The following is a 215,864-nucleotide window of genomic DNA, read 5'->3' on the forward strand; positions in this document are numbered from 1 at the left end:
GAGACTTGAGACATGGAGATGCGTCTCCATCCAGGCCCTGTTATTATCGCTTTCTATTCAACACCCCTTCCTGCCGCAAACACAGAGACCCCTCTTTGCTGTTCCGTATTCCTCGTCCTGTCCCTGCTGGGATGGGAGACCGGGGTGGGGAGTACAGGGAGCTTCTCTAATTCAGCAGCCCTGGCTCCTATATTTCTCTTGGATTGGAGAAGGCAAGTATAAAGGACAGTTGTCAAACCAGGAAAGGAAAAGGTGACAGACTAGAGGCCACATCTGTCTTCCCTCCTGGAAGGAGCAAAGGGGCCTGGCCAAGGCAGATGTGCGGGTGAGAGACGTTTCCACCTGCATCGGCTGCCGAGTGTCCCCATTAAGGCATCCACCCCATGGTCCTGAGGACAGAGGCACGGTGAGGAGCCCGCATTCCCATGTCGCTTACTCACAGGTCGCATCTGAGAGAAGGAATGGGTAACCAAGGTCCACGGAACTCGGGCACCAGCGGTTTCAAGCTTCAGGATTCAGGAACGCTACTGAATTCGATAAAACTGAGGGAATCTCCAGAAAACAAGGAGCCGCGCAGGGAGCATTGCGCACATATACAAACGCGCATGCTCGCGTTCACACACACAGACGCATGCACACGCTTCTTCTGAGAAAATAGTCTGGAAAATAGTGCGTACCCTGAATGGACTGGAACAACGCAACATTTTCTAGGCAAATGGTTGCTTGGTTCCCAGAGTCTCCACGTAGCTGAGACTGAGCTGCAGACAAACACCAGGCCTCATGGGACCAAGGGCCGAGGGGGCTGCCATAGTCCAAGCCATGGACTCTCCTTGGGTGGCATCAGCGGGCCCCCTCACTGGTCCCACTACTCCCACCCTAGCCCCCCTACAATCTGGTCTCCTCCCAACAACCAGGATATGCTTACTAAAATGCAAATCCCCTGCTATTGCCTCCCTGCTAAAAACCTTCAATGGCTCCCCATTTCTCTCTGGGTAAAGACCCCAGTCCTTTTCATCAAAGCCCTGTATTTCTTGGCCTTCACTTACTTCTCCAACTCCACTTTCAACCATGCATACATTCTAGCCACAACGTATAGTCCTTCAGTTCTTCATGCTCTCCCCAGCTTCTGGGCTTTGCACTGGCACGCCCTACTCCCATCACCCCTATTTCCCCATCACCCCTATCCACTTAGCTAATTTCTTCTCATTCCTCAAAACAGCTTACATGTCACTCAATCAGGGAGGCCTTTTCTCACTACCTTCCCCCAGTCTTTCTAGGACCTCCACTACATCTTCCCACAGTGCTCTTCATGTCCCTTTCCTGACCCTCATTACCTGTACAGCTGGTTGTTCAGCATCTGCCCCCCTCCCAATCGTCAGCCTCTATGATGGCAAAGCTGTGTCTTCGTAGTCACTACTCACAGTTTTTGTGGAGTTAATGAAACACCCGGGCACTACTGTGCCATCTTGGAGAAGAAGCTAAAAGCCTTTTCATAGTCATCCTTTAAAGCGATTTTCTTTGGAGCGAAAAGTAGTAGACATTGGGTAGTAGAATTGTTGTAATTTTTCTCTTAGAAATGCTTCCAGATGGAAACATCTAACTTACAAAGTTAGTGATTTCTGCTGGTACAAATTGGGGATTAAAAAATCGCAGTGCTGGGACACTTGGGTGGCTCAGTCATTAAGTGTCTGCCTTTGGCTTGGGTCATGACCTCAGGGCCCTGGGATTGAGCCCCACATCGGGCTCTCTGCTCACTGGAGAGTCTGTTTCTTCCTCTACCCCGGCCTGCTGCCCCCCACTCATGCTCTCTCTCTTTCTTTCTCTCTGTCAAATAAATAAATTAAATTAAAAACCCCAAACCAAAACAATACAAAGAAAATTGACGTGCTTTCTAGTGTATTGAAGTTTCTCAAAGAATATTTGAAGGATATAAAATGGGGTGGCACCAGGGATACAAGAACTAAAATTCAGCAAAACCTCACCTTGAACTTGACTTCCACCCTCCTACCCCAGATTTTTTCACATACTATTCCCTTAGCCTAAAGCACCCCTCCCCTCTTTGCCCCTCTTCCCTGCAAACATGATGTTCCTGTCTCCATAGGCTTGAGGCTTTCATAGGCTTGAGGCTTTCATAGCCTTCAAAACTCCATGCAAATCTTCCTTTCTCTAAGATGAATGCCACACACACACACACACACACACACACTCACACACCTTGTCCAAGTACCTGCCCACCAGCACATACTGTCCAGGGACCCAGGGTCCGGCTGTTCGGTGCAAGCCCATGTTCCTCCCTCATGAGTTCCCTGATGGCAGGAGAAAAAAAAAAAAAATCTGTGTTTGCCATTTGCAAAAACTTCTGCTGACACACTCTTCTCTGGGAAACTCTTCTACTTCCCCCACCAAGGAGGCTGGAAGCTTCAAAAAAATTTTTTTAATGTATTTTTTGAGATTCTTACTTGTTTGAGATACTTTAATAGTTTCATAGAGGTTAGAGCTGAATATATCCTTAAAAATGATAAATTGTAAGAAGAAATAATAGCTGCCACTCGTAGTCATGGCATACACTCTCTTACTAAATTCCAACCATGGCACTAAAAACGTGGGGTCTGTTGTCATCTCCATTTTATAAAAGAGGAAACTGAGGCCCAGAGAGGTTAAATAACCTGCCCATGGTCACACAGCTGGTGAGTAATGGAGCCCCGTGTGACTCTCCCAGAAGCCCAGTAGCCTGGGCTTAGGGCTTATGATAATTTTAAGGGCCACAGAAATGTTTTCTTTCAGAATAAGAAGGAATAATATGAAGTTTTAGGTTGAAGAAAAATATTTTAATATATAATATTAAGATATTTGTGCTTATACCAACAGAGTTTAAATGTAACTTTTAATATTTTTCTATGGAAGAAGGGGTGCACGAAGGCAAAATGCCTGGGGACCATGATATTCATCCTGTAGCTCTGGTGGAGTCAAAGCTCAAATCAGATCAGTCCGTCTTAAAAGGTCATATTTTCACTAGGCCAATCTGACCCCATTTTATAGGTGAGAAAATTGAGGTCCAAGGCCACACAGCAGATGAATGGGCACCCCCAATCGTAGAACCCAGGTCTCTAGCAGGCCAACTGCCAGGCTCTGTGGTCCGACAGCACCACCTGGTGGTCTTTCTGGGGACTTCCCTTTAGTCAAAGGATGAACCTACAGAGAGGGTACAGACTCAGATATTCCCAGGAAGCAGCCACAAGCCAGTCTGGCCTTGGGCTCCACCCTCAGCAGCGGGGGAGCCAGGCCAAGGAGCCAATGCATGCTCTTTCCTTAGGTTGTCAGCAGATTTCACACACTCCCCGACCCCCCACCCCCGCCTCAGAGTAACAGTTATCCCTGGAGTTAATATTCATAGAGTACTTAGATCAGCCTGTTCAGTAGGAATAGCATGTGAGCCGAATGTAATCTGAAATCGTCTATTAGCCACAATAAGAAAAGCAAAAATAAATAAATAAATAAACAAGTAAACGTAATTTGAATAATATATTTTATTTAACCCAGGGGTGAGCAAATGACAGCCTGTAGGTCGAGTCGAGCCCACTGCCTATTTTTTTAAATAAAGCTTTACGGGCACACAGCCGCACCCATTTGGTTATGTATTATTTATGGCTGCCTCTACCCTGTAACTGCAGAGTTGAGTAGCTCTGGAGTTGAGACTGGATGGCTCCCAAGTGGAAAATACAACTAGTCCTTTCCAGAGAAACTCTGCCAATCCCTGGTTTAATCCAGTATCCAAGTCTGAAACAACAGACTTGGTCTTTTCAGCATGTAACTCAATATAACAATCATTAGATATTTTACATTTTTTATCATATTAAATCTTCAAGTTTTCATGTATCTTTTATACTTACAACACATTTCAAGGGCTCAATGGACCCGTGTGGCTTATGCCTACCAATTGCCACAGTGCAGCCTTGGAAAAATGCCCGTACATGGCAAATGCCACACTGGAGTTTGTTAAATACATACACAAATAAATTCCTCAGAAGAAGTAAGCCCTAACATCCTGGGACATCCACTGTTTGTAATGAATCTCTTTCCCGAGCCTCTAGAACAATGTTAGCTACGGAGTCCCCTCCTTGAGAGAATTGAGAAAATCGTCACTTAAATCATTTTTGGTAAGGCTTGATCTCTGCAAAATCCCGACTAAGAAAGCCTGCCCTGGTGGTAGCCCACCCTCTTCTAAGCAGCTTGCAGACTTGCTGTGGACAGAGATCAGTGTTGTCATCAATATAATTCACATCAATAGGCAGGCACTTGCTAGGCATTTTCTGAGCATGATTTCCTTTAATGCCAGAAATAACAGTGACCTCCCCGAGACCCCATGCCGACTTCAGTGTCTCCTCTGTGCTCCCAAAGTGCCCACTTTCCCACATCACAAGCCCTTCTCAGTCTGCACTGTGAACTCCCAGAAGTTGTGGCCCCTGATCCCACAGGAGCCCAGACCAGGTCTGACCCATGGGAGCAGTCAGATCCACGGCTGTTGCAATCACATGGCCCCTGGAGGAATCCAGGGTGTTCTTTGCTATTTGCGTACATTCAGCAGGTCGTTGCCAAGCACCTCCGGTGTGCATGCAAGGCCATAGTGTGAATTCCATTTGAATCACACGCACACTTTGGCCCTCACTCACACACTCTGCCTCTTGCTCTTTCCCACTCCAGAACTTTCCCGAAGTCGATGAGGGAAAGCCAGGCAAATCAGCTCAAATCGCAGCTGTAGGGGGCCTAGCTCGTCTGTGAAGTTGTACTGAGAGGCTGACCAGGAGAGACACAACTCTCCCAGCCTTCACACACCTAGAAGTCATGGAATGAGTTCTCACCAACAGAACGTGATGGGAGGCGACATTGGTCAGTTTCGGGCCACGGCAGTTAAGAGTGGGTATGTTCTCTGCAGACTTTCTGTCTCTTCCCTTGTCCCCAGTTGGATGTAGAGGGACTCGGGGAAGGACCCTGAAGCCCTAGGAGATGGCAGAGCCACCAGATGGGAGTGGCTCTGCTCCCCAGGTTGGCATGTGGCAGGTGGCGCACGGGCCATCAGAGAGCACCGTGCTGCAAGAAGTATGCCTTTATTGGTTAAAGCGACTGGGAGGTAGTGGCTGTTTGCTACAAAAACAAGGCAAACCTGACCCATGCAGGTTCTTCGGGGTGGAGGTGAGGGACAGTGAGAGAAACAGTAAGTAAACATGGAAACCACTTCCTCCTTGAACTGGGGGATACACTGGGACCAAGCGATTCGGCTGTGGGTCCCTTCACTAAAATATAAGAGAGAGTCAAGACAGGGAGATACTCCTCTCCTCCACTTAGCGAGCCCCTCCCCTGCCCCCCTGCTCTGCTGCTGGGACACTGGGAGGGCAGTGAGCACCCCACACTTTGCTGGTCATGGTGGGGGCAGGGCTGTGCAAGGAGCTGAGGTCCCTGAGGGTATCCAAGAGGCTGCAGGTGGGCCACCCTGAGTCCCAAAGGCAGAGAAAAGCACTCATGTCCCCTCGTGCTCCGCAGAGGAGGCAGGGCCGGACGAACGGAGGGGTGGGTGGAGCGGCAGCGTCTCTGCGCAGCGGGGTCCAGACAGACTGCAGGAGAAGGCAGGAGCAGCCTCTGAGCCCCCCTGGAGCTCAGCTTAGCTGGTCTGTTCGCCGTGGAAAATGGAAGACGCTACTCTTGATGTAAAAGGTCTTTGAGATGGGCTGGCACCTGGCATACGTTGGAGCCCTGGTGTCCTTCATGATGTCCCCTGGAACACAGCAAAGGCCTGGTTGAGGTGGGGCCACCTTCATCGCTCCAGCCCTGGCTCAGCCGGGAGGGCAAAGGTTCAGCAGGGACACCGGCTACAATCGTTCTGGGTAAATTCATGAAGTACTTAATCGTGAACAGTTGGGGGCAGCAGTTGCCCCTGTGCCCCTTGATCCCTTCCTGACTCCCCTGTTTCTTCTTAGCATCCAGTAACTACACGGTATACCTGGCGTACATAGCATGGAGACCTCAAGGCCCTGCATTGGCTTTGGGCCCATGATCTGCTCCAACGGGTGGCAGGCACTCAAGTCATTCCAACAGTTGACTCTTTTGTTCCCATCCCTACCCCAAACCGACAAGGGGTAACCTCATCACATTTCTCCCTTTTGTCTAGTGAGAGCCCCTCCATCCCAGAGCTTCATAGTGAGAGGCTCCAGCGTCCTGGCCAAGGCTGAACCAGCTCCCAGATGCCCACAGGCAGTAAGTCCTGTCTGCTGAATTAATAATAATAATAATAATACCAGTTACCATCTGTTGAGCACTTACTATGTGCCAAGTACTAGACTGGTACTTTCTGTGTGTCAAAGGGCATTTGGGGACAATCCAGCTGGGGCCCAGACAATGCCTGTGACCCCACTTCCCCATGGCTGTTTGCAGTGCACCCCACTCTCCACCCCCCTGCCCCCCGGGATGATGCAGCTCCTGTCTGTAACCGGGTCAGGGGATGGGGAGAGATGGTCCACGGAAGTTCTCTCATCTGTTCCTCATTTAGTCCCTGAACTGGTCAGGTTAGGGGGCATGAGGCCAGAAGCTTACAGAATGTTCAGGAGAATTCAGGAGCAACTGGGAGCTTAAGCAGAACCACCATGGAGGGAAACAGTCTTCAGTCTTGGCCCTGAACCTAGGACTGCCCTAGGACACAGGAGGCATCCAGGAACAGCTCCCCCTGGCTCCAGTATTCGGATTGCTGGATGAAGTAGAGGATGCCCAGTTATGGCTGAATTTCAGATAAACGGCAATTTTTCGGTCTAAGTATGTTCCGTGCCATATCTGGGACATTCTTAGACTGAAAAATTATTCTTTATCCGAAGCTCAAATGTAACTGGGCATCCTGTAGTTTAGTTTGCTCGGTCTGGCGGCCCTTGCCCGGCAGTGGCTTCACGGGCAGGGGCATATACCCGTAGGCTGGAGGAGGAGAGGGGGAGCAGGGAGGGGGGTATAGTGCAGGAACTGAGACTCGCTCTGTGGGCCCAGGGAGTCAGGCCCTCCTCAGAAGAATTGGATGGAGTAGAAACACCTCAGGCTTCTGCTCAAGGGTCCCCTCCCAGGAGGCGTTCCCTGACCACCTGTCCACCCCAAGAGCCCCTGCGTCTTCCTCTCCTTTTCCTGACAGATCTCCTTCTACAGGCTTAACACTCACAATCTCTGCCATATCCCCAGGGACACAAAGGTCCTGACGTAAATCGGGTGCTCACTAAACTTTTGTTGAGTGAGTGAATGAATGAACAGACCAGAATCCAAACCCAGACTCCCTAATTTCAAACTGAGTTCCTCTTCCATGGTTGTTCATTCGCTAACTCATGTTAGGGCAGAGCTGGGATTTAGCGACTCCAGATCTCCCTCGCTGGGCTTTCCCGAATGAAAGCATCGCATGTCGAATGAATGAATGTCCTTTCCACCGCATGAGGCTTTTGTGAGGAAAATTTCTGTTCAGGGTGCTTTCCCATTTGATTTCCCCAAAACTCTGTGACACAGGAAGACAGGTACTAGTATAGTCCCATTTTTCAGATGTGGAAACTGAGGCCCAGTGATGTTAAGGTTCTTGCTTGAGCTCAACACAACTCCCAATGGGAAGAGCCAGGACTTGAACTTGCACTTCCTGATTCCAAACCAAGGCCTCATTCCCTAGTCTGCCTTCATTTGTTCATTCATTCCATGGTCACGGAGTACCATCCCCAAGCTGGGGGCTGGGAGGGCCTTAATAAAATTAACTAAGAATTTCTGGAACCCAAAGGGCTCATTAGGCCAGACGGATACTTGAGGAATGGTGACACAGGTGGTTCAGGGCTTCTGTAGACACAGAAACCTGGATAAGTACTAGGGTGGACTCAATTGACCTGGAGGACTTTCGGAGGGCTTCCCAGAAGAGGTGACATGTGAAAGTTAGCAAGCAGAGGAAGAGGCAGGAGGTACATTCCAGGTGGAGCAACGAAAATGTGTGAAGGCCCTGAAGGTGTGAAGGCATGGGGCCTGCTCTGAGAAGGATGAGTCCGAGGGATAGGCTGTTGCCTGCGGGGTGATTAAGGACAGGGCTGGGGTGGGGGAGGGGAGGGCCAGGCCTGCAGGCAGAGGCCTGGAGTGCCAAGATGGTGGCAGCCCTTACCCATGTGCCAGCCGTACTCCCAGGATGACAAGACCGGGTACAGAAACTTCTCCTCTGGCTTCTGCCGATGCCGCTCACGGAGATACGAGGCCCGGCCTTGGCCATCGTGGGAGATGCCTTGGAAGAGCAGCTGCAAGGTGCTGGCGGGGACCTGCCTCATTTCTAAGCCCCCTGGCCTGGTCTGGACTGCTGGCCCCCGAGGGGCTCTTTGGGCCTCCCAGGCCTTGTCTCCCTTGGGCAGGGGGCCCTGGACGCCCACTCCCCTGGACGGTTGATCCCGGACCCCCTTGGTCTCTGGCCATCCATCCCGTATTTCCTTGCTCTCAGGGGCGCTGGTGGCAGGCAAGGGCCCTGCTCCCAAGGCTAACCTGAGGGGGGCCCGCTGGAGCCGCTTCCTGGGCACAGGCCCCTCCTTCAGGTACTGGTGGCCGTAGTTGATCTTCCAGGTGACCTGGGCTGTGGTCTCCTTCCGGATGCGCTCTTGCCAGCAGGCTTGGCTCTGGGTGGTGCAGAGATCCCTCATGGCAGTGGGAGGGGACAGGGTGCGGAGGGAGGAACCATTCTGCCCCCAGCCCTGTGGCCTGTTTGCTCTGCGGGGACCCGTCTCCAAGGATACGTGCAGCCAATGAGGGCTGGGTTGCCAAGGCCCCCGCTGGAGAGGAGGGGCTGGGCTGCTCAGGGGGCCACTCGAAGGCAGCAGAACAGACCAGGCTGGAAAAGGGAGCAAGGGCTGGCTGCAACCCACCCAGGATGCCTGGCAGGAGGCTGTATTCTGTCCCAGAGGGACTCGGGGCCCAAGCCTTTACCCCTCACACCCAGAGGGTTCCAGGGAGGCTCACAGGGTGCCCGAGCCTCTAGTCCATTCAGTAAACCGTGACGCGCACCTACTGTGCACCAGGCACCCAGGGAGGTCCCAAGGGAGGCCCGGTGTCCACTCTCAGGGTGCTCTGGACACATGGCTGGGGGGTTGCCATGGAAACTCTGCACCCCAACTCGTCAGACACGGCTCTGACACGTGAGAGCTTACCTGGCATCCCTGAAACATCAGAATGTCAGTGGGAATTACTTCTGGTCTCGCGAGAATGACATTAGGCCTGGGTAGAAGAACTTGGAACAGTGCCTGTCATGGATGGAGTCCTTCCATAAATGTGAGCCGCTGTTTCACAAGGTCCTGCTTGGTGCCAGCTACTGTGCTGAGCTCCCTCTGCCTGAAACCGCCCTCCTCGGTTGCTGGGGCTCTCATTAACCTCCTTTCCGGGTGAGGAAAGGGAGGCTTGCAGGAACTATGTGCCAGCCCAGGGCACACCTGGGCTATTCTGTGCTAGGCCCTGGGCTGGAGGCTTTACCGAGTGATCCCACTCAGTGGAATCCTCACGGTGACTCACTAACAGGCTCTCTCCCATTCCTTTTCCAGATGGGGAGATGGGGGCTCAGCAATGTTCATTTGGTTCCACTGGGATGGACATCAACCACCCCCTCATGCCCCACCCCATGTTACAGATACAGAACTCTCCCATTGAATGTGACAGCATCATCTGAGAGACATGGGTGGTGGGGGCGGGGGTAGGCAAAGGAGGATCCACCAGTCACCCAGCAGCACCATAACATCAACTTCCAGGACCCTCACATCCTTTGCCTCTCCCATCAGGGCCCTGCAGGGGTGGGCCGCCTGAGTACCAGTGAGAAGGAGATTACGCATAACGCCCTGGAGCCATTCACCTTTCCACTATCTGCTTAATGTGCTCTCCTTTATTCATTCAACAAACATTCATTCGCTCTTGACCCTGTTGCCAAGCACTGAGTCAGATACTAAAGGTAGATGAGGAGGAACAGAGTCTGTCTACATGCTTCCTGCCTTCAGGGTTTCACAGTCCAGGAGGGGAGACAGACTCATAATCAGGTGGAGCAGGGAACTGGAGAGATGATCAGGGGAGGCTTCCTGGAGGAGATGCCCTTTGAGTGAGTCCTGAACTGCGACTGTGAGTTAGCCAGGCAAAGAGTAGTGGAAGAATGTTGTAGACTGGGATTCCCAAGGCAAGAAAGGGTAAGGTTGTCTAGACTGCCCTCTGTGCTTCAGTCTCCCAGCTATAAAATGAGGGTTATGAAGTTTGGGACATTTGGGAAGATTAAGAGCCAGCTTTGTAAGTAAAACAGCCCAGGCATGGTAGAAGCTCATCTGGAGCACTCACAACAGTCATCAATTAATTGTGCAATCACCTTTTTAATCCAGGCTCTCCTAGCAGGCTGTAAGCACCAAACACACTTTGGGTACTGTGGGCTTGTGTGTGCCAGGAGCGGCAAATGAACCGTGCTGACAAACCGTCCCTCCCTCACGGAGGTTGCGTTCTGGGTCCTGTCCTCCTCAACTCCACATCTCCAGTATGTCCGGCGGGATTGTCTGGCATACAGTTGGTGCTCAGAAAAAGTGCTCGAGGAAAGGATGAATCAGCGGACTTCATGTCTGTTCTGTTGCCTCAGGGACAGATGGAGGAAAGTCGGAGGAGCTTTGGGGGCTGGGGGTGGCAGGACCCTAGTGCCAGACGCTTGTGGGGTGGGGTCTGACCCCAGAACTCAAGAACGCCTCCCTGACCCAGACCCCCCCCAGGCCCAGGGAGCGCAGAGGTGGGCGTGCTCCTTCCTGGCTTGGAAGACCCAGTGCCTTCTGGACCGCAGGGTTTTCTTCCGTGCCACAGTTGGCGCGCCCAAGGCGACCCCTGGTGGTCATCACGGGAACGACAGTCGGAGCAGCAGTCCTGTTAATAGGCGGGGTGGAGGAGGCTGGTGTTACATTCAGGGCTGGACAGGCACTCCCAAGAGGGAAGTGGGGTGAAAGGGTGTAGAAAGGCGCCCCAAAACTACTGACTTCCAACGGGCTCAGGAACAGAGGTTGGCTCACAAGGAGAGTTGCCTTTGGATTCCAAGCACCCACCCCGGGAGGCCCTTGTGTGCAGGGCACAGCTTCATGGCCTCCTCCCTAAATCCAGGCTTTCTGGCTTTCTTTTTTTTTTTTTTATTTTTAAAAGATTTTTATTTATTTATTTGACAGAGATCACAAGTAGGCAGAGAGGCGGGGTGGGGGGATGGGGGGAGGCAGGGTCCCTGCTGAGCAGATAGCTTGATGCAGGGCTCGATCCCAGGACCCTTGGGATCATGACCTGAGCCAAAGGCAGACACTTAACAACTGAGCCACCCAGGTGCCCCAGGCTTTCTGGCTTTTAACACAGCCTTGACCATTACTGTGTGACATTGTACAAGTCACTTAACCTCTCTGAGCCCTGGGAAATGCCCCTGTAAAAAAATGAGGGTAATCATAAGACTCTAGCATTAGTGTTAGTTATTACACTTGGTTTACTCCAGATTTATTCACTTCAAACCCACCCTGCAACCCCTGGGAAGGTGTGGGGGCAGCCCCGGGCCTGCCTCTGGCCTAGGCTTCTGCTAAGGGAAGGGGTCACTGAAGGGGAAACCAGGGGAGGCTGGAAGGTGAGCTAGCTGGGTCTCTCCCCAGTGCTCCTGACTCACCTTTCCTCCCACCTATGGGCCACTCCCCCAGGCCTCCAAGGACCCACCCTGCTTCTGGTACTGCCACTGGCCACCCCATCCACTCCCACTGATGACTCCAACCCAGTTTCCAGTACTGGGCTCTGTCTCCAGGCCAAGTGCCTCTCTTGTTTGTGGTTATGTGTGTCCTTAAAGTAGCCCCCACCCCCACCCCTATAGAAGAATCCTCTTAATCACCTTTCACCAGTAGTAATTCTATGAAGGCTTATCACGTACTACACACTGTGATATGTTCTTTACATTCATTTTGTCAGTTTACCCTCAGAACACCGCATAAGGTAGGTTCTAGTACCCCATTTCATTGGAGAGAAAACAGAGGCTATGAGAGTCTGAGGGTAAATGATCTGCTGGAGTTCATGGCAGGGCAGGATTTGAACCCTCTGGCCCATGCTTTGAACCACCATGCTTAATAGACATCCCACAGGCTCCCTTCCCCTCATGGAGGTACCCTTTCTACTTTGCCTTGGGGAACTGAGTCTCCCCAACATGTAGGCAGTCCCTATTCTAGCAGCTCTGGGTGGGGAAGGATTTGGGCAGCCAATTGGAGGATGACTGTGTTGGGAGACCTTTCTAGAGGTTAATCTTAGAATGGAAGTTTTCCACTTTCCCATTTTATGGATGAGGGCACTGAGACACAGAGAAGGCTTCCTGGAGGAGGTGCCTTTTGGAACCTGAACTATGAACAGGAGTTAGCCAAAGAGTGGAGGAAGAATGTTCCAGACTGGGACTTCCAGTCTGTAAGACAAGAAAGTGTAAGGCTGTCTAGACTGGTATAAAATGAGTGCTATGAAGAAGTCTGGGACATTTGGGGAGATGAAGAGCCAGCCGGAGTCTGAGTCGGTAAGCCGCAGGGCTGGGACTGAATCTAGACTTGAACCTGCAGCTAGCTGCTTTCTGGGCATTTTTCACACACCCAGCGACACTGCTGGTACAGGTGCCAGCTGCTTGGAGCTGGGCCAGAGCCTGGCATTTCCGGGGCGTGGCGCCTCTGCTGAGATTTCCTCTTTCTCAGAGATCCCCTTTCCCCCACCAGGGTTCAGTATTAGCTTTGCCCTGGGAGAGGCATCCTGATACCTTGGGAAGGCGGTGGTTATGGCAGAGGGAATAATGTTGGCAATACAAGGCTCGAATATTCTTTCATCCTTGAGCTTTGTCCTGGGGAGATAAGCAAATCTGAAACACCCTTGGATGCAGGCCATAAGTCAGGATAAATTCCCCACCTCCTGCCTGCCTGCTTCGGAGAACTCTTGAGGGAGAGAGAAGGGGTGTGGGGTGGGCCACCCTAAATTCCTGCAGAAGAGTTGGTCCCCTGTGGGCTCAGGGACCCAGACAAAAGCCTTGTTACAAAGCAAAAAGGATCCCTTTGTTTCGCCAAGTGTTTGGTCAGCATCCTTAGGACAAAGCCGGAGGGGAAAAATTCGAATTCAGGCTTGCTTTGAGCCGTGTGACATTTTTACTTCCTCTTTGAGTTATGATTTGCCATTGTTAGGAGGAAAAAAAAATGAGCTAAACAAGACGTGTTTCTGGGAGAGAGTTTTCATTAGTGGAATACCCTGATTACAAAACCCTCTCCCCCTCCCAGTTAATGGAGATTTGAAAAGATTCCATTCCTTTCCTAGACCTGGCTTCCATCAGAGGGAGTGTTAAGCCCAAAGAGCACTTAAATTAATGAGCTTCTTCCCCATTTTAAAATACGAACTTGGGGGTGGTGGTGACAAGGACCAAACACTCATTTTGCCATTTACGTTTATTCTGCTAATTTTTAAGGCAGTCCCATTTTTAGGGGAAATTAAATCCCTAGTGTCTTACTCATTTTACATCAAACTCATCAAGACGTGGTTTTCGAGGCCCCTTTGAAGTCTGAAGACCAGCCGTGTGGTCAAGGGCCCACAGCCTCTAAGGGCACTGGAAACAGACACCTTAATCAGTGTTTCCTTCTGGGCAGCCCTGCTGAGGAGGGCTTCCTGGGGCTGGAGAGGGAAGGCAGATGAGGGAGAGGCATGCACCGTGGCTTGGAAGGAACTGGGCCTCTCTGGGTTGAAGATCTCTGCAAGTCAGCTGCCAGGGCTGTCTTGCTTTCACCTGTGTTGGCCCCCCAAAAGTAATGGCCCAGCCAGCCCCTGGTAGAAAGGGGGACAAGTCAACTGGTGGAAGTCAGAAAGGGCCTGGTACCGGTTCAGGGTTGAGTTTCAAAGTCATTGAGGTGTTTGCACAAAAAACAGCCCATTCCCATGGCAGCAAGTTCAGGTGCAGAGAGGAGCTACCCCGTGGTTCTAGCCACTGACCAACTGGGAGGTGCACAGATTCCCCTGGGTCGTGGCAGGGGCCCGCTAGGGCAGCCCCAGGTGTGGTCTTGTAAAAGGAACGGCACTTCTGGCGGGGCCTGATCACAGACAGCAGGAGCCAAGACTCACAGCTCCCAGTGAGATTTCGTAGGAGTCTCACAACCACCCCGAGGGAGGCCTGGTCTCAGAGGGGAAGCCACCTCCCCAAAGCCATAGTGCCACTAAGCAGCCAAGCTCACGTTCAAACAATACTTGATACCCAAGTCCAGCTGTGAACACAGACATGCCGCCTCCCCAGAAGAAACCAGCCAGACCTCCTGGGGTTGAAACCAGCAAGGTCAGCATCACCACGCAGAGCCTGGACAGCCCCCAAGCCACAAACCCCTTGGGGAGTCCTGGAACAGTCACAGCCGGCACTGGGCCCACAGCTATGGGGGCTTCCTCCACGGGGAGGAGAAAGGAGGGAAAACCTTCATTCCCACTTTCCTCCCACCACCCAGAGGTAAACAAGCCTCCATCCTGATCAATAAGGAGGTGCCAGGAAGAAACACACAGAAGGATCCAGTCTTCCTTCCCTGCCTTTCCCTCTAGCCCTCACTCCAGTGGAGGGCCAGGGGTCCAGCGGGGACTTCCTGGGGCTCCTCTGGGGAGTCCTGGTGCCCTTCCTGCTCCCACAGAGGGATAACCAGGGAGGAAGAGCCTCCACTCTGGGGACAAAAAGGCCAGGGTTTGGGGACTGCCCCAAGTGACATGTCCATTCAGCACCTGAGCTCATGTCAGTACGGCAAAGTGGGGTCACGGGGGTGCCATGAGGGTGAGCAGGAGGGGCGGGGGGAGGTATGCTAAGAATACATCAGGCACAAACTCTTCCTAGCAGAAGGAAGGGGCAGGGAGAGAAAGACGAATACCACACACACACGAACCCTGTGGTCCAAGGGCAGTTGGGACGACAGGTGACATTGCTTCTTGTTTAAGTGACCCCCCTAAAATGACCCTTTCTCCCATCATCGGGGAAAAAGGCTTTCTGTCCCAGACACTGTGTTGGTGTCCTGGCCAGTGCCCCTTCCCCAGGGCCCTCACGGCCACCTGTCTGGCTGCTGGGCCTCTCCTGACACTCCCCTCCCAGCGGTGCTCACGAAGGGCCATCATCCGCCCTGCAAAGAGAGGCCAGGCTCACGTCAGAACGAGCTGCTCCTCTGTGGCAGGGAGCGCTGGTCAGAGACTCGAACCATTTATTCAGAAACAACACTGTCCAAGAACACCAAGGGAGCTTGACGGAGCAAACATTTAATAAGTTATAAGATACAATTTACAGTCGGCATCGGATTCCAGTTTCACTTCCACGTCCCAGTTTACAAAACCTGTGGCCCTTTCACATGGGGCTTCGGGCTGCCCCGGTTTCTAAGAGGTGGGCTATTGCCAACACCTGCTCCCAGCTGCTGCGTCTCGGTGACGGTCCTCTGCCTCACTCCGCGTCCCACCCATGGAGGCACTCGTGACCAGGGCAGCCACTTCCTCAGGACGGGGCAGCAAATCTAAAAGGTCTGCCGGCCCAGGCCACACCACACCCCTGGGCCCTAAAGTCGGGCAGAGTCCCCGAAGGCTTTAACTTTATTCCAAAGCCAGCTCAGGTCTGCAGAAAGGGGTGCAAAACGCCTTACGCCCCATTTCTGGAATTATGCACCTGCACGCTGCTTTCCAAACAACCTCAGAGGACATGGTCAGGGCCAAATGAACACAGGGCCACCGTCAGCTACATAGCTTTCACTATTTCTGCCCAACAACAGAAGACCACCTAGGAGCTGCCGCTGTCCTTCTCACCCCCTCTGCCATGCCCTGATTTTGAGGCCACAGATCAGCAGGAATTCCATTCTTTCCTATCTATCATTCTTCTCCAGAAGTGATCCCACAGTTGACTGGAGGTGGGTGTGGAATGTTCTGTCCTATGACAGGCCTCTGCAGACGAGGGCGCTGACACAGTGACCCAACTGCGGTCCCTTCCAGCGTGTTGGCAAGGCTCATCAGACTGACAACGGCTGGAGTGTGTGTTAAGAACAAAGCCTCAAGTTGGTTTAAAAAAAGGGATCTTTGGTAGGAGGGAGCTGCTTGCCACAGCAGAATTTCCTCGGACCCAGAGACTCCAAGGGCCTTTAAAGACAAAAGCAAAACGTGGCTGCCCAGATGGGGCACATGTTACAACTCTGCAGGGGAAGACTCAGCAGAACGAGGGGAGAGGCACTAGGAGGCACTGAGGGCAGTCTGCCACCACGTACCACTGCCCTCTGAGACGTGTAAAAAGGCCACGGGGCAGGTGGGAGTGTGGAGATGAGTCATGTCGAAACAAGAGCCTTCTATGTGATAGGGCGCTGGAGAGATGAAGCTGGTTTTTTAAGTCATCTTGCTTTCTAAGTGACAGCCTAAAAGTAGGTGGCCTCTTTGCCCTGTCCCTCCCTGCCAGTCTCGTTGCATAAATGGGCTAGCCAATTTCATTCTTTAGGAATGTCAGTCTTGCGAGTGACCTTGGTCTGTCTGCAGGGGGCGATGGGTGGCAGCAAGAGGTCAGATCTGGATCTGAACCGAATGAGCATGGAAATCCTCTCAGCCCATTGCATGAGTCTGTATTTCTTAACAGTCCCCAATGCGTTCCTAAAGAGTCAAGTCTAGGACTTATTTCTCAAGGCACTTTAGAACTGCAATGTTTTGGGGGTGGGGTTTCAGACCCATAAACAAGCTGGAGGAAAACTTTGTATAAAACAAGTTACAAACAAGCAACAAAAGCAACCACCAGAACTCCTCCCAGCATTTGACGAGAACCGTTTTAAGGCACCGTGACGTGGAATGGACTGCCGGGGATGTGTTCCTCTCCCCACTTCACGGCTAGAACGTAATCTCCCTTCTCCTTGACAACATATGTGACGTTGTATTGTTGGTTGCCCACGTGCTTCATGGAGACCTCTTCGCAGGGGGTGGTTGGCCCATGGACACCGATCAGCAGCATGTTGGAACCTAGGATGCAAAGAAAGGTGGTTACTCTATCAGGATACATCATGGAAGGCAGAGGAAGGGGAGGGGAAATGGGAGCCAAAGGAAATATACCAACTATTGTCTGCTGAGATTCTGACACTGGGAACTTCGAGAGGTGGGACAACATGGCAATTACAAGCAGACTCAGAGCCCAATGGCATGGGTTCAAATCCCTGCCTGCCACCTCCTAGCTGGATGACCTTGGATGAGGAACTTTACCTCTCTCTGCCTTAGCTTGCCCATCTGTAAATAGGACATGATCCTAGCACCTCCCCTATGGGCTTGCTATGAGGTTTACAGAAGTTATATGTGAAGCCCTTAGCTTGTAGTGAGAGTTATGTAAGTGATCGTTACTCTGATCTCATTTATTCTCATCAGAAACTTAAGGAAGGTGACTTTATAAAGATTCCCATTTTAGACAACAAGAAACTGACTTTTAGAAAAAGATTTAGTACCTTTCCCAAGATCACATGGCTAAGTTTGGGGCAGGAAGGAAGGAGGCAAGGAAGGGAGGGAGGGAGGAGGGAAGGGGGTGGGGGAAGAAGTACTGGAGCCAGGTTTCCAGCCCAGATGTGCCAGATCCCCGAACCCAGGCAACTAACCACTGACACCAAAATAAATACTCAAGTTCAAACTGCAATTAAAGCAATTATTGGCAGAGAAAGGAGCCAGGTTACCAATTTAGTCTGCCCATCTGTAATGGGGATAATGTCACCTTTCCTGTCTACCTTGAGGGCATTTGAAAGAATCAAGAGTCAAAAGAGCAAAATCATTAGCAAATATTAAGTACAGGAGAAGGGGTCATGAACAAGGTTACTTGCAAATGTCTGGGTTGCATGGGCCGGTGGGCAGAGGGTGTCAGCCTGCCTCTACCCTGACCCTCAAGCAGGACCAGGCTACCTACCAGCTTTGCTGCAGTCCACCAAGAAGGAGCTCTTCTGGCCCACAAAGGCCTTTGAGAGCCCTGCCCCCTTGGAGGTCACCTTGCTGGCATCTGAGGATGCCTTGGGGATGGCACTATAGCAGGTCTCTGTTGATGACCTGGTCACAGACTCCACCAGAATGGACGAGGTCTCGTTGGCTGAGCCAGGGCTGACCAGACGCTGGCCTAGAAGATGGAAGGGAGGGGAGGTAGGAGTGAATGGCCAGAGGCAGTAGGCCCTCTCAGCTAGAAGAGGCCAGTGCCCCGGGGCAGAAGCTCCAGGAAAGTCCATGCACCTCAACGGCTGGATCCCAAAGCTACCACATCCCCACCTCGTATCCCCAACATCTGATTTAAACATTATCATCTCCCCATCTCACACCCATAACGTCTTCCAAACTCCTGGGTCCCATCCCACACAGTGGGCAGTGACAAATGACAAAGCCTGGAAATCCCTCCCACATAACCCTGTGGCACCCTGCAGAATCTACCTCTTTCCATAGAAATAAAATACCCTTATGTATAAACAATGTCAGATGTTGGGGAGAACATAAAACAAAATAACAAAAATGGTTCTCTCTGCATGTGAAAGGATGATTTTTCTATCTGACTCTTTAATAAATTTTCCTGCAATGAAGCTATATATACTACCCATACAACAGTGAACCGAGCAGAGACACATGGAAGGGATATACCACAATATTTATGATGATTACCTGGGGCCATGGCTGTGAGATGCTATTGACTGGCATTTTTCCTAGTGCTCTGAAGGAGGTGCATTTTTATAAATTTAATAAAACCTTTTGATTATTTTAAAAGTAAAAGGTTAGAAACAAGAGGATTTTTCAGGTCCTGATCTTAACAAATATGTCAATTTTTTTTCTGTTCTGTTAAAAAAACTTTTTCAATCTCAACACTCATTATTTTATAAGGCGATGACGTCAGCACATATTCACGGGCTTCTGAAGATGTTTACTCTCCTGGCAATGTCCTACCATTTCTTTATATTCAAGATACAAAGTAGATTCAACATATCTAAAGTTACCCACAGTTTCTATTATCAAGTAACTCTGTTGATAATCTGACAGGACACGCTCCACAGGAAAAACAGTAACTTCAAAGCCGTTTGGTTGTTACCTGTCACCTTGGCCTTGAATGGACTGCCCACAATGTGGTTGGGTCCGCCATATTTGACGCCAATCAGGTAGTTTCCAGGAGCCATGGGCGTGTACATGACTTTGTAGCCTTCTGGGGTTTCCTGGCAATCCATTTTAACTTTGGACGGGCCTTCAATGGTGACAGATAACGTCCCCGGCCCTGCTCGGGTGGTGTTGATGAAAAATTCAGACTGGATACCTGGGAGAAACGAAGAGGGAATGTCGTATTGGTTTGGAGGGATGGGGGGGTGTGGTTTGGGGAGCTTTCCCAGGGGCAGTGAAGCAGTGGCGGGGGGCGGGGGCACATAGGTTTCCCCACAGAGGCACAGCGTCGGTACTAGCTCTGAGCTCCTGAGGGCAGTAACTCCCTTTCCTAGCAGGAGGCAAGAGTGTGGCTGACCTTTTGCCCACCAGCCCCAACCGCCAGGACACCCTGTTCTTGCCTTTGGGCAGGCGTGGTGGCTGAGGACAAGCCGAAGTCTTTGCTGTCAGCCTGAAATGCTGTTTCAGCTGCTGGGGGCTCAGCCCTGCCTCCAGCGGGGTGGAGGATGCGTGGGCCCCTCTGACCTTTCCTTTTTCCCCTGAGTGGACTTGGAGACGCCGAGCAGGCCCAGCATCTTCTTCTCCTCCCACAGGCTCCCTGCCTCAGTCACCACACTAAAGTCTGGGGAGGCTGTTGGAATCTGCCAGCCCCCCACTTTGCCATGAGCACCAGCAACAAGAGTAAGGCCAAAACAGTGGCTCCCGACAACTGACCCAAGCTTCCACCGCTTGGGTTCCAGATCCCACAGTAAGCATCCTGTTACATACCCAGGGACTCCTGTTCAACAAACGACAGAGGCTCAGGGAGGCTCAGACACTTGCCGGGCAGTGATACAAACTAGGAAACTGGTAGAACTGGGGTATGAACAATTTCATGTGGCTCCCCAGCCTCTTGCCTGGCCCACGGGGGCCTTTTGCATGGACATCCTGCCTTGTGACAAAGAAAAGCTGGGCTGATCAATGCCTGTGCTGCATTCCTGCCTGAGCCCGGGGCCCTGCAGAAGCCTCCACTCCTTCAGGCCCATTTCCCATGCTGAGAGGCATGAGGTGGTCAGTGAGGGTGGACCGCGACAGTGCCCTCTACAGGCCATCCCCGGCACAGCAGCCTTGTGCAGGGCAGCGCTTTTCCCCAGAGCCCTGGAGGCCGCCCCAGCTGGGAACTATTTGGGTTTAATTATAGCTCCTAGGCCAGAGAAAGAATTATTGTTCTGGCTATCAATAAAACAAAGGCGCTGCTATCATGCAACCCCCAAACACAACCCAGCTGCTTCTGGAAGCTCCTGAGGCTCCTCCAGTTCCAGGGCCCCCCGATTATCTCAACCTTGTCTCTAAACCCTGCAGCCAAGAATGAGGCTGTGTTGGCAAGGGGGTGGGGGTGGGGTGGCACACGACACGGGACGGCATTTCCAGGAAGTAGCTGCAAGGCGACGATAAGGAAAGATATTTTTAAAGTGAAGATGAAAAGACCCGGCTGTAGTGGCGAGAAGCCCAACCCATTTTAACAAGTTGCTGCCTTCTCGGGAAAGATGAAGATCTGCGAATCCTGGCTGTGAGGGCCTGGAGAGACAGGAGACACGAGGCAGGCGGGAAAAGAGAAGTAAGGAATGACAGGGCAAGAGCTACGTGGAACAACCTGTCGGGTGGGCTCCCTTATTCTACCCATTTTACAGGAAGGAAGTGGAGGCCGGGTGAGGTCAAATCCTTGGCGCCAAGTCCCAGGGCTGGGGAATGGCAGGACTGGGATTTAAACATGAGACCCGGCCAGCATGGAGCTAAGGCACTTGTCTGAGAGAAGTGAGGAAAAAGAAAAACCATGCATAGGAGTCCCTCTGCCTACTGCCTCCAGCTGGAGCATGACACCCCAAATATCCCTGGGCACGGTGGTCTTCCCCCCTGCAGCCCCGTGTGTGCACAGCTGAGTTCCTGTGTGGTGAACGCGTGTCTACTACAGCCCTACTCTATTGTGAAGGGGGCGATGGGGCAGGGGAGGGACGGAGGCGCTTCTGTTCCACCTGGCGTGCACCGGGGATCTTGGAGCATTTTATCACGAAGACTGCTCTTCCAACCCAGGGCATCGAGAACCCCCTGGTCTCACACCCAACCTCTCAACTCCCTGGCAAGCAGACAGTCCCACCCCAAATTCTCCACATTCCCCTGCTCCAAAACCTGCAAAATGGCCCATTTAAAGCTCAAGCCAAAAGATACAGCAAGCGAACCCATAAAAACACAGGGAAGTTTGCTTTATTCTGAAGGTCAGGGTGCCAGGCCCTCCAGCAGCCAAGCACAGATACCTTTTCATTCCATGCACACTGCAGCTGTGTTATCTTGGGATGGATATTTGGGAAAAGGCTTTCGAGCGGGAGGGCTAGAAAAACAAGACGCCTTCCCCTTGACAAGAGCAATATTGACACAGCGTTTGAAACAGGCATGCTCTGTACCTCTCCCTCCTGGCTGGGAGTCTCCCTCTAAGACTGGCTCCTTCTCTCAGTGGCATCCAGCCCTTGCAAAGGACAGCCTGAACCCCAAGCTCCCGAGAAGGCATGCAAACAGCCAAGAGGAAGCACGAGAGGCCCTGAGCGCAGCAGGTGTGACCCAGCAGGAGGGAAGGTGGCTGCTGGCAGCTGCAGGAGACCTCAGTGGCTGCTGTGCAACCCAGACCAAGGTGTGTGTGGCTCCGATGCTGGGAGGACCCCACGTGGTCTTTAAAGGCGGGTGGCCTGCCAGGGACCAAATGCCTGCACTCCTGCATGGGGACCATTCCAGGCAGCTGGGACAAGAGGGGTCCTGGTTTAGGATACCCCCTGAAGTGGGTGAGGGATGAAGTCATTATTTGGGGTAAGCTAGCCACTTAGAGAGGCAGCAAAACTCCGGGGTTAAGGGTACAGGCTTCGAGGTCATGGACCCAGACTGATTTTTGGTTCTGTTACTCCCAGTTAAGTAAGCTTAGGGAGAGACTCAACTCTTCTAAGCCTCACTTTCTTCATCTGTGAAATGGAATGGCATATGGTAAAGTGTTACCCATGCCTCTTATTAAGGGCAGGCTGCTGGCCCACAGTTCAGTGTGGAGCCGGACTAGATGGTCTTGAGAGTCCAGAAGTATTTACACCACCCCTGCGGGTGTTTCTGTTGGGGCCATTGCTACGACCAGAGCCCAGGGCCTCATGCCAGTCTGTCAGTGACTCCTGCACCCGGACAGGGCCCCTTGGGCCACCTGGGCCACAGGCTCCCTAGGGCTGGATCCTCAGGAGCTGCAGCCATTCATTTCCTTGCCCAGGCAAGGCGGGTCTCCTTTGTCCAAGTCACCACATCAGCAGGAGACTGGAGCAGAACGTGTATACACAAGGGCCTTGAGTCAGGACTGGGCTGCCTTCCCAAGGCCCAAGGTAACCCCCAGTGCAAACCGTGCCCAGTGCGTCCATGTCTGCGGACAGGCCCTGCAGAGAAGCCTGAGTGGACAAGCTCCCCAAGCTGGCCCTCTCCGTACAGTGAACACGCCCCCTGCCCCCAACCCAAGGCCCGCCTGGAGGCTCACGGGATGAACATGAACCGCAGCCATAACAAGGGGCAGAGATCTGTGTCTTGACACAGAAAGTTCTCGAAGATGCCAAGTGAAAAACACTGTATAACAGCACGTGCACCAAGATTATTTCTGGAAAATAAAAGCCAAACTGTATGTCCACCTTTAAACAAACCAACTAGCTAAGTGACCATGTGTGAGGGTGACAGAAATAGGCAGACAGAAGGTCCTCCCCTGAACCACAGGTGGTGTTCCCTCCCAGGTCTAGACGGAAGGAGGGAGAAGCAAGGAGACGGAGCCAGCATCCTTTACATATATCCCCGCTGCCTCCTTTGCAACCACATGTGCCCCATCCACGGCAAAGACTAAAACCAGACTGTAACAAGCCCAGAAAACTCTAGAATTCTTTGCCACCGTCTTTTCTCCTCCTCCCCAAGGACCAAAAACTAAAACGGGGAGGCAGACCGCGACAGGTCCTACTGCCAATTCAAGGTTGTTTCTGTGAGCCCAGGACTGCAGAAGGAATGAGAATGCAGAAGGGCATGAGACCTCCCAGGAGGCCTGTGACACACACTGAATCCTTTGCAAGTGAAGAAACCCTCAGAAGCAAAGACAGGACCCTGTCTTCTCTCACCATCGGTGTCCTGGCCCCGAAGTCAAGGCACTTGGCCAAGGAAGACAGGCGAAGTGGAGCAAACAGTAATGAGGTGTGATAACACAGTCATCAAGCCCTTGCTTTTGGATTGACCGAGGGTCAAAACACATGTCCCAAAACAACTCCGGAGATCAAGAGCTCCAAAGTGTTGAGCGTTGCAGCTTCCCCAGCGTGGGGGGAGTGTGGAGGGTGGAAAGAGGTCAGGGAAGGCTTCCCGAAGCCTGAAGAGCTCCTGCTGGCTGAGCCCCTGGATCGGGCTCAGCTAACGATCAGAGGCGGAGGCTGTGGGTTACCTGTGGTGCCCCCCTCAAGCCCGGCGCCATAGGCGGACACCAAGGCGGGGTTCCCCGCTTGTCCAGGCTCCCCGACCCGCACTTTGAAGGGGCTTCCAACCACGTGGCTCCCGTTGAACTTGACGTCGATCGTGTGGATGCCGTTCTCATGGGGGATGAAGCGCACAGCGTACTTGTCTAGGAGAGTGAGCAGAGTACAGGGTCAGGCTGAGTATGTCCATACGACCAAGCCAGGCGAGGAAAAAGGACGGAGTCCAGCCCGAGATGGTGAATTTTAAATCATTAATAAGACCACACCTCTCCCGGAAGCCTGGTACCCGATATGTTGTATTTCAAAACCAGATGGGCCTGTTTATGTGTCTCTCGTCAACCCTTTGGGAAATGCATCCAAGTCTCAAATTCTAGGTTTCATCCTCTGAGAACATGGCATCTGCCTTGGGAGAACACTTTCTTTTTTTCAAAGAAGTTTTTATTTATTTCAGAGAGAGAGAAAGAGAAAATGAGTGGGGGGCAGGGCAGAAGGAGATGGAGAAGCAGGCTCCCCACAGAGCAGGGACCCCCATGCGGGGCTTGATCCCAGGACCCTGGGATCATGACCTGAGCCAAAGTCGAATGCTTAAATGCTTAACCGACTGAGGCACTCAGGCACCCCGGGAGAACACTTTGTTTATGAAAAGCTCACGGGGCGCCTGGGTGGCTCAGTGAGTTAAAGCCTCTGCCTTCGGCTCAGGTCATGATCCCAGGGTCCTGGGATTGAGCCCCGCATCAGGCTCTCTGCTTAGCAGGGAGCCTGCTTCCCTTCCTCTCTCTCTGCCTGCCTCTCTGCCTACTTGTGATCTCTGTCAAATAAATAAAAAATCTTAAAAAAAAAAAAAAGAAAAGAAAAGCTCACTTCTCACAAAGTTTCTCTTGAAGGGAAAAGAAATGGTTCCAATTAGCATTAATGCTCCTGAATTAAGCTCTAAGCTAGCAACTGCCTCCCCCGGGGAATGGCCAGGTTTTCCAGTGTTTAGGTCACAGCAGGCGGCAATCTGTCCAATGACCAGCCACCAAGACTATCCATCCATCACCTCTTTTTCCTTGAAACCCTCCCACCTGGGATGCAGACTAACTGTTCTCCTCCAACCTCTCCAGATGTCTACCCTTACTGTACACATCGTAGGACACATAGCAAAAGCCCGACAATTCCTCACGTATCGGGGCCCACATTCCATGTCACTTCCTCTGAGAAGCCCTCCAGGCTCACCAAGGCAGAAACTACTTTTCTCTCCTGCTCCCTCATCATTTCGTTCTCGGGTCCCCTGTGGTATTGTTGACCACCTGGGGTCCTCCGCAGGGACTGCAGGCTTCCAGCCAGGTCCCCATTCCACTCTGAGCTCCTGTTTGAGGGCAAGCATCATGTCTTCCTCCTACCATCCTGCCAAGTCTCTCACACTTAACAAATGTTCACTGGCAAAATGGCTCATTGAAGTTGATAGACGTCAGAGAATTCCATACGTCAAGGGAGCAGGCAGGAAAATCTTACACTCATAAGCATACTGGAGTCCCAGATTCTTTGAAATTTACGGATGAACATTAATTAACTTTTCCCTCAGAGTAAAGTGAGGTCAGAGAGTACTTACTTGTGTCATAGGTCAACAACATAATAAAAATCTGTTAAGATTTTGTTAAACTAGAAGGAAAAAACCACAGGGGCACCTGGGTGGCTCAGCGGATTAAAGCCTCTGGCTTCAGCTCAGGTCATGATCCCAGGGTCCTGGGATTGAGCCCCACATCGGGTTCTCTGCTCAGCGGGGAGCCTGCTTCCTCCTCTCTCTCTGCCTGCCTCTCTGCCTACTTGTGATCTCTTGTCTGTCAAATAAATAAATAAAATCTTAAAAAAAAAAAAAAGAAGAAGAAGAAAAACCCCACAATGAATAGAATGGGAACAGAATCTGAAAAACAATAGAAAATAAAACAGTTTGCTAAAAAAGAAAAGAGCTGTATCCAAAAGTGTCTTCCTGTCCCTGGCAAATGTTTATGCCCTCATTTGTAAACAGTGCCTGGCAACAGCAGCAGAAGGGACCTGCAGGCTGGCTGGTCTCGGTGCGGCCGGTGAGCCCTCCGTGGGGGTGCACGCCTGCAGAAACGTGCCTCAGAGAGGCACAGATGCTGGGGTCTGCCCGCCCGCCCCGCTCACCTGGCTCCAGCTCAGACACGTGGCACTCCTCCACGGCTCCTGAGGGGCTGTGCACCTTCGCATCGATCTTGCCTTTTGCCCCATTCAACCTTATAGCAAAGGAGGCTGGCTGGTTAACTTTTAATCCCGATTCCTGGGAATTTAATACATTAAAGAGGTTATGGCCCTCGGTGTTCCTGTTTGGTGGCACACACTGACCCGACCTGGGACTCCAGGGGACAGTTCTCATGCAAAAAGGCCCAGGATATTTAACCATACAACATCTGACAAGAGAAGAGCAGGTGCCTTCTTCCACACTTCTAGGTTTAAATATAAGACAGCAGAGACCCATGTCAGCGTCGTCTAGCACCTTGGTTTGGGCTGGGAGAGAGGGTTACCGGATTTGGAGACTCAGACATCCTCGCCAACAGAACTGTAATTTCCGTATCTCAAACAAGACCAGACAGCCAGAAAACCCAGTGCCTTCCAGGTCAGAAAGGACCCTCTTTTAAGAGGAGCCTGGCAACTGACAGAACCCTATACTCATCAACATGAAGAGTTTTATATCATTGCTATTTTTTATTTCAAGGGTAGGAATGGAAACAACTTTTAATAAACTCATAGAGGACTATACACCAGCAGGACCTGGGGTGAATACCATTTCCTAGTTATGTAAGTAAGTTGTTCCACCTTTGAGTCTCAGTCTCCTCATCTGTAGAATGGGCACAATAACCGAATCTATGCCAAAGAGCTGCCGTATGAGGATGAAAGGAAGTGATGCATTCCAAGCACTCAACGCAGGGGCTGGTCCATACACAGAAAGGCTCCCAAAGGTCAGTTTATCGTTAAGTATGTATATGAACTCAGAAACTGTCTGCACTTAACTCCCAGTCTCCCCCCGCCCCCACCACCCCCCACCCCAGCAGAAAGAAATCTAGCTTTTACTCTTCACTGGTTTAGTCTTACCCTCCACACTCTACCCTGGAAACTATAGCCTCTCCGAGGAGAAGGGGATTAGAGGTTTAGATGCTTAAGATAGTTTAAAATTGGCCAGTCCTGCCTGAACCACAAGATTTAATTCGTTAGCAGTTTTGTGGTAAAGTCGATCAGACAGCCATTCCTTAGATGATACCGCAATGTGTGCCATCGAAGCACATGGGGGTCTTGTTAAAATGCAGATTCTGATCCAGCAGGTCAGAGCCTGGGGGCTGGGGGTGGTGGAGGGCGGGGAGCCTGGAATTCTAGGATTCTAGTAAACTCCCAGGCAATGCTGAGGCTGCTTGTCCCAGGACCACGTCTCAGCAATAAGGCAGTAAAGCTGCACACTGCCTACCTGGTAGCCACGAGCCACAGAAGAATGTATTTTTTAAAATTTAAATCAATTGAAGTAAATTAAATTGAAGATCTGATTCCTCAGTTACACTAGCAACATTTCAAGGGCTCAACAGCCACGTGTGGCCAGTGGCTACCACACTGCACAGAGGAGATGTGAGATGTTTCCGTTGTTGTAGAACATTCTATTGCACTGTGCTGCACTGGAGGTCACAGGCTGGGGAGAGAGGACTGCACACGAAATTCAGGAATCTTTGATCGCCAGATCGCCCCCGTCCCACCATCCCCTCCTCTACGAAATGCCAGCCGACTTCAATTTTCTAAAAAATCTTAAAAGCAAGACAAAACAATACATGCCTCTCTTTTCCTAATCAGCACCAGATGTTGGCATGCAGGCTGCCGGCAAATCTCCGATAAATAATTTACATATCACTCAGCACCAAGTGACCCAGGGTGGGGGGGGGAGGGGTGCGGAATGGGACAAAGAGACACACACAGCCCACGGCACACTTGTTCAAATATTTACGACCTAACGGTGATGAGAGGAGTCTACAGAAAAGTCTCCTGGAGAGGCTTTCTCCAAACCAGGTTTTTTGGGGACAGAACCATTTACATTACCTGAATCCGCTTGCCGCTAAATCCTCAAGAGGGAGATAAACGCCTCAGAAGATCTGAGAGAAATCTTCGAGATGCATGAAGGCAGCTCTCTGCCCTCAACAAACGCTGGGTTTATCTCCCTCCACAGGTTTTAGTTAAGTCGGCCACAGAAGAAACTTCTGTTAAGAAGCCTTTAAATGAAACACAAGAAAAACATCTATGCCACAGCGACCCGTTCGCACCCTGAGGACTCTTGGGCGAGGCCTCTTCAATCCGCCGAGGTGAGTCTGCTTTGGGTTCAGTCTGGGTTCCCTGATGTTTCGGAACAACCAGCAGCACTAGTTCTCCTCAGGGTAAGGTTAGAATCTCACATGTAAACCAAGTGTGTGGAATTACGGTCGATGAGATGACCACCCTCAGATACAGGATTTTCAAAAATGGGGGTGGGGGTGCGGCAGCTGAAGGCTACTGAGAAATCCCACTGATCAGAAATCAGACTTGGGGACTCTGGTGTGATTCTGCAACCGAACTGCTACTCCTGATTTCTGACACCTAATTGCTTTTCAGTGTCCTGAGCAACGACCCAAAGGCATCCCTACTGGTTCTTAGTCTGGCTGCAGGCTCTAAAGCAACCTTGAATTTGAAAGCCTGTTGGAGACAGGGCGAAAGTTGCACTTTCTGGCACCCCCCACAGGTTGGAATACGTAACCACTTGACACGTGCCAGGGCAGGGATTCACGGGGCCACAGTTAAGACCACGGGTTCTGGAGCCGTAGAGACCATCCCTCTGCCTCATGCTAGCTGGTTTCTGGTAGCCGTAACCTCTCTATACCTCAGTTTCTCCATCTTTAAAACGGGGTCAGGAGAAACCTACTCCCCAGGCTCTTGCAAGGATTTAATACCGATAAAGTCCTTAGGTGGTGCCTTGCACCCTTATAAATAAAGCATAATAAAATCAACTGCAATTGACTTTTTGGAGGGAGAGGAAGCCTGCAGTAGCTGGCAGAACATCCCCAGACTGTTGGCCTGGTGTTCGTTCTGTTGGAAAGCCCTCCTTATCCCTTAACCGATTATTGATAGGCCTCCTTTGTTTCTCTTGAATAAATATTTAAGAGATGAACTTGCTCCCAAATGTTGAGGTGTTTTGTTGACTGTGGCTCTGTTTCCGCTTGCCCCAAGTGTCTCCTGTCCTAACCGTGGTGGTGGTGGGGGTTTCACTCTGCCATGGGAAGGAGGGTCCTCTACAGTTGGCAGCATCTCTGGTCCCACTGGAATGGGGCCCTTGGCACTGAAGGGAGGATTGAAGCGGCCTCAAGAGTCCAGGGTTTCACTGGTCAGCCTGTGGCCAATGAGACGGATGTTTCCTTGCGTCTCACCTGAAGGCTCATAACAGTGAGGCGGCGGGCGTCGTCCGAGGGTGCGATGACTGGCACCAGGTAAGGACTTTCAGGGATGTGCTCATCGTTGAACTTGATAGACACTTCGTAGTTACCTGTGGGGACAGGAAAGTCCCATCATTTCAGAGAATCTGGGAAGGCGGTTCCAGAGTGGCCTCTGGCTTCCTTCCTAGGGCTGAAATGCCTTCCAAGAGCCTCTGCCTCCCTGACGGTCAGGGCTGGTTGGTTGGTTGGTTGAGGGCAGGTCACCTAGCTGAGGTTGAGCCAATAGGATTCCTTTAGTTGGGAAAGGGCCGATATTCTTCTTCTTCTTCCTCTTCTTCTTTTTTTTTTTTTTAAGATTTTATTTATTTATTTGAGAGAGAGTGTGTGTGTGTAAGCACGTGCATGAGTGATGAGTAGGGGGAGGGGTAGAGCGAGAAGGAAACTCTTCGCAGAGCAGGGAGCCTGATCCCAGGACCCCAGAATCATGACTTGAGCCAAAGGCAGGCACTGAACTGACTGAGACATCCAGGTACCCCAAGGGCCGAGATTCTTTTTTTTTTTTAATTTAAAAAATTTTTTTTATTTTAAAGTTTTTATCTATTTGTCGGAGAGATAGAGAGAGCACAGGCAGGCAGAGAGGGGTGTGGGGAAGCAGGCTCCCTGAGGAGCAAGGATCCCGATATGGGACTCGATCCCAGGACGCTGGGACCATGACCAGAGCCGAAGGCAGCCGCTTAACCGACTGAGCCACCCAGGCATCCCAAGGGCCGAGATTCTTAACTTGGGTCCCAAGGGCCTCCCTAAGGTCCTGCGTATAGAACTCGGGAGACCCAGGAAACTTGAAAGGGAAAAAAAAATTACATCTTTACTTTCACTAACTTCAGGCTGAAATCTAGCATTTCCTTTCTTTCTGTTAGAAAGGTCAACAAGAGGTGGGCCTGGGTGGCTCTGCCTGGGTTAAGTCTCCGCCTTCGGCTCAGGTCATGATCTCAGAGTCCTGGGATGGAGCCCTGCATTGGGCTCTCTGCTCAGCAGGGAGCCTGCTTCCCCCTCTCTCTCTCTGCCTGCCTCTCTGCCTACTTGTGATCTCTCTGTCAAATAAATAAATAAAATCTTAAAAAAAAGAAAAGAAACATCAACAAGAAACACTCAAAGCACACATCAGAAGTGTGACTCTGTCACCAACAAAGATCAAAGATATTTTCATGTCACTTTACAGTTTTATATATACCTTAGTATATGTGCTGCCGAAGCGAGCACAAGTTTTATATATACCTTAACATATTATTTACTCTCATCTCTACTTTGAAATTAAGGTCCTTAGCAGACCATCGCCAAATCCTATGACTTAATGTATTCAGGAAGAATGTGCATATGTTACTATGTTACACATTCCCCTGAAGATTTTGATAACTCCATTTTAATGTAACTGATTTCTTTTATAACCCAATGCATTTTATTTTATATGTTTAAAACATTATCCTAAGAACAGTCCCTGTAGGCTTTATGAGATGCCCAAGGGAGTCCACGGCTCACAAAAGGTCAAGAGCTGCTGCTCAAGGGAGCTCAGAGCACTGAGGCCACAGAGCCTCAGGATGGGAAGAGAGGCTGGTCAGCAGGAGGAAGGGCAGGGCTGAATGAAAGCACGAAGGAGAGGCCAGCAGAGAGGTACCAGAGAACCACACTTCCTGCCCCGAGGCCCGACTGATTCCCTGCCATGGATTTCTAGAAGGCGCTCCCACCCACCCATACAGATAAACTCCACTTTGACTCGAGCTAGCTGGCCAGGCTTCCATTCCCTACGGCCTAGGCATCCCCCAACAAGGACTACATCCTCAGCTGGCTCGTGATTACATACCAGGCTCCTGGGCAATGTAAGACACACCACACGATCCATTTTTATGGTCATCGAACGTAATCTCGGCCTTACTGGGGCCTTCAACAGCAATGGACAGGCCACCAGCACCTGCTTCCCGGGTCCAGATGCTGAATTCAGCTAAAGCAAAGAAACACCTGGTTAGCGACCAAGCCTGGGACACGCTCTCTTCTAGCTCACACCCACGATGCTGGGTTATATCTGCTCCCTTTTGTCTCCTTTAAGCCCAGGCAGAGCCCCAAGGAAGGGCATCACCGATGTTTTTGGAGCATCACCCACGAGAACATGAACTTTGTGGGAAATCAGGCATCTCTGAACACACCCGACCGAGGCAGAAAAAGATGAGAATGCTCAGTTTTGTCCCTACAGATCTTCCCATCAGCAACCACCATCACAATGGGTTTTGCAGAATTTCAGTGTGTTCCACCAAATGTCAGCGCTGCAGGACGGTCTGCAAAGAGCTTCCTTAGCCTGCATCCCTCTTAGATGCTCACACACACAGTTACAGGCTCTCAGGGATCTCTCAGTAAGCTTGTTTAGCTTCGGGTAAGTGAGCAATTCCCAATCATGTGTAGCCACAGAAGCCTTGTTTTAAAGAATGCCCCTCAATACCATCATCAGAATCCCATACACGTGAAGAACGTGGGGTGCTCACACCGCCAGGCTCCTCCTGTTCTCAAGTCATGAGCCTGCCCGCAAGCTCACCTGGGACCCCTGCTTCTCCTCTCTCCAGGCCAGGGCCTCCCGCGCGGACCTTGTGGGCGCCCCCCTCACCCAGCGGCCCCACAGTGAACTGGAAGGGGCTGCCGGTCACGTGCTGGCCGCGGTACTTGACGCTGACTGTGTGAACGCCCATCTCCTGGGGCACAAACCGGACACAGTGCGAGTTCTTCCCCACCGACAGGATCTCTGCCTCAGTGATGCGGCCAGAGGGGCTGGTGACGTGGGCCGACATGTCACTGCTGTCGATTTCTGAAAGGGGGCGGAAGTTTGGGGAGGAAGAGAGCAGGGTTAGGGTGAGGGACCAAGGCAGAGCAGGCCATGCAGGGCAAGCAGCAGAGGGCAAGGCGGGGGCAGCCCAGGGTGGGATGTGGGGTGCTCAGGCTTTCCTCCCATTCAGGCGGGATGCCTACCCTCCTGTCTCCCTCAAACCCTGGGTTGCCGTGGCCACCATGGAGATGGCAGGGCCCCTCCAGCCACCCAGTGCAGAGACTGTTGTAGGGATAGTGACACTGTCTGCCCCACCGAGTACTTTTATAGACTTCCTAGCTGGCATTAATTCCACACAGCAGTTTCAAACCAGGGCCTGGAGCTGATAAGTGACAGCAGGTAAACAGAAACCATTATAACAGATCAGATGTTCCTAAGCCAAAGGTGACACGTGCCCACCCATCATGCTTACTGGGGCTCTTTTCCATAGGTAGGTAAGGGGAGAAAATGCAAGAACTGTCACCCCGTACCTTCAAGAAGCCTTGGCATTTCTTTGAGGCAACAAGACAAATGCATTTAGAGAAAAGTGAACCCACGTTGGTCACAACCACAAAGGGAAACCGTGCGTGAGCCAAGCTTCGAGCGAGTCAAATACCAGAGGCCATGCTTTCAGAAGAGTGACGCCTCCGGTCACCGACACCGGGACGCAGACCGCGTCTGCCACACCCGCGGCGCTCATGCCGTGCCAGTGACCGTGCTCACACTGACGTGGTAGAGACAGGCACACCGCATGCTGGGTGACCACATAATGCCATCACCTAGAGCCACATGAAGCTGCGCTCGCCAGCCCTACAACGACCTGGGCTGAGCAGCCATGACTTTGAGCCCTGAGGACAGAGAAGGGAAGGGCGGTTGAGGAGAGGGTTGCCCCAATGGTCTGGGTCCAGAGGACATCTGGAAACTGATGAGCTGTCTTCCATTCTAACTGAGGACAGAGACTCGAGTCTCACCCAGAGTCAGCTGGCACCGAGAAGGACCTGATCAGAGCAAAGAGGAGCCAAGAGCCAGGGAGACCTCAGGGAAAAAGTAACTGACCTGCTAGTTCCTCAGGAAACAGAGAACTTGCAAAATGAGGAATGTAAAGCAGACAAAAACACAGTCCATGTCACTAGGGACCTGAGAAATGGAACTGAAAACCAGACACCGTATTTTTCCATTGGATTGGTCAAAGTGAGAAGGAAACACTGCCCAGGGCTGGTGGGGAAATGGAGAGACGGGCACGGATCCTTTATCACGAGGGCCGTCTGTCTGCCAGGGGTCGGGGAGCATTCAAACCACAGCAGCTGCGCCATCCCACCCCGGGGGCAACCGTCTGACGTGCTAACGAACTGAGCACACAGCAGAGAACGTTACAGAGCCCCGGCTGTCGGAATCCAGGGATGGAAACGAGTGTGCGTGCGCTGAGACTACACAAGGAAGGACGGTGCATCAGGATATGGAAAGGAATCTTACGTAGTCACTAAAAATATGATGTGGAGGGGCGTCAGCCTGGCTCACTTGGTCAAGCCTCCACCTCTTGATTTGGGCTCAGGTCATGATCTCAGGGTGCTGAGTTCAAGCCCTGTGTTGGTCTCCACGCTCAGTGTGGAGTCTGCTTCTCTCTCTCCCTCCGCTCCTTCCCCCTGCTTGCTCGCTCTCTAATAAATAAGTGGATAAAATTCTTTAAAAAAAAAAACGATGTGGGAGTATCAAAAGATGACCACAATTCAGTGTGTGAGAAATGCACAGGTGCGATTGGAAAGTGACCCCACATGTCCAGGAAGCTGGAGGCAATTGGGGTCTCTCTGTGCCTCACATGTGAGCCACAACCCTCCTGGCTGATCGGAGATGCGATGACACTTCCTTTCCCGGGTTTGGAACACCTGAACTTTTCACGATCACAATGCATCAGCTATTTTTAATAAGTGATTATATGGACGCTTCGGTAAGGAGGCTTTCCCCGCATTCTCACGTGGCCAGCAATGCAGCCTCATAGGAAGAAGCCACTGAGGACCATGGGGGAGGCAGAGTAGGCAGAAGTGGGGCATGTTGGGAAAGAGGGGAAGAGCGTTGGAGGAGAAGCAGCCCCTTCTCCAAATCACAACCTGAGCGCGATCCGAAGACTGTTTCCATTTTCTGTCCCCACGGATCTGTGCCACAACACAGCCTGTGCCCGCTTGTGGGCACAGGACCCTTACACCTGCACTCACTGTGATGGCTCTTTACTTTTTATTTATTTGAGGGAAAGAGAGGGAGAGAGTGTGCACAAGCAGGCAAAGGGGCAGAGGGAGCGGGTGCAAAAGACTCCCGCGGAGGAGGGAGCCTGATGTGGGACTTGATCCCAGGATTCTGGGATCATGACCTGAGACAAAGGCAGACGCTTAACCAACTGAGCCACCCAGGCACCCCAGGGACGGCTCTTTACAGAAGGAACCTGGGCCATATTCAGACAGATCGAAGTGTCCATTTACACCATTCACGACGAAAAGGCTGGATGTGGCCCACGCACCCCGTCTCCATTCTCACTGTAGCGATGAAGAAATGCATCGAATATTAGAAGGATGCCATTGGGCTGACACGTCTGAAATACTTCCAACTATTGGCATAGACAGGGTCAATTCTTTCACTGACATGACTCTATTCAATGGATAGTAAATTCAAATCTAAAAGCCTATCTGTCTCCCTGCCATGCAACACAATAAAAAAATTTTCACTTGGAAGAAGAAAAAGGGAACAGGTAAACAGGATTTTTTCCTTGGATGGGACTCTGTGAAAACAGCATGAAAAATACAAATAAATACACTGCTGACTTACTTACAAATAGTCACCCACAGAGCACTTAGTACATCCTAGGCCATGCCCAGACATGGCTCCCAGGGGTGCTCCCCGCCCAGACCCCCAAATTCCTCATGCTCACCTGGGATTTTCAGGTTCAGGTCACAGATGCTCCCGACAGTGGCCACAGACGGGGCCCGACTGGTCCGAGTGATGCTCTCCTTGACTCTCCCCTCCCCGCTGATCTTCACGGTGAAGGGGCTCCCTGCAAGAACCAAGAAGGCCCTGGTGAGCAGCCCCGGAGGCTGAGGCAAGGCACTGACAGAAAACCCAAGCACCACACAGGGAGGGCAGAGGGGGCCAGACGCACCGGGTACGTGCTCATCAGCGAACTTGGTGGAGACAATGTAAACGCCGGGCACAGTGGGGAAGTAGGAGACCTTGCAAGTGCCATCTTCCAGGTCCTCTGTCTGGATGTCCACTTTGCTGGGACCTTCCACTGCCAGGGATATGCCACCATAACCTGCAACACGGTAGCCCGGGGCTGATGGCACCAAAACTCACTGGGGAGGGGGAGCTCGACGCATGCGGAAGGAACGGAAATTCAAGCTGTTATTTCCAGATGGTGGAAAGATAGACATGGCAGGCAGCCCCAATCAGAGAGCCTCAGGCAGGGGAGCAAGTGAAATCCCATAGCAAAAAACCTCTGAGTGTGGCTTTGACCAGAGCTCCTGTCAAGGATAAGTATTAACATCCCACAGAGCCCCTGTCCTACAGAACCCGCGGGGGAAGACACTCTGACCACACGCCTTCAAGAAGGGCATGTGTTAATCACCAGCTCCAGGTCTGAGAATGTGAATGTTCAAACTGCGCCCAGGTGTCTCCGTCTAGCCCGGGAACCACTAAGGGAGCAGACCCAAGGGTTTAACAATTCTCCCTCTGAAGAATCAAGAGGGAGCATCGGCCCACCAGGACCAGAAATTCTCTAGCTCTCTCCCCTGGGACTGTCACTTTGTCCAAAAGCCACCAATATGGCCAGGACGCAAAAAGGCAGACGATGAAGATATATATGGCCACATGGCATAGTATGAAGAGGCCCGATCCAATTCAAGCCATTTTAAAGAGGAAACAGGAAGAGATTCCACATTTCCATGAGAGCACAGCTCAGCTGACACGATCTTGGCCAGCTGGCCAACCTCCTCTGCTTGGGATGAGCCCAGGAGGTCCTGGAAAGCGGCCGGTGAGGGTGGGAGTACCCATCATGACACATCTGTGACTTGTTTTGGCTCTGGATTCAAATGCCAGGAGCAGACAGGCTGTTCACTCCTGTAAAGCCTCAGTTTCTTCATCTAGAAATACAGATAATACCCAGTTCACTGGGGGTCGTGGGCCCTAAGTGCTGATGCAGGTACAAGACCTACAGCTTGAAGGATGCTCAGAGAGAAAAGGGGAGGTGGTAGGATGAAAAGACAAGCAGCCCGAGCAAAAAGAAGACCGTTCCCGCAAGCCTTTCCCCAGGAGCGTCTCCACACACCTGCGTCCCTTGTGTCCACAATGAATTCAGACATCTCGAAAGTCCGGCCCTCCGACAGGCCACGGCCATAGACTTTGGCTCTGCGTGCATCACCGATCTCGGATTGGACCACCATGATGGACACGGGGCTGTTGGCCACATGGTTGCCGTTCTTCTTGATGCTGACCAGGTGCTCGCCCACCTCCCGTGGGATGAAGGAGATGCCTGCACCGGAGCATAAACTGGGGTTGGTAAGGTCAGGAGACAGGATGAAAGAGAGGAAGCAGGAGGGAGACACACTTGCAGGAACGGAAATGGACTTCCTTCCTGACTTTCTAGCAGTCCAGAGTGTCCAAGAGGATGGTCCACAGCTCAGTGCAGAAATGCACTTGGACTCTTAGCATGTGGGACCCAGCTTCATGCTCTCGTGTGCTACCGGGTCCCCAGGACAGGACTGGGGGAAGGCCCATCCCCCCCATCCCCTGCCCCAGCCCTGGCCAGGAAGGCAGCCTGGGCTCACCAATGTGGTTGTTGGGCAGCCTCTTGAGGAGACAGGGCTCGTCGCGGCCGGATGGTGCCTTAATGCTGGCCGTCAGGGTGCTCAGGTCCGTCTCGCTGATGTCGAGCAGGAAGTCCGCGGCAGAGCCCAGCTTCACCTGAGAGCAGCGTCTGCTGTCGTCTGGGAAACAGCCCCCCCACCGTGCAGCTCAGGTTACGTGTGGTCTCCCCAGCCACATACCGTTTACGCAGGAACACAGAGAATGAGTTACTCAGAGTTCAGTGAAAAAGCCCGCCTGGAACGATGAGCGGACTTAACCAACAACGAGTGCTGGCTGATGGTGTCTGGGAACTGGCAGGAGACTCGAGGCTTCATGGGCCACTTTTTAAAGGCGTCTTTGCCAGCAGGAGGCACATGTCACCTGCGTTCCTCATGCTCCACATGGGACTGCTGACTACCCACGGACAGGTCTGAACACCTCAGGGTCAAGAACCTCGCCTTTCCTATCTCCTTTATAACCTCCTGACAGCATGATATGAACACAGCCAGCACAACAGACACTGGGAGTGTGGGCTTTGAATCAGATAACCTGGGTCTGAGTCCCCGAACACCCACATATGAATTTGGCTAAGTCACTATCTCACCCAGTGTCAGTTTTTCCATCCATAAAATGGAAAGGAAATCTACCCAGTAGTGATGCTGAAGGGTATCTTGGAGTTCACGTATTTACGTGAATCATGGAGTATGTGAATGCCTCTACCTGAGGGCCTGCTACTGGCATGCTGTGTCCCGACTAGCACCAAACAAGGGCCGTCTGAAGGTTACTGTGGGCTTTCCCTTGGATTACCAGCTACTGGAGGAACTGGGCCAGCCCAAAGTTGACTTTGCACCCCAATTCCTCCCCAAGGACTCTGGAAGTAAAACTTACACTTAGATGCCTAGACTGCTGCCACGGGTCTAATGGGGAGAGAGGCTGTCCAGGCAGCCACACCTCCCCATAGGCAGCCTCTCCCACCCCCAATCCCCCAAACCAGCCAGGTGACCCTACCTGTAATCTTGGCTGTGAAGGGGCTGCCAGGGATGTGCTTGTCATTGTACTTGACCAGAATGCTGTAGTCCCCTGGCAGGGTGGGCAGATAGGTCACTGTGCATGTCCCATCTTTGTTGTCAATGCAGCTAATTTCAGCTTTGGAGGGTCCCTCAATAGCCAAATCTAGGCCACCTGCAGATGGGAGGAAGGAGGGCGAGCCCTTAGAGAGAGTGTGTTCCCTTGTTTAAACAGAGATCACAACTCATCCAGGGTGGTCCCAATGCTGGGAATAAGAGGCTGATGCACACCACATGGGCCGCCAAGGGGCATGTCAGAGCAAAGCAAATGACAAGCCAAATCCGCCCACTGGAAAGACACTCTACCAGCTGAATTCTTCACTACAAATGACCTTCAAGATCTCTCTATTCTTCGGGATACATGGGACGTGAAAGGTGTCCAGTACACCAGTCACACATATAGGGGAGCCACACACAGGCTGCTCCTGCTGGTGGGGCACCGGGTGCCATCCTGAAAATCCAGTAAGGACCACACATTTAGGGGCACCTGACTGGGTTCAGTCAGCAGAGCATGTGACTCTTGATCCTGGGGTTGTGATTTTGAGCCCTGTGTTGGGTGTGATTACTTAAAAAGAAAATCTTCAAAAAAGGACCACGAACTGAGAAGTCTCCACGGTGACAAGGGGCATAGGCATGGAGCTTTATCTGGAATGGGCAGCAACTCAGGCAGTCTTCTGGATACATGCACACGTGCAAAAAAAGAACAAAAGCAAGAAGAACATCATCTACCAAAAAATATGCTTAAATTTCAGGCAAGTCCCATGAAACATCTCACAGCATCAAACTGATTTCCATCAGAACACAAAAGACCTCAAAAGTTCTGCCTTGGCTGAAGACAGAGCAGCTCTACAGAAGAGATGGAGGAGAAAAGACAAGACAAATGCTACCATTCAGCAGTTTTTTAAAGCCACCGCAGAACTATGTCTACTTGACTCTCCAAACAGATGGCCAGAAGTACAAAACCCACAGAGACCACACGGTACCTTCTCCTGCATCCTCGGTGACGATGGTGAAGGTGGCAGTTTTGTTGGCCACTCCGTACACCAGGCCTGGACCGTATGCAGAAACGCTCCCACTGTTCGGGTAGTTCACATAGAACTGGAGCGGGCTTTCTGGGTTGGCAAAGAACACAAGATCGAGGGGGACTCATTGAGGGGAGTATGCATCCCTTGGACATCCGGTGTCTTTTTTTTTTTTTTTGAAGATTTTATTTATTTATTTGACAGACAGAGATGACAAGTAGGCAGAGAGGCAGGCAGAGAGAGAGGAAGGAAAGCAGGCTCCCTGCTGAGCAGAGAGCCCGATGCAGGGCTCGATCCCAGGATCCTGAGATCATGACCTGAGCCGAAGGCAGAGGCTTTAATCCACTGAGCCACCCAGGCGCCCCAAGGACACCCAGTGTCTTAACATTCCCCTAACAGCAGGCAAGAGCGGGGTCTCCCACACAGGGGCAGAAATCCAAAGGAGACTCCAGGAGAGCTGACCACGCTGGGATACCCAAAGGGTCTACTTGTAGTGCACAAGAAAAACAATCTCAAAGGTTGACCAATAAGGGAGGAAACAGCTGACCATGACTCACTACTGGATGGAAGACAACTGGAGAAGTCTTTTGGGAAGGCCATTTGCTGCACCTTTCAAAATATAAGGCCTTATGAGGGCCCTAGTAATCTATCCCACACCTCGGACCCAGCCCTGTGCAAGGACTTCCACTTCCACAGTGTTCAGGACCAAGTTAGGAAAAGACTCTGGTGGCCAACAACAGGGGGCCAGTTAAGTAAACATGGGTCTACTGGCAGGTTGTTAAAAATAATGAGTGAAGGGGAGCCTGGGTGGCTCAAAGTGTCTGATTCTTTATTTCCGCTCAGGGCATAATTTCAGGGCTGGGAGATGCCCTGAGATTCAGCCCTGTGTCTGGCTCTATGCTGAGCGTGGAGCCTGCTTGAGATTCTCTCCCTCCCTCTCCTTCTGCCCCTCCCCACCTTTGCTTGCCCACATATAGGCACATGCACTCTCTCAAAAAAAAAAAAAAAAAAAAAAAAGAGGGAGAGCTGTGTGTATTAACTTGAGAGATTATTCATAATGTGTCAGGTTAAAAAGACAAGCTGCTATATAATATTAATACCATTATCTCATTTCTTTGAAGAAAAAAACCCAGCAAAATTATATGCATGTTTTGTAGGTACAGAGAGAAACATCTGAAAAGACTCACACCTCAGCAGTGGTACTAAAGGGAAAGAGAAAGACATTTTTTACTTTCTCTGTATCTGCATCTTTAGAATATTTAGATACAAGCAGATAACGTATTTTTGCTTTAAATAAATATTATGCACACATATATGTATGAACTACAGCAAACATCAAACTGGAGAAATATTTGTGATTTCTATCACAAAGGACTAATCTCTCCAATATTTAATTTGCTCTCAGAAAGTGATGTGACAAAACCCAATCACCCAAGAGAAAAACCTGGCCAAGGAAACAAGTGCTCAGTTCACAGAAAAAGAAATACAAACAGTACTTAGACATATGGAAAGTTGCTCAGTCTCATTTGCAAGAGACATACAAAGAAACACAGAGATACTGTTTTTCTGAATGGTTTGGCAAAGATCCAAAACCTGGTAGAAAGCAGGTGCTCATCTACCTTGCTGGTGGGTGTGTGGATGAGGGGAGCCCCACTGCAAGGCAATTTGTCAAGATCTATCAAAATGACAGTTGTCTCACTCTCAATCTCACAGAACAAGCTGAAGGTTGCTGGGGGGTGAGGGGTGTGGAGATGGTGGTTGGGTTATGGACATTGGGGAGGGTATGTGCTATGGTGAGTGCTGTGAAATGTGTAAGCCTGATGATTCACAGACCTGCACCCCTGGGGCAAATAATACATTATATGTTAATAAAAATAATTAATTTTAAAAAATGACAGTTGTCTCTACCTGTGGCCACAATACCTGCCTTGGGAACTAAACCTCACAGCTATACCTTTGGGAGTGTGAAATGATGGATACAAAGGCTATTCACTGCTGCCTGACTAATGACAGCAAAAGGTAGGGGAGACCCTAGGTGTCCTCCAGCGGGGGACATGGTGGAATATACCATGCTCACCCCAACAGTGCAACACCACTATCATTCGGAGTGCAAAGCTCTCCCAGATACACCATCAGATGGAAAAGGAGCTCAAAATGATGTGCAGAGTATACTATTAATGCACGAATGGGAAAGGGCTTAAGAATCCGTATTTCTCATTTGTCTGTAGAGTCTTAAAAATATTCTGAAGTCCAATGAAAAAGTTAACAGCAAGGGTGCCTGGGTGGCTCAGTGGGTTAAAGCCTCTGCCTTTGGCTCAGGTCATGATCTCAGGGTCCTAGGATCCAGCCCCGCATCGGGCTCTCTGCTCAGCAGGGAGCCTGCGTCCCTTCCTCTCTCTCTCTCTGCCTGCCTCTCTGCCTACTTGTGATCTCTGTCAAATAAATAAAATCTTAAAAAAAAAAAAGTTAACAGCAGTCAAGTTCGAGGAGAGGTCAGGTGGGTGATACAGGCAGGAAGGAAACCTTTCCCCGTATCGTTTTTTAAACCATGTGGATATGTTGCCTACTCAAAATATTAAATTAAAAAAAAAACTATTTGAACATTAAAAACAAAAAAAAGAACAAGAATAACACTGTGCTGGTTGATGGACATGAAATCTGAGCTGAGTTTCCTTGTCAAGGTCAGTGTGAACATAAGGCAGCTTGTCCTCTCCTTCCGCCCCAAAACCCCACATCACACCAGGCTCTGCAGGCCAGGCTGGAAAGTCCCTCCGTGAGCCTCACATTCTTCTCCCAGCACACCCTCTGACCATGCTCGGCACAGTGACAAAGACAAACAATCATGGACCTAAGGGCGTGAACTGTGACCCAGGACGCTAGGCTGCGTCGTTGCGTCGTCCCTTCTGGAAAAGTAGCTGGATCTTCTGGGGTCCCAGGCTGTTTGGTTTCATAGCAACCCCCACACTGCATTCCTGATCCTGCCACCGAGAACTATTTCCCACGTAGCAGCTAACTACATGTCTATGCAAACCTCCCCGATACCAAGACCCAAGTCATGCCGTCCTGTGGGCGTGCTGCCCAGGTGCAAAGCCCAACTCACCAGGGATGTGGCTGCCCATGTATTTGATGTGCATTTCATGCAGCCCGACCTCAGTGGGGGCGTATCTGACCGTGACCGTGCCGTCCTTGTTGTCCACAATCTCAGGTGTGGCCGTCTTCCCAGAAGGCATGTGGACCTCTCCTGTGGGAGCACGGGCAGACAGGGCAATGAGCCCCCCAGGCACTTCCCCTGGAGAAGCTCAGTGCAAAGGCACAGGTGGCCTTCAGATCCGAGGGCACTCCCTGCTGCCTAAAGCATCCAAGACAGGACAAAGACAACAGGAAAACAAAGACATGTCTACCTTTATTTTGTTCCCTTTTCCTTCCACAAAATGCAGCAGGCAACTCCAGTAAAGAGTTTTCTACCTTTGTACTTGCACGTGAGAAGCTCAAACTAGACTAGAAAAGACCATGAGGCCAGTAGCATTAGCAGAGTCAGCTCAATGGGCATTAAAAGGAGGCTGGGAAAGAAAAGGCAGCTTGTACAAGAGACTTCAGTATGAATGTCACCTCTGGAAAGGTGTGCGAATAAGACAAGGCAGGAAGAAAGGTGGGACAGGAACCTGACAGTCGAGAGGTATCTAAATACAGCAGTTCGTAACCTGGAGAGAGTGCCTGGCCTTCTCTAGGATGTAATGCAAGTCCTAAACGAAGCAGCCCCTTCAGAGACACACATATATACAGTGAACATTCCACCGTCTCGGGGCTTATGGACCAATCCCTTACAGCAAGAACCAGGGATGCTGGGTTCAGGACGCCAGGTGTCAGGGACAGGTGGGACCACCTCCCGGGCACTGTTCTGGAAAGCTAATGCAATTCAGGGAGAACAAGGCAGCTTTCGTGACTGTGCTTACCGGTGATTTCCCCTTTCCTGACCGCAAACGGAATGACCAAGTCGAAAGGCTTGAACCCCAGGCCGTTCATGTCACTCACGGGGACATAGGCCTCTTCGGTCACCTAAAAACAGGAAGCAGTCGTCACTGGGTAGAGCGGACCACAGTGTGGGCCGATGAAGCAACAGAGGGCAGAGAGCTGGGAATCCTGCAAGCCAGTGTGGCCGGGATCTGGGAATATGGCTGCCGTCCACGCGGGACGGCCTCTGTCTAACTGGTCCCGGGGCCGAAGCAGAGCCTGGGGAACTGGAGAAGTCATGCTGACCAATTGCTAATGATCACTAGGCACTCTGCTTGCAGAATTCCCAGCAGGGCTCACGGGGGAGTGGGAAAGTGAGAGAGAGCAATGTCTGTGGGTCCCAAGAGGCTCCACCTGGAAAGGTTTAGTTGTGGCCTGGAAAAGAAGGTGCGTTTTAAGTGGCAGAAAGTAGCAGCGGGTGGCTCTCCCCTGAACAGAAACCAACTGTGCGAGGGGCGGCTGTGCGAGTCAGCAGGAGGGCTGAGGACAGTCCGTGTTTCTCCGAACCGCAGAGACAAACGACACCGAGCGTGATCACAGACATGACGGCTGGAGATTCGTGGAGCGCAGACGATGACACGGGTGGGTCTCTTTACAGAGGAAGCGGGGGATCATTGTGACGGACTGATCAGTGGGGGGGCAAACCAATGACCAGGACACCCAGAGGGCTTAAGCAATCCCCAAAAGCAGGCTGCAGCTTTCTGAAATGAAGGCTGAGTAAACACAGAAATGCCAAAAGGGGAAAAAAAAAAAAAGTGTACCCAGGGCCTGAATCCGGGGGAACAGGCATTTACCGGAGCCTCCTCCACAGCCTCGACTTCCCCATCCGTGGCCTGGTTGGTGGCAAATGGAGATTAGTCGGGAATCACACGGAAGGGACGCTGCTACTTTAGTAGGTCCTACAACCCAAGGGCTGCTTCCTCCCCATCGGCTGTCTCGTACAGCAGGAACCACTCACTCTAGTGGGAGCCTACAACCTTCCTCGCCTTGTGGAGAGCAAGCTGGCATCCTTCCTTCAAATGTCAAATCCACATGCCCTTGAAACTCATGACCCCACTTCTAGGAAGCTGGCCCAGAGAAACGCTAGCTGCAGAGTCTACAGTGATACGTGCAGGGTTCTTTACTCGGGCTGCTTGTGGTCGTGAGAACTTGGAGGTACCTAAAACACCTGCCAGGGAGGTCTGCTAATTATGCAGACCTGTTCACTTGAAAAAGCTACGAAGTCTGATGAATGAAAGGGGAAGGTACTACCTCTGACACTCGGAGGGACCGAGACGAGTTGTAAAGCACTGGGTAGGAGGCGCCCCGTGCACAAAGCTGATGGCTTTGTTGTGCCAACAGCGAAAAAGGAACACCAGTCCCTTCTGCGGCACAGAACTGGGAAAGAGGTCTCCTGTTACTTGATAAGCGGCCATGGTATTTATGTTTTAAAAGTCTTTATAAATTCATTTTTTTTTTAAACCACAGACTTCATTCCTGATCCAATCGACCTGATTAAGGGAGGGATCCCCTCTTCTCCCATTATCAACAGCAAGAACTGAAAAGGCCCTCCCGCTGGGAGGAAGGCCAACATGCCTGCTTCACTCCTCTTTGTGTATTTCAGCATCTGCAGAAGGAGAGCTTCACCATTTGGAACAGCCCTACCCCCGCCTCCTAGGGCTCTCTCATGGTAGAGCTGTGCAGGGACACAATAAAAGATCTTTCAATGGCCACGTTATGGCGTTTAACCCAGGACTTCTCAACAGGGACGAGATGAGCAGATCCACTGCTAGACCCGTGGCTGTGTGATCTATTTAACTGAACCAGCCTGCTGGGGCTCCTTGAGACAAGAGCTCTGAAGGCAGTACTGGGTGCTCGTGTCCTTCTGGCCACAAGTCTGTAGAGGGAGGCAGAGAATCCACGTGTAGAGAAAGTCCACCTGAATAAGGCTAGAGAGAGCTTGGAATGGGAGAATAAAGACCCAAACCAGGTACTAGAGGTGACCTCCCAGCTGAGGGGACATTTATTCCCACTGAATCTGGTGGCCCCTACTTTAGGTTCCTGACTCGGGAGCTCAAAGAGCCCTTGGTATTTCCACACTGACTTTCTCACTTGGGCCCGCCTCACCCATCCTAGCTCACTGCACCTGCAAGGCCACGACCTCTGTCCGGGGGGTGCTCTTCCATGCTGCCCTATTCCAATCAACCCCATAAAACCCACTACAGACTAAAACAGATTCTTAAAATTACACCTGGGACCCTTTTCGGTAAGTAAGAACGACAGAAACTCCCTAGCTGCATTTCTTTCTGCCTTCAAAGGAGAACACTCCCAAATGAAGTGTCAAAAGTTGAGAGGCACTTACATCCTTGAGACAAAAAAGAGCCTCCAGATCTCTGCCAGAATGTTTACAGATACACAAACATCTACGGAAAGGGAAAAAAGCTACAACAAATGAGAGACTGCTTGGAAGGAGGCACGGCACAGGCTTCTGTTTGGAACGGGGTCCCTTCTCTGTTGCTGCATGAAGTGAAATCATTAGAAGGGGCTCTGCAGGCTGTGCGTGGGGCTAGGTCACTGAGGCCTAAGGACTTTGTGGTCAAGCATGGCTGCTGCCCATGGCATCAAAGGACACCACATAAGGGGCCCTCAGTGGCTGTCCACAGCAGGCATGCTGGGCTCCATGAACTTGAATCTGGGCCCTGTTCCCACACCTCACCTGCAAGAGGGCCAATGGTGCTTGGCCTTAAGGGTCAAATGAAGTTTCTAATCTTGTCCTGATTGAAGAACCTCCATTATCAGAGGAGAGTCCAAGAGTCGCTTGTTGAAAACTAAGGAGCCTCACCGTTCTGGCCCATAATGGTGTCCCTTTCTTCTACATGTTCCCATTTCCTAGGTCTGTGCAAAATCTCAGTCTTTCCCAAACAAAACTGGGGGCACTTTGTATCCCGGGGATATGGGTCAAGTCTCCAGACATAACGGCAGCAGGAACCTCTCTCCTCCAGGCCGTGGAGATGAGGGGGGAGGGAGGAGGAAAAGCTAGCAGAATAAAAAAGTGTAATCTTACTTACATGCATTTTTTTTTTTTTGTCCGAGTATATCTTTCTGAATTGGGCTTTGGCCAGGACATTGCCTAAGACCCTTAGCCTGATGGATACTTCGATGGCCAATAAGATTCCTTAAAAACTCTAACAGCCAAGAGCCTCCGGATTTCTAGAGAATACTCTAGGACTCAACAAGGTCATGGCTGCTTAAGAAAAAATTTTTGAAGAAAAAAAAGTGGAAGGGGATGTTCTAGTCAGGATTTAACAGATGGCAGCTGTTAGCTTTTCTGTCAGACCAGGGCACTCTACGGAAGGAATGTGGCTTACCATGACAGTGAAGGGGCTGTTGGGGATATCGACGCCGCCAAAGCGCACGTAGATGACGTAGGTGCCTGGCTTGGCGGCTGTGTAAAAGATGTCGTAGGTGCCATCCTCATTCTCGATGACGTCGGCCTCAGCCTCGGTGCCGTCGGGGGTCAGAACTGTGCAGGTCACCTTCCCTTTCCCAGCGGTCTTGGCATCCACCACAAAGCCCACTTCCTCGCCGGTTTTCACGGTGGAGGCAATTCCAGGACCTGGAGAACAGTTCCGGAGAAGAGACTAGAAGCTCCAGCCAGAGAGAGATGTCCCGGGGGCCCCAGAACAAAGCACGCATTGGTGCAGAGTCTGCTTCTGTCCATGCCAGACCTTCGGCGGCCACCACACACAGGGCAGTCCTGGAGACCCCCGGGGGTCGGGGGAAGGGGCTGCTCCCGGGGTGGGGGGTGCGCTCTAGTACTTAGAAGACAAGCTAGGAGTGTCAACCGATGTCAGACCCAGCTTGCTGGCATTCAGAGGTCTGAGGGGATGGTCAACTTCCCCAAGCTGACGTACAACGGGCACTTCCTTGAGGGCCAGGTACACACAACAGTGAACCACACACAGTCTCTGCTGTCGGCTGTTCATTATGAACAGGCAGACGTTTGCAGGCCAGGCACCAAGAATGACAGCTCAATTTGCTGTGGGAACGCTCAGTTACAGAAAAAATAGCCGTGCTTTAGAGAAGTGTCCCATAGCACATCTCTATAAAGAAAGTTCTAGGACTTTGTATCCCAGCATTGACACCCTGATGGAGGTGAGAAAAGGGGAATGGCTGATTCTGAAGCACAGGCACGGCTGGCTAGAGGAAACTTACCACCTCTGTCCCCGAACCATGACCAGTCTCTCTCTGTCTGACTGGGGGCACCCTTTACACAGGTTCCACACATCAGGGAGTGCCGATGAGTGAACCAAAAAGCATGTTGGAAAGAAAAAAAAAAAAAAGCAAAGGGTGTAGAAGCAACAGGGAGTGCTAAAAACATATTGTTCAGAGCGGGAATAGTAGAAGGGAGTCTGGGGGCCAGTCTGTGGAAGGCCCCAAACGACAGAGAACAGTGGCCTCCCGGAGCCCCCAGGATGAGCGAGTATCCTGTTCAGGATTCTGCCCCAGCAAGGGACAGAATAGAGCCTGGAGAGCAAGGAGTCAGTCCCCACCCAGTATTATCACGCCCCAGGTTAGTCAAGGCAACCCAGTCGTCCCTAGCAGATAGCACAGACCTAGGAGGTGGTGGACTGGATTGGCCAGTGGCTCAAAATTTCCGAGCATTTGAGCCCCAACTTGCCAAGCTGAGCAGTTTACAACTTGCTCTAAAAGCCAGAAATTTTTCCTCCGTTCAGAATAAGCTAAGATATGAGAGAAACAGAACACATCCAGGTTGGACCTACGCTGAATTTAAAGAGAAGCCAATCTGTTTCATTTCAGAGATGGGGATTCATGTTTTGAAATCTGCTGGAACAGCGTCAGGGTAACAAGAGCTGTTCTTAGACATGAAGGGCCTGTGATGGTCTCGGTCGCGTCTCAGAAACTGAAGGAAGTGTGATGTTCAAATATTTCTGGAGACATTCTGAGAGACGTAGGCACAGGCTGAAATGCTGAGGAAAAACCCAGATCCTCGAATGCATTTCTCTAATGCTGACCTGAAATGCTCTCAAATAAATCTTGAAAAATTAAACCATCTCCTCATGAAAGGAAAGGCATATATCTGCAGCTTTTCATGGGACCTACCACCACAAGTGAGATCTCCACAAAGGCACCCACTTCAAAAGTAACATAATAATAGCTTCCATGTGCCTGGCACCGTGCTAAGCATTTCTCCTGCCTGACCTCATATAATTTTGCAATAACCCCGTGAAACAGTCTCTGATCCCAAGAAGAGTTTCTTGAATTCAAATGTTCTCAGAAAGAGCTTCCATCTAAGTTTGACTGAAGCTCAGAGTGGCTGAGCAACTTGCCCTAATCACACAGCCACTGAGTGGCAGAGAAGGGCTGGCCCCTGGCTTTCTGACTCCAAAGCCCACACTCACCTGTGGCCAGGCACTTGCTGGCATCTCCCGTCTGTGTGGCCCGAATGCGGTAGGGAGACAATGGGATGTCATCCCCCCCGTAGGTGACCCCAATCATATAGCGTCCAGTCTTGTCAGGGATGTAGGTGACGGCGTACGTGCCATCTTCATTGTCATGGACGATGGCTCTTTTGGGTTTTCCCTCTTGGTCCTGTGAAGCACAGAGAAATGCTATTTAGGGTTTTGTCATCAAGATGTAGAGACCAATCATGGGAAAACAAGACAAATTTTGCTTATTCACTGGTGCCACTATTCCAGAGGAGACAGAATTGATGGCTTAACACAATCTTAATTATAATCTTAGTTTGGGGGGGGGTAGGGAGGGAAGAGGGTCACACCATACGGACACTGTCAATTTTTAGGAATTCTACGGTCAAGTAAACAAGAACTGATTCCAGCTCTGAATTCAACGAAATGCAGGGAGACAAGGGAACCAAGGTCCCTACTCCTGCATCACCACATCCACTCTCCCTCTTCCCTTTAGTAAAAAGCTCCCAGTCCTTGGCTAGGGGCACTGCTCCCACTTGCTAGCAAACTCTGCCCCTAGGTATGGCCGTGGGACTTGTGACAAAGTTCCAGTAAGTGAGAGGGAAGTGGAAGTCACATAGAGCTGGTCGAGACTGCTGATTTGAGTTGAAGGTCCTCTTTCCCCTTCTGCCTTCCTTTTCCTTGTGGCCTGCATCAGCTCGTGATCCACGAGGAAACCTCAGGACAGAAGCCACATGCTAGGACTGAGGAGCGGAGAGCTGGAGCCAGCTTCCTTGCCGAGCCACACAGTACCCAGGCGGCTTGCCTCCGGGCTTCCTTCACCTGAGAGATTAATCCCACGGGTTGGAGCCAGTCTCATTTGCGGGGGTATTGTGATATACAGCGCAACCTAGTCTTAACTAATCTGATGAGTAATTTAAAACATTTTAAAACAAAAGCAGAGGAACAGATAGGACAGAGATCAAAGTACACGAGATTCATCCAAATGTGGTACTTGGAGCTACACCTTCAGACCTTTCATTCAGGTAAGCATGTCTGTTTTCTTACACAATGACTGGTTCTCTGGTTGGGGGTGGGGGGGGGATCATCAAACATTTGCATCAGGCCAGAAATTGGTTATTAAAATCTTGTTCTTATCCTTGACCAGGAAGTTAGGTCTTCATTAATCGAATCTGACTCTAGAAAATAACTCAAAGTTACCGTGATCTGAACAGCAAGCAGGCCTTCCCCAGCATCTCTGGCGTCAATTGCGAACTCCACAGGCAGACTGGCAGGAACGCCATAGGAACTGAGGCCAGGGCCACTGGCTGTCACTTTGCTGGCATCATATGTGGGAAGGACCTTGACCTTGAAAGGACTTGAAAGACACATACACATCCCTGGTGAGTGCCGATACCATCAACCAGCTACATTCGATCTCTCTTACACAAAGAGACTGGGCCTGAGAGGGAGGATTTCTACAGAAGGTAAGACAGCGAGTGCATTATGTACCTTAAGTCCAGAAGAAATTTACAACATGTAACCATCATATGCTTTCCCTGAGTGCACTCCATGGGATACATACTAATCCTCAACTTGGTTTGGGAGACACAGTTAACTCGCTTTTGTTATGCTAAGAAAATGATCACCAAAATGGGAAGGGACTGTTGGAATTAGGAAACAATGTTGGAATAATAAATGTCTTATCTCATCCTCTTCTATTTTTAGCATGCTTTAGATGGTGAACTACCTATTAGCAAAGTAATACATAAATGTAATTTATAAATTATATATTTCTACATACCTAGAGCTATATGTGTATCTCTATATAAAACATATTGGGGTTTGGGTAAATTCTTTCCATCTTAAGGAGTATAAAAAGAATCCTTTGGAGGCTGTCCTGACAGAGGAAGAGTATAGCAACATTTCATATTAATGTGAATGAGGAACAACGTTTCTATCCAATACCTTCTGGGAACATACTGTCAACCAAATCCTCAAGTAAAGTAAAAAAGTAAAAATCTTTGCCCTCATCAGAGAATGACTTGCAAGGTCACCAGAAAGAAGACGTTGATGAACTAATAACACATTCCTTGTTTCTTCAAAGATTCCCAACTCTTTAATTTCAGCTCATCTTTAAATTAAAGATGGCCAAAAGGAACAAAGCAGGGGGATACAGGATATCAAGAGAGAAGCAGCCACAGATATCAAGGCTAGTGTGTTGTAACACTCGTACACAGATAGCCTGCAGGTTCTCATTGATACCTGCTGATGAGGAAGTTGGGTGGGTAGATGGATGGGTGGATGGATGGGTAGACGGATGGATGGATGGTTGGTTGGAAAGACAGATAGATGAATGGATGGACAGATGGATGGTTGGATGGATGGATGGATGGATGGGTAGTTGAAGAAATGAATGGATGAATGGGTCACCAGGACAGTGCTGGCCAAACCTTCAGAGGGCTGGAGTTCAGGCTGGTTCGGACCCCCTCCTCTAAGTGTCAGAAGCTTACCTACGAGGAATCTCTTCATCAGCATATTTAACTGAGACCATGTAAGGCCCCTCCTGGGATGGCGTGTAGGTCACTGTATGTGTGCCATCCCCATTGTCCACTACATTCACCGGCTCCACCAGACCTGAGAACAGAAATGAGACATCTGAGGAACTGCATAGACTCTCCTTCACTCCACCCTGGTCTGAGTTTGAAATAGGATCACATTCATCCCAAGACCTATTGGTTTCCAATGAGGAGAAACATACAGGCGGGCAGGCCACAATCAGCGGCCCGAGGAATCACAGGAGACAGGATCCCCAATTCATGGTTGCAGAAATGACCCCAAGAGACACCTTTAGCTTTCTGCTGGCTAAAGTACACTCAGTCGGCCCTTGAGTGCAATTAAGGAGACCGCCACGCTTGCGTGAAGATGCATGTTGCAGGCACGCTACCCCTTCCAAGCTGGTGAGGCATGCTTGGGATGTGGCAATTTTACTCGATAGCTGAGGAAGGGCCAAAGAGCCCACAACTCTGAAGAGCAGAAGTTAACCCAGGGACTGGCCAAGCAAATGGATGGCCACCTTAGAGCACAGACCACTAGGATGCCAGCAGGCTGGGTGTTAGGTGCAGGGCAGGTGAGGGTGCCCATTTCATGGGGTGGGGGGATCTTCAAAGTGATGCCTGCAGGGGTCAGCTAGAGACTGTGTTAAAGCATGATCAAGGCATGCATTGCGTTGGTAGACTCGAGATCTCAGTTCTGGCCATGAGCATCGGGGATGGGTCGACTGAGGGTAGGCCGCTCATTAAGCAAAGCAGATGAGGCAGGAACCAGGCAATTTTGGGGGTGAGGATAGCACGAGGCATTAAGGTCACATAAATTAGAGCATCAGCCAATAGGAAAATGCAAACCTGTCTCCGTAACGTCACCCTTCGGGTCACCTTTAAAGAACTCTGAAATGGCTTTCAAGGGGCTGCGCCAAGACTGGGAATCCATCTCATCAGCTAAAATTAAAAGGCTGTTACTTCCGAGTCCTCCATAATAATATAATAGGAGTAGATATCTAAGTAAAGCCTCCCTCCCTCAGTCTCTCTCTCTCTCTCTCTCACACACACACAGGTCTTAAAGCTCAGTAACTCTGCGAATCAGATTCCAGCCCCATGACCTCATTTCCCTCAAACCACATCTGCCCTGAGCTTCAAAAGGCATAACCTCCTGCTGAACCCCATTAAGTAGAAAGTTCCTCTTCAAAGAAGGAAGCCCCCATTTGCTACTTCTATAAAGCCAAGAACACATCACCAGGGAAAAATCCAGATAACTTAAGAAATTAAGGACAGAATGGTACATTTTCAGTGCCGGAAGAGGAAATGTGATTGCCTACCAAATAAGGTAAATTTCAATGGACTGCAGGGCTTTGTCCCAAAATGGCCTGCTAGTCATACCAAACCCCAGTTCTAGGCTGCCAACAGGGCAGTCCAAATTGTCAACAAAGGCCATTTCCCAAGAGACCCTCTCCCTCCAGGAAGTGGGGACAATGACAAAAGCCATGTCACACGGGTTGCGTATCTGTCATTTCCAGAAATTCGGGGTGTGTTGCACATGGGCACCAAGGCACCTCAAAGAGAGTTATCACCTCTAAACCCATCGCCCACCCAAACTCCAAACCTCAGTCACCTCACAAAGGCTGACACATGCATATGAGAGCACAAATACTATTTGCCTCATCTCACTACTTAAGTGAAAACTGAAAAAGGCATTTAGAGCTGTATTATTGAACGGGGGAAGAAGAGACCACTAGAGAAATAGGAGGTCTGCCTGCTTTCTAAAAGCAGGAGCTTCGGGGCATCTGGGTGGCTCAGTCGGTTAAGCATCCAACTCTTGATTTCGACTCAGGTCTTGACTGCAGGGTCATGAGAATGTTCCGTGCTCAGCACAAGTCTGCTTGAGATTCTGTCTCTCCCTGTGCCTCTGCCCTCCCCCCTCCACTCACAAGTGTGCACATGTGAGCATGCATGCACACACTCTGTCTCTCTCAAAATATATAAATACGATATTTAAAAATAAATAAATAAAAGCAGGCACTTCTCCTGTTCAGCTAGAATACGGAGCAATAAAGTAATTTAGCAAATTTAAGTTCATGACCAAACTCAAAAGTCAAGTGCCCGCTGGGTCACGGCTGCCCTCACCTGCGGCGAGAGTGTTGGCAGGACGCACTCACCTCGTGGGCCCAGGACCCTCACTTCCAGAGGAGCCAGGCCGGCCTTGCTGCTGTCCACTGTAAAGGACTGTGAGATGCGGGCTCGGACACCAGAGCCCAGGCCGGGGCCAGCAACCTTGACCTTGCTAGGGTCCACGACATCCTTCACAGGAACTCTGAAGGGACTGCCTGGAGAAGAAGTCACAGGATCCTGAGCACAGCTCTCCTAGTGACAGACAACCTGTCGTGTGTGCCCAGAGCTGCCCCACAGCTCCCCAGGGGCCCTCCACTGTTTGGACCTCAGTCAGGGCCTCCTGCCTGGCTGTGTGTGCTCCCACACGCACCCACCACATGCAGCATCGGGCCGAGAGCTGGGCCCAGAGTGCTTCATGGCCCTGGAGGAACCCACAGTACAGGAGAAGGTGGTAAACAGGCAGCTGTGACATCACATTCAACAGAGGCTGGGGCCACGTACAAGCATCAGTAGAACACTTAGAAGGCAACGAATCTGGTCTTCAGGGGGCCAGAGGAAGCTCTCCAGGGACAACTAACCTGAGACAAGAAAGTGAGCAGACAGCACCCAGGGAAGCAGATGGAGGGGGTTTCAAGCACAGTGATGGGGCGGGGCGGGTACAGGGCCCTGGAGGGGAGGGAGAGCACAGGCTCTCGAAGACGCTGAGGGAGGACGCTCAGGGGTGGAAGGAAGGAGTGAGTGCAGGGGGCTGCAGAGGTCGGAAGTCCTTCCAGCCCACATCTAACACCCTCTCCCCAAACCTCTCCTGAGGGCTTCCTGGAGTCCTTCCCCTACAACGTAGTCTGCTCCTTCCCACCACGAATGGCCTGCTTGGTTCCCTGGCTACTGGGTGAAGCCTTGCTCTCTCCTGATCATCGTCAGCTGTGGTCCTCCTGCATGGCTGACCCCACAGGTGGCACTGGGGGCCTCCGACTCTTTGAGGGTACTGGTTTTAAAGACCAAGGGGAAACAGTGGCACCTGGGTGGCTCAGTCAGTTAAGCATCTGTCTTTGGTTCAGGTCATCATCTCAGGGTCCTGGAATCGAGCCCCGCATCAGGTTCTCTCTCCCTCTGTGCACTTGCGCGCTCTCTCTCCCAAATAAATAACAAAATCTTAAAAAAAAAAAAAATCCAAGGGAACAGAAAATGCTGTGTGATCAGGATTTGCAAGAGAAGCACTAAAGAGAATAACTAGGGCTGGGCCAGGGTCCCTCATGGGATTCCTCCACCAAGGGGACTAGATAAGACCTCTGCAGAGGTGAGCCGGAAACAGGAACCCCAGGGTCCCCAGCACAATGCCTCCTTGGGCAACCAAGTCCATCGCCAAGGGGCAACATGCACCTCTTGCTGTGAGCAGGGGTCCTTGTGTTCCCAAAGAGACTGGCAAAATTAATGACTTCTAACTGACACACAAACTCAGGTGTCTTCTGCTTTGCATCCCCCCAAATTCATCTGTTGTGGAATACGGTGGTAAATTACAAGATCACACAAAGAACAGAGGCCTTGGCTCTTTAATGACAGCTGGGTTTCAATGGCATCTAGTTTCTCAGCTAACTGAAATAAATGGCTGACCTGGCCAAGACAAACATCACCCTCCAGGCTGGGGTTTAGGGAAACAAACGTAAGGGAGCTTCATGTCACAAGGGAACGGTAGAGCATTTCAGTGTCAGCAGGTGGTGGCGATGGACGACCTCTGAGGCCGATCTCCAAGTCAGAGCTTCCACTGGAAGGTGTCTGAACACAGCATGAGGGCAGCGAAAACTATCAAGGTAACTTTAGACCCCAGGTGGCAGATACCAAGCGTTCCCTGCCACCCCGTTTCGGGCCCCAAGCAGACACCGAAAACCGCCACCGCGGCTCTCTCTCCTGATGTGCTTTTCCCGGTGGATCCAGTTGATCTAAAAGCCACCACCGGCCGACCACAGCTGGCCCAGCAAGGGAAACCAGTATGCCACAGGACAGCAAACCTTGTCAAAAACAGCCCCACTAGGGCTTTGCACCAGGCCAGGAAACACTGGGCTAATGTTTAACCGATGAGAATTCCCATGAAAGCAAATGAGAAGCCAGCAGGTTGCCAAGTGTTTCACAGCAATACCTCACGAGTTACTTTACTTACTAAGAAGCCCAAACTAAGACAACCAACACGCACTTTACTAACTAACCACCTGGGGAAAGGCCTGGGATCTGGGAGAAGCTGCCATTACGCTCTGAGCAGCTACCGAGAATCTGAAACATGGACATATTATCTACCTCTGATGAGAAAACCCCAAATGGGTCTCTTTTTACTGGACTTCTCAAAGATGGCCATCTGTTTCATGCTCCCGGGTCAGCCACTGGGGTCCAAACCCTCCCCCTCTTCTGCGAGGGGAATTCCCAAGCTGAAAGCATCAGCCAGACCTTCCCAGTGAAGGAAGAACAGTGTTGTCGTCTCCATGAAGAGAGGCTCTTCTCAATGCCACCTGCAGGCTTGCAGCCACCGCGTCATCTTTCCCGACAGCAGCCTTCCACCTGTCCTCTGCGCTCTCCTCTCCCGCCCCTCCCATTGCAGAACTGCCAAGCTCCCCCCAACACCCATGGCTCTGTCCTCTGTCACTGGGCCCTGTTCTTTCCTGGTAGCAGTAATCACAAGAAGCTGCATCAACACCAGACAGGAAGTTACCGGAGCACAAGAGCTCTGACTGTCTTGTCCATGGCTAAATTCCCCTTGCCTAGTGATAGGGATTTAAGAATCTGTGATCAAGGGCGCCTGGGTGGCTCAGTGGGTTAAAGCCTCTGCCTTTGGCTCGGGTCATGATCCCGGGGTCCTGGGATTGAGCCCCGCATCAGGCTCTCTGCTCGGTGGGGAGCCTGCTTCCTCCTCCCTCTCTGCCTGCCTCTCTGCCTACTTGTGATCCCTCTCTGTCAAATAAATAAATAAAATCTTAGGAAAAAAAAAGAAATCTGTGATCAGCTGCAAAGACAAGTTGGAGGAGAAACTCACCAATTTAGTTTTTCTTAAACTTAAAGTCTTCAAAGAAAAATCTAAGCCTTCATAAAATTAAGGCTTAAATGATATCTGAGTAGCATTCATTTGAGCTGAACGTCTGGGTTTTCTGACCAATGGGAGAGGAAGACTGAGTCTGTGGGCACATAGGCATGTCATAAGGAGGAAATGTCTACAGATTCAGGAAAGCATTTGGTCAATGCACACATTCCAGCTTCTGGGAGTCATTCCAGAAACCCAGAAGCGAGCTCCTCAAGTCTGTTCCTTCCTCCTCAGTGTTATCCTGGCTTATGGCTTTGGGGGCAATGACCCTGACCCATCTGAGGCTCTTCCTGCCCCAGGAGTCCTGGGATGGGGTTCTGCCCCCTTTCTCACCATACCCAAGACAAGGCATAAGCTGACTCAGAGGCAGCCCCCAGGGTCCCTGTGTCCACACCATAGGGTCATCGACCCAGCCAGATGTGTGCAGAATGGCAACTGTTTCATTAAATAAACAGACCAGAACCGATGGAGAGTCTTCCCCCTAAAGCAAGAAAGTTGGAGGGCCCTTCGCTACTTAAGTCATGTATTTCTCATTGTTTCACTCAGTATAGCAGTGGTTCTCAACTAGAGGTGATTTTGTCCCAGAGTGGACACTTGCCAATAGCTAGAGATATTTTTGGTTGTCCCAAAATGAAGTGGGTGGTTTGGAATACTACTAAATGCCCTACAATGCACAGGACAGCCCCCCTCCTCCCAACAACAAAGAATTATCCCACCCAAAATGTCAGTGGTTCTGAAGACGGCAAACCTTAGTTTTGTTTTTGTTTTTTTTTTAAAGATTTGATTTTTATGTAATCTCTCTACACCCAATGTGGGGCTCGAATGCAAAACCCCAAAATTAAGAGTTGCACGCTCCACTGACCGCACCAGCCAAGCACTTGACAGACCCTGCTTTACAGCAAATATATATACTACATCATGAAATAGAAAAGATATTAATAAATAAGAATTGGAGTTTGTGGGTCTCTTTCATCTATCAGGACTATCCACGAATAGCAGAAAATAAGAGAACAGGTATACAGTAAAGAAGAACCAATCACAAAATAAAGTGGATATTTTCAGCTTTGTTAAAAAAAAAACAAAAAAACAAAAAAATAGCTCTCCCTTAAATTAAATAGAGGGTCCTCCAACACATGAATGATTTCTAGTCCAAATGCCAAGCCAAGGCGTCTTGCCAGTTACCAGTCCTACTGGGAGCTGGGATATTCTTGGGAGACGCAGCCATAAGGAGTTCTCCCTCTGCACGTACTGCAAGTATCAGACTCTCTTTCCCTCTCAGACATGAGCAAGACAAAACCTGCTTTCATGCCGAATCCATTACTCTCTGGGCACATTTCTGCGGGATCGCTTACCAGGGATGTGGGCTCCTCCGTATGTGATGTTAACGTCGTAATCCCCCGGAGCAAAGGGGATGTACTCAGCACTACAGCTTCCATCTTTGTTATCTCTGCAGTTGATCTTGGACTCTGATGGTCCCTCGACGGTTATGCCGAGCCCACCAATGCCTGCCCCTCTGGAAAGGGTGGAAGAGAGAGTGAAGTGGGACAAGCGCTTCACACTAGTCTGCTTATTGCCAGAATTATTTAAAATCTCTCTATAAATAATTCCAGGAAGCCAATCTGACCCAACTGCTGAAAATTTCTCCACAGTGTCATAGACAATTGGCACTGACCCCTCCTTTCCAATGCTTATCCTTCATTTTCACATCTAATTGCATCTGTGACCTATTCTAGTAGGACTACTTCTAATACTTCACTTAACCATGAAATTGGCTGTATGTTTCTGCATTATCAAGTTAAGGAGCTGCCATCTCATTCTGGTTTGCTTAGCCATCTTATGACTGTAACCAAGGGGTTTCTGGTACTTCCTGAGGTATACTCACCCTCTCTCTTTAGCATAAAAGTCTCTACAAAGCAAATGCCTCACATACCATGAGAAAAAAAAAAGCCTCCCAAAGTTGGGAGACCAGGACACATATGCAGAATATAACCAAAAAACTCCTTCAGAGGGGCACCTGTTTGGCTCACCCAGTTAAGTGCCTGCCTTCTGCTCAGGTTGTGATCCCGGGGTCCTGGGATCAAGTCCCACATCCAGCTCCTTGCTCAGCAGGGAGTCTGCTTCTCCCTCTGACCTTCCCACCACTCATGTACTCTCTCTCTCAAATAAATAAATAAAATCTTTAAATAAAAAAAAAACCAACTCTTTTATTTTTTTAAGAAAAATTTAAAACATTTTATTTATTTATTCGAAAGAGCAAGAGAGAGAACAAGCAGAGTGAGCAGCAGAGGGAGAGGGAGAAGCAGGCTCTTCATTCAGCAGGGAGCCTGATGTGGGACTCGATCCCGGGACCATGGGATCATGACCTGAGCTGAAGGCAGATGCTTGACCGGCTGAGCCACCCAGGTGCCCAAATCAACCCCTTCAGATAGGGGCATGAAGGAGGGTACGTGATGTAATGAGCACTGGGTACTGTATGAGACTGATGAATCACTGACCTCTACCTCTGAAACTAATAATACACTATATGTTAGTTAGCTGAATTTGAATAAAAAAGAAAAAAGAAAGCAAGAAGGCAAAAAATAAATAAATAAACAAACCACGCAGGGTTACTCCTTTCAGAGTCAACACACAGACCCCAGCGCCTTGCTCACCTGGTAACTACGGTGAAGACATTGGGTTTGTTGGTAAAGGCCTCTTTCAGTCCGGGTCCTTGGGCCTGAACCCGAGACGGCTGGCAGCCTTCAGTTACAGCCACTTTGAAGGGACTATTTGGGATGGGTACGTCATCGTACGTCACCTCCACTATGTGGAGACCTGTTCAAAATGACAAACAGAAATTATATGCACAAGAGTCACCGACCTGTGGGAAGTAAGACTCTCCTGCCGGGTTTCAACCAGGGCTCACATCGACCCGCCACCCCGTGTGACTGGAAACAAGCAGGCTAAAGAAATAGTACAATATTGGTATGATCGGATTTTTTAAAAATGTTCCTATTTATTTAATGCTTTCTGTTCACCTGGCAGCCACACAGCCCTCCCTCCCCAACAGATAATACATATGCAGAGGGCCTCTCCCCCAAGCAAGTTATCACGAAGTCTGTACTGAAGTTAATCATCTTAAATGCACTATTCTGATTTGGAAAAACTTCCTCCCGTCATTAGCCAAAAGACAAAGGGAAATCCATGAAACACAATATACATGCATCTACATAAAGAGATTGACTATGTCTATACCAGAATATTTACAAGAATCATATACTCAAGTAATGAAAATATACAGTGCTTTTATTTTTTCCTTTAACTTTTCAAGATTTATCAAATTTTCAAGTCATTTCTAGAATTTTAAGAAAAAATTGTGTAAAAAAAAATTGATACAAATGGGCACTATGCCATGACATCAGCCGTAAGCTGCTCAGAGAAGCATGAGGCTAACCTTGGCCACAATGTCTGTCACACACCAGGGCCAGCTTGTCAGGCACTGAGCGCTCAGTGGCTCTGCTGGAGAGGGAGATTTCCACAGGTCCCTGTCACTCTGTCCGTGCCTTCGCTGAGACAGGCCAGACTCATGGGGCAGGAGACAGCACCAGTCACCTAAGGAAATGGCCTGGCATAGCTCTGAATGATGGTCGTGTCCAAGGAGAAGTCAACTCACCTTTCTCGAAGGGTGTGTACTCCACCTGGTAGGTCCCATCGGCGTTGTCCGTGACGAAGCACTCGGTAGAGGCCCCCGAGGGGTTGGCAATGTGGGCTTTGATGTGGTCGCCCCCCACCTGTGTCAGGGGCCGTGAATCGACCGTGAAGTCAGTGGTGGCTTCACGAAACACGTCTGCAGAACAATCACACAGAGGAGCACGTCACCAACACCTGGGACCTCAGAACAAATCCAAGAACCAGGGTTCTTGGCACTTGAGGTACGTTATGTCTAAGCTCGGTGCCAGCTGAGGGTGTTTTTTCTGACTCTCCAAATCTAGAGTGTTAATGACCACCTCCCCCTTGCCACCATCCTGCAAAAGCTGCTTCTTCCCGCGAGGGTGAGCGGCGGAAGCCCCCACCCTGTGACAACACAACTCCATGCACACTTTCCGGACGAAGGTAGGGTTGACTCTTGGACAGGGTAAAGCGAAAAGACAGACCTGCTCTGCAGCAAGTATGGGAACACCATCACATTTTAAACCTTTTCAATTAGTGCCAAAAATGAAAGATCTTGAGTTTCCACGTAAAAATCACGATTTCTGGCCTTGCCAGAAAAATAAGAACATCTGCCACCAGTGCTGGGCCCCGTCCCCCCTAGAGAAACGAAGTGAGGCTCAGGCAGCAGAAATGTCACATGCTCACGGCGTTGCTGTGGTCCCTCTCTTCCCGATGCCGAGACCACAGGAGAGTGCTTTCTTATGCTCCACATGGCCCCTGGGGGTACATCAGTTTGCACATCTACTCTGAGTTTCTGGGAACCCCTATGTCCCAAGTTATTTTGCAGACTTTTTAATGAAACCCACCTTTTCCTTCTATTCCTGGCCCAAAGACTTTGACCCTGCTGGTGTCGACAGCGGGATCCACCTTGACCCTGGTGGGGAAGTGGGGCACCGGCTCACCACCATACTTCATGGTCAGAGTGTACATGCCGGCGGTCAGGGGCACGTAGGTCACCGCGTAGGTGCCGTCTTTGTTGTTTTCAATACAGACTTCGGCTTTTGCTCCCGAGTCTGAGACGGCTTCCAGGCCCAGGGCCCCGGGGCCTGCTTCCGAACAGTCCACGCTCAGCAGCCCAGCTTCGCCCACCTTCCCGTGCTGGAGACCCGGTCCCGACGCCACGACTTTAGAGGGGTCGAAAGGCATTTCAATGTCGGCTTTGAAGGGAGAACCAGGTATGTGGACTTCTTCAAAGAGGATGTTGACAAAGTACTCCCCAGGCTTTGTGGGCAGGTAAGAGACGGAGCAGGTGCCATCCCCATTGTCAGAGCATTCAATTTTGGCCTCGCACGGACCTTCCACGGTGAGGCCCAGACCTCCAGTGCCTGCTCCTTTGGTGTCGATGGTGAACTCAGCAGGCTTGCCCACGAGACCACCTTCAAGGCCAGGGCCATAGGCCTTCACCTAGTTCAACAGAAAATGAAGTCACACTCTGCCTGACGCTGGTGTTGCTGCTCGGCCAGCTCTGCTCACCACCCCAGCCTGCGCTCGGAGCTGAGCTGCCTCACAGTCGAGGGGCCCTTCTCCCTCGGGCCTACCTCGCGTCAGACAGACACTTATGGAGCCACAGTGCAATCATCCCAGGCTTTGAACGGCTACCAAAGGGAAACACACCTGTGAGCTCAGTCAACTCAGAAAGCCACAGCACAGAGGCGTGGCCCTCCAGAGCACGGGGCCTGACTGCCCGTCCGGACATGCCCAGCATTTCTGAACCACGGGCCAGAGGTGGAGACCTAACATCTCGTCTCACACACGCACGCGGGGCTGAACGCTCGCAGAGATGGCTTTTATGGACCTCTCTGTTACTTGGACAGCTACGCCTCCCTCAACAAATTCCACGTAATAAGACATGACCCTGGAGTGGTGGGTACGTGTCACGGTACATTTGTCCAAACCCAGAGAATGCAGAGCGCCCAGAGTGAACCCCCCTGTAAACTACGTATTTGGGGGTGAACACACTGTCAGAGCAAGTTCGCAGTATGAACAAATGCACCGCTCTGGTGGGGGACGGCGATAATGGGGAGGCTGGGCACCCGCTGGTGCAGGGGTAGGAGGGAAATCTCTGTACCTGCCTCCACGTTTTACAACGAACCTAAAACTGCTCTAAAAAACTAAATTCTGATATAAAGATTTAAAAGCAAATGAGTAAACGAAACTGCTTTTACAAGAGGGAGGGGACAGGATTTTTGTCTCTGATTCAACAAGTAAGACCATTTTATAGGATTCATGCTGTTCTAAAACTCTTGATTCGGGGCTACCAGGAAGCAATGAGAAGGAGACGGATATATTTTTGATACTGAGGTATATAATTCCTGCAGGGTGAGCTAATCCTTATGGGGTCACTGTGAAGTGAGCAATGTTTGTCATGCTAACAAGTGAAGGGACAGAACTCAGGGATGAGGAGTCCCTCACCCAAGCCTCACAGCCGGAGAGCAAGAGGAGCAGCAGTGTGGGGAGGACACCCCGCCACCCAAGGGTCCCCTCGAGCTGAACTGTGGGAGGGAAAACAACTATCAGCCGCTGAGAATGGACCTTCCTCAGAAAACGAGATTTTCTACAGGCCTTGGTCAAGCACGATCGGTGAAGGACCACAGTGTTCTATTTGACAACAGGAGACAAGTCCCGGCATAGGAACAAAAGCTGACCTTGGTGGGATCTGGTGGCAGTGAGGCCTCCACTGTGTAGGGGCTCCCAGGCACAGGGTGTCCATCGTAGGTGATGTCGACGGCATACAGCCCCTCCTCCCGAGGGATGAACTTGGCCGTGCTGCTCTCCCGGCCCACCACGGGCGCCACCATACAAGGCACAACCTTCCTCGAGGGGCTCAGGATCGTCACATCCAGCTTCCCCTGGCCTCCTGCCCCCTTTGTGTCGACGGCGAACTCCTGACCCTTCCCAACTTCGACTCCTGGAAAAGGGGGACACGCCCAAGTGATCAGCTCACCCTTTTCAGCAGCAAGAGTGGTTGAGAGCAGATGGGTGAGGATTCCCTGGACATGAGGCATTATCTCAGTCTGGGCCACAAGCAAGGGCAGATACCAAGGACAAGAAGCAAGACTAAGTCAGGATAATCAGCATCTACCTGGGTAACAGTCTGTACGAGAACAGCTACTAGCGAACCACAGATATTACTAGCAATGAGAGCTGACACTTACTGATACTATAATGATGAGTTACTTAAAAACCAATAGTGATTGATCATTCAATGACTGCATTTTATCCCCAGGTCTCAGTATAGCACATGGCCTCCTTTACTTTTTACCACAACCCTAGAGGGTATTTATTAGTTACCAATGGCTTTAACAGATGGGAAAATGGAGGCTCCGAGATCAAGGAATGTGTCCAGGGGGCCGTACGCAACAGACCACAAAGGTGGGACTCACACGACCTCGCAATCTGCTCTGCCAACGAGGAAATCATAACCTGACACTGTCCTCTCTCCTTTACTCACTTCTGGTATTAACTTGTATCAAAACATTCCCAGAAGCCAATGTTTTACTTACTAATTCTTGGCAGCAAATTTAATCCCACAGCCAACAAGGCAAAAGTCAGAGAGCTAGTCAATGCAGGGGCACCAGAGCGAGTCCAAAGAACGGACTCTCTGTACTGCACTGATATTCGAAAGATCCCTACAAAGCAGGCCTCGGAAAAACCGTGTGTTGTATCTAACAAAAAAAAGGGAAAGGACTTTGAACCGAAATGACAGCACTGGGAGCATAGGGCTCCCACCACAAGCCAGGGAAATCCTGACTCTAGGGCGGTAGGAGGCTTCCCAAGACTACCACCTCTGAACCACAAGCAAGGAGGCCTCAGAGCACCACGGCCCGAAGGCTTTTCTAATCGGCATTGTGTTTTTCCTGGTCTGGAACTGAAGCAGTAGGTGTGTTAGAGGAAGCAGCAATGAGGAGACCCATGAAAGGACTGGCCAGTGACTTTCACATGCTTCAAGCTGGCTGAGCTTCAGAGAGCCCAGAGCTGGGAAGTGGCCTTATTCACAACCTGTGCGTCTGAGTCCCAGGTCCGTGAAGGTGCTCATCCATGATCCACTGAGACCAAAGAGGCCTGCCTGGGATTGGGGTTGGGAGGATGCACTGAGCCCCGTGTGACCCCGAAATCAGGTTGAGTATATGCTACAGAGGTGTGGCCAGGCTTCAGCCGTATGGCAGCTTGTGCAAGGCAACACTGTGCAAAGGTTCTCCAAGATGCATGGCTCATGTCAAAAGGCAGGCTGCAGGCATATGGCCACAGCAGATGACATTAATGCAAAATGAACATTGCCAAACGTTTGCTGCTGGCGTGTATGCAGAGGAAGAAAGGAGGTCTGGAAGGACTGAAACTGAAGATAACTTTGATTCACCCTAGGAAGAGTAAGAAGTGATGGAAAGAGTGGAGTTTACTTTCAGCAGTAGTACCTTATTTTTTAGATGAAAATGGATTTACGCATTACTTTGTGTAAAAAAAAAGAATTTTATGATTATGCGCTGACTTCTGAAGCTGAGTGGTAAGTACACCAGTGTTTATATACTACTACTGTGTTTACGTTTTTAAGCTTGGAATTTTCCCTAATATAGCAAATGAAAACATTTTAAAATAAATGAGAAGAACTTACACTAACAAGATACCCACCAAGCTAAAGGAATATGGGGGTGGGGTGGGGGCTGCATCAGAGTCGTGGCTTCTGAGTGCCGGGAGCTGGCTTTTACCTTTGATGGTCCCTCCTCATGTGGATCCAAGGCCAAGGACAGCTAGCACAGTACCAAGTCACCAGAAGGTAATGCGTCCCAACTTCTCTTTGCAATGAAAACAGCCAGCTGCGAAGCCAGCAGTTACTGAGGGCTGACGATGTGCCAGCCAGCCCCTGAATTATGAGCTCATTTACCTTTCAAAATATTCCCACGAATGTCAGTGTTCTTAACAGTGTTCCCCCCACACCCACTGTACAAATGAGGAGACGGAGGCTCGGAAAGGTTAAGCACAGGTAGGGTCACAATGCGACCCTGCTGTGTGGCCCTAGTTCACACCCATGTCTGTCCCACTGTAAGGTCTCTTTTTTTTTTTTTCCCCACTGCAAGGTCTCTTAAGGCAGAGTTTGCTTCCCTGAAAACTGTCTTTTGGGTATTTGTTTTTTTTTTTTTTTTTTTTTTTTTTGGGTATTTGTTTTTTAAGATTTTATTTATTTATGTGACAGAGAGACACAGCAAGAGAAGGAACAGAACAGGGGGAGTGGGAGAGGACGCAGGCCTCCCACTGAGCAGGGAGCCCGATGAGGAACTTGATCCCAGGACCTTGGGATCATGGCCTGAGCCAAAGGCAGACGCTTAACAACTGAGCCACCCAGACGCCCTCTGCAAACTGTCTTTTGAAAGGCATCTAACAGGCAGCCCTGGTGGGGGGGGGGGTCTTCGGTGACCCGTCTCCCCTGCATCCACCCACTTACTGTTTTCCAGTCCATTAATCTTGATCTTGCTCAAATCCAGCGGCGCGGCCACGCCCACGGTGAAAGGGCTTTTAGGGATGGGGTCGCCACCATACGTCACCAGCACCTGCATAGAGCCCTGCAACGAGAGGACAGCCAGTGCACCTTTGGGCACCAACATCTAACTTGCTGTTTATCTTTATTTCATTTTTTAAAGCTTTTACTGATTTATTTGTCAGACAGAGAGCACAAGCAGGGGGAGCAGCAGGCAGAGAAAGAAGCAGGCTCCCCACTGAGCAAGGAGCCTGATGCGGGACTCAATCCCAGGACCCCGAGACCATGACCTGAGCCAAAGGCTGATGCTTAACAGACTGAGCCACCCAGGCGCCCCCTAGCTTGTTGTTTAAACCCGCCTTCCAGATCTCTCATTCTTCCAGAGACTCTGGGCGCTTCACTCCAGCGGATTTAGAAACACCACAGACGTATTTCTCCAAGCTTCTGGCCCCATGGCAAAAACAACCAAAAGTCAGATAAAATCAGAGCAGCTAAGAACAACAGGGGAGACTTCCTAAGCATACTGTATGCCGTGCTTTCAAGCATTTCCTTGACTCAATCTCTGAACAGTCCAAAAGGGTGGTTCTCACTGCTGTTCCCATTATTCCAGGAAAGGAAACTACAGCTCAGGGAGGTACAGGCACTTGCCCCAAATCACACGCCTGGTAAGTGCGAGAGCTGGACCTCATACCCACGGCACCCGGACCCCCTTCTCTGCTGCTGAGCCATACTACCCCCTGCCCAGCACATACCCACCCCCGGCCACGGGTAAAGCTGCCATCTACGGGAGCCTCTCACTGAACAAAATCAGCTTTTTCTACGTCTCAGAAATCAGTTTCAGGCCGCTAGCCTGTGAGAGGGATTTGCTCACTACAGCAGCCTCTAAACTCCCACATCTATGTCAAGGAAAGGAAAGTTGCAAGTGTGAAGGGAATCTCGCCTGTGGGTTTGGCAGCCTGCTTCTTCGCAGCCCCGGGGCTGTGGGAACGCCAACCGTATGCACAGGGCGTTTCTCCTCCAGCCTGTGCGGCCCACTCCCTGCTGGCTTCCCCTCTCCCGTCGGCTAAGCACCCCCCACTGCCAAACGCAGGCTCCATGAAAGCCCACGGCGGTCTCCGCAGATGAAGCTCTCCCTCACCTCAAACACCCCAGGCATACCGTCAAAGGCCATGGAGGGAGACACGATATCCCCTGAGAATCTGGGGTGGGGGTGGGTCGCCAGAATTCAGGCTTTACTGAAAGCTGCCGGTGATCAAGTGCTAAAGGGTGTAGCTTTTGGCCCACACATATTTTCTCATGCTGCCATTTTTTTTAAAGACTTTATTTATTTATTTGTCAGAGAGAGAGAGAGGGAGAGAGAGAGAGAGAAAGAGAAAGAAAGAGCACACAAGCAGGCAGAGTGGCAGGCAGAGGCCAAGAAAGAGCAGGCTCCCCACTGAGCAAGGAGCCCGATGCAGGACTCGATCTCATGACTCTGGGATCATGATCTGAGTCGAAAGCAGCGGCTTAACCGACTGAGCCACCCAGTCATCCTTCACGTTGCTTTTCATAATAAAAAAAGAGGGGCAAAAGCCAAGAAAAGAATTGGTTACATCAATGGTTACATCAATGAAGGAGGGAGGACGGATCCTCCAGGATTTGGGGGGAGTGCACAATGTTCATGGTAGAACGTGCACAGGTCCGACCCAACAGAGCTCAGAGCCAGCCCAGGACAGGACAGGTCTCCTCCTTGTAATAAGGAAGTCGGGGAGTGGTTTGTGACTTTCAGCCACCATGGCATCCCCATCAGGCCAGCAACTCCCAAGCTTCCATTTGACCACAAGCCCCTAACTCCTTGCAGGAGAAGCCTCACGGCTGACCATGGGTCATGGAATAACCTTCTCCACCAGCCCTGGAAGTCTTCTGATTGTGTCCCCAGAGTGCCACAGGAGAGTGAAAAGTCCTCTTTCAGTTAAGCCTACCCATCCCATGAAAGAAAGTGTGTTCTCATTACCAGTCATTAAAAACAACAACAACAAAAACAAAAAAACCTCAGAGAGGAAATGAACTCTACTTAAAATAACCTCACAAGGGGGAGGAAGAAATCTTAAGGGACTTCCACCTGGACTGCTTGTAGCATTTAAGGTTTCCTCTGGGGCCCAGCTAAGGAACGGACTGTGCTTGCCCCCCAGAGGGGGGTGACATCAGGAATGTCTGAGAAATGACCACTGGTGCGTTTCACAACGACCTTGCTGACTACAGGACAGTTTTACTCTCTCCCCACTGCGCCTCTGAGACCTTAATCCCACCCTGCACAACGCACGAATGTAAGACTCTGACCCAAGAGCTCAGGTGAGGACAGGATCAAGTGAGCTACCCACAGCCCCCTCCTCCTCCAGTGACCTCTGGGACAGGCAGGGAGATCAGTGAACCCACAGGGTCTCCTCAAGGCACCCCTAGAAGTGTGTGGGGTTTACGATTCCCAGTGGCTTCTGACCTGGCGGGTCATGGAGCTGCTGCCACCGGCTTCTCAAAGCGCTTGCTCCTTGTGAGGGAATATGGGGGAAGAGACGCCAAGTCCCTTGAGGTCACGGAAAACCGAATGCACAGAAGGCAAAATCCTTAGGAGAATATGGCATGGTGTGATCTCCCTTCCAGTCTCCGTTTGACCTTTGGGAGGATCCTCAAGCCCCAATCCAACAAGTGACTCCACCAAGGCACAACAGCTGACCACTGCTTTCCGACAAGACCGTGACTGGTCGGTCCACTGCAGGTCGGGAGGGATCTTCAAGCTGTGGCTCAGAGACCCTGCAAGGGGACAGCTCCTCACACAGCACGGCCTGCATGCTGATGGTGACACGGTCTCCCTGGGCCAGGAGCCACTGCCCTCTCTCCACACACACACTAAACAACTCCATTTCTGGAAAATTCCAGTCTGTTATTCCAAAAACTACCACGAGAAGGTGCACTCTGAGTATGAGCTCTCAACGTACACTCCCTGCCTCCACGTTGGGCAAGGCCTTCTGGGCTAACCCAGGCTTCTTAACCACATCCAAGGGCAAAGCTCAAAAGGCAAGCTTATTTAACCCAATCTTGAGCTGTATGCCGCTCTTCAGAAAAGAGAGATCAAAGGTGGACAAGGATGTGTTGGCCCCACTGTCCCTACAAAGTTTTTCTGTTGTCTCCGCTTTTAAGTAGAGAGGCTCAACCTTGTGTATTCATGCTTTACACCATAAATCCATGTAGAGAACCTACACCATCAGGCCCTGTGCTCAGACTGGGGCCAGAAAGATATATATACAGGACACACTATCCCATCGCTGGGGAACTCACCATCCAAGAGAAGAAATTCAATCTGCTTTCTCTGCCACAGAGAAATATGTGAAACTGCAAGTTGCCCAAAAAATGAAACCATGAACTTTGTTCTAGACACTAAACAAGAAGGACCAAAGAGGCACAAGGTGAGCTGCTCACACTGGAGGTAGCGACCGACACCCAAGACGGCCAGGCTCCCTGGGTATATGACCAGCAGCACTTGAGCAAAGCCCCATGTGCCCATGGAGCCTGCCGAAAAACCTGCTGTTCTCCAAGAAATGCATGAACTTGACCCTGGGGTGACTTCGAAGTAAGAAGCCTCCCTCTCTAGCCTCCACCTCTGCCCCAAATGGCAAGAGGTTCTGAAGCCCTTTCAGGGGTGCAGGCCCAAACCTGATTCTGTCTTGATGTCTGCAACTTACTTTCGAGTGTCTTAGCCAGAACTCAGTGAGGTTTGTAGACAGGCGAGAAAGCAAGATGTTTTATAGGGGTCAAAGACCTTGTGACCTTGACCAGTGTGCATGGCCATGCTTTCTGGTACCTTCTCCTAAGGAATGTGGAGAATTGGCAACAAGGATGATGTCACGCTGGTGCTCCCAATGGTGAGGCTCCTGACAGCCCTCAGAAGCGTCAGGAAAATAATTACCTACGTAGCACTGAGCACACTGATGAATAAAGAGCATCCTACCTACAAAAGTATTTTTACCATCACTAATAAGGAAGCCCTCATTAAGGTAAAAACAAAAACCACAGGAAGGACAGCTGGATGTAAGAGGCCACATCTTTACAGTGGCACAGAATTCACCCCAGAGAACCGCTCCCACTGCCAAAGAGTCCATCCCCAAGGACATGTAGCCCCAAATGCAAGGGGACACGTGCACCATCCCCTCATCCTCACCGCACCCGTCGTTCCTTCCCGCTAGACTCTGGGCAGCTCCTGAGGGTCAGGCGGGAGTGATGCTTCTCTCTTGGGTGGTGTTTCTACAGAAAGCATCGCCCCTGTTCTCCTACAAAAGGTACCTCACACAAGGGGGACTATTTTCCTCAGGAAAGAAGAAATATGAAAGGTTCAGAAGGACTGTGTAGAACACTATGCATAAAAAATAGTAAATCCAGGCTTTTCTTCTGGGTTTTCTGTTCCTCACACCCCAGATGTGTGGCCGTGAAGCAAACCCCAATTTTGAACAAATTAACATGAATTCACACAGAGAGGCTGAGAGGTCATTTTTTAGGTGTTTCTTGCCTAAAATAATCAGAGCAAAGTGGCCTGGATCGTAAGGTCCTGTGTATGTTCCTGGATTTTATAAAAGAGGACAATCTGGGGCCCTAGAGAGTATCTCAGGCCTAAGGGACCAAGGGCTGAACTGGGTTTTGAGAGAGACCACTCCACCACCTTGTAAATGGGACCAACAAGAAAACACAAACGGGTCGCCCTTCCTACCCTTGGAGTAATTAAGAGAAGACTGCGCTTAAGGGCAGCTGGTAAGAATGGGAGAGTGTGTGGACTAAGAGGAAAATACTAGGTTCCGAATTTGAAGAGCTCACTGTTTCTGCTAAAGTCCAAAATGGAGGTGGGAGATGGGGACGGGGAGAGACAAACTAGCTTGCCCCTTGTACTTAGGGAAACCTTCAGGCCTCCCTCACAGAACCAACCAGGCCTCTTGCCAGCCCTCCCGGAGAGGCTCAGAATGACAGGAACAAAGAGCTTGTCACCCACAGAGGAGCACCTCAACAGAGCACCGATCGCAGCCTTGGTGTCCAAAGTGCCCAGCACAGCACTGAGAGGGAGGGGGCCTGGGCCGGTGGCGGCGGACACGGGAAGGACTCTACCTGCTGGGTGGGTGTGTATTTGACGGTGTGGGAGTAGTCGTAATTGTCGATGATGTCCAAGTCCTTCACAGCATCTCCGGGAAGGGGGCTACTGAACTGCACGTTCAGTGGCGCTTTTCCAGCCCCTTTGGTGTAGACCGTGAAGTGGGTTGGTTTCCCGTTTTCCACACCTGGAAGGACAGACTGTGATGTGAGGAGACAGGCCTGGCTGGAGTGGTTTCACTCTTACAACCAGTCCAACGGGTTCATCAGCCCCAGCCCCAGCAAGGCAGTCGGTGACAGGGGCCGGTGCTCAGGAGCACTGCCAACAGCCCCGCAGGAGCACCGCCTCTGCTGAATGGGAACCCCAACAGGACCAGCCTTGCGGGGAGACAAGTCCCTCAGGGTCCCTGGACCGAACTTTCCCATGGCCGCTGGACCGCAGCAGGCCTCCGGGATGGCCTCTCACGGGTACTCTCTTACCTGCTTTGCTGAGCCCTGGGCCTTCCGCCTTCACTTTGCTGGCATCATGGGAAGGGTCAACTTTCACTCTGAAAGGGCTGGCGGGGATTTCCTGCAGGGGAGACACTATCTCAGTAGGAAAGCCCCTGAATCTTCTGCCAGAGCTCAGCCTTCTGCCCAATGCGAAGGGGAGACCTCTGTGTGACTGGCGGGCGGCGGGCAAACTTCTTTCCCCACGGGTCAAGTCTTCATACTCTAGCCTAAGTTAGGGGCCATCGGGGGTCATTTATGAATGCCTGGAGCCCTCCACCACAGGTTTTGACTTGCCTACTGCACAGCTGAAGGAAGGTTTCCTCCAAATGAATCAGAAAACTCAGCCTTTAACACCAAAGGTTGAGTTCTTAGGATGCAAAAAATCCTACCAAGAATAAAACCCAAAATGACAATAACAAAAAGGATTGGGCTAAAGAACAGGTCCTTAGGTACAGTTTGGAGCTAAGGTTTGGGGAATGGGAGGAGCTGATCAGAAATAGGATTTTAATTCTTCACAAAGAATGGTGCAGATTATCAGAATAAAGGCAGAACAGGTTAACTGGATGAAGTCAATTCAAGACCAACACCTTCAGGCAGAGAACTTTCTCTTGAGATTCCATCCTTACAGGAGGTTAATCTGAATCACAAGGATTCCATCGTTCCCTGTTTTAGGTACCACTCGCCTTATCTTCACCTATCACAAATAAATATGAGCTCAATTTGAAAGGTCAAACCTCCTCTCCCTATAGAAGTATAAGGGTCAAGGCCAAAGCCATTGCTTCAAAGAAGCAGAGGTAGAACACATCCAGAAGTTCATTATGTTTCAGTCAAAAACTTGACAAGCGTTTCTAACAAACCAGTCTCCTTCCAGAGCCCTGCTATAACCAATGAAAACACTGTGTGCCTCACTTTGGTCAGAAAGTGGTAAAAATTTAGTTCTGCGTGTTTTTTTTCCCCCCACGGTTTTCATGAACCAGAGAGGAAAACCTGAGAATTCTCAAGACACTGCCCTATTGCTAAAAAACAAAACTAAACAAAAAGGAAATATGCACACAGGTGGCCAGAAAGAACCCAGGCCCAAACACACACCTGAGATGCAAAGAGAACTTTGATAGTGTATCGCCCAGCGGCAGGAGGCACATATTTGACCGTAAACGTGTCGTTGGCGTTGTGAATAATGTCAAAGTCCACGTCTTCCTCATCCTCACTTAACACCCGGGCATCACATTTAATGCCAACGCTGACATCACCTGGAACAGACCAGCTTATGAGCGCACCAGTGTACAAGAAACAGCATGTCCCATTCAATCACTTCCAGCTCAGCTCAGCTAACACCCCAGAAAAGCAGTTGGGAAGTTTCCAGTGACAAACCTGACAAAGGGATGGTGCTAAGTCAGGGCTTTGGAGGAGGGATGGAGGATTAGCAAAGATCACCAAGGAACTGCCACAGACGCTCATTAGATGAACAATTACCTATTCAGGTGCACTATTTTCTAGCTCAAAGTTCACAGTTCACTGCCCTTCCAACATTAGGAAAAGAACATTCTTCTCAAGAAGCATCAACGACCTCAATGGGAGAATCCTCCACTCACCTTCCCCAGCCTCAGTACAGTCCACCGTGAAATGAGTAGGCTCATTTGCCTTCAGTCCACTTCGCTCCACGCCTGGCCCAAACACCTTGACCTTCTGGGGATGGCTACCCTGCCCGATGCTGACCTAAAAAGAACACAGCCCAAAGTTATAACCAAGTTTTCCTCCACTTGGACCCAGTGAAACGTTGTTAGTTAGCATGGAGCCCAGACCCACCACAGGTCTTGGCTTTTTCATAGAGCGGCCAGGATGAGGCTTCACAACCTACCCTGTAGGGGCTGCGTGGGATGTTCACACCTCCCCAGACCACAGCAATGGTGTGCTTGATGGCCTTAACCGGGGTGTACGAGCAGGCATACGTGCCGTCCATCCGGCTCTTCATCTGGATGTCAATGGGCTGGCCTTCCCCATCCTGCAAAAGAGCAGGGGCTAAGAACAGAAACTGGCCTCACACAGTCTTCATCAAACAGGGCCACCATGGCTTCCCAAGACCATCAGGTTACCACCCATCCAACAAAACATGGAACAACTATGATATGCCACACTCACACTGTCATCACCACAGATGACAAAATACGGCCTGCATTTATTTGTTTTTTTTCATAAGAGCAAATGACCCTGCTAGAAAGTCATGACCACTCAATACCTCTTAATTTGGGGGTGCCTGGGTGGCTCGGTTGGTTAAGTGTCCGACTCCAGATTTTGGCTCAGGTCATGATCTCAGGGTCTAGAGATCGAGCCCCCGCATTGGGCTCCTTGCTCAGCGGGGGTCTGCATGAGATTCTCTCTCTCCCTCTCCGCCCCTCCCCCACCTGGGTGTGTGCTTACACATGTGCACACTCTCTCTCACTAAATAAATCAATCTTTAAAAATACTTCTTAATTTTAATGCCTGCATTTAAATCCCTGGGCCAAATTTGATTAAATTAGATAAACATATTTAATAAACGCTTATTTACAAACCTCCGGTGAAGGCCTAGCTTGGGCCACACTGAAGGATATGTACAGGGGAAATCTGAAATCAAGCCTTGTTTCCAAAGAATACAAATCATAAAAATGAGAAAAGCACCCTGCTTTACATTTTAGAATCCCACGTAATCTGCACATAACCTCAAGAGATATTCTTCTTATTCCCAGCATGCAGATGAATAAACTGAGGGTCAGGTGAACTGAGCAAGTCGCCATTACAGTGGAAGATCATGTCTCCCGATGATTACCTGCACAGATGTCCCTGGAAACTTACCTGAGCAAATATCTTCAAGGGGGCTTTTCCAGCATCCTTAGGATCCACGGTGAACTCACACAGGTTGTTGACAATGCACCCAGATTTCTCCAAACCTGGCCCATATGCTTGGACCTGGGGCAAAGGGCCAATAATGATTCTCCTTCTGTGCAATGCCCGAACGAAATCCCTACATAATGACCGATGACCAAACAAGATAACAAAACCACCGGTGTCCGGTTTCACATTACCTACATAACAGGATGGTTAGGGAAGGAAAATGCTCCAGCAGGTTGTAACCCCAAAATTAAAAACAGTATCATTAACCTCCTAGCAGGAAGAAAACTCTCGAAAACCAGGCCCCAAACTAGTCTGGGGCTCCCTGCCTTACTCTGAGCAGAGAGAGGCAACTTCTAGTACCCAGGGCAGGGATCTCTAGTCATGTCCGGGTTCAATGTTCCCACACGGAGGGGACTCAGAACCTCTACCACAGACATCCCAAAGGTTTACAGCTCTAGAGAACAAAGGACCAGCCACTGGCCAATGAGGAAGGGCAACCAGCCCAGACTGCCACCAGGCTACAAATGGCTCCCCAAGTGGGCCAGGGCAGCACAAGTGGAGGTGTGGAGGCTTCCTCCTGGCAGCCAGGCCGCCTCAGACTCCATGCTTATCCGCCGCCTCAGAGTGTGACAGAAGCTCTTAGAAACACTGTTCCCTTTTAAGAGAAGGGAGCTGGGGAGAAAAAGAGCAGCAGTCCCCATGGTCCCCTGCACGGGCCAGGCACTGGGCGAGGGGCTGTCTTTATGCACGTTAGCTCCTTGAATCATCCCAGAAACACGGGGAGGCAGACAGGGCCATCATTCCCATTGTAAAGAGAAAGAATCTTTTCTTTCTCGCCCAACATTAGAAAATTCTGGAGTGGTACTACCAGGGTTCCAACTCAGATCAGCGTCCTTCCTAAGGCTACACGGCTCCTCTCTGTCATCTCTCAACAGGCTGGTTAGGGTCACCCTCTGCGCACCACAGAGAGCGCCAGGAGCCAGGAGGAGAGCACAGAAACTTGACAGGCTCACCAGATCCGGGTTGTAGTCTCCCGCGGCCGGGTGGATGAAGGCCATGTATGGGCTGTCCTTGATGTCTTCGTCATCACACATGATGTGAACGGCATACTCACCGGGCTCCTTGGGCCAGTACTTGACATCACATGACCCATCGTTCTGGTCATCATACTCAATCTTTGCCTGGGAGGGGCCTTCAATGGCAAACCCTGGGGGACAAGGTAAGAGGGGACCCTGGTTACATGGTGGGAAGAACCTATTCTACCAGCTCATTCCCTCAAAGCAAGTATCACCCAAAAGACTGAAATCTATATGTATCCCTTTCCGACAAAACCAAGGCTACTGAGTCTTCATTAGACATGGGAGGTTGGATTTTATACCATGGTGGTTTTTTTTAAACATCATCTAACAAGGAAGGTCAACTAAAACCTTAAACCAATGCCCACCCTTTGCGGCATCAAATCTGCTTCTGGGCTCTTGTCTAAAGGAAGTAATCAAGGCTATGTGTAAACAGAAACAGTCTATGTACTCAGCACTGTTTCTACAGGAAAACTGTGGAGATAACTAGACAGACTAACGGTGGACATATCCATGCAATGGAATTCCAAAGAAGCCATGGAAAATGAAGACACAGCCTATCTTTATCTGGGGCAGAAAGATAAAAAGACTACCCCTAGGTATTTTTTGTGGCAGACGAATGTTTATATGTGCATGCACAGAAAAAAAGAAAGTCTAACAGGATATGCCAAAAGGTTTAATATCATACCAAAACATTGATTCTCTCTCTAGAAGGAAACACTAAAGATGATTTCTTCTTTTTGGCCAGTTTGCTTATTCTTACTACCTGAAACAGATAGTCATCACACTATGGCCAGTACACCTGTTTCTGTACATGAGGCTTTGCTAGGACACAGCCACACTCCTTCACTTACGTCCCTTCTCTGGCTGCTTTCAAACAACCACGGCTGCAGTGGGGAGAATATGGCCCACAAGACTAAAATATTTGCTTTCTGGTCCTTTTTAGAGCAGGTTTGCCGACCACTGTTCTAAAGTGATCCTATATACGTCAGAGGTATGTTTAAAATACACTGTTCTGCTCCGAAGAATATTTATTCTCCAAATTTCAAATTTCAGCAAAATTCATTCATTCATCTAAACTAAGAATCAGTCAACATTATTTGACGAGTGCCTCCTATGTTCCAAGCACTGTTTCAAGCACAGGAATGTCCACCAGACGTATGTCCTGTGGAAACCTCTACCTTGAGGTTTAGCAGATGAATGAATGAAGAGGCAGAGGGCAACTTGCAGGGCAAGAGGAAAATGAAAACCACACTCCCACAGCGGTATCCAGAGTTGGACTTGGGGGGTCAGGAGGCTGGGGGCAAAGGGTAGTGAGGCTTGGAGGAGGCCCGACTCTCAGTCTGACACTGGAACCGAGCCCCATGTCATCTCAGCACCCCCAGGGCTGCTGGCCACCTGCTTCCACCTACCCAGAGACCCCACTTCAGAGCCAATGGACTCCACCACGAAGTCCGCCGACCGCCCCACAATCCCGCTGTGGAGGCCAGGGCCCCACGCACGAACTTTCTGCATGCCTGCTTCAGGGCCAACTTGAACCTCAAAGGGGCTAGGAGAAAAGGAACAAAAAGCATTAAAGAAGAGCAAAGAAGGAACTAAATACAGCCATAAGCTGTTTTTTCCACTCCTTTTACCTGGAGTCCCAGTGTCCAGCCAAGCCCTTCCTCCACACAGGTGCACCCACAGCCATTGTTACATCAACAATATAAGTACTGTGGCTGCCTTGGGGCACTCAGGTGGCCGCTAGGTGGGCTCTCAAAACACCCTGCCTCACACTATCCTTCCGATCATTCACCTTTTGAGTGCAGGGCTCAGCAGACCTCGAGCTCTGGAAGGTAAGAGAGTGCCTACCTTCCTATATCCTGCTTATATTATATGAATAAGGGGCCCCTGGGTGGTGCGGTCGGTTGGGTGTCCAACTCGTGGTTTCAGCTCAGGTCATGATCTCAGGGTCCTGGGATCGTGCCCCGCATCAGGCTCCACGCCCAGGATGGACTCTGCTTGAGATTCTCTCTCTCCCTCCCCCTTAGCCCCTCCCACCTGTGCTGCCTCTGTCTCTCTAAAGTAAGTAAAATCGTAAAAAATATCTTGTAAGTCAAAAACTAAGTTGAACAGGCTTTATCTCACACATGAACGAATGAGCTTTTTTCCTTTTCTTCTCTTTCTTTCTTTCTTTTTCAAATGAGTGAGCTTTAACTTTAGTATAGCAGAGTAAAAAAAAGCAAAGGAGGTGCTTGGCTGGCTCAGTTCATAGAGCAAGTAGCTCTTAATCTTGGGGTTGTGAGTCTGAACCCCATGTTGGGTGTAGAGATTGTTTAAATAAATATACATTTTTTTTAAAAAAAAGATTTTATTCATTTATTCATGAGAAACAGAGAGAGAGAGAGGCAGAGGAAGAAACAGACTTCCTGCAGAGTGGGGAACCCAACATGGTACTCGATCCCAGGACCCTAGAATCACAACCTGAGCCAAAGGCAGATGCTTAATGGACTGAGCTGCTCAGGCACCCCAACTTTTTTTTTTTGAGCTTCATGAGTTTATTTTTCTATTTTTTAAAAAACTTTTCTAAACAGGCACCCCAACTTTAAAAAAAAATCTTAAAAATGTTTGCTAAGATTCTCAGAACCCTATCATGCCCAGATTATTTCTCAAGGTAAATGGAATTTATTCTTTTCAGTCTAAAAGTGCCCCCAGGAGGGCTGGGGAGGATGAAGAGGGGAGGGTAACTGTGATGCCACAGGCAAAGCTGCAGACCGCGTTCCTTGGCTCCTGACTGCACTCACCTAGAGAATTTTAATGTAAACCATGGCAGACTGTACCCCCATGGCATTCCTGAACAGAGACACACATTGAAAGAAAGAGAATCTTAGTTTATATAAGGGTGTATAGACACACAGCCCATTTGCTCTCTATTACTGCTCCTTCTGGCTTCCCTGCCTCCCCCCAGCCCCAGACCGCCAGCATTTGATTTAAAGCAAGGCAACCGAAACCACAGTGCTGTTTTTGAGAACAGGCCAAATGTCTGTGTGCTGCTCTTAAAAAAAAAGAAAGAAAAACGTTTTCAACAAAGCAGGATCTCTTTCCCTCCTGCAGACTGGGGAAGCAACGTCCGTGAGCCTGCCCGGAGCCGAGCACGCCCCCAGAGAAGACGCAACTCCGGCTGGAGACTCACCTCTTTGGAATGTGGTGTCCCCCCCACGTGATGGCGATGCTGTATTTCCCTGGGGTGCTGGGGTAATACTCGAATGCATAGACTCCATCCAGAAAGCCTTTCTGTTTCACCAGCTCCTCCAGGCCCTCTGTGGGAAGAAAGCACACCATTTTTCCAAAGCAATTCCAGGCTCCCAACAAGAATCCAAAAGACAAGAACAGAAAGATAGCAATATCCACAAGACATAAGCCGGAGAAGGAAACGGGCTGCCTCAGAATGTGACCCCCTCAAAACTTGGGAGATTAACCCATGCCTAAAAATAGACCCATCTCTGCTTCTAAGTGTGGGGAAAAGGAAGATTTCCCAGCTTACCAGCTTTCGAAGGCTCAAAGAACCTTCTACAGAGGTGGGGGCCAACAGGTCCTTGACATCTTAGTCCTATCTTAATTTTTCCTAATGATCATCGCTAGCTGTCTTAGCCAATCACGAAACAGTGGAGGGACACTGAGCCCTTACAAGTATTTGGCATGGGTTTCTGCTTACTGTCCTGGCGTATCTTTCAGCAGCAGTGAGAAAGCTCCTGCATGCTAGGGAACAGGTTTCAGATGCTGTACCACAAACTTCAGGTTCAGCCATCAGGTAGAAACTTGTTTTATGTTGCGCCCTGAGGTTTGGCTGGGAAAGCCACTTAGCCAAGCGAGAATCCAAGGTCAGGGGGGAAAAAAAAAGCCTCCTTGGCTCCTGTAGCAACAAGCCAGCAGGGAGGGCAGCCCCAGAGCAACTTGGCTCCAGGTCTGGGCAGTCTAGAACCTTGGCCACCCTTCGAACACAGCCTTCCCCACAGCTTGGTGCTCTGTGATCAAATATTAACTTTCTGGAGCTCAGAGCACCCCTGCCCTAGCCTGTTGGGGATACAGAGGGTGGGAGCAACACAGAGACCACGCACATTCCCACAAGGCAGAAACCCACGGAGGGCTGCTACGCCTACAGCCAGAAATGCTGGGGCAAACCTGGACAGAGCAGACCCTCATCCTTGTGTCTGCGGTCTCCTTTCCCAAAAAGGGAAGAAGAAGGAGCTGCAGAGTGCAACCCACCCCTCCACGATCAGCATTTATCTACAAAGAAAACTTAATCTCAGGGAATTTTATTTTCCTTCTATAAGCACTGATCATAGTAATTAGGTACCTGGCATAATTTCATAGTCTATAAAATGTAACCTGGAGTGGGAAAATTACTGGCTTTGGAGACTGTGCTTGCATTCCAGCTCAGACGCTTACAAGCTGTGTGACCTTGGGCAAGACCCCTCCTCTCGAGCCCATGTTTCCTCAAATAAAAAGTAAGCCACTTCAGGTTGTCGCTCCAAGGACAGCACTTTCCAAACTCCATTACATCACTGCTTTTTCTATTCCCAGAAGCCTTAAAATGGGGAGGCTGTCGAGCCACCACTGGTCCCACTGCACCCAGGGCAGACATTACTAATCAATCCCTGCCTCCTTCCCCCATTGAGCTCAGAGCACCTCAATTCTTTTATACCATTCCCTCTGGGATCGAGCACAACTGCCTGTGGCATGAAATCCATACACCATGGCTGCAAAGCGGGCCCAGGTCACACCTGAGATGGGGAAACAAAGGAGCACTTACTAGGACCCTTCACAGTGACAGCGAGTTCCCCGCTTCCAGCAGCCTTGGTATCAACCTTGAAGTCTGCAGTCTCCCGGATGCGGATACCTTTGGGCTGCAAGCCTCGGCCACTGGCCCGGCAGGCGTTTGGACTACAGGCTGCAAACAGAGTTTTGACATCAATTCAACCTTTCATTCGTTTGAGTTGAGCAAGCCAAGGTAACTTGGAGCCACCTGCCAAGAAAATATTTGCTCTGCACAGAGAATCTGCAGCAGCTGCCCAAGGCCAGGGGTCCTGCTCAGGGAGCATACCAGGCTAGCAAATAAGGACACAACATAACTTTGTACAGCCACACTGGGGGGGGGGGGCGCTGGGGGGTGACTTTGGCAAAGAAAGAAGGAGAAGCACAGCCTGCATTCACTGTGCTCCTGGAACCCGCTGAATCCTGGCATTTATCCTCTCGGTGGTGAAGGAGAGTTAAATCTCATTTCCACACTCAAGGGCCCAGTAATTGGGAAGACCCAACTTTTTCAAGTCTACTTGGAAAATGTAGCACTTGAAAACATCTGACCGCGTTCCAAACTTTGGATCGGCTGTTTCTAAAAGCCGAAATGTGATCATCTTCCGCATGGAGAGCCAGGGGATAACTCAAAAAGGAACCCATTCAACACCCCCTCAGCCAAGGCAGACAAACATTTTATTGCTGTCAGCAGGTAATCGGAATGTGGGTGGCTATAAATGCAACAATTAGCAATAAACACCCCTCCCCATTTGACTTCTGGATCTAGTTTAAAAAACTGAAGTCAGAAGTCTAAAAATTAAGGACCGAAGTAGCTTCTAGTAATTTCTTACATGAGAGGTTCACAAAACTACCATTCCATGGAGGTCATCAGAAGGCTAATAAAACACATCCCTGTACCCTAGGAATTCTTTGCCAACATAGGAGACCTTTTTAAGTACAGAAATGAGAGAGCAGGGGGTAAATGTCATGTTGTTGACTAAGTAGCTTTTCCTTTCCAAATTTAGCACTGCACATTTGACAGTTTTCTCTACTTCAGGAGTGGGATCACACACTCCAGAGGATGAAACTCTTTACTCCATAGAAAGAAGATAATGCCTCCTCTGGTCCCCTCTCCCTGCAATGTCCTCAGCTGGCTGCTAGGCAGACAACTATTTCTGGAAGAGACGTACCCACACTCTAGGAGTTAGAGAAGATTTTAGGTGGTTTGTAGACGAATATAAGTTGACGGTCACATTTTATGGCAAGTGACATTGGTTTTCCATTGTGAAAGGGGGATGAAGATTCTTTTTAATATAAAATCAGTTAAGTAGGAGAAGTACATCAAAAGAAAATCCCAATCAATTAAATTTTAAACAGTACAAGTGACAAATGGACAATACAAGAGATGAAAAGCATCGTCCATTGAGTGAGAGGAAGTCAGAGAAAAGTATCAAAACAGGAAAGCTGTTAAAAAAATGCTTTCTTGCGTTATGTCAAAGAGAGTTTTGTTTATGAATATGTTGGTTTTATTTTTTTTTCTTTGTCAAAAGGAGAAAAATTGATCATACCAGAAATAAGTCACAACAGGATGACAGGACTTCCCGTGGAGGGTTTTAATGTGCCTTAAAAAAAAACAACCACTCATGGAAATTCTGAACATGGGTATTAGTCTCAACGTCAAAAGGGTAACTGCTCAGTTCATATGAACACGAAATGGAGCTGAAGGAAACCACTGAATTCTCTACCATTTTGAGATGTTTTAGACAAGTTTCAATGTAATGAGCGGGCTTGGGGTCCAGCTGGCCAAGTGATGTTGACGTGTATACTGTCATGTCCTGAGGTCACCAAGAGCACGGGCCCAAGGTGACATGTGCGGGAAGCATGGGAACTGGGAGGAAAGTCCCACTCAACCAGCCCTTACCCAGCGAGGTGCCTCTGGCCCAGTGTTCTCAGTTAGGAAGCCAACAGCTTCGGGGTCCAGGCTGACCCAGAGGCAGGATTCAGAAGAGGAAGCCAGCTCTACAGATGCAGAGGCAGAGGACAGAACAGGGAAAGGCAAGTATTGGTTAGAAAAGGCAGCAGAGTTGGAAAACAAAACAAAACATAAAGAACAACCAAGTCAGAAGGAAAAGGAGTCTAACATTAGAGAAATATGCATGCTCTGGTTGCAGAAGGGGTTTAGCAGCAGGGTTAAGGGGTTGACAGAGACCTGGGTTCTCCTTGTACAGATACCTAGTCTGTACTCATTGATGCCCTAATGTCATCTTAGCCTTGGTGTCTCCACCTGCAAACTGGAGAGGACCCCAGCGCCTGGAACATGCTGGCTGGGGTGACGGTTACATGCGGTGGTGCTGAGCACATGGCAGCCAGTAAAGGCCAAGCAGCGGGGGCCATGGGGCCATCCCACAGCTGCTGACCTCAGCCACAGGGACCAACGGCCTACATGGCCTCAGTCCTGCAGCTCTCCGTGAGGACAACTCTCCTGCATGAGTGTTTTGGGGAGGATTCAGTCAGTTAATACAAGTGAAGTACTTGGGTCATTGCTCGGCTCACAGGAAGATATTAGTATGAACACCTTGAGGACAAAGCAAGCCACTTCCCACTGCAGGGGCCCGGGCAGAAAGGGGACAGGTGCAATCCCAGCATGGCCCCCACTCTTCTCCTGGCCTCAGAGCTCAGCTATGAGTACGGTCAGCCTCAAGGCCAGAAGCAGAGATAGCTGGCCACCCCAGCACTCACCTTCCCCGACCTGCACGACGAAAGGACTCTTGGGAATGGTGTCCCCTGCGAAGGAGACCTTGACCACGTGCGGGCCGGGCTGCACCGGTTTGTACACACACCGATACACCTGGTTTCCTTTGTCTTCCACCAGCAATTCCACAGTGTTCTTCCCCTGGGGATCCTCCACCTCAACACCAATGTCCCCCACACCAGCACCTGGAAGAAAACAAGCACTCCAGGAGCCCCAGTCACCTTCTCAGAACACTCGCTGCAGATGAGCACAGGTGCAAAGTGCAGACGGGAGGAGACCGGCACTTAGAAGGTCCACACCGAGATGCTAACAACTGTTTTCTGGTTTGGCCAGGAGGGTCATAAACTTTCCTTTTCCCCCCATTCTCTATTTTTAAAATTTTCTACATTGAAAAGAAAGGTGACATTTCATGAAATGTATCATTTAAAAAAATATATATATATATATGTGTGTGTGTGTGTGTTTAAACTGTTCTATCATTCTTCTCCTCACCCCCAAACCTGGTATAGAATTTGGTCTAGTAGAGATTTTTTTTTTTTTAATTTTATTCATTTATTAGGGGGGAGAGAGAGAGAGAGAGAGAGAGAGGTAGAAGCAGACGACTCCCAGCTGAGCAAGGAGCCTGACGTGGGGCTTGATCCCAGGACTCTGGGATCATGACCTGAGCCAAAGGCAGATGCTTCATCAAATAAGCCTCCCAGGTGCCCTTAGTAGAGGATTCTTAAAACTTAGTTTCTTTGGAATAGTTATTTAGCTAAGGCAGAAATGTGTACAGACATTGATGGATTATTAATAATCAAACCCAAGCTTGAGTGTTAAGATCTTAAAGAAAAGCTGGTTTGGGGGGAGCACCTGGGTCATTTAGTCAGTTAAGCATCTGCCTTGGGCTCAGGTTATGATCCCAAGGATCCTGGGATCGAACCCCATGTTGGACTCTCTGCTCAGCAGGCAGCCTGCTTCTCCCTGTCCCTCTGCCTGCTGTTCCCTCTGCTTTTGCTCTGTCAAACAAATAAATAAAATCTTTTTAAAAAAAATCTTAAAAAAAAAAAAAAGAAAAGATAAGCTGGTTTTGAAAATCTATTAATATAACCAATACACTTGAAAAAGGGCACGTTTGTTGGCAGTGTTTCATTTAAAAGATAAAAGGTCAGGCATCCCAAGCCTTAGGGTCCCCGAGGATTATCTCAGGCTCTGAAAAGGCCTGACCCACAATACCTGCCGTGTAGATATCGAAGTAGGTGGGCTTATTGGCGATGTTTCCGGCAGCTTCCAAGCCTGGGCCTTTTGCGGTGACTTTACTGGCATCTCCCTGTGCCTTGTCGACATTCACTTCAAATGGGCTCTTGGAGATGTGCTGTCCTGCAAAGAGGACTGTAACCTACAAGTTGACAGATAGATGCAGTATAATGACTGCTCCCTGCCCAGGGAGACGCCACGTCAAGACACATGCACTGACAATCTCCTCTTCCATCCTCCTAACTATCCACACAAAGGTGGCTGGAAACAGGAGCCCTAGTTAGGCGGAGTGGGATCCCCACCTGGCTCCATCCACCCCACGGCTGGGCCTTGGGACATCATGTCTTTTACTGAACTAAAAATGCTTACATTGGATCCGGGTGGCCTCTGTTAACAGGAGGCGAACCAACACTTCTAACTCAACCGGTAGACATTGGATCCTTTAAGACAGCTGCAGAAGGGGCCGCGGCCCCCCAGAATATAAAGCACAGTTCCAGGATTTCAAACTTACAGTCAAAATGTTTTTCAAGGGACCTGATCACTCATGTGAGAAACAGTATAGATTTTCATCTAAAATTTGAGTCCGTTCTCATCTTTTAAATTTTCATGGGTATGGAGTTGGATTTCATAGGAATTGAACAAATTAATTACATCATACATGTTCCCTTTAGGATTTTTTCCCCCCAAATTCCTGATGTCCTAAGGGTATAAGAAAAATTGATAGTCATGATTCCAGATGACTTCACTAAAGGCCAAGGTAGTAGTAGTATGATCTAGGTCTCAAAATATTGGCATGGTACACAGGGATTGACCTATGTGTGCTGTTGAAGACCTTCTTTTAGGGAAAGCTACACTCCTGGATCACCCTACTCTCTTGCAAGACTCCCTGGGCCCCTGTCCCATAGGCCAATTAGACACTACTCAACAGAACTCAAAATGTTGCTGAGACAAAGGATCTGGGGGTTAGACCCCCATCATTCCTCCAGGTGCATGACTGGGCCATTGCACTATACTCAGCTGGCTCTCAGGCTTCAATATGGAGAGACCCTCCAGAGCACCCCACAGGGGGATACTCAAGGAGGCACTGAAGACAAAGAACCCATAGCATCTATAATCCAGGCATGTAGCTACAACCATCTGTTACCCAGAAAGAGTTGAAAACCACCTTACACTGCAAAGAACTGAGTAGCATTCAATCTTCCTAAGATACCCTCTTACACACACACTGACGCAAGCCTAGAAGAGCAATCCAAACAACGGCCGTGACACCTCATCTTACTTTGTGCAACCCGGTGACCTTGGGCAGATACTCCACAGAATATGTCTTGTTCTTGTCACTATCGGGGGTCACTTGTGCCTAGGACAGAAAATGAACAATAGTTAGAGAAGGTGCTGGGTGTGAGTAAAAGTACTCTGTGCCAGCCAAGGCCCTGCGGTGAGCTGCTGGGTCAGGCACTGTCCTGGCTCTCTCCTGCCCCAGTGCTGATGAAGGATGCCCCAGGAAAGCAGCAGCCGAAAGTCACAGAAACAAAGTCACATGGCACAAATGTATAACCACATCACAACTCCCCACTGTCTCAGGGCTGGAACTCGGCAGATGAGAAGGACCATAAAGCAAGTCACTTCAACCTTTAGTGGCTCAATAATTATTAAGAGCTTATGAAAGACCAGGCCTGGTGTCAGGAACCAAAAATAAAACAAATCAGGCATAATCCCTGCCCCAGTGGGAGAAATAGACCACATTCCAGTAAACAGAATTTCAGATGGTACTAGGCACTAGGAATAAGAGTCTTAAGAAGATAAGAAGAAGGAATGCATGTGCAAAGGCCCTGAGGGAGGAACCAAGTATAGTCAGCCTGGGAAGAGAGGAGAGCATCAGTTTTGTTACTGTTATTTTGATCATCAGCATCTAAAACCTCAATCACAAGGCCTTTGCTAAATCCAAAGAATCCTTTGTTTTCCTAAACATTGTAAAAAACAAAACACTGTGTCCTCGGGTATCAATTTCTATTACCTTTCAAGGCACAGTCCTTGAGCAATTACTCTGACTACTCTAAGCCTCAGGATCCTCTTGGTAAAAAACAACTTTTATTGTGAGCTTTAATGAGGAAAATGGAAAGCACAGACCCCGGGCCTGCCACAAGCCCCCAGAGCTCCATGGCATGGCAGCATCTTCCAACCTACCTCCTCTTTGTTCCCTTCTGGGTCCTCAACGAACACCATCACATCTCCTTGCCCAGCACTGATGGTGTCCACAGTGAACTTGGCTGGCTGCTTCACCATGTTTCCTGTAGGCTCAATTCCTGCCAGGTTGACATAAGCACATTACAAGCTGGGCAGGGCCTTGACAAAGACCATTATTCACCGTGTTTCCTTCAGGGAACTGAGAGAAGGGACCCAGCCCTGCAGCTGCCATGTGGAAGACAGGGACACCTGTGACAAGATTATCAAACAGGTCGAGAGCCCTAAATTTGTCATTGTTATTTTATTTAATTTTAATTTAATTTAATTTTTCTTAAGGAGGCTCCACACCCAATACAGAGCCCAGTGCAGGTCTTGAACTCACGACCTTGAGACCAAGACCTGAGGTGAGATCAAGAGTCAGATGCTTAACCGACTAAGCCACCCTGGCACTCCTGTCCTTGTTATTTAAGCGGTATCTGATTCTGAAATATTCAGAGCACTTCAGTCAGAAGTTTACAGAACTGTGAAAAATGATACAGTAATCATCAGTGGGGTTTGCCCCAAGGGAGGTAACACAGGGTTAGGAGGCATGAGGTGTGGGAGAAGGGCTCATTTTTCATTAAAGACCATTTTCTATTACTTAAAATGCTTAAAAATGGCCTTGGATCAATATTTTTTAATTAAACTATTCATTTTGAGCTGACTGAGCAAATTATTTTGAGATACTCACATGCAGGTGAAAGAAATAATACCCTTTATCCAGTTCCCCAAGGTTACCTTGTACAAAACCCTAGTACAGTATCCCAAGGATCCTGGCCTTGACACCATCAAGACACAGAACATTTCCATCACCACAGGGATCCCTCATGCTACCCTATAGCCATACACATTCCCTCCCCACCCTACCCTCTCCTTACCCCAATAACTCCTAATCCGTTCTCTATCTCCACAATTTTATCACTTCTAGAATGTTACATAAATGGAATCACATTATGCAACCTTTTCAGGTTGGCTTTTTCCACTAAGTATAATCTTTTGGAGGGTTCACCCAGATGGGTGCCTCTAGCAATAGTTTTTCTTTTATTGCATATTCCATGATATGAATGTAGCACCATGTGTTTAACCATTCACCCACTGAAGGACATTTGGATTGTTTCCAGTTGTCTATTACTGATAAAGCTGCTATAAACATTAGTGTTCAGGGCTGTGTCTGACCCCAAGATTTCATCCTCTGGGATAAATGCCAGAGGGTACAACTGCTGGGTGGCATGGTAGTTGCACATTCAGTTCTTTCAAAGAAATGCCCAACTGTGTTCTCAAGCAGCTGCATTCCCACCAGCAATGGATGAATAATCTGGATCTGCTTTCTCTGCATCTTTGCCAGCATTTTGTATTATCACTACTTTCTATTTTAGCCATTCTGATAGATGTGTAGTGATTTGTTTAAAAAAATTTTTTTAAAAAGATTTTATGTATTTGACAGAGAGAGAGCAACAAGCAGGGGGAGTAGCAGAGGGAGAGGGAGAAGCAGGCTCCCTGATCAGCAGGGAACCCGATATGGGGTTTGATCGCAAGATCCCAGGATCATGACCTGAGCCAAAGGCAGCGATTTAACTGACAGAGCCACCCAGGCGCCCCAGATGTGTAGTGATTTTAATTTGTATTTTTCTCATGGCCAATAACACTGAACATTTTTTCATGTGCTTCTTTGTCATTTGTATACCCTCTTCCAGGAAATGCCTGCTGGCATCTTTTGCCTATCTTCTAATTGGATTTTTTTTTTTTTTTTTTACCTACTGAGTTTTGAGCATTCCTTATATATTCTAGATACTAGTTCTTCTTTGGATAAGGTGGCTCTCAAATATTTTCTCCCAGTCTTTTTTTTTTTTTTTTTAAGATTTTATTTATTTGTCAGAGAGAGAGAGAGGGAGAGCGAGCGAGCAGGCACAGACAGACAGAGTGGCAGGCAGAGGGAGAAGCAGGCTTCCTGCCCAGCAAGGACCCCGACTCGGGACTCGATCCCAGGACACTGGGATCATGACCTGAGCCGAAGGCAGCCGCTTAACCAACTGAGCCCACCCCGGCGTCCCTATTTTCTCCCAGTCTTAAGCTTGTCTTTTCATCCTCTTAACTACAAAGAGATTTAAATTGCTTTAAAAAGTTTTAGAGAGTGAAATTCAACTGTTGTCTCAGTAGCATTTCAAGTTCCGTTGGAGGTGGTGTCCCGGTGGTCTGAGGGGTGGAGGCTGAGGTCTCTTACAAGACAAGAGACTGGTGACCCAGTAGTACGCCTTCACTGTGAAAAGGCAGTCCAATCCTCCTCTGCCAGGCCATGCTTTGGGGCACACTGAGGGACAGACCATGCTTCATGATATTTTTTATGTTCTTAATTTTGGTGAAGACCAACTTACCGTATTTTTCCTTTTAGGGATCATGCTTCTGGTGTCAAATCAAAGAACTCTTGGCCTAGGCCTAGATCCCAAAGAATCTCTTCTATGTTGTTGTTGATTTTCTGGAAGTTTATAGTAAGATATGGTCCACTTTGGGTGCGTTTTTCTAGAAGGTGTGAAACTTAGGCTGTTTCTTTTCCTTTTTCTTTTTTTTTTCTTGGCCCAATTGCTCTGGAACCATGCATGGAAAAGGCTCTCTTTCCCCCACTGAACAGCTTTTGCACCTCTATTAATGATCAGTTTGCACAGCTGCAAACAGTTCTGGATTCTGTTCCGTTGATCCTTGTGTCTATCTTTCTACCAATATCACATGGTCTTAATTGGTATGCCTGATGAGTCCTGAACTCAGGTACACTGACTCCTCCCACATTTTTCTTCTTTTTCAAAAAATCACTTTCCCTACTGTAGTTTTTTTGTCTTGCCATATATGATTGATTGATTTTATTTTTTGCCACATATGCTTTAAATAATAACCTTTTCTGTATCTGTGAAGAATCTGGCTGGAATTTTAATAGAAACTATGTTAAACCTAAATGACAATTTGGGGAGAACTGACATTTTACTCTCTGACTTTTTCAATCTATAAAAACAGTACATCTCTTCATTTATGCAGGTCTTTTCTTTGATATCTTATGTTTTTTGTAGCTCTCAGCATAAAAATCTTACACATTTTATTATATTTACACCTATTTCTCAATTTTCTGAGTGACTGTCAATGATATGGCATTTTTGAATTTTGCTGTCCTCATGTTCATTGTGGTAAGCCTGTATGACAGACATCCCAGCATACAGAAGTACAACTGATTTTTGTACGCCAGTCTTATATCCTGAGACCTTGCTGAATTCACTCATTCAAGAAGAGTTTGGGGGCTTTTTTGTATTTTGTCTTCTTTTGTTGTAGATTCTTCAGGAATTCCTACACAGACAATGAAGTCATCTATAAACAGGGACAGCTTTATTTCTTACTTTCCAATATGTGTGTCTTTTATTTCCTTCGCTTGCCTGACTGCACTCACTAAAACGTGCATCACGTTGTTGAATGGTGGTGAGCATGGACATCCTTGTCCTAGTCCCACTCTTTGGGGGCACACTCAGTCTTTCACCATTAATTATAATGGTAGATGTTGACTTTCTGTGGTAGCCACTCTGTATCAAATTGAAGAAGTTCTTCTCTAGTTCCCCTTTTCTGAGTTCTTATCATGGATGCCTGTTGAATTTGGTCAGATGCTTTTTCTGTACCAATTGATGTGATCAAGTGATTTTCCTTTTTTAGCCTGTTAAGGTAGTAGTTGTTTTCACTGATTTTCCAATAGTGTGCCAGCCTTGCATTCGTGAAATAAACTCTGCTTGGTCACGATGAAGGATTATTTTCATATATTGTTAAACTCTATTTGCTACTATTCTGTTGTATGCTTTTTTTTTAAAATTTTTTAAGATTTTAAGTAATCTCTACACCCAACATGAGGCTCCAATTTATAACCCCAAGATCAACAGTTGCATGCTCTACTGAATGAACCAGCCACGTGCCCCTATAGTTTTGTATCTATATTCACAAGGGATATTGATCTGTAGCTTTTTTGGGGAGGTGGGGGGAATCACCTTTCTCTGATTTTGTTTTTAGAGCAACACTGGCTTCATAAAATGAACTGGAAAAAAATAAAAAAATAAAATGAATTGGAGAGTGTTCCCTCCTAATACTTTCTGGAAGAGATTGCATAGAATTGGTATTAATTCTTCTCTAAATGTTTGCTAAAATTCTCCAGTAAAACCATCAGGGCCTGGAGATTTCTTTTCCAAGGGCTTTTAAATTATAAACTTGATTTCCCTAATGGTTTCAGGGCCACTCAGGTTATCCATTTCATCTTGGTTGAGTTTTGGAAGTTTGTGTTTTTTGCAAAACATCTATGGTTGTTATACCTATATTTTTTTATACCATGTTCTTTTTTCCTATAATTCAAAGATTCATTTTTTCCTTGTTCCCCTGCTGTCTAAGATGTAGCTTGGCGTGGATTATTTATTTATTGGTGGCAGTGGGTAGATAGGGGTTTTATCCTGTTTGGGTTTAGCTCAGCTTCTTGATTCTGTATGTTTATGTCCTTTGCCAAATGTGGAAGTTTTCTGCCAAATTTGGAAGTTTTCAGCCATTACTTCTTTGGGAGTTTTCAGCCCTGCCCTCTTTTTCCTCTCCTCTGGGTCCCCTGTGACATGAATGTTAGATGTTTTGTTATTGTCCCCTAAGTCCCTGAGACTCTGCTTGTTTCTTTGTTTTTCAGTCTACTTGCTCTGTCATTCAGATTGGGCAATTTTTATTCTCTTTTCTTCCAGGTCACGGATTCTTTTCTCTGTCCTTCCATTCTGCTATGGAACTCATCCCCTGAGTTTTTATTTGAGTTAGTGCATTTTTCAGTTCTAAAACCTTCATGTGGTGCTTCTTTATATCTTCTATTTCTTTGCTGAGACGGTCTATGTCCTTGCTGAGCTTTTCAATTTTTTTGCTTGTTTGACGTAGAGTTGTAAGCGCTTGCTGAAGCCTTTTTATAACAGCCGCACTAAATCTTTATCAAATAATTCTAAAGGTTTTATCATCTCAGCGTTGGCATCAATGGACTGCCTTTTTTCATTCAGTTTGAGACCTTCCTGGTTCTTGGTGTGATGAGTGATGTTTTTTAAAAACTGGGTATTATGTTATGTTATAAAGCCTGGGTTTTATTTAAATGTTCTGTTTTAGATGCCTTTTATAATGCTGATGCATCAGGGGAAGGGGGAGTGCATGCCTTGTTAGTGTCAATGGGGGGAGAAGTCCAGGTTCCCTATTCAACCTCCACTGACACTCAAAATGAGGGGGGCTCCTCATTACTAGCAGGTGGAAGTGGGAGAAACAGCTCCCCACCGGGCCCCCATCTGTGGCTGGAAGGGGTGGGAACACCTCATTGCTACCGATATCATCTACTGACATCTCCTTACTGCTAGACTGTGGTGAGAGTCTAGGCTCCCCACTTGGCTCTTACTGGTCTAAGTGGGGGCTGAGAAGCCACAGTTTTTCCTGGGATGCTTGGCTGCAGAAGAGCAGTTAGTTAGTCTCACAGGCTTCTGTCCTGCGAGGCTGCCCTTTCCTGTCCCTCTGGCCAGAGAGAAGTGTCTGTTTGTGCCTTTGGTGTTTCAGGTACGTGGCTTCCCGACACCCAGTCTGATATACAGGGGGAAAAGCAAGCCCAGGGAACTCACTACTCTGTCAGCCCTTGGGTCCTGAGATCTGGAGCCCATTTGTCTTACTCTCTTTCAGAGTCTCCGTATGTTTTTCTTATATAAAATGCCCAGGAATTTTGTACTCAGCAGAAGCAATCAGGAAAAGTATTTCTACTCCATCATCCCAGAAGCAGAAGTTCAAGGAGTCCTATTTTAAAAGTTCTTTGGGGGGGGGGGCACGCCTGGGTGGCTCAGTTGGTTCAGCGTCCGTCTTCAGCTCAGGTCATGATCTCAGGGGCCTGGGATCAAGCCCCGCATGTCCGCATGTGGCAGGGCTCCCTGCCCAGTGGGCAGTCTGCTTCTCCCTCTGACCCCCTGCCCCAACTCCTGTGCACGAGCACTCCCTCACTCCCATGCTCTCACTCTGCTATACAGACATGGAGAGCGGTCTACTGAAGCCCAGGGTACCTATCCCCTCGACACAACAACTCACGGTCAGTCCTGCTTTACATCTTCACCCCTACCTCTCCCCTCCTCCTGACTATTTTTGGTACAAATCCTAGACCTCACATCTTTTTTTTTTAAAGATTTATTTTAGACGATGGGGGGAGGGGCAGAGGAAGAGAATCTTCAAGCAGACTCCCTGCTGATCCTGGAGCCTGATGTGGGGCTCTATCTCATGACCCTGAGATCACGACCTGAGCTGAAAGCAAGAGTTAGACCCTCAACTGACTGAGCCACTCAGGTGCCCGTAGACCTCCTATCTTTAATCCATAATCATTCACCATGTATCTTTAAGAGATGTTTCTAGAATATCCACATCAAAAAAATTAATAATTCCTTAAAACCATCAAATATTCAGTGTTCCTATTCCCTAGGACCCCTCACAAGGAAGGGTGCTCATGGCGGGCTCTGCCCTGAATGCTTCACAGAACGTGGGTTTTAGGAAAGGTTTCTGCTTGGCTCAGAGAGGCATGCTTTCAACACACCTCACCTGCAAGCGAGCCCCCCACAAGGATCTGCTTGCGGCTGTAGGTCTGCCTCTCTCTAGCCCTCTGGATCCTTTCAGGGAACAGGTCTCAAGAAGCGGATCTGCAAGCGCCAACCGGCTGCTAACTAATCTGGCCGCCGTCCAAAAGATAAAACGAAGAAAACCTCTCAATCCTTTCAGAAACTAGAGGATGAGGTGTGCTCGATGCTCTTTGGTTCAGCTGGCAAAAATGAAGCAATTGTGGCCACACCAAGAGACAGAAAACTGCCCCTGCCCTCGGGTTCACCACGGGACAAAGACATTATCTTAAGGCCCTACCCATGTAGCTTCACGTGTGGCCCTGTGGCCTAAAATGACACTTGATCCTCCTACTTAAGAAGAAAAAAGGGGCACCTGGGTGGCTCTGTAGGTTAAGCGGTTTGGCTCTTGATTTTGGTTCAGGTGATGATCTCAGGGTCGTGAGATCGAGCCCCCATGTCGGGCTTAGGATTCTCTCTCTGCCCCCTCCTCCCCAACACTGCCCTCCTCCACTCATAGTCATTCTCTCTCTCAGAAACAAAAAGAGAAAGAGAGAAACAGACATAGAATTACCATATAATCCAGCAAAATCCCTTCCAGGTGTAGACACAAAAAATTGAAAGCAGAGATTCAGCTACTTGCTTATCACGATCGCAGCAGCATTATCCACAGGAGCTAGAAGGTGGGAGCAATCCCAATGTCTACTGACAGAAGAATGGATGGGCAAGACGTGGTATATCCACGCGTTGATGTATGTTATTCGGTTTTAAAAAGAAACAAAATTCTGACACATGCCACAACATGGATGAATGCCGAAAACATTACACTAAGTCAAGTAGGCCAGATACAAAAGTACAAACAGTGTAGGATTCCACTTATGTGGGGTACTTAGAATAGGCAAATTCATAGAGACAGGAAACAATGATGGTTGCCAGGGGCTGGGGGAGCGGGGAGGGAAGGCTACCGTTTAATGGGATTAGAGTTTCAGTTTGGGAAGATAAAAAAGTTCTGGAGGTGGATGGTGGTGATGGCCACATGACACAGTGAATGTACTTAATGTCACTAAGTGGCACATTTTAAAATGGCTAAAATAGGAAATGTGTTATGTATATTTTACCACAGCAAAAAAAAAAAAAAGAAAGAAAGAAAAAATATGTACCTATGCATACATACATATAGGGGTGTGTATTTTTTTTTTTTTTAAGGTGTGTTTCCTCCACAAGGACACAACACTTTAAAAAAAAAAAAAAAAAAGATGAGGAGCACCTGGCTGGCTCAGTCACTGAAGCACGTGACTCTTGATCTTAAGGGTTGTGAGTTCAGGCCCCATGTTGGGGTGTAGAGACAACTTAAAAATAAGATCTTTAAAAAAAAAAAAAAAAAGGCAGATGAAGGAAACGGCAATGACCAGCCACATTCCTGACTGTAGCAAACAGTCATTTTCTAGAAAACAGCATCGTGAAAGGAAACCGTTTCGCATTAACAATGGGGAAACCGGACAGCCAGTGATAAGATGACTGCAAATAAGCATTTTATGCCTTGAAGAGATTTGATCCACTTAACCAGTTTTGTGGACAAGAGGTTTTGTCGACAAGAGATTTATTTGACAAGAGATTTATTTGGCTGTTTGAAGTTTTTTTTTTTTTTTTTAAGATTTTATTTATTTATTTGTGAGAGAGAGAGAGAGAGAACAAGGCAGGGGAGGGACAGAGGGAGAGGGGAAGCAGACTTCCCACTGGGCAAGGACCAGCTCCCCCCTCCGCCCCCCACATGGGGCTCAACCCCAGGACCCTGATATCACGAGCTGAGCAGAAGGCAGATGCTTAATCGACTGAGGCGCCCAGGTGCCCCAGCTATTTGATTGAAGGAAGGAAGCATAACCTTGAAAAATCCGAGATTCCTTATTCTAACTATGACCTCCGGCTCAGAGCAGGCAGGTTTAAAGCAAGCATGGACGCGCCAAGCTTCGAGGGAATGCACCTCCGAGGAGGGCCTCCAACAACGTCCCCAGGCCCTACACAGACACAACTGCCCGGAAGCACCACCTCCATGCCCAAAGGAACCTCAAACGGGTTTGTTCCAGAACTATCAGGCTGTCTCCGCTGTTCTAAATCATGCTAAAAAGACAGATGAAAAGACCCTGACTACTAAGACTGAGAACCGCACACAGCACCACTGCCCTGGTGGGGAAATGCAATCTTCAAAGGCAATGTGTATGGGATATCCTGTTACATGACAAGTACTCTGAACCCTTCAGAAAGTCAGTGTTATTAAAAAAAAAGGGGGGGGGGCAGGGCGCCTGGGTGGTACAGTTGGTTAAGTGTCCAACTCTTGGTTTCGGCTCAGGTGGTGATCTCAGGGTCGTGAGACTGGCCCCTGCATCCTGCTGCTTGCTCAGTGTGGATCCTGCTTAAGACTCTCTCTCTTCCTCTCCCTCCGCCCCTCCCCATCTCCCTAAAAATAAATTAAAAAATCTTTAGGGGCAAAAAATTTTTTTTCAGGGAAATCATTCCAGATTACAAGAGTCTAAAGAAACAACAAATATAATATGTGAATTTTTTTTTAAGATTTTATTTATTGAAAGACAGAGAGAGAATGAGAGGGAGAGAAAATCTGAAGCAGACACCGCACCGAGCACAGCCCAACGTGGGGCTCAGTCCCACAACTGCGAGGTGGAGACCTGAGCCAAAACCAAGAGTCTGACGCTTAACCCAAGGAGCCACTCAGATGCCCTCAGCATCATTCATCTGAGCACTCAGATGAATCTTAATCAGATCCCGGTTTATAAAACCACAAAATCCATAAAAGATGATTTTAGGACAAGAGCGAAATGTTCATATAAACTGGATATTAGCTGGTATGAAACTGTTAATTTTCTTATGTGTGATCATGAATATTGTGGTTAGGCAAGAGGCTACCCTACTTTTAGGAGAGGCTTCCTGATGTACTGTCATGGTGCCTGCACTGATTTTCAAAGAATTCAACAACCACACACACACACACACACACACACACACACACACACGAGAAGGGCTAAAGAATGTTAGAATGGTTAGCATGGCAGATTCTAGCAGAGGAGATACAAGATGTTTTGTGTCTCTAAATGTCATCCCAGCTGTGGTTACAAAAATTAAGAAACAGAATGCATTCCTTCCCTTCTCCATAAAAAAGGGATTCAACTGTATCACACTATGCTCCTCTTTACCAGAAACCACACTGGGCTGAAATGCGATTGTTCTTAAAAAAGCTGGTGTGCAGGGCACCTGGGTGGCTCAGTGGGTTAAGCCTCTGCCTTCAGCTCAGGTCATGATCTCAGGGTCCTGGGATCGAGCCATGCATCGGGCTCTCTGCTCAGCGGGGAGCCTGATTCCTCCTCTCTCTCTGCCTGCCTCTCTGCCTACTTGTGATCTCTCTCTCTCTCTGTCAAATAAATAAATAAAATAAAACCTTTAAAAAAAAAAAAGCTGGAGTGCTTGAAGTCAGGTGTCAACCATGACACCATAAAGCCTCAGCATGCTTTCAACCCACCACAACGTTCTGAACAGAACAGTGCCCTGTAGCAGCCTTGGTGATCATAAACAGGATGTCTCAGCAAGGAAGTGTGTGGGGGTCCCAAGAGCTGCCTCCCCACCCGAACAGCTGAAGCAGCAGGAGCACGACCAAAGCAGAAAGGAATCAGCAGCCACATGACCCAGGCTCTGGTCCACTCCCATCGCTGACAGTGGAGATCTGGGGTAGGCACCCCCACCTCCAGTGGATTGGGCCTCTGTTTCCTCAACTGAAAAGCGGGAAAAAATAATCCTCTCCTCAACCCAGGGTTACTGCTCTAAAATCACAAAACTACAAACTCCTAGCTCTCCATCGGGTTAAAGCTGCAGTGTTTCTCGGAGTCTAGATTCATGAAGCAGCAATGTTGGTCACAAACAAATGGACCCTGGGGCGCCTGGGTGGCTCAGTCATTAAGCATCAGCCTTCAGCTCAGGTCATGATCCCAGGGTCCTGGGATCAAGCCTCACATCTGGCTCCCTGCTCAGCAGGAAGCCTGCTTCTCCCTCTCCCACTCCCCCGGCTGTGTTCCCTCTCTCACTGTCTCCCTCTGTCAAATAAATAAATAAAATCTTAAAAAACAAACAAAACAAAAAACCTTGAGGTAAAAACAGCTGATAAAGGAGGCCTGGGGTGTCTCAAAAATCAGGCCTATTTTCTCTCTGGATGTTAAGAATCTCCCCCCTGAAGCCACATAACCATGTCTAAGACTAAAGGACAAGGCTCAAACCCAACAAGACCAGTGCTTACCTCGGCCATAGGCCCTGGCTTTCTTCGGGTTGAGTTTGGGTTTAAGAGGAGCCCCGGGCTTGAGCTTGGCTTTGGGGAACTGGGACAGGTAAGTCATCACCGAGTGCTCGTCCACATCTGGATGAATAATTTCTTCAGGAGTGATGACCTAGAATAAAGCGTGGTAGGTGAACGCCCAGAACAACTCACTGGTAACTGTCACGGATTTGCAAATGTGTCTTTAGGCCAACCACTACAAATTGAAGAAACTGAGTCAAGCTCTAAATTAAGTGAAATTACATTAAAACAATATGCTAACGTCAGTGTTTTTAACCTTTAGAAGCGTCACTCTTCCTTTTGGAAGCTGAAAACCCCCTCCAGACAATCCTACATGTAATTTCCAGAGGTGCACACCCTTCCCTGGAAAAAAACCTCACTCATCCCCCCAGAGAAACTTTCCAAAAGGGGTAAGCTACATCACGTGAGAAGAAACAAATACACATCAGATTGGAGCACATCACCAAAAAGCACATAAATTGTCCTTTTCCCTTGTTCATCCTTTCATTGCCTCCATCTCTATTAACTCTGTTACTAATAAAAAATAGTCATAAAAACAAAGAGACAGAGACAAACCGGCAACATATTAAACTTGCGGTCTTGTTACAGACTTGGATGTTTGTATCCTTCCAAAGATCTTATGCTGAAGCCCTAACCGGCAGGATGATGGGATTAGCAGGCTCGGCCTTTGGGAGGTGAGTAGGTTCAGATGAGGTCAGGAGGATGGAGCCCCCATAATGGGATTAGTGCCCTCCTGAGAAGGGGAGGAAAGAGCAGACCTCTCTGTCTTTGCCCTGTGAGGACACAGCATGAAGCCAGAGGTCCGCGAGTCACCAAGAGGGCCCTCCTCACCAAACACTGAATCTGCTTGCACCCTGCTCTTCGCCTTCCAGCTTCCAGGTACGAGAAATAAGCCCCTGCTGTTTACACCATCCAGTCTACCGTATTTTGTCAAACAGCAGCCTGAGCTGACTAAAATGGGTTTCAGGATATTATGAGCTGTCCAAAGACATAGGGAGGAATGAATTTCTCCTGAATGTAGCCTAGGAGCAAGATTATGCCCATGCTGGACAGGTGGCCCCCCCAGAGGCATCACAGCCTCAGGTGTGCTGCCTGACCCAGCCCTAAACAGTCACCAAAAGATCCCTCTGCCCCTGACAAGGGGGCTGAGGAGCTAAGGCACTACCCCTCAGACCCAAAAGAAGGCCCTGTCTCATGAACCAGGTTGACCAAAATGCAGAGGAACAACTTCTACACCCTGCTTCCCTCACCCCACAGGAAAAAAGAGAACAAAACAAACTGCCAGAGAACATTCTGGTAGTTAGCCTTCAGCAACAAAACAGCTACTTGGATTTGAACAGTTGCCTTCACCCATTCCATGAAATGTAGGATGTGCGTTGATTTGCCATTTCTTCCAGGAAGCTCCTCCAACAACTGTACAGTGCCAACATCACACAAACGTCAAAGGAGATGGTTTTAGGTTTTTTTTTTTAAAAGATTTTGTTTATTTATTTGACAGACAGAAATCACAAGTAGGCAGAGAAGCAGGCAGAGAGAGAGAGAGGAGGAGGAAGCAGGCTCCTGGAGGAGCAGAGAGCCCAATGTGGGGCTCGATCCCAAGACCCTGGGATCATGACCTGAGCAGAAGGTAGAGGCTTTAACCCACTGAGCCACCCAGGTGCCCCGGTTTTAGGTTTAAGAGGAGATGAAAAACATACCACACCACTTACTAAGGATGGAAGATCTAAGAAATGGGCCATGAAGTGGAGACATGATGTCAAAACCAAACCAAAGAGGTTCTCTGCTCAGCGGGGAGCCTGCTTCCCCTCTCTCTCTATGCCTAGTTCTCTGCCTACTTGTGATCTCTCTCTCTGTCAAATAAATAAATAAAATCTTTATTAAAAAAAAAAAAAAAACCGGGGCGCCTGGGTGGCTCAGTGGGTTAAAGCCGCTGCCTTCAGCTCGGGTCATGATCCCAGCGTCCTGGGATAAAGCCCCGCATCGGGCTCTCTGCTCAGCAGGGAGCCTGCTTCCTCCCTTCTCTCTCTGCCTGCTTCTCTGCCTACTTGTGATCTGTCTGTCAAATAAAAAATAAATAAATCTAAAAAAAAAAAACAAAAAACCAAACCAAAGAAATACAGAAAAGTTTTTCTACCTCCCAAAGAGATCCTATTACAAAAGACATGGAACTCAGCTCTGAACACCAAGTTAGACCATCATGTGACCTGGGGTGAGGTCATCCATCCATGGCACTGGCTCCCTACAACTGCTCTTGACCAGGGCTTCAAACATGGGAGTCTTGGGGAGTTTTTTAGCTTCCTTGGAAAACCCTGGAAGACAGGACCTCAATTACACAATGTGGCTACTGCCGAAGGTATCCAAGAGTTACCCAATCTCCAAGTTCTCCTGTTATGTTGCTGTGATAGGATTATGAGCAATACAAATTTTTCCACAATTTCCAATAATGGTAGGTTACCCCAGTTTAAATTTCTTTCAAAGTTCTAAGTCCTGTGACTTCCCCTAAGATATCAGATTTTAAAAAAGACTTTTTAAACATGTAAAAAGTGGTCAAATATTGGCTATTTCTTACAGTGCAACCCAATCATTAAAGTCTACATTTGCAGTCTGGTGTCCCAAGATAGTCTTTAAGATCTTTGGAGCAAAAATCCTATAAAATTTGCCACATGTGACAAAGAGCAATGTGAAGATTTTGGAACGATCTACAAGCACCCAAGTCAACGAGAACTTATTATTATGAGTAAACTGAGGAAGACGGGAGTGTGCCAGAGGCAGTACTCTTTGAAGGCTCATGCTGAGGAGGGAGGTCAGACCGCCTGCCAGACCCAAAAAGGCATCCACAGAGCGCCAGAACAAGCTGGAGGGTGGAAACAGCCTCCAGGCACATGGCGCTGCTTATATGCCTACCTGTGGGACCCCCAGCCAGTCATCTGCTTGCTGCATAGCTTCCCGTGCATTATCCACAGGCTTTCGTGGATCCCATGATTCCCAGTCTGGGCACAGACCTGTTAACATAACACAAAAGATTCTGTTAGTATTAGCTGACAGGAGAGATTAAAGCCTCTTGCTTAAATTAAACCCCCTTGGTATCTTAATTCAGAGAACAATTTCTTCCAAAAATCACAGTCAATTAGATACCTTAAGGGCAAAAAGTATCATAGATAGGAGTATGCCAAACTATTCTGAGACTAAGCTGAGACTTCTCTTTCAGGCCATTATTTTCTTGCAGAGAGATTACCCATTCCTTGAAGGTGTGGTAGATATAAATAAAATCTATAAAACTCCTTGGGCCTGGTGCCTTTTTGCAGGAAAAATTTTTTTTTTCCTCCTACCACCTTCAAACTTCTGTACTCTGGTCACCAAATGTGTAGGATTCACACCGGCTGGACAGCCTACAACTAACTCAAATCTGACATTATCTACGTGAGACAGAGTCAGATCCCGCAGGTGAAGGGCTCAGGTCCATAAGACAGCCCCCACCTTCCTCCACTTCAGAGGTCAACTGCAAGTCTAGGTTGTCACCGGGGCTTCCAACAGACCAGCTATAAATTGGAAGTTCCCACAACTCTTCCTCAACTCATTTACTAGAGTGGCTCACGGAACTCAGGAAAACAGTTTAAATGCTAAATTACCGATTTATTATAAAAGGATACAACTCAAGGACAACTAGATGAAAGAAATGCACACAGTAAGGTATGGGAGAAGGGGTATGGAGCATCCATCCCCTCTCAGCATGTACCACTCTCCTCGCACCTCCATGTGTTTACTGACCCAAAAGATCCCCAAAATTTATAGTTGGAGAAATTTTATGGAGGCTTCATTAGGTGAAGGAGGCAAGGATTGATTAAATCACTGGCCATCTGTGGTTAACTCAACCTCCAGCCCGTCCCTTCCCTGGAGGTCAGGAGATGGGACCAAAAGCTTGAACCCTCTAATCACATGGTTGATTCTCCTGGCCCCACCCCATGCTTAGGGGCTGTCCAAAAGTCACCTCATTAACACAAACTCAGGTGTGGTTGAAAAGAACCATTATCATGGCTCTTATCACTTAAGAAATTCCAAGGGTTTTTGGAGCTCTGTCCCAAGAAAGGGACAAAGACCCCAATATCTATCTCTTATTCTAAGTCACAGTATCACAATCCAGCTGTTAGATACATCTAAAAAGACTAACTAGCATCTGTATAATTCAAAAATCCACACGCCCAAAAGCCCAAACCTAGAATCATCTTAAAGACCTTTGTAAGCACAAGAAGTATGGGACTGAGGTAAACATGCACCAGTTCAAACTGGTGAAGAGGTATCTTAAAATGTGTCCGTAGGTGGAAGCAACGAAGAAGGTGCCAGGAAACTAAGGCTGAGCTCTTGACTTCATTCTGGATAACACCAGCTGAGTGCCTCTAGAGGAAGAGTGAGGCCTGGAGTCCGTCCTCCCTCCCTATCCAATACAGACCAGCCAGCTCTGTTCACAGCATGGTGAGAACCATTAGCTTACTAAAAATGAATGTGAACAGCATATATATGGAGTTTTCATAAACGGAAAATATGATTATTGGAGTATATTTTTTATTAGAAACAATTCTGGGGGTGCATATAAACATGGGATGGTTATTCTCTTGACTCTGTACCAGCAAACTCTACCCATCAATCTAAATGCTTCAGGGAGGATAACTACTACGTTGGTGTACGCTCAACCACTGAGAAAGAGTGGGAAAACCTCCAACTGGATGCTGACCAAACACTATTTCATAGCAACGCAGAAAGAAAAGGGTGGAGAGAAAGCCATACATGGTCAACCCAGCAGTCGGTAAAAATGGGTACTTTCCACTCAATGGAAGTTTTTGGATTTTCGTGCCAAGTCAACTAACAGGGCCTCGTCTTTCTGCTAAAGTCAATGGGAAACCCGGCACCAACTGTGGGAAGAAGTGGGACTTTGGATCTGAAAGCTAAACCAAGACCCGCTCCAAGAACTTCACTGGGACTTTGGGTAAATAACTGAGCTCAATGTTCAGAAAGTCCATGGATACACCTAGAAGATAAACAGAGCCATTTTTAGTTCCCTTTGCTCTTACAATGGGTTACGACTAGGAGAATACACCAATCCCAGCAAACCCAGCTTTCCCAATGGAAAGTGAAGAGGCTTGGGGCCCACAAACCCCCATCCTGAAGATATGGCTCAGGCAGCCTCGGACACTTACCCGGAGCACAGCTGTCCACTAAGGCCCCCAGAGCCTTGCCATCCTGCCAGTTCTGGTTAAAGTTGGTAATGGGCAAGTAGGGGATCTTGTTCTGAATCCATCCCAGCAGCCTCTGCTTTGGTGTCTGCTTCTTGGCATCATCGTCCCCTTCATCCTCCCACACGGGCATGGAAATGGAGTAGTGGAGGATCAGCGTCCACACCAAGCCCAAGATGAGCTTCAGGTTCCCATCCACGATGGCTTTGCTATCTGGGGAGAGAGACAGGCTTGAGATGGCACATTCCTCTGGGCTGTCAACGAAATTCTCATCTGTTAGAGAACCACACACAACCATTTCACAATGAAAGGATGTAGTGTTAGGGGCACCCGGGTGTCTCAGTGGGTTAAGCCTCTACCTCCAGCTCAGGTCATGGTCTCAGGGTCCTGGGATCGAGCCCCGAATCAGGCTCTCTGCTCAGCGGGGAGACTGCTTCCCCCCTTCTGCCTGCCTCTCTGCCTACTTGTGACCTCTCTCTGCGTCAAATAAATAAAATCTAAAAAAAAAAAAAAGGAAGGTTGTAATGTTAGAATTTGCTTCAGAATACTTGAGGATGGGAAAAGATAAAGTGAGATTCCAAAATGTTTACCAGTGTCACTGGATCACGGGTACATGAAAATGCATTACACTTTGATCTCTCTGCCAAACCCAGGCCCCCTTTAGGGATCTTCTAGGAATCTCAGTGCTGCTGGTTTCTACCTTCTACTCCCTTAGCTTCTCTGTGGCCCTCTATCCTCTGTCCTCTTTCCAACCTCTACCTACATCCATCAAAACCCAAACATTATCAACAAAATCTCCTCTCTCATTCTTTCCTCCTCTACCACCCCCCAACTTTCCCTATCTATCCCACCTGTCTCCTCCTCTGCCTCTCCCCACACTTCCCTTCCTATCTACTCCATCTCTCCCCCTAACTCCTCCCACACACTTCCCCTCCTAAGCATTCACCCATCCCCCCCAACTTCCTTCACCCTCTCCCCACCAAACTCCCCTACCCCAAACTGAAAACGTCAGAGCCATCTTGGACTTCTCCTTTAAATCCCAGGTGGTTGTTTCTACAACACATCAATTCCCTCTCTACCTACATCTCTTGGCAAATCCTTTTCTCCACCTTCCTAGTAAACACGGGGCCCCTCCCCACCCCCAGAGTCCTTGACAGCCATGAAGCTGAACCCTGTTCACAGAACCTTAGAACTATCTTTCTGGTCATGGGACGCGCGGGTGGCTCAGTCGTTAAGCGTCCACCTTCAGCTCAGGCCATGATCCCAGAGTCCTGGGACTGAGTCCCACATGGTGTTCCTTGCTCAATGGGGACCCTGCTTCTTCCTGTTCCTCCCCCTACTTGTGCTCTCTCCACCACCAGCCCCCTGACAAATAAATAAATAAAATTAAAAAATAAAAAAAGAACTATCTTTCTGGTCAGGTACCTCTGTGCTTCCAAATTCACCAATGGTCCCAACTGCCCACAGTTGAACTCCTTACACATACAGCACCCTCAGAACCCCCAAAGCCAGCCTGCTTTTTCACCCTTGTCACCACAGCCCACCACAGTTCACACACAGACAGAGACACAGAGACCCCTCACTCCTGGACCACATCCTGCTTTGAACCCCTTCGGATCTCTCCATGTATTCTGTATTCCCTTTGATGAAAAGACCCTTCAACCATGCCCTCCTGTGGGACACCCCCGGGCTCCTCATTCAAGGGCCAGATCCAACAGCGGGTGGCGCTTTGCTCCCACCAGCATGTGGGTAACTGTGCCAGGGCCCTCTCGAGATGAAAACCACGCCTCGGAGCCCCCATTCCAGACTACGAGCCCCTGCTGGGGAGTAACTGAGCTTCTGTCATCTTGGAGCTCCCTTTACCATGTCCCACGGTACTGGGAGTTACTGAGTTACTACCCGTCTACCACAAACCACCTGCATGTCGGTCAAACACACGCCGGATTGCACTTCACGAAACCCAGCTATGACCACATGAGAAATACACACATGCTGATAAGGAGTAAACAGCTCACCACTTAAAACCTGGAGGCTTTTTTCTTTTTTTAAATTAACCTGTTTATTGTTAGTCCTCTTACAAGAAAAGAACCTCGTAACAGGGCACACCCAAACCCACAAAAACCAAAGGTAGCTTTATGGTTGCAGATTTAATCATAATAAAACTTGATCCTGTAAAACTGTGCAGAGTAAAGATTATCATGAACTGGCTGGTAAGACCATCTAGATTTTTTTAAAATATTTTTATTTATTTATTTTTTTTATCAGAGAGAGAGAGTAGGCAGAGGGAGAAGCAGGCTCCCTGCTGAGCAAGGAGCCCGATCTCGATGCAGGACTTGATCTCAGGATGCTGGGATCATGGCCTGAGCCCAAGGCAGACACGCTGAGCCACCCAGGTGTCCCAAGACAATCTAAATTTGAGCAATCCTCACTCAAAATTAAGGTGCCCAGAGATTTTCTATGTAATGAATTGTATAAATAATAACTTTGAAGCAGGACAGTCCATGTAATTCAAGGGGCCCAGCAACAAATGAAAATACAAGACTCCTTGTCCAAAAGTATTATGAATTTCAGGATGGCAGCAGCAGAAGATTAAAGCGAGCATAGAAGCCTTCTCAGGGCGGGGGCCCTGTTCTGGATGGCTGTGAAGCCCCCTCTGCCTCTGAGGTCCTGTGCTCAATAAGGCAGCAATGAGATGCACAAAACGCTTGACCATGCACAGAATTTGGACATCCAAGGAATGCATCCCACCCTACTGTCCATATGTTTCTCCAGGTGACAGCCCTCGACTGTGATGGAATTCTTCTGATTAGATGTCCTGTTGTAAGGTTGTCTTTGAAGTGCCACTGATTACTACCAATTTACCTACCAATTTCAAGAAATTTTAATTTTAATTTTACCTACCAATTTTAAGAAATTCCAGGTCAAACAATTTTCCATGCCAGTTGCAACTACAGGGAGAAGAACAGTCCTCAGAAGGGTGGGGGGCAGGGGCAGGAAGGACACCAAGTGTGCACACACTTATCATTAGGGTACTGGTGGTGGACCACGTAGGGTCTGGTCTTGCACCAGGCAGGATCGGAACGGGCCTGAAAGTCTCACCCAGCCACAAGCATCAGACGGCAAAGTTCAACTTTCCTGAGTTATGTGTTAAATGCTTTTCAAATGCAAACTTGCAGATCTGATCCATAAATCAAAACACGAAACCAGCTTGCTCTATTTTTACCCAGCTTATATTACATATGTTGGTCTAAAGGAATGAGACAGGAGTCTTTTTCGAAAAAGATTTGGGGGGAAATATGACCCAGTAAAAGCCTGAGCCAAATGTATGAAAAATACAATGCCCAGAACTTCTGTTTCCAATGAATTCAAGGTGGGTGTCCAAACGGGAAAGCCCCCATTAAGGTCTCATTGGGATAAATGATACTTTTGTTCTGCTATTCTAAGAAGCTGGAGAAAGAACAGTCCTCGCTCCAAAAGTGATTTTGACAGGTGAAGGTTCAAATGCTTTACCGAACTCTTGGAACAATAAAAAGATGGCAGCTTGCCCAAAAGGTCTCCCCCTTTCCCACCCACATGAAACAGGAGACTCCCAGCGCCTTGAAAATGAAATGCTACAGAGCATCCCAGTGTCGACGTTGGACCATCACCGCCGACGACGGGTTTTTCAAATGTGTGTGCGCTCTGTGATGTTTCTGTCGAGTATAAACATGGAACAGAAATGTAAGAGGAGGAAAGGCCAGGTCAGCGGGAACCCTCCCTGGAAGGATTCCACCTCATTGACAGACTCTTTCTGGAATAAAATAATAAGCCAACGCCCGCCACGCCTGTAGGACCTCCTAGAATCGGCTTAGATTGCCGGTGGGTTGGAATCTGGCCCCAGGTTTCTCCTCCCCAGATCCAACCAATCCCAGTTCCCATGGAACTGGGCCTGGCTCTGGACAGCATGACCCTCAAACCACACACCCCCTCTGGAACTACTTAAAATTACCCAGCATTGCTTCCAAGGGAGAGCCGTGGCTTTTTTTTTTTTTTTTTTTAATAGTTAGTAAGTTAATTTGAGCTACTGCAAGTTCCAGGACGGAATGTTTTCACGTCCCTTCTCGACACCCGTTCTCCAGTCCTCCCTGAGCAGCAATTGGGAATGGGCAACATTTACCGGGGAGGAAACCAGCTATTTTTAGGCATCTTTGGAAGCACTGTGGAAACATCTACTGTGTAGACAAGATCCTCCCAGGAAGGGCGATGGTGATCTTTCCCTCTCTCCTATCAAGAGGGCAGTGTCCAAGCAACTACCTGCGTGCCTGCCACAGTCCCCATGCCGGCCTCCCCTCCTATTACTGAGGGCAGCGTGGTGGGGGGGCCAGAAGAGGCCTGAGCGAACACCATCCCACAGTTTTGCTCTCCTGAGTCAGAACAACAGATCCTCCATTAGCCACAACAGAACAGCTCGCTACTAGGTGAGTAACAGCCCACACGGGGCTACAGGTTCAAGGAGACAAAGTTTCAGAAAAACTCCTTCGCGTATGCTTGGGGAAGAGCATGCAGGCCATGCTCTAACTGTGACTGGGCCATCCGGAGAGGGGTCTGCCACACACGCTGCTCCCCACCCTCTCATCTCTGTTACCCTCAGAGAGGCCATGGGGCACGACGGCTGGAACCAGCCACTCAACTAGACATGTCACTTTGAACAACCCATCCATCCTCGCTGGGCTACAGAACACCAAGAGTTGAGCACAAGGCCAGGTACAGGGCAGGTGCTGAATAGTACCTCCCTCCCCTTCCTTACTCCTTCACCTCATACCTGAGTACCTGCTGCATGCCCAACACACTTTCACAGAGCCAGAAGCCCAGAAGCTAAATCCCAGGTTTGCAGGCAAGCAGGAAACGAAAGGAGAGATAGTATTTGTGAATTAAGAGGAGGATGAGGTATTCCATGTGTCACTTCTCTGGGCCAAGCAAGTCATGACAAGGGTCGTGAGTCTCTGAGGTCCCTGATCTCTTGTTCTGGGAGGAGGCTGACCCACACACTGCGGTGAACCCAGGACACGTGAGGTCATCGTCACGGGTCCCTTCTTGGGCTGAGTGCTTTAGGGAGACCCACATGGCCTGAGATCCCCAGACAGAAACCAAGAGCCACCAAGGAACTCAACTCTGGATCATTTATCAGACTTCCCTGCCTTACAGATAGCAGCTCACAAGAGCTCCGGGTCTGGCCCCTTCTTGACTTCCCAATGTCACACTGCCCCAGGGGTTAACCTTGGGTTAACCTTGGGTTAACCCTGATCTCCAGCCTCCGAGGGCTTACTCTGGGACTCCTTCCCCACCTCTGCTGACCTGGTTAATGCCTCTTCTACATCCAACTCTGCAACCCTGGAATAGGTCCCTGGTTCAACGTTCCAGTGAAATGACTGCATCTGCCTCCCCTGCTCAAAGCACCAGCTCCACAAAGACGGAACAGGCTCTTCTGCTCCCTGAAGCATGGACACTTGGCTGTTTGGGAGACAGGCTGCCACATGCACAGCCCTCCCCTCCCACCCCCCGCCTCCAGTGCTCACTGGGACACAGCTGCTCTCACTGAGTGGATGCAGAAGTCCACATATAGCCTTTCAGACCGAATGCTAACCTGCTCCACCTCTGCACCCCCAGCAGGCAACAGAGCATGTGGCACAGGAAGACGACTGGGCGGGGGCCGGGGGGGGTGGTCAGTAGGACCACACTGGCCAGAGAGCCGCACGGCCAAGTGATCCGATCCCAGTGTGCCTCAGTGACCTTCCCTGGAAGCTGGGGACAATGCTGGAGCAGGAGTACAGAGGGGCTGGAAAGCCCACACGTGGGGTCACACGTCTCCAGCACTCAGACCCCCCCCCTCAGCTGGCACTGAATGCTGGTATTATTACTATTATTCTTGCACCCCTGACTTCAACATGCTTTTATCAACCTTGACCCAAAAAGAACAAAGGCCGAAGGGAAAAGTGAAAGCTTAGCCGTTAAAGGTGGTGACTTCCACGTCTGCCCTGGGGTTTCCTGTCAGCCCTGACAGTTTGGGTGAGCCAACCACAGCGGCACCCTGTGCGGCGCTGCCCCATGGTAACCCCACATGGCAGTGCTCACATCACCTGGGCCCAGGAGCCAGGTGGCGGAACTGGGGCTCACGGGCTTCCCAGGTTGGCTTTACGGTTTCTCCCCATCCTTCATTCCTCCCCAGCCTCAACCAACTGTGGCTAAATTGTTGGCCTCAGTCGTGCAAACAAGAGGACACCCTCAACTAAAAGAAGGCAGTTCACCACTGTCCTCAGTTTCTCAGCTGCCACCTGTTCCCGAGGCCATGATGAGGAGGGCCGTCTCAGTCCGCTGCCCAGCGCTGAGGTGCACTTCCGGGAGCAGGACAGTCCTTCCATCCGTACAGTGGGTGGCAGACTGTATGTACCTCGGCAGGGCTATGTACCTGCCCAGACGGGTCTGGGCAGGATGAAGGGGCCAGGCCAGCATCTCTCCTGCTCAGGGCTTCATCTATAGCCCGAACCCATCCAAAGGCAAGACAGACTCACAACGAGGTGGCTCACACTGCTGATGGTTGAGGGGTTCTGCGGTGAAGGCCACCAAAACCCTTCTGCCCCTTTTCCCAGGCATGCAGCTGCCAGCTGGGTGGCCCTTCCCAGCCTCCTTTGCAGCTCAGTGGCAGGTTGCTCTGCCAACGGACGGTGAGCAGAGGGAAGTGCGCTAACACTTTAGGGCTCTAGGCCGGGGTGCCTCCTCCAAGCACTCCCTCCTACGGCCAGCCAGAGCCTCTGTCATGACGGTCACCTAGCTCTGACCTGCCCTCAGGGAGGCCAGCCAAGGTGATAGAAGGAAACTGGGTCCCAGATTAGGGTGTCCTGACAACTGAAGACTGAAAAAAGTCACCGTATTTGGGGTTTGTTGTTGTTGTTGTTGTTTTTCAATCTCTTTGTTACAGCTGTTTAACTACAACAAGAGGATGTTCTGGGCCCTGAGGCCCTGAAGTCACAGACCACAATGAAGTAAGTGTGGACTGGGATACTCGGGTCAGCTGGATTTCCGATCCTTCTTCTCACTCAGGAACTCTCAAAGATGACAAAGGAGCTGTCTGAGTTAACAGCTTTCACACGTCACTCTGTCAGGGTTCAGTTAATAAAGAGTACCTGTGGAAGGCCTTTTTAAGTTAGTAATTTTTCAAGAGATGACACAATAGAGCAGGGGTGGCAAATGGTATCGGCATGTGAAGACCCTCTCAGTGTGCTGAGAGAGATTCTGAGGCCCCATCTGGGGTCAGCAGGAGAGAAAATCGATTACCGATCTCTGTCCTGAACAGGCACAGGGAATGGAGGCTCAGGGAGGCAGAAGTGTGCAGATTAGCCATGCCTGGCCTGGGCACGGCATGGGGAGTAGTGGCTAGATCTCTACAACAGAACTGAGTAAACACTGCCAGATCCCTGATTTGAGATTTCTACTATAGGCCCATAACACATTCCTTATGCATAACCTCAGACTTCAAATTTCCTACTTTGCCAACTATTCCTTCTGTTTTCTCTCACTAGCTGGACAACTTTTGCCTGGAATAATTGGAACAAATTATTTCATAAATAGCTTACTTTTATTTTGGTGAAGAGTTTTTGGTGGACACTCAGATCACAGACACTATGATAGTGTCTTGCTTCCTAATTTATCCCAAACCCCGGATTTTCTGGTTAAGAGGCATCCTTTATTTAAAATGTGCAACTGCATCCCCGAGTGGGCTTCCAAATGCCACTTTTGAAGTTTTTATTGCTTCTGGGAATTACTTTCTACCCAGGGACAAAGTCACACAGGACTAAATGAGATAGGTATATGAACGGGCCTAGAACTTAGTTAAATCCCTTCCAACTAATATGATTGGGACAGCCTTAAAAAGTTAGGACAAGGATTCTAGCCTTGTTAAAAGGATTCAAGAAAGAAGGAATAAAGAAAAGACACTCCAAAATGGTCAAAGCAAAGTATGCCACACTAGGTTTCTGATCTCGAAGCCACAGGCCTCCTAAGTGAGTGGTAGGATGAGGGCCCCAGGGACCCTTGAGCCTGGGCAGGGAGTGGAAGAGCCTGGAGTCCAGCCACTGGGAGGCACCAGGAAACCCCAGTGTGAGCTCCAAAGTTCTCAGCATGGCAGTGTCTGTCTCTCGCTCCTTGCTTCAGCCACCACAACTCTGAGAACATGGCGAGCTGAAGTAATACACGTGGGCTGTGAATGGAGGTATTAGCTCTGACTCCAGCTCAGGCTCACGTGAAACAGTCCTCCAGCTCAGACTGTCGTGTGGCAAGACCCCCTCACTGGAAACACAGCTCACGGCCCACCCTGTGCAGGCGAATGCAGCCCACAGGGGAACCCTTGGAGAAAGAGCGTGACCGCAGAAGGAACCACGCCAGGAAAGACAGCTAAGCCCCTCCCCTCTTGACATCAAGAACAATCATACGGTGACAGCAGCTCCCTCTCTTCCAGACCTGGCCCCTGGGCCCAGCCCTGCACCACATGTATCACCTTCCATGACCCTTTCTGTGACTCCACCAGGGCCACTTTATGGTTCATCTCATCTTACACATGAGATGACAGAGGGCCACAGAGGCACTGGCCCAAAGCAACACAGAGGAAGAACCTACATTTAAACCCAGTTCTCTCTGTTGCACGGGCCCAAACCTCCCTACTTCCCTGAATGCACACTGATAGCTCCATTCGGTAAGTGGAACAGGACACACATTGCACTGATGAGAAGGGGACACACCCTTGGGACCCAATGCCGGTGAGCCGTGTGCTTGGGAGGGGAACCCAGGCAGGGCCTCTGACCCTGTAACTGCCCCAGTCATTCCCACAGTCCCAAACTGTCAAGATTCTGGCAGAAAAATGTGGACAGACAGCACAGAAGGTGACAGCACCAGGCCTGGGTGGTGCAAGCAGGAGTCAGACATGGATTATTTTAGTCCCCATGTCTCAGGCATGACTCAGCCTCTACTACACCCTAGGAACTGGGGATTCCAATGTCCCAGCATCTGGGAGGTCCGCCACACAGGCCCTCCTGCTCAGCATGGGAAGTTGGGGAGGATGGCAGATGACACAGCTCGGCCCTCATTTCCCCAAACCTGCTCAACTGTCATTTCTCTGGAAAAGAGAAATTAGGGTCACTTAGCTACATGAAAGCTCAATTTGTTCTATTCATCTGGTCTTGTACCCAACAAATACATCCTGCCTACCAAGTACCAGGCCCTGTGCTGGCTACAAATTGTATTTTTATGTAAGGACAATAAGTTAAATTGGCTTTAAAATGCTGCACAAAGAGATGACAACATTATTATAATGAAAACCATCCACCATGCCCCTATTCGCCCCCCACTCCTGCAACCCGCCCCAGGGCAAGACATCAAAGATCTTTTTTTTTTTTTTAAGATTTTATATATTTATTTATTTGAGAGAGAGAGAAATCACAAGTAGGCAGAGAGGCAGGCAGAGAGAGAGGGGGAAGCAGGCTCCCTGCTGTGCAGAGATGCGGGGCTCAATCCCAGGACCCTGAGACAATGACCTTGCTGAAGGCAGAGGCTTAACCCATTGAGCCAACCAGGCGCGGGCACTAAAGATCTCTTAAGATGAAAAAAGAAAAAAGTTTTCTCTTTTTGCCTTTTGTCTCTAATGCTAAGCTGTATTTCTTGAAGTCTTTTTTTTTCCTTTTATAATTAAGAGTAAAAGGTAAAAAATAATAATGCTGATGACTAGGATAGGTATTCATCCCTCCACTGCTAACATACAAAAGTTGAGCCTTGTTACAAGAAAGATCAAGGTAAGGGCACCTGGGTGGCTCAGCTGTTAAGCGTCTGCCTTCGGCTTGAGTCATGATCCCAGGGTGCTGGGATCCAGCTCTGGATTGGGCTCCCTGCTCAGCAGGAAGCCTGCGTCTCCCTCTCCCACTCCCCCTGCTGTGTTCCCTCTCTCGCTGTGTCTCTGTCAAATAAATAAATAAAATCTTAAAAAAAAAAAAAAAGATCAAGGTTGGTTTCCTTGGTTTGAAAGGGGAGACATCAGTTCGCATGCCTCCCCTCCCCCCCACCCCCATAGCTTACCTCATGTTACAACTCATATAAGCCTGTTACAGAAATGGCAGCCTGCCCAAAGATTGTGAAGTCATAAATAGAACAAAACTCCCAATTTAAAGTCTTGAATAGGAACCAAGCTGAGGGAAATTCCAAATAATTTATAACTGCTGGCCCCCATCATTACCAACAGAAAAAGGATGAGGTTGGGAGAAAAGAAATTCTCGAAGGACAGATACAGGGAGGGGCTTTACCTGTATGGGCACTTTTCAGACAGTTCCCCCACTGTCGAGTTTGTACCCCCAAATTTGAATCTTCAACTCAGAATTACATGAGGAGGCCTCTGGACACACATCCACTGTGCCACAACCGAGTCCACTGGGCCCAGACCCAGGGTCCTCCCTGTGGGTGGTGTTCTACACCACCAATATCCCCCGATAAAGAGTATGGGGCAGGACAGAACCCACTCAGACAAAGGGGTACTCCCTTGCTAAAATCTTTGGTAGCCAGGTAACCCAGGGGCCAGGGACACAGACGTGGTCAGTCACAGGGCAGTCAGGGTTCAGAGAAGCCTGGTTTTCCTCCCGAGCCTGGCTAGCGAGTGACCGTGGGACTGCAGTGGGTCACCTGGAGGCTCAGAGTCAGAACCGAACTCACCATGTCAAGCGCTTGGCAGACAATAAAGTCCATCAAGTAGTGCTCTGCCTTCTGAGGGGTCTACCCTATCAGCAGAGACCAGGACAGCCACTATTATTATTACTGTAACATTACAAGCACACACAAGTTCAAGGACTCACAGTGCCCCATTAATATCGTGAAAGATTCAATGCCATTCAATTCTGGTTCAAGACTGCCCAAAGCTAAAGACCCCAGAACTGTGCCTTCCAACACAGACGAGCATTCCATCTGCTAACGACCACAAGAGCCAGCCCCCATCAGGGACCCGGGATTAAGGCTGATAGAATCAAGATGTTCTCTGCTCAGTGAGCTGCCTGAATGAACTCGCACTTTGCTAGAATCTGCAGGCCACCCCAACTCCTCCAGCAGATTCCTGAGCAGTCTGCAGGGGCCAGCCCAGGCCACCGTTGACAGGAAAGTAAATGCAAGGTCAATAAATTCAATGTGAAGCACAAAGTATTCAAGAAAGTTCCCTAACGGGATTCCTTTCTCTAATGGGGGGAGGGGGAACTTTGGATACTAAAGCGATCTTTAAACAGGAAAGCAGCTCATTACCATCACACAATGAGGGAGTAAAACCGAAGGGGAAAAAGAAAAAAAAAAAAAAAACCGGAAAGGCCTACCGGGGAATAAATGGTTAAATAAATTCAGAACATTCAAGCAGGAGAATAACAGGCCGCTGTGAAAAGAATGAGAAAGATACATTTGTTCCAATAGGGACAGGCCTTTGTGATACATTAAGGAACAGGACCATTTGTAGCAAAGCATAGAATGTGCAATTCTGTTTTGGAAAAGGCGTGACTCTGCATCTGAACAGAAAAATCTGGAAGCTTGCACACCCAACTGTGTTCACTGGCTCTCCCTGGGAAGAAGACTTGGGGTGATTGCAAAAGACGAGCTTTCTCTTTTATTGTTGTGACATACTCCCATATTGTCTGAATTTCTTTTCTCAGTTTAAGTTACATGTGCTACTTTTACATAAATTGTGACATACACCTCCCCAAAGAAAGAAACAGTATATGTGAAGGAACTCCTCACTGAACAAAATTGCCTGTCGGCATCTAGAGGCACTGATGTGGGAAAAAGTGACAGGGTTTATCAAACGATGAAAGCTACGTGTGCCGTAGGTTTGCATATGAGTAACGGGGTAGCCAGAGAATGGCATGATTGCGTTCAGATGGGCACAGAATACCTCTAGAAAAGATAAGACACTGTTCACCAACCGCATCTGCTTCTGGGTAGAGGAACAGGGGAGGGAGTGAGGGGGAGTGTGAGGGAGCCAGTCTTATCTCTGTACACTACATAGGATTCTCACAATGTTTATTGTCCCCTGTCAACAAGGGACCAAAAAATCCGTGGAGGCCTTCCAGGATGGGGCGGATATCCTTCTGGTGACCACTTCTTGCTCAGTTGTCATAGAGGGGCCATCCAAATGCCTTCCCGGTCCTTAGTCCCCCAAAACACACACTCTCACTCTTTCTCTCTCTCTCCTGGACAAGCCCACGTGCCTCAGGAGAGGGCCTCTGCCATTTCCATACAGCTCTCTGGAGGAGTGGAAGTTGTTCAAGATGACCTTGTGAGAAGATGGGAGTCTGGCTGGTTGCCTTTGGGGAGGCTTAACATGCCAACCCCATAAAAATCAATCAATCAATCAATCAACTCTCCACCGTCCTGATCCCTTCCTACCTGACAGTGTCCTTCCCATGACACAGAGGCTCAGCACTCAGTTTTAAGTGAGGACCGAGGGCCCAGGCCCAGTGCAATAAATGACCCCACTGGATTCTCACTACTGCTTCCGGAAGGACCCGATAGTCCCATTTTCCAGATTAAAAAAATAGTAAGCAGGGGTGCCTGGGTGGCTCAGTGGTTTGCCTCTGCCTTTGGCTCGGGTCACAATCCCAGGGTCCTCGGATCAAGCCTTGCATCGGGCTCTCTGCTTGGCAGGGAACCTGCTTCCTCCTCTCTCTCTCTCTCTCTGCCTGCCTTTCTGCCTAGTTGTGATATCTGTTAAATAAATTAAAAAAAATCTTTAAAAAAAAAAACTAGTAAGCAGATAAACCGAGCCCAAAGTCACACAGCTCATAAGTGGAGGAGTGGGATGCGAATTTAGGCCATCCAGCTCCAGAACCTGCGGCGGACCACTCCACCTGGAGACCAGGATGGGGCTGCAAGGGAGAGGCTCACACCCGGACAGAATACTATTTGCAAAGGCATTCCAAACCGGCAGAAGCCGAGGAGGAAGTCAGGGCTGAGGCATACATCATCCTCCTAGAAGAGATTTATCGCTGTGTCCCTGAACTCTGTCCCACGATAAACGGCCACGGCCACCGCAGTAAAATAAACAGCCCAGGCACAGAGCAGATCAGCTTCTCTGCTGAAAGGGGAACAAGTTCCAACATCCCTGAGGCACAAGCGAGTGACACACACCAGCCTATCCACAGCCACGCCCTAGCCACAGCTGCCAGTGACTGGAGACGCGCGGCCCAGGGCCAAGCGTCTTCGAGACCACTTCTTTATCTCTGTGTCCTGCGCCTGAGCTGGAAGCAGCTTCCTGGCTCAGCGAAACACCAGCTCTGCTAAACCTGGCCTTGAGGAAGATTTGCCCCTCTGGCTGCACTCACAAACCTGGTCCTAACTTAGACCGCTTACCAGCGGTTGTTTTCCTTAAATCAATTCAGATTTTCAAAAAAAAAAAAATCAGTTTCCATTTTCTTTTTCCCTCGGCCTACTTTATTTATGTATGTATACACACACACACACACACACACACATAAAATTTTATACACACACACACACACACACACATGAATGGTGCCCCAGTCACTTTATTTTAAAACTATATGTGAAAATACCAAACAGTTACAATTTTTAAATGAAGGTTGCATAACACCTGCAATCATCTTGTGTACCATAGCTTCGAAAAGACATTAGCCGGTTTACCAAGACAAACTGCTCCTGTGGACAAATAAGGTGGGGTTATATAGAACTGAACAGTTTTGGGGTGCCTGGGTGGCTCAGTGGGTTAAGCCTCTGCCTTCGGCTCTGGTCATGATCTCAGGGTCCTGGGATCGAGCCCCACATCAGGCTCTCTGCTCAGCGGGGATCCTGCTTCCCCCCTCTCTCTCCCCCCCCCCCGCCTGCCTCTCTCCCTACTTGTGATCTCTCTGTCAAATAAACAAAATCTTTTTTTTAATTAAAAAATAAAACTTAAAAAAAAAAGAATTGAACAATTTTAAACTGCTGCAGGACTTCTCAGTGTGCAAATGCACACTAACAATCATTTTCCAACTTTACTGGACTAGGGAACTTTTTTAATATCCTCTCAAAGGACTCTAATAGTGTCCAGAAGATACTTCGGGGAAATTCTACCTTTGGGGAAATTAGATCTTCTACAAACCCTTTTCCTGAACACTCCCATAGGTCTGGAGATTATGTTTTATAAAACTGGTAGATGTGGGGGTGAGGGAGACAGGCAAGGGGCACAAAAGGAGGATGACAGGAAATAAGTTATCGAGGCTTTCTCTGATCTACAACTATTTTGGTGGCAGTGATTATGAATCTAGAACCTTGTTACTTGGAACCAATGAGTTTTGGAGATAAAGGGTAATAAAAGCAGATTCCCAATACATGGCTTCTAGCGAAGGGGGCTAAAGGGAGGCACATCCCTTAGCCATGCTGTTTATGAAATTCTGGTGATAACCAACTCACTTAAAAACCACACTAAGAAACAGGTTATTGTTCCAGTGCAAACTGTAATTCTTAAACATGGGTCATGATTTAGAGGGATCCCGGCCAAAAGCAGCCTCCTCCTTTCTGGTTTTGCTCGAGAGCTTCTAATGCCAAAATCTTCATCCGCAGACAATGTATTGCCATGTGGGAAGAGTCAGCGACGAAACCTGGTAATTTGGACCACCACTTCATGCTGTAGAAAGAGGGGCGTTGTCCTGATGGGAGCAATTGCAATATCAAATTATGTGAACAGAGGAAGTTTTCCAGAAGCTCCACCCCATGGCCACTCAGCTCTAAACTTACTATAATGGGGTGGGGGTAGGGGGCTTAAGTTAGTAAAAATTATTTATATAATTAACTGAATGAAACACATCCAAGTAGCATTCCTACTGCTATGTAAGGATGAAATCCTCTGGGGCGCCTGGGTGGCTCAGTGGGTTAAAGCCTCTGCCTTCAGCTCAGGTCATGATCCCAGAGTCCTGGGATCAAGCCCTGCATGGGGCTCTCTGGTCAGCAGGGAGCTTGCTTCCCTTCCTCTCTCTCCCTGCCTGCCTCTCTGCCTACTTGTGATCTCTGTCAGATAAATAAATAAAATCTTTTAAAAAAAAAAAAAAAGGATGAAATCCTCATAGGCATACCAACAGAGCAATGAGCCACACAGCACGAGTGCTAATTAAATCCACTCTCTAAACTTCTGTGTAGTACTGGATCCAAATCTGAGACTTCATCGACTATAATGCAAGCATCCTACAGACAGGCAGTGGGCTCTGTCTCTAGCATTGTTGTGGTTCTACTACCTAGCAAGATGCTGATCATGTAGTAAAAAGGAGAAAAGCAAAAGGGGGCAGGGGGAAACCACTACCACTTACTACCTGACCAACAACTACCCACTCATCAATCCACCTACCAACTAACAACCAACCAGACAACCAATAGTTACAGACCTACCAAACAGACCTACCAAAACCACCACCCACTTAGTCAACCAACTATCAAACCCGAGTAGACTCATCCTTCATCACCCTCTTCCACCAAATCCCTTCCTTCATCCAGTCCTGCTGGCCATCTCTAAATTGATCCCGAGCCCAGCAGCACTCAGCTAACAGCAGGCCCCCTTCACTGGTCACTCCTGTCTCAGTCCACAGATCATGAAGTCTTAACTCTTCCCAGATCTTTCCACGGGCCCCACCCAGCAGGGCCACCCCATAGCTGTGAGGCACAGCTCCTTCTCAGGACATGCAAAACAATCTGAAAGTTGGGGTGGGGGGGGGGCGCCAGGGGAAGAATTGGTTCCAAAACAAAACACAAAAAAATTAAAAGAAACTGAAGTTTAAAAATGTTTTATTAAATGCCCGCCTTTAGCACTGTGTCTTCCTCACGAACTGCAATCTATGCCCAACATCTACAGAGATTTCACTGCACGTGAAAATGGCTTACAGGTTTGTGTTCTCACATCCCGAGTATTCCAAAGTATACATGATAATTGCTGTGAAATCAATCAACCGTAAAACAAAGGAGAGAGTCATGGCCAAATAATGTAACAGAACACAAATATAAATAAAAGCAAAGGTATTCTTTAAAAAAATCTTTCCAATTATTCCATGTAAACATATGTAAAAAACACACACACACCCTTTTTTTTTTAGTGTGAGATAGGTGTGTTATATTGTATTTGATAGGACAGGCTCAGGCCCTAAGGTCGGAAAAGACCCCGGCATGCCCTACAAAGTCTGAACTCCCTACCAGTGTCCCAAGGCTCCCACGGTTGGCCTCTGCCTGTGTCCCCAGACGGCTGGCCCTCCGCACGCCCTGGCCTGTGCTCCCACTGCTGGCGGAACCCGGGGCTGCTCCCTCTACTCGGAACGCCCTCCTCTCCCGCCTCTCACTCAGGGGCTTTCTTAGTCACCCTTCAAGATCCAGCCTTCTCGGATACATTCCTTTTCTCTGTGGCGTCATGCTTTCTAATATCTAAAGACCATCTCACAAAGTGGACAGAAGTGTAACTTCCCACATGATCTTACCAGGAAGCCAAATGTCTGGGACAAGCTACCATCCTTAATGATGACATAACAGCTTCCTACTAGGGACTGTCTAAGTCAGGGACTCTTGCAGGGGAAGGCGGGTTGGGGGCAGAGACTATGAGCTGGAATAGGAAAAAAGTGAAATTGTTGTCTTTGGTAACCTCCAACTGAAATGCAGCATATTGTTCCATAATGAATGTTCACCATGAAACACAAGTGTATGAGCAGCACCTGTGGTTTTTTGTCAGCAGCAAAATCAGATCTTTGCCCATCACATTACAGTGTTGACAATATCTCAAAATATCCTACATGCTCGTCCCTACATCAAAATCATGGCAGTTATGGGACTAGTCGCTAGATCTTATTAAACATCTAAACACATATGTACATGTATTATTATAACCAAAAATTTATCTCTGATAAACTCATTTCAATATCACAGTTTCCTCTGGAACCCCATGTACATGATTTTATGCATAAAGAGTGCAGTCTTCCAGGAGCCGATGGGATTCAAGACACACAACTTAACCAGGATGCCTGGTTGGCTCAGTCAGTAAAACATGCAACTCTTGATCTTAAGGTTGTGAATCTGAGCCCCCATGTTGAGTGTAGAGTTACTTAAAAAATAAAATCGTTTAGGGCGCCTGGGTGGCTCAGTGGGTTGAGCCTCTGCCTTCGGCTTGGGTCATGATCTCAGGGTCCTGGGATCGAGCCCCGCATCGGGCTCTCTGCTCAGCGGGGAGCCTGCTTCCCCCACTCTCTCTCTGCCTGCCTCTCTGCCTACTTGTGATCTCTGTCAATAAATAAAAATCTTTAAAATAACAAATAGGGGGACGCCTGGGTGGCTCAGTTGGTTAAGCAGCTGCCTTCGGCTCAGGTCATGATCCTGGAGTCCCAGGATTGAGTCCCACATCAGACTCCCAGTTCCATGTGGAGTCTGCTTCTCCCTCTGACCTTCTCCCCTCTCATGCTCTCTCTCACTCTCTCTCTCTCAAAAAAAGAAAATCTTAAAATAATAATAATAATTTTAAAAATCATTTAAAAAAATTCCTGGCTCCAATTAGTGAGTTTTTAGAACCAAGAAATGAAAGGACTTCAGTAATGGGTGTTTGGGAAATGGGGCATAGGTCAGTGAAACTGCATCCGCCAGGGCATGACATTGGTCATCTCTCATGGGGACCTCAGGAGGTCACTGTGACTAGGTCTCCCAACCAATACAGCCCCCCACCATCACTGAGCTATCCTCTCAGGCCATGAATACAATTACTTATGCTACTCCCAGAATGAACACCTTCTGTTACTCCCCATGGTCTGTGGCAGGGGTCAGCAAACATGTTCTGTAAAGGGCCACGGAGCAAGTATTTGGGGTTTACAGGTCATATGGCCCATGGTGCAACTATTGAAATTTACTGCTGGGAGAAAGCAGCTACAGGCTATACATAAGTGAGTGGGTGTGGCCTGTGTCTCAGTGAAACTCATTTACAAAAATAGGCAGGGGGCCAGATTTGGCGCCACTGCCTATATAATTCTGTGATGATGGAAATGTTTTATATATGCTGTCCAATTTAGCCACGAGCCATACTGCTGAGCACTTGAAATGTGGTCAGTGTGACTAAAATGCCAAATTGTACCTTTTAATTTTTTTTTTTTTTACTTAATTTAAATTTAGCCAGTCAACAGGTCTACGCAGTCAAACCCAAGCCTTTTATCATCCCTTCTGATGATGACCTGGCCAACATCACAACTGATGGTCCCAGCCTCTGTAGGTCCTAAGCACTGAGGCCAATCGGGGGTCATGTACCAAGTGCTCTCACCTTCCTGCACTCCCTTCCCACTCCCAAGCAGTTCTGCAGGCCAGAACGTCCTGTCTCCTGAATCTGTCCTTTTAAATGCCACTATTCACCAACTCCACTCTTGCCACAGGCCTTCCCTGACACCCCAGATGAAAACTGTTGCTCGGGGTGCCTGGGTGGCTCAGCGGGCTAAAGCCTCTGCCTTCGGCTCAGGTCACGATCCCAGGGTCCTGGGATAGAGCCCTGCATCAGGTTCTCGGCTCAGCGGGAAGCCTGCTTTCTCCTCTCTCTCTGCCTGGCTTGCTGCCTGCTTGTGATCTCTGTCAAATAAATAAATAAAATCTAAAAAGAAAAAAAAAAAAAGAAAAGAAAACTGTTGCTCTTCATGCCCTGTAAGAACCTTCTCCTACCAAACACGCCACATTGACCTGTGTACTCACTCTCTGGCTTTCTCCCCTTCACTCTAAGATATTGGGAAATAAAACCATGTCCCTAGCACAGTGCCTTTATTACTTTTTCTTTTTTAAGATTTATTTATTTTAGGGGCGCCTGGGTGGCTCAGTTGTTAAACGTCTGCCTTTGTCAGGTCATGATCCCAGAGTCCTGGGATCAGGCCCTGCGTTGGGCTCTCTGCTCAGCGGGAAGCCTGTTCTCCCTCTCCCACTCCCCCTGCTTGTGTTCCCTCTCCTGTGTCTCTCTCTGTAAATAAAGAAATAAAATCTTTTTTAAAAAGATTTATTTCTTTTACAATTGAGAGAGAGAGAGAGTCACAAGCAGGAGGGGTAGATGAAGAGGGAAAGAGACTCTCAGGCAGACTCCACACTGAGCACGGAGCCTGACATGGGCTCAATCTCCTGACCCTGAGATCATGACCTGAGCCGAAAACAAGAGTCAGGTGCATAACCCACTGTGCCACCCAGATGCCCCAGCACAGCACGTTTAAGGTTAATAAGCATTCACTAAATTTGTGAAACGAATGCACTTTAATTATAGTTAAGTACTGAATACAAACTGTCTTTTAAAAAAATTCTTTTTGAAATTAATATATTTACCTAAAACCTGCCTATCACATCTTTTTAAGGGCTAGAATCTAGGTTAAAGTAAAAAAGCCCAGACGGACTTCCAATCAGCAGTACAGAGGGATAAGGATAAGACCACTTGGTCAACATCCCATTCCACTACCACAAGATCTCACCCTCCTGAAACCTCAGTTTTCCTATCTATAAAATGGGTTAACAGTAGGGGCCCTGGGGAGCTCAGTCAGTTAAGTGTCTGACTCTTATTTTTGGCTCGGGTCACGATCCCAGAGTCCTGCTACTCTGATCCTCAGAAATGTCACCGCCGGGGCGCCTGGGTGGCTCAGTGGGTTAAAGCCGCTGCCTTTGGCACAGGTCATGATCCCAGCATCCTGGGATGGAGCCCCGCATCGGGCTCTCTGCTCAGCAGGGAGCCTGCTTCCTCCCTTCTCTCTCTGCCTGCCTCTCTGCCTACTTGTGATCTGTCTTTAAAAAAAAAAAGAAAGAAAGAAAGAAAGAAATGTCACAGCCACTGCACACGAGACAGTCTGGAAGCTGTGATTCTTGCAACTTCTGGGGCTTCTCTGAATAGATAAGAAAATCCAGCCAGACCACTTGTTACTCTGGTTTTTCTGACCCAAGGCCCTATTTCCCCTCTTACTCAGCTGCTTTACTCACCAGGCTGGGTGCCAAATGATTGGGCCTTTGTTAACAACCAGACCCACCCTCAGACAGGATGAGGGGGAGCCACATCTCGTGACAAAAATGGCTTTGAACTCCAGCAGCCTTGTCAGAAGAAGTTCTTAATCTGAAGGGATCTCAGCCGCCTCTCATGTTGGTACTGATATATACGGAATGTTCTTTCCTGATCCTCATCTATTTTCCCAAGTTATAAAATATGCCACTATAATCAATTCAAATTATATGTAAAATGGATGTAAAATAAATTGAGTCTCTCCCCACTGACAGGCCAGGGTTGCCCGGCTCTTAATGGTGGTCATGACCTTGGTCCCACCTCAGGCTTGGCATATCCAAACTTCTTCTCAAGTCTCACCACTTCTGTTGCTCAGAGAAATCACTTGAGCTTCAGGGTGCCTGGGTAACACCTGCCTTTGGCTCAGGTCATGATCCCATGGTTCTGGGATCAAGATGCACGTCGTTGGACTCTCTGCTAAGTGGGGAGTCTGCTTCTCTCTCCCTCTGCCTATCACCTCCCCCTGTTTATGCTCTCTGTCAAATAAATAAATAAAATCTTTAAAAAAGGAAAGAAAGAAAGAAATTACTTGAGCTTCAACCCTGGCTACACAATGGAATCATCTGAAAAGCTTAAAAAAAAAAAAAAAAAAAAGCAGTGGCTCTCCCCACAAGAATACAAAATGAGGATTTCTTAAAAATTATCAGTAATTTTTTAAGGCTTCTGAGTAGGTACTAAGGGTTCAGAATCGCTGTCGACAACCAGACCCCATGGGAATCCAAATGCCCCAAAATCCCCGCCCAAGAGGCCAACCTTTTCCTCGACTGGGAAAGGGCCTAAGGCAGACAGACCCCAAGAGAGGTGAACAGGGAAGCAGAAAGGAAAGTGAGGCACCCAGGAAGTCAGGAACTCAGTGCCCAAAGATACTGCTTCAAGCCTCCTTTCTCACAGACACCATGAGCCACTTGTCTCAAAGCAACAAGGCCACATTCCAACAAAGACAAGGAGGACTCTGTCGGTCCCTTGGAATAAATAGGCTGCAGTGGTGTCTTCAGAACTGTGTTTTGACTTTTCTTTTTTTAAAGGATATCCACTAGCAGTGGACGCTAACACAGTGGACCAGAAGGGGGTTGCAGGAGCTGCTCATTGGAGAGGCTTTGCCCTTGGTTCCTGGGGCGAATCCAGGCACATCCATCTTACAGAGGGATCGGAGAAATGGAGAGGATCCCAAATGACGAACAGCCAGGCTTACTCCACAGTGGTCCAGGCTATACCCTTTTGATGACTTCCTCTAATGCGCCCAGTTAACATCAGCCACCTCCTAAGTAACTGCTCAGAACCTAACAGCCGGGCTGCAACACTTCACATAGTACATGCACACGTGCTGCCCACTGAACAGCTGCCCAAGGAGAGGCTTCAAGACGCTCCGTGGGGTGCCTGGGTGGCTCAGTGGGTTAAAGCCTCTGCCTCTGGGACCCATGATCCCAGGGTCCTGGGATCAAGCCCCACATCGGGCTCGCTGCTCAGCGGGGAACCTGCTTCTTCCTCTCTCTGCCTGCCTCTCTGTCCACTTGTGATCTCTGTCTGTCAAACAAATAAAATCTTTAAAAAAAAAAAAAAGTTAAAAAAAAAAAAAGACGCTCCGTGACCTGCGGGGGGTTGGGGGGTGTTGGAGGGGGACGCCCCTGCGCACTGCACCAGTGGGTGGGGGAGCCCTAGGGGAGGGTGTGGAAGAAAAGGAGGCCCAGGAGAACCTTACCATTATGGGAGCCAACCTGGAGGCTCGGGGGCAATGCTTCTGCATTCTAACTAGATAAGAAAGCCATATGGGATGGAGGCAGGACCTTCAGAAGTGGAGCTCTGAGCCTCCGCCTTGCTCAACACAGGTCTTCCCACCTGGTCAAGTATGCCCGTTGTTAAAACTGCAGCTGGGCAGAAGTGCCCTGCCTAACAGTGTAACTGGGACCTCCAGCAGGCCAGACAAACCCAACAGCAAACCCCAGCCCTGAGGTCAGAACTCTCACCTCTAGAGTCCCTCTTTTCCCAGAAGGTTTTACGGGAAATTTCAAGTAAAATTAAATGGCTTTATTTACCCCGTTCAGCACTTGATTTAAGTCGGGTCCCCTTCTGGTCTGACAGCCTAGCCACGCACAATAAATTAGCCTTTAAAAATAAGAAAATTTAAAAGCTTGCTCTATTTCTTCCAAACAAGGTAAAAACAGGGTCTTTTTGAGTCTAAATCCAGACAACTTGACCCCTTCATCCAAAGCCACCCCCATACCCCATCCCCAAGTGGAGAGACCAGATGGTATCAAGTATGCATTTTCTACAACTACTCTGAGCAGCATAAGGAATACTTAACCACATCAGCCTCCCTTCCTCCCCAGTGTAAGAGGCCCACTCAGAGCCACAAAGCAGTCCTGACACCCCCTTTTATAGCTCCTGGAGTGTGCACCGAGAACAAGCCAACTTTTCCAGGGCACTGGGCCAACAGTATAATCGCACACCACATTAGAAGCTTCTGGTTGTTCATCAGAACCCAGAAACTTGGCTGGGGGCTGCACGCGCCGGGAGGCTCCATCAGGCTTCCTGTTGTAACAAATTCCTCCACACCCCACCTGTGAAAATCCATTTCCATTTATTACCAAAACTGGAGCCCTGTGTTTTCGAGCTTTTTTTCCTGAGGCCTGGAAGCTGGCTTTTCCAGCTGATGATGTCACTGACAGGATTCTGACAATGGCTCCCGAGAGCGAGCGCCTAACCCTCGCGCTAATACCTAGCAAGAGCACATTCCTCCCCGGTGAGGTCATGGTTAGCTAATTACTAATCTGGCCCCTACCCTCAGGCCCAAAGCCACAGCACCAAGAGATGCCACTACGGTTCTCTCCTAGGGTGCTCCTGACACTGCAAATACCACCCCCCAGTGAACATGAAACCCCTGAGCAGGCAAGGGATATCTCCAGCGCCCAGATTTTGCAAATAAAATACAGGATATCGAGTTAAATATGAATTTAGAGAAACAGTAAATAATGTCATGTAAGTATAATTTAAGTGTTTAAGTATAGCCCATTCGATGCTTAGTGTAAGTATATCCCATTTGATGACATAACAACAGAGAACTGCCTGCCCCATTTGGAACATACTTCTACTAAAAGTTATTCATTGTTTCTCTGAAATTCAAATTGAACTGCTTTCTCTGGCAACCTGGGAGGACCACAGGTGACTGACTCTCAACCCTTTCACTTTGTGGGACTGTTGAACTACATGTAGAAAAAATTAACCACAAGAAATGAGGAGGAAGGGAAGAGGGAACAAAAATCCAGAAGGTTTCTATACTCACACTGTTTCAACAAGTGTCCTTCCCCTACCTTAAAGATGTCAATGCTAGAAATGAGACAATGCATTCTGAACGTGGTTTATGCCTCAGGGCAATGCACTGTCAGAAAAAGAAAGTCCTCGTCCTACTTGAGAAGATGGGTGATCAGCTTCTACCCCTGGGTTCCACCAGGCAAGACCCCATACCCTGGCATTGGAGGAGCAGTGCCTGGGGACAGAGGAGAAACTCAGGTGATTTTTGTGGAATGAATCTCCCTGGTTAGGACTTTATTTCTAGAATAATAATGGTGAATGGTAATCCATTCACTACCACCCCATCCGATTAAGTAGATCAAGCACCAAAAAGAATAAACATGTATAACTTAGTGATCTCATTTCTTAAAGGAATGCAATAAACCAAAACTTTACACACACAATCTCTGATAATACAGGCTCAGACTTATTTGTTGAATAAACGGTGACAGACAAAATCGGGAACATGGGTGTTTGGAAATAATTAACCAGTAAATGTATCATTATAGATTTTAAACTAAAATAGATTTAACCCTTTTAAGGACTTGAAATTCCTTCAATCAACATGCATCATGCATTCACTCAGTGTGTACCAAGACCTATGTTAAGCATTTCAGACAATCATCTCCTTTCATCCTTTCAACAAACCTATGAGGCCAACACCCATTATTATCCCCATTTCACAGACAGGGAAATTAGGGCTCAGACACTTGCCCAAGGCCACAGTGTTGGTAGAAGGTGGGGCCAGGACTTAGAACCAGGTCTTTCTGACTCTTCATTGGCTTTGAACACTCTCCAATCCTAGTCTTTTTACCTCCAGGTCAGCACAGTGAGGGATCTGGACTGATTTGTAAAACTCCCAAGCACCCCAACACTCATTGGTAAAGAACCCTCATTTGGAAATCTCTCCTCTGCAGTTTCTTAGGGGCTGAGGGCTGGGTTGGGAGAACATACCCTAGAGCACCAAGCCCACATGTGCCAGTGGCCCCCACTCAAATACTCCTGTCTAGGCCACCCAACTCTGTTTCAATCAAGAAGAATAACTTGTAACATGTAAGAACTGCCTGCCCAGTTTAGAAGAGTCATTTTCTGAAATCTGTGAGATATTTAAGAATCACATTTGTGGTCCTAGCAAGCAACTTCAGGAGGTACTCAAAAATTTAATGGACTTTTTTAAAGACACCACCCCACCCCTGGCTGTGTGATGTAAATACTTCTCGTGGGAATCATACAAAACAGGACTGTAAAGCTTCCAAATTTGGGAAATGCAAAAGCCAATGTTTACAATACAAATGGGAGTCAACCAGCCACTAGCTACATTTAAAAAACAAAAATTACTCTCACACACACACAATCAATTGCTAATAACATTAAGAGACATACATTGCCAGTAAGAGATAATAACTCAAGATGCTTCTCCCAAAAAAAGATGATTAATGGGTGAAAATTGTTGCAGTCCAGGATATTTATGCAATCTCAATGGTTAATAATTTTAAAAGATTTTATTTATTTGACAGTGAGAGAAAGAGCAGGAAGACGAGCAGGGGGAGTGGGAGAGGGAGAAGCAGGCTTCCCGCTGAGCAGGGAGCCGGATGCGGGGCTTGATCCCAGGCCCCTAAGGTAACCACTTAGCTTAAGGACTCAGGCACCCCTCAATGGTTACTTTAAATTACAACAGGAGAACAGTGCCTTGGCTGACTCACTTGGAGCATGGGGCTCTCAATCTCAGGGCTGTTAAGTTTGAGTTCCACATTGAGTATAGAGATTACTTAAAAATAAAATATTTTTTTAAAAAGATTTTATTTATTTATTTGACAGAAAGAGAGAAGGAACACAGAGGGTGTGGCAAAGAGAGGGAGAGGGAGAAGCAGGCTTCCCTGCTGAGCAAGAAGCCCAATGCAGAGCTCAGAGCTCCTTCCTAGGACCTGGGATCATGACCTGGGCTGAAGGCAGCTGCTTAACCAACTGAGCCACCCAGGTGCCCCCAAAATAAAATCTTTAAAAAAAAATTACAATAGGAGAAAGGTAGCATTTCAGTGGAGTGCTGGCAAACACTCTTTGAATCAAGAGATGGCACTCAGCTTCACTAATAACAGGACAAATCGACATGATGTACCTCCTGACACATTCATGACTTCTTTCCAAGGGCACTTGCCAAAAATGTTGGACTTGAGTTAATCACAAGGAAACAAACAAATCTAGAATATGGATATTCTACAGCCTTGCTACCCAAGTGTGGTCTGCAGGTAAGAAGCACGCACTGACATCACCTGGAAGCCTGCTAGAAATGCAGACTCAGGGGCACCTGGGTGGCTCAGTGGGTTAAAGCCTTTGCCTTCGGCTCAGGTCATGATCTCAGAGTCTCGGGGATCGAGCCCGCATCCCACACTCTGCTCAGTGGAGAGCTTGCTTCCCTCGCCTCCCCCCCCCCGCCCCGCCTCTCTACCTACTTGTGATCTCCGTCTGTCAAATAAATAAAATCTTTAAAAAAAAGAAAGAAAGAAAGAAAGAAAGAAAGAAAGAAAGAAAGAAAGAAAGAAAGAAAAAGAAATGCAGACTCAGGCCCCAGCAGTGGCTTCCAGAATCAGAATGTGCATTTTATAAAGACCCTTCCCACCACCCTGTGTGTCCCCACCATTCCTTACCCTGTAACTCTTGTGTACATAAATAACATCTCACAAGGCATATGGCCTAGCTTCTTAAAAAATGGCAATGTCAGGGGCACCTGGGTGGCTCAATCGTTAGGCATCTGCCTTCTGCTCAGGTCATGATCCCAGGGTCCTGGGATTGAGATCCACATTCTGTTCCCTGCTCAGCAAGAAGCCTGCTTCTCCTCCCACTCCCCCTGCTGTATTGTATTCCCTCTCTCGCTGTCTCTCTCCTTGTGTCAAATAAATAAATAAAATATTTTTAAAAAAATGGCAATGTCAGAAAAGACACAAACCAAAAAATGTTAAAGATAGGGGGGTGTGGGGCGCCTGGGTGGCTCAGTGGGTTAAAGCCTCTGCCTTCAGCTCAGGTCATGATCCCAGGTCCTGGGATCGAGCCCCACATCAGGCTCTTTGCTGACCGAGGACCCTGCTTCCCCCCCTCTCTCTGCCTGCCTCTCTGCCTACTTGTGATCTCTGTCTGTCAAACAAATAAATAAAATCTTAAAAAAAAAAAAAAGATAGGGGGGCGTTCTAGATGAAAGGTTAGGATGAGGTACCTCTGAAACAAATTTCAATTGAGTAATCTTTGTTTCCTGGATTAAAAAAAAAAAAAAAGACCATAAAGGACACTTGGTTGGGAGCATTTGGGGAAATTTTCTGCAAGGTATTATTCTATCAGTGCTAACCTCTTTGAGTATGCAGTGACACTGTGGTTAGGAAAATGTCCTTTTTCTTGGAGACACCTGCTTAAGTATTGGGGGTCGGGGGTGGGGGAGAGTGGTGACTGGTCATGACCTGTGCTACAGACTTTCAAATGATTCAGTAAGGGATACGTGTATGATGTGTATCCTTAGAGAGTTACAAAGTAAACAAATGTGGCCAGGCTTTAACAACTGGAGACTCTAAGGGAAGGTTATATGGGAGTTTGCTACACTGTTCTTTCCTACTGGAGGACTAAAAGCTGCCAATGAATTTGGGAAAGGAAAGGAAAATTACATTGTTGCAAAATTTAAATTTCTCAAAATATTTAAATTTCTTAAAATAAGTCAAACCCTTGGAAAATAAATGTTAAGGCAGAAGTTCATTACAACCCTGCCTCTTGAGAATCTGTATTAATTAGCATGTGTTAATACTCTTGGCAACACAAGAAAGAACATACATTCTTCCACAAACCAGCTCTTCCCCCAGGTGTCAAAACATCTAAGTATCGTAGTAACTACTTAGGTTCAGGGAGGCTGAGAAAGTCTCCCATTTCAACTCCAAATGAAGAGACTGACTCCCCAGGAGAAAGCTTACCAGGTAAAGGAAAATTTTACAGCTTTATTTTCAAATTCAAGCCCTGTATAGGCTTGATTCTCACATTTGGCCGTAAAAAGGAATGAAGGATGGATACAACATGTCTGGACCTTGGAAACATTTTACTAAGTCAAAGAAGCCAGTCACCAAAGACCACATGTTCTGTGGTTCCACTATACGAATGTCCGGCATCAGCAAATCCACAGAGAAATAAACCAGTGGGGGGACAGGATAAAATAATCTAAAATTATACAGTGGTGATGGCTATATAACTCTGAATATACTAAAAACTGTACAGTACAAAGGGGTGAATTTTATGGAGTGTGAATTATATCTCAGTAGAGTTCGGGGTTTTTTTGCTTTTTTTTTTTTTTTTTTTAATTCTTTGTATTCCTCCAGGCTACAAGCTCTGTCTTAATCTTCCTAGCAGAAGGCAGTTAAAGTACTAAGACAAGGCAATCTATGACCTGGGACCCAGGAGGCCTGGGTTCTAGTTCAGCCACCACAACTCCCTCTGTGACCCTGAGCACATCCTGTCTCTCTCTGAGCGTTTCACTTCCACACTGCAAATTCAGAGCTGGACCTGAAAGCATTTCAAGATTCTCCAAGACATTCGGAGAGCCGATTACAAGTCCTCTGCTGCTATTTTAAACAGTTACTGAACTTCCGGGGACTTAATAATGAAACTTCATTCAGTCCATCCAAGATGTGAACTGCGCTATTTTCTTGAGATGATCCTGAGGTTCAGTACCATGGCAACCATACGCACCCTTAGCATTTCGACTCTGTTCAGAAGACATCAACGTGGGGGAGAGAAGGCGTTTTCCAACACTGCAACAAGGATTTTAATACAAGTGTTTCCTCGACACACTTTCAGGACTGCATTTAAGCGAAACTCCAGCCCCAAGTGGTAATGCCAAAGGAAAGGCCAGCCAATGACCCATGAATCTGCTAATTAGGATTTCTCACATCTAGTAAAGGTCAGGATGGCAAAGGGACTCAGCCCACCACCAGGGCTCATCCCTACACACTCACTTCTCATCTTCTGGGCAACCCCAGCCAGACACTGCAGCCACAACGGACAAATCCCTCTATGGAGCCAAAGGCAACATGCTGGAAGTAATCAGTGTTGATTAGCGTTTGGGGAAATCCTTGGCCTAAACGCACTCTTTGATTCAGATTTTCCAGTCAAAGCCATCCCGAGTCATGCTGACTGGGGCCTGGAAGGAGGAAATTCCCATTCATGCCTCTCAGACAGTGCCGTCTCCTCTGCAGGAAGCAAGGGCTCAAGCTGGAGCAGAGAGCTGAGCTCAGAGAGGTCGCAAAGTGCTGATCCTGGGCACCGCTTTCCAGGCCGAAAGCAGGCTCCCTGGAAGGTGTCCCTGTAGCTGGGCTGAAACTTCATCCAACATTTTCCTAGCTTGGGACAGAGGCCCTTCATGTTCTTTATTATCAACATCTTGACTTAGAGAAGGCTGTCAACCAGATAAGGAGAAGCACCTATCTATCTCTTCTGGACCATCAGGACCCCACATGGCATCTTCTCCAAGAAGAGGCTCCATCCACCCAAAAGTGTCTTAAAGGGCCCAGTCTCAGAGCTAGGCAGATGATTCATGGGGTCTAAGCAGCAAATCTTGGGTCTCGTATGGGAGCTCCAGGAAATAGGGCTATGCTCACCAACTTCATTCTCTCTGGTACCTGGCCAGACTTAGGTCTGGGAGGCCTAAAGGCCCAGAGATGCAGCAGCCATCCAGCCATCATGGGGACCCCCAGCAGATACAGTGAGAGATGAGGAGAGGGATCAAATTCTGATGACCTGTTTGAGCCTCGACACCCAACCATGCCTGAGGGTTGTTCTACTGTAGAACTTCTCACTGGGCCAAGTGGCTCCTTCTGTTGCCTTTAGGTAGTTTCAAATGGTTTTCCACCACCTGCCACTCAATCAATCAATCCTGATAGACCCTCCCTAACAAAAACCAATCTTCCGCACTTAAGCTAGTTCAAGTGAGTTTCTCTCACTTGCTCTTGGAAGAATGATGCATAACAAATCACCAAAAGGACTTATCCAATCTCCAGGGCCAGAGTTTAAGGGCTATTTTCTCAAATTACCCAATGCTGCAGGGAAAAATCCATGAAATCTCCCAATTCCTTTCTGTTCCATCAGAAGAACTGATGAGAAGCCTACTGACCTTGGTCAACAGCACAACGTGGGCCAACGGTGGGCCTCCTGGGATTAACTTCCTCCCAGCACCAGGCTAACCACCATAAGTGTTCCCAGCATCACAGCACCGGCAGGGTGAGAATCTGAGATCTCCCTCACGCCAGGAGACAGAAGGGAGGATAAACCTACAGACCCTAGTGCTCCTAAAAGGTGAATAAACAACAATTCATGAGCTCCTCCCATCAACAGCGGGCTTGCAAGTCTGAGGCTGACCCAGCGTGGATGAGGAGCCCCCGGCAAGTGGGAAAACCAGACCGTTGTGAACAGGGGACTATTTAGGAGTCTACAAGGCTTGTTCAAACCAGGCTGCAGAAAACCCACATAAACCAAACACCAGCGGCTTTGCTGAGAATGCAACACAGGCCAGCACCTGAGCCAATCAGCCCCCGACCCGCCCCCGACCCCCCCCCCCCAAGAGCAAGGGGAAGGATGGGCTCAGCTGGGAAACTGAAGAGATGAAACGGTTTGCCAAACTGGCCACAAAAGAATCTCAAGAATGCAAAATCCCCAACCTCTAACGGGGCTCCCTAAAAAGAAAGCCATGAGGGCACTCAGGGCAACCCAGGTGGGGGAGCCCCCTCCTGGGGCCGCCTGACAGTGTAGTCGTGTGGCTGGGACCACCCACAGGCTCCGGTCAGGACGGGCGGTAAAGGCCTCCGGAGGGAAGGTGGCAGAGGCAAGCCAAGCAAGGATCATCGGGGGAGGTTTGAAAAGCACAGCCGGTGACCCCGCACAATCCAGATGCTCTACAGCCTCAGCGAGCTGACACAAGGGTCTGCGGATCCCACGGCCAAGGCCGTTTGGCTCAAGGTACAGATTTAAGGCAGGTATGTTTTCCAGACAACTGCTTGAGATACCAGAGCAATGGGGGTGGGTATGTTACACATTATTTGGAAACTAAGTTAGGAATGAAAAGGCTGCCTTAGAGCTCACAAGCTTGCCCCACAGGTGGTATGAGTTGGGGGGCGGGGAGGGCTGCTCAGGAAAAGCAAGGAGCCCACCCAGCCGTGCCGCTACCCCACTGAGGCGAGCTGGCAGCCTAGCCTGACGACTTATCCTCTGGCTCAGAGACTCATCCGCTGCCTGACAGGGAGACACACACCTGACCATCCATCTCTGGAGACCCCTGTCCACATGTCTTTTTATTTTAACAATAATAACCTGGATGGCCTTTCTCCTGAAGATAAAGTATCCAAGCTCATTCCACTTATAAATAAAATGGTACTGAATCAAGTTAAATTTTTCTGTCCAGAAAGACACCACACAGAGCTCTGGTTTCCAGAGTCACCTGGACCTGCTGCTGGTCCAGGCACAGCTGTTGCTTACCAGTGAGGTGACTTTAAATGGAGCCTCAGGGGCGCCTGGGTGGCTCAGTTGGTTTTGCGACTGCTTTCTGCTCAGGTCATGATCCCAGAGTTCCGGGACCAAGTCCCGCATCGGGCTCCCAGCTGCACAGCTGCTCCCTCTGAACTTCTCCCCTCTCATGCTCTCTCTCACTGCTCAAATAAATAAAATCTTTTAAAAAATAATAAAAAATTAAAGGGAGCCTCAGTTTCCTCATCTGTAAAATGGGGATGAGCAGCATTCCTCAGATCTAGTGTGAAGATGAACTGAGATGTGGCAAAAAATAAGTAAACAAGCCACCTGGGACATCGAGGAGGTCCTTGATCATTATGGTTAGCACTCAGCATCTTAATTAAGTTTCTGTAATGATCAAACTTTTTTTTGACAAGCATATATCTATTCTGTGATCTAAAAAAACAATAAAAATGTACAGGAAAAAAAGGAGACAAAAAGAGCAGGGACATTTAACCTCCACATAAGAACAGAACAGAGGGGGAATATGTTTTAGAGAAACCACGTCCTCAGCTCTAACCCCCACCCCATCCAGGCTTGCAAGCACAGGCCAGGAAACTGCCTAGTCCCCTAAGGAGAAGGCCGATGGCTCCCTAAGAGTGGACTGCCAGTGGCCATCAGGTTGCTGGCCAGAGGCCAGCTCCACGGGGTAGCCTGGAACTGTTTACTCACACTCGCCCTGCGGTTTCAGGGCCGGTCCTGTTTGCTTTTGCTCCCTGGGTCAGGGTGTACTATTATTCAACAAACACGAATCCTGCGGGAGAGCTGCAGAGGTCTGATGCTGCAGCCAGGGTAGGGGAGTTGCTGGAGCAGCACCCCGAGGACCTGGCTTGCTTCTGCACGGCTCTTCACAGTGTGGGGTGTCACCTGCCTGCAGGGAGTGTGTCCCAGGCTTCAACCACTGCCAGTGACTCCTGAAGCTCCCCGCCCGTCACTAAAACATGGCACCACTCTGGGCAGAAAGGAAAACCAGCAATCAGATGATTGGCATGCTCCCAAGAGCAAACCAGAGCACTCTGAATCCTTTCAGAGGAAAAAGGCCTTGAGAAATTCCTCTTTCCAGAGCCCAAGAAGGTTAGTTCTGCTCAGTCTAGTCACTGTGCTTCTTGTTTGTCACTCAGCAACCTGAACTACAGCACAGCAAAGGTCCAGGAGATGCAAAAATGAGGCACAGAGAGGTAACCTCGGCTCACCCCAGACTCCCTTCCAGGTGAGTTGTTAACCTCAGAGCATCAGTGTTCCCACCTGTGGAAGGGGGTGCCTGCATCCCCAGGTCTTCCCTAGATATTCCCAAAGAAAAGACTCCCAAGACATCATTTTCCCTAAGATTTGCTCAAGGGTGGAATTACTTTTCTACAAGATTTTTTCGCCTATCAAAATACTAATCCAGGGGCGCCTGGGTGGCTCAGTGGGTTAAAGCCTCTGCCTTTGGCTCAGGTCATGATCCCAGACTCCTGGGACGGAGCCCCACATCCAGCTCTCTGCTCAGCGGGGAGCCTGCTTCTTCCTCTCTCTCTCTCTCTGCCTGCCTCTCTGCCTACTTGTGATTTCTGTCTGTCAAATAAATAAATAAAATCTAAAAAAAAAAAAAAAAAAACCTAATCCAGCAAAGCAAGGAGTCTGTCCTACCAGTCAGAGGCAGTGAACAAACAGAAGCCACATGTATGTGATTTTTCACTCAGTGGTTCTGATGATTGTTACACAATTCTTACTTTTTTTAAAAAAATATTTCATTTATTTATTTGACAGAGATCACAAGTAGGCAGAGAGGCAGGCGGAGGGGGGCGGGGGGGAAGCAGGTTCCCCTCTGAGCAGAGAGCCCAATACGGGGCTCGATCTCAGGACCCTGAGATAACCTGAGCCAAAGCAGGGGCCTAACCCATTGAGCCACCCAGGCGCCCCTACACAATTCTTACTTTTGACAGTACACAAAGGTGCTAATGTGGGAGGCTGGGATTCCAGTATCCAACCCTACAGAGGCCTGTCTCTTCCAGGCGCTGGGCCCCTGCTTCGAGTCAGCATAGCCTTTCCCCAGATGGGGCCGGACAAAGCAGATGAGTTAGGTGGTAACTGCTAGGGCCGCGTAATTCACACTGAATCACTTTCTGATTCTAAGCAGACCTCCAGGTCGGAGACTTCAACAAGCTTTTCCAGAATTTAGTAACACTTGTTTTCATTGATTTTACTTTTATAGTTACCTCTCCTTTATGGCCAGTGATAGTGGTTTTACTATTGACGATTATGTTCTATATAGTTTCCTTTTGAGATAAAGGAATATAAAAATGCATAAAGAAAAAATATTCAGAAAGTAAGTCTGGCAGAGATCATGACGGTTAAAAGGAAGGAAGGAAGCAATAAGAAAAAAGAAAACAGAAGAGAAGAGAAGGGAAGGGAAGGGAAGGAAAGAAAAAGGAGGGAGAAATCATGATGGTAATGCAAGAAAGCCAAAGAGCTTGGAGGCTGGTCTGATAGAGGACTATGGTCATAAATAGGATTGTGGCCATTTTATAAGGATTATAATTTTATGTGTACACTCCTGTGGAAACACAAGAGAAGAAATGACTAATTCCATATGGGGGATTTGAAGAGGATTCTTTTTTTTTTTTTTTTTAAAGCTTGATTTATTTATTTTAGAGAGAGAGAAAGAGTGTGAAGGGCAGGGCAGCAGGAGGGGGAGAGAGAAAATCCTCAAGTGTTCTCCCCACTGGGCAAGGGGCCTGATGAAAGGTTTGATCCCACAACTGCGCGATCATGACCTGAGCAGAAATCAAGAGCCAGCTGCTCAGTCAACGAGCCACCTGGGTACTTCTACGCAGGAGATGCATGTGAATTGGTTCCTGAAGTACATGAAAAAAATGAGTGGTTAGGCGGAGGGCAAGAGCAAGGGCCAAGGTATGGGGGTGTGAAGGAGAGGAGCCCCATCAGCAGCGGGGGGGCGGGGGCAGACGTGATGTAAAAACTCTTTGAGGGGCAGGATTCAAACCATCATATGTAAAGGGGAGTTCAAGTTCATGTAGACTCAGCAAGACAATAAATGGGTTTCATCTCAAGGACCAAAAGGCAGCCTAGGGCACCACATTGAAAAGGATTCCAGGGCACCTGGGTGGCTCAGTTGGTTGAGCAACTGCCTTCAGCTCAGGTCATCATCCCGGAGGCCTGGGATCGAGTCCCACATCGGGCTCCCTGCTTGGCGGGGAGTCTGCTTCTCCCTCTGACCTTCTCCCCTCTCATGTTCTCTCTCACTGTCTCTCTCTCAAATAAATAAATAAAATCTTTTTAAAAAATTTAAAAAAAAAAGAAAAAAAAGAAAAAAAGAAAAGAAAAGGATTCCAATGCCCAGTCTGGGCTCAAGGGAAAAAAACACCAAGACCCCTTAGCGATGTCTGCCACGGAGAGAGACAAATTCAGACAAGCTGACAGGTATCAGTTATTTATAAACCCTGATTCTCGATCAACACTCACAGTTCCAGACCAGAACAGTGAGGCCCAAAGGAAGAGCTCATGAAGAGCACAAATGAAAACCCGGTCTGCAGTCTCCGCGGTTCTTCCCATTCTCAGCTCCAGGATCCCCTTTCACCTGAGTCAGAGCATTTAAGGCCATGGATTCATTACAAAGAAAAGCAAATTTGCTCTAAGCCTTGAGTCAATTCCTCAAGAGGCTTACATTTATGGGCCCAAAACAATTAAGCTTTGTGAAGTAAGGGCCCTGGTGAGATCACCGATCACCAGCGGGAAAGCATGGTCTCATCTCAAAGTGCATCCTTATAGAAAGTCAATCCCAGTAAAAAGCTTTCCTATGTTGCCGCCCCAGGCCCAGTTATGTTGTGCTGGGCCAGACTTCACGCGTGGTTGGCTCATCTGTCCAGTAAATAGGGGGCGTCTCCTCTAGTGGGGGCTGTGAGGAGGGGCCACTCTGACTGTCCAATGAGGAATTCTTGAAGCTTCTACCTTCCTCCTAGCAGAACCTTCCGATCTGGAATAACACTCAAAATGACTGAGGCTGCTGGTTTGTCTGAAGTCCAAGCCCCATAACCACGATCTTTTTTTAGTTTTTAATTGGGGAGAGTCACTGTGGCTGAGCTACATTTTCCTCTCCTTCAACATGGACCCTGGAAGGCCATCAAACCCCCTATTCTGCACACATTCATTCTTTCTTTCAACTCTTCCTCCTAGAAAGGGGACTGGGTGCCTCTCCCTGTCTCTAAGCTGCCATTCTGCATCCTCTCTGGATGGGGATCCAAGCCTGCAAGACTGAGGGAACAAGGGAAGTTACCTGGTATTTTACCATGGAAATTACACCACTTCAATTTGACATCAGATTTTATTTTATATCCAAGTTTAACTAACAGCTTTTAATTATATAGACAGCTTTTAAGAACCCTCAAGCATGCTACAATTTACGGGTTGATTTTATTTTGTTTTTTTTTCTGTTTGATCTGCCGGTGACGGAAGAGGTAATCCCACTTCAAGGTGGGGAAGGAGGTGATAACCTAAGTCACAGGCTATGTAATACTATAACCAGTGGCACCAGACTTTCATAAAACGAAAGGGGTTTCTCAAGACCCAACAGCAACCTAGGATAGCAGTGGTTGGGTGTGAGAAGCCTCCCCGAGATCCACTCTTCCAGCCTCTTCAGTGTTCTGGGCTGCAGAGCGGAGAGGGGAGGTAGGACAGGTGATCTAGGTGAGCCACTCTCAACAGCCAAACACCCTGAGCAGTGACCGGTGGAGGAGAGGACAGATACCCCAGGCTGATCTGACCTCTGAGAACCCCAGGGTCTGCCTTCTTCCTCAGACAGGGGCAATGTGGGCATGGCTGCACCGCCTGGAACTACGCCATACTGTTGGTGAGCAGAGACAACAGAAAACAGAATCGTAGAGAAACAGATCCAGGGCTCTGACCACCTCGAAACCTCTAGGTCAAAAGGCACCTGCAGCCTGCCTGAGGCCTGGACTTCGCAGCTGCAGGAGCCAGTGAACTTCCTGTCTGGAGAAGCCAGGATTAGTGGGGTCTCCTATGACGTGGAGCCATATGCAGCCGAACTGATCCGTTTCCTCTCAGAGTCTGTCTCTTCTGCTTCCTGGCCATGCAGCCAATCACTAAAGCTCTCAGTGCCTCAGTCTCCCCACCTGCAACACCTACGTAACACCTACTTCCCAGGACCACTAAATTAAGTGAGATACTTGACATCAGGCACCAACGGCGTGGTCCCGGCACACGGCAGATGGCAGCCCACACCCCAATCCCTGAACGACGGCCCGTGAGAGACACTGTTTCCAAGAAGCACCCTGCACTCGACCGGTCACACAGGGTGTTAGCACTGCAGAGCTTCCTCCTAGAAGCAAACCAGTGAGTCACAGCAGCTGATGACGGTGGGAACGAACACTGGCGGTAGAGGACAGAGAAATACAAACTGGCCAGAGCCACAGCTGCTTTCACCAACCCGCTTGGAGAATCCCGTCTTTAAGAAAACACCACCTCTTACAGCTAGGATGTGTGAGAACTGTAATTCAAATACACTGTTGGTCAAAATGGAAAAGTTTGGCAGTTTCTGAAAAAGTTAAATACAGGGGCGCCTGGCTGGCTCAGTCGACTAAGCGTCTGACTCTTGATTTTGGCTCAGGTCATGATCTCAGGGTGGTGAGATCGAGCCCTGTGTTGGGCTCTGTGTTCAGCAGGGAGTCTGCTTCCCTCCCTCTCTCCCTCTGCCCCTCCCCCTGCGCGCTCTCTTTCAAATAAACAAATTTTTTTAAATTAAATATACACCTACTATATGATCCTACCATTCACTCCGGAAAAAAAAAGAAAAATATATGTCTACACAGAGACTTGTACAATGTTCATAATAGCTTTATCTGGAAACAACCCAAATGTCATCGACAGAAGAATGTGTAAACAAATTATGGTATATCCATACTATGAAATATTGCTCAGTAATCAGAAGGAGCAAACTGCAGATACATGCAAAAACAAGAATGACAGGCAAAGCATGAAAGGAGACAGGCAAGAAAGAGTACATGCTGTAGAATTCCATTTACATGAAGTTCTACCGCATGCGAACTGAACTACAGCAGCAGAAAGGGAATCAGTGATTACTCGGGGACTAGAGCGGCAGGAAGGATGGGAGAGAGGAATCGCAGAGAGGCTCAAGGAAACTTTTGGGTCTGAACAGGTATGTTTGCTCTCTTGGTTATGATAACTATTTCCCAATGTGTGTTTGTAAGTGGGATGTATGTGTGTATATCTCAAAACTTAGCAAACTGTACACTTTTTAAAAATTATTCCAAGGGCACCTGGGTAGCTCAGCTGTTAAGCATCTGCCTTTGGCTCAGGTCATGTTCCCAGGGACCTGAGATCGAGTCCCGCATCTGGCTCCCTGCTTAGCAGGAAGCCTGCTTCTCCCTCTCCCATTCCCCCTGCTTGTGTTCCCTCTCTTCCTGTCTCTCTCTGTCAAATAAATAAAATCTTAAATAAATGAATGAGGGGCGCCTGGGTGGCTCAGTGGGTTAAACCTCTGCCTTCAGCTCAGGTCATGATCTCAGGGTCCTGGGATCAAGCCCTGCTCTCTGCTCAGCGGGGAGTCTGCTTCCCCCTCCCCCTCTGCCTGCCTCTCTGCCTACTTGTGATCGATCTCTGTCAAATAAAAAATAATAATAATAAAATAAAATCTTTTTAAAAAAATGAATGAATGAATGAATGAATGAATGAATGTCATTCCGAGACAGACTCAGTAAGACTCCTCCTTCAGAGCAAAACTGGGAAAACACAGCACATGACTGAAGTTTAGAACTTGAGATTTTACTTAGCTGAGCCAATGAGTACCTCCCATCTTTTCTGAAACACTTGTATATATTGTGAGAGGATCATCAGAGGAAATCTAGCTAACATCTGTTGCCATACATGGTGTCAAATTTTTTTCTTGTGGTAACTTTTAATATCTACTCACTAAGCAACTTTCAAATAGGCAATACAGCAGCATTAACCATAGTCACGATGCTGTCCATTATACCCCAGGACTATTGATTAAATATCTGGAATTTTGTTTTAGGTATAAAACCTTTTGATCCTCTTCACCCATTTCACCCACCGCCCAGCCCCAGCATTCTGCACCAATCTATTATCTTCTACATATAAGTGAGTTCAGACAGTATTTGTCTGATTTATTTCATGTAGCACAATGCTCCCAAAGTCCATCTGTGCTCTCACAAATCACAAGATTTCCTTCTTGTTGATGAATTATGCACAAATAGACACACACACACAGACATACACACACAACATTATTTTTATCCATTCATCCATCAATAGACACTTAGGTTGTTTCTGTATCTTGGCTGTTTGTTGGAGGTGCATGTATCTTTTTTGAGTTAGTGCTTTCTTTTGCTTTGGATAAATACCCAGAAGTGAAATTGCAGCATCGTATAGCACGTTCTATTTTTAACTTTTTTAGGAACCTCCATACTGTTTTCCACAGTGGCTGCACCATTTACAGTCCTACCAACAGCTCACGAGGGCTGCCTCTTCTCCATGTCCTTGCCAACATTCATTATTTCTTATCTTTTTGATACTAGCCATTGTAATGGATATAGGGTGATATCACCTTGACTTTTGATTTGCATTTCCTTGATGATGAGTGATGTTTGAGCCTGTTTTCCCAGATTTGGCCATTTGCAGAAAAAATGTCTTAAAATCCTCTGCCCATTTTTTTCTTCCTCTGCCCATTTTTTAAGCAGATTGTTTGGACTTTTGCTACTGAGTTGCAGGAGTTATTTATATATTTTGAATATTAACCTCTTATCAGATACATGATTTGCAAGTATCTTTTCCCATTCAGTGGATGATTTTTTCATTTTGTTGATGGTTTTCTTTGCTGTGCAGAAGCTTTTTAGTTTAATGAAGTCCTACTTATTTTTGTTTCTTTTGCCTTCTAACACTATACTTTTATTTTTTTTTATTTTTTAAAGATTTTATTTATTTATTTGACAGACAGAGATCACAAGTAGGCAGAGAAGCAGGCAGAGAGAGAGGAGGAAGCAGGCTCCTTGATGAGCACAGCACCTGATGCGGGGCTTGATCCCAAGAGCCCGGGATCATGACGTGAGCCGAAGGCAGTCTTTAACCCACTGAGCCACCCAGGCACCCCAACAGTACACTTTTAAATGTGTCCTTTGTTGTATGTCAATTATAACCCAACAGAGCAATTTTTTAAAAAATTAAGTGCTTCTGAGCTCCTATGTTCAGGAGCCTGGGAAACCGAGACATGAACCACCATACCACAAAACAGACAGACTTGATTCTGGCCATAATCCGAAGGTGTTCTTAAAATGTAATTCCGTGAGAGACTATGGACTCTGAAAAGCAACCTGAGGGTTTGGAAGGGGCGGGTGGAAGGAGGTTGGGGGAGCCAGGTGGTGGGTATTAAGGAGGGCACGTACTGCATGGAGCACTGGGTGTGGTGCAAAAACAATGAATACTGTTACGCTGAAAAGAAATTTTTAAAAAAATGCAATTCCCCGTTAACACTCATTCCACTGCGAACCATCACTTTCAGGGACTTTCACCCACTTTTAAGGACAATGCAAATATTTCATCAGTCCCCTGAGGTATCTCCTTGAGAAATATCTCCTTCCCTCAGACAAAAAGCCATTGACTGGAAGTACCCAGAGGCAAATGCCTGAAGCTCTCTCCCTCGGTCTTTGAGAAACCCAAGCCTGCCATGCTCACAAGCAACAGGACGGCCTTACATTCTAACGTTATTAGCTCAGGAGTTTCAACACACACTTGGGGTGTGGGAGGGAGAAACCCTCTAAGAGTGAATGTCTTTTGTCTTAATATCATCCTGACAGGGGCGCTTGAGTGGCTCAGTCCTTAAGCGTCTGAGCCTTTGGCTCAGGTCATGATCCCAGGATCCTAGGACTGAGCCCCACATCAGGCTCCCTTCTAGGCGAGGAGCCTGCTTCTCCCTCTCCCTCTGCTGCTCCCCCTGCTTGTGCTCTCAGTCTCTCTCTGTCAAATGAATGAATAAAATTTTTTTTTAAGATTTTATTTATTTATCTGAGAGAGAGAGAGACAGCGAGAAAGGGAACACAAGCAGGGAAAGTGTGAAAGGGAGAAGCAGGCTTCCCGATAAGCAGGGAGCCCAATGTGGACCTTGATCCCAGGACCCCGGGATCATGACCTGAGCAGAAGGCAAACACTTAATGACCGAGCCACCCAGTGGCCCCTGATAATATCTTAAAAAAAAAAAAAAAATCATCCTGACATCTTGAGGATGGTCTGTTTCCTTTCTTACAAGTTGGGGGCAAGCTTGTCTTTCAAACAAACAAACAAAATAATAAAAGGATACTTTTATCCCCTTCCCTTGGTCAAGTTCATTAATGCACTGTACCAGCATTAAAATGAAACGCTTTCTGTAAGGGTCATATTTCCAACCAATACACACAAGAAAAGGGGGACAGAAAGAATATAATAGAAGCACCATGCACCCAACTGAACAAGTAAAATGTCACAAAATATTGAGAGACCCAGCACCCCCCTTCACTGGCTGTACCCCCCATACCGCCTATAGGCAACCACTATCCGAAGTTTGGGAATTGTCATTCCAGTGAACATATGTGTATTTCTATTACATATGTAAAACTTCATATATAAACAGTATCACAGCATAGGTATCTTTCTGCAATTTGCTTTTTCAGCTCAACAGTTTGCAAAACTGACCAGGGTGGTATGCTTGGTGATTCCACTGTTGCCTACGTCCATTCTCTTTCCTGGCCCACTTCTGATTTCAGCCACAGTAACAGCCAGCAGTTCTGTGCCAGCTCAAACCATTCTCTGGGGATCACCTACAGACCCCGGCACACACCTTTTCTTTTCCTTTTTGCCCCAGCAGAGCCAGCATGCATGGGCATCCAGCCTGGGAAGTTTGAAGAACAAATGCCTCCCTCAATGGGGAGCAGGAGCCCATGGATCTCCAGCTTCCCGTCCTTCTCCAGGTGGACAGGTCCTGAGGCATTCTGTATGTACGCTCCTCAGGAGGCCCCAGCAGAACTGTCCATAGCAGTGACCTTGATAACTCACTCTAGTCCTGGTTTCTCCTCCTTCCCTGTATCACTCCCTGTTCCTCTTTCCTGCTTCCCAGGATCACCTCCCCGGATAAAGGCACCTCCCCCCACATGAGTGCAGGTCCTCAGGTCCAGCCCAGTCTCAGGAGAACACACACTGAGCAGAGTTCCGGTTTATTCATTATTGCTCTGTATATTCCACTTTTATTGGCCCAATTTATTTTCAAAGACTATGCCCTTTAGGATGGAGTGTTACAAGAAGTCAAGCTGTTAAGCGACACTTGATAGCAGAGAAATTATCATCACAGGAAGGAATACCAAACTTCACGCAATCTGGCTCCTGAGCGGTTTATACTGTGCTGTGTACGCACGTGTAGACAAAACTGAAAGGGAGGCTAGCAACTACTTCGTTTTCTCTGGACAGTGAGATTGGAAGCAAAGTTTCCTCTTTTATTATTTTTATGCAACTGTCCCATTTCTATGTAAAAACATGAATCACTCCTAAGGAGGAAAAAACAATAAAGGCTATATAGATTATCTACAGTTGATATCAGCAGGATTCCTACAATGAATGACTCAGCCTAGAGGAGGAGGTCTCATGGCAGAAGGAAGCAGGGAAGGATCCAGGGGCCAGAAGAGGGCGTGTGAATGGCCCCTGGGTACAGAAGAGAGGGGCTGAGGGGTAGAGAGATGGGCAAAGAACAGGAGCCCCCAGCATCCAGCCCCCTCTGCCCTTCCTAGAAGGGTCCTGAGAGGATTCTAGAGCCTCCTGTCCCCACCACAGCCCCAGTCTTCCAGAGAAAAGACTCCACCTCCAGCTCTGGAGAAGACCTCACTGGTCTGAGGGTAATTGATTTCCCTTAGCTGGTACTGGTTCAGAAATCACCATGTGGTCCAATCTGGGCCAATAAAATATAAGAAGAGATCTGTTGACAGCTTCTGGAAAAGCTGTTCTTGGCCCATAAGGAACTGCCAGGAACTCTATCTCCGCCTCACGGGAACTCTCTGCTACAGGAAACCACAGGGGAATGAAACAGCCTCAGGACTATGGAAACCAAGAGGGCAGAGACCGATAGAACCCGGATCCTTGATGACAGAGCTGCTGGGACCCACAAACCCATCACTCACTCCGTGCTTACTGACAGGAGCCAACCAATTTCCTGGTATGCGAGCCAGTTTGTGGTCCCACTCCTAAAGCTGAAAGGATTCTAATTATCCCACCTGCCCCTCTGAAGGCTCTTCTGGCTGTCCATTCCATCCTCATTTAACCCATACATGGTGTTGTAGGGGTCATGGCGCCCTTTGTCCCAAACCTCAGATCCCTTCTGAATGTCCTGATGCCAATCACCAGGATCTAACCAAACCCCAAACCTGACATCCCCCTTTATCTCACCCACTACCAGCCTAGTGTAGTAAACACCTGAGCCTTTCAATCAGGGAAGTGTGGAATTACCTGCTAGCGCTTCCAAAATACTTCCCATGTGGCAAGTACTTTACAAAATGTAGCTCATTAAATCTTCACACCCACTCTTTCAGGCAGAAACTATGATTATCCCCAGTTTACAGGTGAGAACACTGGGCACTAATGCTCCAGGGAAATCCTGTAACTCAATCCTAGGTCACACAGTAAGTCCCAGATTCAACCCCAGAGCTGCCTGACACCCCTGTCCTCATTTTCTTTTTAAAGATTTTATTTATTTATTTGAGAGAGAAAGAGTGCATGGGGAAAGGCAGAGAAGGAGAAGCAGATGCCCCGCTGAGCAGGGAGCCGGAGGTGGGGCTCAATCCCAGGACCCTGGGGTCAGGACCCAAGCCAAAGGCAGACGCTTAACCGACTGAGCCACCCACATGCCCTGTAGTCCTCATTTTAAACCACAACTTCCCTCCTCCCAGAAACCCGAGAGAAGCAGGTGTTGCCCTTGGCTGGCAGATGGACAGAAAAATCAGACTCAGCCTCAACTCTATTACCTCAAAAAATACCATTCATTCCTGGACACTAGCCAAAGGCATTTCAAAGGTCCAATCATGGGATATATCTTGCTTGCAGAAACTACAGGACATGCTCATCTGAGGGGGTAAAAATCATGTCATAAAAAGCGTTATCAGGACATCTTGTTTTTAGCTATTTACAGTGGACATGGGACTCCAAAAGAGCTCAACTCAAATCAGGCTTTAGGGATCTAAGGTAGGTTACCACCCCATAAAGGGTTAGGATGGATCATTCTCTTGGGGCGCCTGGGTGTTCCTCTAGAATCATTCTGGACTGAAGCGGGTTTATTGTCCATTCAAAAAAAAAATTCAAATTTAAAGAATCATTTTCTTTCTAGAAATCATTTTCTGAACTCTTATTTGTAAAAGACGCCTACATGCATGACAGAGCTCAGTTCCACGATTTTCTTACTGTAACTTCTGTGGCCTGCCCTGCTCTTCATTAACTTTGTTAACCTACTCCTGTGGCAACCCCCCCCCCCGACATACACTTAGACCCTCACTGAGTCCCCTGAGGCAGGTGACCAGGCCCCAGTCCCCTCTGTCCTCCTGGCCACTAGCCCAGCTCCTGGCACGGATCCTGGCACACAATGAACCCTCTAGAAGTATTTATCGAAAAAAGCATCTAGCCGTTAAGAGTTGGAGCTATCGGTGACCCTCTATCAGTCCCCCTCCATCACTGAGACAACATTCCTCTCTTTCCAATTCTCTATCAGTCCTTCCGGCTAGGTCAGGGAGAAAAGCTCAGTATGGTGCTAAGTTTCTCTGAACACCTATGGCTCCCTGGCTAGTTTTCCTTTTTAACCAAAAGAGCAGGCCTCCCACTAAGAACAGGCATCGATGCTAGCTAGAATAACGTCGCTTTGGGTTTATCTATGGCTTACCCTGATTTACCTAGTGACGCGACTTTTCTGTTATGACAGTGACACAAGTCTCCTTTTCAAACACATTTGTTTGAAAAGTGAGTCAACCACAGTGGGAAGAAATGTTAAGCAAAAACGAAACAGAGGCAGCCACGGGATTTGGCAAAATTAATAATACAAGGGACTCCTTTACGAATAACTGAAGTTTGGGAAACACAGACCTGGTCCAGTTCTCCCCTTTAACAGACAGGGAAACTGGCTGAGAGAGGGAGGCAGGGCCTCTCCTCTCGGCCCCAGGGATGCTGGAGACAGGCCCAGGTCTTGCCAAATCCAGCTCGCTCTGGGCCTTTCCCAGGACCAAAAAGCGGTGAACACCTGCTGATCTTACTGATAACACCTGATGGTCAGCTTCAACTGCTGGCAGAACAAAAGCCATTGTGCAAGTGTTTAAATTTTTGCCCTGTCACATGGAAACAGTGCCCAGGCTGACTAATTTCTTCCCATCATTAAAACGCGAAGATCTGCATTAGTCATCACTCAAGCATCACCCCCATAAATGCTACCTCTGGGAAAGGTGTTGGGTGTTCCCTGCCCCGGAGAGAGACAACCTAAAAATGACATGCCCCTCAAAGGGATGCAGCACTGGAAATCTGGCCCAACCAGGGAAACAGTGGGCAGCCTTGTACCCAAGGAGTGACAGAAGGAACCAGGTAGTTAGTTACATAAGACACACACAGATCCCTTCCGCCCGGCAGGGCTCAGGCCAGTGAACCCCTGAAAAGAACTGGGAATGATGCTTTCCACCCCCTCCATCCCTGCACAACCTCCCACATCCTGCTAGACTTGGGAGCCACAGAACCTGCTGTTGTCAATCTCCTCCAGTCACCCAACAACCCTGATGCTGTTTGTACAGGGTGTGACCCCAGGATTCCAGTTTCCAGGCACTACTGTAAAAATATTGTCACTAGCTCCATGGCATGGGTTTGGGTTGTGCTGGGTTTAAGACCACACCCAGGGCAGCAGAAATCTTGGCATCAAGCCCCACCATGATCCCAGGTATCAAAGCACCAGGACTAGAAGGGAGAGAAAACAGTGCCCAGAGCCAAGGCAGAGCCAGGCCTGGCTGGAGGAGGGCAGTCGGTGCACGCCCCTTTGTTCCAGACGGGAAACACACAAGGCAGTGAGCACGGTCTGTCTCATCTCCAGCATGGCTGCTCCCTCTTCGTCCTTCTCAGCTGAGCCCTGGAAAGGGTAAGTGGGAGGTGCGGGACTTTCTAGTAATAATGCTCGTGCCAGCATCACGAGGGCAGCAGCTGTCAATGGTCACTGCCCATGACCAGGAGCAATGCTAAGGGCTTTAGATGCGCATTCTCTTTATACCTTAGAACTCAGTAAGGCAGAGCATTTTATTTTATTTTAAAGATTTTATTTACTTATTTGATATAGAGGGAGTGAGCACAGGCAGGGGGAGCAGGAGAGGGGGACTATTCCAGGACCCTCCAATCACGACCTGAGCCAAAGGCAGGTGCTTAACCAAACTGAGCCACCCAGGCATCCCCAAGACAGAGCACTTCATTATCATATTCTGCATATGGAAGACAGGCTCCTAGAGGTGAAACAGCTTCCAGGGGTCAGCCAGCTCTCCAAGGTCAGAGCCAAGGCTCAGACCCACCCCAAGTGCATCACTGGGATGGGGTCACAGCCACTTCCACAAGAGCCAAACCAGGAAAGAAACCGGGGAGTGAATCTAAGAGACAAGGATTAAAGAAAAAAAAAAAAAGAAGAAGAAGAAGAAGAAGAAGAAAGGCAAAAATGCTACTTAAAACAACAGATCCATTAGCCAAACGGGACAAAAGGGAAAGTGGGGGAAGATATCAAGAATAGTTGGCACCCATTTTCTGTCCTTAAGGAACGCTTGGCTGGAAGATCAGGAAGTGTCTCTAGCCCACGGTTCCTGCCGGCAGCTACTCAAAACCCCAGGTCACCTCTTCTAAAAGCAGCTCACCAGGTATGAGGTACCTTGGACCCGTTTCTGGGAGTATTCCCACCCACCTCTCCCCTTCCAAGATAATCAGGTCACTTCTTCCTCCAGTCTGAGGGGGCCACCGCAGGTCAATGAAGGAGGAGGAGGAAAGGGGAGGAGGAGGGCAAAGACCACCATTCATGGGGCCCATATTATCTGCCGTGTGCTTTGTAAGGATTGTGTCGTTTACTCTTCAACAACGGCAACAGTCAGGGCACGACGACAGCCTGGGACACTGAACTTCAGAGAGGTCCGGCAACTTCCCCTGAGGCTCCCAGGCAGTCCGCGGCAGGGGCTAACTGACCCACAGTCGCGACCACACTCGGGAACCTAGTTCAGTTTGCATCTGGAAGTGGTTTCCCTCCCTCTCCTTTGCTTCGAACACGGGTAGAACAGATGACTCCATGGACCAGGTGTCCTGAGGGCTGCTGAGGAAACGCTTCAGAAACACCAATACCATGGGGATGCCTGGGTGGCTCAGTTGGTTAAGCCGCTGCCTTCGGCCCAGGTCATGATCCCAGAGTCCTGGGATCGAGTCCCGCATTGGGTTCCTTGCTCGGCAGGGAGCCTGCTTCTCTCGCTGCCTCTGCCTGCCTCTCTGCCTGCTTGTGTGTACTCTCTCTGTCTCTCTCTCTGGCAAATAAATAAAATCTTAAAAAAAAAAAAAAAAATTAAAAAAAAAAAAAAAAAAAAAAAGAAACACCAATACCATGAAGACCTTAGGGCTGCATAAAATACTCAGACTTCTAAAAGCTCCCAGATGGGTAAGGGTGAACCAAGCTGCCAACGACACTCTGTTAGGCTCATATTGGAGACACTGAAATTGCTAATGGAGTCGAGCAACTAAAAAGTAGATGAATTTCCACGCTGGGCTTCACCATGAGACAAGGGCATAATGGTTACCAAACATAATAACTATTATTAAGAGACCTTGGCAATCCCAATAAAAGTTGGTCCTAAAAACTTTTAAGAGAGAGAAAGTAGCTGGAACACCCCCACTCTGTGGTTGACCATAACATATTTCAAGACCAAGGGAGACTCGCAAACCATGAGCCTCAACCAAGACCACTAATTTTAATGCTGGCCCTGGTTCTGCAGTAACTCAACGATGAAGCTTGTTACAACAAGCAGTAAGATCAAATGGTTTCACAAAATGTTTCCAGTCCAGTCTCTTTGCTCCTGAGACAATGCAATCTCCTTTCCCCATTCTGATCAAAAGGCAGCTGTTCACGCAGAACTCCCCAAAAGTAGAAAAAGATCTGTTAAGATTCTCCACAGGTGGTATTTTTTTTCTTTGTATTTCTCTACAGTCTTGCAATCTTCTTCTAAGAACTACAAATGCAACTTTTTAATATTAAAGAAATACTTAAAAAAATACTTAAAGGGAATTCTGAAGGCCATGCTGATGGCTCTCCTTTGAGGAAAGGGTTTGACTCATAGTTGGCCACATACTCAGTGGCTGATCTGGGATGTGCCTCAGTTTCCTCATCTGTATAATGGGGATTATAACAATAACTACATCCCAGGGTTGCAATTAGGCTTTACTTAGCTATTAGTGAAAAGCATCCTTCACAATTTTCTGGTACAGGTAGGTGTTCAAAATATATTCACTATTATTAGTGAAACTGTGATTATAGTGACTCTCAGTGGATCCCATTTATATTCATTTTCTGGCCTCACATGGCCACTTGGAAAAGGCTTTATTCTCTAACGGTTGAAGCAAATCACCAATGTTCAGAGAATGACAACGAAGTGCTGAATTCTTTACATTCAGCATCACTGTCCCCCAAATGAGGGTGTTCTACTGGGACCCCAGACCCAGAGGTCCACTACACAAAATTCCTTTTCTGGTATGGGCTACAAATGATCCCATTTTGCATTTCTGAAAGCAAATACATTGCAGACCAATGAATGCATCAGACTTATTATTCAACCCATCTATGTTGGAGGCTGTGTATTTATTCAATAACTTCTTATATTCCTACTAGGTGCCAAGCCCCGAGCCCCAGAGATGAACCAGAGATTGAACACCTGCCCCTAGAGCAGAGATGATCCAGTGGGAGAGCGAGAAACAGGCAGGTCAAGAGACCTACGGAGCTCAGGAAGTGATGACATGAGACGGCCCACGGCAGGAGAGCTGCAAGTGTCCCTCCAACCTCAGGTGTGACCGCCCATGGTGTCAAACAAGTGTGCCAAGAAGAAGGGACAGGAAAGGTCATTACGGTGATGAGAGATGCATGCCCGACAGGAAGTATAATGTGACAGCTGGATCATTTCCTCTAAAGGACGCGGGCACAGGAGAGGCATTCCCCAAGCTAGCCTCTTCAGTGCCGAGAAGGAACGTGACAAGCCACCGTACAGGTGCCTGCCGGCCAAGATCCCTATGGCTCCTGCTCTTGGCGCGCTTTCTGGGTTCTGCCCCTAGACCGCCGGATGGCTGCAAGCTCCTCTGAGAGGTCCCCAGGCATCCCAGGAGCACGCGCTTGGTCTTCCAGCCTCTGACTCTTATGAATCTTATGAACAGAACCCAGGACTCTGCTCAATTACTACACAGCCAAGTCACAGTGGCCATTCAGGCCTGAGTCCAAAGACACCAGCACCTGTGGTCCCCTGAAGGGTGGTTCCTAGTCCCCCCCTCCCCACCTCTGGCCTGCTTTCCCCCACCGAGGGAACAAATCACTTTGTTCTTTCGAGGAAGCAGCCCAGGCCCAGCCATGCCACACACCCCCCCCCCCCAAGACGGGAGAAGGCCAAATAACCCTTGTTTCCCTGGAATATCTGAGAAATCACTTCGGGGGGTACAGGGAAATCGGGGTGATTCACACAAGCAGCACAGTACCAGCATGGTAAGAACTTGATTGTTTTCTTGGGGGCAGCAGGGGAGATGGAGGAATCTGATTTTAGCCACCGAGAATCTTTTCAGACCCCAGCCTCCACGGGAGGCCTGCCTCTGCCTTGCTCACGAGCAGCACGAGGAGGCGGGAAGTAACACCATTCTTGTTTGTAGATGGAAAGCTGACTGCTACTTGCTTTTTTTTTTTTTTTTTCATCTTAAAATCTGAATTTATGGGCCGCAGCAAATTTACATATGCCGGCCACAAATCCCCATCCATTTCCCTATAGCTCAAAAGCCCAAATTCCACCCTGTGTTCTCACTATATCTAAACGGAAATTCCAGGGAAGTCGTCTGGCATGGCAGAAGCTGACCAGCCTTATGAAAATACCCAGAAAGGTGACCCATTTAGTCAAAAGAGCTTTCAGATCTCCATGAGAAAAGGAATTCACGCTAGCATAAAGGGCCTTCAGAGAGGGAGAGCAGGGGTGTTGTGTAAACGCCCAGACCTTGCAACTAATCAGCCCAGCGGTTTCTGGGGAGGCTGAGCACTGAGTGGGCCCCCCACCCCCACCCCCAGCAGCTTCCTCTCTCTGGAGTGCTGCAGGAGATGCCCTTGGGGACACCAAGTTCAGCTCCGGAGCAGCTCCCCAGAGCTGCGTGCCCCTGCTAGGGGCCCTTCACAAGGCTCCCCAGGAAGAGCCGGGGGCTGCTGGCTTGGAGTGGGGAGTGGGCAGCTGCTTGTGCCAGAGCAGCCAGACTGATGAAGGCCAACACTCCCGCCAGGAGAGAATGGCTCTGGTCAGCAGCAAACACAACCCCACATGCCCCACTGCCTGTTAATCTTTAAAGGTAGGAGAAGGAGCGGATGGGGCTTGGGGTCCTTTCTGAGAGCAACCCAACAGCGACTGTGACAGAGGATCTCCCGGCACAGCTATGTCTCCACCCCCATGGGGTGGGCACCGCGAGCCCCGCACCTGCAACAAGGGCACCTCCTCCTCACCCGTGGCTTCTAGGCCCCCCAAGAAAGCCCTGCCTGGCCGTCCAAAGCAGTCTTCAACTGCTCCCCACTCTCCGAACCCGGCCCCAAATAACCAAATAAAGGCAGGGGAAGAACTAGAGTTCCCCCAGAACTGAAGAGGAGGCCCCAGTTAAAGTTAAACAATGCTGGTCGAGGCAAGGCAAATGGGCCCCCCAAAATTTGTTTTATAGAAGAACATTTCAACTGCACATTCATCAAGGTCAAGTGAGTCAAGCTGCAAGCAACACAGAAATGAGCAGAACTAAACCAAAGCTACAGAAAATCTTTCACTACAGCGTATCTATTTTACTTTTAAGTGTGAAACCCAATTAAAAAAAGAAAATACTCAATAGTTTGATGCAGGCAAGCATTGTGCCTGGCATGTGCAGGGAGGCTGATTTGGGCCTCAATTTTCTCATCTGCAAGATGGAAATAAATACAAAGCCACTTTGCGGGCTCCACGATGAGGATGAGAGCAATAAAGGGAAGGCACTCAGGACCATGCTTAGTGGATAGCAGGCACAGGAATGAGGTAGACATTCTGCTCCAGGATACGTGTGCACATCTAACATTCAGTACACCAACATCTCATCAGCTTGGATCCTTGGAAAAGCCAAGGAACATGCAGGAGGAGGACAAGTGTTCTCCTACCAAGCCATCTCTCCAGGCGAGGCTGTGATGATGAGGGAAAGGAGGAAGTCAGATGCTCTGTCAAAATAATTCCAACTTAAAACCAGTCTCGGCTAAGTGAAAAACCAAACTGTCTCTTTGCTTCTCGTACAAGAAAATCTTAACCAAGGACATTCTACTGCATAGCAACTGGTCAAAGGGGGATCGGGGAAGTTAAAAGTTCTTTGCTATGTTTTGTAACCAGACAAGGAGTGTAAGTAAAACCCCAGGAAATTTTTTTTTAGAACTGAACCGTTTGCAGAAGAGTTACAGCAACCATCTACAATGTTTCAAACGACTGTATTTAAGGCAAGTGCTATAAGGCTCTTAGAGGAAAGGCAGCACTGGAGGTATAGCTCAGTATGATTTTGAAAAAGAGAAATCATGATACTAAGGAGGTAGAATTAAAATACCCAATAGCAAAAAAAACCAACAAACCAATAGTTCCATCCTTCATACTGTGTGTAACTCCTCTCAGGTACTTTTATCATTTTGGTATAAAGAGCCATTTGGTTTTCTAATCATCTTTCCCAAAAAACTCTCTCCCTAGAACACGGGCTCAATTTCCCGAGAAAAGCAAGCAAGGCACTTAAAAGCTGCAAGGCCACTTTCCAAGCCCCCGCAGAGGGAAAGTGCTGTTGTTCATTACACAGTAACCTGAGCCAATCTGGTGATTATTGAGCATGTTTAATGGATAACTAGATTTACAACAGTAATGTAAGGTGGCTTCTCGTAGACTGTCATGAAAGGCAATTTTCATCATTGTAAGAGCAGGAAATAGCACACATTTAGACTGAAATGGCTCATTCCATTGCGTTTATTCATTTGGTTCAACTTGTTGGGGGAAGCGGACAGAATTAGAGATCCACCTCCTTCACTGAGGACAACTAAAGATCAAAACTAAGTGCGGAATAGCAACAGGAAGGGGGTAGGGGGGATAAAATGCAGAAACAGGCCCTTGGGGGCCTCCCAATGGGGCCTCCACAAGGGCACATAAGAATATCCATTAGAACATAGGAAAACTAAGCTTTACTAATATTTAATATACAGGCTGACAGTAATATATGTATATAGCTTGTGAATTTGCATATATGAGAGAGGGACACATTAAAATTGTTTGATAGGAATGACTGCAGTCACAGTCAAGAAAGCCCCAGAGTGGGGCGCCTGGGTGGCTCAGTGGGTTAAAGCCTCTGCCTTCAGCTAGGGTCATGATCCCAGGGTCCTGGGATTGAGCTCCAAATCGGGCTCTCTGCTCTGCAGGGAGCCTGCTTCCTCCTCTCTCTCTGCCTGCCTCTCTGCCTACTTGTGATCTCTGTCTGTCAAATAAATGAATAAATGAATAAAATCTTAAAAAGAAAGAAAAGAAAGCAAGCAAGCCCCAGAGTAGATGATCTGTTTCAGCTGAGTTCACCTACCCCATGCCAAGCACCCTCAAGGAAGATGCCTGGATGGCAGCCTCCAGCCTCAGAAGACCCTTTGTGAGGGTAGCCCCTGCCTACCTCTGTGCCACCCACTCCTCTGACCTCCAGCTGACAAAGCCTTCCACTGTGCCTCACTGTCTCTTCACCTGCCTAATTCTATTCAGGCTTGAGGTCCCAGCTCAACAGTCCCTCCCTCCAGGGAGTCCTCCAGACTACCGACCCCAGCCTCAGGGAAGGCACTCCTCCCCCCAAAGCCCCCACCCAGAAAGCCTGCCATCTTCATCCTCAAACCCACAGCATGGCAGGCAGCTGACAGTAGCAACTGGGAGCGGGCTGGAAGTAAAAGAATTTCAGCCTTCACACCTGACCTGCTCAGTCACACCAACATTTTTAACAAAGTCGCCAGGACATCTGCGTGTGCTTGAAGGTGTGAGAAGCACACTCCCAGGTTACTCTCTCCTCTGCACCAAGCAGTGTATGAGGCAAGCTCAGGGCCTGACTCTCATTATTGCTGTGGCCCTAGCATGGGGCCTGGCTCACAGCTGGTCTCTCCTACATTCGCTGGAATGAGGAAAGGAAGAAAAGACCTTAGGAGGCATCTTTGACAGAGGTTCCAATCTTGGGGAGGTGGTGGGGGGACAACTACCTAACACCAGATGACAGTGGTAATACAGGCCAGAGAGTAGATGGAAAACGAGACAAAGTCCCAGACCTGGGTTCAGAAGCACATTGATAATAATAATGATACTGCCAGCATTGTGCTATGAACATATACTGGCCTCAGCAACTAAGACAGGAACTATTATTCTGCATTTTACAGATGGGGGACACTGAGGCTCACAAAGGTGAAGACAGTGGGCCAGAGCTGCACAGCTGTTAGGGAGAGAGTGGGGCTTAGCATGCTGGCCGCCTAGCTTCAAGCCCATATCCTCAACCATCCACCTGGACCTAGTTTAACCGAGTATGTGCTGACCGGGAGGCCATTTACAGAGAAAGCAGGATGACGTGGTACCCTGGCCACGAAGCCACAGCCAGCACGACCCAAAGGTTCTGAGCCTGGGCTTCTACGGCCCAATGAGCAGGGCAGCCGTCCTCAACTACCCTGTGCACCCGCCTCACCACATAGAACCCAGGATCCGGGCAAAGAGGGGAGGGGAAGGGCCCAGGAGACCAAAATTTGGTTCCAAATCAAAGCCCTCCTTGAGCACAGACTCTCCAAGAACGAGGCAGCTGCTGACTGGCACGCGGGCTCCGCCACTGCTGGAAGAGCACAGCAGAGCCCAACTGCCATCTGGAAGTGATTTGGCCCAGAGATTCCTGAACAGGGTGGAAGGCTGGAATGACCAGCCACCCGGTGCTTCGGTCCAGGTCTCAGAAACAAAGCAGGCATGAATGGGCCCCGGAGGCAGCCGTAACCTAACCAGGAGTCCTCCCCTTCCAAGGAGGCCAGTCCACAGCCCTATTACAGCAAAGCAGCAGCAACACGAGCCAACCAAGCTGCTCTCCCCAGTGAGGCAGATTTTAAATGTCCTTTCAGTGCTCAAACCCTCCAGCAGTGACTTTTGAGAATACTGGTGGATGGCACTGTATTTAGTGAACAATCACACAGCACTCACTTACGTGCCATAAACTTTTCCAAACATTTTTAAGAATATTAACTTGTTTACTTTTTATAACAACCTTTGAAAGGAGGTATTTATCACCTCCATTTTAGTGATAAGGAAACTAAGACGCAGAAGTTTCTTAATGGCTACTTAGTGCCAAGTGGAACTTGAACCAAGAATCTTTGCTCTGAGCTACTACAAGAGCTTCCTCTCATTCTGTTACTTTGTTGCAAACGGTCCAGACCTTGTTAATTCTGACCAGCATGCTACTTTGCTACTTTTAAAACATTCTCTGCTACCTAGACACACTGGAATTTGCTAGGTAGTTCAGGAAAGAACAGGATTTAGGATTACTGTATTTGTATGTTATTTTGGTGGGGGCAGGACACAGGAAGGAAAAGGGGCGGAAAAGGGGCTGAGTGCCCCGCCCCCCCCGCCCCCCCCGTGGTGACCCACCACCCTGGAAACCCTGCCCAGTGACCCAAGGTCTTGGGAACACACACCCGCCTGCTCTGAGGCACTGGCCTGGCACAGGCACCTTAAGTAAACATTAGGGTCAGACCGCATCCTCCGAAAAGGAAAGAATTCCTTTTTCTAAAGGATCAAACCAAAACATACCACCCAAACTTCTAGGCAGAATTGATTGTCATTCTTGGGCTAGGAGACCCCTTTTTCTCCAAGTTGGCCAAGCTGCCCAGTGTCAGAAAGGTTTTTGGAAAAACAAGTAAATAAAACTGCCAGCTCCTGGCAGGCAACTAGGATTAAAAATGCCGAGGCCTCACTATGAACTGCCCAAGACAGAACAAGAAACTGAACAAACTCTTCAGCTCTTGGATACAGCCTAGAATGGGCCCACCTTACAACAACTCACAAAGAGGAATCCACAGCCAGAACTGTCTTCCAGTGAATTCTAGGCAGAAAAGCAAGTCCTCTGGCAGCTTCTGACCATCTCCTGTCTCCCAGTTGGGCGCCTGTACACAACTCCTAAGATTCCAGCAATGTACATGGCTGGGAGCTAGCAAAGTCCACAAAACCCTGTATTCATTCAAAGATACCTTCCCAGATTAATGGAGTAAAACACCATCCATTAAGTAACAGGAATATCACATCCCACACCCTCCCCCCAAAAAATCAGTTCAGTGAACACAGGGCGGCCACCCCCTCAACAAGTTCACTATGAAGATGCAAAGTGATTCTGCTCAGGTCCTGACGTGACACTCACCTCAGGGGACCCTCATTCTGCCACTCACCCAAAGTCTTGAGATCCCTGCTTTGCTCAAGACCAGAGTCTCAAAGTGTGGGCATCCAGCTGCCCCACCCCAACATCCCAGACTTGCAAAACTGGTGTTAACAGGGGCTCTCTGGTTAGGGGAGAGGGGCTGTGTTGTACTCGGAACACTGAAGAGCAGGTCAGTTAAGGATCAATTTCACAAAGGGACAGGCCCCGCCTCCAGTCACCACTTACAAGCTGGGTGACCTCTGCAAGTTACTTCACCCCTGTTTCCTCACCTAAAATGGACATCAGTAACACTAACAACCACAGAATAACAGCAACCATTTTCTAGGCACCTGGGCAGAACTAGGGCAAGCCCTTTACCCTCCCTTTGCTAAGGCAGATCGCTATGCAGACGAAGAAACCAATCTCGAGGACTCAATCAATGGGATCAATGGGATGATGAACAGAACACACTCAACACCGAACTGCAGCCCGTGTCTTCATCAGCACAACGCAACACAGCATAAGCCGTGGTACTTGAACTGAAGTCTGAGCTGGATGTGACTCGTTATCTCAAGGGCCAGTAGGGCCGGTCCCCAGAACAGCCCCAGGCGCAGGGGGAAGAGGCCTCAGGCCTCACCCCCACGGGAGTTCTGGCCCTTGGCAAGTCTCCCGCCAGGCTCTAGAGACTGGAAAACCTGTTTACGGTGAGATCCTTCCAAAGAGCAACAAGGCAGCCAATGACAGGAGTCATAACTGTGGCCACACTCTTTGACCCTGGAATGCCACTTGGGGGAATATCATCCGAGAAATCAGTTAAAAGGAGAAAATAAAATAAAACAATACAGCCTGTGGTGGGAAGCGGTCCACAGCAAGAAGCTGCCAACGGCCCACGGGCCCGCAACCAGAGAAGGGGAGGCTAACCCTGGAATGTCAGGACAATGGAAGATACCATGGCCTGGGTGAGTTCAGGAATGACAATCATGAGGGTTGAGTAGGAAAATGGGACCAGACAAAGTCTAGAATGAGAGCCCCAAGCTCAGGGCACTGATGACAAACCATGCTGCGAGCAGCTGCAGCCTCTGTAAACAGTTGGTAAATCAGGCAGTCCAGGATTTGGGGGCTCTGGTTTCATTTTTTGATTTGTTTTGTTTTTTAAGGAGATTTCATGTCATGTTTGGATACTCCCGGTTTACTTTAAGTTTCTTTGTTCACTTAATTAAATAAATGCACATTTTTAAAACAAAGACGAAGTGAGCTCAGTTGAGCTCAGCCAGGCCTTCAGATCCCTCAGTAGGAAAACTGGTTTCGGAAAAGGGAAAAATCCCAGGATGATTCTAGGGTGTTCCTTTCCCAGTTGTAGGAGATGGCCCCCAAAAGAAGAGGCAAGCATGTTACACAGCTCTGCAGAGAAGCCACACACACCCTCTGCCCCCCCCCCCTTGGGGCGCTGACTGGGCGGTGACAGCTGCCTGGGCCCAGGAAACAGGAAGCAGCCCTACCTGCCAGGACAGGTGTGGGGGAGGGAGAGGACAGAGGAGACTCAGCCTAGAGGGAACCCCTTTTACTCTAGAGAAAGTCCCAGCAGCCACACCCACCGCCCTTTCTTCCTAGCACAGAAGTCACCATAAGGCCTGGTTTTGTCAGGAAGGGACACCAGACCCAGGCCTGTGTCAGCTCCTCCCATAAGACGCTCCCCTGGCAACAAAGACACAGACACACACAGACACACACACACAGACACACACACACACACACACACAGTGTAGGTACACACATGTTCTACATATATGCTGTGTATCCATACATACTCTGCACACATAGAAGTGCACACACACACCCACCCACACTGCACACCTCTTGCCCCTACAGTCACAGCCCATACCCTCAGTAGCCTTGTGACCTTCCTGGAAGCTTTCAATTAGCCCAGGTCACAGTGGAGACCTGACCCTCATGCTCTCCCAGGTCTGGGGAGAGGAACCCGACACCAACTCCCCCACTCCTCTCAGGAAGACCCTAGTGTGGGGAAGGCAAGGAGAGGAAGGCAAAGTCTCCATTCATTGTACCCACTTCCTTCAATTCTCAGCTAGACCCTTCCTACTTCCATGACCTTGGGCACATCCATTAACCCTCTGGACCCCCTTGCCTATAAAAGAGGTCTAAGGACACCCCAACTAGCAGGATGTGTAAAGACAGAACCTGGAAGGCTGTAAGCACACAGCACCCACTAGTTTGGGCTCCCTACAAAACAGTAGTTACTATACCACCACTGCCCCTGAGTGATCACTTCTGCTTCAGAGCTGGCTCACCCAGAAGCACCCCGCCAGAGCTGAACTGGGAGCATAGGGAGCGAGGAGGACACACCCCCGCGGCTCCCCTTCCCACCTCGGGGCCCACACCCGAGCCGGAGACGCCCCACCGGGGCGACGAGGCCCCAGGCTCGGAGACCTGTCCCTCCCCAGGTCTCCCGCGGGGCATCCGAACCAACGCCCGTTGGTCAGCGGCTGGGCGCATCGCCCTGAGAGCAGCGGGGCAAGCGCTTCGGGGAGCATCTGACCAGGAACCCCACTTCCATGGACCGCAGACCAGAGGTTTCCAGCTCCCCGCAGGGACGCCCCGGGTGCGGCGACATGCTACAGCCCCACCACCCCCCGTGCAGCCCCAACCCAAGCCCAAGACCCACAGACCCCCAAGAATGCATGGTGAGGGGCAGGGCGGGGAGCTATCACACGAAATCCTAGCCCAGAGAAAAGCACCGGGAAGAGGGCCTAGGTCTCCGGCATCTCCATGCCCTGGAGGACAACGCCCCCCGCCTCAGCGCCCACACCCCGCCCGCAGCTCCTGGGCGCGGCAGGGGTGCTCGGCAGGGGGCCCTAGCCTTCCTCCCCACCCCACCCCCGGACCACGCGCGGAGACCGGAGGGTACACCGCGGCGCCTGGCAGAGCCAGGGCACTCACCGATGGACACGAGCTTGATGCTCTCACGGTCCAGAAACTCGAGCGCCACGGAAACATTCTCCAGCTGCATCTGGCGGAAGGTGGGCCGCTGGTGGTACTTGCGGTACATACGCTTCTGGCTGAGCACCTCGAGCAGCGCGATGAGCCGCAATCCATCGCTCAGGTCGGTCTGCAGGTTCCCAATGCGTTTGTTCACGCACTTGAGGTGCTCGTTGCACCAACGCGTGAAGGTGTTCTGCTGGATCTTCTTCCACGGCGCGTCCTCCGCCAGGTCCTTCTCGGTTACCGGCATCCTGGCGGCGGGGAGTGCGCAATGCGCAGCGACTGGCGGGGACTGGCGTAGGGAGAACCCAAGGGCCCGGGGAACGAGAACCAAAGCGGAGCGGGAGCGGGGCTCGAACTCGCTGCTACTAGAGCCGCGGCCGGGACTACTCTGCCGCCGCCTGCCCCTGGCCGCGCGAGGCGTCTGGACCGGCGCCTGCGCACTGAGCCGACCCGCCCTAGAGGCCCCGCCCAGTCCCAGCCCTTCCGCGGGAGTTCCCGGGCCACGCTCGCCCCCTACGGTCGTAAACATGCACTGCACCCGCGGCCTCCGAGGTGTCCCGGGACCCCGTGCTCTGTGCTCGCCACCTAAGCAAAAGGAAGGCAGTGGGGAGACTGGTTTAAGGAAAAGGTCATGCTCCCGGTCCTGGTCGTGGACCCGGTCCCGGAGTAGGGGACGTGCAGGATTAGGACCGGATGGACGGGGGCGGTGGCGGCGTGGGTCATGGGGCAGGGGAGGGAGGGGAGGAGTACTTGATCCACCTATAGGTTCAATGAGGGTTTTTATGGAGCCCCTGCTGTGTGCCAGACACGGTGTTCAGCACGGGAGGACACCATGAAGGAATGAACGTTTTATTCTTCATATTAATTAAACTCATCTGAATTACTTTATTTTCATTTGAAGCATTTATTGAGTGCCTACTGTGTGCGAGGGACTCTTAGCACCTGAGAACTAATATAAATAAGACAAACTTATTCCTAGACCTTGAGGAATTGCTAGAGTACTGGGAGAGAAAAATACAAATCAGTATCATAAACAGCTCAGTCATAGTAACAGAAATGAAGAACAGGGGCACCTGGCTGGCTTCAGCCAATAGAACATGCGACTCTTGATCTCGGGGTTGTGAGTTGGAGCCCCATATTGGGTGTATACATTACTTAAAAATAAAATCTTTAAAAAGCCAAAACAATTGGGACGCCTGGGTGGCTCAGTTGGTTGAGCGGCTGCCTTCAGCTCGGGTCATGATCCCAGTGTCCTGGGATCGAGTCCCACATCGGGCTTCTTGCTCCGCGGGGAGCCTGCTTCTCCCTCAGCCACTCTGTCTGCCTGTGCTCTCTCTCTCTCTGACAAATAAATAAATTAAATCTTAAAAAAAAAAACCAAAACAATAATTTGTGTATATCAGTCTGCCAATGCTGCTGTAACAAATCGCCAAAACTTTGCCTTTAAAAAAAAAAATCACAAATTTATTATCTCATCGCACTGCAGCTTAGATGTCCCTCATGGTTTCGCAGAGCTAAACTCAAGGTGTTGGCAGGATGCATTCCTTTCTGCAGGCTCTAGGGAAGAATCCATTTCCTTGCCTTCTCCAACTTCTAGAAACTTCCCACATTCCTTGGCTGTGGCTTCTTCCTCCATCTTCAAAGCCAGCAACATCAGGATGAGTCTTTCTCATACTGTCATCTCTCTTGTTCTCTATAGTCACATCTTCCTCTCTTTCTCTCTCTCTCTCTTTTTTGGTAGGCTCCAGACCCAGCATGGAGCCCAGTTCAGAGCTTGAACTCAGCACCCTGAGATCAAAGCCTGGGCTGAGATCAGGAGTCAGATACTTAACCAACTGAGCCACCCAGGTGCTTCTTCCTCTTAGCTGTTTTAAGGACTCTTGTGATTATCCGGCCCAGTTGGTTAATCCAGGGTATTTTTAAAACAACTGATTAGGGGCGCCTGGGTGACTCAGTGGGTTAAAGCCTCTGCATTTGGCTCAGTCATGATCTTAGGGTCCTGGGATCGAGCCCCACATCGGGCTCTCTGCTCAGCGAGGAACCTGCTTCCCCTTCTCTTTCTGCCTGCCTCTCTGCCTACAAGTGATCTATTTCTCCGTGTCAAGTAAATAAATAAAAACTTAAAAAAAAAACTGATTAAGCATTCTTAATCTCTTGCAACCTTAATTCCCCTTTGCCATGTAAGGTAACATTGACAGGTTCTGGAAATTAGGATTTGAACATCTTTAGGGACTGTTCTGCTGCCTACCAACACCATATATTGAGTACCCGCTGTATACTCATGTAAGCCTTGTGCTAGGTGCTGGGATATGGCAGAAACCTAGGCCAGACCTCTTCTGGCAAGAGCTGAGTAATTTTAAAAGTAGCAGCTAGCATTTCCTAAGTACCTGCTCTGTTCCTGTGCCAAGAGCTTTGCTAAACAATTCCTTTGCAATCGGCCCAGTTTGACAAGAGTTAACTGAGAGGTGAAGTGACTTCCCAAAGGCACACAGTACAGACAGAACTGGAACGTAGGTGTTTATGCGCACAGAGTGTCCTCGACCCAGGAGGGGACACATACCCTAGGCTTAGAGAGGGTCTTCCTGGGGGAGAGGAGTTGGGCAGGATGGAGTCAAGGGCTTCCAGCCTGAGGGTTGCCGAGGAGAAGCCAGCAGATCTGTGGTTGTAACATTTATACAAAGAGGTCATTTGCATATACCACTGAAGTGCTTTATTCAGACAGATTGCCTAGCTCATTGTAAAACAGCCTGCGGGAGTAGGGATGGTGGAGGGGGCGTGTATTACCTGGCCGTGGCCGGTAATTGGCATGCAGTAACTATGGGAAGGACTATTCCACTCCTTAGTGATTAAGTGAAGAGATTTGCTAGAGGTCAGCTAGTAAGGACTAGACAAAGCTGGACTTGAACCCGGTTCTAACTCAAGTCTGCACTATGTCTAAGGGATCCTGGAGAACCCTGTTCTCAAGCCTGGGTTTTGCCTTTGTCCACACCCTCTGAACAGCCGAAACACTAGAGGCCCTGTCGGTAACCTTTGCCTCCCCCCATGCTCCGAGGTTCCTGGTTCCTCCTGCTTTCTCCACCTAAACTCATCCATCACAACTTATCAGCAGGGTGTCTCAAGTGTCTCACTCCCTGAGGGACCTCCTCCCTGCCAGGTGAGACCCTTTCTTATGTAATTGTTTTCATCAGGTCTTGACACAAATAACAAAATAATTCTGCATGTAAATATCTAGCTCCTTTCACCAGGGCTGAGAAACCCCTGTGCTTTAGGACGAGTCCAGTGATTCTCTCTACCCAATCAGAAGATACTTGAGAGTTTTCCAGGGAGCAATTCGGGGTGGGGGGGGCGGTGAAGGGGACTCAGCAATCACTGTGGAGGTAGGTGGTCACCAGCTTCAGAAACAAGGAGAGGAAGGGGACGAAGTCTTCAGATCAGTAATTGTTAAAGGATGAAGGCCGAACCACTCAGGTAGGCATTTCTGCGGGATGGTGTCTTAACCAACACATTCCACATTCCACAGTTTTGCCTGAAAAGGCCTTCACTTAAGAAATACCCGCTCCCTGTTTTCTAAATTCTGTCCTGGGCTCCTCTGATTTCTTAGAAGAACTGCCCCAGGTGGGCAGTTCCAAAACCCAGGCTTTGGGGGTGAATTTTGGCTGCGATCTTGAGCAAATAACATCTGCAAGCTTCAGGCTTCTCCTCTAGGTGATAATGGAGATAGCACATCTCTTCTGAGGGTTTTTACATAATACAAGCAAAACTAGCATAGTGCCTGGCACACAAGAAGCATTCTATAAATGTAATTAGAAACCAGGCAAAATGAACGGACTTCCCAACCAGTCCCTGAAAAATCTGGAACGAACAGCATTTTCCCTAGCAGACTCTAGCCTGGCTCTGGAAGGAGCTGTGGCTCCCTTCCATGTCTGTTACAGATGTTGACAGCAGTCTGCTGCTGCCCTGAGAGATCTCGGTAAGAATCAGCTGACACACAAGCAAACACCAGCAGAGCAGTAACCCCTGAAGATCAGTGTGGGTAAGGCCGGACCGCAGCAGGTGCACAGACATCCACAAGGAATCGACCGGCTGAACATGAGCATGAACACTGGGTGGAAAGCCCAAGTGCCGTGAGCCTACTTCTCAAAGTCATACGAGTTGCCAAATCAGTGGGATTGGAAAGGGGTTCCTCTTTCCAAGCAACTGTGAGAAAGTTCACCTGATCACCTCAATGCCTTTGCTCAGACAGTTCCCTCTGTCTAGACTATCATCGTCTCTGCTCTCCAATTTGGGAACCCCACCCCCGGTCACACTATTGATTTTTATGCTAAGCTTTCTTTGCCGTGTTCTGTGCCAGTTGCTGAAGGACGGCACCTGTCACCTCCATCCCCTGGCAGGGTGTAGGCTGGGGTTTAAGACCTAATAGAGTCTGTACAGTCCAATGAAGATATAATGAGAGCCACACTATGATCTCTAATTTTCTAGTAACGCTAAACAGTTACTAATTAAATGTCACTTAAAAAGAAACAGATGAGGGGTGCCTGGGTGTCTCAGTCATTAAGCGTCTGCCTTCGGCTCAGGTCGTAATCACAAGCGGGAGGGGTAGAGGGAGAGGGAAAGAGAGAATCTGAAGCAGACTCCCTGCTAAGCACAGAGCCTGATGCCGGGCTTGATCCCACAACCCTGAGATCATGCCCCGAGCTGAAACCAAGAGTCAGATGCTCAGCCGAGCACACCTCCCAGGTGCCCCACTTACGGCAGGTCTGAATTCACACTAGGCACATTGCCAGCGCTCAAGAGCTGCCTTGTGCTACTGAGAGTTACCAGATTGGACAACACAGATGTAGAGAGATACTTGATATTGAAAGAAACCCGTTAATAAACTGGAGGCCCGTAACACTCTCACCAGGGTCCTGACCTTAGGACCTCACCCTCTATGTGAAACCCACCTCAACACTACAGGATGTCCAGCTCTGTGAAAGGGGTCCCAGGTGAACCGGCACTCTGGGCTTTTTCGGCAACCTGGGGTCCCCAGCTATGGTAGCATGTCAGGATATTCATAAGAGCAAACACAGTAAAATAATCAATAATAATAAAAGCTTCCGTTTCCTGAGTGCTGCCATTTCCTCATTTAATCATCAGAACAACCCCAGGTGATGTTACTATTTATTTATTTATTTATTTATTTTTAGATTTTATTTGTTTATTTGACAGAGAGAGAGCACAAGCAGAGAGAACAGCCAGTGGAAAGAGAGAGACACAGACTCCCCTTTGAGCAGGGAGCCTGATGCGGGGCTCGATCCCAGGACCCCAGGATCATGACCTGAGCTAAAGGCAGATGCTTAAGTGACTGAGCCACTCAGGCACCCCTATTAATTATTTTATTTTATTTTATTTATTTATTTGAGAGAGAGAGAGCGTGCGTGCGCGCAAGAGATCGCACAAGCAGGGGGAGAGGCAGGGGCAGAGGGAGAAGCAGACTCCCCGCTGAGTGCGGAGCCCGAAGCAGGGCTCAATCCTGCGACGCTGGGATCATGACCGCAACTTAAGGCAGATGCTTAAATGACTGAGCCACCCAGGTGCCCCCCAAGTGATGATGTTATTTCCATTTTATAGGTAAGGAAAGAGCTGAGAGGAATAATCCTATGCCTAAGGTCACAGAGTGACAGACTAGATCTTCAGGAAGGGCTAAGAAGGCAATAGTCAGGACTGAGTGCAGGGGACTGGGGCTGCCCCTGACTTTGTTTCCTTGTCTGTAACCTACATTAACCATACACCTTGGAGGATGGGATGTTCTGACGAATGAGAAGCCATGGGTAAAGCACTTAGCATGTACCTGTGAGAGAACCACTGCTATTATTACCATGATTATCGTATGATAATGTCATGATAGTGCTGTGATTATGGTACCAGCGGACATCAAAGAGCAGAGACTGAAAGTTTCCGAAGGGAACAGAGATGGAGAACTAGGACTTGCAAAATGAACCCCTCCTCCCCAGTTGCATCTTGCCCCAGGGTGGGGGTCTTCTCAGTTGTAATTTTACACCGATGTCCACACCCTGCTGGAAAGAAGGAGAAAAAAACCCTAACTGAGAGTATTTGCTCTGCCTCCAAAGAGGAGTTTTTTCAGCAGCAGCTGGAGAGGTGGGAAGGCTGCAGAGGTCATGGGGCCATGTTGGGGGGTGCTAGGGAAGCACCCTCCCCAAGAGGTGCCAAAGACAATGGCAGTTTGAAGGATCAGCCAGCCCTGACCTGAAGTAAGGTGGGGGTGCTGGTAGGCAGGCTGCTTGGAGAAGGCACCCTGCTCTCCCACTCACCCTGCTCTCGCACTCACCCACCCACTAGGGTGGAGCCCAGAATGGACAGAGCATTCGTGAAAGCTGGTCTTTCCTGGACTCACACCATGGGCCCCATGACTGATTTTATCGACATTCTCTCCTTGAATCCTACAGGTACAGCACTCCCTGGAGTGCCTAAGCCTCTCCTGTCTGAGAGTTATCTTTTTTGATCTTTGCAAGAACTCTGTGAGCTTGGTGCTATTATTATCATCCCCGTGTTGCAAACAGGGAAACCAAGGCTGCAAAAGAAGATCAGATCACTCGCTCAGGTCCCTTTGGTATTCGGTGCCAGAGTCTGGATTCAAACCCCGGTTTAGCCAGCTCCAGAGGTCAGTTTGGAGTCTGAGCTCTCAGTCCCTCAGAGGCCACGGCCCTGACTGCCAGAAGCGGTTTGCCTCCCGCTGGTAAAGGAATGAAGGCGGTGGCCACCGTTCACTGGACATCTGGGTGTTGTTCATTCTGCAGGGGCCTGGATTCTCTCCCTCTGAGCCGTCCCAGCCCAAGGTGGACCTCACCCGGAGCATGCCCCACCCCCACCCCACTTGCTACAATCACCAGAAAAAAAATTTTTTTTTTTTTTTTTGCAAATGACTGGGCTCTCTTCCTCCACCCAGTTTGGCCGGCTTCTTTGGAAGATTTATGTGTGGGTCTGGTTTGTTTTTTTAAAAGTGCAGACAAATGGCCACAGAGCACTTTTCTGCTAAAGAAAACCCTGTCTCGCCACTGCTCACCTGGCAAACCTAGACTGCCTTCCAGCTGGAACAGAACAGCCTTTGTCGTCGGCAGGACAGCTGACAAAGCCGTTTCCACCCTTATCTGGTGGACTCCTCTCTCCCCCAGTTCCCTGCACACCAGGATTAAAATTCTGACTCTCAGAGCACTCAAGGACAGGGACCGTTTATCTTCATACCCCGGGTTTAAACGTTTGTGACCTGTCACTGAATTGCCAGGGAGGAGGGACCTGCTCAGGGTCACAGTCAGTGTCAGGGCTTCTGGCTTCTGAGGGCTTCTGGCTGGAAAAGCCAAGTGCTAGTGCTCCTTTTGGATACTCAAAGATGTTTGTTGCAGCCCAAAGGTTGCTCACAGCTGGGTCCCCCACATGCACTATAGCCTTGCTTCGCAAAGCGTGGTCCCTCCGGCAGCTTGGTCAGCACCTGGGAATGCACGGAATCTCAGGGGCCACCCCGACCCACTGAATCACGACCTGCAGGTTAACGAGATCCCCCAAGGGGATTCACATGCTCATTACAGTAGCTAAGGACTGCATTACAGTTCGCCCATCAGACTACCACCCTACTTTTTACTGAAGGGTGTGATGGATGGATCTCCCTAGGCTGATATAAAAAGATTTCAAAATGTATTGTTTAGTGGGGAAAAAGAAAAGCAAGTTCCAGACCAACATGAACTCGTACAATCGAAATCTGTTCATTTTTAAGATAAAAATAATACTACTGGGGCGCCTGGGTGGCTCAGTGGGTCAAGCCTCCGCCTTCAGCTCAGGTCATGATCTCGGGGTCCGGGGCTCGAGCCCCGCAACAGGCTTTCTGCTCAACAGAGAGCCTGCTTCCCCCCTCCCTCCTGCCTGCCTCTGTGCCTACTTGTGATCTCTGTCTGTCAAATAAATAAGTAAAATCTTTTAAAAAAATAATAACACTACTATGTGTTAATATATGCACAGAGCTGATGAGCCCAGGCAGCCCGGCAGGGTACCAGTCTTGAAGGGGAGCCCAAGTCGCACAGGACTAGATCAAAACATGGTGCCAGTTAATTCGTGTTTTCGCCCAGGGCTGCCCTGCTGTAACCAGTGGTCAGGGAGAAACAGCATCCTCTGGGGGAAACTAGAACACTCTGTTCAACTAGGGGCAACTCTTGACTGTGCCTCTAAGCCAGAGTCCAGCTAGGTGACAGTTCTCCCAGGTCCTTGGTCATGTCAGCTTATCCTTGGTCAAAGCCGTGTGCTGCCCTGAGACCTTGCAGTTTGTGACTATGTCACTTGAATCATGTGCCACTTATAGTTTTTATTTTTTAAAAATATTTTATTTATTTATTTGGGAGAGAGAGGGAGAACCGAAAGGGAGAGGGAGAAGCAGACTCCCCGCTGAGCAGAGAGTCTGACACAGGGCTCAATCCCAGGACCCTGAGATCATGACCTGAGCTGAAGGCAGATGCTTAATGGCTGAGCCACCCAGGCACCCTTCATGTGCCCTTTAATACAGGCACCAAGGAACAGACTGCTTCGACAGCTACAATTCCAGAATCATTCCAAATAAGTTTAAAAGGTCAGATTTCATTCTGTGTGTAATAAATCCTTTATTTTGAAAAGAAAGAGGAATGATCTATTTTATTAACAGAAAAATTGGTTTCTCCACATCCTGCCTCAGTAAATTTTGGACAACTGTTTTTAAAATATCAACTTGACAGGATGCCAGATGATTGGCCCGCCCAGGGGTCTGTGTCTCAGCTGGATTCCGAATGTGGATAAAGAAAACACAGAGCCCTGGAAGGATTTATAGGGAACAGTTAACCAGGCAGTCACTAGGAGGTGGTATTATAAGAACTTTTACTTTCTGCCTGAAAGGATTTTCTTTCTACCTTAAATGCGTCTCTCATGTTTTGAAACAGACATTATTGGTCGGAATGTAAAATGGCACAACCCACTTTGGAAAGGAGTTGCTTTAAAAAGTTAAACCTGGGACGCCTGGGTGGCTCAGTTGGTTGAGCGGCTGCCTTCGGCTCGGGTCATGGTCCCAGCGTCCTGGGATCGAGTCCCACATCGGGCTCCTTGCTCAGCAGGGAGCCTGCTTCTCCCTCTGCCTCTGCCTGCCTCTCTGTCTGCCTGCGTTCACTCTCTCTGACAAATAAATAAATAAAATCTTTAAAAAAAAAAAAAAAAAAAAGTTAAACCTATACCAACCATATGATCCAGGCTTTCCATGCCTAGGTAATTAACCAAGGGAAGTAAAAGCCTGTGTCTGTAAAAAGACTTGTACTTGAATGTTCATTGGTACCAGCTTTATTTACCAAAAACTAGACACAACCCAAAGGTCCGTTAACAGGTGAATGGATGAACTCAGTGCCCTGCATCTATACAATGGACCTGTTAGCCCTGAGCAGTAAAAACGAAGGACTTACAGATATCCCTAACAACATAGCTGAACTTCAAAAGAATTAGGCTAAGTGAAAGGAGCCAGACGGAAAAAGAATACATACTGTGTGATTCCACTTCTATAAAAGCCTAGAAAATGCAAACAAATAGAATGACGGAGAGCAGGTCAGTGTGTGCCTGGCTGTTGGGGGTAGGTGAGGAGAGATGGGAGGGACAGATTACAAAAGAGAGTGAGGAAACCTTTAGGAGTGATTCATATCTTGCCCATTTTGATTGTAGTCATAGTTTCATTAATCTGTATGTGCGTGTGTGTATGTGTAGAAGGGGAGGTATAAACACATCGAATTGTAAACTTCAAATATGTGCGGTTTACTGTTAAAAAAGAAAAAGAAAGAGGGGCGCCTGGGTGGCTCAGTGGGTTAAAGCCTCTGCCTTCAGCTCAGGTCATAGTCTCAGGGTCCTGGGATCAGGCCCTGCATTGGGGGGTCTCTGCTCAGCAGGGAGCCTGCTTCCTTCTCTCTCCCTCTCTGCCTGCCTGTCTGCCTACTTGTGATCTCTGTCTGTCAAATAAGTAAATAAAATCTTTTAAAAAAAGACAAAGAAAGAAAGGAAGGAAGGGATGCCTGAGTGGCTCAGTTGGTTAAGCGTCTGCCTTTGGCTCAGGTCAGGATCCCAGGGTCCTGGCACCGGACCTGCTCAGCGGGGAGCCTGCTGAGTGGGGAGCCTGCTTCTTCCTCTGCCCCTCCCCCTGCTCATGCTTTTTTTTTCTCTCTCTCTCTGACAAATAAATAAATAAACAAAATCTAAAAAAAAAAAAAAAAGGAAAAAAAAGAGGAAGAGAAAGAAAAGACAAAGAGGGGTACCTGGGTGGCTCAGTCAGTTAAGCACCGGCCTTTGGCTCACGTAGAAGTCCCTGCTCAGCAGGGAGTCTGCTTCTCCCTCTCCTCTGCCTCTCCCCCCTGCTCATGCTCTCTCTCTCTCTCAAATAAATAAATAAAATCCTAAAAAAAAAAAAAAGAAAAAGAAAAAGAAAGAAGAGAGAGAAAGAAAAGAACAGAAAAGAAAAGTCTTTTACTTTTGGGGGCAGAAAAAAGCAGTAAGGATAAATTCGAAGGCACACCCACATAAAAATGTGTGCTTTCACTACATAACATGTTTGTCTCCTAAATCTAGTCTCCCCTGCCCATCACCGCAGAGAGTAACTGCAGTGAACGTGCTCTTGTATTCAACTTGTTTAAGAGGATCTGTTCCTTTCTCTCCCCCGTGTCCCCCACCAATCGTGAACTAGGTGGGATCCTGCTGAAATGTAGTCAGATAAGATTTCCTCATCACCCTTGCGCCATGATGGCCAGAGCTGCTCCCTGTGGAGGTTACAGGCTGTGAGGAATGTGATGATGTGTTTACTTTGGAGCAGACTTTGGACCGTAAATACACTCTCGGCTCGGACCAAAATCAGCTCTTGATAGGAGATAGGCTCTTCCAAAATAGCTGGAGGTCAGTCCTCCCTCCAGAGGCCCTGGGTAGGTCTTTAATCGAAGGGAGGGAAGGGTTTAGAGCTCACGCAGAGCATTTTTCCTTGGTATCCCTAGAGCCTAAACTGGGAACACTGTTGACTACAGAAACCCGTTGAGAAGTACACGAGGACAGTTAGGACGTGATTGGCTGGGCTTTATGAGGTCTCAGAGGGGCCCCTGTTCTCTAGGAGTGGGAGGTTTGCACCTTTGCTGGCCTAGACGCTGACCAGCCGTGTGACCCCAAGTTGGTTAGGACCAGAGGGAATCCACTGGAGCCTCCAGAATGCAAAACTTCTCCAGTAACAACAACGATAATCACAACAGTAACTGCCCCATGTACTGAGCAAGGGTTTTCTGTCTATTGCCACATGTAACCCTTACACACTCTGTGAGACAAAAGCACCCTGACTCCAGAGCCTAACTCTGAACGACGGTGCCCTACTGCCTTCCAGGAAGCTATGGGATGTCCCAGCATGGCACAGATTCTCAACTCAGATACAGGTTCAAGTCCCCGTTCAGCCGTTGAAGAGCTGTGTGGGAACAACAGTAACACCCCCCTCACCCGGCTGTTCTGACGGGCTTACAAAATAATGTAGGTAACATGGACTGCGTACACAGCAGCTGATCGAGACATGGTAGCTCTCCAGGCTCCTGGCTGGCTCAGTCAGTAGGGCATGCGACTCTTGATCTCAGGGTTGTGAGTTCAAGCTCCACGTTGGGTGTGAAGCCTATTTTTTAAAAAAAGTATATTTATTACATACTTCCTGTTCATTATTAGCATCATCATCATCCAGAAAGATCTTCCAGAAAAACTTCCCCTCATTTGATCCTCCTGAGTCTTAGCTGTGGACAGTCACATGGTTCACTCCCTTGTGTCCTCAAATCTGTACTCAAGTCCCGCTCTCTGTGAGGCCTTCCCTGGCCCACCATGTAAACTGAAACTCCCTCATCTCTCCCTTGGCAACTCCCCAACCTCCTTTTCTGCCTTATTCTCCTTCGTACGTTTCACCTTTGAGCGTATTTTGTTTATATTCTTTCCAAATAATTCATGAAGACGCCACCATCTAGAACACGCCTGGCACAGGCCAAGTGCTTAGTAAATATTTGATGTTGAGTGAATGGATGAACCCTTGCTGGAGGTTTCAAGTTGGAGTTCAGGTTCTGCATCTCTTCAGTCTTGTAACATTAATCAAGGAATTCGGCTTCCCAGAGCCTCATTTTCCTCAGCGGCTGAAAAAGAGCCGTAGCACCTGTGCTCCTCCGGGCACTGGCAGAGCCTAAGGGAAGGGCAAGGCCCTGTGTGGGAAGGAATCAGCTCCAAAGACTCCAGAAACACTGACTGAGCATCGACTCCATGTGAGGCAGGATGCCAGGCTCTGCAGGGTGCAGACATGCCGCCGGAAGCCCCTGCCCTCCGGGGTCAGACACCTCAACAAATACTTACAACCTAATGGCGGGAAGGGATCTGTCTGTAGCAACCACTCATCAAGGTAAGTACTTTGCCTTAATTGTCTCAGGTAACACTCTGAGCCGGGTACCACCACCAGCCTCGTTTTTAGAGACAAGGAATCTTGTCTCTGAACCTTCGGCTCAGGTCATGATCCCGGAGTCCTGGGATCGAGTCCCACATCAGGCTCCCAGCTCCATGGGGAGTCTGCTTCTCCCTCTGACCTCCCCTCTCATGCTCTCTCACTCTGTCTCTCTCTCTCTCTCAAATAAATAAATAAAATCTTAAAAAAAAAAAAAAGAAAGAAAGAAATTAAGAAACAAGGGCTTGTTCCACACCTAGGTATATACCCAAGAGAGACAAAAATGTGCACACGGTGACTTGCGGCAAATTGTATAGCAACATGATTCATTCGAGCCGAAAGGCAGAAACAATGCAGATGTCCACTACTAGACGAATGGATAAACAAAACATGGAACATCCATACAATGGAATATAATTCAGCCATAAACAGGCACGAAATACTGACACGTGCCTCCACTTGGCTGAACCACAAGAGCACGCTCAGTGAAGGAAGCTAGACACAAAAGTTACATCCTCTACAGAAGACTGTATGTGATGCGGCCAGAGCAGGCAAATCCGCAGAGACGGAAAGGAGAGCAGTGGTTGCCAGGGAAGGACTGGGGTGGATGGGGATGTTGCTGCTTAACAGGCCTGGGGTGTATTGTGATGTGATGAAAAATTTTTGCACAACATTGTTAACATCCTAAACACCACTGAATTGTGTGCTTTAAAGTGGTTCATTGCATGTTGCGTGGTTTTCACCTCGAGGCAAAAAGAAACAAGGACCGGCATTGTAAGTCATCCAGGCTGACCGAGGACCAGAGCCCAGCCGTGCCCCAGAGCCTGCGATCCACCTTAATCACTGCAGATGTTGAATTCAGCATTGTATCTTCCAGTTCTGGGACTTCCATTGGATTCTTTTTTTATAGTTTCCAGTTTTCTGCTGAAATTCCTGTTATACCATTTCCTGAATGCCTTCCTCCCAGTTATTTGAGTTGCACCTCGAGCCCCGGCGGTTAGCAAGGTACCACGACCATGAGGCGGGGAGGGGGTTCGGGCACTCTGATTTTTTTTTTTTTAAGATTTTAATTTTATTTATTTATTTGACAGAGAGAGATCACAAGTAGGCAGAGAGGCAGGCAGAGAGAGAGAGGGAAGCAGGCTTCCTGCTAAGGAGAGAGCCCGACGCGGGGCTCCATCCCAGGACCCTGGGATCATGACCTGAGCCGAAGGCAGAGGCTTAACCCGCTGAGCCACCCAGGTGTCCCCACTCTGATTTTTGTGGCCGCAGGCCTCCTGACACCAAACCTCTGCCTGCTTTTCAGCCTCCTACCTGCCCTAGTCAGCACAAGCCTTGAGGGCTCGAGGGGAAGAGCAACTCCCCATCTCAGATGCCTCTTTCTGGGCCTTTTCTAGGTGCTCCTGATGGGAAGTTTGACCTGATACTACTCACCTGCCAGGGGGACAAGCAGGAAGCCCGGGAGCCCCACCCCCACACCCCTGTTCCCCTGCTGCCCTTCTGCTAACACGGATACAGACTTCAAAATTAGGGGTGCCTGGGAGGCTCGGTCAGTTAAACGTCTGACTCTTGGATTTTGGCTCAGGCTGTGATCTCAGGGTCATTAGATCGAGCCCCACGTCAGGCTCTACGCTGGGTGTGGAGCCTGCTTAAGGTTTTCTCTTCCTCTCCCTCTGCTCCTCACCTCCCCCTCCCCCTAAGAAGAAAAGAAAAGAAAAGTTCCGTGAAATCATGGTTTTCAAAGTTGTGTCATTTATTTACTTATTTGGGGGTTCTATTTCATTCTAAGACATACAACACCATCTAATTTCTGAAGGAAATAAAGGACATGAGCTGCTATTTATGGAGTACTTCTGAAGGGTTACTATTTTAAGCATTTTACATGTATTAACTCACTTAGTTCTTATAAAAAGCCAAAGAGCATGTTTTGCCATCTCCACTACCATAGGTGAAGGAACCAAGGCCCCGAGAGGTAAAGACATTGGCCCAAGGACACCCAGCTTCTGCTACTTGGAGGAAAGACACAAACCTAGGGGTTGCCAAACATTCTTTATGAGTGAGGAATGAGTAATTGCAATGAATTAGTGTATCTAGACTTGAGAGGGCAAGGAAGCCAGAAAAAATGAGGACACCAGATGGAAAATGGCTAAGGGAGAGGAAGCAATGTTTGGAGGCAAGAACAGAATTCTGTTCAGGGGGCTTGAGCTTTGAGGACAAGTAACTGGACCTCCGGGGCCTCAGGATCTTCATCTATAAAATGGGACTGATAAAGGCACTGACCCCGGCCTGTTCCTAGGACTCTTGCACTCAGTCCCTCTCCCTGCTCCTCTCAGTGAGGCAGGAGAGCTTCCCTGTTGGGGAGGTTTGAGTCAGGGAGAGGAACACAGGGATTCAGCTTCCGGGTGGGGTCACTCCTGCCTTGAGCGGAGCCTCATCCTCCTTTGGAAGGAACCTCGGACGTGGTCGCCAGGGCCTGCAGGTGGGGAGAACAGAGAGAGTGCTTTCCCTGGCCCTATGGGCCCACAGGGAAGGGAGGCCCTTAATACAAAATCACCCCCAAACCTAAAGAGAGTACCAGAGCCCTCAATATTCAGTTAGTTGGTCAACGTGTGTTCACTGAGCACACATCTATCAGGCAGGTCTCTCCTGGTGGCCAGCGGCAGAAACTCAGCTGAAACTCCTAAAGCAAAAAGGAGAATTGATGGGACGCTGTAAGCAGACAGTGCAAGGTGGGGAGGGAGGTTCAGGCATGTCTGGACTCAGGGCCCTATGACCCCACCACAATCTGCCTCCCTCCATCCAGGGCCCTGCTTTTCTCTCTGTCGGCTTCCTTCTCAGGCAGGCCCACCTACATGGTGACAAAGACGCCCCCCCAGCCATCCAGGCTGACCTGCTTTCCCAGAACCTCTAGCAAAAGTCTAGGGCTGATGCTAGCTCACTCTGGTAACTGCGTCCCAATCCCAGCGTCAGAGGATGTGGGCCTCACACTGGCCGGGCCTGGACTGCACGCTCTCCCCACGTGAGCCCTTGATATAAAGAGGTGTAAACAGATTTACTGAGCCCTTCCTCTTCGAGGGACACTGTTCCAGGAGCTGCCCAGGTATTTAAACCTCCCAGAACCCCGTGAGGTCAGTAATTATGTGTCATCGCCATCAGGCAGGTGAGGAAACTGAGCACAGAGAAGTCAAGTTGACTTGCCCTGATCACACAGCTGGGAGCTAGCAAGGCTGGACGTCACACCCACGCGTCACAGAGCCGGTACTCTCTGCCACTGCACCACACGGTGTCCTCCGTTTCTCCCTCCACCCCAGTCCTCTGTCCAGGCTGAATCACTTCAGTTCCTCAAATGGCTGAGCCTTCTCCTGCCTCCTGGCCTTTGCACGCACTGCTTCCTCTGTCTGGCCCTGTCCTGTCCCTTCCCTCCTGGTGAACTTCTACTCACCCTTCCGCCTCTGCTGAAACAGCTTGTGTTTAGGGCATCGTCCTGACCCCTCACACTGAATAGGGCCCTTCGCACCCCCCCCCAGGTGTCCCCTGTGAGAGGTCACTCCCGCCTGCATCTTGATATGTCCCCTGCCAGGTGACAGCCCCATGAGGTGGCTTAGTCACTGCTGTCACCAGGAACGTGCCACAGCTGGGCAGCAGTGGGAGACGCGCTGTGTCCCCCAGCTGTTCTAACAATGCCCTCCAAAAGCAGAGGCTTAACGCAACACAAATGTGTTCTCTGTTGGTTCCGGAAGCCAGAAATCCAAAATCAGTTTTGCTGAGCTAAGACCTGGCTCCTTCTGGAGGCTCTAGGGTAGAATCCGTTTCCTTGCCTTTCCCAGAGTCCAGAGGCCACCAGCACCCCTCGGCTCCCGGGCCTGTCTTCCATCCCCAAAGACAGCAGTGCCGCATCTCCGAAGCTCTTTCTGTCCCTCCGTGTTATCATATCATTTATCCGAAAGGACATCCTCTTATGAGGACTGTTGTGATTGCATCGGGCCCACTTAGATAATCCAGGATAACCTCTGCATCTCAAGGTCCTTAACTTTTTTTTTTTAAGATTTTATTTTATTTGTTTATTTGACAGACAGAGATCCCAAGTAGGCCGAGAGGCAGGCGGAGAGAGAGGGGAGATCCAGGCTCCCTGCTGAGCAGAGAGCCTGACTCGGGGCTTGATCCCAGAACCCTGGGATCATGACCTGAGCGGAAGGCAGAGGCTTTAACCCACCGAGCCACCCAGGCGCCCCTCAAGATCCTTAACTTAATCATGTCTGCACAGCCTCTTTTGCCAGAGAAAGTAACAGTCACAGGTTCTCGGTGGCGACGTGGAGAGGGTCTACTATCTGGCCCACCACAGGGATGAAGGGTGAGGGCTCGAGGCCCGGGGGCCTGCTCTTGAACCAGAGGATGGTTCAACCTCCAACTTGCGATGTGACCACGGGATTGAACCTCCATGTGACACAGAGGGCAGAGGGCAGGCGGTGAGCACTCTGAGGAACTGAGAGCACATCAGGCTGGAGGACGGGTCACTTGGCATCAAGCCTCAGGTCTGAGTCAGTTTCTGTGTCTGTGAAATGGAGAGGATAACAGTCCCTTCCTCACAGCCCTGGCTGTCATGGGATTAAATGAGTCAAGACACGGGAAGTACTGAGCAGGGTGCTTGGCACAGAGAACGTGCTGGATAAACACTGACAGTTAACTGTTGTCTTCATTGGGTTTCCTCAGAAGCAGACTCAGAATTTTTTTTTAAAGATTTTATTTATTTATTTGACAGAGAGACAGGCAGCAAGAGAGGGAACGCAAGCAGGGGGAGTGAGAGAGGGAGAAGCAGGCTTCCCGCTGAGCAGGGAGCCCCTTGCAGGACTCAATCCCAGGATCCTGGAATCATGACCTGAGCTGAAGACAGATGCTTAACGATTGAGCCACCCAGGTGCCCCACAGACTCAGAATTCAAACGCAAGGTATTCTTTCAGGAAATGATCCTGGGAAGCATGGGGTGGGGTGGGGGGTTGTGGTGAGACAGGTAAGGAAGGAAGCCTCTGGAGGGCATGTTAATGAGGGGGCTGCCCGGTGAGGGCTGAAGGGGGAGGGGCTGCGGGACAGGCCCTCAGTGTTGGGGGAGCGAGCCTGCTCCACTGTGGCCTCCTGGCCTACCCTGTGTGCAGGCAGAATGTGGGATTGTCGTGACTAAACTTAGTCCTGACTTCACTCATGATAAGCACTCACCTAGCGACCAGGTGACTGGGGAGCGACTGGGCAACAGGACTGGCCCAGGCTGAAGGGGTGTGGGTGGACCCCAGTGTTTGGTACAGACATCCCCTGGATCCTTGGGACTGTCCACGAAGTGGCATTCCCCAGAAGAGTGTGGCTCCTTCTGCCTTGGAAGAGGGCAGGCCAGGTCTGGGGCCTGAGCGTTTGGGGCCCTGCAGAGCAGTTAGGAGAGGCTCTTACTCACCATCATTTACTTTCTCCAAAATGCAGGTGTTGTCCAGGGCAGGCCGAAGTGTCAACGTAAACAGATCTCCACAGTTCTGGGGGAGGTCTTGCCTGCACACGGCTGACAGGTGGGCTGGGCAGCCTGGGGCCCCAGAGGCTGACAGGGGGATGATGTCTGTGGGTGAATTCCCAGGGCACCCCTTGAGGCTGGAACACCAGTCAAGTCAGGCCCGGGTAGGGGTGAAATGGTGAGGGCAGGGAGGAAGATGACCTTCTGAAAGAGTGTGGAGTCCTGGGTGGAGAGCAGAGCTGTGGTGACTTGCTGAGGTCTCTCAGGCATGAATAATGCTTGGGTTACAGGGGTGGACACAGAAAAGAAAGTCGGAGGGGGGGGCACCTGGGTGGCTCAGAGGGTTAAGCTTCTGCCTTCTGCTCCGGTCATAGTCCCGGGTCCTGGGATTGAGTCCCACATCGGGGTCCCTGCTCCTTGGGGACCCTGCTTCTCCCTCTGCCTCTGCCTCTCATGAATAAATAAAATCTTTAAAAAGAAAAAAGAAAGAAAGTGGGGAGAAGTCTCAAGAGACAGGGCAAACCAGCCGATCTGTAGCAGCTGCCCTTTAATGCCCCAAATGCCCCTCCCCCCAGCAGTGAGGGAGGAAGGTCTCTCCCATTTCAGGGAACCAACAGTTACCTCATGGCAGAAGCTAGGCCCACAGGAAGATCGTTGGTGTGGACGTCAGGCCCCACATCTTCCCAGCCGTCTCTCTGCCCTGAGCCCTGCAGGAGCCCAGCACATAGGAGGTGCCCAACTGCCCAGAGCCTGGGACTCAGGACAGACCTTGAGCTCATCTGAGATTCCAAAAAGAGGACTTTTTTTTTTTGAGGTGCTTCTGCAACCCTAACACTGCACACCCCCACTCTCCAGGCTCCATCATCTGTAGATATGACCTTATCTGTCCTCTGAGAGGTAGAAGAGGAACATTTAGTGTTACCTGTTAGTCCCCCTGATTCAAGAGAGCCTGTAGTCAAGGCTTATGTTCTGATTCCTGCTGTGCCATTCACCAGCTATGTGATCTTGGGCAAGTTACCTGACCTCTCTGAGCTTCCAGAACTTTCTCTCTGTGAACAATTGATTTGTTTTTTAAACACTCTTAAAAAAAAAAAGATTTTATTTATTTATTTGAGAGAGAGAGAGAGTACACGAGCAGGGGGGAGGGGCAGAGAGAGGAAGAAGCAGACACCCCACTGAATGGGGAACCTGATGTGGGGCTCCATCCCAGGACCCTGAGATCATGACCTGAACCAAAGGCAGATGGTTAACTGACTGAGCCACCCACGTGCCCTGTTTTCTTTTTTTTTTAATTTTATTTATTTATTTGACAGAGAGAGATCACAGTAGACAGAGAGGCAGGCAGAGAGAGAGGGAGAGAGGGAAGCAGGCTCCCTGCTGAGCAGAGAGCCCGATGCGGGACTCGATCCCAGGACCCTGAGATCATGACCTGAGCCGAAGGCAGCGGCTTAACCCACTGAGCCACCCAGGTGCCCCTCTTTTTTCTTTTTTTAAAGTAAACTTTATTGGGCTTAAACTCCTCACTCCAAGGTCAAGAGTTGTATGCTCTAACAACTGAGCCAGCCAGGCACCCCCTCAGTAAATGGCTAATTGGAGCAATTTCCATCTGATAGAATGGTGATGACTAGACAAGTTAGTTCTTCTCCAACACTCAGTAGTGCCCAGCATATAGGAAACCTTTGGCTTCTCTACCTAATATTTAATTCTGAAGCCCCTCGCTGTTTCTGCCCAGCACCCTGTACGTCTCACCAGAGCAAACCACCTTGGTTTAATGGATAACTTTCCGCTAACTTTTCAGACCCCTCCCTAGAAGCTCCCTGAGCCAAGAATTAATTCTATGTTGTTTGCTATTTTTCCCAGCACAGCACACAAATATTTTAAAAATGTTGATTTTGAAAGTATTCCTGTTTTACGGACCAGGAAGCTGCTGGTGGAGGGTTTCGGGGACATAGTCATGATTCCCCGGTAATGGGGGGAATCCAACATACAGAGTCCAGCCCGTGCCATCCTGTTCCATCCGCAATTCTTGAGCGCCTTCTGTGTGTCAGACCGTGGGCTAGGCATCAGGGAAAGAGAGAAAAAAGCAGCTCCCTCACCCCTGTCCTTGAAGAGCTCAGTCTCGTGGTGAGAATAAATTCATGAAAGTCTACAATACACAGGGCATTACCTGTGGGGATTCTCCTGTTTGGTTCAAGCTGGGTCCCTACATTCTGGCACACAGCTGGTGCTCAGGAAATAGTTGCTGAATCAGTGAAGAAAATAAGACAAGGAAGTTACCTCACGGAGTCGAGTAAGAGTCACCGACAGGTGCTGGGCTATGACCCGGTGCAGGCCTCATGGCGAGTGTATCGCAGCCTCACTGGGTCTTCACAACACCCTACCCGGTCAGCGCTGCTACCGCGCCCACTTCCGAGACAGGAAGAATGAAGCTCTGGGAGGTGCGGAGACCCCCTGAGGCCAGGCAGCTGTGGAGAAGTGTTGGAACCGGGCCTGCGATTCCAATCTGCAGCTGACATTGGCCTCAACTAAAGGTGAGACTTTTTAAATGGTGCTGAGATGAGTGTGGGCATTTCAGGGAGAGGAAACAGCATGGATAAGTGCGGAAGGGAGAAAAAAATGGTCAGGGACTCCCGAGGATTCTTTTTTGAGAGGAATGAGTGAGGAGATCAGCAGAGGCTGAAGAAAACAGCTTTGAAGGTCAGGCAGAACAGCGTGGAGATTAAAAGTACAGGTTCTTGGGGGGCCTGGGTAGCTCAGTCAACCGAGGTCCGTGGACTGATGACCAGGGAAAGAAAATCTGTATTGGACTATTATTCACCCACAATAAAGAAAGACACCCTGCCATTTGTGACCTAATGGATGAACCTCGAAGGCATTATGCGATGTGAAATAAGTCAGAGAGAGAGAAATACTGTGTGTTCTCACTTATGCGTGCAATCGAGCACAGCTGAACTCATAGAAATGGAAAGTAGACTGGTGGTTGTCGGGGGCTGGGGCGTGGAGGAAATGGGGAGACACACTTGTAGCTATAAGATGAGTAAGTTTTGGGGATTTGGTGCACAGCATGGTGACTATCATTAACACTGCTGTATTATCTACTTGAAAGTTGTTAAAAGAGTAGATCTTCTAGGGGCGCCTGGGTGGCTCAGTGGGTTAAGCCTTTGCATTCAGCTCAGGTCAAGATCCCAGGGTCCTGGGATCAAGCCCCACATTGGGCTCTCTGCTCAGCAGGGAGCCTGCTTCCCTCTCTCTCTCTCTGCCTCTCTGCCTACTTGTGATCTCTCTCTCTCTGTCAAATAAATAAATAAAATCTTAAAAAAAAAAAAAAGATCTTCAATGTCATCACCACAAAAAAAGAAAAAATGGTACTTATTATATCACCACAGTGTGGTAACCATTCCCCAGCACATACGTGTATCAAATCAACCCATCGTACACCTTAAACTTGCATATGATGTATGTCAATAGCTCCATAAGGGTTTGGAAGAAAATGGTGTTCACAGTATCTCCCTCACAGGGGCTACCGTGGATGAAATGAGCTCTTGACCACCCAGTGCCTGGCGCAGGGCCCAGATGGGGACAAGGGCCTGGTAACCAGAGCTGGTCTTGGTCTGTGGGCCTTTTCTTGTCCTCTTTACCTGAAGTGTCCCTTTTCTCCCCTCAGTCCCCCAGGCCTGGCTAACTCCCACTGAGCTTGGTTGTCCCCACCTCCATGAAACAGCTGGATGCCCCAGGCTGTCTTGGTCCCCTCTTCTGTGCCCTTGAAATACTCCAGGGTTTAGATGTTAGTTCTACACACCGGTTCGGTTCCGGGTCGGAACGAGGAGGGGCACACGTCCATTCCAGCCCCAGCTGCATCCCCCTCCCTGGCCCAGGGTCAGCCACATAGTAAATGCTGAGTGGATACAGGGAACACATGAGTGGATGGGTGGATGGATGGATAAATGGATGAATGGATAATGGACGGGCGAATGAGCGAGCAGGTGCCCGGCTGAAGGGCAACCACGATTCACCCTGCAGCCTGTGAGTAGTGGTGGGGGTGGGGCATCCCCAAGCCTGTGGCCTCGAGCCTGACCATTCAGGCCCAAAGAATCTACATCCTGTCCCTGCCCTGGGCAGGGTGTTTGCTCTACTCTTACTTCCACAATGCAATTAACTGCAACACCCTTAGTCCGGGGAGACAGATTCTAGAAAGTCAAACAGCCCTTCCCTCCCTGACCAGAAAGAGAGTGACGGGGTCTTGCCGTTCCCCTGTGGCTGGCTTCAGGATCCTCGAGACTGCGTTCCCCTAAAGCTCACGTCCCCGTCTTTTTATTTTTTTCTTACATAGAGAGCAAAACATACTCACAAGTCTTCTATCTTTTTCTCGGGGCTTTCTAGCTTCTTGTGACCTCTTCCGAACTTTATCCTCCTGAAAGAGAGCATCCACCCAACAGAAATCATATGTACTCTGCACTTGACATATTACTTTTCCATGATACCAGATACTATTTATTTTTGTAACTGCTGGTGGCCGTCGCCAGGCCCTTGTTATACAGTAATGCAATTTACTTAGCCATCCGTCACGGTCAGACAAATGGCTGGTTTATGGGGTCTCAGTAGTCCAAGCAACGCTGCGGTAGGCTGCAGAACAGTGTGGCTGGTGTGCGACCTTTGTGTACATAGGTGGAGCAAAGTGTGTATATTTACTTGTCTGTGCATAAAATACTTCTGGAATGATTTGCAAGAAAATGGAGACATTGTTACTTTGGGAGACAGAGATGGGGAAGAGACTTTGCACCTGCATCCTTTGGCATCTTTTGCAATTTAAACCAGGAGTGTGATAATTTTTTTAAGACAATTAAATTCACATTTTAATAAAAATCAAGGGGGCGCCTGGGTGGCTCAGTGGGTTAAAGACTCTGCCTTCGGCTCAGGTCATGATCCCAGGGTCCTGGGATCAAACCCCGCATCGGGCTCTCTGCTCAGTGGGGAGCCTGCTTCCTCCAATCTCTTTCTCTGACTGCCTCTCTGCCTACTTGTGATCTCTGTCTGTCAAATACATAAAATCTTTAAAAAATAAATAAATAAAATAAAAAATAAAAATCAAGGTTTCCTCTTGGAGGCAGAGCCTAGCTCCTGCCCTCTTCCCCTCTAGGGTGGCATAGGCTTATTGACTTACTTCCAAAGAGCAAAGTTTGGAAGGTGAAACATAGCAACTTCACAGCGGAGGAGCCCAACAGACACCACCTTAACCTCAAGTATGGTGTCCTGTGCACATCACAGCCTCTTTTTTTTTTTTTTAAGATTTTTATTTATTTGCCAGAGAGAGAGAGAGAGAAAGAGAGAACACACAAGCAGGCAGAGAGGCAGGCAGAAGCAGCGAGAGAAGCAGGCTCCCCGCCGAGCGAGGAGCCCGATGCGGGACTCGATCCCAGGACCCTAGAATCATGACCCGAGCCGAAGGCAGCAGCTTAACCAACTGAGCCACCCAGGTGTCCCCGTCACAGCCTCTTGATAGGATGTGATAAGAAGGCAACTCACCTCTTCGGAGTTCAAAAACCTATAGTTCTGGCCTAATGAGAAAACCACCAGATGAACCCAGATTGGGGGATATCCAATAGAACACCTGTCCGTCCTTCTCAGGATGATCCAGATATAAGAAGCATGGAGAAACTGACACGGACTAGACTGGAGACATGAGGACTAAGTGCCACGTGCTTCCCTAGACTGAGTCTTGGAACAGAAAGAGAACATTAATGGAAAAACCAGGGAAACCCAAATCATGTCTGGATTTCAGTTAACAGCAATGTGCCCACGTCAAGTTCTTTGTTTTGACAAATACACTACAGCAAAATAAGACATTAATAATGTGAGGGGCACCTGAGTGGCTCAGTGGGTTAAAGCCTCTGCCTTAGGCTCAGGTCATGATCCCAGGGTCCTGGGATCGAGCCCCGCATTGGGCTCTCTGCTCAGCAGGGAGCCTGCTTCCCTTCCTCTCTCTGCCTGCCTCTCTGCCTACTTATGATCCCTGTCTGTCAAATAAATAAATAAAATCTTAAAAAAAAAAGACATTAATGATATGAGGAATAATGCTAACCTGATATTAATGTTATAAGATGTTAATACTGAGGGGAATAATGGGTAAGAGAACTCTCTATATTATCTTTATAACTTTTCTGTAAATCTAAAATGATTCCAAAATATGAAGTTCACTTTAAAAAATAAAGGTTTCCCACGTTCTCATGAGGAATAAAATAAAACAGGTGGCCCTACCATAAGCCTTTTGGAAGAAAAGTTGGGGTGCCCTTTTTTCTCTTCTCTGGTCTCAGGAGCACTCGTTGGGCTGAGTCAGGGAGGAATGGGGACACTTCCTTATGGAGATCCGATTCAGGTCTGGTGTTTGTCTGGGGCTGGGTGAGTCTGTTTCAACAGGAGAAATTGCTGTCACAACAATATAAATAAATTCCCTTGATGTTGAGGTTTGAATCATTTGTGCATTCAGATGGTGTCCAGGTTCTTTCTTTGGTGGAAATGGCTCCAGACGGAGGGGGTCTAGAGGCCAGAGTTTTGGGGTCACAGATGCTAATGGCCAGCAAGGTGCCAGCTCTGGTGGGGAGTTTCTGAATCTCAGTCTGCCTAGCTATAAAATGGGACAACTTCTCTCTCTCAAAGAACATGTGAAAGCACTTTGGAAATGGTATGGTAGGTTCAAAAACAAGACCTCAAACTTTTCTACCGTGGGCCCAAGGGCAGGGTGGATAATGAGCGGTTGAGGGTGGGGGAGGGTGTAATCCAGAGCAATCATCCTCAAGATCTGCTTTTGGGGTGGGGATGGGATCTCAGATTTCATGACAACCTGACATCTAGCCCATGTTAAGCATGCATGAAGGGCCAGGGTGAGCTTTACGGGCATGCGGCCCATGCAGGTGACCGGGTGACAGGGTTTGGTGCTCAGAAGGGCCCAGGACTTCATTTAATGCTCTGCTGTCACCATCTCGAAATTCTTCATAATTTCTGACCCAGGAGCCCTGCAATTTCACTTTACACCCAGGTGTTGCAAATTATGTCACCAGTCCTGCTGATGGCACTCACTCAGTGGGTCCCTGTGTGTGAGGGCTGCAAGCCACCTGGGGTTTCGAGGGCAAGGAGGGAAGGAGAGGCAGAGGGGCAGAGAGGAAGGAGGCTAAGGCCTCCTGATGTGGGCGGATACAATTCCTAGGGAAAGAGCTGGGAGGGGAGGTAAGGATTCTGTTAGTTTTTCTATACTAGAAACCTCGCCTTTTAATTTCCTAAGAAACCTTCAGTAGAACTTCCAGTTCTAGCAGTGGGATGGATTTGTTTCCGAAGGGAGAGTGGGTCTGAGTCAGGATTGCGTCCCACTCCGCGGCATGCAGGGGGAGGAAGGCCAAGCTCGTGTACTTGGTGTGCCCTGTGTACCAGCTGCCATATTGGAGGTGTTTATCCTGAGAAAAGAGCAAACCAATAAAGTGAGTTGTAAGGGCCCCCACCCACTCTCCTTGATCCCTGCTCCAGGCTGAGTCGGGGTGGGGGGACGGGGGTGTGTGTGCAAGGTGTGAGGGTGGGGTGGAGGATGGGGGCGGCGGGGGCGGGGTAAGATCTGTTAGTTCTTCAGGTCTCCAAATCCTGGGATTTGGAGTGGCAGGAACGGTAGTTTCTACTTGAGAACCCAAGTTCTGTGGATCCCTGAGGAAGGAAATCTGGCTAACAGGAAAAGAAGGGGGCATGGATGGAGGCCTGAGCCTCACCCTCTTGCCTTGGGCCTGAATTCCACGTGGAGGCTGGCCAGCCAGCCGCTGACCTGCCCCTGACTGTCCCAGCACCACCTCTAGCCACACCCACTGGGCTCCGCCTAGCCCACGGGGGACCTTTGCCCCCTCCAGAAAGCCGGCCTTGGCCTCTCCCAAAGCACCAATCCAAATCCTCCCCAGTCCTCAAGGGCCAAGGCCGGACCTTTCCTCTGCAGGCTTTTCCAGCACGCAGGACCAGAGCACAGTGGGTGTTTGCCAGGCCACTGTCTCCAGGTCCGATGTATTGGGTTTCCACTTGCCCCGGGGCCCCATGAAAGTTCCATGATGCCCCATGAGGACAACATAGTAAAGGGCTAAGGGTATGGGCACTGGAGTCAGAGGGACCTGAGTTCCAACGATGGCTTCATCAGGGTGATCCTGGGCACGGCACCCAGAGCTGCTGAGCCTCCGTTTCCCCTCCTCTAAGGGGAGGATGGTGGCCCGCGTTTGTTGGGAGCACAGTAAACTGGGCTGCTGATGTTAGTGCTGTGACTGGCCGGATGGAGGAGGACGACCCTGGACAGACACAATTAACACAGTGGTCAGTAATAGCCTGTGTGGACCTCTGTGCTCCGGGCAGGGGTCTAAGTGCTCTATGTAGGACTCATGTAATCCTTACGAGAACGCTGCGAGGCTGGGATTATTATTTCCCCCGTTACACAGAGGGAAACCAGAGATCCTCAGACACTTACTCTGTGATTTGCGCACGTTAAGGTGGAGCTGGATTTGCACCCTCTTGTACCGGCACCCACTAGCTAGGCCAGCCCTCAGCCCCCATCACACTCCCCCTGCCCCAGAGCCTGGGCCCGACCACTGCCAGCCTCTTCTGACCTGGGGCTGGGAGCCCCCACTGCCTAAGGAGAAAGGCCTTTGTCTTTAAATACTTTTAGCTTTCCAGGTAGCTAATATTCACTAAGCAAAACCCACGCCCCAGGAATTATGCAAAAGATGAAAGTGTTTCATTTAACCCGCAGAAGCAACCCTGAGTTAGGCTCTCATCGTTAACCTCCATCTCAACGCAGAGACGGGAGCTGAGCTCAGACGGCTTTTATGTAAGTTGCTCAGGGTCACGCATTGGACATGGCAGGGTGGAGACTGGAACCCAGGTTTGGGTGGCCCTCCTCCCCCAATGGAAGCAAACAAATCCCTTCCAACAGCCGGTCCTTGGGGCCCACTGGACTCTCCTTCTGTCTGGAAGCCGGTTCACAAATCACAGCAGCAGACTCTGGGAGGCTGGAAGAGAAATGGTCCACCTTCTCCCTGGCTCCAAGAATGTGATGAGGTCAGGATGAACTGGTCTCCCGCTAGCACCTCCTAGCTCTAGCTCCCCCTAGGTTTCCAGAAAGGCGGGTTTTCCTAGAAGGCAGGGTGAGGAGGGAGCTGCTTCACTTTCCAGGGACTAGCAGAGGGTGAGTCAGCCCTGGGCCCAGCTAGGTGTTGCCCTGCTTGGAATCTGAGGGCTGGACAAGGTGACAAACTCACAACCCCAGATCAAGAGTCTCACGCTCTCCCAGCTGAGCCATCCAGGTGCCCCCTTTTTAAAAGTATTTTAAGCAAATCCCAGACATGATGTCACTTTACCCCTATATCAGCATTCATCTCTTACAAAGTGGGGGGACATCTTCACATGTAACCTCCATTGTACTGATCATACCTAATACAACGAACAATATTCTCTTTTCCTGGGAAGATTTAAAAATTATACCTGCAGGTCCTCGTAACACAGTCATACCCTGTGCTATTTTTCACTTTCTACTCTACCATAAAGGCTATGATGTGTATTGTTTTTCTTCTGTCGGCTTCCATTAGACTATGAATTCTATAGAGGCCGGAGTCTTTGTCCGCTGATGTATCCTTAGGCTTAGAACAGTGCCTGGCCTTATACTGGATGACTCACTAAATCCTGGCTGAATGAATGAGGTTATGAATGATTTAGGGCAATCTGAAAATATACCTGCCAGCAATTGAACAAGATAAAATAAATTAAAATTAAGCAGGAAAAGACTGGGGACACCTTTCCCATCAAAATAAAGAATTATTTTCTCTTAGAGTAATAGAGTTATATGTTTCAGAAAGCTGCTCCTTTATTGCCCTGAAGTGGGTGATGGCATTTGGCGAAGTTAACGCGGAGAGGAGCAGGAATGTTCTAGATGAGACTCCAGTGTCTGGTCCTTTGTCCTTTTGGCCCTGGAAGCATCCCCTCCCCTCACCCGCAACAACCACCTCTCACACCTTTGCTTCCCCTTCTTATTAAAAACCAAGGAGATACACAACTATTGAATTATTATGTTGTATGCCTGAAACTAATATAATGTTACGTCATTTGTACCTTGGTTAAAAACAAAGCCAACCACATCGGGCTCTCTGCTCAGCAGGGAGCCTGCTTCCTCCTCTCTCTCTGCCTGCCTCTCTGACTGCTTGTGATCTCTGTCTATCAAATAAATAAATAAAATCTTAAAAAAAAATAAAAATAAAGTAAAATAAAAACAAAGCCAAACCCAAGGAGGGCTCTTCCTAACAGCCACCACGTTTTCCAAACTAGGTATCAACAGTACGATTTCCGGCGTGAGGTGGGTGTCACGTATGGGTAAAAATGGTAGTGAGGACACAGGTTTGGATACCAAGGAGCTGGGGTTTCTGGGCCACTGGGAAGATTCATGCAGATGGCGAGAGAGAATATTTGAAATCAGGAGAGTTCCAGAAAAAGGGAGCTGGGCAGCCGCTGGAAGTGTGGGGCATTGCTCTTCCAGATTCTTCTACATGTGATAAGCGTAGCACACGGGTAGAGACCAGCTCAACTCCCTCCTTCCTCCCTTAAGCCATTCTAGTTTCTTACCCACTGAAGAGATGTATGCTTCTGGTGAGCAGACCGTGTCCAAAACTCTAGTCATCTCCCTCCTAACCAGCTGGGCATTGGGCTGGAAGCCAGGCAGGAGGGTGACTTCACCCACACTGGACTAGTCAGACTTACCAAGGGGCCACCACGTGCCCAGCATCGTGGCTCCTACTGCTAACTTCTCAGCTCCCCCGGTACCCAAGTGCACAGATGAATCAGCTCGATTCAAACAGCAGCCAGCAATGGGAGTACTAATGAGTAATAAGAGTAATCATAGTAGAGTAATAACAGCAATAATGATAATAATCCATTGTATCGAGTTCTTCTGTGTCGGCTCCTACCTGTTTCATGTGTATTGGCTCATTTAACCCTCACCATAATCCTGTGAGATGGGTACTATTATGGACCCCGTTTTACATAGGAGGAGCAAGGCATAGGCGCTTAAGGACCCTTCTCCCAGTTCCCGTGTCTAGAAGACAGAGGGAGAGCTCAAACCCAAATGTGGCTGATTTTAAAGCATCTGGGCTCTTCGGGGCCACATTAACCACAGCAGTCATTTCCCCCAGCTGCATCCATCGTCCAGCAACCCCTCCTTCACCCCGAAGGTGGCCCCAGCCTCCCTCAGACGGAGCCTTTAAGGAGCCCCAGCGTCTGGTGGGACAAGAGCCGTGTTGGGCGGATGCTTAGTGCAAGGCAGTTTCACACAAGAAGCACATGGTGTGTAGGCTGTCCAGGGGACTGGGGACCACCTGAAAACCCTCTCGCCTTGTCTCCTGACGGAAGCGGGCAGAAGGCAGCCCTCTCCCACTCTGGAACCCGATATGGGGCCCCCAGCCGACGCTGAAGGTCCACACATTAAATCAGCCAGAGGAGAGTGGATGCCCACTGGTGGGATGGAGAGAGAAGAGTCTGGAGGGGAGGGGGTGGGGCATGGGAGTCAGCTAGACCAGCGGGGGGGTGTGTAGGGGTTAGTGTGTAGCTCAAACAGAAATGGCAGCCAACATGTCGTAGGCATTTCCCACGTGCCAGGCTCTTCACATATGATGTGACTGTGTCCTCACCTCCACCAAAGTAATGATGTACTATTACTGTCCTCATTTCACAGATGGGAAAGCTGAGGCACACAGAGAGGCCGCGGGTCACTTGCTGGAAACGGGCAGAGTTAGGACTCGAGCCTTGACACGTCTGAGGCTAACCCCTGTGTTCTTATGCACCCCACGGACTCTGCTGCCTTCTGGGGCCGAGAGCTGGGCCCCAGTGGGGTTTAAGAGTCGGGGAGCCAGGTACTAGACTTTCCTGCCCCTGTGAATAATGGACCAGCGGACCTGCCTGCTGGTCTACCTAGAGCAACTTTTTCTCCCCAACACCTTAGACAACAGTGACTGGGAAAGACCTTGGTGTCGGGGTCTGGAAACAGGGGTCCACATGCTGGACCGCCACCCCCCCACCCGGACTTTCTGCTTTACAGCTCCTCGGTCCCTTTGGGGGCAGTTCCTGACAGAGTGTGTGCTCAGCAAATATTTGTCAAAGGGATGAGTGAGTGAACAAAAGAAGGAAAATACATAGCCTTTTCTCTCAACATCACCCTGGTTTTTTTTCTCTTGTATTACCGTATTTCATATTTTGCCCATCATAGGAAGTACATTTTCCACATTTTATCACCTGAAATTGGGTCAATAAATCTCCCAATTGCTGTCGGCAAGGTGACAGTCGTGATAAAACTGTCATTGCCTGAAAAATGTCTTGATCCGTTTATTTCAACTACACTTTCCTTTTTATGTACACAGAGATGATAGGTCATGAGATAAAGGAACTCTTCCAGTGAGGAAATAGATAAACATCCTAAGTGAGAATAGCTTTCTGTCAGTTTAAATGGCACAGTTTTGGTTTTTTTCTTAGCGGCACAGGAAATAACGATGAGTTCTTATGATCCAAAACATTTTGGAGTCAACGACACACAGCATGTCAGGAACATCTCAGTCTTGAGGATGAAAACAGCTCACAAGCACTGAGCTCTTTCCGGGCCTTACATTCACTCTCTAATTATCACCTAGATAATTACCACCTCCATATTATTATGGTTCCCATCTTACCAGTGGGGAGACTGAGGCACGGAAGAGTCAAGTAGCTTCCTCATGGTCACCCAGCCAACGAGAGGCAGAGCCAAGACTCGGCCAGTAGCAAGTTCATACCAGAGCCCAGGTGCCAACCAAGGGCATACCCTGCCCCCCCACTGCACCAGTGAAGAGAAACAATGGGGCTGTCGTTTTCTATTTTTAACACCTGAGCAATAAAGCATCAGTCTGTCAACGTTTATGGAGCACGCGTGTGTGGAATGAGCCCTGTGCAGGGGGACCATGGGAAATCCCAGTGAAAAGACCCTAAGCCTTTTTAAGTGTACCAGGTTGTTCTAGGTGGACAGAACGGTCACACACCATACTAACTTACACACCCATGTAAGTAATGGTCACAGACGATTTCCATGCAAGCTGAGTATTCTAAGTACTAGTAGGAGTAGAATGGAGGGACCCAGCCAGTGGGACAGCCCAGTAAGGCTTCGTGGAGGTGGTAACTTAAATCTGCAAACCTCTTCTGGGTTCAGCAGTGCAGCCGCCTGCCCATTAGAGGAGGCAGATTTCACAGGGAGGTGGTGCCCTTGCCCACAATCTGCTTTGCCCCTGTGTGGTTGTCCCAGCTGGTACTTCAGCCCAGACATTGGCCTTCGCCCCTCTGCTGAGCCAAGCAGGCTATGAGTCAGGGGAACACAATGCCTTGAGCCTCTTGAGGGGCAGAAATCCAGCCCAGCTGCCATGTACTTTCTGGGCAGCGACAGTCACCAAGTCTCAGATCCTGACAGAGAGGGTGGCTTCTCCACGTCAAGGCCACTGGCTCTTCCTTGGCCGGCCCAGATCAAAGACTGGTCAGTTCATGCTGCCTGATGACCGGTGTAGCTCTGGGTTCAAGTCCCAGATCAGTTATTTCGCAAGCGTGACATTGGCTTGCCCTGCTGAGCCTGCTTCCACCCTCCTAGAATGGCATGTTAGTAGAACTGACTTTGCAGTATTTCTGGGAGGATTTAGAGAAAAGGCCCACAGGCCCCGTGTTTAGCGCAGTGCCTGGCAACAGGGAACACTTGTGAAAGGGAGCCGGTTGATGGTGGGAGATGCCTGCAGGGGCCAGAGTCAGACTCTCAGTTGCCTGGAAGGAGCCGACAGATGACCTGCTCCAAGCCTCAGCTGAGGTCTCCAAAGAAGGGTCCGAGCAGGACTGTGGTGATGCGGTAACAAACTCGAATACCGCCGGTCCTTAATCTCAGGTTTTGTGATGATCTTGCTTGGGCTCTGGCAAATAACTCCGAATTGTCTCCATTTTGCAGAAAGGAGAAAGCACAAAGAAGTGGAGGACATCCCCCTAAGTCCTGGGCAGGCCTGGCTGAGGGTCTTCCCATTCCCACCATTAGTGCCCCTGCCTCCCCCTCACCCCCCAGCTCTGATGAAGAATCAGAGTGTGCAGATGATAATGCTCAGGCTGTGACAACGGTCTCGGGTGCTCCGATCAGCTCACAGCACCCAGGACTTCGGACTCCTCGTCTAGTGCGTCTGCTGACTCAGCCTTCCTCCGTGTGGCTGTCCTCCCTGAACAGGTCCTTGTGAGCTCTGGTGCGAGTGCCTAGGGGGACAGTTGCCCCCAGGGTCCCTCAGTCACTAATGAGTGGAGGGACAGTGAAACCAATGTGTGTCCCCCCCGTTATTTCTTTTAAGCCTCATGACCCCCTAAAGCATGTGTCAGGCCCCATTGTATACGAGAGAAATCCAAGCCCCAGACAAGTTAAGAAATCTGCCTGAGGTCACCCAGCTTGGACACAGCAGGTTCAGGCTTCTAACTGACCGAAAGGGGAAAATCAAGGGAAGAAGGAGCAGGAAACTCTGGGGTTACGGAGTGTGCTCTACATCGCCCGGCCCCTTACTTGCTGCGAGCTGCCAGGACCTGACGTGCCCTGAAATTAGCACCCCTCCACCCTGGTGTCCTCAAGGGCATGGAAGGGAGATGGAGCATAAAAAGTCCAACTCCCAAGTCCCCCCACGGTACTGCTGAGACCCTACAGTGCACAGAACAGTCCCGACAGTGAAGGATTATCTGGTCCCAAATGTCAAGAGTGCTGAGGTTGAAGCTCCCTCACTATGAACTAACACACTGAGTGGCTCCTTCCTGGTGATAACGCTCCAGCATCCCAGCCCGACGGGCATGGCCTCCCAGAGGCTGGGTGTGCAAGGTCTAAATGGGTAGAGCCAGCCCCTGGCACCCCCTGGCTTCGGCCTGGCTTCACCTCTTCCCCTTTGACCTCCCATCCATTCCGGGTGGTTCTGCCGCTTTCCCGGCTCGACAACAAGATCCAGTGCCAAGGTGGGCAAGGAAGGCGAGGCCGGTTCAGTCCGGACACCACGTCCCCCCCTCCCCCACGGACTGATGCACTCAGGGAGGCACGTGACTGGAGGTGAGCCAATCAGAGCATTCTCTGGGAGCTTCTGCTAGAGACTCTCTCTGCAAAGGCCTAGGGCTGGCAGGACAGGGGCCCCGGGGCATCCCGGGCACCTGCAGACAGGTGGAGAACCCCGCAGACCGCAGACGGAGGGGAGCAGAGTGCTGACGACAAATGGGTGCTTCAGGGAGTGACTCAGAGCCTTCCCTTTTTTGGAATTGCTTTCTGTCTTGACTAATAAGGCCTGTCTCTCCCACTGGGTTGGGAATTTCCTGTTCTTTTATCTCCTCCCCAAGCTCCCCGCCTGGCCTCCTCCCCTTCTGTGACCCCACCACAGGGTCACCCAGCCACTCATTTGTGAACTCAGGTTACTCACCTACTGTCTGGCGGGTGGGGACCACCTGACCCCGTGTCTCATCCCATCACACGCAGGAGAGAAGGGCGGCTGGGACAGAACCATGTCCACTCCGGGAGGGTCCCCTGGGGCCGTGGTCGGTGGCTATGGTCTCTTCAGGCTCCTTGGAGGACCTGAGGTCACCTAGAGACAGCTCCATCGGGGTTCAAGACACTCCTGATGTCCATCACCTGCCCTTACATGGCTCCCTTCTGGTTTTTCAAGGGAGCTGCGGATGAATTTTGGACTGGGCTTAAATCCCGAATCTGCCACTTCCTGGTTGGATAAATCCCAGCCGGGCACTTCCTCCCTCTGAGCCTCAGTCTCCTCCTGTGCACAAGGTGAATGCTGAAACTACCGCTCACCCCCCCCTCCCAGGGGCGTTGCCAGGCGCCGTTAAAGGTTAAAGGAGTCGGTGCAGGCAAAGCCCTTGGTGTTTGGCACTTAGCAGACGGTCAACACTTTGGGGGAAACATAATATTCTGGAAATATTTTGTTTGAAAAATAACGAAGAGATGCCTTGGGCCACCCCTCCCATCCTAAGCCAGCAGAGCATGGAAGCCTCCTCCGGGAGGCTGGGCTGGCCGGTCAGGAGGTGGGTGTGGAGGCCGGACACACTCCCACCGTGGGCCTCCCTCCCTGGCCAGTCTGTGCTTGGCGGTGCAGGGCCTGGCGCTGGCCACCCCCCTCCCACACCCAGCCCCCCACCCCGTGAGTCAGCCCCACTCCTTAAGGCACAGCAACCCGCAAGTCACTTCCTGGCGGCCCCAAACAAAAGCCTAGAACCCTTAGTCCAGGAACTAGCTTCTTATCGCTCCTCAGGCCTGATAAGAAGGGCAACAGGGTCTGAGTCAGCGGGGAGTAGCTGTTTCAGGACTGGCCTCAGGCCCGCTCCCAGCCCAACCTCGGGGCTCAAGCCCCTCCACTTCTACCCTCTCCCATCACAGCCAGGCTGCCCTGCAGCACATCTCCAGAAGAAACGGACTGAAAAATCTCTTAGAGCATCAGGTTTATCAGAGAGGCAGGCTCCCTGGGGCCCTGGGAGTGGGGCAGGGGCCAGGAGCAGGGTGAGGAGGGAAGGAGAAGGTAAAGGGAGGGGGTGGGCCCATGCCCTTGGGCTGGAGCACCCCGCCCGAAGAGCTCCACCCCAGTCCCCTCAGTGGCCCCTCAGCCTCCCACCCAGCCCCTCTCGGGTCCAACTAGCCTCTACCCAGCAACTGGAACCACCCTTTTTTGAGCCCCATCTGCCTGTTCCACCCCTGCTCAGCGCCCTGCTGTAGCTCCCTACTTCCCTGGGGGATAGAGGTCAGGTTTTCTTCTGACTCCTAAAGCCTCACTCCTGGCGTGCTCCAGATGGGACCACGCACAAGGTTCCTGGAAAGGAACTTCTCACACACCTGGGTCTCTGCTGCCAGGAGCCAGAAGTGGGGGCTATCCGAGCTTTCTGGGTAGGTGGGTGGAGGTATGAGGGAAGGCTTCCTGGAGGAGGTGGCATTTGAGCTGTCCCGGTATTTTGGCAAGAATGAGAGAGGCAGAAGGAGAGCAAGGCAGGTGATTCCCAAATAAGCCAACAACTCCAACTCACCCGGCTTCCACCTGAGCTAAGAGCCTGGCTTCTGCCCAGGCAGTGGGTTCCAGTGGAAAGAGCAGAAAGCTCAGCGCGTATCAGCTCTGTGATGTTGGACAAGTGTCCGTCCCTGATCTCCCTGTAAAACTGGCTGAGGCCTCCCATCAGGGCCACGAGGGGAGAGGAAAGCCTGCAAAGTGTATAAAGGCCCAGTAAGTGCTCGAGCCATTTGATCTGTGAGGACATTCTCTCTGGGGCAGTATCCTCGGTACTTCTCTGGTCCAGGTCAAAGGAAAGGGCCAGGGTAGGGGAAGGGGGGCTGGGGCAGGGAACCCAGAGGCTAGGCCAACCCGGATTTTCCAATTGTTCCTGGCTGCTTGTTTGCTCCTTGCTGGGGGTGGGGGGAGGAAATTCTCTGCACAAAGACAGGAAAGCAGAGGTGCTCTGTGGCAAAAGCAAAGCTCAGAGGGGCGCCTGGTATGATCCAAGGCTCTGAGGCACCTAGAGACCAGCCAGGGGAGGGTGTGAGAGCACAGTCTCCCTCTGCTTCAGCTCCTCCCCCACTGTTTTTCAAGTTCACAACCATTGACTGAGGACATTCTGTAGAGCCCCAGAAGATAGTACTCTCTCACCAATTGTGGTTTTAAAAGAGAGTTCCTTATGTGTGTGTGTGTGTGTGTGTGTGTGTATTGGAACAGCTTCATCGGAGAGTAACGTACCTGCCACACAGTTCACCCCCAGTAAGAACGCTGTATGATTAGTGATTTCTATGGAGCAGTCCAGCCACCAACACAAACCAATTTTTTTTTTTTTTAACACAAACCAATTTTTGAACACTCCCGTCACCTTATGTGCCCATCACCTGCAGCCCCAGGCAACCACTGGTCTGCTTTCTGTCTCTATAATTTTGCCTTTTCTATAAATCTCTACCCTCTTAAAACAAAAAACAAAGTAAAACCCCCAAAAGAACCCTCTGCCTCCCAGGCCTGAGCAGGGGAAGACTTTGAGGGCAAGACGGCTGTGTCCACCAGGGGGCCTGGAGATGTGTCCATGCATGCAGGGCCTGGCCTCTCCTGGTTGAACTCTGGGAACTCCCGGGGAAACTCCGGGTCAGAGAGGCCTGGGTGGAGCGGGGCCTGCATGGTCCTGCCCATGCCGTCATTCCTCAGATGGTAAGCAAAGTGTCAGCAGCGATGGTTCCTACTCAGGGCCTGGCCTGGCCCCCACCCAGGAAGAAAGGACAGGTCTGGATGCAGACACTCCCCGAGGACCAGCGTGTGAGATGCTCACTCAGCGCAGACGTCCTGTCCCACCCAACTTCAAAGGTGAAGGCCGGGCCTGGTGTGTCCTCACAGGCCCGTAGCCTGAGGTGCTGGGCCTTGGGTGGTGGCGGGTGGCGCTGCTCTCTTGGCCTGGCCAGTTCTAGTTCTAGCCAGAAAGGTCAAGTTCCCGACTTTTGCCTCTGGGCCCCAACCCCCACCCCCAAGCTCACTATGGGTTATGAGTGTTCAGAAAGGAAATCACTAGCTGAACCGCTGTAGAAGTGACCAGGAGACCCAGAGTAAGTAGCCAAAAAAGAGCTCATTCACAAAAGCAGGGCTAAAGTTTGGAAGCAAGGCTAGGGGCTGGCCTGGCTTTTAACTACAGATCACCTGGGTAGATGAAAATCAGGTTGGGGGGCTTGGGGGGGGCATCTTTGTCCTGATCAGGGACTTACTGTGCTTCCTGGAGACTGGAGGCAGCCTATTAATGTTTTCTTTCTGCAGTGAACAGGCCCAGGAAGGAAAGGGAACTTTCCAGTGTCTCCCGTAGGGTAGCCGCTCTGACCAAACAGGAGCAAAGCTGTCAATCTGGGAGCGGGAGTGATTAGAATAATAATGCTGGGGGCACTTGGTTTGCTGGGTTGCTTAGGCTTCTACTCTTTGTCTCAGCTCTGGCGTTGATCACAGGGTCGTGGGTTCAGGCCCTATGTTGGGCTCCGCACTGGCTGTGGAGCCTACTTATAATAAAATAAATTAAGGGGTGCCTGGGTGGCACAGTTGGTTAAGCAAATGACTCCTGGTTTTCAGCTCAGGTCATGATCTCAGGGTCATGAGATCGAGCCCCACGTTGGGCCCTGTGCTTAGTCCAGAGTCTGCTTAAGATTCCCTCCCTCTGCCCTCCCCCCTCTCAAATAAATAAATTTTAAAAATATATATGGGGCGCCTTGGTGGCTTAGTTGTTAAGCATCTGACTTCAGTTCAGGTCATGATCCCGGGGTCCTGGGGTCGAGCCCCGTATCGGGCTCCCTGCTCAGTTGGGAGCCTGCCTCTCCCTCTCCCTCTGCCGCTTCCCCTACTTGTGCTTGCTCTCTGTCAAATAAATAAATAATCTAAAGGTAAAAATTAATTAATCAATTTAAAATAGAACAATAGTGGCGATAATATTAGTAAACATTTATCCCTGCTTCATATATACTGTTCTAAGTACTATCTTACGGGGTACTAAGTATCTTATGGGGTCTGTACCACCGTCACCCCCCATTCCATGGATTGGAAGAAAAAACCAAGGCCCAGAGACATGAAGAGTCACACACTCTTGGAGGAATGTGGAGCTGGGAGCCGAACCCTCGAGGCTGGCTCTATTTTGGCCCTGAGCGGTACCAACTTCTGTCTAGGGAGATACCTGGCCCTCCCCCGAGCCTTGTTAGCAAGGTCGACACTCCACCCTAGAACACTCCCTCCTACAACACCAGAGAGCAGGTGCCGCTGACACCTGTGCTTCTGCTCCTTCCAGCGCCCCTTCCTGTGGCTGTGAAGCCGGGCACCATGATGCTGAGTAATGAGAACTGAATGTGGCAATGTACTTGTGAAAAGTTGAACTGTGTCCCCCAGGAGGGGATGTGCAAGTCCTAACCCCCAGTACCTGGGAGTGTGACCTTATTTGGAAACAGACTCTTTGCAGATGCAGTCAAGGGAAGATGAGGTCATACGGGATTAGGATGGCTCTGAGTCCAGTAACGGGCGTCCTTATAAGGAGACTCGGAAACTGAAGATGCACATACAAGGGAAAGGCCGTTTGATCAGAGGCAGAATGTGGAGGGATGTGTCTACAAGCCAAGAAGTAGCAAGGATTGTCAGCAGCTACCAGCAGGGAGGAGAGAGGCGGGGGACAGGGTCTCTCATGGAGCCCCCAGGATGAACCAACCCTGCCGACCCCTTGATTTCGGACCTTTGGCCTCATGGACTGGGAGGGAATAAATTTCTGTGGGTGTAAATTCCCCAGTTGGTGGTCATTTGGCAGGGCCATCCGAGCCGACTAACAGAGTCACTTTCTCAAACTCCTTCACCCCGCTTTGGCAGGTGGTCACTCTGCAGGACAGTCCCTTGGAAAAGCATACTTTGCCACAGCAGCCCCCGGACTGTTATTCACCTGACTCTGCCCACTGTCCGGTGAGCAGTGTACCCCCAGCTGCCCATCCCCGGGATTCTGGGCACTGGGAGGATCCCGGCGGAGCCCCCGGCTCCCCACGGATGGTGGGCCACACCTCGACGCAGCCCTCTGGCTTGGGTCATTTTTAGCAGTTGGAGGGCGAGCCAGCCTGGCAACAGAGGGCTGAGAGGTGGAGGAGGGTTGACCTTTTCCAATCTAGCCACATCCGAGAAGCGAGGCAGAGAAATCACTTACAAGCCCACAGCAGAGGTGCTGGGGCTGGGGCTCAATGACACAAAACAGACAGCCCAACAGCTCGCTGAGGACAGTGAGGTCATTCTGAAGCTGACTCACTCAGATTGGCAGAGAGGAGTGAGCAAGGAGGAAGTCTGCTTCCCCTGAACCAGAAACCAGCGGGGTACACAGAGTGGGCCTGGGAGGGGGCGCTTGGCCCTGGGTCTTCTGGATGAAGGCATGTGGTGGGAGACGGGCTACCTCGTCTCCCTCATTCACTCACAGTCCGATCGGGAACAAGCATCTGGCCGTCGGTTGCCTTTTCTGGAAGATGCCCACTTTTCCTGTCTGTTCCCAGGAGGCCTCCACGGACTCAGGATGAGAAAGCCCCCAGCACAGGGCCTGCCTGGCATCTAATTGATGCATTCATGCAAAACAAATAAGTTTTAAAAATTAACATTAAGTCATTCTCAAACGCAACTCTCTTAGCTTTTGGGGGCAAATCACTGAGCAGGAAGTATTTTTTTTTCCCCAGAAATGGAAAATGTATTTTAATTTTTAAAAACTACTGCATCCCTTCAATTCTAAGATTTAAAAAAAATTATTTTTTTTTTTTACACTTTAACATCTCAAAAACCCAGATGTGTCTTACTAATTGGTGACAGGTTAATTGGTAGCAGCTTTCCTTTATGGTACTATATAAAATAATGGTGTCTTTCAATCCATGGCGTCTCAGGCTTATGAAATGTGGTGTGAAATCGGTATGCGCTCACTGTGTAAAGTTTAGACACACCGAAGCATACATAATAAAGACCCCCCCCGCCCCCCCCCCCCGCACTGCGTTCTCCAGAAAACACCCTCGCCCTAAGACGGCACACCGTGTGAAAGGGCCCACTGCTGTTTTCATTCCCTTTAATTGCTAGCAAATCTCCCCCGACCAGTCGCCCACACCTCCTCTGGAGTGCCAGAGCCAAATTAAGGCTCGCCTAAAGCCGGCAACACGTTACAAATTCGGATTTCGTGATCAGACACCTTCTGGAACCCCAGCCCCACTCGGCATGGCTGGCGCCCTCCCCTGCTGCCCAGCCCCGTCTGGAGCGTGGTGCCCTGCACCGACCAGAAGGTGTGGGGCTGTGGGACTCAATGACTTAAGTTTTTTTTTTTTTTTTTTAAGGTATGTGCGGTGCAGCTTGTAATTTTACTACTTGCAAGTGACAAAAATCAGGGAGGTATGGGGCCTGAAGAGGGAATGCCTTGGCAAATCAGAAATGTGTGTCTTCAGAAAGGGCAGGCTTTTCTACCCGTGACATGATTTAGCAGAACCCCCAAGGGGCCCTCCGGCGCAGCAATCCGCCAACGTTAGTAAGCAGACTGGGTAAAAGGAGACGCAGAGTGGCATTGAGAAGCACACGTCAACTCTGATGAAAAGGGGGCGGCTGTCAGGAGCACTGAGCGGGGAGAGTCTGAGAACCACATTTTTCAAAGGAGACGGGAAAGTGGCCAGCCCAAGGTCAGTTGACTCGTGGTCAGCAGAACCAGCCAGGTGCCTGCTCTAGTCTATCGACAAGCAAATCTAGGGCTCTTCTGGCTGTGCCACGCGTCCCTCCCAGGAAAGGCCCTCCTGACCCCCCAATAGCAATGAACAAAATCTGCTTTGCCCTGAGTCTAGCTCCGCGGCCTTCCGCAGATTACCACTGCCCTGGAAGACTGAAATGAGAGGCGAGGGGAGGGAGGCGGGAAACACAGCAGCCTGGGGGCCCGCTGGCTATGAATGGGACTTCTGTTTGCCTGCCCTGTGCGTCTGGAATTTTGTATGAAAACAATGAACTGGAAGGAGGTGAAAGCATGTTCCCCAAAGCAAGGCTGCCACACACCCCTCCCTCGCTTTATAAAAGACCTGCTTTGTTTCAAGGAAAGCCAAGGAGAAGCTGGGGGGCTACGCTTAGGTTTGGGGGCGTTCCGGCATTTGGGGTCGACATGCCAACGCCGAGGAGGAGGCAGCTATCCGAAAAATCAGGAGCCCCAGCAGAACCTGGGATTTCAGGCTCTAATGATCTTTGTAAACTGTTCTCGTGTTTGTGTGAGGCTTTATACAAACTTGCAAAATGCTTTCTCAGACGGTTTCTCAACAGAGCGAGGGCTTGGGGAAGGACAAAGAGCACTTCAGTCTTCTCTCTTGCTGTCTGGTGGTCGTGGCATGCCACGTACTGCGGCGTCGCCTCTCTGTCCACCACTGTCCCCATCCTCAGGAGTCAGGCAGGCTGAGCGGGAGTCCTGGCTCCCGTGCCTGCTACCTCAGGACCACGCGTGAGTTACTGGATCGTGGTGCCAGTTGCAGAGGGGAGAATGAGAGGGGCTGCTGGTGAGATGGCTATGAGGACTGGGAGAGCTCCTGCGGTAGGGGCCTGGCTTACAGCGAGCCCTCAAGCGATGGCGGGCCATTTGCTGCACGGCTAGTGAGAGGCTGGTGGTGAGGCTGGGCGTGTGGCTTATCATGAAAGCATCAGGGGATGTTGCCTGGTGTAAGTGCCGTCCAGAGAAACAGGATGTGGGGTGTCATGGGTGGGGGAGGACAGCATCACACCAGGCAGGCTGTGGACTGAGTGGTGCTCCAGGTTGGGGGGGGTGTCATAGGGTTGGGAGGCACTGGTTGACAGAATCCAGGGAGATGTGCCGCTGTTCACATGAACACGACAGACGAGCACTGAGATCTCCTGAGGGGAAGATTACAGCACTCCTTTCCCTCAGCTGTCCCTCGGGTCCTCATCTCACTCAAAGGAATAGCTACAATCCTTCCAGGGGTCAACTGTATTGGGCCCCCACTACCATTCCGACCTCCCCTCCAGTCCCTCTCTTCCTTACTCACCCTCCTGGCCACAATGACCTCTTTGCTTGCCCTCAGACCCAGTAACATGCTCCTTCCCCAGGGCACATACTGTTCTCTCTGCCAGATAATTCACACAGCTTCCTCCTTTCCTTCAAACTTCTGCTCAGATGCTGGCTCTTCCAAGAGGCCTTCTCTGACCACTTGATACGAGATAGCAACCTGCCAATGGTGTCTCCATCTGTAGTACCATGCTGAACTTTCTTCTGGATGTTTTACCAGACCATGACATACTTTATCATATATACAAGTTTGTTAACTCTCCTTCTCCCCACTAAAGCATAAGTCCCATGAGGGCAAGGATTTTGTTTGGCTAACTGGCTAGTACTTAGCACTATGCCTGGCATATAGTGGGTGCTCAGAAAAATATTTGTTGAATGAATAAACCACTATTAAGAGAAAAGCGCTGGCTGCCACATAGTGGTATGGCATGAGTCATTTTCGGTTGTCTAGAACGAACATTCGTTGGCAATTGCTTTGTGTCAGGCATTGGATTAAGCCCTTGACCTGCATTCGCTTATTTGACCAGATGCTATTACTACCCCATGTCGTGGAAGAGGAAAGTGGCTCTCAGAGATTGGTTCCCTTCCTCAGGTAGTAATGGCAGAGCCAGAAATAGGTCTAGTTCTGACAACCCCAGGTGGTGGATTCCTAACTACACACATTTGTTCCAAGTCACCAGGACACCAGAACTACAACAGGCTTCCAGGGGACCTGTGTCCCTTCTTCCTATTTGTTTACATTTATGATTTTTTTTTTGCAATAAGCAGGTATTACTTTCATAATCAGAAAAAGGTTGATCTGCCTATCCACAGATCTACCAGGCCTCACCAAACACACAGGGCTGCTAAAAATGGAGCGGTTGCCCACAGCTCTCCCAGGAGCCTCTGAATCCCGGAATCTCTGGGAACCTGGTTGAGAGGAGGGATGTGGAGCTCTGCACTGCAGATGACTACCGCAGGCCAGCGTGAGGACGGCAACTACCACCGGAGGCAAGGGCTGAGATGGAAGAGAAACCTGCCTCCGCCAGCGCAGCTGAGCCCCTCCTCCTGGCCTCTGGCCCCGCCCAGACAGCAAACACACAGCAAGGGCTCAGGCCCTCTAGCTTAACTGATGCCACCTTCCCTAATCACGCCTGGCTTCGGTGCTGGGCTGAGGCTCATATTTCCACCCAGAAACGACAGGCAGACTTTTCCAAGTCACAGAGATGCTCCGGTCCCACACCTTGGTGTGGGCTTCTGTCACTGCAGAGTCTAGTTGGACCGCTGTGACAACTGTGCAACTAAATTCTTCAAATCCATGAGAAACCCCCCTCCCCATTTCTCCGTAAACACCTGTCAGGGCCAAGAAACCGGTTTACATTCCTGGTAAGGAGTACAAAACCAAGTGAATGTCCTTGTTTTTAGAAAATACACACTAAAGCTTACTGGGGGAAGGAAACAGCACGAATGAGCTGACTTTCTCAAACAGTTCAGGAAAAAAAATGCGTGTGTACAAATACACAGAGTGATAATGCAAATGGGGCAGAATGTAAACAACTTGCCGATCTGGGTGAAGGGTACATGTGAGTTCCTTGTGCTACTCTTGCAATGTTTCTGTAGATCTGAAGTCCCATGAAAGTAAAAAGTTACAAAGAAAAGGAAGTACACCTGTGCTTAATTAGCAAAGGCTCTCGGCTTGGTGTCTGGAGAAACCAAGCAAAGGGTGCAATTCCTTTTCTTGTGCAGAACGACCCAAGAACCAGAGAAACTTGTGATCACCTCATTCCTCTTCCCATGGGTCACTCTGGATCCTCTTAGGCTTCCTGGAATGGAAAACATCCTGCCTGGACAAAGAGCTTTGATTGTAGAGATGCAATAAATGTTCTGCCTGAGTCTGGAATCTTTGCAAGGGACTCCAGGGCATAATACAGAAAGGGAACGTGGGTACCTCCCCATGGGGATGCCAAGGCAGGGCCAACGTGGAGAAAACCTGAAACTCACAGGATGTGCTTCCCAGGGCAGTGGGGGCTGAAGGGCAGTGAGGGTGAGTGAGGCACAGCCCTGCCATTGGAGGTCACTGATGACCGAGGGAGAGAAGCTACACTCAGGGGACTCCTGCGATGGGAAGTGCTTGGAGGAAGAGGGTCACAGAAAAAGTCCCTCAGGAGCTGAGAGCAGGTATGCTGCCTCGGGACTTTTTCTTTTCTTTTTTTTAAAGTAAGCCCCATGCCCAGTGTGCAGCCCAACTCGGAGCTTGAACTCATGACCCTGAGATCAAGACCTGAGCTGACAGCAAGAGTCGGACACTTAAGCAACCGAGCCACCCAGGCACCTGCCAAGGGAAATTTTGAAGGACACCGGCATGGACAGAGCGACAGAAGCAGAAATGCCCTGTGGTATGGCTTCATGATAAATTCTCTTTTCTGCTTAAGCCAGTTCTCCGGCTCCTCACAACCAAATGCACGAATCCTTCCCTGCAGCGGGGCGACCTCGGCAATGTTCAGGGGCACTCCCAGTTCTCTCTGCTTTAGCCACTTCAGCCACCTAAAATCAATCTCCTCCTCCTGGTGTCCTCCCGTCTTCCCCTTGCAATCAGTGCCTTTCTGTTACGGCCCCAATAAAATCTTTCCTGTCCTTCAAGCCCGTCTGCAAAGTCTTGCTCCCTTCAATTTCTCAAGCTGCTCTCCCAGAGAAGTCATTTGTTCCTGAAACAATGTGAGCCATCAGTATGACCTGGTTGTTCAAACACGTAACGTTCCCTCCTGGTGCGTGGACAGGAAGCTATGTCGAACTGACCAGTCCCACCACGCTCTACAGTTCAGATCCCTCTGGGAACCATTCTTGAAAATCCCGACGGACCACCTTCGCTCCAGAAGGCACTGAGCATATGGAGGGTAACTTTGTCGCTTGAGAAAGGAAGGAACCAAGCTCGAGGGGTCTTGTGCCAGCTTGGAGAGCTGCGTTCCAGTAACAGAAGCGCCCTCTTGAGAGGAGAAGTGAGTCCTGGGTAGATCGGAACAAGAACCAATGTAGTTGGAGATATACAAGGACCTAGGATCCCTTAGCAAGGAGCACTTGCCATTATAAAATGCTACCACAGGAGGGAGCCAGATGAAGGTTGGGGAAGCATGGAAAGATTTGTCTTGGCTTCCATCAGAAGCTCCCAAAAGTCCAACCAGGAGAGCAGTCTCCAGGGCTCTAGGGTGACCTGAGAGAGAGGTAAGGGCAACATGCTAAGGTTTTCATAAAGCTCGTCCATTTAAAGGACTTTCCCTTTTTTGATACAGGTCCACAATCCAAAAAGCTCTGAAACCAGGTTTTTCAGTTTGGCACCAAAACTCATTTGGCAGGAAATCCTGTCCTGAACTGACACGTGGTTATTTATAGCCTTTACTGATTCCACTTCGTCTAGTATTCATACGGTTCACTGCGGAAATTTTACATTTTATTATGGGTTGTTATATGCACCATACTACCTTTCAAACATGTAAACAACGTTTGATTCCAAAACGCATTTGGCAACCAGAGTTTCAGAAAGAATTGTGGACCACTATTAAGTAGGTGAATCCTACTTTTTAGGTGTGTAACGGCCTTTCTTTAATGACATGATTAAAGTAAATAGTAGCTGGTTTTTTTTTTCCTTAAACAAAACAAAAAATGTTATTGTTCAGTAAAATAAAAAGTTGGCATAAAAGTTGCCTAGCTGCAAGATTTCTGGAACATTTTGTTGTTCTGTGAAGTCCAACTCTGGCATTAGGCACTTCTGGTTCTTTATAAATCTAGTCTTGATTAGAACAGAGGTTGCCAGCTGGGAGCCCCACTGGCCCAAGGGAGCCTGAACACGGGTTTTGTTCGCCTCACACAGCATTCTTCCCTCCCCTTCAGTCTGGAATGGGACCACGACATCCAGTCTCCAGTTTCTCCTGAAAATGCAAAGGATTTTCTGCATTTTCCTGCACAGTGTACCATCTGCCGGGCTGAGAGGCGGACAAGGCCTGTCTGCTTTCCAGCCAGCCCCGCTCTGCAGACCGCAGGGCGCCCACAGCCTCAACGACACTGGATGCACAGGCAGGCAGAGGCTGCTCTTCCTGGTTAGGAGGGCGGGCCACCCCCTGCACGCAGGACCCTCGTCCCAGCCAACACCTCCCCACAAAACAAGGAGACTGCTGCTCCAGGGAACGCCCAGGAGGCCAGAGAACCTCCAGCGGTTTGCCTGGCTCAGTGAACTCCTTGGCTGACACCAAAGAATTCGCTTGATTGGGAATTCCTTCTCCTTTTCAGGGAAACTCCTGAGTAAGCTGCAATTCTCAGGAATATTGTCACAGCCTGCTTGAGGCCGAGCTGCTGAAAGCCTGCATGTAGTATGTCCTTCGTCCCTAAGGATGGCAGTACTCTGAAGAAACAGCTTCAAAGGTTGGTATAGTGCATTTAAAACACTTTTTTTCTTTTAAAGGCACGATATCAAGCAAAAAAAAAATAGATAGTGAGTTTTGGTCACTCAGCTGACACCGGCCCGGGGCCAGAGCTAGCTAGCACTTGCACGGGGAAAACAGGCTTCTCTTTCTTACAGAGACAGTCTGCTCAACGGAAACAGACAGCAGAACTCTTCAAATGCAAAGCCTGGAAGATAGTATAAGAAACACCCATGTACCTGTCATCAAAAATGAACCTTTTTCTTTAAAGAAATAAAGGACCCATTTTAGTTAGAGCTGGTGTCCTTTCTCTTTCTCCTTCACTTCTCCGAGTCTTATTTCCCTTCCATCACGATCCCGGAAGCAAATATACCAAGTTAGTATTTCCTTTTTTAAAAGATTTTATTTATTTATTTGACACACAGAGAGAGATCAGAAGTAGAGAGGCAGGCAGAGAGAGAGGGAGAAGCAGGCTCCCCGCCAAGCAGAGAGCCTGATGTGGGGCTCGATCCCAGGACCCTGAGATCATGACCTGAGCCAAAGGCAGAGGCTTAACCCACTGAGCCACCCAGGCACCCCAAGTTAGTATTTCTTCTGTCACAGTTACATTTTTGCTACATAGGCAATGGAGTGGTGGTTCTCATTCAATATTGTTTGAATCGTAGCAGAGTTGATACATATAAACCCATTCATTAGTTGTTAACAGTTAATGTTGGATAGTGCTCCTTCACACAGCCACAAACCATAATTTATGTTTCCTTATTGATGGACATTTAGGTTGTTTCTCAGTTTTTGCTATGATCTACAATGCTTCCATGAACAAGGATCCTTGCACACACACATGCACACGTGAGTTTCCCTAATATATATAATCAGAAGGGGGATTGTTGGTCAGTCTCACACATTTTAAAAAAAAGATTTTATTTATTTATGTGACACAGAGAGAGAGAGCACAAGCAGGGGGAGCGGCAGGCCGGGGGAGAGGAAGAAGCAGGCTTCCGACTGAGCAGGGAGTTGAAGACAGAGCTTGATCCCAGGACTCTGGGATCCTGACCTGAGCCGAAGGCAGAGGCTTAACCCACTGAGCCACCCAGGTGACCCCATTGCATAAGTTTTTAATGTTAATATAGTTGAATTTATTTTTACCTTTGTAAATTAACCCAACACCAAGGTCAAACAATTACTTGTCCCACCCTCTTTTTTTCCCTAATAATGTGTTTTTAATTTACTTGGCATTTAATTTTTTATATAAAGACTGGCTTTTATTTTTTCCATACGGAAACCCAACTGTCCTCAAACTATTTATTGAATTATTTCTCCATGACTTATGATGTAATGAGATCTATATTACAACATACCAAGATCCCACAGGTGCTTGATTTCTGAGCTCTTTTGTTCCGCGGTACGTGGATGTATGTGTCTATCTCTGCTCTAAAACTGTGTTCTAAATCATTATAGCTTTGGGGGCACCTGGGTGGCTTAGTTGGCTAAGTGTCTGCCTTCGGCTCAGGTCATGATCTCTGGGTGCTGGGATCAAGTACAGCATGGGGTTCCCTGCCCAACAGGGAGTCTCTGCCCTTCCCCTCTTCAGCTCTCTCTCAAATAAATGAACAAAATCTTAAAAACAAAATAATAATAAGTCATTATAGCTTTCTTGAAGACTTGAAGTTTGATGGAGCAAGTCAGTCCTTTATCTTTTGCAGAAGTTCTTGGCAATTCTTAAAACTTTAAATTTCCTCAGAAATCTATCAGTTCTTTTATTTATATTGTCAAAGAAAAATCCCACTGGAATTACATTATATTTATAAATTAATTTGGGGAGAATTGACATTTTTAGGATACTGAACCTTAACCTTCACAACCACAGCATATTTCTCTATTAATTCAAATCCAGGTAGTTCATAGTTTCTGATGCTATCATGCATAGGCTCTTTTTTCCTATTATATTTTAAAACTAACTATTACTGGTATTTAGAAACACTTTTTAAAAAATATTTTATTTATTTGACAGAGAGACAGAGAGAGACAGCAAGAGAGGGAATACAAGCAGGGGGAGTGGGAGAGGGAGAAACAGACTTTCCACTGAGCAGGGAGCCAGATTTGGGGCTCAGTCCCACGACCCTGGAATCATGACCTGAGCCGAAGGCAGATGCTTAACCGACTGAGTCACCAAGGCGCCCCTAGAAACTGTTGATATTTGTATGTTTGTCTTATACCGAGCAACCTTCATTCTATGCCTGTGAGTCCTAATAATTCATAGATGCTTTTGGCTTTTCTGTACAGATCATTAAAAGATCTGAAAATGACAAATTTATGTTTTCCTTTCCAGCCCTCTGTTGCATTTCTTATCCTGTATAGCATTAGATAATACAATACCGAGGATTTGGGGTCAGAATGAATATTAAGTCCAATTCTTGACTTTAATAAAAATGCTACTAAAAAAAACACACTTAAAAAATTATTGTGGGGGGACGCCTGGGTGGCTTGGTCAATAGGCGTCTGCCTTTGGCTCAGGTCATGATCTCAGGGTCTTGAGATCAAGCCCCGCATTGGACTCCCTGCTCAGTGGGGAGTCTGCTTCTATCTCTCCCTCCTCCCCTGCTTGCGTTTCCTCTCTCACTGTCTCTATCAAATAAATAAATAAATAAAATCTTTAAAAAAATCATTGTGGGGGCGCCTAGGTGGCATAATTGCTTAAGTGTCTGACTCTTGGTTTCTGCTCAGGTCATGATCCCAGGATCGTGAGATGGAACCCCGAGTCAGGCTCCACACTCAGTGGGGAGTCAACTTGAAGGATTCTCTCTCTCTCACTGTGTCCCTTCCCCGCTGCTTGCACTCTAAAATAAATAAATAAATAATTCTTAAAAAATATTGTGGGAAATTTCAAACATATATAAAAATAGAGCAAATAGTATAATAAATCTTTGCCCTTTCCAGTTTTGACAAGTGCTGTTAACCTCTTTCATCTACTTTGTATACTTTTTAAAAGAAGATACTCAGGGGCACCTGGGTGGCTCAGTGGGTTAAGCTGCTGCCTTCGGCTCAGGTCATGATCTCAGGGTCCTGGGATCGAGTCCCGCATCGGGCTCTCTGCTCAGCGGGGAGCCTGCTTCCCTCTCTCTCTCTGCCTGCCTCTCTGTCTACTGTGATCTCTCTCTGTCAAATAAATAAATAAAATCTTTAAAAAAAAAAAAAGATACTCAGGACTCCATAGATCATACAGGATACATTTTTTAAAGACTATTTTCTGGGGCAATTTTAGGCTTACAGCAAAATTGAGTGGAACATACCAGGCATTTTTTTCAAAAAGCCCTGAGAGAAATTCCTACTAAGTGCCCATACATCTCAATAATTTATTATTAATCTTATGGACATGGACTGCAGTAACTGATTTGGGTTTTGTCTTGGTTATTAGAAAGCTTAGAGCCATATGTGCAGGGGAGCATAGAATAATTTCTCCCCCTTCAGTTTTCATTCTACTTTATATCCTCATTCTTTATTTTGTTCTTTCCCCCTCCCATATTTATTTCAACCATGCTATTCCTTATCTTAGGTATCTGTATAGGCTACTTTAAAACCTCATCAAGACAAAGCAGGGGATAAATGCATATTCAGTACCTTTCTACTTGGTAACTCATGAAAATAAGGTCCAGCTTTTCTCACTGTAGTGTTTATAAGTACTTTAAAAAAGACCAGGGATGCCTGGATGGCTCAGTTGGTTAAGCAACTGCCTTTTGCTCAGGTCATGATTCTGGAGTCCCACATTGGACTCCCTGCTCAGTGGGCAGTCTGCTTCTCCCTCTGACCTTCCCCCTCTCTTGTGCTCTCTCTCAAATAAATAAATAAAATCTTAAAAAAAAAAAAGGCCAAAAATCTGTGAAAACGAAAAACAAGGCCTTCTTCCACAGTCAAATTACATCCAGGGGAACAGAAAGTTTGCTGTGACTAATTGATTTTATTCCATACCAATGAGCACATCATCACACTATCTACCAATGGGTACCAGTAACAACTAGAAAAGTAGTGTTTCAAGTCCAACTGAAGATGGCTTCTACTTCCTTTACCCAACAAATATTTATTGAGTATCTAATATGTGCTAGGCACTGTACTAAGCTCTAAGTATATCGAAGTGAGTAAAGACCCAGTAGTAGCCCTTGGGGAGCTTCTAGTCTGGGAGTGAGGGGGAGGCAGAGAGGGAACCAGCAGTTAACAGTGTAGGGGAGGGGTAAGCTGTGAAGAGAGGTGCACGTAGCCCAGAGTGTCCAATAGAAACCGTTTCCTTAGCTTTTCACATAATGGTTGAATGACATAGTTTTAAGAGATCTACTTTGAGAAATCTTGATAAAACCTTTTGAACTTAAGTTGTAGGTATGACAGTTACCTCCAGGAAGCACAAGCTTGAAAATTTGTCACCCAAAGAAATGTACTTCCTAAGTGCTCTCGTTTTGGACTTTCTACATTAATAATGATACGAGGGAAAGATGTAATTCTTACAAAAGTCTTTTTGTCTGTTTTGATATTTTTCATAAAATCAAGTCTGCCAACAATTCAGGTTTCCTAATGGGAAGTTAGGTGAGGAACCAGTCTCCAAACTGGCTCCCAGTGATCCCTGCTGCCTCTCGGTATCCACACCCTTGAACCTGGGTTAGTCTGTGTAACCAAGAGAATATAGCAGAGTGACAATATATCACTTTAGAGATTCAAAAGACTTCCATCACTTGTTCTGGGGGAAGCCAACTGCTGTGGTCTGAGCTGCCCTATGGTGAGAAACTAAAGCCTTAGGCTGACAGCCACCTCAGTGAGCTTGTAAAGGACTCCTCCAACCCCAACTTGACTGCAACTTCATGAGACCCTGGTCCGGAACCGCCCAGCTTAGCTGCTCCTGGATCCTCAGAAATTGTGATAATAAAGGTTTGGGGATAACCTTGTTGATAGATTTGGGGATAACTTGTTATATGACAACGGATAGCTAAAACAACAGGTTTTAAGGATCTTGTTATAAAACAAGAGCAGAAAAATAAATGTATTTTAAGTATTCAAAGACAGATCACTTGGACATACAGAAGGTACTATTTACTCCAGGTGCTATCACAGTACTTACTCATCTTCACTGATAATATGGGCTGTATGTGGACACAGCACATATGTAATTCTACCACCTAATTTAAAATACAAAGCTTTTTTCCTAAAGTTACATCACTGAATAGATTCCCTAAGGATTCCTTAGGGATGGGATTCCCTAAGAAATAATGGGCCTGTTCATATCGTTTTCTCAGAGCAAGAAGGTCCATTCCTTCAATTATGAGTGGTGTAATGTATCAGACCAGAAGCATTTAAAGAACCACTCAGGAGATGCTGGCTATGTGTATTTGGAGTGATACTTTTGCTGTGGAAACTCTTACTTACCACCTTAGTTTATTTCTGCAGAGTTGGAAATGCTACAAATGACCTCGTAAGAACCATTTTATGTATGCAGAGAGATGGAGAGGGAGGGGAGAAAGAAATGTTCTGAGAAAATAACAGGATAAACATTTCATGGTTTTGGTTTTTGTGGGTTTTTTTTTTTTTTTGCATCAAATGTTTATTGAGCTCCCCTTAAGACCCAGAAATGGTGCTGGACACCAGGGATCTACAGATAAGCAAAATTCAGCCTCTGCTGTCGAAGAGATTGAGACCCAGCAGGAAAGGCAGTTATGTAAACAGTAAGAGTAGAGAGCAAGCCATGGTTCAAAAGGCACAAAGATGGAACCCAGGAAGAAGTGTCCATCTCTGCCTGGGAGCATCAGGGACAGGCTCCAGGGTAGGGCATACACTTTCAAGGAGCACTGACCCCAAAGTACAGTTTTTAAAAAAAGATTTATTTACTTGAGAGAGAGAGCACGAGAGCATGAACAGGAGGGGAAGGGAGAGTGAATCTCAAGCAGACTCCACACTGAGCGCAGAGCCTGCCATGGGGCTCGATCTCACAACCCTGAGATCATGACCTAAGCTGAAACCAAGAGTCAGATGTTTAACCGACTGCACCACCCAGGCACCCCCACAAGTACAATTAGAACACCCATCTCAAACTGCTTGAAACTTAAGTATGTTGAAAATCAGACCACTATCTGACATTGGGGGTTAAACATTTACCTGGTGTTGTGTGGATTAAAAAATGTACATGCTGAAGTACTGAGAAGAAAAACATTTGGTGTGTTAGGATCAACTAAGAGGGAAATGGGGCTGTGGGGAGGTACAGAGGTGGCCCCTCCAAAAGGCACTGGCTCCCACAGTTACAGTCATGGTTTTTTCAAAAACGTGATTTTATGTCAATCAGAAAAGGACAATTATCATATGATCCCTCTGGTATGAGGAATTTGAGAGGCAGGGCATGTGTTCATGGGGGGAAGAGAGGGGAAAAGTGAAACAAGATGGGACCAGGGAGGGAGACAAACCATAAGAGACTCTTCATCTCAGGAAACAAACTGAGGGTTACTGGAGTGGAGGGGGGTGGGAGGGATAGGGTGGCTGGGTGATGGGACATTGGGGAGGGTATGTGCTATGGTAAGTGCTGTGAATTGTGTAAGACTGATGACTCACAGACCTATACCCCTGAAGCAAATAATACATTATATGTTAATAAAAAAATAAAAACTAAAATGTGATTTTATTAACTACAAGAAGTGCTAAGTTAGAATGTCCAACTTTAAAACAAAATCAAATTTAGGTTGTAGAAGAAAATGTGATCAGCTTTATATACACTTACTTAATAAGGAAAATAAAAATCTGGTTAAAAATATCCAATACATGTTAACTCTTTATAGTTATGGAGTACACGGCAAGGGATGGGGAGAGGTGTGTGATGGGGTGGTTAAATAAGCACAGGCTAATTAGCTCAGAGCAAGTTCTCAGCCACAACTAGAATGGCATAATTATGCAAAGACTTGATCAACAGTGCGGTAATATACAACAGAAACCTGGGGTTCAAGAAGTGGAAATGGTTGAAGTTTTTAGTGCCTTTGGTGCTCCTTCCTTGGCTGCTTGAAGAGCCTGCCACCAAGAAGTGTTCTCAGGCTCTCAGAAATGGATCCCTGCCAACATAAGAGGGACGGGTATGCTGTTCAAGCAGGCATGCCTGCTTCAAATTCTACGTGGAACAAGATGATGGGACATACATAAAAATTCAGGATAAAAAACTCCTGTAGTCTGTAATTTCATAGAAGTCTGAATCTCTGCTAAATGAAATCTGGCTACCTAGGTGTACTTGGGCCAATTCAAGAGGTCAAAATGAAAAGCATCTATAGACAGCAGAAGCATAACCAGCAATAATTCCTCTACTCCTCCATCCCCATCCCCCACCCCAGACACTTTTGCTTTTATTTTCAATGTTCTTGTCTTTTTCATAGGCTTGATCTCAGTGTCCTTATATGATGAGGGTAGTAAATGATGTATTACAAGATCTGGGCTGAAACATGCTGAATCTTTTTTTTTTTTTTTTAAGATTTTATTTATTTGTCAGAGAGAGAGAGCACAAGAGTGCAAAGCAGGGGGAGCAGCAGGCAGAGGGAGAGGGAAAAGCAGGCTCCCCACTGAGTAGGGAGCCCAATGCAAAGCTCATCCCAGGACCCCGAGATCATGAACTGAGCCAAAGGCAATGTTTAACCAACTGAGCCACCCAGGAGCCCTGAAACATGCTTAATCTCTGGGAAGAAATACACAGCTGCCTCATCTCCTGAATGAGCAGCACTGTATAAACACATGCAGTAAGATACAGTGAACACGTGACTCCATGTGCAAGGGACTTTTGGCTCCACCCAATCCACGCCCCAGCCCATTAATGGGAGAATCCTTTCAGAGAACCTGTCTGGTTATGACACTTCACTGGCTTTAAAAAAAAAAAAAAAAACAGGGGCGAGGGGGGACGGGAGAGGGTGGTGGGGATATGGACACTGGGGAGGGTATGTGCTATGATGAGTGCTGTGAAATGTGTAAACCTGGCAATTCACAGACCTGTACCCCTGGGGATAAAAATACATTATATGTTTATTAAAATTAATTAAAAAAACCCCAAAACACCTTAATTTTAACCCATTACTTGCAAGGTATGGTTCAGACTATTTAATAGGGCAAAACTCCAAGACAGACCATAAAGCCTTAGAAATGCTCTCCAGGGGCACCTGGGTGGCTCAGTCAGTTAGGTGTCTGACTCTATTTCAGCTCAGGTCATGATCTTGGGGTTGTGAGAATGAGTCCCAATGGGGCTCTGTGCTCAGCAGTCTGCTTGAGATTCTCTAAGAATAAATAAATAAATCTTTAAAAAATGCTTTCCAATCATAACGTCTTCTCTAGGAAAATCAATCTCAGAGCTTAATGGTTTGCAAAGCCAGGTACTTCGAGAGAAACCAGTCCTGTTACTCTGACCTCCTAGAAGGGAAACTTACCTTTGGCTCCACAGCCAGATGTCTCTGGCTTGGGTGGCTGGGTGGCTGAAAGTGAGAGGAAATGTACCCCTCTTCTATGGTCCTGCTGGCTCTTATGTCTTCCTCTCCTACCCAGTACTGTAAATGCCAACTTCCTTGCCTGTATTTCTCCTCTATACAAAAGCTCTATAACGACAGGGACTGAGTAATGTCAGGATCCAGTACAGTGCGTCTTACCAGTCACTCAGTAAGTATTTGTTAAATGAATGGATATAAAACCACTGAAGCCTGGGATACAATGCGGTGTAGCAAAAGACAAAGTAATCATCGTAATTCTCAACTGTAACAATTATTCTTACTCTGAGTCAAAAATTCCCTGGATTTTCTTCCCTGACAGGCAAAAAGGTAAGCATGGATAGTTAAACGCTCTTCTAGAATTCTACGTACACATATGCACAAAGCATGTTTAAAAGTGTAGGTCCAATTTTGAAATGAACACACTAGAATTCATTAAGTGCAAATGAACATCAGTCCCTTTAAATGTAGATACTTTGACAAGCAAGCTACTTACTCATTCAATTATGGAAACCAATTTGGAATTTTGCAGAATACTTTTTGTTTGTAATTTAAAGTAAAACAAAAAAAAACTTTAAAAAATTTACAAAAGCAACATATATTTACTACAAAAAATAAATCAGAAATTATAAAAGGAGAAGATAACCAACCCACAATCATACTGACAGAAGCACTACTTACTTGGCCTGGGTATAAATCTGAGTCCTCCTTATATAAACATATTCTATATGTCTAAATTTTTTTCTTTAAAACCAGGGTTATTCTATACCAGCAAACTCTTTTACCCTAATATACCTTATGAATATCTTCCCCTACACTTTGTAAGCACAGTCATCTGTAAGGTGTCAATATTAATTTATTTAACCAATGACCCACTGCTGGATATTTAGGTTATTTACCCATCACTATTAAAAAAACAAATAAACAAAACAAACAAAAAAACCCCCACCACATTAAATGTCCTGATAGTCAAAATTTAGTGCACATAATTAAGTTTTCAAAATTTCTAGAAGTGAATTTTTTGAAACAAGGCTGTACGTTTTTATTAAAGTTATTTTATTAAAGTTGTATGTAGTTTATTTAAGTTATTAAAGTTGTATGTAGTTTGTATGTGGCAGATTTCCATCCTTTTGACAGTAGATATAATCACTGGAAGGAGCTGAGAAACACTGGGGGTCGAATCTGGTGATTAAAGCGAGAGATCAAGCGAGGCAATACTATTTTTAGTCGCAAGCCTCTGACTGTTCAGCAGTGTGACTGGTTTTCGTATGTGACCCAGAGTGACTCTGAAGGCAGTTGCAACAAGAATACCAAACTGTTGTAAGCCTTGGCCCGTTATCAAACTAAGCATATTACTTCCCAAAGACACAGTCATGAAGGGGATGAACAGAGCTAGGTGACGATACTTTCTCAGGATTCATGATACTCCAGTTACGTCTAATTCACACATGTAGAAAGTCTCAACAGTTGAGTTAACCAATTTATTTTAAATAGCTGTACTGGTTCTCCTGAAACTTAAATATCTGCAGTTTTTCCATGTGACATTCTCATAAACACTTATTTGCCACTCGAATGACACCTCACATGTTACTTTTTAATTTTCATACTATTATTAGGCATCTAGATAGTACTTTCTCCGTTTTATAAATGAGGAACCGGAGACTCAAAGAAGGTAAGTGATTTGCCCTCAAGGCAAAAGCTGCTAAAAGGCACAGCCAGGAAGCTAGGAAGGATCTGTGTAGCTTCGGTGCCACGTTCCTTTTCTGAGCCAGCCACACAGTACTTCTGGGTAATTCTTAAATATATCATTATACAGTTGTTCAATCTTAACTACTATGATTAAAATTTCTTAATGACTATTACTACCAGTGAATAATCCTACTCTTTATTTAACCTGGAAGTGAACTGAATGAAACTGGAGGTATTGCTTATGAATAAGCCCATTTATATTCTTAAGAAAAATTGGCAGTAACTGCAAAAACCCATTAATT

At 48.8% G+C, this 215,864-nt stretch overlaps 1 protein-coding gene across 2 annotated transcripts; it reads right to left on the reverse strand.

Annotated features, from left to right (window-relative positions):
• Positions 1 to 15,269: 15,269 nt before the first annotated feature.
• On the reverse strand, positions 15,270 to 159,825 carry FLNB (filamin B). 2 transcript variants are annotated; one of them, XM_080814697.1, is made up of 47 exons: positions 159,394 to 159,825; positions 101,826 to 102,074; positions 99,538 to 99,635; positions 96,577 to 96,724; positions 85,636 to 85,754; positions 84,731 to 84,808; positions 83,431 to 83,593; positions 82,203 to 82,400; positions 79,483 to 79,620; positions 77,863 to 77,989; positions 76,103 to 76,239; positions 74,628 to 74,821; positions 73,576 to 73,689; positions 72,602 to 72,745; positions 72,336 to 72,459; positions 71,833 to 71,993; positions 70,732 to 70,822; positions 70,270 to 70,439; positions 65,113 to 65,230; positions 62,321 to 62,583; positions 60,482 to 61,079; positions 59,638 to 59,811; positions 58,637 to 58,799; positions 57,338 to 57,498; positions 52,969 to 53,136; positions 51,662 to 51,754; positions 50,771 to 50,894; positions 49,479 to 49,635; positions 48,252 to 48,441; positions 46,197 to 46,444; positions 43,611 to 43,682; positions 42,792 to 42,894; positions 41,939 to 42,079; positions 38,800 to 38,928; positions 37,758 to 37,931; positions 36,731 to 36,889; positions 36,232 to 36,435; positions 35,068 to 35,220; positions 34,840 to 34,962; positions 31,659 to 31,925; positions 30,936 to 31,073; positions 29,072 to 29,187; positions 25,788 to 25,920; positions 23,609 to 23,785; positions 19,082 to 19,300; positions 17,927 to 18,130; positions 15,270 to 17,004 (listed from the first exon to the last, which is right to left on the reverse strand). In XM_080814697.1, exons 1-47 carry the CDS (start codon positions 159,683 to 159,685, stop codon positions 16,817 to 16,819), a joined length of 7,902 nt encoding a protein of 2,633 aa, XP_080670823.1. In that variant the 5' UTR covers positions 159,686 to 159,825; the 3' UTR covers positions 15,270 to 16,816. The 2 variants fall into 2 exon arrangements, with proteins under 2 accessions (XP_080670823.1, XP_080670824.1); XM_080814698.1 differs by lacking the exon at positions 51,662 to 51,754.
• Between the last annotated feature and the right edge of the window lie 56,039 nt (positions 159,826 to 215,864).

This window comes from Martes martes (assembly GCF_963455335.1).
Source record: "Martes martes genome assembly, chromosome: 1".
In the NCBI taxonomy this organism is placed as follows: Eukaryota; Metazoa; Chordata; class Mammalia; order Carnivora; family Mustelidae; genus Martes; species Martes martes.

Coding starts and splice junctions, on each gene's coding strand:
- FLNB (XM_080814697.1), bottom strand. CDS start 159,685: ATGCCGGTAACCGAGAAGGACCTGGCGGAGGACGCGCCGTGGAAGAAG. Junction 51,755..52,968: donor GAGGGTCCTGGGCCCACGAG/GTGAGTGCGTCC, acceptor TTTTAATTTTAG/CTGATGAGATGGATTCCCAG. Junction 42,895..43,610: donor CCCCCGGATTCAGGCCCTGG/GTACACTTTTTT, acceptor TCCTGTTTTTAG/GTGACCGAAGAGGCCTATGT.